The sequence below is a fragment of the Camelus dromedarius genome, chromosome 10, assembly GCF_036321535.1.
Source record: "Camelus dromedarius isolate mCamDro1 chromosome 10, mCamDro1.pat, whole genome shotgun sequence".
Taxonomy (NCBI): Eukaryota; Metazoa; Chordata; class Mammalia; order Artiodactyla; family Camelidae; genus Camelus; species Camelus dromedarius.
The window spans coordinates 42,784,203-43,072,560 of record NC_087445.1 but is presented as its reverse complement, the minus strand read 5'-3'; the positions used below and the strand labels follow the sequence as shown (position 1 = coordinate 43,072,560).

Sequence of the window (288,358 nt, the reverse complement as noted above, 5' to 3'; positions counted from 1 at the left end):
AAAAAAATACACTTGTGTTGAATGGAAAAATAGAAGCAACACATAAGGAGGAAATATAGAAAAAAAATGGACCAAAGGGAAACTTTAACCTAAAAATATAAAATCTTAAATTAAAAATTCACTTGGTAAGTATAATAGAAGAATAGAAGACGACAAAGAAAAAGTTGATGATCTTAAAAACAGATTGATACAAAGCATAACATTTGAAGAAGAGAGAGAGATAAAGGCTGAAATAGCCTCAGAAACTGATGTGACACTTTTGAAAGGTCTTATATACAGGTATTTATTCCAGAAGAAGAGAGAGAAAATGGGGCAGAACAAGTATTTGAACACATAAGGATAGAAAACTTGCCAATTTGGTGAAAGATAAACATTTATAGATTCAAAAAGCTTGCAAACTTCAAACTGACTTAATTCCAAGAATCCGTATCTGGACGACCATACCAAGTCAAATAAAGGAATGCTAAGGGAATTTGTCCTGACAAGTAATGCTGGGGGGAAAGAAGTTCTTTAGGCTGAGGAGAAATTATATCAGAGGGAATTTCAGAACTTCAGGAATGAATGAAAAGCATCCAAAGTGGCAATCAATGTTTACACAAAGGACTGCAAAAGCATGGGTAACAACAAAAGACTTCTATCTCACAATTTACTTAAAGCATATATGACTTAAAAGAAAAAAACTGAGGAGTTAATAATGTATTGAAGGAGCTAGGACTAAACAGTCAATAAAAAATTAAAACAGAATTTTATAATAGTCAGAGGAAGGGAGGAAATGAAAACAAGGGATGAGAAAACATAGATAACAAACTAAAAACAAAAAACATAAGGGTAGACCTAAATCCAAACATAAGAATAATTCCAGTAAATGTTAGTAGACTAAATTTTACAATTAAAAGAAAGAGATTACCAGAGCAGATACAAAAGCAAGATTAACTATACACAAAGAAAATTTTAGGTAAACACATAGAAAAATATGATGCAAACAGAAGTCTAAAAAGCTGACCTGTATTTAATGATATACTTAAAACAAACTTTAAGGCAAACAGTATTATCTGAGATAAAGAGGTACATCTCATAAGTATGAGTTAATATAGCTAGGAGATATATTAACTATAAATTTATATATGCCTAAAATTTTCATAATGCATGACGCAGCAATTCTGCAAATATACAGCAGTGAGTGGTTCTCCGTGGAGGTTTTGTGGGGACATCATTGTAACAATAATAATTACAACATACAATTAGAGTTTAGTGGAGAAAGGTTCAAGATGTTGGAGATTCTGAACATCACAGGATGCTTCACACATGAAGAAATGTCTCTTATACAACATGATTTCCCAATTTCCTACCAGACATGTAGCAAAAATCTTTTTTCAAGTTATCTAAGCCCAGAAATTCACCAATAAACACACAGAAATTTTCATACAGTTTTAATTCACAATGAATTTTCTAACAATGCAACTACCATGAAAGTCAAGGGATGATTATACTTTCATTTGGTTTTTATTTTTTCATTTTTTGGATCTTACCAAGAGTTCTGCACGGTTTCATGAATGTGAGGAAAAGTTATGTCTCCTTTGGGATTTGAATCACCAACAGAACACACTTGTACTGGTTTGCACTTGTAGCTGCCATATGATTCTATTGTAGGAGCTAGTGTCTGACTATCTTAGTTGTCTTGACATGTAATCATGCCCAAATATTAGCAAATGGAAGTAAATATCATTTTATTAAAAATTACTTCCATTTAATTTCTCCATATATTATACACAGGGCATTGTGTTAGATGTTTCAAATTATGAGTATAGGTGAGTTTCACTTCAGGATAGTGAAAGGAGCATGACAAGACAGGTTGTTCGATCTGACAGAGGAGAGATCCATTGATCTCGATGGAAGGCAAGTGCACAAATAATTACAGAAACATGAAACCCTTGCTAAAATGGAGGAATGCACAATACAGAGAAGGTGCACTGTAACAGACTAGCACAAACTTAGTGGCTTAACACATGAGAAAGGTATTCTCTTGTATTTCTGGAGATCTGAAGTCCGAAATGGGTTTCACTGCCCTGAAATCAAACTGTCAGCAAGGCTGTACTCCCTCAGGAATCTCTAGGAAATAATTCATTTCCTCATTTTTTTTCCAGCTTCCAGTGGCTGCCTGTATTCCCTGGCTTGTGACTTCGTCCTCCATCTTTTAAGCACATCACTCCAATCTCTGTCTGTCACTACAGAGCCTTCTCCCTCCAGTTCCCTCTTACAGGACACTCGTGATTACATTCAAGGCCATAATCCAGAATAGCTTAATCACATAAGCAAAGTCATATCTGTCATATAAAGTACAACTCATAGATTCCAGGGTTCACAGGACCTGGATGTCCTTGGAGGGCATTATTCAGCCACCCACGGAGGGGTATGTGAGAAGGTATGCCCATGTCAACCTGGGTAGTTAAGGCCTCACAGAAGAGCAAGTGTTAGTACAAGGACTAAAGACAGCATTTATTTGTTAAAAATTAATAATAACAACAAAGCACAAGAGGGATTAGATGGAGTTTGGAATAGAAGGGTTTTTCCAGAATGAAGAAAGCTAAGGGGATCATGTAGCGGGGTATGAGAAAGAATGTCATGTTTGAGGGAAGGGCAGTGAGCTCACTGGTACTGCAACTTCAGAGAAAACAGACAGTGGAATGGCTCAGATACAACTCTCTATGAGATACAAAATGAAATTTGGTAGTTTTTTTTTTCCTGTAGACAATGGTGAGTTATTGAGGAATTCTAAGCAGGGCAATAATACCATCATATTAGAAAAAGCCCTTGGATGGAGGTCACCAGGCAGGAGGCTGCTAACCATGCTGAACAAGCTAGAGATAATGAGGGTCCAAATAATATCCCCTAAAAATGTCTTTTTTCTATTTTCAAATAATCATCTTATTTACAACTCTGTGCCTTTTAATGACAGCTCATAAATTGTGGAGTTTTCTTTTTTAAACTCATTATCTCAGAATTTTAATATGCTGAGGGTCACACACTAGGTCACACTATCTCTAAAGACAGCCAAAGAGCAGTTAACAGGCCAATCCTCAGAAACCTCTGGGAAAATGAAAATTTCAGTCTTGGAAAGATCCACACTGGTGAACCTTTGCCCTACTTGATGAGAAATCACCTTTGAGAAACTTTAATTTCAGTCCTGAAAGCCCCAAAAGTGGGGGCAGGGGGCATTTTTTGTATTATTGCATTTTCAGTGTTACTCTATTTTGTTTCTCAAGATTTTTTTTTTAAGAGTGAAAGAAAGAAAAGAAAATGTATATTACAATGATTCCATTAACAGCATCCAAGAAGTAAAATATGACTGCATTTGAAAAATCCTCAGAGGCCTCTTTTCCTATTTCCTTTGTGAGAAAATTAAGGTTAAAAGTCAGAAAACTTGTTCTTGGCAGACAAATTTTTCATCCCTTCAACATGATATTTAAAAGCACACTTTTGAGTGTAAAGTACAATTAAGCTCCCTGAGCCCCTTTCTTCATCCATAAAGTTGAAATAGTAGAAATATTTTATATTCTCCTCAATTGGCCTAAAATTTTACCACTGGGCAGCAGTGGATCATAATTTAACATTCTCAACTCTTTCCAAGTATCACTGGAACATATTTTATTATAAACTAACAATACAGACCTTCTCATAAAACTCCTTCCTCCCTCCCTTCATCCTTCTTCCCTCCTTCCCTTCCTTCACTTTGTAGCTTTTCCCTGTAATTTGTTTTTAATCTCATAAGTAAAATTAAATTAAGTATCAGTTACACTTGAGGCAGTCTGGAATTAAATGTATTCACTATTTCTTTTGATAATGTAAAATCTATCATTGTGGGGAGAGATCAGGACAGCAGACTGGGAAGACACCAAGCTCACCTCTCCCTACGAACACATCAAAGGTGTATGTACAGGTGGAGCAATTCTCACTGAAAACTAACTGGAGACAGGCAGAAAGACTCTTGTACAACCACGGCTATAAGAAAGACACACACAGAATTCGGTAGGAAGGGGAAAGAAGTGATCAGGTCAGGACCTATACTCCTGGGAGGGGACACAAAAGAAGAGAAGGATTACATGAACAGAGATGCTCCCTTGGGATGAGCAGTTTGAGTCACATATTGGGTGCCCCAGCCCTGGGGTCAGATACTGGGAATATGAGTCCACTTAGCTGGTTAGAAAACCAGTGGGGCTAAAAGGAAGGCTGTAAGAAACTTAGACTCCTCTCTCTTGTACAGAGCATGCACACAATTTCTAGCTCCAAAAACAAGGTGAAGAAAGCAGAATTAAACTGCCCAGGACTCTGGCCAGTTTCCTGTGACTGTCCCAGTAGGCACCCCAGCCTGAACCTAGTGCCCACTCTGGCCCTGCTTGCTTTGTGCTACAGCTCTGCATTAGGGTAAGCTGCAGGGAGAGCTCCGTTGTGAGTGATGGAACCGGCTCAGACCTGGAATGGCATCTAAGCAGGGCAGGGGAAGTCATTACTGGCACTTACAGAGGCAACATATCAGAAGCAGTCCAGGAGTCTGACTGCGGCTTGGGCCATCACTGCCTATACCTAGATCTATGCCAAGCACCATCTCCCACCTCTCTTGTTGCAGCACTGCTCCCCTCTTGGGTGGGAGTGCCAGTGCTGGGAGGGAGGCGAGCACACACTGAGAGATAATGAAGCCAACTTGGATCTGATCCTCAGGGCTTCTGCTCCAGCATCTTGGGACCCAGCTGTGACTTCAATAAGATGATGCTAGTCATTGAGCAGAGGAGAAGCCCTAGCTCACTCCTGGCTTTCACCTCATCCCCTCCATCTCCAGCCCCATCTCCTACCAAGGAGAAAATGCCAGCACACCCTGGGGAAGGAAACTCATGTTCACATCAGATACAGCTCTCCCACTAAAGCCACTGGGCACACACAGACTACGTAGGGATGCTCCCACACAAGGACACTCCTTCAAGACTGGATTACATAATTGTTCCACCTAATTTTGCAGAGACAGAGAAAGTTAAATAAAATGAGAAGGCAGAGGAATTTGTTTCAACTGAAACAACAAGATAAAACCCCTCAAAAAGCCAACTATAAAATGTAAATAACTTACCAGATAGAGTTCAAAGCATTAGTAACAAGAATGCTAACTAAATTAGGGGGAAGACTAGATATACACAATAAGAACTTTAACAAGGAACTAAAAAAATATTTTTAAAGAAAATCAGAACAGAAAAATACACTAATTGAAATGAAAAGTACAGTAGAAGAAATTAATAGCAGACTATGTCATACAGAAGAACACATAAGTGGTCTGGAAGAAAGAATGGAAATCACTCAATCAGTAGAGCAAAAAGAAAAACAAATTTAAAAAATGAGAATAGTTTATGGGGCCTCTGAGACAACATCAAGCATACCAACACTGCATTAAAGAGGTCCCAGAAGGAGAAGAGAGACAGGGGTGGTCAAAGATGTATGTGATAAAATTATGGCTGAAAACTTTATGAACATGAAAAAGAAAAAATATATCTAGGCATGGGAAGCACAGAGTCTGAATCAAGATGAGCCCAAACACACCCACACCAAGACACATCATAATTAAAAAGGAAAAAGTTAAAGAGAATTCTAAAGTCACCGAGAGAATAACAAAGAGTCACATACAAGGGGACCCCCAGAGGCTATCAGTTGATTTTTCTTCAGAAACTATGCAGGCCACAAGGGAGTGGCATGATATATTTAAAGTGTTGAAAGGGAGAAATCTGCAACCTAGGTACCTAGCAGAGTATCATTTAGAATCAAAGGAGAGATAAAGAACTTCTCAGACAAGCAAAAACTAAGAGTTCATCAATACAAAACCCATCTTAAAGAGATTTAAAGGGTCTTCTCTAAGTGGAAAAGTCTATAACAAGAAGTATCTATAGAAAAGGAAAAAAATCCCACTAGTAATGGCAAATATACAGTAAAGGCTGTGGATCAACCACTCAAATAAGATAGTACAAAGATTAAAAGACAAACATTGTAAAACTGAGTATAACTAAAATAAACTGTTAAGGTATAAGATATAAAAATGTAGGTATAAAAATGTAAAATACAGCATCAAAAACAAAATATAGAAGAAAGGCACAAAAATTGTAGATCTTTTAAAATGTGTTTCAACTTAGATGACTATCAGTTTAAAACAAGTAGATACAGTTATAGGGCAAATATATGAACCTCATGGAAACCACAAATCAAAAGCCTACAATAGATACACAAAAACTAGAAAGAAAGGAACACAAGCATACCATTAAACAAAATCATCAAACCATAAGGGAAGAAACTTAAAGAAGAAAAGAACACAGAAGAACTACAAAAACAACCAGAAAATAAGTAACAAAAAGGAAATAAGTATATAACCATCAATAATCACTTTAAATGTCAATGGGCTAAATGCTCCAATCAAAAGACACAGGGTGGCTGAATGGGTGAAAAACGAGATCCATTTATATGTTACTTACAAGAGACTTGCTCCAGAGTTAAAGCCACAGACTGAAAGTGAGAGGATGGAAAAGGATATTTTATGCAAATGGAAATGACAAGAAAGCAGGGTTAGTAATACTTGTATCAGACAAAATGGACTTTAAAACAAAATCTTAACAAAAGACAAAGAAGGGTATAACATAATGATTAAGGGATCAGTACAAGAAGAGACTATTACACTCGTTAACATATGTGTACCTAATACAGAAGCAGCTAAACATATAAAGCACACATTAAAAATTTTTATTAAAAAATATTAGCCATCTGAATTCAACAAAAAGCATCATACATCATGTTCAAGTGGTATTTATTCTAGGGATGCAGGGATGGTTCAGTATCCACAAATCAATCAACATGATACATCACATTAAGAAAAGGAAGGATAAAAATTATGGGAACTTCTCAGCGGATGCAGGAAAAGCATTTGACAAAATTCAACAACCATTCACGATAAAACCTCTCATCAAAGTTGGTATACAGAAAAACTATCTCAATGTAATTAAGACCATTTATGTCGAACCCACAGCTAACATCACACTCAACAGTGAAAAGCTGAAATCTTTTCCTCTTAAAATCAGGAACCAGACAAGGATGCCCACACTTGCCACTTCATTTAACCTAGTATTGGAAGTCCTAGCCACAGCAACCAGAAAAGAAAAAGAAATAAAAGATATCCAAATTAAAAAGAAGTAAAGCTGTCATTATTTACAGGTGACATGTTACTCTATGTAGAAAACCCTAAAGTCTCCACTAAAAATAATTTAGATCTAATAAATGAATTCAGTAAAGTTGCAGGGTATAAGATTAATATACAGAAATCTGTTGCTTTTTGATACACTAATAATGAACTGACAGAAAGAGAAAGCAAAAAAACAATCCCATTTGAAATCACATCGAAAAGAATAAAACATCTAGGAATAAACTCAACCAAAGAAATGAAAGATCTATACTCTGAAAACTATAAAATACTGATGAAGGACAATAAAGAGGATACAAAGAAGTGGAAAGATATCTTATGTTCTTGGAATGGAAGAACTACATTTTTGAGAATGTACATACTACCCAAAGCAATTTACAGATTTAAGGCAACCCCTATCAAAACACCCATGACATTTTTCAATCAAAAGACTACAACAAATGATCATAAAATTTATATGAAGCCATAAAAGATCCTAATTGCCAAAACAATCTTAAGAAAAAGTAACAAAGCTAGAGTAATCACGCTCCCTGACATCAGACTATACTACAAGGTTACAAAACAACATGGTACTTGCACAAAAACAGACACATAGCTCAATGGAACAGAATGGAGAGTCCAGAGACAAACCTGCATACTAATGCTCAACTGATTTATAACAAAGGAGGCAAGAATGCACAATGGAAAAAAGACAGTCTCTTCAATAAATGGTGCTGAGAAAAATGGACAGCAACATATAGAAGAATGAAATTAGAACATTTTCTCACACCATATACAAAAATGAAGATTTGGATTAAAGATTTAAACAAAGGACCTTAAACCATAAAATGCCTAGAAGAGAACACAGGCACAACTCTCTTTGCCATAAATTGTAGCAATATTTTTTTGGATCTGTTTCCCAAGGTGAAAGAAATAAAAGCAAAAATAAACAAATGGGACCTAATTAAACTTAAAAGCTTTTGCACAGAAAAGGAAATCATTGACAAAATGAAAAGACAACCTATGGGATGGGAGAAAATATTTACAAATAATATGACCAAAAAAGGGTTAATAGCCAAAATATGTAAACAGAAATTACTACAACTCAGTATCAAAAAACTGAACAACCCCATCAAAAAATGGGCAGAAGACCTAACTAGACACTTCTCCAGAGAAGACATACAAATGGCTAAAAGGCATATGAAAGGATGCTTAACATTGCTAATTATTAGAGAAATGCAAATCAAAACAACAATGAGACATCACCTCACACCTGTTGGAATGGCTATCATCAAAAATCTGTAAGTAACAAATGTTGGAGAGGATGTGGAGAAAAGGGAGCCTTTGTACACTGTCGGTGGGACTGTAAAGTGGTGCAGCCACTGTGGAGAACAGTATGGAGGTTCCTCAAAAACTAAACAGAGAAATACCGTATGATTCAGCAATCCAACCCCTGGGTATATATCTGAAATGAAAACACTACTTTGAAAAGATACTGGTACCCCCATGTTCACAGCAGCATTTACAATAGCCAGATATGGAAGCAACCTAAGTGTCCATCAACAGATGAATGGATAAAGATGTGGTGCGTGTGTGTGTGCGTGTGTGTGTGTGTGTGTGTCTAAATGTGTATTATTCACCCATAAAAAGAAAGATATTCTGCTACTGGCAACAATGTGGATGGGCCTAGAGGGTATTATGCTTAGTGAAATAAGTCAGACAGAGAAAGACAAACATGTATGTAATCACTTAGATGTGGAGTCTGAAAAACAGAACAAATGAAAAAAAAAAAAAAGGAAAGAGACTCACAGACATAGAAAACAAAATAGTAGTCACTCGTGGAGAGAAGGGGAGGGAGGGGGGCACCATGAGTTAGGGGATTAAGAGGTACAAACTACTATGTATAAAATAAATTAGCAACAAGAATATATTACACAGCAGAGGGGAATATAGCCATTATTTTATAATAACTTTAAATGGAGTATAATTTATAAAAATATCAAGTCACTATCTTGTACACCTGAAATTGATACAATACTGTAAATCAACTGTACTTCAACCAAAAAATTATCACTGCCCAGGCACTCACTCCACCTCACTCGATGAAACTGAGACAGGAATGCAGCTGCAGTGTCACAGAGGATGGTTCTCAAAACGTAGTCCCTGGAATAACAGCACCATCATCATCTGGGAACTTGACAGAAATGCAAATTCTTAAGACTCACCTAGATTTATTAGATGAGAAATCAGCCATCTGTTTTTAATGACCCCACCAGGTAAAACTGATACACCCTAAAGTTTGATGAGCTCTGTCACAGAAACACAAAAAGTCTCAGATTGTCCTCTGCAAAATGAGGTTAATAACAATGATAACAACAGAGGACTACCGTCATGTTTAAATAGAATGATGTCCTGAAAAGTACCCAGCAAAAGATTGTAAAATATAACAGGCGTTAAATACCTATTTGTTTGGAAATGATAATTGTGTTCCTGCTGAGTGTAAGGCACAGATGTAGGCACTGAAAGAACATAAATCAGAAACAGACTTCAAGCAATCTTTGGTCTGGTCTGGGGTTAGGAGAGTGAGTAATACACAGAATAATGGAAATGAGGAGGAAGCGCCCTGATGAAGGTGGAGATAAAGGACTGGCACAGGAGGGATCAGGACAGGAGGCTGTGTCTGCACAGAAGGTGTTATTTGAGGGACACTTTAAAGGGTTGGTAGGATTTGGAAACATGAAGATGGAAGTTAGGGCACCTCAGACTTCTGAAACGGCTTGTGCAAACACATGCAGGTTGAGGAATGCAGCATATGTACAGAGAATAAACTAGCTAACTATAAAATTGAAGGGTTCCTTGGAGAAGTGGAAAATGAAGTTAGACAGTCATAGTAGTAACTAACAGACTGTGCAAGATACCAGGCTGACAATTCTGAACTTTAGTATTTAGATAACAGAGATCCAATGAAAAGCTTTTGGATAGGGGAGTGATGTATACAGGAGAGTTCCCAGTGTCAAGTGTAAGATCTGCTTTAAAAAGTAAGTTTAAGTAGAGATAATAGAAGGCAGGCTGATTTTCTAGTCAACAAATTTTCAGCAAACATCTGCTGTTTATTGTGGTGGACCCATGGACACAAAGATTCAAAGTCAAAATATTTGCTTTCAGTGAGTTCACAACCTAGTGATGAAGATGGACTATCAGATGCAAGCAAGAAGGAAGTACAGGTAGGCCACCAAAGGGGTATTTGACTGCTGAAAGAGTTAGCGAAAAGGAATTATTTTGGACTCTTCCAAATTAAGGCTGCCTCCTCTCCCTCCATTAGATATATTTTAAGTCTTTTGATTGCAAGAAATTGAAATAATAAAATAATGAAAATCAAAGTCTAATTATGTCCTAGTAGGTCTAACGTGCTGGATTTAAACCGTGTGTGTGTGTGTGTGTGTGTGTGTGTGTGTGTGTGTGTGTGTGTGTCTGCAGTATTTAGACTATGTGTGAACTTAGTATGTTTTAATAAAACTGAATGGTTTTTAATGTGTTATCACCGATGTGAGATGAATGAAGCCTCCAATATTAATCTATCTCATCTTATTCAAGGTTGTAAGTAACAGATGGTAGCTATTCACTATTGGGTAACACAGTGGAATACCATCTCTATTAAACACTTATCTTAGTGACTTTAAACGAAAATAAATTTGAGAATTTTGTTACTATAGCATAGAGAGAGAGCTAACATGGGAATAGACTTCAGAGTCTTCCCTATAATCAAGTCCCCAGTGGGACAATTAAGAAAATGTTGAACGGGGGATTGTCTTGCTCAATACAAAATGAAAATGCCCATTGTGAATTACAATCTTATCTTCTTTCTCCTTCTTGATGACTCAGGCAAGCAAATTTTCCCTTAATTCTTTCCAGAAAAAGAAAAAGAGAGAAACCATAAAGGTATTCCAAAAAAGCAAACAAGTAAGAGAAGAAAAGGGGGCTCACAGACATCACATGTTCTTCTCCCCAGCTGCAAACAGAGAGTCTCGAAAGAGTCACAGATTTCTGCATAGGCTGCTTATGCATGATAATTAAAATCTTTTCATTTGACCTGCCTCCCATGAGAAGGAAAAATGGAGGTCAGGAGGCTCTCAAGTTCCATGTAAGGGATTTTCGTAAGGGTCTACCTTAATAGGAATTTTACACCAAAGAAGACAGTTACAGGTTAGAGCGATAGTGCACAGCTCTTTCACCAGCTGACACCATGTGAGATGCAAGGATACAAAAATGCTTGTAAGATTTAAAGTCCATTTGCCGTAATTTCCATTATTAAAAATAGGGATGATTAGATGTTTACAAAATCTACTCACACTTCATTACAATTAAAAAATTTAGATGTTAAAACTATTATTTTCATTTCAGTTCATGGCTGAGAGGATGAGACAGTATAATTCTTCAGAAACCAAAAATGACAAGACATCATGAATTTACAGAGGTGAGGGAAATTTGGGGCCAGTGTTTGGCCCTGGGAAAGTGTATTCCAGGTAGAACAGAAGTTAAATCTTGATGTACCATTCATTGGAGGAAAGAAACACAGCCTGGGATAAAACGGGCAAGATCAGTTCTAAGGCCTCAAATACATCTAGGCCCTATTAAGTGGAACAACTCTAAAGGGTGAACTAAAGGAGGTGGGGAACCCACACAGGAAGAGAATTGGGACACATGCAATTCAATAAAGAATTAGTCTTGCCCTAAGAAGAGATTTTTTTCCCCTGTCTTCGGCTCCTGGGAGGTAACCTCTAAGCCTTTGGAATGTCCTGCTTGATAAAAATGTATTTGTTTACCTGATGTTCTTGGGCCATGCAAGACAGTCCATGTTAACAACATGATTTTCGGTGAGGGCCTTGGGCCATGCAAGATCAGCTTGACTCTTGGAGGGGCTAGAGACTAAGGTCAGCCCCACAGCCAGCCAGCCAGCCAGCCGTGTCTATATGACTGACCCTCAAAAAAACTCCAGACCTCAAGGCTCTGTTTCTCTGGTTGGCAGTAGCCCGCGCACATTTTCACACACCTTTGCTAAGAGCAGTACATGCTGTCTGCATGACTCCACTGAGAGGACTCAACTGGAAGCTCACGCCTAAAACTCTCCTGGACCCTGCCTTATGTGCCACATTCCTTTACTGATTTTAATTTGTATTCTTTTGCTGTAATAAACTATAACTGTGAGTTTAACAGCTTTTCTAAGTTTGCTCATTCCTTCTAGCAAATCATTGGAACTGAGGGTGGCAAAGGGGACTTCCTAAATTTCACATTCCTATGTTTATCTTTGCTCTGGTAAAACCAAAAGGAAATAAAGTCATGCGCTGAGAATTGCTAACCAAAGCCTGCATAAATGTGAATTTGAGAATAGAATTTGGTCCCCTAGTCTGAAAATTTTAGTTTAAACTTGGCATAGGCTGGTGATACCCTGAGGTATCTATCATGACTAAACAAAAACCTCTTTGGAGGTACATACTTAAGACCTGATCTCAAAGAATTTCCACAGATAAGCATAAAAGGTATATAAACTCACAACAAAATAAATCACTAAACTTAATATGAATAAGCCTCCGTGAGTTAAATACAGAAAATATAACTAACATAGACTCAGGCCCTAAAAGACTACAGATATTAGAATAACTAAGTATCTATTATAATCCAAATATACATATTGGGTTAAAGGCACCTTGATGTAATCTTGTAAGCCCTAAGCAGAGGACCCAGCCAAGCTGTACCTAGACATCTGACTCACAGAAACTGTAAGATAATAACGTGTGTTTTAAGTCACTAAATTTGTGTTAATAACATTAACTAAGCAACAGATAGTAAATTAACTGACTCTGGAATTCACTGTTAAAATGTATATGTAGCTTTTGTAAGTTATCCATTTAAAGTAACTGATACAAAGTGTATGATTGCTAAACCGCTAGAGATGGAGAACTAGAAATTAAGGGGAAAAACCAATTAACCAAAAGAAAGTATATATTAAAATCTATAAATAAACCCTGAAGCAGGAAATTAAACTAAATATATCAATAATCAAAATAAATTAAAGTTCTGAAAGCATTCTAGTTAAAATTCAATTGTTCCTGTTTACAGAATTCACACTTCAAACATAAAGTCCCAGGAACATTGAAAATTAAAATGATAAAAATAAGTTTATATGTATAAAAACCATCCAAAAGAAACATGTTATAGATATATTAATGTAAGAAAAAATTCATTAAGATGTAATTATTAGAAGATATAAAACAATTACAACATACTGATAAAAGTTTTAATTCACAAAGAAGATAAAAAATTATAAAATGTGTGCACTTAGTAACACAACTTCAAAATATACAAGGCAAACTGGCAAAATCACTAGGAAAAATTGACAAAAAGACTGCTATAAACTGAATGTTCGTGTTCCTCCAAAATACATATGTTGAAACCTAATCCTCAATGTGATGGTATTTTCAAGTGGGGTCTTTGGGAGGTGGCCAGCTCATGAAGACGGAGCCCTCGTGAATAGGGTTAATGTTCTTATAAAAGAGACCCCAGAGAGCTCCATCTCCCTCCTCTGACATTTTTGAGGACACAGTTAGAAGAAGACCACTATCTATGAACCAGGATGTGGGCTCTCCCCAAACACTGAATCTGCCAGCGCCTTGCTCTTGGACTCTCCAGTCTCCAGAACTGTGAAAAAATAAAATTTTGTTGTTTGTAAGCCACTTAGTCGATGGTAGTTTGTTATAGCAGCCTGAATAGACTAGGACAAACACCATCATAATATAAAATTTTAGTATACTTCCCTTTGCAAGTGATACACTAAACAAACCAAAATCAATATGGTAAAGATAATTTGTACAGCTTAAGTAGTTATAGATTGATTCCTAGCCCCCATAATATATTTCTTTCATAGACACAAAGAACTTGTACAAGAACTGACTTTCCATAAGGGGAATGCCAACAAATTTCAAAAATTAGAATCATGAAGTCTATATTCTCTGACCTCAACAGTATTGAGCTGTAAGTTAATGACAGAAAGATAACTTTAAAATGTCCATACAATGAAATAATACACAATATTGCTTCAAAATAATCCAGTGGTACATTGGTTAAGAGATGATAAGTTATAAGTATAGGTTATGGCGACAAGGTGTTTATTGTAACAGTCTACTACATAGATAGACAGATAGATGATAGATAGATACAGTGTTAGAAGCATTGTTCAAAATAATAAAAGTTTTGGAAGCACCCCAAATGACCATCAGTAGTAAAACAGATGAATAACTTTGGTGTAGTCATATAAGGGAATATTATAAAGAATGAAAATGAAGATTTTCATTTCAACATGGAAGAATTACATAAACAAAATGTTGAGCAAAGAGTAAATCGTAGGAAAAATCAAAGAATGACTGCATTTCTAAGAAGTTCAAAAAGAAAACTACACATATGGGGGTATAAATATACACATATATATAGTCAATATGGTGCATATTTTTGTGATATATCCATAAAGTAAAACACGTGGCTCCTTCGGTGGGTGGAAGAGGGGTGCATAGAGACTATACAAGGCGCTTTTAACTTTCCCTTAAACTACACAGAGGAGACATGAATATTAACTTTATCATTTTTCGTAACTATATATATTTGTAAATACCCTCCTTCATTTCTGATATCTTCCACAAAAGGACCTGAGACAGAATCAATGTCTAAATGATGTATTCATAAAATTTAAGTTGAACAAAGTCTTCATTCTAATTCAAAAGGACAAAAAGGATGATAGTTATCACAAGGTACCTAATACACGGTAAAAAATGAATGAATGGCAATGTAATATTTCACTAGAAATACCAGTTTTGTTTCAACAAAATATTGGTCATCATAAGAAATTCACCTTTGTTCACTGACTTTTAAATCTATAATGAGCTTTTTTTGGTAATAGTTGCATAGGATCTAAAATTCTAAGAAATTTTTTTGCTTTTTTGGTTTAAAAATTACATAACAGCTATAAAAAAGAATTTTATACTCATTCTTATTTTGTTATTGTTGCATACATTTAGGCATTATTAGAATAAAATTAATTATGGAAATAAAGAACTAAATGAAGGAAAAAAGAAAGGAAACAGTGGAAAATTAAGAGAAAGTGATGCTTTGTGAAGAGGTGTTAAGTTCTATTTTACAGGGGAAGAATTTGAGGTCCTATGGGCTGCCTGAGTGAAGATATTCAGTGCACAATAAAAATTGTATGCCTAGAGTTTGGGAGAGAATTTTGGCTAAAGATAATGACTTACATTTTATTCACCGAAGTGATGCAAATGAAGGAAATTGCCAAGGAGAGGGCATAAAGGGGCAAGAGTAGAGTCTAGGGAGAGATGGTGAGGACACAGTCTTAAAGGTGGGAAAGTTGAACATAAAGAGGACTGCAAAGAGAGTCCACAGAGTACACGTGTGTGTCATGGAAATCAAGGTCAGAGATAATGTTGAAGAAGGTAGGATTTATTATATTTGGTAATTGGAAAGTTGCCAATTAACCATATAATTGCTGAAGCATTTTATTATTTCTTTACACTTTTCTTTGTATAACTGGTCTAAGGGGCTTTTTGAAAAGGAAACCTTATTTCCTTATGGTGAGAAGAATTTCAAACAGATATTTGGGAATCATGTATCAGCTGCAGTTAGGTTTTGGCTTGTTATAGGAATGCAGCTTCCCCCACCATTACTGCACTCCACAAAGAGAAACTTCCTTTGCCATGATCACATACCCCAAATCTACCAGTGGCTTGGAAGATCAGAGTAAGATGACAGACACTCACAGTATAAAAAGCAAGAGTTGCCAAGCTTGGATATTTTGTTATGTTTATTGTCTTTGCTTTTTGATGATGATGATAACGATGACAATGTCACAAATTACTCTGAAGAAAGTAGGCAGAGAAAACTTACTTAGTTAAAATATTACAGTAAACTCTTCTGAGTGTCCCACCCTTGGATGGATACAGAGTAGGATAAATGGCAGAGAAATTTCTGAAGCTGTGAAAGTGAGCAGAAAGGTGGCAAGTGAATTTAATATAATCTTAGAGCAAGGCAAAACACCCAAGAAAAACAGAAGTTGAACTTTCTTTGAGTATCCTGGGCTCAAAGCAATCAAATATGATTCAGGAATGGGAACAAGGAGTTTTATAAATACTTCTTCAAGATGAAGCTTTATGAAAAAAAAACCAAAACCCATAAACCATCTAATGTTTAGTACCATGTTTAGAAGGAAAACAAAATGTTACTGTCTTCTATAACATGATGGCCATTTTAATACTGAATACTTTACAGCATTCTGATTGCTTTAACTTCAAGGAAGACATAGAAAAGCTGTGGAGAACAAGCAAAGATGTTCGTGGTGGGCGAAAACATTTTTGTTGTTTTATGTTATTTGGCATCTCTTTGGAGAGATTATCTCTTTTAAACTGGTAAAACGTATAGTTTTGTTAGAGTACACAAGAATGAATCTCAGAACGTCCCTAGCATGAGGATATGTCTATGACCTACTTGGATCCAATTAGTGTCAGTGTCATAGTGGCTGATCCAAGGAGAGACATGAGATATAATCCAGGCCAGTAAGTCATTTACATGATGTATGCTTATGCTGTGGGGAAGGAAATACAGTCTTTAACTGGGATCACTTACTGGAAATACCAGGGGAAACCAAAATCGCCAATGGCTATCTTTGCCAACATATGATTATTGCTTAATGGGGAATGAAAGCTACACACAGATTAGCAGAGCTCAGAGAAACAGGAAAAGCGTGAGATTTCTAATGATGTCATTTGAACTCCTGGATACAGCTCTGGCCAGGATTCCAAATTCCATCTCAGTCGGTTCCCATTATCCTGACCAATACATTATTTAAAAGTAATGATTTTTCAGTCTTCCACAGGGATAAAGTATAACCAGAAAATCAAAGAAACAAAATAGTGTAAAGCTGGACTGGACTTATGCAGCTGATTTTAGAAAATGGTATGATCCCCTGAAGCACCCCCCCCCCCCAAACTGAGATGAATTAAACACAAAGTGTGAAATAAACATAAATTTCATTACCCAAAGAGGTTGTGCTGGCTAAAAAATATCTATGTCATAAAAGCTTTAGTTACATTTACAGATGCTATTTTTACAATGCCTTAACAAGAGAAACAAAAGCTATTTGGGTATATCTTTTTATAAAGTGTTGAGTCTATCATCAGAGGCAGAATTTGGCGCTGCCTCCGTCATACATTAACTCATTTATTCAATAACTAATCACCAGGCACCTACTATCATGCCAGGGAACGTGCTTGACTCTGGAAATGAGTGATGACAAATGCCATTTACTGCTTTCAAGGGGCTCTCCTCCTGGGAGAGAAGACAGACATATTTGCAATAAACATTATAGAGTGCAAAGATTACTGAGTCAATACAAGAAACGGTGGTAGAACAAAGGAAGAAGAGAGATCATTCTCTGAGTCCAAAGAAGGGAAGTCAAAAAGTCTTCACAGAAGAAATAATGGTCTAAGGGCTTAAGAAATGGGGAAGCTGGTCAGTAGGCAGAGTGTAAGGAGGGAAGGAACCACCCAGATGCTCTACAGCTGGAGAGGCACACGGGGGGCAATGGAGTCTGGGGGAATCGGGTGGGTTGACAACAGAAGAAACTGGAGAACTGGCCAAGGGCCAGGTCATTAAAAGGCTGAACACGCCTGGCCCAGAGCATAATCCTTCACCCACACTGCATGGAGCTGCCAAAGCATCTTTATCAGTGCAGCACCCTGACTCACGGGTTTAACGTAACGTGATAGCTCTGTGCCTTGGCTCTTTGGGTCCTTGCTGCTTCTCCCTCTTCCCAGGAAGTAGAAGGATTGGGGTTTTCTGCAGTCAGCAGTCCAGCACCTTCTGCAAACCTTATTTTGGGGTATGTGGTTATCCAGAAATGAGGTCTTGATAGCATCCTTCTTTGACTAACTGGAGGGCCTACTTTGGTAAAACAATGAAAGGAGATTGGTAGGGTCTGATCCACATGATTATGCATATTCTTTTCATATTGTCAATTAGTAAAACTTGAGCATGAGTTCAGACTCATCCAAGGTCAGTGTTTTCCTCCCAAAGCTCACAGTGAGGTTTTAGTCACGGTTTTTTAGGAGTTCTAACACTAAGCAGTTAGTTCTGGGAACACAGAGAGGGTTAGGGGGAATGTGAACCCCAACAAGGGAGGAGAATTTCCCCTCCCTGAATTATTTTTTCCTTTAATGCTCCCTGTTTATAAGGAAGGAGACGGGAAATGCTCTCGTGCTAAACTGTTTCTTCCCATAGTTTTCAGTGAGAGAAAGCAACGCTGAAGCAATGAGGAAGTGAAAGAGGGTCAGTCAGGCATTTTAAGGTGTTCATTGAGGTGCAACTCCCCTACAAAAAGTAAGGATTCTGACTAGGTTAAATAAATTAAGAGGGTGTGGCACAAAAGGCCTGAGTTCTAGGCAAGTAGCTGCTTCACTTCACTCCGCCTCTGCTACTGACCGGGTGAAAAACCCTATTTGAGGCAGAGGAAGTATTTTGCTTTTGACATTTTGAAACAATTTCCTAGCAGTTTCTTTTCATCCCTTCCCCCACTTCCTTTTTTTTTTTTTTTTTTTTTTTTTTTTAACAAAGCACTTTCATGTCAGGTTTTCCTTCCTGGGCTTTTGTGGGCACAGAGAGACCAAGCTGCTACGCTGATTAGCTTGATTTCAACTGTAGCTTTTGTCAGGCTTCCCCGCTCTGCTCACAGCTTTTGAATCTTCAGACATTCATCCATATTACTCAGAATCAAATTTGAAAATTTTCCAACATTTAATCCAATATCTCAAACTAAATCATTTTGTGTATCTTTCAATCCAGGAAGAAGAAGAATACTTCAAATGGCATGAAGGAAAGGAATACAGAGACGTAAGACATACGGGTTCAGGCAGTTCATTCTAATAAAAACTGTTCCATCCTCTCCATTTCTACTTCATTCTTAATCTCAAGTTTGTGCAGAATATACTGAAGTACACAGTAGTAGGAAAATCATACTGCCTCTTGACGAAAATGAGCATGTTTTCAGGATAGGAGGTAGTATTTTGAAGTGCAAACAATAGAGACACCCCCCCCCCATTATAGACATTATGACAAGATTATACATGGTAGTATATACTAATCTAATTTACTTTTGCTCTCAGAGTAGAAGAGGAATTTTATGTGTCATGCTCCCCCCTTTTATCCTAGCTATTCATCAGTTAGTTTAGGTGCAGATTTGCAAATTAGCAATTGCACTAGATAGGGCTAAGAAATTTGCAATCTTGCCTCACTTCACTCTGCTGTATGTGACCATGGGCAAATCACACATCCTGTCTGAATACATTTTCTCTTCTACTTCAGTACTCACTTGCAATCTACCTAGAATGCACTACCCACTTAGAGGCTGGATACACAATCAGAAAACAGCCAGACTATATGTAAAAATGGAATTCTGATCTGCAATTTGCAGCAATCATCCCAGGAAGTCATCTTATTACCTACAGTAATAAATCCAAGAAGTCTATTATTTCTATAAAGCAGTCCACAAAGCCAAATAATAACCCCTGAACCATTGACTCAAAATGGCCAGGACTTGATTAACAATTAACAGCTTCTTTAATTTTTCTTCTATTTCCAATTTCGGACCAACCAGGGAAAGACAAATATGCACCCTCTAACCCATCATATAACATGTTAGCTGCCTATAGCTTCCTCATGCCAACTTCCTCCAATCAAGGGTACTCGAGACTTTCCATGTCTCCCCATGATAAAGCTTTCCCACTCTTCTGTCTGCCTTTAAGTGTCTGCCAAATGCAAGTGATGATCGCTGACTTCCTTGCTAGGGCAAGTTCTGAATAAAAAGCCTTTGAATTTTATCATTTCAGTAAGACTTTATTTCCACACCACTATTTAGCTTCCAACCCCTCCACCACAAACAACCTAGTATAACAATCTGATAAATTATCTCCCTCCCTTCTCTATATCTCCTCCAAGCTGTCTTCCATATCAGTGACCCAGTGATTGTCATAAATGGAAATTTAATTATGTCAATCCTGTTTTAACACTTCCTTGGTTTTCCATCAACCTCAGAGTAAGGTCTAAAGATTTTAGGTAGACTGATTTGGTTTCTTCATACATGTCCCCTCCTTTTTTGACACCCAACCCATGTTTGTGTGGCATCAAGATTCTTGGTATTCTCAAAATATGCCATATTCTCTCTCACTTCAAGGCTTCTGTCCATGCAAACTTCTCTTCCTGAAACATTGTTCTTAATTATCTTCATGTGGTAAATTCTTACACTTCCTGAAGATTTAGCTTAGGTATCACCTCCTTAGTGAAGCCTTTCCAAACCTTGGTAGTCTGTGCTGTCTTCAATCAAACATGTATTCTTTTGTTTTTACATGATTTGCTTAGACATCTTTTCAATTCAATGTTAGTTATTGCATTTTTGCACCTGCTCAATATCTGGTGTGTAAGTACTGAGTAAATACTGAAATTATGAATGAATAAATAAATGAATGATTAAAGAATGAATCTTCACATAAGTGAGTTCCCATATGTACCTATGTCAAACTCATGGGACCTAATCACTGTCAGCCCTCCATATCCATGGGTTCCGCAGCTGCAGATTCAACCAGCCACAGATCAAAAATATACAGAAAAAAAATTCCAGAAAATTCCAAAAAGCAAAACTTGAATTTGCTGTGTGCTGGTAACTATTTATATAGCATTTATATAGTATATACAACTATTTACACAGCATTTACATTTTATTAGGTATTATAAGTAGTCTAGAGATGAGTTAAAACATGAGAGGATGTATGTACGTTATAAGAAAATACTATGCCATTTTATATAAGGGACTTGAGCGCCTGCAGATTTTGGTATGTGTGTGTGGGGGGGTGTCTCAGGACCAACTTCCCATGGATACTGAAGGATGACTGTATTTTTCTTTGGTCACTATTGTAATAGATATTAGACCATATATTAACTATTACCATGGGCCAGGTAGGGTAGTAGTTGTCTTATATTCATCATCTCTTTACTTTCACAGAATTATGCAGGGTTTGGTAATATTTCCTCCCCGCTATAGATGATTCATTTAAAGTTCAAAGAGGTTAATCAACTTGTCAAGGGACACACAGTTAATGAGTGGTAAAACTGGTATTTGAAAGCAGATAAGCCTGAAAATCAACACTGAAATCTTACGAGAAAAGGGAAATTTCTTATATTAAAATCACAGGAATGGAGGAGGGTATAGGTCAGTGGTAGAGTACATGCTTAGCATGTACAAAGTCCTGGGTCAATCCTCAGTACCTCCATTAAAAATTTAAAAAAAATTAAAGGAATGGTAAATGTAATCTATCATAAGCCAAATATATAAGTTAAGAATCATGGTGGGACTAACTCAGAATGAGGCTGGATATACAGTTAATTCTTATATCTCATAGATTCCGTATGTGCAAATTTTCCCACTCCCTTAAGTTTATTTGTAACCCCAAAATCAATTCTCATAGGGCTTAAGTGGTCATTTGTAGGTATGTGCAGATTGGCAAAAGATTTGCACTGCCTGACATGCATATTCCCACCTGAGGTTGAACAAGGTGATGTTCTGCCTTCTTGTTTGAGTTCTTATACTGTAAATGCATCTTTTTTTTTTTTTTAAGTAATAGGCTGTATTTTTTAGAGTAGTTTCAGGTCCACAGCAAATTGGAGAGAAAGGTACAGAGATTTCCTAGGTACTCCCTGCCCTCTACATGTACAGCGTTCCCCGTGAGCAACATCTAAACAGTTGAAATCACACGGTATATAGCCTTTTCAGATTGGCTTCATTTGCTTACTAATATGCATTCAAGTGCCCTCCATACCTTTAAATTGCCTGATAGCTCATTTCTTTCTAGTGTTAAATAGTACGCTATTGTCTGCATGTACCACAGTTTATCCATTCATTTACTTACAGGACATCTTGATTGCCTTCAAGTTTTGGCAATTATCAATAAAGATGCCATAAGCATTTGTGTGCAGGGTTTTTTTGTGGACATAAGTTTTCAACTCCTTTGGGTAAATACCAAGGAATGTGATTCTAAATCATATGGTAAGACTATGCTTAGAAACTGCCAAATTGTCTTCCACAGTGACTGTTCTATTTTGTATTCCCACCAGCAATGAATGAGAGTTCCTGATGCTGCACATCCTTGCCAGCATTTGGTATTGTCAGTGCTCCAAGATTTTGTCCATTTTAATAGGTGTGTAGGTGTATTCTTATTGCAGACTATTTGCAGTACCAAATTTTTCTCATTTTTTTGCTTTTTGTTGGTGTTTTCACTGTTTAAAATGTCCCCCAAGCATAGTGCAGAAGTGCTAGATAGACAATAGGTGTGTTGCTAAGGGCAAGAAGGCTGGACTGTGCATTATGGAGGAAATACCTGCGTTAGATAAGATTTGTTTAGACATGGGTTACAGTGCTGTTGGCCATGAGTTCAATGTAAATGAGTCAACAATATATATTAAATAAGGTGTCTTTAAACAGAATCACACATAAAAGAAGATTATGTATTGATTAGTTGACAAAAATGTGACTAGAGGTCCACAGGAATCGAATCCTATATTTCCTCTAGAAGCCATGGTTCAGTATTCATGAATTCAGTGTTCTCAATAATTTTATATAATACAACTACTGTGAATAATGAGAACAAATTGTATTCTCTATGGCCTGTAACATAATTTGCAGTATTTGGATTTTATTTTCTCTGTGAGGGGAGGAAGAGTAAAAACTAAGAAGCAAGAACGTGTGATTTTCCTTCTGCTTAGAGGACTTGCCCAAGAGAAATTTCCCAAGTTTGTGCAACATAGTCATTAATATTCCCTCAAAAACTAATTATTTCTCTCTCTTTCCCTGCGGTAGGATAGAATTTTACTTCCTGGTAGTTAGTTGGCATAACTGGAGTTCTGGCAGGAATCACTTCCAGAAGGATTCTTCAGTTGCTCATGGAGATCCCCCAGAGCTGCCCTTCCCTCTTTCAAGGTACTTTACCATGTTTAAGATGGTAGCCTATGTCCTTGATTAAAGATGACACGGAGCACAGCCATCAGTTAACCTACAATGGCATGTAGCATGAGTGAGATATAAAAATTTCTTCTTTCTAAGCCATTGATATTTAGGCATTTTATTTTTTCATGTATTATAACAGCCTCTTCTAATTGGTAGTGTTTTATTTCAACAATTCAATGGAGATGGCTATGGTCTGAGGAGAACCCAAAGAAAAATAAAAGTAAGGAGTATAAAGATGAAATACAATACACCTTGTATTGGTAAGCCCAGAGAACTTTAGTTTACAATAATTCCCATTTTTTGCCAGTTTCTCTAGAAGTGTCATCTAAATCAGTTGTCCTCATATTCTATTGCCTATCAGAATCACCTAGAAATCTTTTAAAATATTCAGATTCCTGACTGTAATCCCAGATATTGTGATTCAGGAGGTCTGAAATGGACCGCAGAAATCTTCAGTTTAATAATAACTCTACTTCTAGAATCCTAATGCTGGTGATCCATGAATCATACTTAAGAAAAACAGCTTTAATTATTTTGGCAATTATAAATCATTGAAATAAAATAAATTATTGAGGTCAGTTTATAAGGGGTTACCTTTTACCACAGATCTGGATGTACAGTGGCTGACGGGACATACCTTTTATGCTCATTCTGATACATTTTCCAACTCTTTCATTGGAAGACAAAGACATTTTTAACACACTTGTGTGGTTTCTGTCATCCAATACTGGTAGTCTCTCTGTTAATATGTGGCCCTGAGATGGTTTCAGTCAAAACAGAAGATGCAGCAAATGTAGTAACAGTCTCTACAGCCACTTTGCAAGACTGCTGAAGGAGAGGTAAAGAAGGACCCCTTAAGTAAATGAAGTGATGGCAAGATCAGCTTCAGGTAATCAGGGTGTAACTGCATAAACTGGAATTGAGCTAGGGAGTCAAGGCCAACATGAAGGAAGAGGAAGGGTTTTTCTGGAAAACATAACCAATTCCTTTGTGTTTTACCTAGAAACATACCTCCAAAATAGACTGTCTATAACCCAGAAATCACTGGGAAGGACTTAACTGAGTGCCAACAGTCCCGTAAGACAGAGAATCCTGATTATGAAGCCACACACTCTATTTTACCTACACAAGGTAGGACTCCTAAATCACATTTCAGAAGAAAGGTGTTCTCAAAAATATTTTTTTCCTTATTGTAGTTTTGTTTTGTTTTGTTTTGCTTTGCCTGAACAGCCTAATTCTTCAGAAGTACTTTAGAAAAATAATGACACCATGTCCTTTCCTTAAGGCCCCTTGCACAGATGTGCTCGGTGTTAAAGGCTGTGAGACACATCTTTCCCTTATTTTATTAGGGAGAGTTTCTGCCTTGACTTAAAGGCACTGATGACACTGAATTATCTTCTTATCTGAGTCTGAAAGTGATCCAATTAACAAGAGTCCCCAGAATCCAGAATCTGAAAGAATAGGAAGAGAGTTGGGACCAAAAATTTTATACCTGAAAATGTAATCTTTATAATCAGAGTAAGCAGGAACTCTTCTGATAGTATAATTCATTAAGATAATTCTGATACTCTTAAAATTTCACCAGAGAACTTCCTCTTGCTCCATAAAGACCAGACAAAAAGTGGCCCTCCAATGTGTTCCCATTATGTTGCATACATCGTCTACGTGAAGCATTTTTTCACTGCAGAGTCATTGCCTATTGGTTTATTTCAGAATTGCCATTGCTAGACCATGAGTTCATCAAGGACAGGAGTAGTTTCATGCTCATTGTTGTGTGCTGTTCCAGCTGAGGCTGTTTTGATTGCAAGGAACGAGAGCACTTTTGAGACAATAAAAGTAATTCTTTTAAAAAAAACTAATCAATGGAGAAAATAAAATGGTGGCCCACAAGAATATATTTCAAGGCTTTATACAAGGACAGGAAATGAGATGCAGGTGGATCTCAAGGTGGACTAGAATCAAAAGTTAGGAACTGACATCACCCTTTTCAATCTCTCTGACCCCATCATGTCTCTTGTTTTTTCTACTCTCTGAGTAGCTCTCCATTTTCCCTTTCATGACCACATTCTATTGATTATTCATATTCCATGAACCCAGCTTGCCTTAATTCAACAAAATCCCCTGGACTCAACATTAAACACTGATAAATGACTTCAAATTGCTCATAGAGAAGGTCTGATTTATCCATTTATTCCTATCTCTGCAGGGCCTATCATTAGCTTCTAGGTACTTCCCTTCAGGTCAGTTTCAGTGGGGGATGAGAGGAAACAGTTACATGGTACATTGCTCACTGCCCACGCAGCAAAAGTTGTGGGCATGAGCAGATCTCTAATGAAGCAGCACAGACAAGGCAACTCCCTCAAAGGTGTCCCGTACTTATTCTCAATATCTGATACCTAAGGGGCATCAAAAATGTGTTAAATGAATGAACAAATCAATGTGGGAGACACTGTAGTTAACACGCCAGTTTCCCCTTATTTCTCTCTAAAATAATCCCACTTTAGCTGTAAATTGCGTGGCATTAGCTTCAGGGAACGTGGACCTAGCCTGGTTGGGTACTGGAGATAGCTCGCATTGGTTTGTGGGAGTCAGTTATGCACATCCCTTCCCAACTCTGCCTAGTGGAGTCATGTTGGTAACCTGAAATCATCAGCCATGATGAGAGTATTTGCACAGCAGAAATCAGCCGATGCTACAATCAGTGCTTGCTTTTTTCTTTTCTCCCCAGAGAGCAGGTTATTAAACATTTATCAGCACACTACTGGCCCAGCCAGAATCACAGTGGTCTAAGCCAATAATGAAAATCTCAAGCCTCACTTTCCAGGAACTGATTAAGGGGAGGGCCTGTGACCCAGTTCTATCAATGGGACTTGGGCTTTCTTGGATTTTCTTTTGAAATAAAAAGTTGCATGGATTTCCTGCCTTTTGACTATTGTCTTTTAAAAATGTGATACTTCTAGCCAATTTGCAATCAAGAGAGGCAAGCTTAGAAATGAAAAACAGGCTTACATTGAATGAAAAGAAATATGGAAAAAAAAACCCCACTTTTTTTTGATGACCTTTTAAGTCATTGCACCAAATATAGAACTGTCCTGCCTCAAGGTATCTTGTTAAGTGTCAACAAATGACCTTTATTTCTTAAGGCAATTTTACTTGAATATTCTATAACATGCAGCCAAAAGCTGCAATGAGTGAACAGATGGATGAATAAATGAATGAATGAATAAGATCATTTATGTAGGTGTATACTGGGCAAAAAACATCTGGGCCAATTACATGTATTGTACCATTGAACTTTTTACTTTATCCTTTAGCACTGTAATATACTGTAAACTTTTCTTATTTTTTATCCTGGATGAACAGAACTTCTTACAAAAGGAGTACACACATTATCCAGTCACACGGTTATATACATTTAGGAATATCTCAGTGAAGGACAACTTGTTCTTCTCTGCCATCCAATGATTACTAGAAAATATAGTAACTTTTCAATTACAAAAGTAGGGTGCATGCATCTTTTCAAATTAGTTTCCTCCAGATATAGGCCCAGGAGTGGGTTTGCTGAATCACATGGTAAGTCTATTTTTAGTGTTTTGAGCAATCTCCACACTATTTTTCATAATTGCTGCACCAAACTACATTCCCACCAACAGTGTAGGAAGGTTCCCTTTTCTCCCCACCCCTTTCAGCATTTATCATTTGTGGACTTTCTAATGATGGCCATTCTGACTGGTGTGAGGTGATACCTCATTGTAGTTGTGATTTGCATTTCTTTAAGTGGTGATACTGAGCATTTTTTCATGTGCTTATCGACCATTTGCATGTCTTCACTTATATGCAGAATCTAAAAAAAATGACACAAATGAACTTATTTATAAAACAGAAACAGACTTGCAGATATAGAAATCAAATTTATGGCTACCAGGGGTGAAAAGGAGTGGGAAGGGATAAATTCGGAGTTCGAGATTTGCAGATACTAAATACTATATATATATATATATAAAGTAGATAAACAGGTTTCTACTGCATAGCACAGGGAACTATATTCAGTATCTTGCAGTAATCTATAATGAAAAATTATATGAAAAGGAATATATGTATGTATATGTATGACTGAAACATTATGCTGTACACCAGAAACTGATACATTGTAAACTGACTGTACTTCAATTAAAAAATAAATAAAATTTTAAAAGGAAAGGATATACACATTGCATATCTGATTCAGAATTTTTAAAAAGTATTTGGTTTTAAGAAATTAAAATATTATAATACAATAAAAGAATAATTTGTAATAGAGCAATAAAACTGAATTAACAATATAATACTTTAACTATATTATAATGTCAAAAAGTATGGACAAAAATAAATTGTAAAGTTTAATATAAAAAAATGGGAAACTTATGGGATCCTTAATTTCCAATACTAGCAATTTAAATTCTAAGGTGTAATTTGTGTACTTGTGTGCCTGTATGAGCAAGCATGTGGGAATGATGGTGTTTTTATTTTATTTTATGCTTATTACATAATAAGCTATTGTTGTTATAATGAACAGGATTGAAATACAGTGAAATTTAAAGCCATTATATGCACTGAGGATGATTCATAGCACAATTTTTACTCTGACATTTTTCTTTCTCTCTTTTGAGTCTGAGTGATGAACTCAGACAAACACAAAGCTTTCCTGGCTGGTGAGGAAGGTCACCTGTCCCTGTCCTACCTGTTCAGCTGCAGTGAATCATTGTTTTTTCATCCCACACTTTTGTCAATGAATCCCAGTTCTCTCTAGAAACTCCAATGTGTTGTGATTTCAGAGAAGAGGAAAGATACAATGCATACTTGACTAAGGATGCTACCTAAGGGGTACCTAGTGAAAGAAAATATGCCAAAGCCTGGCCACTTTATTCTTCTAGGAAAAAAAAAGACAGGTAGCTAAAGCGAAAGACTTGAACAACAGCCATTTTTTTCAGTCCTCAATTACCCTTGTCAGGACTAGCCATATGCATAACAATAGCAAAAATGTTGTTCTGGATGTTACTTCTTTCAGTTTCTATTAAAATTGTAATACTGCCTGTTTCCATTATACATCTCCCTGTATATTTCAATCAAAATGTCACCTAGCCGCTGGTCCTAGAGTGCACTTAGTATTTTCATTAAAACCAACAAAACCAAGAAATGACAAGGGTGCAGGTGGGTTCAGGCAATTAAACTCCTCCTGTATGTATTGTTAAATAGCAGTTGAGGAAAGAAAGAACCCCTATTGAACACCTGTCCCTTCTTTTTTGAATGGCAGCTAAGAAATCCACTTAGCTAGCTCTTGTCTGCCTATTTTCCTGACAGATACTGTGACGAACAGGCAGTTACAGGGCCAGTAATTCAGAATTAATTTTTCCTTCACAAGAGTGCTGTGGACACTGAGCACAGTAATGGTGCTGGATCAGGATTCGGAGGTGGGGGGCAGACAAACAAGACAATTGGAGATGGGCAGGAGATAAAAGCCCTTTATAGGTCTGCTCCACTTGCCAGTCGGAGCTGTGGTTTTTGCTGGCACCTTTTATTATTATTATTTTTAAAATTTTTATTATTAGTTTTATCTGTCTCAGATGAAAGTCTGAAGAGTTAATCATTAAAACATTTGCCATATACATGTGTGTGTTGAAAGAAGAGACATATGAAAAGTCTACAGTGTTGTTTTCCGTCTTTTGCCACCCTATTAAAAATGTTAGTGGCTGCAAAGGACAGCTGTTAAGTCACACATTGAGATTGTTTACTGCTTCCTCCTGTGAGCTATCTCAATCTACAAAATTACCACAATTCCTTTAATAAACCAGGACCTTTTGTGAACCCACCTTTATTGCTTATTTTATCCTGATAGGAAACACCCACCCCTAACACGCACAACAAAAATTTGTTCCCAGCAGGCCATATTAAAATTCTCCCTTGCACTTATTCTTTCTACCTCTCTCCTGCTCACCCCCCTCCTTGATCTCTCAATCTTTCTAAGTCCCTGCTCCTGAAGGCTAGCCACCCACGCAATTTCATAGGCCAGCTGAATGAAGGCTCTCCAGGGATGACTCAAAGAGGAGGATTAGATACAACTGTTCTCTGGCCAGCCTTTGAGACCCCTTAGCAGACAAACAGCAGACAGATCTTGTGAATTATCTCCCAGTCACTGACGCAAACCACTCAGAATAAATCAGAATTGAGTAACTGCTTTATTACTCAGGTAAAATTTATCGATCTGTTACAGAAAGGAAAAAAAAAGTATATAAGCTAAAGAGGATAGGTCATGCTAAAATAGCAAGCATAAAACCTCTCATAAATCCTCTCATTTCAAATATTTGATATTTAGTGTAGAGTACCTTCTTGGAGAAGTTAATCTTTGTGTGGTTTATGTTGTCTGAGAGGAAACATGCATAACCCAAGACCTTAAAACCCATCAGTTAATTATTAAAATACACACTGATGAAGTATGGTGACCTCAATTTGTAAGCCCCAAATCAGGATGCATATTTTGACAATGCTCTTTTTCCGCCTTAAAAAAAAAAAAAAAAAACTGGTAATATTTCTGACCATGAAAACATTAAACCTGAAAAAGATCAGTTATAGCTACCCCAAAATATCTGAGTTATAGACTTTCTATCCATAGAAGCCACCTCTACCCAACTTATGAGCATCTTAACACGATTTCTTCATACTCACTTATTTCATAAGCATATCACTCATCAGCTAGTCAGCCTTTAATCAGTGAGTACCATTAGCATGGGACTGTGTTGCTGCTCTTCCACTTTTATGCTTTCCAAATCCCCCAATTAAAAAAATTTAAAATTAAATTCTGTTTTCTTACAGAGCAGAGGATAGTTGATGAATTCCAAACCTGTATATAGTAAGAATTTCTCTTGTTTGTTGTGATCCTTACAGAGCTATCCATGGGACTGGGTAATAGATGCTGAACAAATGCAGCTCTTCTTAATTGAACTTCCCTAAAATTCCTACTCTACAATTGGAATTTTATTCTCTAGTCCCCCAATTATGCAATAATCCCCTTCTCTCATATTAAAGAGGATTTACTCAGACTGATGTGTGAAATATATAACCTCATTACAGTGTTTAGGTGTGTTATTTTATTTGGCTATTTAAAGGTCCTTAAAAACCTATCCATGTCAATATTATCTCAGATTTATAAAAGCTCAAAATTGGCAAAAGTTTCGCACATCAACTAACATGGTACTATGAACAGCCATATACTTATTAATGAAGTTTACACTTATTACTATTAATTAATGATAAAATGATGGACATGTGGTAATTAATAGTCAAGGAAATATTAGAGGACTGTTTTCAATTACATGAAAACAGCTTTTAAAACTGAAAAAATGAGAAAATAGATCAACGAGAGTTACCCTCAAGCATGATACGTATTTAGGATACGATTATCAAAAACAATTGTGTAAGCCGCTAATTTTATGTGCCATCAAACTGTGAGGATGTACATGTATTAAAGCAATACTGCACAGTCGGTGGAGTATAACATATGACAGTCATCACACAGACAGAGGCTGCTACGCACCATGCCCAGTGGGCAAACACTACCCACCACTGATTTATAGATCAAAACTCTCATTCATCCCTAAAAGCTTACTGATGTATGAATGATGTGATAGAAATTAGGATGAATCAAAATGTCTGTAAATTAATTGTAGCTGCTCGCGATGTTACTTTCCTAGTCATTTCAGTGGTATTAAAATTGTATGTAAATGAAATGTACTTACGTTAGAAAGAATAGTATGGGGAATATCTTAAAAAACAGTGCCTACTCCGCCTTATATTTTTAAGTCAGCTAAAAAATATAGGTAGAAGAAAATTCCTAATAAATGCAGGAAAAGGAATTTAAGACTTTTACATGAAATTTATAGTAATATTAGATCATTTTTATGTAACATTGTCTGCTATTGGTCATGTTTATCAAATCACATTTCAACTGTAGAATATAAAATTATTAATTATTACAGGTCCTGAAAATTTCTACTTTCCAGATTTCTATTTAGAAACTGTGTATTAGAAAACTGTAGATTGTGAAATACTTGGTGATTAAGCATATTTTAAGGAAAACTGTTGAACTGTGACATATTTTGCATTAGGACTTAATAATAAAAAACTTTCACAGCTTCTCTTCCTAAAAATGATGATGATGAAAAACTGTTGACTTCTTAAATACATCCTTCCAAGCAGAAATATAATTTTTGGTAAAGAAGTAACAATGGTCTATAAACCTAGAAAAATAGTTCATCTTACTAAGGGAATTAATCTCATCAATTTCACCTTTGTTTATAACACTTGTCTGTGATTTATAATAAGAAATAAATATTTTGGTCTCTGTCCACTGGTTCCTGGATCACAGCTCCTAAAACCCTTGTAATTTCCTAAGTGACTTGAGTAATGTGGGCATATTTAGTATTTGTTTTTTGGCCTCCATTCCTGAAATAGCTTCAGGCCCATACAGGTGAAATGGATGTCTTTTGTTATTCACAGCAAGCCCCTTGTAATCACACCTGAGTTTAAGTCAGTAAGGTGACCTGGAAAGCCTGAGGACCAATGCTGGTTACCAGGGGAACCAACCATGTGATTAGAGGGTTGGAACTTTCAGCCCACCAAGACCTCAGGGGCAGAGAATGGGGCTGGACATTGACTCAATCACCAGTGGCCAATGACCTAATCAAGTGTGCCTATGTAATGAAGCCTCCATAAAAATCCATGAACTCGGGAGAGAGCTTCTGGCTTGCTGAACTTTGGGAAATTTGGGGAGTAGTGTCCTTGAAGATGGCATGGAAGCTCTGTACCCCTTGCCCTATGCATCTCTCCATCTGACTGATTCCAAACTGCCATAGTCCCCCTGTGTGTGGTTTCACTTTCTGCAGTTACAGTTATCTGCAGTCAACTGCAGTCTGAAAATATTAAATGGAAAATTCTAGAAATAAACAATACATAAGTTTAAAATTGATCATCATTCTGAGTAACACATCCTGTGCTGTCCCACCTGGGATGTGAATCATCCCTTTGTCCAGGTATCCCACCTCTTAGTCACTTAGTAGTGTCTTATTATCAGATCAACTGTCACATTATTACAGTGCACATGTTCACATAACCCTTATTTCATTTACTAATGGCCCCAAATCACAAAGGTGGTGATACTAGCAATTCAGATATGCCAAAGAGAAGCTGTCAAGTGCCTCTTGTAAGTGAAAAGGTAAAACTTCCCGACTTACAAAGAAAAAAAATCATAATGTGGAGAAAGCTAAGATCTACTATAAGAATGAATCTTCTATTCATGAAATTGTGAAAAAAGAAAAAGAAATTCATGCTAATTTTGCTATTGCACCCCAAAATGCAAAAGTTTCAGCCACAGTGTGTGATAAATGCTTAGATAAAATGGAAAAGGCATTAAATTTGTACAATAAGGTACTTTGAGAGAGAGAGACCACATTCACATAGCTTTTATTACAGCATATTGTTATGGTTATTCTATTTTATTATTAGTTATTATTGTTAATCTCTTACTGTGCCTAATTTATAAATTAATCTTTATCATAGGTATGCATGTATAGGAAAAAACATTTTATACAGAGACAGAGAGAGAGAGAGAGACAGAGAGAGAGAGAGAGAGAAAGAGAGAGTGTGTTTGGTACTATCCGTAATGTCAAACATACACTAGGGGTTTTGGAAGCTATATCCCGCAGGTGAGAGGGGCTACTATACATCCTTTTGTATAAATGGGTAATATACCAAGTAAATGGTTTTTCTGAGTTCTGTGAGCTGTCCTCGCACCTAAATTGAATCTGAGGAAGGAGTTGTGCACAAGTCTGATTCATAGCCAGTCAGAAGCACAAGTAACAACCTAGACTTGCAACTCGTGTCTCAGGTTGGGGGGAGGATGAAGATAGGCTCATGGGACTGAGTCCTTTACCTGTGGGATCTGATATTAACTTCAGGTAGACAGTGTCAGAATAGAGTTAACTGTAAAACACCCAGCTGGTCCTGCAGCATGGCTCTGTGTGTGGAAAATCTACATATCCGGTGTCAGAACTGAAGTCACTGACAATAGAGGAGAAACACAGGATTTGACTTTTCTTTAGCATATGCACGGAAGGTGAGTTTTCATGGGCAAAACAAAACCGTTACTCTATATTGAAATCTCTCTAGTTTTTCTTAATGATCAAATGCAGTGTCTACAGACATCTACATCTGTGTTGATCAGAAGAAAAACTTTGCTTCTAGTCCTGAGGCCCTCTTTCTGTTTCAAGAGAGAGATATCCTTAAAAACTTACGTGATAATTTGACCTGATGAAGATGTGAAAGGCAGTAAGAGAAGAGCAGAATCTTGGCCAGAACTCATGACTCTGAGTACAGTTATGTAAAGAATATTCATTTGTTTGCTTTCTAAGTGTGTGTGTGTGTGCGTGTGTGTGTGCGTGTGTGTGTGTGGAATTTATCTCAGGGTGCCCAAGACTCATACAGTGAGTACAAATTTACTATTTTGTATGTTATATTTTGTTGGTAGAAGTAGAACTGTATTAAATTAGCAGATTTAGACAAATATGCCATCATCACGAAGAAAAATTTTTGATCAGAAAGACATGTGATCCAGAAATAATAAAGGGGAAGAGGCAATTCTTGGGGTCATCAGAAAGGGAAATAGAAAAGTGGTTCAGAAGTATTTGAGGAGAAAGCAGTAGCCAAAATGCCATCATCATGATTAAGATTCCCAACTCAGCATAAAAGGGAAGACAATGTTCACAGTAGCATTATTTACAGTTGCCATCATATGGAAGCAACCTAAGTGTCCATCAACAGATGAATGGATAAAGATGTGGTATACAAACACACACACACACACACACACACACACACACACACACACACACAATGGAATACTACTCAGCTATATATATTTTTTTGTCATTTGCAGCAATATGGATGGACCTGGAGGACATGCTAAATGAAGTCGGTCAGACAGAGAAAGATAAATATTTTATGATATCACCTATATATGGAATCTAAAAAATACAACAAACTAGTGAATATAACAAAAGAGGAGCAGACTCGCAGATCTAGAGAACAAACTAGTGGTTACTGGTGGGGAGAGGGAAGCAGGGGAGGGGCAATATAGAGGCAGAAGAGTGAGAGTTACAAACTATTAGATATAAAAGAAGACACAAGGATATAATGTACAACATGCGGAATAGAGACAATATTTTATAATAACTATAAGTGGTGTATAACCTCTAAAAACTGTGATTCACTATAAGTTACACCTGTAACTTACATATTATTATACAACTATACTTTGATTTAAAAAAAGAAGTTTTGAATTTAAGTTCTGACTTCATTATTTCTCGCTTTGGTTTCTTCTGTGTAAAGCAGGTGTAATACCAACACCACTCAGATTTACTGAGGGATTAACAGAGGTTATAAATAGAGTATTTTTCTATTGTAAGTAATGAAATGATGTTTAATACAGCAGCTTGCACGTCATTTGTTTCCCATGTAACCTGCTTCGTGGCAATCACTGCAGCGATCTGGTGCCACTTCTGACCTCCTTCCATTTCCAACACCAGCCTAACAAGGGGCTTCCTCAGCTCAACCATAGCAGCATTATTCTTTTTGTTTCCGGCAAAATATAAGGGAACTGACTGCTTTTCTTTTCTTAGTCAGCCCACTTCACCCATGTGTAGATAGAAAATTTGCTCTTTATCTTGTTATGTTTTCAATCTAAATGATTTACATTACCTAGATGAAACACTGCTATGAGGGCATGAAAGGTTAATTCCCTCCTCTTTATACAGAGACTTGGACACTGTTTTGAATTATTGACCAGGGAAGGCTTTCAAGGGTCATCTAAACAGTAAGTTGTGAATTGTAGCCTCTTTGTCTGAGCCTAAAGGCTGGCTGTCTTCTTAAAAGTGGTTAAGTGGAAGTTATTGATGAGCGCTGGAGAGAGATTTGACATCAGGCTTTAATTATACCTTGAAAGGCAAGCAAAATGGAAAATTAAGGCTAATTCAACTGAACAGTTGATCACTAAGCAATAATCACAACAAAGAAATGTATTTCTGTTTCACCCAAGTGCTGCCCACATGGAAGATTGGTACCAGTAATCAGATTTATGCTCCTCTTCTCAAGATACTTTATTTGGATCAAGAGAGGCATGCTTTATTCAAGCTATCTGAAAATGTGTTTGCATGGCCATACAGGCCTGGGATTCCTTTAAATGAAAAAGAGTGGAAATAGAACTCTTACAGTATTCCAACCTTCCTGAGGACATCAATCTACAATTCCTGGTCAGCACTATCTATTTCAGAAATAGAGGGCAAAAGAGAAAGACGTCACCAGTCAAAAACTCATACGGAGAAATACATTACTGAAGCCCACAATTACCAAACACATGAAAGCTATATTAAGATACACTTATTAAAATACACTAACACCTCAACATTTATGCAGATTTTTGGTTGTGTATCTTTGCATTTTAATCATTGAAAAACCTAAGAATGGACAGCTTTTTTCTAGTCTTTGACATTCTCCTGCCAAATGGAGCCACTGACATCAACTACAGAAGAACTGTCTTGACACCCACAAAATTCAATAAACTCTTCTCAAGACTGCCACAAATTGACTATGTTGAACCATATGATGCTGACAATGTTCAACCACTTTTTACCTACAAATATGGTAGCACTGTATGGTTCTATCTAATGGATACAGACACCTTGTGGATCACATTTCTCTAATTCTTGCACAGTAAGTTATCAGTGATGTCCTCCATGAGCACTGTTCAGGGAAGCACTTCCTGGCTGAAGAAACTCAGGGGCCTTTATCTTTGGCTACTAAAGATGAGTATTATAAAGCTCTGTTAGTTCATGTGACTGTTGCCTTCTGCTCAAGTAATTTTAAATGAAAAAAAATATTAACAGTAGTTATATCTGTGGATATAGGTTAATTTTTCTTCTTTATACTTTACCGTATTTTCCCAATTTCTACAATGAACAAGTATTTTAAAATCAGAAACCTGTTGTTTTGAAAAATTAAAGGGAGTTGAATTTTAAATGTCATTTTAAAATCTGAAGAGAGCAAGCTGTATAATAAATGGGCCTATTCCTTCAGACAAAACACCTATGAATAATTCTGAAAAATGACTTGTTTATTAACACCACCGCCCCAATTTCTCCTCCTGTTGACAAGTAGTCAGGGTAGTTGACACTCCCAGTTTCACTTGAGCTGATTTGTGACACTTATTAGTCAACCAATTTAGGAGCACAACGTGCTTTGGTGGTCTAATGCCACCTCTGGTCACATATTAACCTCATTTTGGCTTAAATGCTCCATTTAAATGGGAAACCGTATCCAGCCGGCAGGGGAATAGCACTTGCTTTAAATTGGATATTATTCTGAATTACAGTCAACTCTGTAATTCAGTGTGATGTGGCTGCTAAAAAGCCAAGGATCTTAGACTGCATTAATAAAAGTGTAATTTCTGGTTTATGGGAAGTAATCGTCTTTCTATATTCTGATCAGGCCACATCTGGAGTATTATGTCCAATTACAGGTCAACATTTTAAGAACCATGGCAAATTAGAATATGACCAGAAGAGAAAATCAGAATGGGGAGGGGTCTGAAAGCCGCTGTCGTCTGTGAGGAACAGGCAATGGAAAGCAGACTGGGCGGTGTAGATGACAGAATAGCTGTCTGCAAATATTTGAACTGGTTCAATGGAAATGAGAGAGAGAATTCTGCATTGTCCAGAAGCAGAATGAATTGGGTTTTCTATCACCATGAGAGGATGCTAAAATGGAGCATTTTTTTTTAATCTCCCCTTTGAGATCTCCTGAGGCTGGCAACAAACCACCAGGTGACAATGGTCTCCACATTCCAAAGGGAGGTAGGTGCCTGACCATCTGAGCTGGATTTGCAAAGGAAGTGGCCCAACATGGCTTGAGTCTAACACTACCTCGAGGATATAAAAGGGTTAAAACTAGGGTCTGACACAAAGGAACTTATTTACAAAACAGAAACAGACTCACAGAGATAGAAAGCAATGGTAACCATCGGGGGAAAGGAGGGAGTGGAGGGATAAATTGGGAGTTCAGGATTTGCAGATACTGACTACTATACATAAAATAGATAAACAACAAGGTCCCACTGTATAGCACAGGGAACTAGATTCAATATCTTGTAATAGCCTATAATGAAAAAGAATATGAAAAGGGATATATATAACTGAATCACTATACTGTACACCAGAAATTAACACAACATTGTAAACCGACTACACTTTAATAAGAATAAAATAAAATAAAATAAAATAAAATAAAATAAAATAAAATAAAATAAAATAAAATATTGTAGGGTGCAAGAGTAGAATATTTTTGAGAGTGAGTTGTTGGAGAACAGTGGTATTTTCCCTACTCTGCAGGAAGGAGTGGGGTGCCAAGGTTCATGAGAAGCAGAGTGAGACAGGTAGAAGCACTCAGAGAACTCAAGTTGTGTCTCTGGGGTTCAAGGAGCACACAAACTGGTGCCAGCACCACACCAGCAATAGCCCAAAAGTGGATGACTGCAGCTTGTGACGCTCTCTGATCTGACTACAGAACAACTTAAGAAGCTGGACGGGCCTATAGCCTTCCATGCAGAAGGTGGCAAGGTTTGTGTGCTGCATAAAGGTACTGGACAGAGATGGCCAGTGAAAGCTGAAATACATCCTCTCTCTCTGACCCACCAGGGTGAGGTTGCATCTGCCTACTTGAAGGGGTGTGTTTTTCTTGGGACAGAGGCACTGGCAACTTGCCAAGTCATGTACTCCGCAAGGCTGCATCTTTCCAGAGGGGTCACCTTTTTCTAATTCAAAGAAAGGCACCGCACAAGCTAAAGGCAGAAAAGGAAGATTTTCTCATGGACCAGATGGGGGACCACAGGAGAAAAAGTCAGCTTGGAATCATCTGAAAAGGAATTTGCCCAAGAGAGCCACCTCGAGAGGAGGTGAGACTCCAAGAGAGGACGTGAGATGGTTGAATCATCAGATACCTGCAGGGCTGTGAATGGCCAACCAGAAGAAGCATCTCCTGTGCTAAGGGAAGTACAGGCAGGAAATTCTCAGTGATGAATGGTACACTCTCCAGATCATCAGTGAAAGCCCAACTTAAGAGAAAGAATCAGCTTAAATACTCTCCAAACTCAAACCATCAGTACTAAACCATGGCAAGTGTTAGGTAGGAACTTTCCTATGCCTGCATGCTTCTCATTCTACCTGATCCAGTTCCAAAGGTGCCAGCTGGAATAGGGGAAAGGAGAAAGTTCAAGTTGGAGAAAGAAAAGTAAGGCAGACCAGTTCATTCTTCCCCACTGTAGGATTTCAGAGCCTGGGGCAGCCAGATGGGGTACTAGAGCAGCATTAACTTCAGAGTTTTGACAATTGCTTGAAAATAGACATTTAACTACTGAAAAGAGATTTTTAGTGACTAGCAATAACCAGAAGAGGTTTGTATTTCTACAAGTCACCAAAGAAGTACAGGAGCCATCTGAAATGTCATCCAAATTGCAAAAGAAAAGCCGACTCCAAAGCACAGGTTGAAAGGCCAGAGGCAAGAGGAAGAATAAAATTGTTTCACTTACAATCTGTGAAATTTCACACCATTGGTTCTCTCTCTGTCTCTCAATCTCTCTTTCATATACACACACAGACACACACACACACACACACACACACACACACACACTCCCACACACACACACACACTCCATGTAAAAGGCATAAAGGCACAGATTTCATCTCAACAAAAGAAACTTCTATTGTTAGACTGCTTATGAATAAAATGGGCTGCCTCCAAATACGGTCCCCTCCCCATCAGTGAAGCCTGGAAGGACAAATGCTATCAATAGTCCATCTCTGAGGATGCCACCATCTCTGTCTCTGTGACACTGTGAGACTCCGTGCTGACAAAAGAGAGACAGGGAAGAGATAATGTAGAAAAATCATGACTCTCCAGATCCGTAACAGTGCTTTTTAATTTTGAAAACAGGGCAATTCTCAAGGTGCTGGAGTGTTCAGCTCCCTCTGCCTGTCCCGAGCAGCCTCTCAGTACAGATCCGTTCTGAGATTAGGGTGTGGTCATTTAGCACAGAGACGAGACTCCAACTCACAATGCACAAACGTGTGCATAACTGAAGTGTGACCCTAACTTGTGCCAATTTAATGAATTCAACTACATGCATGTTTTAATCTTACTATATGCCATGCTGGCCAAAATAATTTCAGAATTTGCTTGAATCTGCATGGTATAGGTTCCTAAGAATTAGTCAGAGCCATCCAGGGACTGGATCCATTTACTGCTAACCTCTTCATTCAGCTTTTAGATTTGCTTGATCAGATTCATTTTCTAGGACTAAACTGTGGTAGGTAATAACCATCTAACTCAGAGTCCCTCAATTTGAGGAAAGGGGAAAAGAATTTTACAAATGTTTTGTGTGGGTTGCATGGGAAGCGGGTCGAACAGAGAGGAATTGACACAGACAAGAGTGATTATAGATTCTGATGAATGTCCCTCCTACTCAAACTGAGCACATGCATCCAAACATCTTTACATGGGATCTGTCATCTTGCCAGGAGATGTAGAGCTGTCAACTTAATTAGGATGTCAAGGACTTTGGCCTGAGTGCCAATGTAAATTAGGCCATGATGAAATGGGAATTCATTTATTCCATTTCATTCATTCAATAAATATTCATAGGGCACTTATTCTTTGGCAAGTACTGTGGTAGTCACGGGGCTAAATTCATGAGTGAAACAGATACAAACTGTATCATAGGACTTTACACTACAACTGAGAACATGGGCACTGAATAAGGAATTATAAGGGGAATGAGGACAACACGAGTAATAAGGGATTACAGTAACATTAGACATCACCAAAAAGCTGGTATATTTCAAACCTGTAACAATATTGGATACAGATATAGCCATGAGAGGGAGAGAGAGAGCATGCGCTGTGGTCTTCCTCTCTTTATAAGGGCACCAGCCCTAACAGATTAGGGTCCCACCCCATGACCTCCTTTAACCTTTATCACCTCCTCCCAGGCCCTATCTCCAAATACAGTCACCTTGCGGGTTAGGGCTTCAACAGATAAATGTAGGGGGAGGAGAGACATTTTATGTATTAAAACAATATAAAATTACTCAGCTTAGAATTTTCTAAAAATGAACCCAGAAAAGCGAACACTAATCAAAGCCCAAGAAATGTATAATTGCCTTGCCTTGAGGTTGGGTCTGGGAAGCCGCTCTGTGAATCCATTTGTGGCAACAAAAAGACTTGAAGATCAAATGCAACGTATGTCCAAATGCTCCAGCTTTTATTAATCATGAGGTCTTTTCGACTGGAGCATAAGTTGGATGGAGGAAGCTGGGCACAGCATCTATCTGGAAAGTTTTCTGCTGGTCTCTCCCTGAGGAGACCTCCCAGATCTCGTTGCAAAGGCCTGGTATGCACTGTCTGCCCCTGCCTCCTGCACTGTTCCTAGTGAACTGTGAGCGACAACAGACTTTCTGTTTGTTTGATAATAAAAGTAGAGGATGAAGACATCTTCCTTTAAGCCCAGTTCAGTGTGTGACAAAGCACTTCATCTTCCCAGGAGGTTGGAGTCACTCATGAGAGTAATGAACTGGGCAGCAGGCACAATTTAGAGGAAGACAGTTGTCCGTCTCTCCACCGGTGCTATAAAGGCACTCTGACTGTTTTCGACTGGTCAAAGCTGGTGGGCACTAGACCGACAATTTTAAGGAGTATGATACTGATTAATCTGCATGGAGACAATGCAGCGCTTGGAGGTCAAGTCAAGAATGTGCCAAGTATACTTTTTAGAAGGTTTCTTTTTAAGAAAATGAATGACAAACAATAATCCTACAAAGATTGAAAGGAAAAAAGAAATTACTTTCAATTTTGTAATTATAACAAACCAATTCAGTATCCCCTTTTCTCCTTGTCCATTTGAACAAGGAAATGTCAGATGTCCTAGAGCAGAAAATGAAACAAGTCTTGGGACTGGCAAAGTAAAGGACTTCTGTGCACTGGGAAATGATGTAGCAAAGAGTTATGACATTGTACGTGCAGAGCTGCAGGCATAGCGGGACTACTGTAGCTTAGTGGAATCATGTGGAAGACTGACTTCCACTTATTTTAAACCTTGATAAATTACTGTCAGGCAAGTAACTCTGACCTCAGTCACCACACTGCTTGTGACAGTGCTTAACTACCTACTGGAGTGCCAGCTGTTTAGCCATATGTCCCTGGGTCACCATCATGCTTCTACAATTCTAAAGGACTTCACCATGCGTCACTCAATCCGTGCTCCACAGCGACACCAAATGGTGAGAAAAGAAACAGCAGAAACATAAAACGTGATGTCTAGCAGAGTACCTGAAGCTTCACCTCCCCCACCCCTCTCCAAGCTTGCAGATGGTAAGAAGGCACTTGAGTCCTAGGCCTGAGCCAGCTGGGGAAAGCATCCAACTACTAGATGAAGACCAAAATTAGGAATGTATACTGGTCAATCCAAACCAGAATCTTTGAGTTGGAGTCAAAGTTAGGAGCTTCGAAGAGTAAAAATAAAACTTTTAAAAAATCACAGGGAAAGTTACATGTTTACAGGAAACTGGAATAAAAAATAGGAAACTTAGGATAGGATAGGAAACTTAATTTAATTACAATAAACAAGCAAGTTCTGAGTAGTCCAAAATTATTACCTCAAGAGTAATTAGAGTGACTTCATCTTAACTTCACTAGTCAGTAGGTATCTGATAAGTAGTATTTTCAAGGACAGAGTTAGGGAGAAATGCCTGGCCTATGGTGGTATTCCAGTATCTTAGTTTAAATTTTCAAAAAGCAGACCGTGAGATGATGGTACCTGTACAAGTGATTTATTAAGCAAGTGGTCCTTAGAGATACCTGTGAGGAAGTGGGACAACAGGCCACGGAGAGAATTAAGAAATGATATAATCTGGGGTAAGTTCCAGACCCACCCTAATTCTCCAGGGAGATCTGAACATAAATGATATCACAGAGTTTGACCTGCCTCAAGGCAAGAAGATGGACTTTCAAACCTGCCATCAGTCAGTCATTTGGCTAAGGCTGCCCTTGAAGGGCTGTAGACTCCCAGAAGCTTTCAGCTGTGTCTGGGGGAAGCTGTTCCACTGACCCAAGGATAATGTTGGTAGAAGGTTGCAGGTACAAGTAATTATAAGGAAAGTAGAAAGGATTGGAGGGTGGGTGTAGGGAACAAGTAAAGGAAATCTGTAGGCATCTGGGGGTGCGGCACCAGCATCCAAATTATGCTTCACAAAGGTTGTTAATTGTTGAATGAATGACTAGTGGGAAAAGCTTCAGGACTCCAGGAAACATGCAGTGTGGTTAAAAGGGAACAGTCAATGTTTGGGAGATTTTTTTTTTTTAAAAGTGAAAAAGAAAAAAAAGATAATGAATAAAAGAGAGAAGAGGTACAGAGATAAACCTTACCATCCTTAAACTTATGCCAGATCACTGACAAACTAACTTAAACTTTCAACAGAAACACTTAAATGTTCTGTTTCATTTCTTGAATTTATTTAAAACAATATTAAACTCCCTGTAAAGGGCCTTCTCAGACCAAATCTACTCTGCAGTTTTTTCTCTTCCTTTTTTATGTCTTTTCTTGTAGGCTACCCAATCAAAGCCCATCCTACATTGATAGATACAGTTTTCTATCTTCTTGGGGCTTTGCATCACTGAATCATTGTAGGTTGGAGCAGAGCATTATTTTCATTCATTCATTTACTTCTTTATTCATCAATAACAAATATTTATTGAGTCCCTCCTTTGAGATAAAGACCAGGAATATAACAGTGAATGAGGCTTGCTCTTTCTCTTAAATTGCTGACAGGGACACCCTTGTTTGTCATAATGTTCTCAGTGACAGGGAAATTTTTCCAACCTCTTCAACAAGTTTATTTTATGAGTGTATTCAAAAAAGCTTGTTGAGCACATACCAGGAGAAGACTGGGAAATACAAAATTAGTTCATCATGGACATGACTCTTCATGTTGTTATAGTTTACTTGAAGTCTGAGAGTGGTAGTCAGGAAGCATCAGGCACTCTCAGTTCAATCTCTGACTAATAGGTAAGTTGATAATAAAAGGAAATGGGATGGTAAAGTTGGCATTTTTGACCATATACTATATGCCAGGTTGTGTTAAAAAAAGAGAACCCTTTACATAAGTTAGATTATTTTTACCCCTATCCAGGAAACCAGGAGACAAAAGCTGGAAAGATAAGTCATTCACTAACTTCATACTGTAAGTGGTTAAAACTGTCTCCACACTGTAGTATTTGACAACAGCCTATGTTCTTTCTAATACACTGTGTTGTACACTGGAGAAATCATATTTGAAAAAATAACCTCCCACAGTAATTTTTTAAAAAATGAATCTGCTTAAGAGTTCTCTAGAACTAATTGGGCTTAAACTTCAGAATGGAACCAAAAAAAGCATAAAAAAGGAATTTATTTTATTTTTTTAACATTTTTTATTGATTTATAATCATTTTACAATGTTGTGTCAAATTTCAGTGTTCAGCAGAATTTTTCAGTCATACATGGAAATATACACACTCATTGTCACATTTTTTTTCTGTGAGCTACCATAACGTTTTGTGTATAAAAAAGGAATTTATAAATGAGATAACTACGGAATTATTCTTGAATAGAAAGGCTGAGATAAGGGAAAACAAATACCAAAGAAAACAGTTTAGGAATTAGGAGAAAATCAGTGCTTTCCCTCCACTCCTGATGAGCATCCAGGGTTGAGTACTTGAAACTCCACCAAAGCCCTGAACTTTCTGAAGTTCGACCACTACTAATGATTAGTCGGGCTAATAAGTATAAGGTCTGGGTTATCACAACCCCACTATGTGTGGGAGAAAAATCGATAAGATCAGCTTCATATTAAATGAAAGCCCTTTTTTTCTCAAACACAGCCTAAGGGCGAATGTGTTTATGAGCTGGAAGTGTGATGAACTCAGTGTTGGTCAAGGGGTCATCAGACTCAAGATATTCCAGAACCACCACATTGTTTATCACTTTCTACTAAATATATTCTACTGAGGTCATAAAGAAAAGTATACCAGCAACAAACAATGCAGCCACCCTTCATGTAGGAGTAGGTCAGAACATGTGCCTTTTAAATTTGGACTGCTCAGTTGTTGAATTTCACACAGACACACTTGAGCTCATCAAACGTTATTGAGCACCTAATCCTATATGCTCAGCTCTGTGCAACATACTGTGAGACGCACCATGATACACCCTTTACAGACTTTTAATACAGTTGGGAAGATCAAAATCCCAGATTTCTCCAAGATAGGTATAATTTCAAGCTTTTTGCCCCATTGATGAATAAGGGGGTCCTCCCTTTTGATTCACAATATACAAGAGGCATAGAAATTATATACATAATAATGAAACCATTGTATATTATATATGTAAGATTTTATATATATACATATAAAACAAAACCAATTAAGCATTCAAACTGCACAACATACATTAAGTGACAAATGGCCCTACCTCTTAACTACCTCTTGAATCCATCCATTTCTCTTCATCTCAGTTACTAGAATTCAGCCCGCACCAGAGCCAATTATTTTACTTGGATTGCAGTGGTAGACATTGTTCTTATCTCTTTAAAACCTTAAAACCATTTTTTTTTAACCCTGCAGAAAGATCATCTAAAAATGACAATCTTCGCTGGAAAGACACCCCTTTGCCATTAGGATATATTTGAACTTCACAACATATTTTACAAACCCATCCAAGAGTCACACCACCGCCTACATAGTGGGGATCTACCTTTTGCAGTGGACACTCCCATCTTTTTAGACCCTTTCAGCTCTTTCATCACTATTCTTTCTGCGACATCTCAGTACATGCTCTTCCCTCTTACTGAATCGGCCATCCTTCCCTCCCTTCCCCCTAACATGTATGTTTTCAGCTCAGACATTTTCTACATAACTTCCACTCATCCATCTGATCTCATCTTGAATGTCATTTACTCAAGGAGGCCTTCTCTGTTTTCTGTGTTACATTAAACTGCCTGCAATGTGCTTCATACTTTATTTTTCTTATTTGTTAATAGTGTTTTCTCTCTGTGGGCTCAGAATCATGCCCGTCTTACCCAACAATATATTAATAGCACAGTGCCTGGCACACTTTAGGAACTTGTTAATTAAATGTGTTGACAAGGGCAGGAGATGTTCCAAATACTAAATGACTGGTTTGGTAAGGGCCCCACCTCTTTGGTGCACAGGAGCATCACAGTTGAAATTAGCCCTGAACACATGACCATAAGGAGTTATGAGTACATCACGGCAGTTTAGAGTGGTCAGGCATGATTTTATGTGTAACAAAAAGTAAAAATATCTCTTTTATGAGAAATACGCATGTGAACATGAAGTATGCAGGCCCTTTTTTCCAGGTCATTGGTATGAAATTGGGGTGGGGGAGTTGGGAGAGGAGCACCTGAATGAGTGAATGACTAAATACATGCCGCTCTGTATGCAGAAGTATTACTTGGAGAGTGGCAAGGAGACCATGCCACGGTGAACTGTTCTGAAGAGTAACAGACACGATTCCAGGAAAGAAGCCCAAGAATCCTTTCCCTCTGTCCTCTGGGTCAGCATCCTACCAACTGGAACACACCTGCATCCCCCATCCAGTCATCTCCTCAGTGCTCATCAATATACACAGACCAGCAAAGCCCTTGACTATCAGCCCTGAAGAGTTTGAAAACATGGTTTGTACCTAATTTGTCCTAGGATTGAAGCAGCTGGTACACTTTGCTAAAGCCTTGAGGAAATGTGTTTTTCCTCTGTAAGTTTCATTGACTGAACTGGCTGTAATATCACCATTGCTCGAGGTAGAAGAGAAATGGAACATGAGTCTTCAGGGAATGGAGAATGATGAGACACCAACATTCGAAATGAAACTTTCCTCCCAACTTCTTAGTTATGTCTTGATGGAATGAACCATGTGTGAATTTGTTATTTTAAATGAGACAGAAATTGACCCAAGACATCAAGTGTTTAAGGGTTAAGTAAAGGGCTCGCTATTGAATTATGAAGTTTGCTTGATTATAAAAATCTATACAACTTTAGGACGTTAAGTGCAAACAGAGAAAACAGTGCTTCTCTCAGTATTCATACATTATGTCTGTTTGCAGATGCTAAAGTGAATTTGACATAACGGTAAGTAGTTCAAACGATCTATATTGCTGGGAGCTTTTTCTCACAAGAGATTGATTTTCTAGCACCATCAGCAGCAGGCCTAGAAACATGCTCCTCTTTTGTTTACCATCTTGCAGGCCTGGGATATTGTGTTTCACACTGTCTCATGACGTTAAGCAGACATTTGGATGTTTAACTGGAAAAGTTAAATGAATTATTTTGTTCTTCATTGTAAAATAAGATTCTTCTTGCTAAATAACTAGTCACTAAAAAAGTTTGGTTTGAGTAATGGGCAGAAAGAGGAAAATAATGAAGGGAACTGTGTTGTATCAATAAAAATCAACTGAGGAAGACAGCACCTCCCAACAAAAGCTTGAATAGAGGGACTACTGGTAACGGGGACATGTTCTCAGTGTGCTAGGAGGCTGAAAAGCCTCATGGTGAAGCAAGTGACAGAAGAGCAACAGCAGAAACCCCTTACACCTCCAGGGCCAGAGGGACAAAATGAGGAGGTGGGGTTACCGGAGCCAAGTGAGTTGAGGCCACCCTGTGGATGCTGGAACCATGGCAAGAGCTACCCAATGGGAGCTGCAATCATGGAGGGGATGACAGCCCCCTGGAGCAGAGAATGATAGGTACACCAGACCCTGCTACTTCCTTCCTTCCTCTGACATCCCACCTCTGTGCCGCATTAGCTAAATCTCAGATGAAAGCCAACAGACCATGAAGCCTGGGAAATCTAGTTAGCATAGTCCAGTCTCTTCTAATACAGAGTGGGGAAGTCATGGGAAATGGCTCTGAGAGCAAATAAGCAGATAATGTGAACACCAAAGAAGAAGAATACATGAGAAGAGAGCATTGTGCTCGGAATTCAAAGGTGGGCCCAAGACTCGCTATGAGTAAGGGAAGCCAACCATGAGACCAAATGAAAACTTGAAGCAGGCCACTGATAGCACCGTCATTTGTGGTGGTTCACGGAGATTAGAGGAGGATTCTGGGCAACAGCTGAGGATAAAGCCGTTAATGAGAAAAAGAGAGAAAGAACTGGGAATAGGAGGAAAGACTCCTGCAGTATGGGCCATGGGCTCCAAAAGTAATTGCAGTATATTCAGAAAATCAGGTATGTTAAGAAGAAGAACTTGATCCATCAAGTCTTTTAACTAAAGAAATGGCAGGAACAGAGCTGTGTTTGGGAAGGATCAATCTCATGGTATCGCATCTCCAGGAACTGAGGGGCCAGGGCTTGTTCCAGTGATAACGGGTCCAGGATTTGTTCTTTTGAGGACATATCCCACGCCAGCTACTAGGAGAAGAGAACCCAGATCTCTTGGTTGTAGTGGTGCGAAGTCTGTTTTTGTATAATTATTCTTTCCAGATATCTGGCCCCCAATTAATTCCAATTCTAAAACCATCAGATTGGATCTGATGCGCTCCTGGCAGCCAGTTCCAGAACCATCGCACACTGAGGGTTCCACATAGCAGGAGGCAGTTCTCCACATGCCAGACTGTGGCTTCTCTGTCCCATTAAAGAACCTGTAGATTCAGGTCTCATTTCCATAGCATCTTAGCAAAAGGGAATATGAAAGAGCACCACAAACTTCTACCATCAGACGCTGGAATATAACTTGAATTTATGCTCAGAGGTATGCCATCTCAGAGTTCAACTCCTAACTGCGGTCCTAGAGCTGGCAGATACTTATCTTGTTTATATTAGCATAAATTTAGGAAAACACATTTTTCTCCCTAGGGTGTTTGTATAATAATCTTTATATTCAATTATGGCATGATGAGCTTTTTCCTCTGAGGAATTTTAGGGGAAGGAAAAAGAAATCTTTTTGGAGTCTAAGGCTTTTAATGCATAGGACTAGCTCCTTCTACAATTTCTGGGATGAAACTGCAGCCCATTTACTGACTTGAATTTTATATTCTCAACTCATACTATAACAATAGTATTGTATTCCTCCACTAAATTTTCATTCTCCACTTAAAATTTACAATATGAAGAAAAATGCAAAAGAAGATTCAAAAGAAAACAATTTTTTTTCTTTAGACCAACTTTTTTATAACCTTGGAAACTTCAAACAATTTGCTATCAGGGTATGAAGAACTTTGGTGGAAGTGGCTGATCTGCTGAAAGCTGCTGCCAGCTTTTATAATGGTTTTGAATTCATTTCAAATACAATAAAAGGAAGGAAAATCCAAATAAGAGGCAGAATTTAAATAACAAGTTCAATGACCTTGTATGGTATCCCCAGGTTTGGAGTGATCATAGTATAAGTTAGAACAGATTTTGTTTTTTAATGAACACCATACTGCACAAAGAAATGCATGTATCAGACAGACTTATCTTCATGATAGAAGTGCTCTCTTGAGTTACTAGAATCCATACAACTTTGGGTTTCACAACATGTTTCACATACAACCTATCACTCAATTGAATGACTTCTTCTCATGATAATACAGAATGTTCTGCAAACAATTCTGAGAGTAAAAACAGGTGAAGGAGCTCACGTATGTATAGATGCAGGCATTACGCATTATTACTAGCATCCTACTCTATAAGGAATATACTCCATTTGGTTTGCCCATAAGAAATCTCGCCATAGGGTAGTCTACATGTGGACTAACTTAAGGTGCTTAAAAACTTTTCCATCTTTCCTTTTTCTTTCCTTTCCTTCTTTCTTTCTCTCCCTTTCCTTCCTCCATCTTTTTTTTTAATTTATACTAATCCTTGTTCTAAAAAAAAAAAATATATATATATATATACACAATACACACATAGTGGTTTCATAAATACATATCACGTTCAATAATATATTCTGTTTCAATAATAATATATTGAAACAAATGGATGAGGTATTAAAACAAAAGGGAAATGAGAGTAAGAAAGAAGTAATAAAAATAGCTATGTGAACTGCACATTGCAAAACGTCATTTATTTACCTAAAGGTGGTCACAGATTTGACTCTGGATTTTCTAAACATTTAAACAAGGATGGAATCAAAGCCAGTTCTGAATAAACCAAAAAACACAAAAAGAAAATTCTCTTATTGATTCTTATGAGAAGGAAGTTGAGTTGTGTAATGAGTAAATCATTCTAACAACAAACTGAGTGACAAGTCTCACTGGATTATTTGTGATGACATTACTCAATCTAGGCCAGTGAAATAACACCAAAGACTTATTCTAAAAATAAGAATTCTACAGGGACATTTAAATTCATTAGGAGTATTGGCTTTAACTTAAGGAGAACCAAAATTTTCCCAGAACTAGTAGGTCAGGTACATGGTACAGAAGTTGTTCTATAAATGGATGTTACATGGTTACAAAGATGAATGGTTAGAGACAAGGTCAGTTCTTTCTTTGCTGGTCAAATGTATTTGAGTAAGTCCTCAAAATCTGAATGTCTCATAATTGCATACCAAGTATTTCAATGCTTTTGGAGACTGTTTACTTTCAAAGAGAAGCAATCTGACAATTTGCAACTAAAGTCCAGTCTCTTTCATTGGTTGTAAGTGGATTTATATAGCTCTCCTTATTCATGATTACATTTTGAAGGTAAATATATACATAGTGCAGGAGGAACTGCCAGTTACATTCTAAATGTGTTATCTGTTTCTCATCAAAAACATGAATACCATGAATACACATGAGAGTAAAATAATTAGACAAATATCAATATCTAAATGAAGATCCACAAGCTCATTTTAACTCTGTTGCATTAAAACTGCTCACCTTCCAAGTATCAATGACTTCTTTAAATTATGCTGAGCTTCTACATAAAACCTAGGCCTAGATGGTAACTACAGGCCTAGATGGTAACTACATATAGTGTAGATATAAAAGCAAAATTAGCATGGAAACATTGTGGGAGGGTAGGCACTTAAAGTGAAGAACAAGTCAGGAAACACTTTCCAAAGATACTACCAGAGCTGAGTTTTGAGTGATGTATAGGATTTGGTCAAGCCAAGGCAAAGAAATTAGTTCACTTATCAGGATACCACAAGTGCAAAAGGCATGGGGGCAAAAGACACTTGATGTTGTTAGGGAACCCTGAAGAATTAGGGCACAGGACAGAGTGCTGAGATGATGACAGAGAAGCAGAGACTAGACAGTTCAGAGAGGATCTCAGGTGATAAGTTACAGCTTCTGAACCTTGGAGGGAGTGAGGCACTGCCTTAAAGCTGTAGGCAGAGGAATGACTAAAGAGGCTTGCATGCTGGAGCAGTAATTCTCGCAGTAGGATGAAAAAAGACAAAAAAGATGGGAAAAGAGGTCTGGAAAATGGGAAATTTGTTTGGAAGCTAGGAAGACAATCTGGCAAGAAATGAGGGTAATTGTGAAGGCATTTTAAAATGAACTACCAAGAACACGTTGAGAAATGGCAGTCCTATCAAGGAATGTGTAGAGCTCCTCTGAAGAGTACTGTCAAGAAACTAGAACTCATTTAGAAGTGTGTGCAAGCATTTTTGCATGTGTGGCAAGGGTGGTTTTCCAAACAATAGTCCTTGAATAGAAAATTTACTCCTTGGAATGTGCTTGATACTTATCACCACGGAGATCACTTTCTCAAAACCCTTCAAAAAAGAAGCTACTTTGTCCTGAAAATCCCTTTATAAGCTCTCCTGTTTCTTAAGCAGATACATAGAGCCTCAGAGGTCGACAGAGTGGAATGTTCTCTTTTATCTCTATCTGGAATCCTATTGAGCAGCACCTGAAATCTACCCTCCAGCAAGGGCAAGAATCCAATTAAACTGATATCACCCCCACCTCACAGGACCATTCCAGCCAATCTGCAGTGCACACCTACACTGCAAGTGTACTCCGTACTGAGATCTCCTGCTTCCCAGTGCCAGTGCTCCTCCAGCAGCCTGGGAGGCTCATTAACATTCACATCTTTCCCAGCCTCATTATCTCGCCCAGATGTTTCGTGACTGCCCCTTTAAAGCATCTCTGTCTATATTTTATTTACATTTGTTCAGCAATATTGATGCTTAATGAATAAATGCAGTAAACTGTCAGTACTGGAGACTAATTAAATCTATGTATGAGCCTGAGAAGCTTGATTGAAAAATTTGCAGTAACTAAACTGGGTTTAAATAAACACTTTAGTGTAGTGCTTTAATTACACTTTGGTTTGTAATGTAATTTTTGGCTGTTTAAACTATGATTTAGGCTGAGCTAATTACAAATGATTTTCTACTCTGTAATTAATAATAACAAAATTGTAATTAGACAGCTGCTCTGGATCAGGGCGACAGTCTGCATGTGCTGGCTCACAATGTTGGGTCTGGCAGAGACACAAGACGTACTTGGGGATGGGACAGCCTAGACCTCTCCCAGGTTCTCTGTTAAAGAACAAAACCCGAATGTCTCAGTGAGTTCCACAGTTCCAGCTGATGCCAGGGAAAGGGGTCTCTAACTTGTTGGACTAAGTGTCCACAGACACTCTCTGTCCTGAAAATTCACTTTTGAAAAAAAGCACCGATGATATCAAATCTCCTTACTTCCTACCATAGCTTCCAACTCATTCACCTTTGGTCTTTGTCAGAGATGAAATCGGGTGATACTAGTGTGTTTTCCTAAGCCAATTCATTTTAATAATAGTAGCTGTTGTATCTTAGATTTTGTTCTGATTATGTCTGCTGTATAACAAACCATCCCAAACTTTAGATCATAAAACAATAGACATTTCATCATGGTAAAAAATTATACGGGCGAGAATTTGGCCAAGGGCGAGGGCAAGTGAACAGGGCTTATCTCTGCTCCATGATGTCCGGGGACCTCCACTGAGAAGACTAGAATGGTTGATAGCGGGTAGGGTAGGAATCACATGGAGGCATCTTCACTCTGCACCTTCCTAGGGCCTCTCTATGTGATCAGTGCTGCCTCGGAACATGGCAGCCTGAGGGTAGCTGGATATTCCTACATGGAAGCTCGGGCTTCATGAGTGTGTTCCAGAAAACAAAGCAGAATCTGCATTGCCTCTCATGCCTTAGCCTTGGAAGTCACACAGCATCACATCTGCCATATTCTATTGGGTGAAGGTCACAAGCCCACCCAGATTCGAGGGAAAGGGATATAGATCCCCATCTTCTGATGGGAGAGGAGTAATATCACACTGTCAAAGGTCATGTGGGATTGGAGATGCCTCACAGCTATCTTTAGAAAAAGCAATTACCACAGATTTGCAGAGTTTAAAGCTTTTGAAGTATATTTGTTACATAATTGGATACTTAAGCTGCACTGAAGTAGGCAGGACAGTAAATACTATCTCCACTTCACAAACTGAGGTCTGTGAAAGATAAATAATTAGTATTTGGCCTTCTGGTATGTGGTCTGGGTGGGAAAGGAACCAAAATCTGACTGCTAACCTGAGTCATATAAAAAGAAAGTTCTGGTTCTTAGTCTCAAACCATAGACTTAATTATGAATAACTGAGCTAAACCCACTTGTCTCACTGATACATTTCCGCTTCCAGATCTCCCCAGCTCTTCTCCTTGCTGCTTCCTGCTCCATTTTTGTCTTTATGTTCCCTTCTTACATGTGTTACCCCACAACTCCATTAGAGTCATAAACATGATATCATTGTTCAAATGTCAATTGAACTGACAAAATTAATTTGACAAGTGATTCTTGGCAAATTTATTCTGGGAATTGAGTGCAGTGATAGCGTTATATACAAAATAAATCAGAATAAAACTAAACCTCTCTGCCCAGTCCTTTCCCCTCCAATCTCTCTCTCTCTCTCTCTCTCTCTCTCTCTCTCTCTCTCTCTCTCTCTCTCACACACACACACACACCTCCTATAAGTGAGACCTGAGGTTCTTCAAATGGGGATACAGCTTTTCACCAAGCAATGGTGCTGAGTCAATTGGAAGTTACAGAAGAAGCCTATCTGTTGTCTAATAGGTCTCACTATTAACACACATACAGTTGTGAATAACTGAAGACTAGATATAATTAAATACCAAAATGCATGGGGGAAATGTATTCATAAATTCAGACAGACCAATACCAATGAGGTGAGGAACATGGGCAGATTTCATGGAGAATTTAGATCAGATTTGTATCTTAATCTGCCTGAACTATATATAAGAGACTAAAGAGGAAAATACTTTTCATGGGGAAGAGACCAACATCACTGAGAACAAAAAAAGAGAAAGCACATGTGTCATGTAGAGATGAATGTTTTAACATTGTTTATAACGGCAAAAACTCAAACAGTCCAAATGTTCAACCACAAGGAATTGCTTAAATAAATTAATGTGTATCTATTTAATATAATATTCTCTTGGTATTAGCGTGATACCTACACTGGCAAGGAAAGATGTCCAAGACTGTATTTATCTTAAAAGCAGAATACGATATATATGGACATGATTTCATTATGTAAAAGAAATATAAGAATAGATATAACTGTAAATATTAGGATGCATAACAAATATTACATATAATATAATGTATATTATAAAATTATATATTATGTATAAAATAGTTGCCATGAGTCCTAATATTTATAATATACACGAAAATTTATATATTACTATGTGTAATATATATAAAATATTAGAAATACTAGGACATATCAGACTATATAAGTATTAATAAATATAGATTGTATATTATATAAAATTATTAAAATATATCATTATATACAAGTATTATACTATAAATATTATACACACTATTTGTGTAACTTCTAATATTTATAATGGGATAATTATTCTATAATACTCACATTTATTATACATACATATATCCCAGATGGTAGATTGGGGATTAGTTCTCTTTTATACATGCTGCTGTTTTGGAATTGGGATTTATTGGTGTAATTATCAGGCGTGAAAAATGAAAGACGATCTTTTAAAAAGGCAGTTTAAATAACATCATTAGAATGAGAGACTTTTTTTTAGAGCACTAGTTGAAGAGTGAATGAAAAGGAAACTGCAACAGTGTACACAGCCTCCTCATTTGAGTAGTTTGGCATAAAAAGAAATGAAGATATGGAACCACAGGATACTCAACTGGAGATTTCATTTCCCAGTTTAAGGAGAGCTATGCTTGTTTGAAGAAAAGAAACCAGAAAAGGGCACTTCATTATGGCTAGGCTATGTCATTTAATGACTTAAGAAAGGGTATGATTGGGGGTATATGTGGAAGAGTGGGCTTTGGGGAGAAGAAAATGTTTGGTTTTCCTGAACTGAGAGGGATGAATGAACAGGTATAGAGTTTAGGGACAAAGGCAAATAAGGAAGGGTGCTCTAAAATCTCTAATATTAATCCTAATAGTTAACTTCCCACTGAAACAGATGAGAGGGCCTCTGCTTAGGGAGGAGATGTCTAGAGGAACAATAGGTTTTTGAGAACCTCTTTCTCAAAGTTACTTGTATTCATTAGAATACAGATTTGGCTGCTGTAACAAAGCCCCAAATACACAAGATTGAAATGTATTTCTCTGCCGTGAAAGAGTCTCAGTGCGTCGGCACCTGGCAACTCAAGGATCCAGGGACACCAGGCTTATAGCATCTTAACGCCCTACCCTTCCCTTGTGTCACATTCATGTTCTACATAGCCCAAGGTAGCTTACCACCATGTCCACGCTTCAGTGAGCAGGTACGGAAAAAACTACAGTAGGAGGGCACCACCTTATTCCTCTTTAAAGAAGTTTCATAAATCACTTTTATTCCTATTGCACTGGCCAAAACCTAGCTGTATGACTCTATCTAGCCATGAAGGAAGCCGGGACAAGTAGTCCTTAACTAGACATTTATATAAATAAAAGTGTAATCTTACGGAAAAGGGGGAAAAATACTACTGAGAGACAACAAGGAGTTCTAGCCACAGCAGCACTACCAGATGTTTCAGTACAAGAACAAAATAACATCCTAAGGGCTCAAGCTTCTGTCTATCATCAAAACACTCACTAGAATCACCTCACAATCAAAATCTTCTCAAAGTTAAATGCGGGTAAGCCATGTTTAGCTTAAAAAGAAATACACACACACACACACACACACACTAATGAACCACCAAAAGTGCTGGTCCTAAGTTGCATAATAAACTGAGTCACATAAATAGCAAATGCAGCAGAAATACTGAAGTCTAATTATGTAAGGAGCTTGAATGACACCCTCTAGCTGATGTTTTATGAATAAGACTTCAGCTGAAGCTTGTTTGCTCTCTCCCCTGCAATGTTTGTAAGTTGCTTTAGAAGTTCCATATCAATTTCTGAATATAAGCTCTCATTTCCATTCATTTCCTTTATTCCTTCACTCTGCAGCTCATAATCAGACTCTTTCAAAAATTTAACATTTAATTTTTCCCAAACTTCTCATCTTCTTTTGTATGCACATATTTATTGTCTCTCAGCCAAAGGCTGGATTTTACTTACTTTTTTTTGCCAATATTATTAATGATATTAGCATTTCTTTAGATACAAAGGGGCAGTGTTCTCAAGTATCATTTTCACCATCCACCAACTCTCTTCACTTACCAATTTTTGTAACGGAGATATTTTCCTCTTGGTCCTGTCTCACAACTTTGGGACTTTTATTGACTATCTTCTTTGACTCAAACATATTTAATGTATCTCCAAATCGTATCAAGTCTTTTAAACATCTCAGAAAACTATCTCATCCTGTCTGATCCCTCTGTTGCCTGTATTATGACTAGTCCTAAAATGATGATTCATTTCATGGCAGTTCATCTAAGTCCAACCATAGGTGCCTCATTGTTTACATTTGGAAATCAACCCTTCAACCCAGTCTTTGGACCCTCCACCATTTGTTCTCAACCTGTCTTTCTCATTTTACTCTAATTCACCATGTCAAGCATTTAGCCCCTCACGACTCAAAGTTTATGCCCTGACCAGCAGCATCCATCTCATCTTGGAGACTTACTGAATCAGAATTTTGCATTTGAACAAGAATTTACTCAATGTTATTACCACTGCTACTCTTCTGTTCATTCTCCTGTTCCTTTGTTTAGTGTTGTTACTCTGAGTAGATGGTTCTCCACTCATCTCAGCCCCCAAGTTTTTTTCCTAAAAGTCAATTCAACGTTTACCATTAAGGAGTTTTAATGTGGTAGATAGTTGATTGCTAATATGATTCTTTCCCAGTAGAATATTAGGAAAGGGAGCGAGCCTGGAGCTCTGGGCTCTCATGATCTGAGAGATTCCTCACTCTGTGCTGGCTACTGAGATCATGGAAATTAGGCTTGCCTCTGAGAAGAACAAGGCAGGTATCCTGGAGCAACATCCATTTACTTATATCCTTGACTTCTCTCTCCTTTGCTTTGCTCATTTGCAGATCTGGTTGCAATCGAAAGTAAAAATGACATCACTTTTGTCCAATTTAAGAAAATTTTAACCTCTGTTTGAATTTGGACCAATCTAGAGTCAGAGCCAGCTCAAGATCTATCTTATTTTTTTTAACACCTAAACCTAGCATTAGGAAATGTGCATGTTCAGTAATTAATAAATACTGAAATTGCTGACATTGAAATCCAGTGTGAAAAAGGAAAGAAAAAAAATACTCATTTGTGATCTTGTATTTGTAACATTTATACAGTAAGATATTAAGATGACATAACTATCATCATCATTGTCATTATTATTTAACTATAATTTAAAATCAAGATGTCATCATCCTGAACAAATGGGTGAAAGTTGACTTTCCATTCCATATTGATATGTAGGGCCAAGACAATAATGATACGGATCCTATAGAGATTTAAGTTTTTTTAGGGCAAGTCCCTGACCCATTTTACCTGGATTATTTTTACAAGAGGTGTGGCTATGTCATCTCATCATCGCTGTACAATAGTGGCCACAGTCTACTGTAAGAACAACAGAGCCACAGAAGAAATGTCCTAGCTTTTTCAAGTAGCATTTGTCATCTAAGTAAAAGGCAACACCAATTGCACAGTATTTTAGGCAACAATCTTATAATAATCCATTGGTTCTCTCTTTTTTCTCATGCCCTACATCCCATGCATATATAAATTCTATTGGTGGTATATTCAAAATATAGTCCAGTCCAACTCCTTCTCACCAAATCCACCAGTACCACCCTAAAATGACTCTCTCCTGAACTTCCACAAAGACCCTTAAATGGTCATCCTGTTTCCATTCCTGCTTTCCTACAATCTGTCCTCCACTTACAGCCAGAGGGATTTTATTTAAAAAAGAAAGTCAGTTCATGTCACACAGATTAACACTCTCCAATGGCTTCCCTTCACACCTACAATATGATTTAACATCTTTTCTTTACTACCCTGGTACTTTTTCCAACATATTTACCTAGCGTATTCCCTCGCTTCCATTGCAATGATGCACTTAGGTGAGGTGGTAAAAATAATGCATTGTGCTCTCTGGAATTTAGGATCAGGGTGCTCTTTCCAGGGCAGCCATCTTAAGACATGTATTATCGTAACCAACACTTCCCAGTTTGCTGGGGATGATCCCGGTTTTAGCACTGAAACTTCATGTTCTGGGAAACCTCTCAGTCCTGGACAAATTGGGACAGTTGATCACCCTACAATGTGTTTACAATCTAACTCCTAAGTCCACTTTCTTATAGTGGCTCAGCTGAGTCACGTTCTCATCTAAATCATGGATTTAAATAGGTTTTTATGGGCTCAAGTCACAATTTTACTGTAGATTGCAAACAACCGACTACAGTAGACGGTAAATAACATATTTTTCAAACTGAGAAACTACAATTATGTTGCCTGAATATGAATGCACAAAATCTAAAGGTATATTCTTACCATATCTTGCAGGAATAACATTTATCCATTAGGACTCATGAATAAGGTATGTTTTGTAAGCGTACCTTTGAATACTGAGATGAGAAATATTGTTCGTGTTGGTGTAATATTTAATATAGTTCTGTTAATAGGAAGTTAGACACATACCATGTATGATAATATACTTTTTAGACTGAAGTATAGGTAATTTACATTATATTAGTTTCAGGTGTACAACATAGTGATTCAATATTATTACAGATTATACTTCATTTAAAATTATATAAAAATATTTGGCTACATTTCCTGTGCTATATCGTATACTTTTAATAAAACTGTCCCAGTAAAAATAAATTAAATATGAAAATAGAGCTATTTTTTCTATTGTTTTCTATCCATAAGAAATGCTTTCACATTGAAGAATACCAAGAAAGAAAAGCAGCCAGTCTTTTAGAGGGTTGCAGTTAAAGTTTTGTCATTTTATTTTGGGTGGTTTACCAATTGAATTTTAAAAACACAGCCTCCCTATTTTCAAGTATATAATATAAAATAAAAACAATGCAAATGAAATAATAATAGATATGTTTCCAGATGATGAAAACATTTCTGTACCATTTGCATAAAATGCCTGCTATTTGGAAACCATTCATTATAACTATATGTGTAAAAGTCATTGTTCATAATAATGCCTTTTGTGACAATTCAAATTATTAATTTTAAAAATAGTAAATGCTTTTATTTTTTAAATTTATTAAAAGTAGTTTAATTACTTTATAGCCATGGTTAGAAAGTATTTTTATTCTGTTTTCTCTCTAAATGTACATATTCCTTTTTCCTTAATTCTTTGCTGGTTTATAATCATTGAAATTTTCTTATTTTCTCATTTTTTTTGCAGGGAGGGGAAACAAACACTTTTGTTTAAAAATGCCACCTTAAAACACTTATTAAGCAAATTGTATATTGTCAAGTCCCTCTTTCTATTTAAACAAGCAGGAAAAAGGCCTAATTCTGATCATACAATCCATGGTCTTTGCTGATTTTTGCCTTAGTGGCTTATCATCTTTAGCCAGTGAATAATTCTTTCATTTTGAGCTCATCTTGTCCCTGATGGCCCAATTATTGCTTCTGGGTAATGACCCAGTCAGATCTTATTTAGAAAGAAACTTACTCCTAAATAGCACATACTGATGCCTTTTTGACCTCAAAGAAGCCACAAAGGACATCTGCATTATCATACAGAGTAAAATGGGTCCAGTAAAATTAGGTTCCAGCTGAGAAGAAAGCTTCCTGAAGGCATTTGGTGCCACAGAATCATCGACTAGATCAAACGTTCCATTAGAAATTGTAATTGGTTTCATTCTTCATTCTCCCAGATGTCATTCATAAAAAATCATTAGGTGGTCATGTCTGAACCACAAGATAGACTTTTACGCAACCCTGAATCTGCTGTTACTTGGCTAAACAATCCAGTTCTTCAAATAGCCCCCTTAGATCCCTTTTTTTTTTTTAACCCTTTTATCATTACTCTGTGCTTTTCTTTTTAAATTCTCTTTCCGTTTTTCAAATTTTAAAAAGCAAAGGCCCAAACTGGTGATTGCAAAAAATTATTTTCTCAGGGCACTGGAGAGAAATGCTCTCCAGCGTAGAATGCACAGGGAAAGGAAGTACTTGACTATCGTCACAAGGACATCTTAACTGAAAAAGGCAGGTCACACAGGAAACTGTTCAATTTATTGTGTGTATGTGTTTTTTTAATTCAAACAATTCAAGCAAAAAAAACCTGGATCAAGTTAAAAACAAGGAGCATCATCTGGTTATTGGGACGCTGATGTATTTAGGTTATGAGGAACCTAGAAGGTAAAAGCAGGGAGGAAAACTAACATTGGTAGGGAAGAATGGAGAACACTGGTGGGGTGGGGACGAAGAGGTGCCAAACACAGGCCAGCCAACATCTATACGCAGTAGTAAGACCATGGGCTTCCAAAGGGGGACTCCCTGCCAGTCCGCTGATTCTTAACGCCACCTGTGTAGTTTTGTGTCTTCCTCACTGCCTTGGCAGGAACTACATCTATATCCCCTCCCCCCCCCTTCAGCATCACCATTTCCATTCAAATGACAGCGGAACCTACTAAGGGAGTAATCAATTAATGGTCAGATGCCATGGCTAAATTATGAATCTTTCTCTGGGAAAAGGCGATAATAACTAAGTTAACCCCCAGTAATTTTCTTTTCACCTTTTTTGTTTGGTAAGAGGTTGTCTTTTTATCCCTAGATCATGAATGAATAAGTGCAAAGTCTCTAGTTCTCTTTGCTGACATATGGCTAATTACTCTGAAAGGACAAAACAAATCATAATTATGGGCAAGGTGAAGACATTTCCCTCCAACTCTGATCAAATTCATTTCTCTTCGTCTTATAACCTCGTAATTCCAACTCAAGGTGTATGTTTCCAAAGAAGGTCATACTCTAAAATATGACTTTGCGCCCATAGATTTTACACAATTGTCTCATCATGAGCAAGAACACTACATAAATCTAGGCATTACTGCTGTTGTCATTAAATCATGTTGGTGGCCTAAGGCAACATTTCTCAAAATGCTGTCACCTGATCAGCAACATTAGCATCCTCTGAAAACTTGTTAGAGGGCAAATCCTTGATCTCACCCAAGACCCACTGAGTTAAAAACTCTGGGGGTAAGGCCCAGCAATCTGTATTTTAACAAGACTTCCAAGTGATTCTGCTGCACACTAATGTTTTGGCAACCACTGTATTAAGCAGCAACATTTAGAATATCTGACTCAGGTAATAGGGATTATGGCTAAGAGCTGGAGAATTAATAAAGACCACCTAAATGAGAACAAACATGGTATTTATTCAAAGCTCTCTATAGCAAAGGAGTCAGCTACTATCACACCATTCGGCAGACAAGGAAGTGGGAAAGCACTATAGTTAAAAGGGGGTGTGGGAGGCTTAAGGTATGCTCTGGTTGGAGGTGTACTAACTAGAAGAGAAATCCAACATGACTGAGTTTAGGAACATATTTGGCTTTCCCTGCTTGGTTCTAAGCTGGAAGCAGGGTCAAAAAATGAAGAAGATGGCAGTCAATAATAAAGTCCTGACCATTCTGGGCGAATTGCTGCAGAGATGTGGTTTGGCTTACTGGACTGGATGCTGCAACAGTTTGTGGGTCAGAGTCCTATTATCACATTTGGTCTGGCTATTGTCTGTTGGTACATTCAGTCTCACAGCCCCCTTTCCCTCTTTAGTCATTTTCTCACTTGAGAGAGGCTGAACAAGTCAGGAAAGGCTAAAGATTTAGATATTCACTGCCCAGGCACTGTTCAGTCATCTCCATAGTACAGTGCATCACGAGACCTTCGTGACCTTTTTTGTTTTTGTATCATCATAGCAAGTATCTGACAAGGAAGTGACTGCACAGAATCACTTAAGACTCTAGGAAAAATGCAATGAACCAGCATCATGACCATCATGACAAAAACAAGAATAACTAATACTCTCAATAAAATCCTTGGAACAAAGAACTCCAATTGCCCAACTCAGGCCAAGAGAACTAACGTCCTAAGCCATGAGAGTCATCCTTACAGAGTCAAGTAGCTTTAACCTTAAGACAATTACAGCCTGTTCTATCTGGCCTGTTTCACTGATACAAATACAGCAAGAAATATTGGTAATGGCACAGACATCAAAATGACTAGCCAACAACAAATCTAGAGTAATGTACCTGTCCATCTCTACTCCTGTCCACAAGTTAAAACTGATTTGTATTCCATATAGGGATGTCAGTTAGTGCTAAGTTTTTTACTGCTCCTTCTATTTGTATGGTTGCCACCACTGGGAACACTGCTGTGATAGTTTAGATAACCAATGAGCCAGTAATCCTCCCAGTGGGAGTGCTTCAATAATCAAAGGTGATCTCCTTTTGGAGCTGGTACATGATTCAGAATTCCCATCCTTAGTGATTCACAGAATTAGGTTCTCTATGCACATACAAACCTTGGAGTTCCAAAGAGGCATGAGGTGTTAACGTGGGATAAAAAACACCACGCATCCTCAGCCGACAAAGGAAGTAGTATCCAATAGGAGCACATGGAGATCTGGGAAGAAAAGGATTTGTTCATGATACAAGGTCAGACCAAGGCCTCACAGTAGCTGGGTTTTGTGTTTGGATCTCCATCATTCTTTTTCATATGCCAAGTTTTTATTTCACTCCTTGTAAAGGTTATTGGACTTAAATTTAGATTTACCTAGGGTCTGATAAATAGACTAATATAATTTGTTCTTTTTCTGAGAGGAACAGTAGCAAAATTACATTTTGATTTGCTGAAGGTCATTTTGTAGGTAGATTCAAGCCAAAATGCCATCAGCTGTAATTCCCTACAGTCTCATCTGATGAGATCAGAATTTCCCAGAGGTTTTTACTGCGGGGATCCCAAGATGGGTCGCATATGTAGCAATTGGTAAGACTGAGGGAAGTGGCTACTATTTGGAAAATCTAAGAATGACATGAGAATGAGTATGTTCTGATCTAATGATTTTAATAAAAAGGAAAGAAAAGAGAAGAAGACCATTAGAGTTGTCAACAGCTAAGGAAAATGAAAAGAGAAACGATCATAAGCAAACAATGAAAAAGAAAACAGGATTTATACAGGGATCTTGGTCTGCTATCTTGAGCAGAATCTGTCTGCATCCAAGGTCATCAACTTGTTCCAAAGGTCATGACTTAGCTATCTAGTTCTGAAGATAAGTAACTTCTAGATTTCTGAGAATTCTCAGTTTGAACTCCTCTATAGAGTAGCCTTCTAATTGTGTAAATTCTCAATTGCTTCTTCAGTTGTAAAACACGAACCCAAGGATTGACCTTCTGGAGTTTCACTGCTGTATTTGTTATTAACAGTACCTAATGAGATTATTTCCTTTGAGTTGCAACAGAAGTTTTTCCCTGATGTCTCCTCCAATAGACAAAATCTGATTGAAAATCATGACGAGACTAAATATCATATTGATGTTGTAGAAAGGAAACCTTAATCTGTTGATAATAAGATTTGAAATAGTACCAAAGACCCTTGAAATACTTTACCATGCCTGTGTAAAGCAAATCAGAAGCTAGTATCAGAAGTAAAATCCCGACATGTATGGGCCTTCCAGTTTTCAGTTCATAGAAGGGTAACTGATAAGTCCCCAAGGGAATAAGCCATAAGGTGTAAGGGGTAATGGAAGTAGCTTTGGCCAAGGGAACTCAAAAATTTTGAAACTGGCTCTCTCAATCTTTCCAGAAGGTTGTGAGTAGTAAGGGCAGTGTAGTTGTTCAGTAAGAGGTAACATTTTACAGAGTTCTTTTAAGTTTCCCATGAATTTGTACCTCAGTCCATTGATATACAAGTTAGTAAATCTAAGTTGGAAACACAAAAGCAAACAGCATTTTAGAGATTGTATATTTTGAATAAAGAAATGGTTTAGCCTATCTTGAAAACAGATATGCAATAATGAAAACATTCAAATCCCATGTAGGGTGGGAGCTAGATAAAATTCATCCAAGATGGCCAAATATCCCTTAAGACTTTGTTTCATGCCTACATTCTATCTTTAAAATTGTTCTAACATTACATTGTTAACAACATAGCACATAACCTGATTAGAAACTCTTCTGGTTTTTTGGGGGGAGATTCCCAACCAATGTTGATTGAAGATATTAAGCAATGTGACTGTAACATGATGGGTGGGCTTCATGGAGAAATTTAGTTAATATGTATTTCAAATAATCTGGTGCCACCAACCAGACCATCTTGTGATCATCAGGATTATCTACATGAAGAGTGCAATGAGATTTTTTCCATTCTTCCTTTTCAAAATAAGGAGCTACACATTGATATTGCCTAATAGCCTCCTTGAAACTCTCTAGGAGCTTATCCTATAAGGGTTTAGATAGGATTATAACCTTAGTTAAGGCTAATCATTTGACAGAGAGTTTCCTTTAGCTTCCATATTTTCTTCTTTTCCATGGGTCTCAAACTTTACAATAGCCAGCTCTCTAGAAGGTAGAAATGCATTTAAAAGTTCCCCCATTTGTCCATTTTGGTAGATGCTGCAGCAGAGAAGAGAAAGACTTCTTTGTTTTTAAAGCATCCCGAAGTCATACCCTACTCCAAACACATCCTTGCTATCTGTATACATGTTAACTCTATGTTCTTTGCTAGTTTGCATGCCCTAGTAAGTACAAAAAGCTCTGCATTCTTGGCTAATGTTATGTCAGATAGAGAACTATATCCTAAAGGAGAGATTAATTTAGTGAGAGCATATCCTGCTTCATAGCCTTCAGTTTCATGGTCCAGCAACAGGTATGGTCCAGCAACAAATAATAATAGGTCACAGTTTTCAGTGAAAGTGTCTACAAATCTGAGCAAGGTACAGAAAGTTCCCTATCTATGACAACTATGAGGTTCCTTTTTTGTTGTAGGGGCAGGAGAGTGGAGAGAGGCAGGATTAAGGATACTGCAACAGTGAATAATAATGTGAGAAGGAGAAGGTAACAGGATCTCAAGAGGCTAATTGAGTTGCTGAAAATTATGGTGTGTTCTCAATCAATAATGAAACTACTATGTGTAAGGAACCATGAGGTCAAGTGGGTTACCTAGAACTAGTTCAGCAAAAGCATCAACAGATACTCTAAGACAAGGTTGATGTCTCGCAACCAAGTCAAGCATAAAGCTATTTTAAGTGATGGATTTTTAATGGTTCCCATGATGTTCAGCTAAAATCCCAAGGACTGCCCAAAATGCACATGCACCAATAGACAAAAGGTAGGAAAGACCTGTTCACGTTTGGGCTCCCTGAGAAGAAGACCTCTTACTGATGAATTAGTTAATTCATAAAGAGGTTTCAAATCTCAGAAAAACTTGACACCCATTGCCTGCAATGTCCAGCCTAGAAATTCTCTTGGTTATCAGTTTATGAGGGGTCTACACTATGTTTGGATAATCTTTAGTCCATTCTCAGGATGTTTTTCCTTCCTTAGTTAAATCATACTATAAACAATGGAATGTGCTTTGGGATATTTGTTAGTTATCTTTTGAAACTTTATGTCCATTTTATTGTCTCTAAGGCTGAGAGCAAGTAAATGGAATCTTTTTCACAAGCTGCTTTGTTCTCTAAACTAAGTATTTGTTCTTTGAACAAACCATCTACATATTGTATCAGAACTGAGTCACCCAAGAAATTTAGACCTTCTAAGTCTTGAACAGAGGACTTAGGAAAAATAGAAGAGGCTGTGGTGACCCTTGGAGCGTAACTTCCCACATTTATCAATGTTTGCTACACATACTGACTGTCTTGGGCTAGGGTCACACTGAAAAGAACAGAGGAAAATTCTACTTTGGTGAAATACGTGGCTTTGAGCAGAATTGATGCCCAGATGGTATTTAGGTTAGGTACTACTGGGAAGAGAGATGTAACTGGTTAATACTCTGAGATCTTTAACATGTCATCCTCATCCATTTGGTTTCTTTACTGGCAAGATAGTAGTGTTACAAGGGCTAGAGCAGAGTCTAAGAAGATCTTGGGATATAAAGCCTGCAACTATAGGTTTAAGTCCTTTTTTTTTGTTTCTGGTTTCAAGGAATATTGGGAAAGTTTGTATAACAGTTTGGTAGGACCTATCTGAAATTTAATATGTCCTGATCCAATTATTTTTCCTATGTCAGTGGAATTTTTAGCCCATTGAGTGTACATTGAGTGTCTGGTATGAAGTCAAGACCCTTAGCTGGCATTTGCATCAAGCACAATGAAAAACAGAATGATACCTGCAGATTAGACACAACCTGATTCTGAATATTGGAGTCCTCTGGAATCTCAAGAAGTAGTCCCTCTTGTGTGAATTTGATATTACGATTCCATTTGCAAAGTAAATCTCTCCCTATTAAATTTTCAGGGGTGGTATCATGGAGCAGGAAGTAATGCTATTTAGTCAAAGGCCAAAGAGTTACATTTAAGGGCTAAAACAGTGAAAAATCTGTAAATTATTGTAAATACCTGGCACCTGGGTCCTATGTTCGCTTGAAGGAAGAAGCTGATTAAAAATAACAGTTTAATGTAAAAACAGCAATGCCCATATCTACCAGGAATTGATGACGTTGGCCATATATATTTATAGTTAAGCCTTCAATGTTCAAAGGTAAGGCAGGATACTGAATGCTTTTTCTTTTCTTGGAGCATTCTCTTTGAGCGGAGTTGAGAGATTCTTCTTTGTCTTGGCTTACCTTTTGTAAAACAGAACATTTTGTTCAAAATATCCCTTCTGTCTAAAATATCTACAAGTGTTCTTGTCAATAGGTGGTCTGTTGGGAAATATGCCAATAGCTCTTGATCCACAGAATTATAAGTTTATTTTGAGTCCTATTTTGTTATTCTTCAAAAACAATTTCCAAATGTTCTGCCAGGTTTTACAATACCTTGTAATTCAAATAAAGGGGATTTTCCCATTCTAATTTCATTTTTTCCTCTATTTGTATAATTGAATTAGAGTCCCATTGATTTTTATTGGGAATGTTTCAATATGGCTTTTAGGATGTTTCCCTACTTTGAGGGCCTTTTTTTACCCTCAGGTTTATTGCAGAAAGAAGAGTCTTTCCCTTGTGAGAAAGAAGGTCCCTTTTTGGATCTGTTCAATCATCTATTACCAGTCAAGATTTAGCATTTGAGGTTCTAACCAATATGTATACAAGTTAATATAGGTCAGGCAACCCTGGATCCTATGCATTCAAAATAATTCTACATTCTCCTATAAATAGTTTCTGGTCTTCTCTGGGCTTAATGATAGCCTTAAACTTAACATAGGTTTAATATTTGACTTCTACAGTTGCCTGTAGACCTAGCTTATGGGAGGGATATATCATTAGAGGCAACTGGTATTCTTGGGTTTTAGGAGAGTCACTGGGAAAAGGTAGACAGAAGGTCTGGACAAGAGGAAGAGAAGGAAGTTGTCAATGGGCATGTGGAAGAATATTCAGAGGACAAAGGGGAACAGGAGAGCCAGATACAGGGAGTCAAATGGTGGACAAGGAGAGTAAAGATTTATGAGGGAAATAAGTCTAATTTGTTATTGTCAAAGTTTGTCAAATTGCTCATTAGATTTGGCCAAAGAACCTTTCAGTGAAACAATTTTTGAATCAGAATTTTGTCAGCCCTTACATACCAAAAAAAACAAAAACAAAAACCAAACAAAAAAAAAACCGCACTGTCCTTATTTCTTTTATTATCTAAGATGATTCTCAAGTGAGCAATTTTGTTCCAGTCAGTCTTTCCCCAGAACAGACCCTGAAGGCTCAAATCATCCTTGGTGAAGTTATGCCACTTTAAGAGAAAGGCACAAGAATTAAGATGTAATGAGAATACATCCAAGAAGCAGGAGTTTTTCCTAGAGGACAAGAGGATTTAGATGTAGATGACCCCATGAGAGCTAGCAAGAGCTAGTCATGAGTGATGCTTGTGCTCTTTGTGTTGGAATGGAGGAGCTGTAGGTGGGCTGAGTGGATGTAAGATGTCTTACATAATCAGTTTCAGAAGGATTTTTGTCTGTCTCTCATTGGTTTCTAATTTGGAACTGAGGGCAAAAAATAGAGAAGTTGGTAGTCATTAACTAAGTTTGGACCATTCTGGGCTGATTGCTACAGAGATCATAATTTGGCTTCTTGAGCTGATTACTACTGAGGTTGTGGGTAAGAGTTCTACTGTCATGTATGACCTGGCTTAAAATCTAATTTGTATCTTTATTTTACTTATCTTTTCTTGAGGATAACAGAGAAAATGAGAACAGGAAGTAGAGATAACAAAAGTAATTATTAAATGGCAATAGACTATTAGGAGATCACCCAATGACATGTCTTCTTTCCAGTGGAATGGCTAGCCATTGACTGAAGAGTGAAGAAACATAATGAGATTGATAATTCTACAGCTAAATCACAGGAACTCCAGATTAACTGATATTTTATTCCTTATTTTGTTATGGGCCCTCATTCTGTCATATACCAGAGAGTCCTTGGAACACATGCATAGTATAGAGTTGAGAATATGCAACACAGGGCCCTACTCTCTACCCTTGCACTCTACCCTCGTTCAGGGGAACCTGCCCCCAACTCCTTCATTCCACTCACACATACGTGCACAAGTATCTATGAGGACTTGAGTCCTTTCACATTCTGAACCCAATTCTATGCCTGTAGACTCTATTTTACCTGGATCTATGATCTCTCACACTTTCCTGCATTGGAGGCAACTTATATCTTGAAGAACCTAGAATTCTTTTCCCAAGTGGCTTCAAGCATGCCTCCAGGGCCTGAGTGGGCACTCTCCCCAGACTGGCTCTCTCAAGGGTGGGCAGATCTATAGGTGTGAAGGGTAATCAAAAGGCTATTTGCATATGGTAATAACCTCCAGGGCTTGGAGGTACAGGTCAGAGTACCCTCACCTGTGCATACAAGGCTTTTTAGCATTTCAGTGTATATATGCCTTGCTTTTGTCTGTTCAAATCACTGAAAGGTTCAGAAAATCAAAGACTTTCCCTTGTTTTACACTGTCTCCTTCCTATGGTGTTATCTAAGAATCAGGAGCATCAACTGGGAACTTGTTAAAAACGCAGAAGCTCTGACCCCAAACTGGACCTATTTAATTCAATGTCATTCAATTCAATAATCATTTTAACAAGACTGTCTCCTTCCTCCCTCCAGGTGACTCATATGCTCATTAAAATTTAAGAAACATCCCTCTTGCACCTCAGCTTTCTTCTTTCTTATATTCACTTCAGACTGTTGGCCCCATTACATGTTCAGGAAGGACAGGTTTTATGACATCTTACTTATCTTTAATGCTTAGGATTATTTGACTCTCATAATGTTAAATCTATAATGTTAAACCAATTAATTAACAAATTAATAACGGAGATACATAGTGAGTTTATATAAAGTCAATATACTTAACACTGACCTTCAATGTTGGCCTCTTAAGGAATTTAAAAATTACCCATCTAAAAGTCACAATGCCAAACTCCACATTGTAAGTAGGCTAAGAAGCTGAGCTTGACTAATCCAAGACCTTCTGTGTTTTCTGCACACAGGGTTTGCTGAGATGAGGCAGTCTTAAGTTTTCTAGGTACTACTTATACTAAAATATTTCAATGAACACCTGCCAGTAATCATACTGTGTTTTCTACCCTAAAAACTTTAGTAGGATACTAACACATAAAAGCAAAATTCATCTGAAAATAATTCTGTCTAAGCATTTTTCCCTGTAACATAACCAATTTTATGTACTTCTTTTATACTAAATGGGCAATGTAACTTTTTAATATAATAAATACTGTTTTTCTCTTTGAGTCTCATGCAATATTCCAGATGATAAGATGATTTGTTGCTCCACACTGGTGGTGCCTATAATCAGCTTACTATAAAGCTAATTATATATTTCTTAACTCTCTAGTTGGTACCTAGGAGGGGATACTAATGTCTTTAAGGCCCACAGTTGCTTTAAAAAACAGGCATATTTAGTCACATGTGCTTTGTTTTTTTAAAGTAGTACTCACGGTAAAACATTGGTTTAGGAGAAACAAGGTAACAAACATTAAAGTATGCCTTAGTTTTAGCAAATTTCATTAATCTATCATTTTATGCATGAATTCATTCAGTGAGTATTCACCACAATGCTTTCATTTACCAAACACTGCATCAGTCAATGTGGAAGGTACAAAGCAAAACAAAGTGAACCCTGCCCTCAGTGGGTCTCCAACATTTTTCTATACAATTCTTTCAGGAAGATTATAATTTAATTCTTTCATATGTTGAAGAACTCCTAAAAATAATTAAATGTATGATGTATGTCATCATTTTAGTGTTTTTACATCACCACTTCCCAATCATTTTTCAACAAATCGTAATTGCTGGAGACATAACAAGCACTAATATGCTGATTGCACAAGTGAATGAGACCAGTAATATTGCTAACCTCGTGGAACTTATAGACTTGTGGAAAGAGACAGAAATTAAACAAACAAAACTGTTTATAAGATAATTGCAGAAAGTGATAAATTCCATGGAGAAAAAATTAAGATAGAATAGAGATGAATAGAAATGAAAATGACTAGGGGATAAGGATTCTTTTGAGCAGAGCAGTCAAGCTTTAGAAGATGAAGCAAAATTAAGTAGAGATATAAATAATAACAGGAAGCCACCCATGTGTATATGCAGAAGAAAGATGAGCCATGCCGCAGAAACAGCAAGTATAAATACATTAACATGAACACAAGCCTAGTGCAAAAATGTTCAAAACTGCATACCTAGTTAAACTAGTTTCACAATGAAATATCCTAAGGTATTTAAAGAAGAGACTCTTTAAGGAAGTATTTACATTTTCCTAAAACTTAAATAGTCCTCCTATGTATGTCATGAAGCTCTGGGGATTTTTATTACCACATCAGAAAAATGGACAACAATAAAAAGGCAAAATTATAATTAGAACAGAAGATGAAGAACATGTCTACACATTCTAACCATCACATTTGCTAGCCTACTTGACTCTGCATCTCTATACACTATCGTTGTTAGGAATGGACTGTCTCTGCTCCCAGTGCCAGTTACTCCACTCATATGCCAGCTGGATCCATAACCTCTTGTTCATTCAAAGATACAGTTTCCAAAACTCTACCTTTCTCTCATATACCATCAATTTTCCATAGACTCCTGGATTATTTCCTTTTATATACCAAAATGTTGTTATATTTTCTACCTTTAAAAAAAATAAAATGCTCTTGACTGCATTCTTGTCTAATGTCCCATTTTTGTTTCCCTTTATAAACTCCCCAAGATTTTCTTTTTGTGCTCAGCATGTCTAAATCCCTCTTTCCTTCTATTCTTTCCTGAACCCAGTCTAATCAGACTTTACATCCATACCATTTCACAAAATGCCTTGTCAAGATTATGAGTAATTCTCAAATTGCCAAGTCCAATGGCCAATTCTTAGTCCTCTTCTTACTTTACCACTGGGCAGAATTTGTTACAGAAGATTACTTCCTTGTTGTTAGAACGCATATTCTACTTGACCTCCAGAACAGCACTCACTCATAGTTCACTTTTAAACTTACTAGCCTCCCAGCCTGCTTTGCTGGTTTATACATATTTAACAACTTCCAAATTTTGGAGCATTCCAAGGCTTACTCCTTGCATCAATTTTTTCTCACTACATTCACTCCTGAAGTGAATTCAAGTCTTAAGGCTTTAAATATTGTCTATATTCCAACAACTCCCAACTTGTATCTCTAGCCCAATGAACCCTATATTAATATATGATAAATTCAACTGCACTTGAGTCTCACAGGTGTCTCTAGCTTGACATATTCAGACAGACATTTTCCTTCTCACCAGTCCAAACTTCTTCCTCTGAAGTCTTCCTCATCTTAGTATAAATGGAAACTTTATCCTTATAACTGAAAACATGACTCTCAAAGGATATTCACTGATTAGTGATAATATATAGGCTGAAAATGTCATGGGATTTTGTGTTTGTTTTGTTCTGATTTTTGTAATTTACTGAATTACGCTATTAGTTCTTACAATTTTCCAGCTGTTTTTGTTTTTCTTTTTCAGGTTGATAATTATTGTCTTCATGTAATTCACATGCTGATTTTTCACTTCTTTCACAAGATTAAAACTCATTTGTTTTCCAAGTTATTATAATAAAACTTCTAAAACAATGTTAAATGACAACATCCTTGTCAACTTTCTAGCTTTTAAAGGGAAAAAACCTCTGATGTTTCACTGTTAAATACAATGTTGAGTGTTCATTTAAGATAAATAATCTTTATGAGAGTAAGGAAATATTCTATGTTTTCTAAGAATTTTTTTAGGAACAGATGCTGAATTTTTTTAAAGGCATTGTTTTGATGGAGAACATATGTCCTTTTTATTTCGTATTACTGAGTTGAATTTTAATAATTGGATTAAGTCCTTCTTGGTCACTGTGTATTTTTCTTCTATCAACATACCTAAATAGATATTATTTAGGAATTTTGCATGTGATTTGATTGCTCTATAAGCCTTCTGAACTGTTTTGTGTTTTGGGTGTGGTTATGTTAGCTTTATGGGTTAAATTCAGAATCATGACATTATTTTCCACATAGAAGAATTAAGCTTTTTTTTTTTGAATCACTATGAAGGAGTGGGGAACTTACCTGTAAAATCATATGGGCTAGGACATTTTTGGGGAGTAATTATTGCCAACTTTTCTAAACATCTTCATATTAGTCTGTTCCTCTTATTTACTTGCTGTTGAGACCGTTTGGTTCACTTTGTGCTTTCCTTAAAATTCCTCATTTTATCAAGACTGATAATTTTATTAATATAAGCTTTAAAAAATACTGTCTCAGAAATATTTCAGTCTTTCTTACGTGTGGCCCTATCTTCTCTCCTCTTTAATCTATTTTTCTTTTCTCAATTTTTTTCCCTTCCATGAGGTTGTTATTTTATTAACTTCTCAATTACTTAACTTTTCAATTACTCTTGTTCTTTTGTTTCCTAAATCATTAACTTCTGTTTCAGTTTTACTAATTCATTCTTTATGCTTTTCAGTGTTTTATTTTTATTTTTTGCAGCTTCTTACATTCGGATGTTCTGTTTTATTTTCCCTTGTTTTAAAATAAAAGGATCTTAGACTATGGCTTTCCCTCTGAGTGCAACAAAGACTTAAGTGTTATTTTTTTTTATAGTATGCAATTATCATTTTGATGTCATTTTGTTGTAAGAATTATTCTGGAGAGCAATTTTTTTATTTATAAATGATTGATTTTTGTTGGTGTATTTGTTCTTTTCATTTGTGATTTTCAAAAGTAGACCATGTAATTATATGCTATTATAGTTATGAATTCATAAAAGTATACTTGATTATTTACTTGGGAGTAACTGAGAAACCACTGAAGGGTTTAAGCTCTGGACAGAATCAGTATCATTTTCAGCACAGAAAAATCTTTCTGATTTCTTTGTGAAGAAGGCAGTTCAGAGGGGCAGGATTAGATACTTAAGATATTAATAACATGTTGAGTAATGCAGGCAAGAGATCATGGTAGCTTGAAATAAAGGACAGTGGACATGGGGGAAACATGAATGCATTTATGAGACAGTTTAGAAGTAGGGTGAGCAGATTGGTGGTTGATTAAATGTGGATATGAAGGAGAGGGAACAATAAAAGATATTTACCCTTCTAAATTAAGTGGTCTGGCTCTAGTTCATTCTTTTTAATGTCTGTATTATATTCTACAGGGCAGAGAATAATGAATTATTGAACCAATATTTTAGTTGAGCCTTTCTTTTGTATTCTATTTTGTGCCAAGTTAAGCAATACTTCAATAAAAGTCTTTGAAAATAAATCCTTACATACTAACAGTTGAGTACAGTACACTAGCAATATGACATGGAGGAAACTTCACTTGAACCTTTTTCTGTCAGCTCTACACTATGCTTGAGAAAGCACCAACTCCTTCCCTGGTGTGGTCAGAGTGCTAGGAGTCAAGCTTTCTAATTGTGTCTCTAGGAAGTCAGTGACATGACTTTCCACTCTGTATTCACAATGAGAAAGAGGGCAATGAATTAGCCCATCCTCTGGCTTTACATACAATCAGTTTGGGAAACAGCTTAGCAATTTCTTTAAAAGTTAAACATACACTTAGCATACAACCTGGTATCTACCCAAGAAAAATGAAGACATATAATAACAAAAAGATGTTTATGTGGATGTTCATAGCAGTATTATTCACAGTAGCTCAAAACTGGAGACAATCCAAATGCCTATCAAATAGTGAACAGATAAACAAAATGTCATGTATCATCTATACAATCAACGGAAACTACTTGACAATAGAAAGGAATGAACTGCTGACACATACAACACAGGTAAACCTCAAAAATACTATACTCCCTGAAAAAGTCAGACACAGAATGCTACATACTACAGTATATGATGCTATTGCATGAAATTATTTTAAAAAATCATAGGGACTGAAAACAGATAAGTGGCTGTCTGACAGCTATAGTGTCACCCAGTCACCCCCAAACTGACTGCAAAGTCCACAAAGGAAGATTTGGGGATGGTGTTAGTTTTCTGTGGCTGCTGTAACTAATTACCACAAATTCAACCACTTAAGGAAAAAAAAAAAAAAGAAAAAAAGAAATGTATTCTCTTACAGTTCTAAGGGGCCAGAAGTCAGAAATGAATCTTACAGGGCTAAAATCAAGCAGGGGCATCTTCTCTCAGAGGCTCTAGGGTGGATCTCCCTTCTTGCCTTTTCCAGTGTCCAGAGCATCCCTATGCTCACAGCCCCTTCCCTCCATCTTCAAAGCCAGTGGCACAGAATTTCCCACTCTAACTCTGCTTTCTTCTCTTTCTGTCACCTGGTTTCTCTTCCGTCAAATCTCCCTATGCCTCCCTCTTATTAAGATATTAGGGCCCATTCTGATCGTCTAAAACAATCTTTCCTTTTCAAGATCCTTAATATAACCACATCTACAAAGTCCTTTTCAAAAAAGAATTTTTTTTTTGTCATATAAGGTAATATTCATAGGTTCTAAGGATTAGGACATGAGAATTATTTTGGGGGTCTTTTTTTTTTTGTCTACCACAGGATGATGAAAATCTGTCTCAACTGTGGAGTAATATCGAAGTTCACAGAATTATTTAAGCTTCTATGCTAAAAATGCTTATACTTTCCTAAAAGCTGGCGAAAAACAGGTTTAAAAAAAGAAGGAAAGAAGAGAAGGAGAGAGAAAAGAAGATAATTACCTCAAAAATGGTAAAGGCGTGAGCAATTTGTAAAAGAATGGCCAGAAACTTCCACACTAGTAAGCAAAGAAACGTAAAGAAAAATAAAAGATATATTTCAGATTTTTTAAATGATAATATTGAAAGTTGAAGAGTTGAGGGAAACAAGTTAGTACATTATTTTTGGAAGACATTTGGTCAGAATATAAAAAAGAAATACAATGAGCATCACTTTTCAACCACGAAGTCACTTTAAGGAATAAACGTTAAAGAAGAAATCCTGTATACACAGAAAGGTTTACTAACTTAAATATTCATAACAGCAGTTTTATATTGGAAATTTCTAATCAATCTAATTATTGAACACAACCAGAGCTGAAGAATATTCAAAAGCAAGTAAAAGTGTATATAATATGTATTTGAGATAAGTAAAATTTATAACCATATATCTATGGCAGAATCTAATTTTTTCCAAAAGAAAGCTATATATGTTCATGGAAAAATATTACTCATATAACTTATTTTCTCTTTTGCTTACCTTTATTTTCCAAATTTTCAACATGAAGTTTATACATATATTTATATTAAGAAGAGGACATTTTAAACACTTTGCTCCTCTTCCCCCAAAAATAATTGATTTAATTTTTCTTCTACTTTGGTTCTCTAGTGAGAACCATAAGAAAACAATGGTCAGAGAGCCAAGTCTAAAATTTACTAGATTCACTTTTAAAAACCAGAATCAGGGAGACTCTTGGGAAGAAGTATATAATTTTTGCAGCAACAGACCAACCCACTATTTCTTTAGTTCTTGTTCAGAAAACAGATTGAGCACTTGGCCCAAACTAAAGCCTTCAAAGCGAGGCTCTGTTTTCTTTAGAGACAGGACATGTGTTCCATTTATCACTATTGACTTTCTTTTTCCACTGGTCCTCTGAAGAGGGATGTCACTTCATAGACATTTTGTCTCTTGGGGAAGACGTCTTAGTGTGTCTTTGACCCCAGCAGTTGCTATAGATATCCATCAATACATTTAATGTTTGGTATAAAAGTATATTTAATAAAATCATATTTACAATAAAAGTATATATTTTATTAAAAAGTATATTTAATATACAATAAAAGTATATTTAAATAAAGCTTTAAAAACAGGTAACATGATACTGAAACTTTTAGAGAGTGCCTTTCCTGAGAACCAGTGTAAACAAACATTTTCTTCCAAGGAGGATTAGTTTGAAGACCAGAAATCTATTGGCACCTTTAAGCACATTTAAAATTTTAAATGATTATGTTATTTGTCTAAAATTCAAACAAGGACACTCTTCTATTATAATGGAGACTCATGTTTGGGTTTGATTGCCAAATAAGTCAATGCAACAGGTGTCTGAATCAAAATTAATTAGAAGATTTTCAGTAGAGTAAATATTAACACTATGAAGGAATTCTTTTTCACATTTGGTTGGGAGACACTGGAGGGTGGTGTCAATTCTCTATAGACATCTCTAGCTGTTCATGATTCTATCACTTTTACTTCTTTCATTGTTAAATTTCCAAATTCAGTGCTCTCACATTCTCTACTCTGACTCACTGTACCTTGGCACTCTAACTCCTAATTCCACTACTCAAAATATTAACTCAAATATTTATTATGTATATTTATTATGTATTTATTTGTTAAGGTAACATTAGCTGCTGTAACAGATCCACAGATTTAGTGGCTAACACAACACAGGTTTTGTTTTGCGTTTTCTCCTCTAACAGACTATGTATGTGATTCTACTTGCTGGTGTTCAGTCTAACTCAAGAATTCAGTTTCCTCCTGTCTTGAAACAAGAGCCCTCATAACTGTCCATATCTAATCAGCAGAAAGGAGACAAGTACTATGATTTTGGGCCAAGACACTTGGCCCAAAAGTAACAGAACCCAATTCTGTTCTCATTACACTGAGAAAAGCTACTCATGTGTCCACCCCTAAATGCAAGGAGTACTGGGAATTGTAGTCTCTGGATAGAAAGCTGCTCTCTAGGACATCTCTACACGATTGAGTAGAACAGTACCGGAGCCAACTCTCAAACAAATGAGAACCAATAAGGAAGAAGCCAAAGGCAGGGAGGACCTTAAGAGGAAATAAATAATTTTTGAACAACACATCAGTTAGTCCATGAAAACTCTTGTATCTGTGGTCACATTCCACATGACCCCATGGCATCCACTGTCCCTGAATACTGTAAATATATGAGCCCAAGGCAGACAGAGGGATGAACTTTACAAAGACCTGGCATTCTAATCTTTTCTAATTTCTTCCAGTTCTCACTGCTTCTCAACATATCCATTAAAAAGTGATCGATTTTTCCCAGCTTACGGACAAGGGAGATCAGAAAATATGTTTTCAAGTCTATCTTTTCTCTAATTTCTTCTTCAAATTCTAAGTTTCTTTACAGAACTCATGATTTTCTGATGCCAAATTGGTCAGGAAGTCATAACAGCATCTAGGTTATCTAAATTTTACTATCAGGGGTCTGATTTCCCTATCCAAGGGGGATGCAAAAGTTCAGCCATTCACCCTACAGAAAGAAAGCAAGATTTCTAACATACAATGAAAGGTGAGACAGGTTCAAAGCCTTTGCTCATCTGACTTTACTCTAATTCTGCAAGAGAAAACACCAGCCTTCTACAAACTGAACTTGTTAGTACAAAAAACATCAGGTGAACAAAGAATAAAGGTTTCTGTAACTATCATTTCATACCTGAATGCAAGTTACAAAAATAGAATCTCGTTGCATACAATTACTCTGGTGTTGACGTACAGTAGGCTTTGCCCAGTCAGGAGCAAAGCTTTAGCCTTTCATATGCTCATACTTTTTCAAGAATTCAGCCATCACACACACAGTATCAGAGCAGAACATGAATCAAACACTTTAATGAGAGTACATAGATTTCCTCAGTCCGAGAGGAAGTCAAATTTCAAGAAAACATGTAAGTGGGATAAGCCATTTTCCCCTCCATTTCAAGATTCATAGGCAGCCTCAGAATTCAAACCAATATGTAGCAGGGAAAATTTTGACTAAACATTATATCATGTGAAATAAGGTAAATATACTCTTTGCCCCTGAATATATAACTTCGTTTTAAGAGATAGATAATCCAGATATACACCCATATATATGTACACACACACATCTTCTAACTATAAAAGTACACATATCCATTCATAACACATCTTTACAAATAATGGAGATGCGAATTTTGAGTATTTATGATTGGAAGGTTACCAAGAGACATCTTACTTTTTATCCAATACTCCATGGAGTTAAAATATATACCAATAACTAGTCTAGAGTTGATTTATTCACTCTCCATTGCTCCATTTGTTCTGTGTGTGGACAGGTCAGGGTGCACCTCGGCACAGGAGCATCATTCTCATTGCGTTCCTTGTGAATACGCCCCCTAGAGTTATTTAACACATCAAAGTTGAGTACAGGAGCAGCACTGAGCACAGTGGTGAGACGGATTTCTCTTTATTGCTCTCATAATAGTTCATTTATTCATGTGGCACCTATGATGTGGCCATTGAACATTAGTGTTCAAAACATGGCTTGGCCATATCCTTGATATTACAAAACCCATTTAAACTGTCTGATCTTTCTACCTAGTTTTTTTTCCCCCCAAGAAGAATAACACCTTTCATATCCAGTGTTGTGAGGCTTGGATTGGACTAAAATTGTGAAGCTAAGTAACCATGTCAAAATGCTTGGTACCCATAGAATCTACTGTAGAGTTGAGGGCATATACCCATTAGAAGGATAGGCACATAGGTCAAGCAAAAAGAGATACCTAAACATTGTTTTTCTTTATAGATTTGCTCTGGGGGAATACAATCCTTCATGAACATATGAAGTACGTAAATAGGCAAGTGAGATGGAAAACTATCGATTCTGATTAGTGTCTCTACTCTACAACTGGAGATTTAGAGTATCTCAAATGCCAGCATACCAGTACTGAGCTAGCTACTTTCAACTTTTTGCATTCTGTCTGCATTACTATCAAAGTACATAACAAACATCTGTGTTGTGTTAACCATGCACACAGCCTTTGCCTTCTCAGACTGAAATTTGCTTCTAATCCTTGACTCCATTTTTCTTATCTTCACATGCCTCCAATACCCAGCACATATCCCTTGTGTACAGCAAGCACTCAATAAGTGCTGACTGCACTAAGGAGTGACCAAAAAGCAAAGTGATAAAGTGATGATAAAATATGTATGTATGAAACATTCTGTCCTTTGAAGGACTTGGGAGAAAAATAATCTAGGGACTTTTAGTAACACAATTGGGGTTGTAGCTATGAGAGAGTTATACACACAGAATCAAATCACATAGGCAAGTGGCGGCAGCAGCCTAGCGGGAAAGAACAGTCTATGCTCTCCAGATGCAGAGCAAGTAAGTTTGAAGAAATATGGTAAATGTTAATATTATGAAATTGACAAGAGAACGGGGAACCACCTTGACATTTGATTACTACTTAGTCAATTTTCAAGTTCATAACAAAGTGAGCAGATGTTATCCAAAGCAGATGTGAAAATGCATATAATATAATAGACCAAAGGGATTTGATTGTTTGCTTGCAACATATATTTGACGAAAAAAAAAAACCTTCAAACTTATTTCAACAAAAATGAGGCATATTTGGCTCATTTCCTACAGTTTTGCTCTGTTGTCCAACAAAATTTATCAAATATTTGAGATGAGACAATTGACAAAAACTTTCAACACTTCTGCAGGTCAGTTGTCCAAAATCACCCATCCCCTTCTTGTCAGGACCCAAGAAGGGACCTATATGGGAATCTGTCATTTACAACAAGGAGGAATATCAAAACAAGTAGGATCAGAGAGCTAAAACTATCAAGAACCTGAATTCCAGAAGCCAGAGGGTCACAATAACATGTGAGGCTCAAGCATCAGCATTTTATTTTCAATGGTCCAGGTAATCCTAATATATAGCTAATGTTTGAGAAACATGGGTTAGAGATAAGACTGATCTTCTCATAAGCTGATAATGGTGACTTGAGACCTAAATCCTCAGCCATTCCCTGGCACCTACCCCAAGGGCAAAGAACTGGCAACAAATACTTCAAAATCTCAGCTCCAGTCAAGCAAATCAGATTTCATAACCAGGCTCTGGTCCTACTGAGGACAAATAAGCAAAGGAAGGAGAAGAGGGAGGAGGAGGAGGTGGTGGAGGAGGAGGACATGGGAAAAGAAACTTGTGAAGTTTGTGAATCTTTAAAATAACCTTGTGAAGTTTGTGACTCCACTTTCTGGAAGGAGCTACATTTTTCAGGTTTCAACTTGGCCACATCTGAAATAGACACTGGTAACCTTAGTGACAAAGGAGGTTTTATATTATTTCCTACCTGTACGATGTTAGGGGCTCATAGGTCATGGTCTCCAATAGTCTGAGACATTACCTAGTGCATGATTTCTTTGACAGTACAACAGTCTTAAAAGCTTAGTAGACTTCTTACCTGTTTGATGGTAGTCAGTTCATGACTCAGACGCCTCACCCACATTCCTTTTTCTTGATAGCCTCTTTAATTTGCTGTATTTCTTTGCTTTTTTCAACCACTTACCTTCAGTCTGCATGGTGATCATGCTGGGTTCATTAGCTTCTATGGAAGAGCTGTAAGTTCAGTCTTTTTTTTTTCCTACGTTGTTTGTCCAATTGAAATCATTCACTAGTCATCACTTAATTCACTTAGATGTTTACCAGTGAATGGGACAGCTATTGTCTTGATTTGATTACTGCTACATATCTTAACTTTAATTGAATTTTATCTCTCAAAACATTTCTAAATTTTATCTTTTACTATATGCTGTCGAGAGTAAGTGCCTTTCAACTCCACATACTGCCAAGTTTATGAACACTCTCTAATCCCTTTCATTCACAATTACAAATCAGGATATTCTTTTCAAAGGTCAACTCTTTGTGTAATATTTTATGAAAAGTAGCCAACATCAGTCAACACAGACTACTAATACTTAGTTTTCCAATGTTTTTCCCTAGGGCCACACACTCATTAGTCAGCTGATCTGCCTTCCTTGTTATCAAAGATTTTACCAAATAACTGGCCATTGCAAACCACAGAATACCATACTTCCAGATTCTGATAATAGCCTTGCTGTTTACACCCATCCCTAAGACAACATTTTATCTTTTTTGTTATAGCAGCATCCTACTTTGAGTTACCAATTAAGCACCTTAAATTTAAATGCTCAGTGGTTTCAAACAGTATGGTTCGTTTCTTACTCACAGTTTATGTCCATTGCAGGTCTACCAGGGGCTCCTCTCCATGTTGACTCTTGATGATACAGCAGTCACTCTCTACATTCTTGTCAGTTGCTGTGGAAAAGCAAAATTACAGCGTTTCACACAAAGAAATCAGATCGTCCAATCTAAAAGTGAATCATGTTCATATTATTCTCAATACATTGGTCAATATTAGCCAAATGGCTCCATCTGCAGCAGGGCCAGGAAGTGCAGTCCTACTGTTAGTTGAATGGTGCTATGGCACTACTGAGTACCATGCTCCCTACAATCTAATCTCTACATTACAGCCAAGTGAGCTACTTAAATTATATCAGATATGTCACTGCACTGTTCAAAACTCACCAATGACTTCCCACCACAGTCAGTAAACGAGCCAAAGTTCATACAATGGCCTCCACACCCCCCATCATTTGGCCATCTACTGTCTCTCTGCTGTGTCTCCCACTCTTTCCCCTTCTCTCACTTTACTCCAGCCACGCCACACTCTTTGTTAGTGCTTGCACATGTCAAGCTTCTAACTAACTCAGGCTTTATACTTGCTACTCCCTTTACCTGGAATATTCTTTCCACAGGAATCTTCATGGCTCACTTCTTTTTTTTTTATTATTTTTTATTTTTTATTTTTTTTAAATTTTTTTTAATGGCTCACTTCTTGACTTTTTTCACACATCCTCTCTAATACCACCTTATCAGAGGACCCTTCCCTGACAACCCTGTATAAAATGACACTTCAATCCACTGATGCTTTTCTTGAAACTCCTTGCCCTGCTTCATTTTTTTTTCACTGCTGAGTAATACCTGACATAATATATATGCATTTATTATCTGTATTCTCCCAGAAAATGTAAGGTTCTTGGAAGACTGTTTTATTTGCTGTAAGATCTTAGGATCCTAATATAAGCTTAGCACCAAGTAGATGCTCAATAAATACTTCATGAATGGACAAATGAATGGATCAATGAACATATTGCTGATCCTAGGTCAGCAAAGCACCATCCCAATATACCAGATTTTTGGAGGAAAAGAAGAAAAGGAAAAACAAAAGATGAAAAGGCAGTTACCAAAGATAAGTTTTTCTTCTTCTAATCTCTCCTGAAACTTGTACGGGTTTATAAGAGGATCAGTACTTAAAAGAATATAACATACTAAGGAAAACACTTGGACTTAAATTTCTTCTTCTCTCTCTATTTTCTTGCTATGACTCTTGAACTTCCACTGGTTTTAAAGGATACCAGACTTAGATGATTAATACTGAAAAGGTGTGGTTACAGAAAATAGAGATGTCCCTATGTTAAAAAATGAAAATTAAGGGGAAAATCTGTAAACACACATTAAAGAAGGTGAAATATGGAATCAGGAAATGATTTTGCCTTGAAAATCCATCATGAAACTTCCTACATGTAATATAAAGAAATCTAGGTGAAAAAGTCATCTATCTCCCGGACATACCAGGTGGTATTTTCCCAACACAGCAAAACAGGAAACTAAGTCATAGAGCAGCTTACTTAATTGCAAACTAGAGTCACAGAATGATGAGCAGCAGAAGTAAATGTACTACCAGGGTTTCTGATCCCTGGCTTGTTTGTTCCTTTTCTGTCCTATACTACCCACATGTTAGGTCTAATTCTAAATTTAGCTGGAGTCAGAATTAGGCAATTTGTTCTTGACAGCAGAACTTGCATTTGAGAAGACCAACATCACATTCTAAATAATAGATAAAAATATTTCATATAACCATAAATGTCAAATGCAAAAATCCACACAGAATAGGAATTGGAAGAATTTCTGTGAATGAATCATTTTATATCTTACTTTTTCTAAGAGAGCAAAAATGACTACAATTTTGTTTATTGCTCATCTTCCTTTCTCCTTCTTGATAACAGGCTGATTTTCTGCTGGACCAAAAACTGGCCCTACATATATACCCACATGAAGACTCAGAAACTGTCTGGTCCAGTGCTTTCTGAGAAGTTTAACGCATAACCCTCCTTCACATGATCTTTCAAAACATGAATTTTCATAGTCATTTATAATTTCTTCTTGTTATCCAAAAAAGATTTAAAACTAAGGTTGAAAAATTCATTTTTGTACACCATGACCAAGTGGAATTTATCCTAGGTATGCAAGGCTGATTTAGTATTCAAAAATAAATTAATATAATTCATCACATCAAAAGACTAAAAAAGAAAACTCACATGATCATATCAATAGATGCATAAAAAGCATTTGATAAAACCCAATAGTCATTCATGATAAAATCTCTCAGTAAACTAGGAATACAGAGGAACTTTCTCAACTTGGTAAAAATGGTCTACAAAACACTAAACAGCTAACATCATACTTTGTGAAGAGAAACTCAAAGCTTTTTCACTAAAATGTGGTACAATGCGACAATGTTCCCTCCCACAGCAGCTTTTCAACATCAGCTGGAAGATCTTGCTAACACAGTAAGGCAAGAAAAGTAAATAAAAGGTATACAGATTGGGAAGAAAGACATAAAACTGTCTCTGTTCACCAATGACATGATTATCTATGTAGAAAATCTGAATGAATAAACAAATAAACTCTTGGTACTCCTAAGTGATTGCAGCAAGGTTGCAGGATACAAGGTTAAAATACACAAGTCAATTGCTTTCTTATATATCAACAATGAACCCATAGAACTTGAAGTTACAAACAATACCATTTACATTATCACACACCAAAAGAAATATTTAGTTATATATCTAACAAAATATATACAAGACCCATATGAGGAAAGCCACAAAATTCTAAAGAACAAAGTCGAAGAACTAAATAAATGGAAAAATATTCCATGTTCATGAATAAGAAGATTCAATATCATCAAGATGTCAGTTCTTCCCAACTTGATCCATAGATTCAGTGCAATTCCAATCAAAATCCTAGAAAGTTAATTTATAGGTATCAACAAACTGATTCTAAAGTTTATATGGAGAGTCAAAGGACCCAGAATAGTCAAAACAATATTGAAAGAGAAGAACAGAGTTGGAAGACTGATGCTACATAACGTCAAGACTCACTATTAAGCTACAGTAACTAAGAAAGTGTGGTATTGGAAAGAGAATAGACAAATAGATCAGTGGAACAGAGAGCTCAGAAATAGACTCCTTCAAATATAGTCAGCTGACCTTTGATAAAGAAGCAAAAGCAATACAATGGAATAAAGACAATAAATGTGCGAGAACAACTGGATATCTACAGGCAAAAAAATGAATCTAGAAACGGATCTCACATGCTTCACAAAAATTAACTGAAAATGAATCATAGACTTAAGCACAAAAAACAAAACTGTAAAACTAGGAGATAACAAAGGAGAAAACCTAGAAAACCTATATGACCTCGGGTATGGTGATGACTTTTTTGATACAACATCAAGACACAATCCATGAAAGAAAAACTGATAAGCTGGGCTTCATTAAAACTAAGCTTCTGCTGTGTGAAAGACAATATCAAGAGAATTAGAAAACTGTCACAGACAGGGAGAAAATATTTGCAAAACACACACCTGATAAAGGAATCATCCAAAATATACAAAAAACTCTTAAAATTCAACCATAAGAAAACAACCAGATTTTTAAAATGAGGAAAAGACCTCAACAGATACCTCAACAAAGAAGATATACAGGTGGCAAGTAAGCATATTTAAAAGATGCTCCACACATCACATGTCAATAGGGAAATGCAAATTAAAACAATGAGATGCCACTGCACACCCATTAGAATGGGCAACATTTGGACACTGACAACCCCAAATGCTGTCGGGAGTGTGGAGCAACAACTCCTCTTACTATACGATCCAGCAATCATGCTCCATGGTATTTATTCAAAAGAGCTGAAAATTAATGTCCACACAAAAACCTGTACACAGATGTTTATAGCAGCTTTATCCCTAATTGCTAAAACTTGCAAGCAACAAGATAACCTTCAATAGGTGAAAACACAAATACACTGTGGTATATCCAGGAAATGGAATATTATTTGATGCTAAAAGGAAATGAGCTATGAAGCCATGAAAAGTTATGAAGGAATCAAATTCGTGTTACTAAGTAAAAGAAGCCAATCTGAAAAGGCCACATAATTTTAACCACATGATACTCTGGAAAAGGCAAAATTTTAGAGAGTAAAAAGATCAGTGGTTCTCAGGCTGGGGTGGGGTGAACAGGCAGAGTACAGAGGAATTTTAGTGTAGTAAAAATACTTTGTATGATACCATAATGATGGATATATGTTATTATACAGTTGTCTAAACTCACAGAATGTACTACACCAAGAGTAAACCATAAGGTAAATGACGGACTTTGAGTGATTATGATGTGTCAATATAAGTTCATCCCTGATAAAAAATGTACCATTCTGGTGAATGGTGTTGATAATGGGGAGGCTATGCCTGTGTGGATACAAGGGTATTTGGGAAATCTCTAACCTTCCTCTCAATGTTGTTGTAAAACACCATCTGCATAAAAAAAAATCATCTTAAAAAAAGTGATTCTATAAAAAATTCAACTTGTAGATTAGTAAAAATTTTATTACATACTATATTACTCAAAAATTATAAATAATATACAATAGAGGCCCACCAACAACAGGATACATAATCTTCTCAAGTACATGCAGAACATTCTCAAAGACTGGCCATATGTTAGTTTGCATAACAAAAAAACCTTTAATATATATAAAAGGATTGAAATTATATAAAGTAGGACCACAATGAAAACTAAGTAAGAAATCAATAACAGAAAGATTAGGCAATTCACAAATACATGGAAATTAAACAATGGACTCCTAACTAACCAATAGGTCAAGAAGAAATCGCAAGGATAATTAGAAAATATTCTGAGATAAAAGAAAACAAAAGCACAATAAACCAAAATTAAGGGATGTAGATAAAGCAGTCCTCAGAGGTTACATATTAGTAACCACAGGCTTTGAGCCTAGTGATGAACCAACTTGTGAGAACACCTCACTGCAACTGACTGCTGCATGGACATGGACAATTTCAAGCTGCCCTATTTAAAGGAGCCCACTACCAACTTCAATGACTTGAGCCACTGCCTACTTCCATCCTCTGAGCATTTGCAAACTGTTGATCTAGTCAACTAAGTCATTTTGCAGATAAAGAATCTGAGGTGCAGAGAGTGACATATGTCAGTTGTCACCCAGATGAGTAGTGACAGAACCAGTGTGCAAAGCCAGGCTCTGGGTGCCCTTTGCATCAAACCATGTTCAAACTAGTCATATTTCATACATACATTGCCACCAACTCATGACTTTGGTAGTGTTACTAATGAACCAGGATGTATTTACGAACTATGTTTATTTCCACATAATATTTACAAACAAAACTATGAAGGAACTCAAATTAGATATAAATCATTTTCACCCTTGTAAGGTTAATAAGTCATAATAAGTTTTCTTCTGTAGGATGTCATATTTTTCCTGGTTTCAGAAATTACTTTCCATCAGTTCAGACCCTTGGGATGAATCTTCGCTAAAGTCATGATTGCATCCATTGGGACAGATAAAATGTGTCCTGAAATTTGTCCAACTGCACAGTGTGAAGTTATCTCTGGGGCTTATTATCCAGTATCATGCCTGCACAAAGACTGCAGAATAAAAATCTGTCTCCTTTCACTGATAACTAGGATAATTATGTCTTGGGTAGGCACAGGGAATGCAATCCTAAAAATCCATCCAGTTCCTTGTTCTCTTCTGTGGAGTACAGATGCCACGGCCTGTATTCTGAGATTTACCTCTCTTCTTTGAGGAAGGTTCAAAGGACTTGTATTAAACTTAGACTCTATTTAAGTCAGGAAAAAGTTATTCTGTCACATACATATAAGGAAGAGAGTCAACTGAAACTCTGTGGAGGTTGGTGTCAGTCCTTCCAAAGTAAGTCACCACGAGGCTCCTATTGCCGCTTTCTGCATAAAAGCCATTGCTGTCTTCAGGATATTTGAAAGGTCAAAAAAGTATTGATTTCTGCTTTTGCCCATGAAAGATAAACAGCTGCAACAATGTCCCTTCCACAGTAAACAATTAGAAAACTGAACAAATCTCATCAAATAACTGTTTTCAGATATTAGACACAGGCAGCTCAAGACAGCAATCCCTGAGAAAAGGAAGACCAGTAAGATGAGTCCAAAGACTGTCCCACGTTACTGCCTGAAAAATGTTTCAGGCCACAGCACAAAGAGGGGGAGCCCTAAGGAGCACAGTGTTCTTGTTGAGTTGAGGAAACAGAGGTAGCTAGAAGTTGTGAGGCAGTGCCTCAGAAAGGAAAAAATTGTACAGAGAGCAAGCTCCCCTTGAAGTTTTAGATGACTACTACTGATCCGCGGATAAGGGAGAGAAAAACCACCTGATGCCAGGGTAAGGACAGTTTCCAGAGCTTATACAGAACTCTAGGAATAGTTCACTTTTGAACCAGCTGGAGTTAAAAGACTTTGTGATGCATGAAGCATTGATAGAATACTCGGAAGAGCATCACCTTAGTTGTGGAGTTGAAAGCCCTAGACTCCAGGTCACTTTGGGAATACCCTAACAAAGCTTGAAACAGGTTTCTAAAATATCTAACTGGTTCAAATTAATTTAGCTATGTACTAAAACAAAACCCAACACTCTTTGAAGGAATACAGCAGAATCTGTCAAACAACAGTGTAAAATTTCTAATATACAAAAATTAATCTTATGTCTCCTACTAGCAAAAATAAACACAAAAAACCTGGAAATTTAAATTAGCAAACACATTCATAAATTAAACATTTCCATAACAACAAAAGTATAAAATATTTGAGGATATAGTTAGAAAAACACATGCAAGATCTATTCACTAAAAACTATAAAACATTGCTGGAGAAATTAAAGCAAACCAAAATAAATGGAGAGATATACCATGTTCCTGGACCAGAAGTCTTAATATTGTTAAGGTGTCAGTTCTCTCCAAATTGATATATAGAGGCAATGTAACACCAAACAAAATCTCAGCTGGCCTTGTTGCAGAAATGGACATTGTGATTTTAAAATTTATACGTAAATGCCAAGAACCTAGAATAACCAAAATAGTTTTTTAAAAAAGAGCAAAATTGAAGCACTCATAGTATCTGATTTAAAGGTTTACTAGAAAGCCATAGTAGATAATAGAATGTGGTTTTGCTACAAAGAAAGACATATATAAGTAGCAATGGAACAGAATAGAGTCCAGGAATAGATCCACACACATATATATGGTCAGTTAATATTCAACAAAGTACCAAAGTAATCTAGTAGTAAAAAGATACTTTTTTCAACAAAAGATGCTGGAATAGCCATCTATGTGAAAATAAACAAACAGCAAAAACTAACAAAGACAATTTTGCATAGTATACAAAAAAAACTTAAACCTAAATATAAAAGCCCAAATTATAAAATCTTTAGAACAAAAAAATAAGCAAGAAACTCTGAAATTTTGGGTAAGGCAAATATTTCTTACATAAGATGCAAAAAGCAGAAACCATGAAAAAAAAACTGATAAATTGGCATTCATCACACTATAGCCTTATTTTCTTTGAATGATTCAGTTAAGAAATAAAAATCAAGCCAATGACTGGCAGTTAATATTTCCAATTATTTATATATATATATGATAAAGGGCTTGTATGCAGAATATATGTATTTTTAAAAACCTCTTAAACATAATAATAAGAAGACAAGCTACACAACAACAAAAAAAGCAGAGATTTGAACAGACACTTCAACAAAGATACCTTGCACATAGATGAAAAGCTGTTTAAGATCTTCAGGTAAACGCATATTAAAACCACCAAAGGATGAATATCATGACTTCGCTTACATGTGGACTTTAAAAAACTGAAACAAATGAACTTATTTACAAAACAGAAATAGACTCACAGACATAGAAAATAAACTTATGGTTACCAAAGGGGAAAGGGGGAGGAGGGATAAATCAGGAGTTTGAGATTAACAGATACACACTACTATATGTAAAATAGATAAACAACAAGTGAGAGGAAGAGATTCATTGCAAAGCAGAACAAAGGAGTCTTGCCAGGGGTGGTGGAAAGTGAAGCCATCTGTATCTTGATAGTGGTGGTGGTAACATGAAACGTGTACATTTGTCACAACTAAACAAATTGTACATTTAAAATTAACGAATTGTACTAGATGTAAATTATGCTCAAAACAAGAATAATATCGACTGGAGTTTTGTGAAAGGTGGGTAAAAGTAAAGTCCAGAACATACAATAAGGGTTAAAAAATGGACTTGACTGGGGAAACTTCTGTCAAGGGTTTTCAAGATAAGGCAGAGTCATTCCATAGGTCAGACTCCGCTGGACACTGAGTGGCTCTGTGCCCTAATGGGACTCTGCCTCGTGTTACTCTCCCTCTGGTAAGAACACACACAGGTCAACAGGAGGGTGACAGAGTATTTGGGGGTGAGGTAGTCTCAGTTCAGGTGTTAGCTTTTCAGAGGACCTACTGCTAAGACCAACAACCCAGAACACAGAAAACCTGGGATCCAAAGAAAGTTGCACCCACCTTGCTAGAGATAAAAAGCTTTCTGTCTTGTGAGCTGCTGAACTCAGGTGCAAGCTCTTCTCCCTGAGAAAAGAAGTGGCTGTTTCTACCATGTAACCCAGAGTCACTATAATCCTGTCTGTTCAAACACGGGGCCTTTTAACACCTCACTGGCATTATCTCTCACCCTTGTACTAGGCTCTGAGTAAACTGATGAACAGGACAAAAAGCTAAGGCTAATGAAAGGTCAAATTATGGCTATCATTTGTGTTAATGGCTTTGGGAAGATATAGCTTAGGATCAGGCCACATGGGTTTCCCAATCTTGAACTTCAGGAATGACCAGACTTTCCCACCCTATCTGGTAGCAACTCTGGACCTGGGAGACTATCAGTGAAAGGGACCGAGAAGGGCTCCAGACCTTTAAGGCCAGATGTGATCACAAGAGACAAAAGGGGGAGCTAGATCAAGCATGTTTGGCTTTTTCTTCTCAATTGTACCAATTTGGGAACTATTATACCTTCCCTGGGGCAGAGGGAGTAAAAGGTAGAGGAAGGTCAGGGGTATTACACAGATAGAGCTCACCTCTCGTGGAAGGTGGCCTCAGGAATGGGGAACAAACATCCCACATCAAGAGGAGCCACCTCAGTATTGATCCTTATTAAGTTATCCTATTTGATAGAAGCTCGTCTGCCAGACCAATTTCATATGTATAAATCATATGTATATAAATACATGTATACATTTCATATATACAACTTATATGTGTTTAATGTCTACATCCAGACAACTCTGCGTTCTACACAGATAATATATTTCTTTTTTTAAAACATTTTTTATTGATTTATCATTTTACAATGTTGTGTCAAATTCCAGTGTAGAACACAATTTTTCAGTTATACATGAACATATATATATTCATTGTCACATTTTTTTCTCTACACAGATAATATATTTCTTGATAAACATTCACTTGGCCTCATGACACACCTGCACGCAGGCTCTGATCATCTTACTGTAGGAAGTCATAGCCTGGGACTTGTGCCCCCAGTGATAGCATCTCGGCTCTTCATTATCATGACTTTGGTATTTGAGGCCATCTCCTTCTAAAGACCTGATCCAAAGAGGAAGGTAGCTATACTGTGGAGTCTTCAGGGGGTCAGAACAAGGATAGAGGCTGATGGCAGAGCTAGAACCGAGGCAACTGAGAAATGTTTAGATAATGCTATTATCTTTGTCCCTGCAAGAACATGCACATTGTGAAGACAAATAAAGGTGTAATGGAAAGGCATTTAGAAACAGGTGATTTAGTTTTGAGTTAGCAATTATAATGCTAGATTTTTATCTTGTGGTTCTTTCAGAACTATCTTTCCTCCAAAATTAATACTCTCAAATCTGCTCTTTCTTTTGTAACTTCAACTCCTGTTTCCTCATCATTCGGGAATTGTCTCTCAGACTACCTACAAGCTTTTAGGTGCTTCCCAAGGATGTCAGATCACATGTCTAATTTTCCTGAAACACAAAGGATTCTGTCCCACCTCCCTATGCCTTGTAGGTTAGTAAAATAGCTCTACAATTCCTTAAAAAATGACATTTGAATTATACTTTGGGCATTTTCTTACAGCAGTTAAAATCTCAACTCTGAATTGGTAATGGAAAAACTTTTTAAATTAAATATTTAAGGTTAGAAGAGGATGTCATTTGCTTTTTCTAGTGTGGGTGGTCAGAGAGAGCAGGATTTCTACTGATATTAGCAGTACAGTTTTTCTGTAATTATCTGAGCTATTTGGGCAATTCCTGTAAAGATGATTCACCAGTAACCACAGGAGGAAAAGTTGTATACCAAGGTCTCTCAATACATAAGATTGTTTGGACTTTAATTTTTAATAATTAAAAATTTATATCTCAACTAATACAATGTTACAAATCAATTATACTTCAATAAAAATTTTATCTCTCAATATAAAAACGTCAGTACCACCAAGAAAGCCACATCATGTTCAGTAACTTCTAAAACGGGTGCAGCTTAACTTGTATAGCGTCAAAGACTATTAAAGATGGAAGATTTTATTGGGCCAGTCTGTTCACCCTCCGTCTCTGGTCACCTTCCACAACATCCCTGGAAGGTGTCAAGCAATAGAGATATTATAATCCACAATGCCCAATTTATTGCATTAGAAAAGGTAGATAGAAATTTTCATCTTACTCTTATTTAATCCTTTCTGTTATTTTTCTAATTGCCCTAATTGTGTCTTACTAAACAAGAAAAAAGTATCTTGATCATTAATGTAACTGGTGTCCCAGCTCTCTTAAGTCCTGTATTCTCCACGCTAAATATTCTGTTTCTTTAAGTGCTCAAGAGTTTCAATGGAAGAGTCATCATTGGCCTGATTTTAACCAATAAATGTTTTCAATTTTTATAAATCCCTTGGGAAAGGCTTTTTCGAAACATTTAATTTCTCTGAATAACTCCACTTTATCTTATCACTTTCATTTTATTTCTCCAAGGTTCCAGGGTTTGAGGGAAGCAGACATCTGTTTTCTGGCATTCTTTGCAAACTTTTCTCATTTGGGGAATAATCATCCCAACGTTTCTGATTTTCCCTTAGGGATATAACACTACCACAGTCTAACTCAATACTGTTATATACGTGGAGAGAGAGATTGGTAATAGATAGACAGACAGATGGACATATCTTTTTATATATGTATAGATATAGATAAACATATCCTTTATATATAGATATAAATGTAACTTTTGACTTCTGAGCATAGAACTAGATTTATCTTACCTCCTCATTGCAACATTATGTCATTAATATATTATCATTGGTTCAAATTTGTCCTCTTTTTATGTTTTATTTCATTTCATATTACCCCCCCTCAAAGTCAGCTTTTCTGCATGCTTGTGCTTGGGATCCACCTCCCACAAGTTATTTTTTATGTATATGCATATCTATGTATAATATCTAGCAATGCTTTGTATAATTTTATTTGCACAGACAGCATTGAGCTACACAGCCATCCGGTTTATTGTTAATAACATTTTGATCTATTACTTTAATATATGTACAGCTAGTTCAGTTTTTTTGGAATCTTATGAAGTAGGTCCTCATAAGAATACTTTACATTACATATATTTTTTTTCTACTTATTTCTAGTTTGTTTTCATCTCTTTGCTATTCCAAACAATGCTATCAGTAACTTTCTCGTACCTGGGCACTGTGTACCTCATAACACTGTGTACCTGGGCAAGACATTTTCTCAAGTACACACTTGACTGCAGTTGCTGGACCTTACAATGTGCACATATTCAATTTCTCTCAATACTACCAAATTATTCCTCAAAATAGCTGCACCATTTTCTCTTCCACAGAAGTGCATGAAGGTTTCCCATTTCTCTACATCCTCCCTACTCCTTGGTTTATCTTATCCTGGCATTCTTTATTTCCCACTGGTCACATATGAGTCATTGAAATCATTCTCATAATTGGGATTTTGTTTTCTGATTTGCTGGTCATGATTACGATCATACTTTGTCCCCTCAGAAAGCAATTTTCCCAACCAGCCTCAGGTGGTGACTGACAGCCTGCATTATTTCTTATTTAATTCCATTTGAAATGTATCACTATCTTTCAAGGAAGAGAAGAACAACTATATAAATGGTGCAATTTCCTGTGATAGCATTTCCTAAAACCCTATGAAAAAAGACCTTCATACTTCTCAAACTCCTACTAACAGCATTTTTCTCGAAATGATCTTTTACGATTTATCATTTTTTATTGAATGATTCCCTCACACCTCATTTCCCTCATTGGACATAATGCTATTTGACCAAGTGTAACATAAATTCACCTAGCAAAGGAAAAATAAAAGCAGCAGGAAAAATTAATTTTATTTTCCCGGCAATCACTTTGCCACATCTTACAGAGCAGACATGTGTAAGGCTCCCTATATCTGCAGCCAGGTTGGAGGTCTGGGGCATGTTCCCTTTTCATCTGACAAGTGAAACAAAGGAAACAACCCATCTTGTTAAACACTCATTGAGATTCCACTTTCTATGTGATGAGCTTCCAACCACAGCTACATAAAGTGCCAACTGAAACCAGCCCTGTCATCCAGACTTGTACAAAATATGAACACTGCTAAAAACCTTAAAGTGAATCGATTTCCACCCAAAGTGTTTTAACCTCCTTTTAGGTCAAGAAATAGCAATTTTCTGAGCTTCACTGTAACCTGAGAATTAATCCTAAGAGGCAGGTGTGCACTGCATACCTCATTGGTTCCATGAAATTCATTGAATAAGCCTTTATATACGACTGTTTTTGTAACTCCTTTGACGGCCTTCAGCCTGAGGTGTGGTTTGGGGCAATCAAGTGACTTTTTGAGGGTATTCTTTTTTGAGTTTGGTAATCTTTTACTTTCTTTAAAAACAAAATTATAACCTTTAATGAAAAAAAATGAAAGTGAATCTATATATGTATATGCATGACTGGGACATTGTGCTGTACACTACAAACTGACACATTGTACCTAATACTTCAATTTAAAAAAATTAGGTTAGACTCAAGGGCAAAAGATACAAGCCTGTTCTGAATTTGTTAAGACAGAATGGGCATTGTGTAAATTTTACAGGTGAGTAAACTGAGGGTCTGAGAGGTTTAAGACTTAGCAAGTCTTCACAGCCAGGGTTACCATGGTGTTGGACCTGGGCATGGGGCATAGTCATGAAATGGAGGAGGAAGCACGTGGAAAAGAATAAAGGGACCAAAAAAAAAAAAAACAACCTGATGGGCAATGGTGGTTACTTCCAAATGCCTATGTTCTATATGGATGACATCTCTGAGTGGGGGTGGGGAGGTCTCTTACATAAGACAGTCACAAGATAATGATAGTAATTTTTGTTATTAACGATAAGTGAGTGCTCATCTACAAAACAGAAACAGACTCGCAAACATAGTAAAAAATCTTATGGTTACTGGGGAAAAGGGGTGAGAAGGGATAAATTTGGGAGTTTGAGATTTACAAATGTTAGCCACTATATATAAAAATAGATTTTAAAAAGTTTCTGTTGTATAGCATAGGGAACTACATTCAATACCTTGTAATAACCTTTAACGAAAAAGAATATGAAAACGAATGTACGTTCCTATATGCATGACTGGGACATTATGCTGTACACCAGAAACTGACACATTATAACTGACTGCACTTCAATTAAAAAAAAAAAACAACTATAAGTGAGTGCTCATTGTGCCAGAAACTATTACTATTCAAGAGACTATTACTTTATTTAATCCTTCCAACAACCCAATGAATTAATGTCAATATACTCATTTTAATGACAAAGAAACTCAGAGAACTTAAGCAAGTAATGCAGAATCACACAGTAAGCAGCAGAGCTCAGCGTACCATCACAGGCAAGCACCAGTACCTGGATGCTTCAAAACTGTCCTCTCTTGTCTCCACAACCTAAATAATACCACACACAAGCCCCTCTTCACATTTCCTTGGAGAGAGAGGTAAGTTACATAATCCAACTATAGACTGTGTAAATCACTGTTCTTTACAACCTAGCCACCTGGAAATTTTGCTTTATTATCCAGAATCAACCAGGTCTAGGGCCATTAAGGGTACATGGTTCAGCTTTTCCTTTCTTTGCCTGTGAGAAACATGGAAGAGTAACTAGTATTTTTCTCTGATCTCACTCTTTTCAGAATCTAGACAGGGCTCACACTGTAGAACAATACCTTGGCTTCTTTTTACACTGGACTCTGAAGTACTTTTACTAATAAAAGCCTGTCTTTCCGGCACTGACATCAGTACAGAGTGTGAACCATCCATGGAATGAGATGCTGCCCATATAAAATCAGTCAGTCCCTGGACCACCGCCCCCCACCCCCGACCAGATTCTCAGATGACTTGTTCTCTCTGGCACGTTATGTCATTTTTTTCCCTTCTGAGTGTGATGCATTTACTGATCACTAATATAATTCTTCGTTCCTGGGTCAAGGGAGACTTTATGCTGACATATTGGTTGGGAGAAGGAATGGGAACAATTATTTATTTAGAAGAACGACTCAAACTCTCACTCATGTTTTCATTTATTTTTTCCATGGCTCTAGCCAAAGTTCTGAAATGATGTCCTAAGAAAGCTATTGGGGCAAACAGACACAAGTTATCTCTGCTCACTGCTGTCAGTTCTATCTTTCTTCCTTCATTTACTCATCAAAGAATAGCTCATTCCTGGTCCATATGGAGGAATCCAGCAGAATGAGGAATATGTATTGCACCTGGAAAAACAAAGTGTGAAAAGCAATGAACTGAGGACAGCGAGATACTTATTCTCCAAAGCAAGTGGAGAGATAAAGCATTGCAAGTCCAAATAAATACTGGCTGTTTTCATTAGGTAGGTGACAGTAGAGTATTACAGTTTTTTAAAGAACAGAAGACCCAGCCCTGCTATCCATGTAGGCCAACTAAGACCCAGGAGTAAGGCTCACTCTATTATGACACAAGATACTGAAAGTCTCTGGAATGATGTCACCACCACATGTGTAAATCTAGCCCTCATGCAACTTCTAAGCACTTAAAGTGAAAAATCGGTACTATACAGGCCAAATTTGGATAAAGGCAGGCACTGACACAAAGATGGGTGCTTGGCAAATGCAATATTTGATGGAACACAGCTGGTTCCTTCATCCTTCTGAATTCTAGAAGGAAAACAACACAGTGCTTAAGGTGGCAGGCACAGATTCCAGAATGCCTAGGACCCAAACTTGATCCCACCTGGCACTGTCTGTCTGGGAAATTTCGGAAAGTTATTTAGTCATATTGTTCCTAAGTGTCTTATCTGAAAAATGATACGATAAAAGTAGCTGCCCTACACAGTTGCTGGGAATACTAAAGCTACCAACACGTGAAAAGCTCATAGAATACCCAGAGTTTATTGAATAATGGTAGCAATTCATATAATCATTAGGTAATAAGGAGGGTTGGTGATTTGGGAGGGAAATTTCTGGAATTATATGGACCAGATATTTTCACATAAAAATAATTGGGTATATACAGATCACAGACTCTTCCTTCCTAAACATCTAACTGCATCCACCATAGCCACAACAAAACTTCATTAGCAGCAACTACAAGAGGCACACTGTTCCATAAATGTTAAGAAAGAAACAAGATTCTGGAATATCATGGCACAATATTCTTACATCCCCTTCCCATCACCAAGAAGCCATTCTGGCAGGAAAAAAAAAATGAGCCAAGAAATCTCACTAATACACCCAAATGGGTGAGAAATGAACATAGGGGTACCTGTATCTTTTCATCATCTAACTCTGTGGACAGTGAAATGAATTGCTGGGTAAAAAAAACACAAAAAATAGAAGAACTGAACAAAAAGGCTGATCTTTGCTGTTAGGAATGAGCATTCTAGGTCACTTCACTAAATTCAGGGAAAAGTAATAAATACAAGGTTTTCCCTCTATGGAGAAATAGGTTGCAGGTCCTCAACTAGATATTGTAACACTGTAACCTGGAATGGAACTTCAACAAAATTTCAGAAGAGAAAGCAGAGCCAAGATATTGGATGACTCCTCTCAAATGAGCCTTTCTGTTCCTGCTATGTTGCAGATTAAGTAACGAGTAACTTGCCTTCAAGAGCTACTGAAGATCATCCTTTTAAATAGGCTTTAAGTCCAGATCTAATTCTTACTTTGTAATATCTATCATATTTAATTAGCAACAATGTTTTGTGCTGTAGATTTATTTCTCCAACAAATATAAGATGAACAGCATTAGAGATTGAGTATCCTTTAAAATTGTCCTTATGATATTCTAGAAAAAGAGCCTCCAGAGAAAAGAAAGTTGCTTTAACTCTAAGGGAACTTATTTAATCCAGCTGGACATTTTTTCTTTCCCTATTCTTTTTACTTTGTTAACATAATTGCTTAGGATGGTTTGGGCTTTTATTTTAGCTGCTATACCCAGTTACTGTTCCAAAGCTAGAGACTGGAGAGGAGCTAGCATGAGGATTTCCTAATTTGTGCACATTTGTGACGGTGAGGGTAGAAGAGAAAGTTTGATGGAATCAATGAGGCACTATTTTTAAGGTCAAAGTACTTGGGGATGATACGAGAACATCAGGGAGGAGGGGAGTGAGTTGAGGAGTCAAGCGCAGCACGAGGCTCTGTGTTCCAGCAAGTCAGCAGGGGAAGACTACCGAGCCTGGGCTTCTTGGTGTTGTCAGCCATGAACCTCCTGCCTCCTGGGCCCAATTCAGAGCTGCAAGAGGCTGCAAGAAGTCTTGTTGCTCACAGAGGATTGGAGGCAAGAATGGGCTAGAAGTTTCCATGTGGGGGTTATTTTAGGTCATGGACTACAATGATTTAGCAAGAAATTCAGAAGAGACCCTGACAGGTCCAATCTGTTTCTTCATCAACTTTGATATTGGCTGTGTCCCTCAGGCACTCAAGGAAGCGGTCTTTGTTCTCTGCCAGCATTTGCTTTGCCGAAAGCCAAGAGAGGAGATGAAAGTCAGACTTTAGCAGAAACAGAGACTCCTAAAACAACATCTGAGCTTTCAATCACTCTTCCCCTAATTTCTAGCACCCAACTTGTCTTTCCAGGCCCATTACCACACACTTCTTCATCAGGGCCGACTCGTGGATGCGAGGTAGGAACTCAGAGATTGCTGTCAGCTCTGAGAATGAGATTCTGCTGATTGGAGTTCATTTCCCCCGGCTCTTCAGAGAAGATTGCAGCTAATCTCCTTACCTCTCCACTCCCAGGGCAGACATCCTTATCCTTACAGAGCCTCCAGGCTTTCCTCCTTCTGTCATTCTACACTTATATGTCCTATAAGACCCTACTCAATTCAGGGCCTCTTCTCTGCCTCTGAGGCAGACAGCCATGTGTTCAGACTTCAGTTCCATCACTTTATAGCTGTGAAACTTTGGGCAAGTTACTCAACCTCTCTGAGTCCATTTTAAGACATCATAAGGATGCTACAAAATTTAAATGAGAAAATGTGTTTGGTGCCCAGCATATTGGAAGTTCCCTCTAAATGCATACTTTACCTGATATGTGGGACTCTGCAATTATTCCAGGCAAGTTCACATTTCATCTGTTGTTAAAGACAAAACCTGAAGTTCAGCAAGGATTTTAGCCCTCTGAATTATTTAAAAGAGGTCAGTTTTTGTTTATATATATTTAGGCAAGGCTAGAATATGTTCCTTTTTATTAGTATCATCTTATCATTAATAAAATAGCATTAAAAACACTATTTAATGAACACTTTTATTATTCTACATAATCTTTTCAACAGCTTTGTGGTGGGTGTTTTGATTATTGGCTCAAAATCTCCCCAAACTTAGCAGCTTAATGCAGCAATTAATTTATCTCATGAATTCGTGGCCAAGGAAAGCGAACGAGGCTTAGCAGGCAATTCTCCTGTCCACAGCTATCAGCTGAGGTCACATGCAATGTTCAGTTGGTGGTCAGACTTATTTGGAGAATCCAAGATGGCTTCATTCACATGCCTGATGTGCTGGGGTGGCTGGAAGAATGAACTCTGCTGGGACAGTTGATTAAAACACTGATAGATGATGGCTTCTCCAGCTTGGTAGTTTCAGCATAGTCAGACTTCTTAAATGGAAGCTTGGGACTCCCAGCAAGCCAGGAAGTAGAAGCTGCCAATCTTTAAAGGCCTCTGCCCAGAAATTGGCAGTGTCACTTCCGCCATATTCTGTCAGCCAAAGTAGACACAGAGCCCACTTAGATTAGAGGGAGGGGACAGACTTCATCTCTTGATGGGAGGAGTGTTTAAGAACCTGTGGTCCTGTTTAATCAACTAATAAGTACTATTTTATTCTCATATTACAAATACAGCCCAAGTTTCATAGTAGCTGACTGACTTGCCCAAGATCACACAACTAGTGGCAAAAGAACAATTCAGAAATGTCTAGCTTTCATGCCTACTCTCAGGTCTTAACCAGTCATTTGCTCGCGCACGCACGCGCGCACACACACACACACACACACACACACAGACACTACAGCAGAGCTGGAAATGAACGCTCATTCAAGCAGTTCTGTTACCTTCATGGAGAAGTGTCGTGGGAATTGTAATGGCAATCAGTTTCCCCGCTACAATTGGAAGGTTGGTTAATGTATTGGCACTAATACAGCGCCTCTTCCCATCACAGCAGAATTGGCTGTTACTGTTAGAGTTGGATTATGGCCACTTCTCCCTCCTTTGCAAAATTTAAGTCTATGATGTTCTCGTCAAGGGAAATGATGATGGAGTTACAGCAGGCCAGTGATTAAATTTGCTCGGCAACAATCTGTAAATAACCCGCACATTCCATTTGCAGGCTTTGATTTGGTCCCTCACTTCTACAAAGGGCTGAATTCCAGGTATAGCAATGGAAAATGAGCCGGGTGTGGGCAGAGGGCCATGGTAGCAGGGGGAGGAGAGGGAGTGCCAATGTGGGAGCCAGACTGGTCTCAGAACTTCAATGAGTGATAAGCAGACAAGCATCTTAAGAAATCTCACCAAGAAAATTTTAATCGGTTGTCCTCTCTTTTGCCCTTTACAACTGTCTACCTCTTCCCTCCTCTGCCCACGCTCTGCCTGGAGCAGGTGGGCTGGGACAGCTGACTTCTGTTCTGCTGGAGTCTGATCGTGGACTCCAGCCTCTGCTCTCCCTCACTGCAGGTGATTTCAGTGGAGGGAGGAGAGGATAAGGGATGTCATTATTCCTGGATAGTAAGATTCCAGGAATCTTATTGTAAGAATTCTCCTCAGTTTTTATTCTCTCACTGTGTGGGGACCCCAAACTCTGATCAAACTAACATCAAGAAAATGCATTTGTACTCTTGCTCTAAATGTCACCAAATGGTTACTGGGGGATGAGACAGTGTGAGAGCGCTAGAGAGCTAGACTGAGAGAAAGGAATCATGCCATCCAAAATGCACTGACAGAGAATGTCTGCCAATTAGCACAGGTTCAATTCTTTTCATAAAGTAACAACCACAAAAAACAACAAGGATTTCACAAAATCCCTCCACTCACAATCTCAAATTTTCTTGGTCTTTTAAGCTATGCTGTCCTTTCACTCTGTATTGCTTCAAGCTGTGTTCTTTTTAAACACAGCTCTACTGAGATATCCTGTTTTGTTTCATACTGTAAAATTCACCTGTTGTTTTAAGTATACAATTTAACAAGTTTTAATAAATGTACAGAATTCTGCAACCATCACCACAATTTAATAGTAGAAACTTCCATCACTCCACTTGTAGTCACTCTCCATTCACATGTCCAGCCTCAGGCAATAACTAATCTACTTTTTGTCTGTCTAGATTTGCCTTTTCTGGACATTTCATATAAGCGAGATTATACAATATGTGATCTCTTGTGTCTGGCTTCTTTCACTTAGCACAATGCTTTTCAGGTTCAACTGACAGGTTCAACATTATGTATCAGGATTTCATTCTTTTTTATTGCAAGTAGTATTCCATTCTACAGGTATACCAGTTTGTATATCCATCACCAGTCAATGGACATCTGGGTTGTTTCTAACTTTCAGCTATTACTAACAACACTGCCATGAACATTCATGTGCAAGTCTTTGTGTAGATAAGAATTTACATTTCCCCTGGATAGAGATCCAGGAGCAGAACTGCTGGGTGATATAAAATATCTATGTTTAACACTTCAAAAAAAATGCCAAACTATTTTCCAAAATGGCTGCACCATTTTACATTCCTAGCAGCAATCTATGGAGGGTTCAAATTTCTCTAAATTCCCACCAATGACTGGTATTTTCTGACTTATTTATTAAAGCCACTCTCTGGTATTTGAAGCAGTATATCATTGTGGAGGTAAAAATTCTTAGGATCCTCAGGTAAGTACCTTTAATATTAAGGCCATAAGTCAAGAACATGGAAAATTCTCACATTTTAATGAAAACATCTGTCTATTTTTCTAAGCACTAAGAGACTCAAAGTGGAATTTCACAAACTTTAGGGGTTAAATCTAGTTCTCTTAGCAAATCTGTCAAAGGCTTATGCTCAAGACTAGGATCTTATTTCTGGTGTTATTGGGACATGATAAACAAATAATCTTTGTCTATCAATTAAAATACATCTTATATATATGGGAGATGTTGCAGTATCTCCTATCTCTTCCTAATCAACATGCCCATGACCCCTTGTGTATTTTCTCATATCTTGTAAAACCCTTGACTGTAGGGAGACTTCCACTCTGGGTAACCGGTGGTCATTCAGAAAATATTTAAGCAGGCTGAAGAAAAGCTAAAAGGTAATAGCAGCATTGTTTATAGTAGCCAAGACACGGAAGCAACCTAAGGGTCTATCAACAGATGAATGGATAAGTAAGATTTTATATATACACAATATTACACACACACACACACACACACACTGAAATATTACTCAGCCATAAAAAAAGAATGAAATGTTGCCATTTACAACAACATGGATGGATCTGGGGGAGTGTCATGCTTAATGAAATAAGTCAGACAGAGAAATAGAAATAGTGTATTTTTCACCTATATGTGGAATCTAAAAAATAAAACAAATGAACAAATATAACAAAATGGAAACAGACTCACAGATACAGAGAATAAACCAGAGGTCACCAGAGGGTAGAGGGATGGGGGAGGGGCAGGATAGGTGAAGGGGATAAGAGGCACAAACAACTAGGTATAAAATAAATATAAGTTACAAGAATGTAATGTACAGGACAGGGAATATAGCCAATATTTTATAAAAACTATATATGAAGTATAATCTATAAAATATAGAATCACTGTGTTGTACATATGAAACTAATATAATACTGTAAATCAACTATACTTCAATTTAAAAAAAAAGCAATACCCAAAGGAAAGACCACGATGAGTAAAAAGCAGCATCCTTACAATAGGAAATTACTAACTAGGAAAATGAGAAATACAGGTAAAGCTAATCAGCAATAATGGAGATAGGAAGGATTAATTTTAAGCAGACCTTTTAGACAGAGACTAAAATTTTATCAAAATGTGACCTCACCCTGATAAGATGGAAGCCAAAGCTCACTTTAGTGAACCTGCAACAAGAAAACTAGCAAATGACACAACAGTCTTATTATCAGCAATACTTATACACATAACAAACATTTCTATGTCTCTTGTTAACTTAGGGTGACCAATTGTCTCAGTTTGCTAGGGCTGAGGGGTTTCCTACAATGCAAGACTGACAAGAGCTGGAACTGACAGAGTCCCCAACAAACTGATGAGTCACTCTGCTTGTCATCAAACATGAGGTCTGTGAGGAAGGCAGATGAGAAATTTGGTGGAAAAGTCTACCTATTTAGGAGTAAGGATAGGTGATGTTTTGTGTTTTTTTAAAACTCTCCTAGTAATTGGCTCAGACTTAAGAAGTGCTTCGGATCCTCTGACTCCGAGGACTAAGAAGCCGGGTATCTCAAAGATCTTTTCTAAATTGGTATTTTATAATTCTTTAGGTGTACATGATTACAAATACAACTGTTCTCTTTGCTGAGCCATAATCCACAGGCAGTACAGTCAGGAAAAGAGATACTTAGGTACAGGAATATGATATTCAAATTCAGAATTTTGGCACTACTAGCACTTTAAGGATATAAATTAGTAAACTGTCTCTTGCACCCCATGGTTATTTCCACCTCTTAACAACTCTGTAAGAGTGAATAACATTATGCTATTAAAATATGAAATACAAATCTTTTTCCGGTTCTGGAATTTCTCAAAGAACCCATATTCTAATCCTAAAAGGCTAACACTTTTCTCATGGGATTCAAAACTGACTCTGGCTTTAATTTCAGAACTTAGCAAGTCCTTTACCATAGTTCCTGGCACATTGAGGGAGCCTAATGAATATTTGTTGAATTCAAATGAACTAATGAATCTTTGATTTTATTTTAAAGTTAATATCCCCAGAAGAGCTGGAGAAGTTTTTCCTGTCTGCCCATCTTTTCATTTTTACAAAGATTATGATAATAATAAGTAAATGACACTGAGTTTAAAAGTATTAAATGGGAAAATGTATTTGAAAATATCTTATAAGTAATAATCAATACACAAATGTACTCCATTGATGTGTCCTACTGGAAAAAAAAAAAGAGAAAGACATTGAGTTTACAGACACTGGACTATATAGTCATTCAAAATTCAAATGATTTATATGGGTATTCAGTGGAGCTCTGAATATTTTTTTCTAAGAACCAAAGCAGTTTTCAGAGTTTATAAAAATCTCTGATTATTTGAATGTGTAGATGTGCAAAAATAAGATTAAAGATATAAAGTGCTGATACAGCTTAATTCTATCTAAATCCAGAAGTTTAAGATACGAAATGCAATTAATTCAAAACAACAATAACCCCAGGTGAAAACAAGCAAACAAATACACACACACACAAACATACACACATCACCACCACGACCACCCCACCAAGTAATCAGTTGCTTAGGGAGACATTTGATTCAAACTTGCAAGTCAACTCAGAAGATTGTTTCTCTGCTTTTTAAGGCAAATAGCACTTCCTTTGTTGTGAACCCTGGATTTCTCAACCTTTGTACTACTGACATTTTAGCTGGATAACTCTTTGTTGTAGGGGGTTGCCTGTGCATTGTAGGATATTTAGAAGCATCCATGGCCTCCACCCCCACTAGCCAGTAACCAAAACCCTCAAAGATCCCCTCTCCCTCCCTTGTTGTGACAAAGAAAATACAAAACATTTCCAGACACTGCCAAATTTCCTATGATGAACAAAATCACCCAGGTTGGGAACTCCTGGTCTAACCTGAAAATATGTGAGCTAGCTGGGAGAAACATAACAAATAAGACAGAGATACTTATATAAAAATTCCATGGCAACTATTCTGTAAAAGCTTATACACTTATCTATAATTATTACTCATCATAAAATAATGTCATTTTTGCCCTTAAACAAAATTGAGACTTTCTGCCCACCCCACTCCTATCCCTTGTAAATAATGTTTCATCAACCTTGTTCTCTTTTGTAGTTCAAATGCAGCTTTGTTTACCAAAGGCACATTTGGAAAGGCATCCACCTGTAACAAGCAGTCAAGCCTTTTGGTAATGTTTGCTATTTCAAAAGGTTTAGCTTGTCAAGTTTTAAAAAATTCTCTGATATTGAAACTCCCCGTCATTGTGTGTTAGTTTCATTCATTCCCATAAGTTTCTACTAACAAAATAACATTTATTCCTTGCAATAAGTGAAAGATATATATTTTTATTTTCAGTGTGTTTTATAAAATATCATGAGAAATTGAGGCAAGGTAGTTTCAAGAGCTTCTCCAAAGCAATGAGAATTAGTGGAAGCAAACATTTCCTGAAATAGTGTAACGATGATCTGTGGCTTTTTCTCCGCCAATAAAGCCTCTCCTTCCTATGCATAATTGGTTGATGTCCATTTACCAGAAGGAGTTCAATGAAATTATTAAGAAAATATTATTAAATAAAGTAATATCTAAAGTATTACACAGCTTCACCCTCACCTACTCAACTACATACTAGACAATTTCTCTCAAAAATGTTAGTGTCTAAAATTCAACCTAGCCAAAGATGAAGAAATTATCTGTCCCCTCCAATACTTGCTTCTTTTCTGAATTACTTATCTCAGTGAACACATCCCCTATTCCTTCTCAGCCACGGCAGAAACCTCAGAATTGTATACCCAATATATTTCTTACATGCAACTCTCTTTCCATCCCATTGCCATGAATTTAGTCCAGGCCTCAGATTTAGTCTCTGTAATGTTAAAAACGTCCACAGTGTCCAGTTATGGGCTGAGTTATGTCCCCACCCCCCAAAATTCCTATGTTGAAGCCATTAGCCACCGCCCACTCAGTAATGCAGAATGTGACTGTATTTGGAGATAGGGGCTTTAAAGAAGTAATTAAGTTAAAATGAGGCCCTAATTCAACAAGACTGGAGTCCTTATAAAAAGAGGCATTAGAACACAAAAGAATGCCAGGGATGTGTGCACAGAAGGAAAGGCCATGTGAAGACACAGAAAGAAGGTGGCCATCTGCAAGCCAAGGAGAGATGCCTCCGAAGAAACCAAACCTGCCAACACTTTGATCTTATACTTCTAGCCTCCAAACCTATGAGAAATAAATTTCTGCTGCTTAAGCTTTTCAGTTTGGAGATTGCAACTGAAGCATGTATATAACCACATCCTCCATCCACATCCATGACCAGCTTAGTGGCTGAAATACCTCCTTAGCTTGACACACCAACAACTCCACCATTTGGACCTACAAACTTCTACCACTCTCCTCAAGGTATCAGCTCTTGTTCACCACACTCTAACCTTACTCACGGGCCTCTGGAGATGTGATGTGGTTTCACGACTTCAGTGTTCAGCTTCTGTTTCACTTCCTGCTGGGAATATCCTCTCCATGTTATTCACCTTTTGTTTACTTATTTCTATTTCCAAGTCTAACTCATGCCCTTTTTAAAAGAAACATTTAGACTTTCCCCAATATGGTAAACTACTCTCACAAGTTGCCTCACTACACTTCATCTATACCAGCACAAGGACAGTTCCTTGCAGTCTGTTTTGACGCAACTGCCTATTCCATTGGACAGTGAGATCTTTAATATCAGTAGTCATGTTTCATTCACCTCTACATTCTCACTTAATGTGTTGAAAATAAAAAGAATGAGTGAAAGAACACATGAGTCAATGAACATAGTAGAGCTCTGGGGATAAAAGTAAAGTACACATCTACAGAAAATCACTGTGACATCAAATCAGAAGGGTCTTCATGCTTGTGAAGTACAACAAAGTCCATGTTAATAAACATGCCTAATCCATCACTAGGATAAAGGAAATATCAAAATTAGGAACGTCATGCCTTGGGCCAGATAGTCTCAGACACACTTTCTTCCTTTGATCAGTGAAATGGAAATTTCAAAACATCAAGTGAAAGTGACCAACCAACGTGGTTTTCATTAGCCCTTCACTGTGGCTCTCTGCCGAAGGAGGATTTCTTCTAACATCCAAGCAAACCTGGAAACCCAGGCTGACTTAACTCGACCATGGGTGTGCAAAAAGAACGGGTTATTTTTAAAACAAGCTTGCTGGGTGTAACAAGAAGGCTGCTTCAAAGTGGAGAGGGTATTCTAGTTATTCCTCCCCAGTAATGTGAACTATAACATTCTGCTACAATATTACCTCATTTGGAGCGCTGGAAAAAAATTTTTCTTTGTAAAATGGGAATTTTCATGGAAATTTTATAAATGTGGTATGTTCTTTTCTCGTTTCATTATTTACAATTTATCTTCTTAAAAAAGGGCCAGCACAATCTTAGTGAATTTGCTTAATACTCCGCTTGTTATTTTTATATGCTTAAGAAAAGTAAAAAGTATTATTATACGGTAGTTAAAAGGCCTTCTAGGCAAACAAATCCTCTCATTTCTTCAAGTTTCACCTCCTATAAACACTGAAGGCAGCTCCCCAAGGTAGTGAGTCATGAATGTATGCAAAACTATGTGCTCCTATTTCCCCCACTCTTTTTTTTTCTCTCCAGCATTCAAACAGCAATAGTAGCTTTGTAGAGGGAGTGTACTCTGAGGCGGGGCAAATACCACCCAGGATGAAGAGTCAGTTAAATGACCCAATAGAGTTCTCAAAACCATAGTAAGTAAAGTCTGAAGGCTGCATTTTTAGATGGGCAAGAAGTGGGCTTTATTGAGAGAAAAGGAGGAGTTGTAGCTTCTCAGAATTTCCAAAGATGGTTTTAAATACCAATACCCAAGCTTAGAAGACTGAACAGAGAGTTCACATTAAAACCCATAGAGCAGAGAAGAATGTATCATGAATGGAACAATTTCCCTTCTCCCACCCCAAAAAGAAGTAAGTGTTCGACCAGCAGGCAGGAAAGAAGACTCAGATGGAGAGACTGGAATAGAGAGGCTGGTGATTGCCTTAGGAGCTCCCCACCAACTCTGCACCCAAACTCCACTTAGACACATAAACAAAAGATGGCAGAGTGAGAGAGACACCACAGACACCCTGTGAAGGGTTGAGGGGACACAGAGCAGTAGAGTCAGTGCTGTGCTTCCGAGAGCTTACCCCAGGAATACGTCATGTCTCCACAGAAATCTTTGAGATGGGGATGGGTCTGGGGGCAACCTAATGCCCAGGGAGAAATTTGATGATGACAGAAAAGTGCTCCAGCAGACTAGCTTGAGGAGAAGCTCCACAAAGTCCCTCACAGCCCAGAGAGCCACAGGATAGCAGCTGAGAAACCCCAAACTGCCAAAAGGCTGATAAGGGGCTCTGAGGACCATAAACGAGAAACATCCTGGGTTTGAACTCAAGATGCAGAGCTCATGGGCCTCATAACTGGAGGCTACAGCAGGAACCACAGTCAGAGTCCAAGCAGATCAAGCCATCTGTCTTGGAAGCTACTAGAGTTCAGACACTACTTCTTAAGTGCCCCCTGAGAAAACAGATCATGTCTTGGAAGAAGACAAGCTGAAGTAAAGGGGCAAATTTTAAATTTAACAGAATATTTATATAAAAGAGACAGTGTTTTAAACCAAAACTATGTCAGTTTCCTTGAAAAGGACAAATAGTTTTTCAACAATAAAGTCCATGCTGATCTGAGAGCAAATATAGAGTAGTGAAGAAAACTGCCTTCTTGTACATCTGGGTTGGTACTGTAAACTTAAATTAACTGTAATATAAAAATCAGTACACATAGGGGCAGCAAGAGGAAGCTTTTATGGTCTGAAGCAAATTTCACCAGACATTTCCTAATAGACGGTCCTCTAGTGCTGACGTATCCTCAATAAAGGCCAATGCCAGGAGGTCTAACAGCCAGAGTGCTCCTCTCCCCCAGGATCGGATGTCCTCACTCATCATAGACCTCATTCCTGCTTCTACTAACCCTCTGATCACAAATCCGTCTATTATTAGGGCTAAAAGTAATATGGTAACCTAACCAAGTACCACTGCCGTGTTCAGGGCTCTGAACACTGAGATGAACAAGAAAACAATATCATCTTCAAGAACCTCAAAAATCCCTAGAGCTACACACCCACACCAAGTGTGGTAAGGATGTGAACCAACCAGAACCCTCATTCACTGCTGGCAGGAGTACAAGTAGCAATGACTCTAGTTATCTGTTTGGCAATATTTACTCAGGATGAACTTATCCATACACTGTGACCCAGCAGGTCTACTCCTAGATATATACATAATAGAAACATGTACATGTGTCCTTCAAAAGATCCATGCAAGGGTGTTCAGAGCAGCACTGTTTGTAGGAGCCAAAAACAGCCTAAATGTCCATCAAAAATGGATGAACTGCATAACCACATGGTGGAAAAATATACAACAATGCAGATGAATAAATTAAAATGAAATATGATAATTATGGGTGAATCTTGCACACATACTTTTTCTTTATAATACTTTATACTCTATTGTATATTTTACTGTTATAGTAATACCTATTATATTCCAGCCAAAAGTTCATAAAAATTAAAATTCCCAAATCCCAACATAAATTAGCACAGGATCCCAGATCTATTTCCATGATTTATTAATACAGAAACTGAGCTTCCTTGTTCCGGAGATTTCCACAGCTTCCAACTAAAACTGTCAAAGTTCTCTACAGCCAGCTGCATGAATATACAAAGGTTCTTGGGAGCAAAAATAAGTAGGAAATGTCAGAATACTCACATTGTACTTCCTTCCATCCCCTTTTACTGACTTAAAAAAAAAAACTTTGAGAACCCCAAACTGAAATGTCCCCTTTCCATCTTAACTACTCTAAAATCACAATCTTAAAAAGCATCATTTCAGAGAGAGACAGGCGCACCAGCAAGTGCCATTTCTAATTCCTCAGGCTACTGTCTGCATAGAGTACAGAGGGATAAAAGCCGTGATGAGAGCATTCTTTCCCCAATTTCATATTCATGGAATTTGTTGTTACTTAACTTTTCACAAATCATTAGGCTGAAGTACCTCTCCATTTTTCCCCCAAATAGTGTCATTTGACCTGGTATCCAGCTTAATATAGCCTCTGCTTTTGAATAGATTTCCTCACAAGTGGCAATCTCTAATAGGGTCATGTCGAGAGGCAACCCTCCTACATGCTATCTATTGCACGGTAACGTGATGAGAGTAATTTCAAATGGCATTCAATCAAAGAATCTGAAAGTTTTATTAGTGAGGCTGGGGGCTTTCTCATGTTCAGATGAGGCTCACTGCAGCTCGACTTTGACATTTCCAACTAAGATTTCAACGGATGGAATTTTTTAAACTGTGCACGTACTCAGTGGTCCACATAGCCTTCCAGAACAAATAGCTGGTTCTGTCCTTAGAATATTGAAAGCAAATTCTTTTCCTTCTTCCAAATAAACACAACAGAGCCCTTACCACTTAACCATCAATATGGAGGCTCTCTAAATCTGTGAGATAAGTCATATATTAAACCATGAAGATCAAAATTTGGGTGTTGCTGGGAAAAAATACTACCTCTGGGTTGCTGTTCAAAATATGCACACATATTTAGTTACTACATACCCCCCTTTTTCAGGATAGAACTGCTTGTGTAAGAGATGAGCTCCAGAAGGAATTTGGGGGTTTGCCTTTTCCAATCTTTTGGCAGTTAAAAGGACAGAGTCCTGGTTTAAGAGGAATATATGCTGAAATAAATAAGCCATGATGCCTTGGTTGAGGTGGGGGAGATGATGGCTCATAGTTGCCTTTTCTGAGCATCAAAAAGTTCAGTCAAAACCGATGATCACATTTCAGGAAATTCATGGTCCTGAATAGTCTAGACAAAAACAAAAATGGTATAAAATTTGGATCAAGCTGCTATTCTGGAATGTGACATTTAAAGATAGGGATCCTCTGAGAAGTGTGAGTCTTCCTGACCTATGTGGAGCCAGAACATTATTTAGTCTCTTTGTATCTTTTGCACTCAGGTGACCCAACACCAAACCAGGCTGACAAATCCTACTACAACTCAAGACAATAATCCACATTTCAAATTGCCTTGCTTTTATCAACAATTCCTTCAGAGAAAGGAATAATAAAGGATGAGGGCATTATACAACCCCTAGCACCATTTTAACCTCCACTGGCTCATCTCAACACTCGACTGATTCTTCAGACATCCATACTTACTAATTTTTCTGGTTCCTTTTATTATAAAAGGAATTATTATCATAAAATTGTTAACAGTTGAATAACTAGAAGAAGGAAAGGAGAGATTTTTCTCTATTTTCCAACAAAGAAACAAGCCACATATTATCAATTTAGTACCTGCCTTTCTATTCTTCTTTCATATGCATATATAATCTAACAGTGATAATATAAAATTTTATTTAAAAAATCAGAAATATATTTGAGGGTATTTCAAGACTATACAAAATCTAGAAGCTCAATACTGAAATCTCAGCAATGATCTCTAAATATTACACGTTTGGTATTATAGGTTTCCTCCACTATCCGAAAACAGAATGTCCCTATGAACACTTCTATTAGCCAAAATAACAAAGCAAAGAGGCAATTACTTCAAAATACATCTTGCTAATGGATGCGCGAAATAAACTGCGATAAAGCAGGGATGCACACAGACACAGTTCAAAGCTGTGGCAGCTTGTTGCTGAGTTGCTGAGTATGGTTCTCAGGGAAGGGCTTGGTGGTGCCATTCTCACTGCTCTGGGTTCATGTTGCCTCTACAATGACTTGCCGCAAAACATGCTGAAGGCTATTGTCACTTTTCACCCTTTTTTCATAAAAGCAAAACTTCTCTTCGAATAGTTCTGTTAGCAAACCAGGTACTGACATAGGTCTTTCCTAAAAGCCAAGTGCCACATAGCAAACTTTTGAGAAGTGGGGGATAGCTGTATAATATACTGGAATCCTTATGCTTCAGGGAGCCTACAGTCATTCGCTATCAAGTCTGAGTACAAACCATCTCCACAGTCCTTTCCCACAACTGAAATTTAGGAAACAGGTAGACACCAGGGCAAAGAAACTCTAAAGTCAAGGTGAAGTGGCTTCAGAGCACCTCTGTTTGTCCTGCCCATATTCGTCCTTTCCACACCGGAGAATGACACTGGACCACAAACACTTCATTTTTCTTTCTGAGGTTATTATTTATCCCTCAACTCTGAGAATATACTATTCTGGAATGCTTGCTTTGCTGATCCTGGTCCCCCCCACTTCCTAACTTTGCTTTTCCCACAAAGTCCAAAATCACACAAAAAATAAAAGATGGTGAAAGCAGAAGAGGAAAGGGATAAAGGAACAAGGAGGTAGGGAGAAATGATCAACACTGAGAGATTCCAGCCTGGAATCTTTTGAGTCTTTGGAAAAACATCCTGTATGTTCAAGAATAAAATTACACTCATTTGTTTATCTAGGTCTTGTGTTAATGAAAAGGGAGTATACATCCTCAAGCAACTGGACTGAGCCAGCAGTGTATTTTCTCGCTTGCGTTTTTTTAATTGAAAATTATTAGTAGTATCACTTGATTGACTTTTACTGTTCATAACCAACATCATGAAAAAGCTCAGATTTGAACAGTTAATGGAAATAATTAGAGAACAACTTCAGATTTTTTTTAATTGCATGCACCCTATTAAGCAAGCAGCAATATTGTGAAATATTGGCATCTACCACTGCTGTTTGTTTAACAGACCATGCCTCCATTTTGTTTTATTGTTTATGCAGAACATTTTGACTTTCAGAGAAAAGAGATTTTCACAAGTGCTATTAAAAATGCTTTGTGAGGCGAGATTATTTGGAGCTGCCAAACCAAAAATTTGGCTTAGAGAGTCAGTTAAGTATGCCTTAAAGAACTTAAAATAAGTATTCCATCACCCCAAGCATGGCAATAGTCTCTGGATGATATCCCTCAAAAGGTAGATTTTAAAATAATTTAACCTCCTTGTGTAATGGAAGCCAAGTTCTGAGACATGTGGGAGCCAGTGCTTTGCTGAAACATTGAAAACAACGCTCTTGTAATGAACGGATGTCATGTGGTTTTCACAGTATCGTGTAGAAGGAAAGATTATAACGTCACATGAGAGAAGTCCATCAGCCATTAATCCCTGAGCACACGTGTCCCTCTCCCTTCCAAGCACCCATTATTATATTCAAACACATCGCACAGCAAATTTCACAATACAGATTACTTCTTTTCAAAGCACAAATCCATGCTTACAAATACCCATTCATTATTGTCACACATTTCTACATAACATCTTCTTCAGTGTACAGACTAGGTGAAAGCTCAAAGCACCTAGAAATTTCCTCACATATTCTTTTGTAAAGCCAGGAAGTAAATATCATGACTGACATGATGAAATCTTGAAGTTAACTGAAGTTAATCTAGATCTCACAGCAAAACCATGACAGAGGTACGTTTCCCTCAAATCTCAGTTTTCTTCTGCCAATCCTAGTGCTACCCATGGGGGCCCAGAATAAAAGCTTAGGTTATTTAACTAATGGGTTGGGCTTTTCTTCTTGGCCAGTGATTCCCTCAACATCCTTAGCCCATTCTTATACCTACAATACAAGAGAACTTACAGTATTATCTTCCCATTGTGCAACAAGTATTTTTTCCTATTTTATCCCATTGAATCTTCAAAACAAATCTATGAGATAGAAACTTTGATCCCATCTTATAAGTGAAGTAACAGAAGCTAGAACGTAAAATGATTTAACATGATAAAAATTATTGGGCAAGAATTCAAATATTGATCGGCCTAAACCCAAAACTTGTGCTCCTTCATCAGGATATGGGAAGAGGTTTAATATCTTCCCTTTTCCAAATAAGTGTTTATAACACTTTCAGAATTACTCATGGTGTATATTAAACTACCTGGAAATTTCCTAGCAAGGTGGTTCCATAGTTGCTTTCAGGTCCTCAAGCTTTAGGACACATTCATTATCGTTGGGAAGAAAAGGTCTGTGTAGGACGGTTTTAGGGTTTGAAAATGCTAATTATAGAACTCATAGTCTTCCTCTTTTAAATAGTCTAACCAATTAATAAGAGGATTAAAATATAGTATATATTTCAATGTGACAGCATCATCTTTGTTATTTTGTTGTATACTTTGCTGGTTGTCTATCCATCATCTATTTTCCTCTTCCTTCTTCCCAACAGAAAGCCAGTTTTGTTCAGTTATCTGTATCTCCTTTACACTGTCTCAGAAGGATAAGGGGACTGAACCCACTCAAGGAGTGGTTATAAATGGTCTAAGAGTTATCTCATCCTTTCCTAAGGACTGGTTAAGGAATATTCTTGGAACACAATTTAAGACATTGAGACTTCCCTGTGAAATATTTTCCACTTTATAATAAAAGACAGGAAAGTAGGGAAAACATAAATGGTACCCCTGCTGTATATTTCATGAGGACACTGACAGACAACATTGGATGCACTCAGTATTTTTATCTAACTATAAATACATGCTGAGAGAGACAGGGGTGGGGAACACTTAGATTATTTATCAGAAAGAGAGAGTCTTAGCGTCTTATTTATCACTTAGAACCAATCACTGTCTAAGTACTTTTCTTTCAAAGACAGTTCCTTTGAATTAAGGGCTATTTGAGTATTGCCTGTATGATGTTCTCTGGAGGAAAATTAGATTCCCCTGAAAAGTCAAATCTCTTTCCTCCACAAATGATGGAACTTCTACTGAAATCCAGAGTCTCCACATGAACTGGCTTTATGGTCCTTCACTAAGGTTTCAGTACTGTGCAGGAGGTCAGTTTTCCACACTCTCTTCCACTGATTATGATATTATGGTGAACTTGTTGCCTTTTTAAGCTTCAGATAAGGTTCCAAATGCCTCTTAGGGGTAAATGCTGATTGTGCACCAACCTGAAATCAGAGGTTGTTTCTGCTCCATTCAAAACTTGTGATTATTAGTTTAAATGGATGTCATGCATTCAGGAGAAAGAGCCAAGACATAAGATGCTCAGGATGGGAACTTCTTAGGATAGGAGAGTGGACACTGTCCATGGGGACAAGACAGCAGGAGGAGGTACCTTTGGAAAAATTACTTGGTTTTGCCAATATTGAAGGCAGCAAAGAAATTTGGCATAACTGAAAATATTTTGAAATGAGGTTTCGAATGCCATTTACTCACTGTGGAATTTGGGTAAATTAATATTTCTGACCCTCAAGTTTCACACATGTTAATTAAGTTTATCAATATTCAGCACAAATCTTGAAAGAGTCTAGGTGGTCAACCATCCTCCTTTCAAGTTGAGTTTCATCCTTGATCCTTTTATTTCCCTATTTGTACATCATTATTCTTGTACTTATGACAGCTTTAATCAAACTTGTCATCTGGGCCAGAACTTCCAGTTTTATAAACCACCACCCACTAGCTGCCCCCCAGGCTGGGAGTTCAGACACAGCCATAACACCACCACAAACAACACTGATGTTCTGCTTTAGTTTACAAAATGCATTCACAGACATTCTCAATTTAGTCATCATAACAATCCCATGGGACTAGGGGTATTAAGCCTCCCACTTTGGAGATGATGAAAATGAGACTCAGGATGATAAGCAATTTTCCCAAAGGCACTCTGCTTGGAAAAGGCAGATCAGGATAAAAATCTACTCTGCTTGACAAAAATCCTGTGTTCCTCATGGGAGCTTAGAAGTAAGAGAACCACTGTAGAAGCAAGTTTCACAGTAGACGCTTACGGGTGTCAGGCCCTGAGTTGCTATAACTGGCTGGTGTACCCATCCTCCCTGCTTTTGTGAGAGCTAATTGCAACATCTAACAAACAAACCTGGCCCCCAGATACTGGCCTCTGCTAAAATGAGCTGCCTCCCACCAGAACATACCTGTGAGGTCATGCCTTCTTCAGTGGTAGTCAATAGCCCAGCAGAGACAAACTGTTGGATACAAAGTGCTGCCTCCATGCCTGAAGATGGGACAATTTTGTGTTACTTAACTCCACAGCTCCCTGGGCAATCAGACTGAGGCTAGACTTGAAATGAACTCACATCTTTGCCTAGCTTCTTCCCCTCCCCTACCCTGTTTGGCTCATTCCCTTACAGTCTCCCCTGAGAGTGAGCTTTCATAAAACAGTTGCACAAGTAACTCCATCTCACTATCTGCTTCAAGAGAACCCAATCTCAGGCAAGAATGGGTTGTACCTTTCCAATATCTGTGATTGTATCCTGGTTCCACTACTTATTAGCTGGGTGACCTTGGGAAAATTATGCAACTGCTCTCAGCCTCAGTTTTCCCATTTGAAATACAAGGATAATAGTAGAATTTACCTCTTAGGGTTATTGACGATCTAAACTGAGGTAATCAATGAAAAGAGCTTCTCTTCATGCCTGGGAAACAGCAGGCACTTAATAAATGTATGCTGGTATTTATGATGTTATTGTCATTATTGTCATTACCACCACAGCCCCAGTCCATGCTAGTCCTATGGAGATACAACTTCCTTAGCCCTACTGAACTGGGATGCTGAGTGGAGGGAAAAATACACACAAGAACAGCATAAGCAGTGGTAGCAGCCAGGGGATTGCAATAAAATGGGGGAAAACAGAATTATATACTTGAAGAAATATCTAGACTCCCTGATTCTGCTCAAATTAATTTAGTAGATATTTATGGAATGCCATGTGCCAGGAACTGTGGTTGTTTCTAAACATCCAAGAAGGGTCTCTATTTCTCTCTTGACAAGCTGACACTACAGGAAGGGGGAAGGGTTTTCATTTTGTGATGTACTAGTACTCCCCTCAAGGACTGGGTGCATAAATGTGTAAATGTTGGCTCTTAAGTCATAATACATTTGAAAGTCTCAGATAATTGTCTAAGAGGCGAAATAAACAGGCTGGGGGATAAATCTAGCTGTAATATAATTGTTAGTTATATAAGCTTTTAATGGATTATATTTTTAAGTACTATTACTTGTAAATTTTTGCTTTTAGCAAATTAGGTATCATTTGAACACTCTGGCTGATGCCTAATAGGAATTAGAATTATATTTTGCTTGTTATGTAAGTAAATATCTTGTTACATGACTGTTCAATGCTTGCAAAAACCATTCCAAACAATCTCTTTAGAATAAGAGTCTAATTACACATTTATCATTAAAATTACAGTGAGCTAATTGCCTTGGAGATATCTTTATCTCTCTTGCAGCTTGCTTAATCCTAATGCATGTTTTCAATAATCATTTGTTACTTAATTAACTAATTAACAAACAATACCTGTCGTATGGAAAATCCTAAATTAAACACTTGAGGCTCTTTAACTGAATGCTCAATAACGCAGTATGGTCTTTAATATTAGAACTTTTAAATATTGCAAAGATTCTATTGACTCACGTATTAGTTTGCTTCTGTTATCTTTGGGGCTTAATTGGTAGAAAAAGGGCAGTTGGCAATACACAAGGGGTAGCCAGCACAGTAAGGCTCTGATGAAACAGGAAATATCCATTAACAGCTGCTGATCAACAGCCAAAGTTAGCCAGCCACACTGACCCACAGCAAAGGCAGACCATCCATTTAGAATGCAAACGTCTGGGCTCCGTGAAATGAAGCAGCACAGTTTGGAAGATAAGTACCCACAAGCTCAGAAGTCGGTAGTTCCTGATGCAAAGCAGACACACCTAGTGTCCTGTCAACCCCCGCTCCCCTCCGCCCCTGCCACTCTGAACTCACCTGGAGGGCAGTCTTTTCTTCTATGGCTGCAGTATTTGTAGGTGGCCTCAAGAGTATTTCTTTGTACTATAACCCCTTATACTGCCTCCCACGTCTCCAGTCTAGCCCTCCCTCAATTAACTTTGATAATGCTGCTAGAAAGAACTTTTCTAAACATAAAACTCATTATTAACCTCCCATTAACAGTTTCCTACCACTTTCTAAACAACCACTTTCTAGCATCTTTGGTTCTGAAGCTGTCCAAATTCCAATCCCTGGTTTCCTCCTGATTTCCTGACCTTTCCAGCCACCTCTCCCTGTACATTATGCTCTGTTACTATTTACTCTGAGTCACTGCCTTAAGTTTTCATGCTCATCTACTTTGTGCATTATCTGCTCATCTCCCTGGCTGTCCTATTCATTTGAAAGGATGCATCCTTCAAATAATTACCTGCTCTTGAGACGTGCAGTCAGGCTTAAAACCATCTCTTTCCATGTTTCTTGTATTATCTCCATTACATAGTATATACCAAATTGTATTATAATTGTTGGCTTGTGTAGTGCCCAACTATGAAGTAAGATTTGTATAGTTATAAGTACACATTATGTGGTCCAGGAAATAGTGGTTCAAATTTCTGTTCCACCACTATGTAAGTTTAGAGGAAAAATACTTAATTCTTTCTATCCTCAGTTTTCACATCTGTAAAATGGAGAGAAAATCTGTACCTCTCTCATAAGGTTATTGTGAGAAATATACAGCGTAATGCATATAAAGTGTCAATAACAATAGTCAAAGATAGATTACTGTGAGCTCATTTTAACGTTATTATGTACACTTAATATTGTATTTCTTGTGCCTAATACAGCTTATGGAATGTTATATGTGTATGCACCCAGAAAATATTGCTAAAAGACTAGATGCAAGAGTTGCTCCATGAATAAATAACTGTAGGAATGCATGAAACAGAAACATTTTGGAGTAACATAGAAGTTTGCATTTCTTGTTTTTATATAATGGTCTAAAGTTTTCTTCTCTCTTCCTTCTTCATGGCTTTAATTGACTGTATGCAAACTATGGTTCTTCTTGTTACTGTGTACGAGATCTTTTCCCTCAAAGAAAGGGAGTAAATTATAAAACATTGTTAAGTCTGGCACAACTTTATTTCCATTACATTTTCAAACCAATTTCCAGACTAAATGGTAATAACATATTCCCACTGATGCAAATCTTCCTCAACTACATCTATAAGTTGAATGCTTTTCCAATCAAAATCTCAACAGGGATTGAGATGCTGATTTTTGAGGGGTATGATCAACATATGACATTATACTAGTTTCAGGTATATAGCATAATGATTCAGTATTTGTATATATTGCAAAATGATCACAATAAGACTAGCCAACATTCATAACAACATGTAATTACAAATTTTTTTCCTGTGATGAGAAATTTTAAGATCTCTCTTAGCAACTTGCAAATATGTAATACAGTATTATTAACTATACTCACCATGCTGTATACTATAGCCTCATGACTTGTTTATTTTGTAACTGGAAGTTTGTACCTTCTGACCCCCTTCACCCATTTATCCCATGTCCTACCACTCCCACCTCTGGCAACCAAATATAGAAGTTTATATATACATCTGAAATTATGTCCTACAGCAAAGCAATCAGAATATTTCCATATGGCTACAGGGGGAGATCCATGACCATAAAGCAAATCAACAGAGAAGGAGAGGTAGGTTGAATGTGAAAATTTTCTAAGAAAACAAAATGTATTTCAGATCTAATGAGGCTTCTCATTTTCCCTTTATTTCATGTGTTCAAGAAGAGATCAAACAATAAAACTGTTGTAAAGCTACAGAAGTTTAGGGCTGGATTATATGACACCAAATGCCTGTACGTCTTTATGATTCTGTGACTCTGTCTGAAGTTCCTAGTAGCCTACATGTTTTACAAAAGTGCATGTGTTCACTGTTTTATTGCATGTAGCATTCATTCATTCATCCCTATACTGTTCAATGTTCGAAGTTATTAAATCATTGCTAAGATTCCAATGAACCACTTTCTAAGTTTTTTTAGTGACTCATTTCAGTGAGCAATAGCTGTAGTGACACCACAGTTACAGTCTGCTTGTGTTGTCTCTAGATTAAAAAACCCTTGGGAGGAGCCTTGAGTTTCTTGACTTTGTAAAGCAAGCATCAGAAATGGTGCGTATTAAGACAATACCTTGGGCCCATCTTTCTCCTAACAAAATATATCCAATGTCTATTTTCAAGTTTTGATAGTGTTGTTTACATTTTTGGGTTTTTTTTATAGTGTTGTTTACATTTTGGGGCTTTTGTTGTTGTTGTTGTTGTTGTTGTTGTTGTTGTTGTTGTTGTTGTCCCAGGAGATGTAATTCAAAATCTCCCAAGTCTGGGACAGCTATCATTTGATGTAACTTTCTCACAATAATTTGATGTAACTTTTTTTTTACAGTTATGCTGGAACATTAGAAAATGAGTAGCTTAGAAAATATTATTAGTTGGGAATGTCATACTTGGAAAGTGAGGTACACAAAGTGAAAAATCATGCACCCACCTTGAAAGTTTTAGGGGAGACAGAGCTCTGAATAATGGCTGTCCAGAAGGGGCTCCTCGTAGGAAGCACCATGTCCTAATCTGATCCTCACCACTTGTATTTATTATCACTATCTTTAGGACAAATGAGAAAGTCATCGCCTTTCAAAGGAAGAAGCAGTATATTCCCTTCCTCCCAATAATTCAACACTCATTTATAAAAATAAAAGCCCCATAGATAGTCTGAACTTACTTCAAATTAACATTATGTTCCCAAGTTTGGCTGCAAATGTTCATAATCTACCTGTCAGAGATTGTGGAAAGATGTGATTATAATTCCAATCAAAGAATTTTCTTTTGCTTCTGTTTAGAATGAGTTCTCCTAGTTTCAACAATGTTTTTGTTAAATCACATAGGGTGAGAAATAATAATAGGATATCACTTAATTGAATATGTCATCGTGACAGGAGGTACAATACTCCATTTAAAACACAACAGCGCTTGCCGGCTACCAAGATGGATTGATTGCCCTCATTATGTACATACTCTGCATTTCCCTTCTGTTCCACCCTCACCAGCACCCCAGCTCCACTGAGCTGTTGAAATCCTGTACTTCAAATTAGCTTTGAACATTTCATTCTTGAGCCCTTCTGCACTCAAACTGTTGGTGCTATTTCAAATGCCAAGAGACTCAACAGAATTCTGAAAACTTACTTTATGAAAGCTATTTTTTAAATAATTTAGCATAAGGATCACAGCCTTCTCACCAAGGTAGCAATTAAGTCATCACTGCTACTGGCCCTATAAAAATTGATTGGGCCTGTTTTTATCATCCATATCTTCTAAACTGCTTTCCTGTACAATCTGACACCAAACTCAGAAATCACGCAGTGCAAACTAGTACCAGGAAAAGCGAGAAAAGGTCATTAAATAAAACTCATATTTTTTAATAAGTTCCACTGATATTAACCCTGCAGAAAATGACCAGGGAGGTAATGTTTCAGGTACCCATGTAATCATCATTGCTAAAGACATCTGTCCAATCATATTTTTCCTATTCAACCAGGAAAAATACACTGACTTGTACTTCAGGGACATCTTATTTTTTTCAGGACAGTTCAGCTGGGAAGACCTTGTCTTGCCTATTTTTAAAAATCCTTAATTTGCTTATAAGCAATATTTATACACACCAGCCTCTCTGACATGTCATCGCTCTCATTTTCCACCCTTCTGCCCCTCCTCCTCACCCACAAATGTCTCTGTCCTATTGTATAACAAACTTCCCCTGGAAAACATGCTTATTATCCTGGCAGGTGTCTGGCTCTTTTTATTCTATGGCTGTAGCTCACGATTTTTTAAGTTAAGTTCTGTGGCTTCCAGAGAATAGTCACCAAGGAACATCAGCTGAGATCTGGAGCCTCATGCTTGGGTAACTTCCAGGGACAGCTCTAACTCTGCCCTGACACTTAAAAACACTTAATTCTCTTGCAGGGCTGGCTCAGGTAAGAGGAAGGCTGGGCACTGGGTACAGAGTATTTATGACAGTTAAAAGCTTGCATTTTACCACTGAGCAAGTTAGACAGGCCCACTTCACTTGAAAACATCTCCGAGAAGAGCAGCTATCACTCAGCTGAACACTGACATTTATCTGGAACTGTGGTTGCTGTTTTTCTTTTATTTTACCTTTTAGTCCTTATTACAATCCCACAAAGTCCATACAGTTAGCCCTGTTTATCAGATTGGGAAACTGACTCAGAGGTGAAAAAATCACGTTCCCCCAAACCCCAAAGCAGGAGGAAGTGATTTCTAATACCCAACTGTACAAATCAGAGCTTCTCAAAATTTGATGAGCATGGGAATCACGGGGGAGTCTTGTTGAAATGCATCATTAGAAGGTCTGGGAAGAGGCCCAAGACTCTGCGTTTCTAACAAATTCCTGTTGATGCCTAGCTGCTGGTCCCTGGGCCACACTTTGCCTAGCAAGGGTGTGGGTTCTCTCTTTTTTAAATGAAGGGAAATCTTTAGTAGCAAATATGACAAGATCTGCGCAAGGATGCCATGCACTGGCCCTGTGAGCACATAAAACCTTAAATCTGTGATGCCAAACAAGGTATAGGCAGGTTGTGCCGGGAATCAGGCCAGCATCCATGTCCGACAGGCATTTTGCTCTCTGCCAGCAAGTTCTTTGGCAGAAGTGTGAAATGCACTTTTTTTTTTGGCCAGAATTTAAGATTTTCCCTCCTCTCTCTTTCATCCCAGGGAATGTTTACAAGTGGCTTTTCTGCTTACAGATAACTCAGGGTCTTTAAAGGAGCTGCTATATAAAGAAGCTATAGCAAGGAGAGAGTTGTCCTTGAATTGAAAAGATCCGGGTGTCACTCTCATTTATGGTATTTTCTAGCTGTGTGATATGTAAATGAACTAAATCCCTCTCCAGTTTCCTCATTTGTAAAGTAGGGGAGATAACACTTATTTCACTTCATGCTGGGTTTGTGGGTATTTTTAAAGTTATTCAAAGTAATTAATTGAATAAATAAAAGTGGACCATGCTGGCACAACCACTTTGGAAAATAGTTTGACATATCTACTAAAGCTGAACCCACGCCCGGTGCCAGAGGGATGCCCCCAGAACGTCACCTCTGTGTAGAATCTCAAAGAAAATAAGAGCTTCATCCACAAGAACCTTCAGTGACGCTTTACTCACAGTAGCCAAAACAATGGAAACAACCCAACGTCCACCAGTATCTGAATGGATAAACAAACTGCCACAGAGTCATATAAATGATGCTGCACAGCAGTAAAACAGAACACACTACCGCTACATCCAACAGCGTGGATGTATTTCATGCACAAAATGAAATAAAAGAAGCCTTGCTCCAAAGAGTACATACTATGTGATTCCATTTATAAAACATTTAAGAACACACTATCTTGATGAAAAGGCAGAACAGTGATGACCCTAAGTTGGGAGTGCAGGGAATACTGATGGAGAAGGATGTGAAGGAAACTTCTGAGGTGTCAGAAACGTTCTGCATCTTGGCTTACACTGTGGCTATCAGGGTGTGTTCCTATAAAAAGTTAATCAATGAATACTTATGATTTGCACATGACAGTGGTGTGCCAAGGCAGGGCCCAGGCTCGGCAAATGTGGGTTGCATTATCCATAGAGAATTTACAACAAGAGTAATATCAACCAAAAGTCAGGTCTTCTTTTTATTAATTACTATGTCCTTGCAATGCTAATACCAGTGATAAAATACTTTTTCTTATTGGGGACAAACAGTTCCAACTGCCCTGCTTTAGGCCTGTCACCAGGGCATTTTACTGCTGACATGCAACTTTAACAACAAAGAATGATAAAAAGAAGCCAGCCATTTATGGACTAACGATGAAAGCATGTCATCACCCACACTAATTTTTGCATGTGAAGTGCAATAAGAAATAGAATAAATAAAATAACACTAATGTATCCACTTATGATCATCAGAAGAGATTATGTGTTTTTTGTTTTTTTAAATTGAAATATAATTGACCTACAATACTGTGTAAAATTTAAGGTTTACATCATGTTGATTTGATACACTGACATATCGCAAGATGACTGAAACTATAGCATTAGCTAATCTATCATCACACAATCATTTCTTTTTTTTATGTTGGGGATAATTAAGATCTTTCTCTTTGCAAGTTTGATGCCTATAACACAGTATTGTTAATCACTATGCTGTGGCATTAGATCCCCAGGGTTTATTTATCTACAGTTGCAAACTGTACCCTTAGACATCATCTCCTCAATTCCCCAACTCCCCAGCCTCTGGCAACCACCATATTACTGGTTTTGCAAGTTCATATTTTTAAGATTCCACATGTAAGTGATATCCTACAACCACTGCCTTTCTCTGACTTATCTCACTGAGCATCATGTCCTCAAGGTCCATTATGTGTGTGTTTTTTTAAACAATAAAGGGTTTACAGATGCTCTAAAATCCAGAGGATTAAAGCTGCACTAATACTTTATGAATGCCTCATATACCAGCCACTTTTGTTTTGTGTTTTGTTTTAATTATGGACACAAGGAGCACAGGTGGGAAGGAGTGTGTCAGGAGAGAGCCCCCATCTGGATGCCCAGCAACCTTCACACCTGCAGTCTCATTTGAGGATTAAGTCATGGACTCACATTCCTAAATACCTTATTGCTAGATTAACAAGTCAGACACTATGGGGACACACACACATACACACACAGAGAAGGTAAATCTATGGGGGAGGGGGTAGGTGGGTGGATTTCTAGAGTGCTATTGGCACACTCATAATAAAAGCAGACTCGTATTGAGTGCTTATTCTAAGCAGACATTAACGCAAACCTCACGATAACCCCTGGAGGTAGGAACCATCGTGACCCTCATTTCACAGTTGAGGAAACTGAGACAGAGAGAGGTAAAGTAATGAGTATCTTTCCCAAAGTCTCATGACTACTGAGTAGTGAAGGCAGAGTCTGAAGTCAGTTGGTCTGACTTGAATCTCTTCTGCTTCACTACTAGGTAGCTTCAACGTCTTCAGACAGATGCCACCAACACTTGTACAAACCAGAAGAGTTCTTGAACTGCTTTTGGAGTTCTGCCTCAGTCTTACAGGTCCACCCTACACCATGCCCCCCCCCGGATCAAAATCCTGCATCCCAGGGAGCTAGAAAGGGGTTGATCTCTGGACAAAATCAAGGGAAAGTTTTAACTAAGGGTTCTCCACTATTTTCTGTTTGCCAAACATTAAACATTTCATAAGCAGAAGTGAATGGCTTCGAAGACCAAAAACAACACTCAACATGTCCTCAATAGTTACAACCAATGAGTCCTTCCTAATGTTTAACTTCATCCCCATGCACATAAAAGAATTTACAATTGTGACATCATTTGGTAGGTGCTCACTCTCCAGGCCTGGCCACTCACCACTTCCTGCACTGACTGCTACCACACAGGGCGCAGTTTAACAAGAGAAGCCAGCCTGCAGGAGGGAGTAGGTACAGGGACTTTGGAGAGAATGCTAGGTTCAAATTTGGCCTCTTCTACTTGCTAGCCCAACAGGCTGGGGTCAGGGAACAGGGGAGATTCTGTTTAAGGGTACAATTTTCCTCTAGTAGATAAATAAATCCTGGAGACCTAAAGCACAATATACTGGTTATACACAACAATACCGTATTACAGACGTTGAACTTGCTAAGAGAACGGGTCTTCATTATTCTCACCACAAAAGAGAAATGATAATGATGTGACATGATCGAGATGATAGCTGACATTTGGCTGGCAATCACATATACTTTAACCACTCTCTTCCTCAGTTTCTTCATCTGCACAACACACACCATTGTGACACCTTCCTCATGGGGGTATTAGAATTATTTAATTAGCAGATGTTTACAAAACATTCAGACAAATACCTGGTACATGTTAAGCGATATATTTTTTCATAAGTACATGTTCTATGTACCATTTTCTTTGGTATCAGCTTTGATATGACGCTATTCATCTTTCCAGTACTTCCAAAAATTACACCCCACTCCACATAATCTATATCATCCAATGACAATCCACTCAATGCCACATTTTCATGTGACAGAATAAAAATCATAGCAATAGTATTAAAATTCAGGGAAAATAATGTTATATACTTTTCAAAATTTCACAGTGTACCACTGAATGCTGAGATGCCCAGCTGAGATGAACACAGACCCACAGGCCTATAGTGGAGCATTTAGGGGAGATTCTGGTAATAAGCCTCACTGGCACCCTCCCCACCTCCCTCCCCACTGCCTGGTTGCCTGGCTGGACTGTATAACTGCTCATTCCCATTTATTTTAGCTCTTTCTTACAACTGCCCACTAGCTATGCCATATACTTTACACTTCATCCAAACCATGCATCCTGGAGACATTCCCAGGAGTCTGTCACTCTCAACTTATGCCCCATATCCAACTGAGCACCATGGGTTCATCCTAGAAATGTCTGTCTCTTCAGTCTTTGCCCGCGACTGCATTCCTGGTATGTTTCTGCTTCAGTCCTTCCCGTCTCCCTTTTTCCTGGTCTGTTTCACCTGGCCCACTCGCCATCAGTACCTACCCTAAGGTGGACCATCCTCCACGTTATCCACCAGTTACATCCCTTGTTTTAAAAAAATCTCATCACAAGACTCCTTTTTAACAACCAGCTTCCTCATTCATTTGTTCTTCCACTCATCCACTAAGGAAACATTTACAGAGCACCTACTGTGTACCATGTATTACAGGAGGTTTGGTGGTAAAATGGATACAGACATGACCTTGAGCTCATCCAAGACCTCTCGTAACTTGGCTGTCATCTGCCCCACTGGAGATGCTCCTCAGGGTGCCCGGACCACAGCCCACTGCTCACTGAACACGCGGTGCCCTCTCAGGACTTCGCACGTATTGCTTCTGCTGAGAATTCACTTCCATCCCATCTTTGACCCGTCCTTTGGGGACACCACGTTCTGTGAAGGAATCCTTAGCTACTGAGGCAGAATTCAGACTCCTCCTTCTGTCCGCCCACAGCATTTCTGGGTGTCCTTGCTACCTTACTTATTACAGTGCATTGTACTTAACATGTCTGGGAGTTGGGAGAGCCTACAGTCCAGAAACTATCATCTTTTGGTCCTTCCCTGTCATTCTGCATGGCCCTTCCCCACTAAGATACGAAAAAGGAAGAGTAAATGACCATGTTGCTGCTGTAAGCAATGGGAGAACTATGTTGAAAATTACAGGTACCATCTCCTAGGGACTGGGACATCTGAAGTCAGGTGTCATTTGGGGTGGAGGAACATGTGGCCTCTAACTTTCCAGTTTCCTGAGGAACCCTTAGGTCAGGTACCAGGAGAGCACTGCCCCCCAGTCTTCACTTAGAGCTGCCAGTCTCTAAGGAGAAGGAGACTGGGAGGGAGGATCCCATAAGTTAGAGCAGAACAGCCTCTTCCATCTAACATTCCGTGGTATAAATAGCTCAGGGAAATGGGCAACAATTTGAGGCCACATCCAAGTCCACCAAATAGGCAGTCACATGTGGTACAAGCCATAGAAGCTCCCACTGGCCAAGCCACATGGCAAATGTAGAAGGACCAGTACATTCAAAGAATGTCAGAGGTCCTCTGAGTAATCAACCAGGCCTCATTTTTATTGGGGGAGGGGGGAATGCCACATTTAAAAAAAGGAAAAAGACAACTTTAACTGTAGGTGTCCCTGAAACCAAAAGCTGTCGCTACAAACAAATCACATTAACTATCCTTATTTGGGGGTCTTTTTGCAGGTCCAGGTGACTGATGCATTGAAAAAGAGAAACGAGTAAGCTCTGGGCCAAGACGAAGAAGGCGAGGGAAAGAGAAGAAAGAAGGAGAAAGAGGAGGGAGAAGCACTAATTCACCAATTTTAAAGAACAGAGCCTGTACACCAATCCCCTGGCTGCCTCACATCCATCTCTCTGCAATCCCATCCAGCCTCCCTACCCCTAAAAACAGCATAATAAAGGGAAAAAAATAAGGGTTTGGGGTGGGGAGGTTATCCTTCTCAAGTTTAAATCAGTAAATTCCCTGCTAGCAGTGAACAAAATCAAACGAGTCACTTGAACAAAATGCAGCGAATGCCTGTCTCTTTTAGTGGCACCTCCTTGCCCATCATAAAAGGAGGCCAAGGGGCTTAACTGGGATGCCTCTGAGATCCCCACACACCCCCCAAGGCAGAAGATGGAGACCCCACACTAGCTTTGCCCAGCTTGCTTTGGGGCATGAAAAAGCCGGCAACCAGCAAAAGCCATTCTTCAGGGACAAATCCTCTGGTGGTTTCCCCTCAGCCTGCGCCGGCAGTCCCTTTCCCGCTAATTCCCAGGCATCACCTCTTGCCCCACATAGCATCCCCCACCCCCCAAACGAATGGCCAAACTGCCCTGACACTGTGTCTTGGCAGAAGCTGTCCCAGGGGCACACCTAAGTGTGACTGGGCCACAGGGAGGGCAGGGGGTGAGCAAGGTCGGCGGGGTTCAAAAAGGAAAGCCATCCCCAATAATGAGGCTGTTCCGCCCAGCTCCCAGCCAGCCAGCCAGGGAGCCGAGTGCCCTTTCAAATCGGGTGTCCCAGCTCGGTGGCTGAAATAACTGGGCCCGGAGAGCTGCAAGCAAATTGCTTTGACAAGGCTGTTACCGCTGTAAGGGTTCAAGGGTGCTGGCCACTAGGTCAGCGGCTGCCAATCAAGCGGACAGAAAAAGCCGCTCATTGAGCCTGTGATTTCTACCTAGGCCGCAATTATCCCTGACTATTCCTGTACCTCAGCAGCTCCGCTGATTAAACCTGCCTCCCTTTTACATCTCTTTCAGAGTGCGCTTCACACACTAATTAGTTGCCTGCTCTCTACTGAGATGTCAGACCCTCCGTCAATTTATCTCTATTTCAGCCGGCTCGGAGTGACTTCCCCAGTTATCAAAATTTAATCATGCCTTCAAAAATGTTGAAAAGTGGTCATTAGAGGCAAAAGGCCACAGGATACAATATTCATTTTTCTCTATCTTCCAGCCATCCAGCTGGCATCTATAATGGATATCCTGGGGGCTGTGAGAACACGTTGATTTATGCAACCTCGGTCCTGCTCTCACTGTGCTCCACCAGGCTGCTGGAGAGAACAGGCTTTAACAAGGTCTGAGGTGGGAGGACATTAATCACGACGGCATTGTATGTGGAAGAGGGTGCCGTGTAGTCAAAGAACCCCCTACAGTAGGGCAGTTAGGTATTTTTTTCTTTTTACCACCTTCTCAGTGATAAAAGAGAGTTTGACAATTGATTAGACCTTTCTGTAACCTTGCAGCCCTGTGAAATGATGAGAGAGAGAAAAGAGGGAGAGAATGATTCTCATACCGACGGTTTTAAATGTGCAATAACTTTATGATTCTTGACTGAAACTGGCTATCAAAATCAGCCCCAGCTCAATACCACCTAAAAAAGAAGATCATTCTTGGGATAAGAGCCTTTCCGGCCGGATGTGTCAGAGCCAATCACAGACCCTGGGGTCCCACGGTGACTGCTGGCCACCTCATAGAGTGGGTTCTGATAAAAATCACATCTGATAAATTCACCTCTGCCTGCCTGCTTGGCTGGAAAGAAGGTTTTAGTCCCAAATCAACAATGATGAACTGAAACCTATCGACAACTGGCAACTGCTTCCCACCCTCCCTCCATGTTGCTTCAGAGCTGCCTACTTCACGACCCGGCTTCTCCTTTCTTCTTTCCACATTGTCCCCAAGGCTAAGGGAGGACAAAGGAGGATACTGGGCCCACTCCCTCTAGCTGCCCTGCATCCCCCCCTCCCCCTTGACATGTCCTGACCACGTAATGCCCATAGCCCCTCTCCAGGCTTGTCCCACCCTTGCAGCTGGAAGCAAAGTCTGCTGTCACTGTGGAACATGCCAGGTACTTTTTCTGCCTTTTTATTTATGGCAGAAAAACCTTACATTCACACTTTTTTGATCCTCATCCCTGTCTTTCTTTGATTCATGTGATGGAGAGAGAAACAATGAAATATAAAGCCTGTAGAGAAACTTCAAAAAGACCTGGTTAGCATGACAGAGATGGGACAGAAACACGATTTGCTCGTGAGCCTTTCACCCACCCTCATGCTCTTACCCATGCTCATAGGCTCTGACTTCCACATTCTGATGCCCAAAACGCCTCTTTTCTTTCTCCTCTGGGAATTCAGCTTAGGTCGGGAACAGGGAGGAGACTGCCACAAACAGAATATTCAGAGGTCTGTCCCGACCTTAAGCAAAAGAAACAACGGGATGGGGTTTCTTTGGTTTATGTTGGAGCGTTAGGGAAGGTGGTTCATCTGAATGATACATGATTGTAGAGCTCGTGCCTCAACCAGATTTCTCCCTGTGCCAGTCTCTGTTGAGAAGAAGACTGGGCTTATGATCAAACTCAGAAACAGGGCAGACTAGGAAAGAGGGACGCAAATAGGAAGAAAGTCAGATGCTGTTTTGCTGATACCCTCACCCAACATCAGCTGTCCTGTTATGGAATACATTCCAGATACAAGGGCAAGAATACAAACCTGATAACAACGGCCTGGAATACAGAAAAGTGGTAAGAAGGGATTGCACACATCTATCTTGAAATGGTACTGTTATTGACAGTGGATCCTGGCACCATGGTCTTCAGGACTCGATCATGATGAGCCCTAGACACCTCCAGCTGCATCTGTTATTAAGCTAGGAGCCTGATACCAGGCTCCAGCCTTAGACTTCACTTTCCACCCTACAACTGCATCCCTCCAGACTCCTCGACTTACATTTTTAATTCTCCATTTAACATGAACCATGGGTTTTTTTTTTTCTTTAGTAACAAAAGGTATCCATCCTTGCTACTCTGGTTCTCCTAGACCTTGAAAATATACTCTGGCGCTGGCTGGGCAGTGTGGCTAGTACTTACTCTGGGCATAACCTTAACCCTGAGAAAGGAAAAAAATGCCTGTAAGATTAAAAACACCTATGATCCACTGATCCAATAAACAACCAGAAGGAATGGCTGAATGCTATAATCTGTTACTGTCTAATCAAACTTGTGAATCCAGTGAGATTTCAATGGAGAGAACAGCATCATGGAGTAAAACGGAAAGATGTCGCCATTGTGGTCATACAGAAAAAGGGAAGGCATTTCACATCATCTGCAGTGTATGCAATAGAAAAGCACAAAGTTCTAAATTTGAATGCACATCAATAGAAGTCTTTTTAGTAACAGTATCTGATTTTACTCTAGCAGACGCATAGTTTCTACTTTGTTTGGACTCTTACTGCCTCATAAGAGGTATGAAAAATAATCTGACTTCCTCCATTTTAGTGAATAGTACTGTAGAGGGGGATTTAACCTAGGCTCCACAGACACCCCCTCCCCCAGCCAAGAGGTCTTTTGATATGATTAAAGAGGTGTGAGAATTCGGGTGAAAAAGTATTACTTCTTCATTTTCACTATCCACCAGCTGTAATTTAAAACTTCATTCAATTATGAATATAGACCATATAGCATTGGCAGGATCTATGACCATGTCACCAATAGAAATCACAGGTATAATCGCATCACATTACAGTCGTAACAGGTATCTCAAATCATCATTTATGTTTACTGCTTTTTTGAAATTATAGCTGTTATTAATCCTGCTCCTAGATCTTAACATTTAATGCATTCATAAAAAAAGACATATTACTAGGTCACACATTTTTAATATTCATAATGACATTTCAATATAGTAATTGATTTCTTTGAAATTCTATGTATTCTATTGTAGGTATTTACAATACTATTCTGAAAAGCACTCCATGGACTCACTAGACTGTTAAAGTATCCATTACACCAAAAAAAAAAAAAGTTAAGTTTATAAAGAAGTTATAAATTCCAGTACTATCCAGTCTCCCTTTTTATTTAGGCAGTGGGAGAGAGAGTGTCTAAGGATTTCTCTGACATAAATGTGTTTTGCAAAACTCTACTTTGTTATTTTACATACCAGCCAAGCAATCAAAGTGGATTTTTTTTTTTTTGCATCTCAAGGTGTACATTAAGTGCTAGAATGATCAGAAAAGCTCATAGTAAGTCTCATTATCTAAATGTTAGATGTTTTCAATGAAATCTATGGCTGGCAAAAAAAAAAAAAAACACCAAATACACACAAAGCATAATAACAAGATGACCGTATAATTTACTGTCTAAACCAGGACACTTTGGGAGTGATAGGGACACCGTTAATAATTACACCAGGACAACAGCTGTAAAGTGGAACTGTCTGCCAGTGAATCATGCAGCATGGCCACATTAACAATAATTTAATTTCATGTAATATTAGTAACATTTGTGCCTATTTCCACCTTCCAGCCTTTCAGATAAGCCTACCCATCCTAAAATACATTATGAGAAGAAGTGAGAAAAGCCCACTGATTAGCCCCACGGAGCTCTCATACGAATAAGCCTTAACTGCAGAATTCCACAGCTGAGGTATGTGAAGTCAAGAAGACAGAGCAGTATCTATGCCTTAGGTTTCAGTAGCTCAGTTTTTATTGAGGCTAGCTGAACAAATCCAGTGGTACCCCTCAATTCAGAGGAAGGTAAACAGGAGACTTTTAAATACTGGCATCAAAGATTCTTTAATAGTGGCTTACATATAATAATTCTAGTATGTCAATTTTATCACCATAATGATGTAAACAAGTAAGACTCCTTAATATGCCACTGCTATTACATTAAAATCCTTAGCTCTTCCATCAGCTCACTGTTGGCAAGAATTATCCCCCAATAAGTCATTTAATTAATCAGATAGTATGAAGCTGTTTGAATGTAATAAAATTGATGTTCTGTTACTCTCAACTATGGGCATAAAAAATGTGAAGGTGGGCAACACTGAGGAATAGAGTTACAATATCCTCAGCCCTTCAGCCAAAAAGTCATCTTATAAGATACAAATAATTTAACAGTAAAACCATAGAGATTATCAGTGCATATTCTTTATCCCTATCCAGTTTGTATCCATTCCCACCTTACCATTCTGGCCCATATAATTCCCTATATACATCCTTGATTATTCCATATGACTGGCTAAGGAGTCACTGAAAGTGCTTGGGAAATACGTAAATCTTCACCTGCCAAGGATATGAAATAAATGGCAAATCCAGCTAAATGACTCCTAAGGTTTTTTGAAACTTAAGATGCCAACTTTGAGCTCAATACAACAAATATGCTGACGAAAGCATCTTAGAATACATTTCAAGATCTAATCCCAGACTGTTAGATTAGCCATGACATTGGTTTCACTACATCAAAACCTCCATCTATCAATGGTTTTAATCAAGAGGTATCTCTCTTAAGGAATCTGCAAGTTGAAGGGGGTACTTCAGAAGATTCCTGATACTATTACAATCAAGCCTCATTCTGCCATCTGAAAACACTGTGCCCTCGAAGCCAAAGAGGAACTGTCACTGAAAAAACTGTGTCCGAAAATTAAGTTCAAAATTCTATATAAACAGGAAAGTGAAAAAAAATTTTTTTTGTCAGAATTTGGGGACTATCTACATCTAGGATGATACAATAGGTGCACTTTTCCCTATGTCTCCCACTAAGTACAATGAAAAATACTGGATATTATACATTAAAAAAAAAAAAAAAAAGATGACGACTGAAAGTTGGAGAGAAGAAGACAAACTGGCTAGGAACCTCAGTGCCCAAGTAACAACAATGGTAAATTCTTTGGATTTTCTTTTTCCCTCATATATCCTAGAATTTGAGCAGAAGAAACAAAAAACCCTGAAATGCCAAAGAGAAAAGACAAAAAAGCCTCAATAAAAATCTACTGTCTCTAGCCAAAAGACCAGAAAAGGAGCATTCTAACAAGACAGAAGATATTTAGACAATAATCATTCTACACGAGCCACAGCACAGAAAAAATTATAGTGCCATCCTTACCAAATGAGAAGCTAGAATTCCATCCTCATGAGGCTGTAACAAGGTGTCCCAACACCACAACCAGGGTACTTTCAAAGAAGTAAGTAGGGAGTCTGGACTTTCATGCCTACCAGCTAGAACAAACTCCTTCCCCCACCACCACAGTATCAGTGGATACCACATGGAGACACTGGACTTCCATCTGCATCTCTCAGTAACAAGACACCTGTCTACTTCCCTACTTGGGTGGTATCAGAGAAGATCTACGAGAGAGCTAGAACTTTCCTCATCTCCCAACAGTAATGAAACCAGCTCCCATCAGAGATAAACAGAAACCACATGGGAGACAGAACTCCCACTTCTGCTTAGCTGAAACAAGGAAGCTCCTCCTCTAATTTAAGGGATGACTGAGTCTAAAATCTGAACTTCTACCTCCACCTAGAAGTAACAAACTATTGCCCTTACTTCCCCCGCCAAATCAATGTCAAGTCAAACTAGCTAAAACAGAAGGCTTAAATAAGATCCAAAATTTCATAATGTAATATGAAAATGTCTATATTTCAATCAAAAATCACTGGTTATAGCAAGTAACAAGAAGATCTCAAACTGAATGGAAAAACAGTCTGAGAAGAGATGGCAGAATTATCAAAGATTTTAAAGTAGCCATGATAAAAATTATTTAAAAAGCAATTACAAGGGGGAAAAAAAGGTAAAAATAGAAAGCCTCAACAAAGAAATCAGAAGTTATTAGCAAAGAAATAAAAGACATAAACTAACCAAATAGAAATTTTGGAACTACAAAAATACAATAACCAAGATAAAAATCTCAGCAGATGGTCTGAAGGGCAGATTGGAGTGGAGAGAAAAAAAGAATTACTGCACTGGAAGATATAAAAAAAGAAATTACCCAACCTGAACAACAGAGAAAATATACTGTAAAAAAAAGTAAACAGAGCCTCAGGGACCTGTAGGACTGCCCAAAATATCTAACATTCATATCATCAAGTCACAGGAGAGGAAAAACCAGGCAAGGCTGAAAAAGTACTCATAGAAATGATGGCTGAAATCCTCCCTTATTTGAAAAGGGACATAAACCTACAGATTCAAGAAGCTGACCAAACCCAAACATGATAAATCCAAAGGAAACCATGACAAGACATAATAATTAAACATCTGAAAGTTAAAGACAAAGAAAAAAGTTTTGAAAGCAGCCAGAGAAAACTGACACCTTATATGCGGGGGAAACAAATTTTGAATAATATTCAAAACCACAGAGGTGAGAAGGAAGTGGGAAACACTAAAAGAAAAGAACTGTCGTCCCAGAACCTCATACCTCACTAAAGTATTCCTCAGAAATAAAAAGACAATCAAGACATTCTCAGATGAAGGAAAATTAAGAGACTTCGTCATCAACAGACCTATCCTAAAAGAATGGCTAAAGGAAGTTCTCCACACAAAAAGGAAACTATAAACAGATGAACCCTGAAATATCAGGAAGAAATAAAAAGCACAATAAGCAAAAATATGAGTAAATAAAATAGGTTATTCCTCTCCTCTTGAATTTTGTAAAGCAGTTTTGATAGTTGAAGCAAAAATGTGCATAGAGGACATATTTAAGAAAAGAATATGATCAGCTGGATAAAAAGGGTAAAGAGTAAAAGGATATAAAGAGAGGTAAGATTTCTGTATTTCACTCTAACTGGTAAAATGATGACACTAAAAGACTAGGATAAGTTATCAACATATAATATACAGATTAGAGCAGCCACTGAAAAACTATACAAAAAGGTACACTCAAATACACTACAGATAAATCAAAATAAAATTCTAAAGGAAAAAATAAAGAGAAAAAAAGAGAACAAAAGAAAAACAAAAAAAATAAAAGGCACCCTTAACACATAATTACATTAAATGTAAAAGGTTTATATACAGAAATTAAAGGATAGAGATTGGCAGAGTGGATTAAAAAACATCATCCATTTTATGTTATCTATAAGAAATTCATTTTAAATATAATGATATATTTAGGATGAAAGTAGAAGGTCAGAAAAAGATATCATGCACACATTACTCAAAGGAAAACACGAGTGGCTATATTAACATCAAGTAAAGTAGACTTCTTAGTAACAAAAATTACTAGATTTAGAGAGGAACATTATATAATGATAAACGCATCAATCTACCAAGAAAACATAACAATGCTAAATGTACATATACCAAATAAGGTATAAATATGAGAAGTAGTATCTGATTAACTGAAAAGAGAAGCAGAAAAATACAGTAACTTTAGTTGAAGATTTGAACATGTCTCTCTCAAAAATTGATACAGCAGCTAGACAGAAAATTAGCAAAAATAAAAAGGAACTCAACCACATCATCAAACAGAATCCAACTGATATTTATAGAAACTTGCTCTCCAAAACAACAGAATACACTTTCTTTTCAAGTGCCCATGGAACATATACCAAAATAGAACATATCCTGTACCGTAAAACAAACATCAACAAATGTTTAAAAACTAAATCATATATGTGTTCTTTGATCACAATGGAAAGTTGAAATCAAGAAGAAAAACGTAAGAGCAGAATCTCTCAACACTCAGAAAGTAAACAACATACTTCTAAATAATCCAAAGGTCAAAGGAGAAATCTCAAGAGAAATTAAAAAATACATTGAACTAAATTAAAATAAAAACACAACATATCAAAATTTGTGGGACACAGTTAAAACAGTGCTGAGAGGGAAATGTATAACAATAAATACATGCATTAGAAAAAAGAGAAAGTCTCAAATCAATAATCTAAACCCTCTCCTTAATAACCTAGACAAAGAATAAGATAAGCCCAAAACAAACTAGAAAGGAAATAACTATTAGAGTAGAAATCAAAGAAATTTAGGACAGGAAAACAACAGATAAAATTAATGAAAACAAATTACTGGTTCTTGGAAAATATCAGTAAAATTGAAAAGCCGCTAGCAAGACTGACAGAGAAAAAAAAAAAGACATAAATTAACACTACCAAGAATGAGGAAGGATTACCACTATAGACCATGCAGGCATCAAGAAAAAAATTTAAAAAGCTGCAAACAACTCCATATACATAAATTTGATAACTTAGATGAAATGGACTGATCCTTCACAAAATATAATCTGCTACAACTCACCTAATATGAAATAAATAACTTGAATGGCCCTATAACTATTAAGAATTTAATAATTCAGAAATTTTTAACTCCCCAAGAAGGAAATCTCCAAGGCCAGATGATTCCACTGGAGAATTCTACCAAACATTTTAAGATGAATTAACACCAGTGACACAACATATCTTCCTCAAATTATAAGAGGAAGGAACACCTCCTAATTCATTTTATGAAGCAAAAATTATCCTGATTTCAAAATCAAAAAAGTACAAAAAAATGAAGTATAGGCCAATATCACCCATTAATACAGATGCAAGAATTCTTAAAGTATTACCAAATAGAATTCAACAAAACATAAAACAAATTATATACCATGACCAAGTGAGATTCATTCCAAGAATGCAAAGTTGGTTCAATATTCTAAAACCAATCAATGTAATCCACTACATTAACAGGTTAAAGGAAAAAAAATCACATGATCATCAATCATCATATAAATGTATCATATATCATGTGATCATATATCAAATATCATCATACAAATATATCATATATCAATCATCAATATAAAAAAAGCATCTGACAAAAATTCAAAGTCATGATACAAACTCTCAGAAAAATAGGAATACAAGAGGATTTTCTCACCTTGACGAAAGACCATCTACAAAAACCTACAGCTAACATCATACTTCACAGTGAAAGGCAGAAGGTTTATTTACCGTATCACTGAAAGTTTTAGCTAGTGAAGTAAGGCAAAAAAGAAAATGAATGACATGAAGATCGTAAAGGAAGAAGTAAAACTGTCCTTATTTGCAGGTTGTCCAAGTAGAAAATCCCAAGGAACCTTAAAATAAAAACAAAATAAATAATAAAACCCCTATAACTAACAAGTAGGTTCAGCAGGTCACAGGATAGAAGATAAACATAAAAATATCAGTATTTTCATATATATACTAAAAATGAAATTGTGAAACCACATTAAAAATGCAGTATCATTTATAATCACTCACAAAAATAAAATATTTAGCTGTAAATCTAACAAAACATGTACAGAACTTACATGCAGAAAACCATACTATGCAGATGAAATAAATCAAAAATTTAAATAAATGGAGAGACAGAGCATGCTCATGGGTTGGAATAATCAACAGAGTAAGGATGGTTGATTCTCTTCAAAATGACATTTACGGCTATTTACAAAGCATTTATATTGTATTAGGAATAATAAGTAATCTAGATATTACCTAAAGTATATGGAAGGATGTACATAAGTTATATGTAAATAATACATCACTTTACATATGGGATTGAGCATCCTTGGATTTTGGTATCTGTTGGGGTCCTGGAACCATTATTCCATGACTATCAAGGGATGACTGTGCTGGTTTAAACAACACCTATTAAAACCTCAGCAAGGCTCATGCGTGTGTGTGCATTTGATAATTCAGAACAAAATTATTCTAAAATTTATTTGGAAAGGCAAAGAAACTGAAATAGCTGAAACAATTCTGAAAAAGAAATATAAAGTGGCAGGAAGCAGTCTACCTGATTTCAAGAATTATTGCATTACCTCAGTAATTAAGATTGTGTGGTACTGGCAGAGGTACAGACACATGGATCAATGGAAAAGAACAGAAAACTCAGGAAATAGACCCACAGAAATATGCTCAACTGATTTTGGCAAAGGTGCAAAAACAATGCAATGGAGGAAAAGATCACCCTTTCAACAAATGGTGCTGGAGCAACTGGATATCCATAGCCAAAAAAAAAAAAAGAGAGAGAGAACCTAAACAGAATTCTCACACCTTATAAAAAGTTAACTCAAAAAGAATCATGGGCTTAAACGTAAAAACTTAAAAAAAAAAAAAGGAGAAAAATTTCAGGATATAGAGTTAGGCAAGAGTTTGTTTTGATGCTTCACACCAAAAGTATAAAAGGAGAATTTACTAAACATACTTTATCAAAATTAAAAACTTTTGCTCTTTGAAGGATCCTGGGAAGAGAATACAAAGACAAATTACAGAATGGGAGAAAATACTTTTGCCAACCACATTCCTCACAAAGGACTAGTATCTAGAATAAATACTCTCAAAACTCAATAGCAAAAAAAAAAAAAAAAAAAAAAAAAGCAGTTAAAAAATAGGCTAAGACACGAGCAAAGGGGATACAAAGACAGAAAATAAGCACGCGAAAAGATGTTCATGTGATTACCCATTAGGAAAGCACAAACTAAAACTAAAATGAGATACCACTGCACATCCATCAGAATGGCTAACCTAAAATATTGTGGCAACAGCAGACGCTAGCAATGGAAGAGGAGAAACTGGATCACACATAAATTGCTAGTAGAAATGTAAAACGGTACAGCCATCCTGTAAAACAGTTTACAGATTCTTATAAAACTATGCAGCTACCATACAAACCACCAATTGCACTCTTGGGCATTTCTCCCAGAGAAATGAAAACTAAGATCGACACAAAAACTTTATACAAATGCTCATAGCAGCTTTATTCATAATAGCTAAAAATTATGTCTTTCCGTAGGTGAACGATTAAACAAATGTGGTAGAGCCATACTATGCAGTCTTACTCAGCAATCAAAGAACAGACTACTGGCTGTTCAGACTGAACAGACTACTGAGCAACGCCTTTAATCAACCTCTAGGGAATTATGCTAAGTGAGAAAAAAATTCCAAGTGGTTACACGTTTTCTTCAAATAACAAAACAATAGAAGTGGAGAAAGATTAGTAGTTGGCAGAATTTAAGGAGAGAGGTGAAGGCAGGAGGGAAATGGGTGCAACTATAAGATGGTAACACAAGGGATTCTTGTGGTGATGGAAATGTTCTGTATCTTAACTGTATCATCTCAGTATTTTTATTGTGATACTGTACTATGATTTTGCAAGATGTTACCACTGGGGAAAACTGTGTAAAGTGTACATGGGACTCAGTATTATTTCCTTCATCTGCATGTCAATCTACAATTACTTAAAGACTTTAAAATATTAAATTAAAAATTGTTATTAGCCAGGCCAATAAACAACAGTATCATTTAATCTACAATCAGATTTTTAAAATAGTTTAAAATCACTTAGAAGAAGTGGCTACAACATTAAATTTACTTTAAAAGGCGCTTCTGTATCATTTCTCTTATGCTGAAGAAGCTAGATCTCTAATTCTAGCTACAATGAAATAGCTTGCAGCAGACCAATGATCCTATTGAAATGCGGAAAATTCAGATTTTTTTAAACATCTATTTGAAGGCATCATAGAGTTGCACTGTGCAAGAAATTACGGAATCAGATCCTGGGAAAGAAGAAATTCACTGAGGGAAATCAAACTTTCTGCATGTCACTTTTCTCTTGGGGGTATCTGTTCATTCTTGGGACAGTCAAGATGCTGAAAAGCCAGCTGAGCCTTATGCCATCTTTTGCAAGAAAGAGGCAAAAAGTGGAGTTCAGAAGGACCAACATAGGAAGGACTTGAGTGGCCAAGATCTTGAAATGAAGTCAGATACAGAAATGTGAGCTGGACACTCAGTTTTTCCCTTGAGACATTTTCCTAATAAACTGCACAAAGCAAAAGACTAAGACCCCAGGCAGAAATCAGCTGAAAAACACTGGGGAGTCTGGGGCAGTCTTAAGGTATTAGGGATATAAAAATAGAAGTCCAAGACTTACTAAAGAGATCACCACTGCTTAAAAGCAGATAGAACAAATTCTGCTTGGAGGAAGTAACATTACCCAGACCACCTATATTTTTCATAATCAATGCTAGGCAATCATTTTAAAAAAACTTACTGGCATAGACAGAAATCGAATAAGCAGAGGGAAACACAGAAATGGGTATACACACAACCCAATTATTGTAATTATCAGACACAGATGTTAAAATAACTGTAATTGTCAAATAAAAAAAAATGGCAAAATGGGAAATATCACCAGAAAACCAGAATCCGTAAGAAAGAATTACATGGAATTCCACAATTTAGAGATACAATAATTGAAATTAAGGAGAACACAACAGATAGCTTGAAAAGCAGAATGGATCCAGCAGAAGAGAGAATTAGTTTTATGAAACTTTCAAGTAGGAAATATCCAGACTGAAGCATTGGGAGTCAAAAGAATGGACAGTACATAAAAGAGTATATTTGCAACACTGTGTTAAAAGTCTAATATATGTACAATTAGAGTCCCAAAAGCAGAGGAGAGAGAGGGTAGTATAGAAAAAAAATCTGAAGAGATAAAAACTGAGTATTTTCTAAAACTGATGAAAGACAACAAATGACATGTTTAAGAAATGATAGCCGGATAAATACAAAGAGCACCATGTCCAGGCTCATCACAAACAGCTAGAAACTAAAGACAAATAATAATAATAAAATAAAAGCAACCAGAGAAAGAATAAATTATCACTAAAAGAGTAAGAAGCCTGATGGTTGATTTATTTTTTAATGGATGCCAAAAAACAATAAAATATCTTTAAAATGCCAACCTAGAATTCTAAACTCAGTAAAAAGTACTCTCAAGGGTAAAAAAGAAATAAAGTCACTTTCAGACAAATGGAAACCAGACGAGTCCCACTAAAGGAACATAAAGGGAGTTGTTCTAGTGGAAGGGAAATTATCTTGGACAGAAATAGAGATGCAGGAAGAAATAAAGTGCAACAGGATATATAGGTGGGTGAATCCAAATATTTATTTTTATGAATATTAATAGAATAATCTCTTGCAAATTTTAACTGTAAATAAAATGTAAAAGTATAAAGACAATAAAAAAAGTCAAGAAAGGAAGCAACTGGGATGTATTGTTTTTAAAACACGGCCACAAACCCCTTTGATGCTTTCCATCAAGAGCTAAGGACTATTATTTCCTTCCGTTGAGCCTAGGTAGACTTGTGACTACTTAAATCAATAAGGTGTGGTAGATATAATATGTGACTTTCAAGGCTAAGTCATGAAAAGCCATGCAAATTCCACCTTCCTCTCTTGTTCTCTGAGCCCTGAGGCACCGTAAAAAGAGTCTAATTACTACTAACTGCTAGAGAGATCACATACATAGGGCCTCTGATCAATAATCATATCTGATCCCAACCTTCAACTATCTCAACCCAGACACCATACATGTGAGTGAAGAAGCCATCTATTCAAGTCAGCCAGCCATTCAAGTCATCCCAGCTGAAGCTCTAGACAAGCCATCCCCCACTATACCCTTTCACAGTTTCTGACTCAGGGAATCCAGAAGCATAACAAATTGGTTATTGCTTAGTGCTACTAAATTTTAGGATAGTTTTTTACACTGCAAAGATAACAAAAACACAATTCAAATCATCTAATGTCCTAGAACTGTCTGAGAAATACTGAAAGAGGTAGTTTATACTGGAGTCTGAAAAGTCAAGGACGCATTCATTATATGTTCTTTAGGTAATCTCTAAAAATATGGGGAAGCATGTACAATTAAGTTGTATATGCAAATATTTCTTATCAATTCTTCATAAATTGCACTTGCTACTTAAGTTTTTGTTTTGGTTTTGAAGGAACCCTCGAAAAGAGTCATGAGAGAGATCGTTGCAGTATTTTCGGGAAATTGCCACTGTAATTACCTGTACTACCTCCATTATCTGTCATCATAACCCAGATTCTCTCACCATGGAAAGCTGGAAGCATGGATGACATAAGTAGTATGGAAATCCCCAATGGCCAGTGCATTTTTGTTTAGATCCTATGGCAACATAAGATCCTGAAATACATTTTGGAAAATCTCCTTCCAGTTTTAGCTCCAACAAAGGAGAAAACCTGGCATATTTAAACTGAGTTCTAGCCTCATCTCTGCCACTATTCAGCTATGTGACCTGTGGAGGGAATCACGTGAAATGTAAACTCAGCTTCATAGAACTGAGAATTTTACAATTAAAAGAGATGAACTTTTCCAACCCATTATACAATGTAAACCATAAAATCAAGGGGTGACACCAGATCATCTCTAAACCTCTCCAGATCATCGCTAAACCTCTCCAGTAGGAAAACACTTGCCTTTGCAAAGAATGTATATAGGCGCTAGTCCATAGACATAAAGCACTGAGAATTATAGTTAGGTACTTAAACAAAAAGGACTTGTTTTCCCTTCTACCAATTACTCTCTTACTCCTCTACCTTCTCTTTCCCTTACCCAACACCTACAGAGATGTATGAAAGCTGTAATTTTCATTAAAAGACTCATGCAGATTCATTGCTTAAGTTACGCAGATTCCAAAATGACAATGCAAACAGACAATTAACTCACAAAATAGAGCTCATACAGTATTTGTTTCTAGTTTCTGGTTATATATTAGCAACATTTAAATGTGGCAATGCTGGATACTATCTGCTTAAAAGGAATTTGGTACAAACAAGTAAAAGCACTCATTCCTACCTCTCATTCTTTGCACCCAAAGCACAGCAGATATGCAGATTCAAGATTAACTATGAGATCTCCAATGTAGACTAAGGTCAGGGGGGAACTAAGAATACTGAAGATATAGCACAATCATTTTAATAAATTTCATTCTTTGAAAATGTGCAACTCAGTATAACAGAGTGTTGACGATTCTTCCTGCCTCATTTTTATCCAAGGTGTACAAATAACAGCAGATGCCAACAGGGACAGTGAAGCTCTGGGGGGCTTGCAGAGAAGACAGACTGAGGACCTATTGGACAATCCTTTAACCCCTTGCCTATAGAAAGGGTATAAAAATTGTCAGGATCGTGTAGAGAGCTTGACGGGTACTGTGACAGGCAAACTCTGAATACTGAATTAGGGAACAGCCTGACTTTTCAAGAGTATTGGCAGGAGCGGGAACAAAACCATAAGACTTTCTCATGGACCACATGGGATCCATGAATGGAATGAGGTTATATTGAGTTGTTTGAGATTAAGTACAGAAAACGCTGCATATGAGGACACTCAAAAGATGGGGAAGCCAAAGGACTTCTAAGGGCTGTGGAAGAAGCAAGCAACCAGACACGAGAGAGAGAACGACAAAATTGTGACAACGTACCCCAGCAACTGGAAGGAGCCTATTCCCCGATGGACCCATGAGAAAACATTTTTCATGGCTGTCTGAGAACACGAAGCATACTGGACTGTCTGAGAGTATCAGTCAAGTTATGAGCTTTCTGGCATCCCTTCAGTCTCCTCCTTTCTGCCACTTGAGCCCAAAGCGATCAGGAACAACAAGCTGGGGGAAGAAGAGTTGGGAAATGACCAAGCCCTAGCTAGTGTTGCGGCAAAAGTAATTTTAAAGCAAGTTTGGAATTTTAATTATTATATGGACTACATTTTCCACAACTTAAGAGTAATGAGAAAACTCACGAGACTCCTGAGTTTTCACCCAGGGCAGGAAAGGAATTTTCCATACTGAATATATTTTTAAAGAGCAGTGAAAGTAAAAACTTAGGTTGTCTCATGATTATACCCCCAAAATTCAGCTTGTTCAACGTAACAGTGAGATTATTTATATGCATATTCTAAGCCTTTTTGCCAGAATTATTCAAATAACTGTCAACTCTGCCTCTCTTTACAGAGACACATGTAAACTAAAGACTTTGCTATTTCAATTTTTAGCTGTAGGGAATTTTTTAGTGTAAATACTATAAATAAGTTGGTAGATAAGAATAATGGGGAACAGCAGAAGAAACTGGTCTTTAACAGCATGTCATCTTTAAGGATTGGCGACTTCCTATTTAATAATTGTTATCAACATATGTCAGTAAGTCAGTTGACAGTGAGGTGTACATCTACTACAAGCTGAGTGTTACCTGAGGTTCTGAAGATATTATTAGAAAAACACAGTATATTTGTTATGCTCGAAAAGTAAAATCATTGTTTAGCAATGTGCTGCTCTCGCCATATAAAGATAAGGTACTGATCACTTGATGTTGTTTCTCCACTTGCTGCAATGGCTTTGTGCTCAGACATCCCCTGTGGACCACCTTGTCTACCCTAGGAAACAGCAGGATGCATTGCACAAAGATGACCTGGAATTTCAGCGAATCCCTGTAGCCAGGGATTTGAATAGGAAACCACAAACCCTTCACCCACACAGGATCCACGAAAGTCTACTCTGATTTCTACATGAACTTTGCTCAGATTCGCTAGTGTATTTTCCCTCAAGCCAATGTAACTCTAATTGAGAGGAAGGATCATGTGTATTTATATATCCTGTAAGCAAACAGAATCTGTTTTGACTACGTACACGTTGTACTGAAGAACTAAAGTTATGTTAGCTACAGAAAAATAAGTTGACTTGAGTGCTATCTACCTGTAACTCCTTAAAGCTAGTATGTAATACTGCCCAGTTTATGGTTCTACCTTTATTGTCTCCAAATAATAGAACCTGTATCAGAATTCCTTCATTTTCATTAGGTGAATGGGCGAGAATTCCCCAGTAAATGCACTGACACCTAGTTATGATAACTGCATTTTACATCCATCATGGAAAATGTTCTCATTTATTTTATATTTGTTCCACTGGTTATATTTTTCCATCCAGTGGCCTCAACCAACTACTTTCCCTCTTCTCTCCACCACAAGAAACGTGTTTCAAAAAAGCAGATCAGAAATTCCACTAGAGTGGAGTGCACACAGCACGTATTCAATTAATGCTTCCTGAACTGGGAAGAGCACTGTAATTGTTTACAAACTCAATCAATAGAGTAAAAGTTATTTGCAAATAGGAGTGAACAAATTCATTTTTGATTCTTCCTTTGCTTGTGATGAGCAAGTGATTCTACACGCATTTTTATGAAGCTCATCACTTCCCACTGTATTTGTTTCCTGATGGAGGTTATAAAGGAACATCCTGCGTGGAATTAGCCCACAGTTTACTGAGGTCATATTTACGCTGTGGAAGAACAAAAACACAGTTGTCTCTATTTGGAAACCCCGCCCACCCACGAAGTAAGGCCAATTTATATATGTTGAAGGTTTCTTTGGAAGTATCTCACTAAACCATATCATCAGCAATGATGTGAGTCAAATAGTGTTCTTCACATACACAGTAATGTCACCACAGAAAATGTCAGGACCTGAGCTTAAATGGTATAAAAAAATAGTTTTATCTGGGTTTGGGTTATGATTTTGATTTAAACAGCAGCTCAGCAAACTGAAACAGCCAGGTGTACGTTTTTAGACACATCTTACTTCCATTCTCCTTCACCAGGATGAAAACTGGTTGAGTTCCTCCTGGGTAAACAGAGATAGAAGGATGCAACTTTAATACCTACCCAACGCCCAACTGAGATAAAAAGGACACTCGAGTCCTGTCAAGAGAGACAGGATAACAACATCACCTGCAACAAAGGAAACGCTCAAGAGAGAGATAAAATGAGCCGCATGTTCTAAAGTAACCCATGTACAGCAAAATTATGGCCCTGCAATATTTATACACATGGGTACAGTTTTCACACACTATTATGGTCCCCTATTATACATCTCTAAATCATCCAGCAAAAGTTTCTGCCTTCGCCTAACGCCAGCTCTAATTTAGGATGAACAACTGCTCTCATAAAGAAAAACTGCAGCTGCTGCTGTTTACGTGGCTGCAGAAAGGTCTCACTGACTAATGTCCCAGGATTAAATGAATGTGGAATAATAAGAGCTGATTTATTTGTGCTCTGCTAGGATAAAGCTGCCACTGATTTTACAAGAAACTATTCATCTGAGGCCCACTATAGCTAGTAAATTGTGGCTGTTGCTGAAATTAGTCTCCAGGCCTTCGTGTAATCTACAGTGTGAAGTAGCAGAGTGGTAATAAAGCCATTGTGGGCACTTGGTTTATTTAAAAGGGCCCCCTTTTATCCCCATCTTCAGGGATTCAGAAAGTCAACCTTCTGAGATCGCTTTTGGAAATTCACCTGTCCCTTGCCCACAAACTGCATTTCGAACTGTGGAATTTAAAGCCAGAATTAAAATTATATAGCTCCCAATAAATAAACACCAGAACAGTCATCTCTCTCACCTCAGGTTTTTTTTTCCCCCAGCCTAGCATCCAAGGACAGCATTTCTTAGGCCCTGGCCGTGTCTATGGTGGCCATCAGCATGCCGCAGTCCCAGGACACAAAGAGTAGCAAGAGAGAAGGGTTGTTGCATCTCTAAAGTGCGTTTGGAACTTCTGCACTCCAGAACGCTCCCCCAAGTTTACTGATAGCCATTCTATGCAGGACCTGGGTCTAGGCATCTCTTTTAAAAGAAATGTAAAAACAAACCAATGGAAAATTTCAGCTAAAAGAAATATAAGAAATCAGCAAAAAGAGGGGCAGTTGCTGAAGCCATGACACTAGGAATGCTACAGAGAACTCTGGAAAGAGGAGGAACTGCCCTCTACCCTCTCCAGGATACAAGCATTTCAGAAACAAAAAGCATATTTCAGGCACTGCTGTCTAAATAATTCTGGCTCACTGAAGTTATTCAATTGTTGGACTGAAAAAACAAACAGTATATTAACTGAAGAACCAATCCAAATAAGCATTTGCTCCTCTGGAGAAGAGTTTCCTCTATGTTATAATTAACGGTACTATCAGAAATCATTTTCGAGTTACTCTTCTTTTTTCTGGCCTTGCTTTGTCAGAGTGTTTCTGGAAGAATGATGATCTGCATGCTTTATCATCAAGATGATGAAAATAATAAAAACAGCAACAATAATAATAGCTAACCCAAACATGCCTACCCACGCCTGGCATTGTTCTAAGCACTTTTGTAATCCCCTCTCATTGGTCCTTCATAACAATCTCATTGGGGAAAAGCTATTATTTCCATCTTACAAATGAGGAGATTAGAGCACAAAAACTTAAGAAATCTGTCCAAGGTTTCCCAGTTTTTAAGTGGCAGTGACAGGATTTGAACCTAGAAGGCCTGGCTCTCTGCCCCTAATCTCTAGGTAACCAAAAAAAAAAAAAAAAAAGTAGAAAACATAAGTATGTGTAGCTTGTCGGATTTCAGAGGACTGATTTATTCTAGCAGGGGACAGGAAATTTGATCAACTTTATTAAATGTCACTAGAATATGGAATAGCGTTTATTTAACACCCTACCAAAGCAGTCACCATCACACCCAATTTTGATTCCTCTAATTCCACGTTCTCTGGTTGCAAACTTGTCATCTGAGTTTCTCTCTATACTTTCTTTCTCTGAAGTAATCTTCGATGAGAAACAGGACTCTTGACCGTCTTGGTTTCCCAATCATCTTTCCTAACTGACCCTCTTCCCAAAATCACTTACTTGGCACCATGATCTAGGGCCTAGTAGTGTGAAAGATTTTTGTACTACTAAACAGGCATTGGCCCAGTCATACGCTGAACGACTTGCCTAAGGAAAAAGAGAAATTTGGGAAAAGCTCACATTCCAATCCTTGTTTGTGGCTACATCACCTATTCTGACTCAAGTCACCATGTTCCGGGAAAGACACATCAGCCAGCACAGTATGCTGGCTACAGAGTTTCCCCTTCTCAGCTAGACTAGAAGGGACATAGGCCTCAATGTGCTCTTAGGCACAGAATAAATTTATCTTTACCCTTCATGGGTGAGATAATCTATTCATTTGATGGTGGTTCACTCCAGTTTTTGTTAAATGCTATGATTTCATTATCAACTCTGCAAGATGGGATCAGGGGAGCAAGTGGAATCCACTTAGCAGTTGCTAAGAAGTTTGGCCCAGGGTTTCCTTGCAACTGTCACAGATGCAAAGCATTTGCTGTGCTCTGTGACAGCCTCCCTCTAACACCAGCTCCGACTTCTGCAGACAACACTTCTCACCTTCCACAGACTCTCTCTCTTGGCTTCGGCTACAGTGACCAAGCTAGAAGTTCGTCATTTTTGTCTATTGTTGTTTTCCGTTTTCTTAACAATTCTGTCTTATTCATAAGAAAGGCTGTACTTCTAAAACCTAGTTTTCCTACCACTTCGCCTTAATTTCACAATCACAAAACGGACACTGTATTCTTAGATAAGAGCCACTGCCTAGGTCCTTGCTACTCAGAATGCCCTCAGAGCATCAGCATTGGCATCAATTGGGAGTTTGTTAGAAACCTCTAAGGCCCCATCTTACACCTATTAAGTCGGAAGATGCATTTTAACAAGATCTCCCAGAGATTCACATGCACACTAGAGTTTGAGAGGCACACGCAGAAGAAACAGGAGGTTTTAAGTCCCTAATAAGAGACTAAGCAAGCCTGTGCTTTAGACAAGCAACGTCGGTCTTGTTGTAAAGCTGCCTGTTGACTTGGAAAGATTCAGGTTTCCAGATGTTACAGGCAGCCCAGGAGGGGCAGAGCACTTTCAGAAGTGTTACTGCTGACAGTGCAGGGGGTCTTCCACAAAAGAAGTGAAAGGAAAGGGAGCATTACATCCCTTATAATCTCATTTACGGATACCAACTCATACTTCACAAAGTTATTTTAAAAACTCAGTGGTGATAATAATTTAAAGGAACAAGACAACCCCTTAATTTGCTCCCTTGCATCACTGCAGACATGTAGCACCTAAGCATCTCCAAAACCTCCCTCCATTCTAGTGAGAAGGACCTCGCACTCCAACCATACAACCGTTTTTGAGGTTTTTACTTCACCAAGACAAAATCCTATGAACACGCTCCTCCCTCTCTCTTTTGAAAGGGCCATATGCCCAACTGCTTAGATTTCTCTTGGTGGTATTTTATATTTCTGCTGGGTCTTCATTTTTATTATCATTTGACCATCTTTCTCAAAGGTGAGTTAGTATACCTCTCCTAGGTTTCTCACTTAGCCATTGCCATCCTTTATGACAGATACTGTACAGAAAAAATACTCTATTTTTAAAGTCGTAAGACTTTCATATAGTCAAAACTGAGGAAAGGATGATGAGCACTGTCTTTGAGGTTGGTTTTAGGGTTAATCTACTGAGTCATAGAATGCTACAGTGTAAAAATTTGTCCTGAAGCCTCCAAGCCAGAAAATGTATTAGATAAACAAACTTATAATTCAGAATTTCCATAACCCTTCTTGAAAACTAATCCATGGTTAAGAAGTAGTTGTAATGTATTCAATATTCAATTTATTCAAAAAAAGTTTTACTGAGTGTTACACACATGAATGGCATAATACTTACTTCATTCTTAATAATAAAGCATCATGGTCAAGGGTACAATCTTTGTAGTAAAATAGACCTACCCTTTCATCCTAACCCTTCTAACCTGCCAAATCCCTGACTCAGGGCCAGTTACAAGAGAAGTTTGCATTGCCAATAAGATTGGGACTGGGAGGTGGTCAGTGAAGTAAAAGAAAACTTTGATCAAAGCAGGGAATATATTTTGAAATCACATCTTAAGTGTTTTCTTCCATCTTATTTTAAATTAAAAAATGTAAATTCGGTTTTCATTTTTTATCATAGAACATGGGCCATTTCTTGGACTAAGAGTTGTTCCTGCATAAATCTTATCTCTAATGCATCATATACAATTTTCACTTTCTAAATTTGGTAAAGAACTTAATGTCTAGTAATCAAGCTGAATGCAAGAAATTTCTACATTTTTATTTCTGTTCTAAATTTTTAATAAATTTTGCCTATATCTAATATAATAATGATGTTTTGGCTACTCCTATGGAAACTCTCCAAAGTTTCCAGCATGGTTTTCAAAGAAATAATAATCATGGATTTGCATGCTAACAATTCATCATTCTACATAACATTTAATTGAATGACAATGACTATCAAAACCTCCTCCAGACACAGGAAGAGTGACCCCTATTCTGGGCCCATGCTTTACAAGTCCACATTTTGATCCTTTTCTCACCGTGCTTCTCTCAATGGGCCCAAGAGACCACATTCCCCTTCCTAAATCATGTTCCAGGTACAAAGCCTGGAAATACCCTGGCCAAACAGCATGAAAAAAATTTGCATGTCAATAAAGTTTGCAAGCATGGTTTAAGTTGTTTGTATACTATGTGAGACCCTTTATGATGTGAGACAGATATGAGGTTGGAAGATATGGCAGAAGGCTGCAGGGCAAGCTGGAGAGAATGGGATCTCTTCATACCATCATGTTTGGGAACACCAACGATTTCCAGAACTGGAAATTTGAATTTAGACTTCTAGAACATTATGAAGACTTACTTATCAAGTAAGGAGGAGAGAACATACTTTAAGGGTTTGTTAGCTTAAATTTTACCTTTAAATATTTAGACCCAAGGGATGTGGGCCTCCTTTTGTACTCCCGTGCATGACCCTATCGATGTTAGGATCAGGCCTGATTACAAGAAGACATATGAATAGCTTGGGACACAGATGACTCTTAGAAGGTCCACAACCCATCTGATAGGAGTAGTGACCAGAGCATCCTTTTAATTACAGGCATTCAGAAGCCATGGGCATCCACATGTAATCTACAAATAGAATTGTGAGTTCAGATTAATCTAGAAAGGCAGTTAAGTTGAAGTTGTTTAAAAGAGTTTCTACCATACTTAACCTCATTAAGCCTCAGTTTTGGATCTGTGAAATAAAGATAATCATGTCTAACACACAGGCTTGTGGTGAGGAGTAAGTAGATCCAATTTAGTGTGCTTAAAATGAGTGCCAAGAACATAATACATTTCAACAACCACACTTTTTTATTTCTTTTTTTCCCCACTAAATTTTTCTAGTTATAATATTAATAGTAATATCAAGTAATTATAGGCAATCAGTTTGGGCTTTTGAGGATCTTCTCATTATCCCACTGTAACAGATTAGGAAATTGAGACACAGAGAGGGTAACTTGCCCAGAGTTCACAGAGCTGGTTAAATGGGAGAGCCAGAATCCAAATCCAGGCATTTTGGCTCCAGAACCCCTGTTCTTTGCTGAGTCCTTCCTCGTGTCTTTTATCTCTCTCTTACTTGGATAAGACCCTCTTTTTATTTTTTATACCTCCTTGAAGTGGTATTGTACCTTAGATGAGCCTATTAGAAAAACATGCTGGCTACATCAAACGGATTCGTTATATGGTCCAAGTGCTCCATAAACTTTCAAATATTACAGCATATACGGTGAAGATAAAGACACTTTCTGACCTCTTCCTATATCTTAACCTTCCCTGGGTCATACAATTTATAAAAGATGACATTTAACTTCCAAATCATTATGACTTCAAGGATATTTCTGGCCTTTGTTTTTACATCCATCAGTTGTTTTATGTTTACGTTATAGGTGTGTGTTTCTTTTTTGATTTCTAAGTGAGCAGTTATCCATCACTGGAACTTTCACTTGCTCATTTCAGCTAGCTTTTTACATTTATTATGGCAAATTCTGAGTTGCTTACTACATTCACCTAAGTCAAGGTTATCAAGGAATTTACACATCACCCTCCTGTTCTCAAATATAAGACCAATGAGAATTAGAAATAAATGGATCAAATTCACTGATTCTGAGGTATTATCTCATGTCTATATCCCCAAACAAGGCTTTCACTGACACAGGTATGAAGATATTTTCACCCTAATGAAAGACAAATGAAAAAGAAAATCAGTATGATTAAATTAATTTTCACTCTTAATATCTAGTTCAGAGATTTCCAATTTGTGGTCCTTGAGTCAAAATAAGTATAGACAGCTAGCTAGCTACCCCTCAGCATTTGAAACTTATTGCCAACATTTAAAATCAGCAGATTTTACATAAAAACCCAGATTTCCAATTTCTCTTGAAAACTGGAAAATCTGTTCATCCAACCCAGATTTGTTCATCAGCTGGAGTGGAGCAGCCACATGAATTCTCCAGTTCCTCCACAGTCACCACCATTCCCTAGAGTCTTACATCTTCTGGTTAAGTTATCTAATTATCTAACTGAACCTAGCATGCATCTGAGTATAAAACTCCTAATCCTGAAGGTTTGGTGAAGTATAGATGAAGTTTGATGTTTCAATAAACTCTTCATCACCTTTAGATGTAGATGCTAGCCAAGAATTTTTGATGATCAAATTATACGAGTTGAAGTTAGCTTCAGTTTTACCAACCACACTGCCCTTTATCCTTTTAAAGTCACATGGTTTTCTGTTAGATCATAGCAAGACATTATATTAATCTGAGAAGACATATTATTTATATTGTTTCACAACTCATTCTTGTGGAGTTCCCAGCCCATTACTCAATTTTTCCAAGTCTGTAAATTAAGATGATGTGTGATGATTTTCAGAGTTGCCCAGATCTGCCAGAATGAAAACATTCTTTCTTTACATGATCCTAGTAATTCAAATGAGTTACTTCCATCATTATTTCAGCATTTGAAATAGATTTAACTCAGGTGAACAAACCTCGAGCAAATTTGTCAAGAAGGTAGCGTGTCATGACTAAAGTTTATTTGCGCTGTAAATTATTTAGGTGACTACAAAATCAGAACAAACAGCAGTTGCGACTTTCTGACAGTAATACAGAGCAAAAGACAAAAACAGAGCATTCTATTCTATGATCATTAATCATATTCGTAAATCAATTAAAATGTATATTCTTAGAATCCCTGAGTTCTAGCCCCAACTCTGAAATTATTTAAGTCACTTAACAAAACAATATTCTTGGAATTCTCTGACAGGAATTTTAGTCTGTGGAATGGATCCCTTTCATAAATACATGCTCTAATACATGATATTATATTTTGAGATATAATGTACAACAACTTGCTCAGATATAAAACTAAAAAGAATAGAAAAGAGTGAGACACAATTCTACAAGAAAGCATTTTAATATTTGTATCCTCTTAAAAGCCTTCTATTTTTATCAAGAAAGGACAAAAAACCCAGCATTCTGGTTTTCACTAAATTATTTAGACAGATCTCTTATTAATATCCCTAATTCTGCTTGAAGTCTGCTAAAATGCTCAGCAAAACATGCTACCAATAATATGTTGTTAGTCTCCAAGATGCCAAAACAAAGAATACATTCAGTTCTCTGATTCCGTTGGTCTCATCTAAACAGCTGTCAACAGAACCCAGCCTGACCTCTGGAAAGAGCAAGGTGACTGGCTGAATTTTCCATCATCTTACCAAGAAAACAAACAAATGCTGTGTGTGGTATGAGGAAGGGGGTTTGAGGGAGTGAAGTATGGATTATGTCTATTTTATCCATTAGGAAGTGAGTCTGGCAAGGGAAGGTAGAAGAACAGTCCACTAATTTTTACTTCATCCAATGACCAAGTAAAAAGGTAAAAACCCCGGGGTCCCCCAAAGAATGCCTGCTGTCTCTCCACCTTGTCCTAGCTGCAGCTGATTTATCGCTTTACTACGCAAACCTACCCACCCCACAGGGCATCAGCTCCTCAGAAAAAGTCCATCTGCCTTAAGAATGTGCCAGAGTCACATTTTCTAAAATCTCAGACCTTCACTCTGGGCTTGTATTCAACTATGAAGTGGAACCAAATGAAGAAAATAGGACTGTGCAAAGGCTGACTGGGCTTATTTTCATACCTAAATATGCCTCCAGAACTCTTCTCATAACACATAAGGCCATTAAGCCTTGGGAGTCTTTTTACTGCATTTCTGAATGTTGATCACACAGGGCTTGGTTTTGTATTGGTTAAAATAACTTGCCTGGATGGATAAAATGGACCTGATTATACAAGGTAGAATATTGGTTTGGAAGAACAAGTCCTAGGTGCAACCTGGAACTCAAAATGCCTTGTATTCATTGTTGCCTGATTAATTTGGGTAGATAAAAATACACACACACTCACAAAATGTAAATAAGAACAGCCCTAAATCTCACAATCACCAAAGGACTAGTCTCCCTCAGGCCTTCCAATATAAGAGAAGATGAAATGGTAAAGAAGAGATGAAATCAATGCAAACACGATGCTGAAAATAAAACTAAGCTTGGAAAGGGGAAAGTCCTTAGGTATGGTGCAGGCTACACTGCTCTAATAAAGAGCACGGCCCCAAATACAACATCTTAGTCAGTACAGAAGACTCACTTCTTTCTCATACAGTAGTTCAGAGATAAGCAATCAGTCCTAGGGAGTAAGAGTCATCCTCAGTGTGTGGCTTCTATCCTTGGGTCCCAAGTGACTGCTCCAGAACATTGCCGCCTTTTCCAAACCAGCAAGATAGAAAAGAAAGTAGAAGTTAAACAGCTTCCTTGTTAACAACATGACTGAGAAGTGGAGCCCATCACTTTAGTCCACATCCCATCAGCTAAAGCTTAATATGTGGCCATCATATGTAGTTGCAAGAGACACTTGCTGTAGCTGGTAGTCATTAAGTGTTAATTAATTATCCAATAAGTAACTTCGTGGCTCTGCATCCATCAGGCTAGAGGAGGCTGTATGCTCTAGCTATGCCAGGGTAGGGTGGGAATTCAATTGTTAAAAGTTAAAAGGGAAAATGGATATTGTGAGACAATTAACAGTATCTGCCATACCAAGAAAGACTCAGATTCCTTCCAACCCTTCTTTAAATTGCTAAAGGCACACAGATATGTTAGCATACATTCAACAACCACAGGAAATAGATTCCCAAAAGGGAAAAAACATCAATACAAAAATTCATAAAACTTCCTGGTTTTTCTCAAGTATACAATAGGTATTTTAAAGCCAGCTTTTCCCTTTTTTGGCATAGCTTCACAACCACCCTAAGCTCTCTAATCATTTCAGAATAATTACCTCCAATTGGATTTAACCTTGCCAGATAACATAAATGTCCCCCCATGAAATTCTCAGATGGTTTCCCCCCTCATCTTCTTATACTCTGTCCTCCTCTACAACTTCCCAAGACCAGAAAGAAAGGTGAAATTAGGCAGCACTGCCTTCTTATCATTGTCCAAAGTAACGCAAAATAAAGCCTTTTGGTCCATCCTAAGAAATATAAAGTTTTCTTCTTGTGTTTCACTGGAAAAAAAATTAAAGAGAAAAACAAGTCAGCAACATGAAAAATTCAACAAAAGACAAAAAACTGATTATATATGACAATGAAGAGGCAGGAAAACGTACAGCAGCACTCTGGCATGTAAAATGGACACCTGCTATCAGAACCTGCTGCGTGGACACGCAGGAGCCATTAGTGCTACCTGCGAAATACTCTGAGTTCCCCTGTATGGAGCAAAAGCTGGATTTACCCCCTGGATTATTAGTGACTGGCAGGAGCCACATGACTAGTTTTGGCCAGTGAGTTCTAAGCAGAAAGGACATGTGTCTTTTCCAAGCTGGATCACTTAACCGCAACTACAAATCCCTCCAGAGCTTTCCTTTCCACTGCCGTGATTATCAGATGGTGGTTGCCCAGTGGACCTAGACTCTGGACTGAAGATCACGTAGACGGTGACCATGTCAGCAGGACAGCTGACCTCAGAGGACATGAAGTATGACAGATATATATCTTTACTGCTTGAGCCATTGAGATTTGGAGTTTTCATGTTACCAAGAGAAACCTCACCTTGCGTGACTAACACAAGCCATCCCACACAGTTACTTTTTGGAGTTAATGAATACTTAATAACTCCCCATTATATGCCAGGCACATTGCTCATTTTCTCTTCACACTAACTCTCTCCTGCACAGATGAGGAAACTGAAGCTAAGCTCCACAGCAAGTGGATGGTGGATTTAAGATCTGAGCTCTGACTCCGTGTCTCATGCTCACTCCATTACACCCACAACTCGGTTCATTCAACCACCAAATCCTTTTCAATTGATTTCATACCACGCCATTTAGTCCCCAGAAAAATCTACAGGTCCCAGTCTTCCTGTGCATGAGAGACATTTCCTTCTCCAAATCAGCACACACTAGCAAAATCTAACCTTTTAAAAATCACTCTCCTCAGAAGAGTTCAAAGTAGGAATTAAAAGAACAATTTGCCTTTTAGCAAAGTCTTCCCTCCCAGACAAGAACAACAAAGGCAGCAATCTGAATGATGGGCTCTCCCCGACTCCTTATTAGCTGTCCTTGGTGACCCCAGGCGCAGGTTTGGCGCATGCAGCCACCATGCCAATAGAAGCGCTCATTTCCCCATTATGTGGCTGAGCAGGTGCAGGACGCAAAGCTGGACGGTGACCCAATTTACTGTGCTGCAACAACAGAACAGCATCCCAGCTGGAGAGGAGACGTTTCAGCTTTGCTCTTTTCAAAGATATTTGTATAGATAAATGGAAGTTTACGTGGGCACAGAGAGAATATATTGTCCTTCCGATGCACATGTGTAATTTCGACTCTGCCAGCAGTCATCAGCACAATCAGGGAGGTTTATAGAAGGTTTTTTATCCAGAAGGATCCCAAAGAGCTTCACAAAAACTTCACAAATTACAGGCAAAAAGCCTTCTTTCAGATCCTCATGGAGAATCTTGTCGCTAATACTCTGCTTTCCCGGCACAATGCATCCAGATGTCAATGGGAGATTACCCACACGTCAAGAGAATGGAATACTGGAGTCAAGACTTGACCCGCCATGGGGCCAGGGAGAGGGGAATTTTGCCCCAAATACATAAAATATCTGGGTCTCTGTCCACCCTGAGAATTGGAAATGACAGCTGCTTAACAGCCACCCACAAGCACAGCACACATGGCTCAACATTGAGAGTCAAAAACAACATTGCTGCCCCCACTGGAAAACTTCACGGGGAGGTTAGGCATAAAGAATTGGAATTTGGCCCCCTTCCTCGCCAGATGCACCATGGGCTCACTCATTCCGTTTTTAATAATGTGTACAAACTGAGTTGGAATAAAAACCAACTCAACTGTGAAGCAACTGCTAAATAAAACAGTTCTAGTAATGACTGAATTGGGGGGTTCCAGTTGTTGGGTTATGATTTGGGTTTTGGTTTCCTACTACCCAAACAACTTTACTTGAGTTGGAGGGAATTTAAATCTTGAAGTTCTGTCTAAAGAATGAAGTCATCTCCTTCTGATGCATTTCAGGGATATTCAGATTGAATAGCATCATGCCTTAACTTCATGAGGAAGGTACTGTATCATCCCCATTTTCCAGATGCAGAAACTGAGGCTCACATTCACACAGCAGGTAAACGGCAGATTCAGGATACAAACCGAGTTCCTCTAACTCGAGCCCAAGATCTTACTGACTTCGAGTGTTATGGCAAAAAGTGTTTCTCATGACATATACAAAAAGTGTATCTTTTGTAAAAGAGATATACAATTAAACCAAACAATCCCTTGTGGTCCAACTATATTTCATTAGGTACATGTTAGTAGTCACTGTGTATGTTTTTCTTTTAATACTTTTATTTATTCATTTATGTTAATGGAGGTACTGAGGATTGAATCCAGGACCTTGTGCATACTAAGCAAACACTCTGCCACTGAGCTATGCCCCCATTCTCCATTCACAGTGTTTTATTTCATATTGTGTGAGTCTCCATATTCAATCAACAATTAGTAAGTATTTCTAAAGACTAAGTTATATTTAAATTTAAAATCTCCTAAGGAAAGCTAAATTCATATTTTAAACTTTATATTAGATAGTATAAAAACTAGAGAGTAAAAACTGTATATTAGAGACTATATGAAAAGAATTAAATTGGATAGATAGTAATGCATGTACCAGTAGCCCCAACTATTTGCAGAATCCAGCAATCAGCATGGGATGGAAAAGCTGGGATATAAAACTAAAGCTAGACCTTGAAGAATGAATAAAAGAGTCAAAGTGACAGTTATTTAGAGCCATCATTACCAGGCTGTGCTGGCTCCTAGGCCAGTGTACCCACTTATCCCTCTGGCTCCCATCTGCTTCCATCTTCTGCCCCCTCATCAGCTCCTGCCTGCACCAAAGGCCAACAAACACTGATGTGTGCAGAGGACAAGCCTGGGCAGTATGAAGGTAACCTAAATTCCTTTTCCTATCATGTCTAGTTAAGTTTAATTAACTTTTCTGATCTAAAAGAGAAAGATCCAAGTGCTCCATTGAAACCCTCAACTGACTTCTATTTCAAGACAGACAACTTGATATCGTTGCTGAAATGCTTTCTTATCCTCTTAAAAATTACCACTCAGGTGACCATAGAAATACAAATAATAAATGATAATCTGCTTCTGTTTTGAAACCCACACATCAAATCAGAACTGGAAGAAGGCTTCCTAAGCAAAGCATAAATGGCCAGTATATTTATTAATAAGTGTGGCTTCTGTGCATTTAATCCAAAATCTTTAGATGTAAAACAAAAACCGACTAAATTATGAACAAGATTGAAGACAAAGAACTAACAGCAGTATTTACAGCAGAGGTGACAAAATAATGGAAATCCATATGGGGCTTTTACAAATCAATAAGAAATTAGGAGTGCCCCATTATAACAAATGGACAAAGAAATAAATGTATTTAAAATATTAAACCTCATTAATAATCAGAGAAATGATTATTGAACAGTGATACACTATTTTTCACTTGTCATACTGGTATTGAAAATATTATGTTCAAGAGCACTATATTGTAATTGGAAGTATCAACTGCCAGAATCTTTGGGCATGGATATTTGGAAATAATGAATAAACATTTCTTCATGCCACTTGGCCTAAAAATTTTTATTTCTATGAGTTTATCATAAAGAAATAAGCAAGAATGCATGCAAAGAGATACTCCAAGTATGTTCAGCAAAGCACTTTTCAGAACAATGTAAATTGGAAACAAATGTCCAGAAACAGGGAACTGATTAAGTAAATCATAGTAAATCTGTTTAAAACAATATTGGCCAGCCTTTTAACATTATGCTAACATTCTAAAAAAAATTTAGAATATTCATTTTGTACATATAGCATGAGCCCATCTTGTTCTTCAAAAATCATACACACAGAAGAAAAGAGATCAAGAAAAATGTTAGTATCTCTGGATAGTGAGATTACAGGTAATTTTCAACAATAAACATATACATTACTTTTGTTATAAGGAGAAAAAAAATGTCATTTAGAGGGGGAGAAAAGGAGGAGCCTGACCTATACACCTCTCTTAGAAGTAAATGTTCAGCTATAACCTTGTTCCAACAGAAGCACTGAAAATTTGTGAAGTGATTAATCTCACAAAACAGCAGGCCTGACTCTGCAAAGGAAACGGTTACTGATAGAAAATCCCAATCATTATAGGAAATCAGCTTCCAAGAACAATTCTATTTCCGTATCCAAACCTTTTGGTGTGAACCAAGCCCAAACTAGAGGGGTTATTTATTCAGCATTATCTGTGAGTGTTATTCCTTCAGACACTCAGCCTCATCCATCCTTCAGGGTCAATCCCTAAGGAGATTAGTCTTGCTCTTTTAAGCAAGTAGTGTCCTCTTTGTCTGAAGGGTATCCTGAAACTCCTAGGTGACCACAGAGCTTCAACCTATTCCTAATGTCTATCTAGTTTTCAGTGTGAACAACTGTTTTTACTGTGGTGTCTGATGTCATATCTCCATAGGAATGTTAGTTCTTCTGTTTTGTACTGATTGCTTATGTCCCCTCCAAATTCATGGGTTGGAACCCTACCTCCCCACCCCTCCACCCACCCCCAGCATGACTGTATTTGGAGAAGGGGCCTCTGAGGAAGTAAATGAAGTTCAATGATGTCCTATGGATGGGGCCCTGATCTGACAGGGTTAGTGTCCTTATCAGAAAAGACACCAGATTGCTCACTCTCTCCCCCTATCATATTAGGTCACAGTAAGAAGGAAGCTATCTGTAAGCCAGGAAGAGAGCTCTCACCATGAAATGAATCAGCTGGAACCTTGATACTGAACGTTCCAGCCTTCAGAACTGCAAGAAAATTATTTTCTATTCTTTATCCACTCAGTCTATGGTGGCCTGAACAGACTATGACATCTTCCTTGAGACTCCTGAATGAACTCCATCTGCCTGCCTAACTCTTAGTAGGTTTCCCCAAAGCCTGAACATTATGCCCTCTGTCCCCACCTGTGCACAGTAATTTCTCTTACTGTAAACTTGCTGGATATGCTAAAACCATACCATTTCCTTATGCCTTTCTTGTTGTACTGTCACTATCTGAAACATATGTAGACAAGACCTCCCCTCCAAATTATTCCACTGACACCATTCTCACCTCTATTACCTACACAACCATCTGTTTTGGTTCCAAATCAAGTCTGGATTTTCTGGTCCCTCTTACACTCTGCTACTTGTTTACCTTTCAACCCTAAATACTAATCCTACAATTTTGTCAGTTCTTTTAAACCTAAACTATGAAAACCAATGTCCCTTTATTTTCTCCCACCTATAGCCTAGGGCATGGAGGTTCAAGCATGGTTTGCAATCAAAACATTCAAGCTCACAAAATAGTCCTTTTTCTTAAAGCCTTGACCAAAGAGCTAATCTGATTATCAAACTTTATTCCACCTTTCCATGGATGAGGCTGAGGATTTTACTTTCTTTGGTGGGAGATAACAAAGGAAAGGGTGTTTAGTAGATACTTTGATACACACTCAGTTCACCCCTTTTCTGTTCCCAGAGTTCTTGGCTCCTGATGGCTCCCAACTGGGTCGCCTTCTGAGAATTATCTTCAACTGAGGAAAGCCACCACTACATTCAAGGTCACTCCCTTCCCTGAAGCAGCCTATATTCAATCACAGGTGAATTCAGGGACACAAAGGCCGCTCCCTGCCTCAAGGTGGCACCAGTTTGAAGAGCCATCCCACCTCCAGAACCGACAACACAATGCCATTTGCAGCAACATGGATGCTCCTGGAGCATGTCATTCTAAGTGAAGTAAACCAGAAAGAGAAAGAAAAATACCATATGAGATCGCTCATATATGGACTCTAAAAAACAAAAACAAACAAACAAAAACAAAGCGTAAATACAGGACAGAAATAGACTCATAGACAGAGAATACAGACTTGTGGTTGCCAGAGGGGTGGAGGGTGGGAAGGGATAGACTGGGATTTCAAAATTGTAGAATAGATAAACAAGATTACACTGTATAGCACAGGGAAATATACACAAAATGTTATGATAACTCACAGAGAAAAAAATGTGACAATGAGTGTGTGTATGTCCATGAATGACTGAAAAATTATGCTGAACACTGGAATTTGACACAACATTGTAAAGTGATTATAAATCAATAAAAAATGTTAAAAAAAAAAAAAAAGAACTCCTTTTGTAGGAATTGGCCTTTGTTATGTCCGCCTCTCAGTTCAACTCCTTGCTATGCCCAGTCCTGTTTCTTTCACTCACCCACAAGTGCTGATCCTGAAGGTGTCCTCAGTAAGCCTCTGCCAACAAATATCTACCTTACAATCTGTGTCCTATGGAAACCAACCTAAGATGGTAAAAGAACTGATGAGTTTCTGGTGGTGTAAGTTTTCACTTAGATATTCCAAAACAGAGCTTTCAAAATTCTTTCTTTCTTTGTTCAACAGCTCACCGACCAAGAATCCCATTCCATGCCCCTCTTTACCTCAATCCCTGGAAAGTGTTAGATCTGCATAGTTCACAATCAAACTCCAATTCTTCCACGGTGGTTTGAGGTCAGCTCAACTTACGGTGGACCTTAAGTCTGTGTACTGTGTACATTGTGAAATGTACTTCCTAGTTTGCATGAACTCAATAAATACTCATTCTTAAATATACCACAAACACAGGTACAAATTAGAATGTGTTTCTTGTTCTATCAGCCTTGTGCTTCATTTATTCATTCAACAATAACATGACACCTACTGCATGTCAGGCACTGTGCTTGTCAGGGACTATGGAAGCACCACAAGTCTATCACAAGCTAGAGCACTCTTCTCCAGAAGACTCACTGCTACATTGAAACAACTGAGAAATATTCTGTATTGATTTAGAATGAGGCTGACTCCAGGTTAAATACTGTGTGAGAGATCGGGGGGTACAAAGACACAATATGCCCTCAGATAGAGCACCCCCTGGTTGGGGAGAGAAAGTATTCACAAGGCAATGTATGCCCAGCCTAGATGAATGTTTGGACATTATGTGTGACAGTATTAAAAGGGTAGTTGAAATTACAAGACAATAGTCCTGGAAAGCCTTGGGGATAAAATGTCACCTCTTACAAGTGGAGGGGTACAAACTGAATATTTCAGGACTAACTTTTCACTCAGTTGCTTTATTTCTTTTCTCAAAGAAATCTCCTTTTTAAAAAAATTTACCACACAGCAGGAACTTTCATATTTTTTCCTATTAGAAAAACCCTGCAGATTTCAGATATTAAACATTAGCATCATACATAATGAAACTTCCAGATTGAATCTCTAGGAAATCTCTCATATTTGCCAGTCTTGTGAAGGAAATGTTCATTTTCACGGCCAGATAGTCAACTTCTACCTAAAGAAATTTTTGTTTTTCATCATAATTCTGGTAGACTTCAAGAGAAATCAGTTTGATTGCTGAATTTAATATTGTAATTATTTATTACATACCCACACACACAACATCACTATTAGAACTTGTTACTTGAAAATTCTGGTTAAATTAAGGTCAGCTGATCTTTTCTAGAAATTTATTAAATGGGCTTTGATTGTCTGTACTTCAGTGGGCAAATTTCTCATGAGGTCCATTACTAAACTGAAATGAAGTAGAAATAAATGGAGCCCCTTCCATACCCAAAACTCCTAATAAGAGGCAGCTACTGGTAGCTTCTAGAAATTACAACAGGATCAGCACAAAAATCTTGTCTGTGGATGACTCTGGTTTGCCCTAGGTCAGAAGGCAATAATAGCGAGTTTTTCATGGAGACAGAGTTTGGGTTGATTCCTAGGTTAAGTACATTTCTCCAAAAATGGAAGTGCACTGTAACAATTTCAATCTCTCAAATAAAAGGAAAAAAAGAATAAATAAAAGGAAAAAGAAAGTAGACATTTAAAAATATATTTCATTGCTCAGGACTAGCAACAAGTTGTTCAACAGTGACACCACTCTGTCTGAAGATCAGCACTCGGGTTAGATTCACCATAATGTGAATTCCAGGCTTAGAACCAGCTCTCCGAATACCCTCACTAGAGCAATTATAAACTTCCATATTCCACCTGTGATGCATGAACTGTATCCATTCTCTTTGCACTCAATTTCAAATTAGGTTGCACCTCTTCACGGCTCTAATGTCCCTGGCAACTGGTCATATATGGTACTTTTCTCCAATGGTAATCTCATTTTTTGCTCATTTCTAAGTGTTTTCCATTTCAGCCTCCTAAAACTCTCATTTTATTGAGTTTATTGGAATATCTTAAACTCCATTCCCCATGCACATTTCCTCTAAAGAAAACTGACTAACCAAGTGAAAGTGTGGTACATCCAGACAGGAATATTCTTGAACCAGAATCTTGACTTCAATTTTCAAGTGAGCCCATCTGAACTGAGCTCACAATAGGGAATGAACAGGATGCATGAGCTAAAGCAGTTAGCTTAAGCACGGATACATACTGAAGTCTGTGCTTGTAAATTTGTGTGCACATGCGCATGTGTGTACGACGTAATAAAAAATGTTTACGTCTGGTATTAACGTCAACCCCTTTTCACCAGGAGATTAGAAAACCTCCTTAGGCAGTTCTAATGAGGTCTAGATCATATAGAAACATCATCCAGGTTCAGTATCATCCACTGATTCCCTCTGTGCCCTGTACTCTGCACTGGAATAATGGCTTCCTCGTATTAGAGGTTACACTTGTTGCTGGGGAAATTACCAGTATTGGTCTTCAATTATCGTAAGTTCAGGAGGTGAGTGTAGACCTATCTGCTCTGGTACTATGGTTGAGCCACTAATGTTTCTAAATTGCTAAAACACAGTTGTGCATAATATGGAAATTAAGTGGACTGCATTTTCTTCAAAACAGATTCTATAAAATACTTGCTATACCTGTCTCACTACTCTGGGCAGCTTTTTCCATCACCAAGCACAGCATGTGTAGAGGCATCTTCTAAGTGACTCCTCTATACCTCTCAAAGTCTCCCTCATTGTGCAGAGACCTTATTCTTGCTATAACTTCTCTTATCATATGAGATGGGCATCCCCGTGGCATTTGGAAATGATTAGAAGCATGGCAGCTTAGCCACTTTAAACCTAATTACAGCTACACATGTGTTATGGAATCACAGAAGGATTTACAGCTATAAGATTCTGAGTCCCCAATTCTTCTAGGCACAAAGACCCAGAGAAGATACTACTTTCTGTTACTTTCTTCAACAGATATTTAATTGCTCACCCTGTACAGTGGGACAGAAACATAGTAAGACAAAAAAATCTCCGAGAAAATCATATTCAGAGGAAGGAGATAGTAAGTAATGTGACAATTATGATGTGACTCAGTAATCTTTTCCTTGAGATAGAGAGATTTGCAAAGTGCGATCGCTATGTAAAAGATACAAAGCTGGTTAACAGAAAGGTGGGTCCCTGCATTTGCAGTCTATGGTGCCTTCCATAACCTCGCAAAGGCAACCCCAGAAGAAGCTTCATGTTTTGTGATAGACGAGCATGCACAAAACTCGGGGCCCTGAGGCATCTATAAATTCTGAAAGGCGCTGACAGGAGAACAGCATGCCTGCCATCAACTGCATCAGACTCTCTGAAGACAAGATGAAACCACAGCCTGAAGACAGCATCTCCTTCTCACCTATCTTGCCTCAGGGTTATCATGGCCGTGGCCTTAGCAGTGTGCTCTGACACAAGGCATGGCAACAACAGCAATTGGGGGGAAAAATGGGACAATATTACTTTTTTCCCCTATCATTCCTTTCCTTGGCTACACCCATTCAGTAGTTTCTACTAAAATGAGGGGAAAAGATAGATCATGTGGTAGCTATCTTGCATTTGGGTGACCAAATTGCACAGACAGTGCATGCTTTCTGGGCAGGAAGGTCTATGTACATGCTCTGCATAACACACTTATTTGCATTAACCTACAATGTAGCTTATACGTAACACCAAGACCTCAGATGAAAGGTGAAATTAACCTCATGGATCAAGGGAGAGCGATATATCATATTCTTTGTTTACAAGTTTTCCATTCTTTTCTCTCATCCCCGTAAAAATATTATTTTCCCCTAGATTTTTCATACACTACCTTCAAGTTTCTTATTGCAACCAACTAATAAATTGTATAATCAGTAATAATGGTAAAATTAAGACCAATGGCCTGGTAAATCCTATACAACACACATACCCAAAGGACATTTCAGAACAAGAGAACTTTTAACTTCATGTCACCTCAGGGATCACCATTATGATAAAACCTTTTCACTGGGTGAACTCACCTGCCTGGGGGACACTATTCTCTGGAAATACAATGGAGAGTTTGGAAAGCTTCAGTTCCTTTTTTTCAGTTATTTGTCTAGCATTTCATAAATCTCTATAACAGCCCTAAGTATCAGTCTCAAGAAAATATATGAATTTAACAATCTGTTCCATTAGTAAGTGGAAATTTGAAATTGAAATTGAAAATGTAGCTCTAAAAATATCAAGAATACTATACCATTCCTCTATTTAAGAAATTATATCAGTATATGGAATAGATATACAAAAATTCATGGTGTATCGCGCAGGGAACTATATTCGTTATCTTGTAACTTAAGGTGAAAAAGAACATGAAAACAAATATATGTATGTTCATGTACGATTGAAGCATTGTATTATACACCAAAAACTGACACAACATTGTAAACTGACTATACTTCAATAAAAATATATATCCAAACAAAAAAAGAAATTATATCAGGAATATATATTGTGGAAGGATTTCTTAAAAAAAACACAAAACCCACAACTCCTAAAGAAAATTTTATGAAATTGTATATATATGTGAAATATGCATTATATACTTGTATAAATGATTAAATCAAACTATGTAATTTCTTATAATGACATCTAAACCAAGAAAAAGGACAAGGCAAGTATCTGGAGATATTTCACGGCATATAACAGGAAAATGTTAATGCTGAAATACATCAGTATACTTTTTGGTTCTTTGACTAGTTGTCCTTTCTTTGTGTAATATATTAACCAGAATTTAAAGCAAGACTAAGCCACATCTGCCTTCTATACAAATCCTAGAGTGTTAAGCAAAATTCTATTCAAGCAGCCAACCCAGATGAATAACTATTTTGAAGGGAATAAAATTATCATTTAGTAACTACAGATTATGATTTTCTATTTAGTCACTTGTGTTAAAGTGGCTATCCAAAAACTCTTGAAAATATTTTCATGCTCAAAATACTTAAAGAGTTCCTAAAAAGAAATGAGACCAAAACCTAATGAAATAGTAGGCCAAGAAAATAATCAATAAGACAAAAACCTAATAAGATAATAGATAAAGAAAATAATCAATACAGAGAAAAAGAAACCAAAATAGTCAAGAACATGTTTTCAAAAGACATTCAACCTCACAAACTACAAGGGAAATATAAATTAAAGTAGCTTATACTAATACTATCATTTTGGCGACAATTTAAATATCTAAAACCCTCAAGTGCTGGTGAGAATGCAGAGATGTGGGGGTCTTTGCAAAATGACAGTGGGATTAGTAAAAAGAGGGTGAGGGAGGACTTGATGAATAATTCAGCCACATTGATAAAATTTTAAAATATGCATATTGTTTAAAAAAAGAGAGAGAGAGTATATGTATCCTATGACCCAGTGAATACAGTATAGAAAAAGTCTGAGCTTGCCCATAAGAAAAAATATAAACACATTTTAACCGTGGCATTATTTATAATTACAACAAAACTAAAAACAACCAAAAAGTTAAGGAAATTTATACACAAAATAGAGTACTGATACCTGCTAGACTAATATGAATAGAAATATGAAATTCATAGAAATATGAATAATTTCTATCTACAGATAGCAACATGGATATATTTCAAAAGCACATTGAGTCAAAAAGGAAATAACAGGATATTAAGTATAATACCATTTATATAAATATTTAAAATACAAAAACAGTACAGTGTCTTGAGCATATAAGTGTTCCTGTTATGTACTGCTACAGAAAAAAAACCATCCCAAAACTTAGATTGCTTAAAATAATAACATTTATTTTGCTCATGCTATGAACTGAATTGTGTCCCCCTAAAAGTCTTATGTCAAAGCACTAATTCTTAATGTGGCTGTATTTGGAGTAAGGAAGTAATTAAGGCCAAATTAAGGGCAGCTGCCTAATCTGATAGGAGGACTGCAGAGAGCTTACTGGCTCTCTCCACCGTGTGAGCATTCAACAAGGAGGAGGCCATCTGCAAGCCAGAAAGACAGCTCTCACCAGCACCTGACCATGCTGGCATGCTGATCCTGGGCTTCAAGCCTCCAGAACTGTGAGAAAATGAATTTCTGTTGTTAAGCCATTCAGTCTGTGGTATTCTGTTCTGGCAGCCCAAGCTGGTTGATACAGTTCACAAAGTACCAGCTGGACAGGGCGTGATGGGGACATCTCATTTCTGCTCTACTCAGCATCAGCTGGGGTGGCTCAAAGGCTGGAGGTGCTAATCATCTCAAGACTCAATCACTTACGTGTCTACCACCTGGGGCTGGAAGAGCTGGGGCTCCTTGGGGACATCTCGCTATCCCTAAGTGGTCTCTCCATGTGGGCGCTCCAGCTCAGTCTGGTAGCTTCAACTGAAATTTTTTTTTTTTTTTTTGGCTTAAACAACACCAATTTCTTATAGTTCCACAGTTCAGAAGTCTAGCGTAGGTTACAAGTCACAATATCTTCACTTAAGGTGACGACAGGGAGGATTCCTTCTGGAAGTTATCAGGGAGAATCCATTTCCTTGCCTTTTCCAGCTTCTGAAGGCCACCTACACTTCTTGGCTCATGACAACTTTCTCACATTACCACCATGTCTTGTTTTCATCATTACATCTCCTTCCTCCTCTGACTTCTGCTGTATCTCCCTCATAAGGACCATTGTGATGACACTGGGCTCACCCAGATTACCCATAATAATCTCCCAGCTCATGATCCTTAACGTAATCACATCTGCCAAATCTCTTTCACCATGTATGGTAACATTCACAAGTTCTGGGGATTAAGTTATGGACATATATTCGGGGAGCCATTATTCTTTGGCTGAACTTCCTACACATCAGCTCAGACCTTTCAAGGTGTATGCCCCAGTAAGAAGAAAGTCAGGTAGAAACTGCATCCCCATTGATGACCTTGACTTGGAAGTCAGGCAGTGTGTCCCTTCCACTCTATTCTAATTGTTCGCAGTGAGTTTCTAAAGTCAGCCTTTATTCAAATGTAAGGGCTATTAAATATTACAACCCTATAGGAAGAATGTCAAAATGTTTGCATACATGTTAAAACCACCAGTATATGGGTGTGAGGTGTGTGTGTTTTTTGTGTACATGCACACAAAAAAGTATTTTTAAAGATGAACTAGGCACACAACAAATTCATGATAGTGACTGCCCCAGTAGGGGAAATGAATGGGACCTGCAAAATGACCCCAAATTCCTTTACATCTATCTTTAATATTTTATTAACATTTTAATGGAGAATTGAGAATTTTAATATGACAAATGTTAATGAGTATCAATCTTAGGAGGTCTGGAATAATGCATATGGTAGGTTAACTGCATTAATAGCCCCAATTAAAGGCCCCCCTATATCCACACTCCTTAAAATACCACTTCACAGCCCCTCCCACCAAGAGGCAGAGTCTCTGTTTCTCCACTCCTTGAACTGGGCAGGCTCTGTGACTTGGTTTGGCCAATGGAAAGCAGTGGGTCTAACAGTGCGTCAGTTCTGAGACTAGGTTTTAGGAAATCTTGCACACTTCTGCTTTCTCTCTTGCACAGCCCTGCCTTCACCACGAGAACAACTCTGAATTAGCTTACTGGAAGATGACAGGTCACGTGGAGCATAGCTGAGTCAGCTCAACTGCGGCTATCACAGACCAGTCAGCCCCTACCCCTCTACCAAGCTGATAAACCAGCTGACAACTGTTAAAAACAGGAAAACAGACCCAGAACAGAGTTGTACATGCTGAGCCCCATGCCATCAAACCAAGACTTATTCACAGTTTCAGCTCTCCCAGAAATGGAATGGTAAACCAGTCAATTAGGAACTGCCTGAGCAGTACTAGTTAGGTAAAGTGGCCTGATCGATCCCTGCTGTTACCTAAAGGAAACTAAATGTATAATAACCAACCTGCTTTTTTGTCTAGTAGAATGTTCTTGTTCCTGCTCCCTTCTGCTATCAAGGTCTTTCATTTTGTACAGCTCCTCGGAGCTATCTTCTATCTGCTAGACTGGATGCTACCAATGCAAATCAATTTTTGCTAAAATAAACTCTTAAAAGTTAAACTGAGGCACATTAAAATTTTTAACACCACCCATGCATGAACTTCCCTTGTAGTCTCTGAGCTCCTGAGAAATAATGATTAATGTTGTAAGCAACTAGAAAGAGCAATATGAACTGATACACACTGCTTGTTATGTTGGTCTCTAAGCTTTTCCGTATTTTCACAATTATTCAAGATGAGAAAGAATGAAACAGTCAGGGAAAGTGGAACAAAGAATAATGAAAGTCACATTGCTGGAAGGTTCAAAACCTAAAATGGGAACTGATCCTTTTTCTGACTGCCATGAATAATAAAATTCCACAGGTACTAATTATACTTACTGTACTTTGAAGGAGAGCTTTTGGTATGATTCAAATACTACTATTAAATATAACAAAACAACCAAAACATATTAATTGTAATACAGAAATCGCACACTAGAAAATACGTACTTGTTGACATGTTGCTTTGATCCAAGGAACACAAAATACTGGCAGTAATTTATCTTCATTTATTCCCTGGAATGAAATGGGCATTTGATCCAATAATAGACAATTACTATTTCTATTTTGCCTATTAATAATGGCAGTTAAAAACAACAAATAACAATGAAGATCAGTAAAGCAAGGGCTTACTAAATTAAGTTTTCTTAACCCAAATCTTCTATATCCTTCCAAGGAAGTTCAATAAATGGGTATCTTTTTACTAATTACTACTGACCGAATATTTGTGCCTCCCATTCCTGCCCCACAAATTCATGCTGAAGCCCCAACCCCATATAATTTCCATGTGATAGTATTTGGAGGTGAATCTTTGGGAGATAATTAGGTCATGAGGGTGGAGCCCTCATGAATGGGAATAATTCCCTTATAAGAAAAGGAAGAAGCCAGAGGCATCTCTGCTGTGTGAGGCTACAGACAGAAAACTACCACCCGCATACCAGGAAGAGGTTCCCTCATTAGAACCTGACCACACTGGAACGCCTGATCTCAAACTTTCCCCAGCTTCCACAACTATGAGAAATAAATTCCTATTTAAGCTCCTCACCCAGTCTATGGTATTCTGTCATAGCACCCTGAACTCACTAAAATACCCACCCAGCAACATCTTTATGAACTAATCTTAAAATACGTATATGTAATTACATACGGAAATTTGTATAGTATTTACAATTTGGTAATTTATTTTAAAAAAACAATATAAAAGTTTTCAATATTGAGAAAGAGAGAAGATTTTCACTGATCATTTCACTACCAATGAGACAACAGGCATTTCAAACTTTGCACAACCACTGCAATTTCATTTAATTTTCTCCTTTTCAATAAAGATCTCTTTTTACGTTAATAATTAAAAATAATTGTATTGTTTGGTGCAACTCTTTTCCTATTAGGAGATTCACCAATGAGAAGGAAAAATTTTTATCAGACCAGGTGACCTAGCTTTTGGTTTGAAAAAACATGACACAAGTCTATGCACACCCACACGCACGCGCTGACCTGGAAGTCATTCTTTCAAGGGCAGCTGTAAGGCTCATCACATCGAGCAGATCAAAATTAATTGTCGAGGGAGGCAGCTATTATGGTTCTGTCCTCTTGGACCAATACATATAAAGACAACGGTAGAAAATCAATGAAGTCACTAGGTCAAGGGCACTTCACAGTACAGAACCAATAAATGCTCTTAGTCCATATTTACACAGGGCTGATCTTTTTTTTTTTTAAATGATTTCCAAAGCCATAATCTCTATTCAAGTGAAAATCTCAAGGCTTCTGTGGAAGTTACTATCCAGTACATATTTCTGCTGTCAGACTACTTCTGTCACTGCATTTAAACCATGAAGTGCATTTGCTGCTGATTCGACTATTATGGCAGGAAAATGACCTGTAAAGTTCTTTTGAGGAGTCTGGCATTTTGCATATATTATAGAAATACAAAGAGGAAAATGTGTTAGAAATGAAGTTTATGAAAAGTCATCCAACTAAACTTTACATTTCATAGAATACAGAGACTGCCTGATTTGTGAGACTAAAGAGGGTGAAAAAAAGGAAACCTGTCAAGGCAAAAAAAATCTCCATATTCTCATGTTTTCAAGGGCAGTTGTCAACTTTTTTTCTGTCTACAGAATCTCCATGGTTAGTGACAAAATAGAAAATGTGCCAAAGTATATTCTTTGACCTCTTTTTGGTGTTTCTGATGTGCAAAGAACTTAATAGATTGGAACATATGCTTTATTGAGGGAAGGGGTGAAGAATGATGAATGTGTGTGGCCTCAGATTTGAGAGCAATCTGCCACTGAACGCAACGACACAGACTCAAACTGGTGTGAGTTCTCCAAAGCAAGAGACCTTGGTTTCATGTGAGGGAGGTTAGAATTATGTCCCTCAGAGGGTAACGATGAATACCTCTGCTTAATTCACAGCCATCAGATAGTTGACTAAGAGACAAAATTTCTGAGTCTGTACCACAACCTGGTGCCAGAACATTTATCAACACTGAGCGTCTCTCATCGCTGAGACTGTGAAACGAAAGAAAATCATTTGGGAGCTGGAGAGCGCTGCTATTTTCCACATCAAGACATTTTGCCAAGAGGATCACAGGCTTAGAGGGCAGGGAGAGCCTTGTTCCAGCTCTCAGTTATCCCTAGTAGGGGGATAGGGAGGAAGAGGAGGCACTTAACCATTTCACTTCTGATCAGAGATAAGTGTGTCATTAGAAGGGTTTTACGTGTGTGTGTGCCAGCTGGGTGATCAGAAATCAAACCCATAGTCGTGTTTCCCGACACAGAATGGGAATTTTTATTCCTTAATCACATCCCCCTGGCTGCTTCACTGACCAGCTTCACTGCAAGGTTTGATGCAAGCATGTTATTTACAAGAATAAAAGGGCTGGGGGAGTCGGATGGCAGGAGGAGGACGGCTTTTTCATTGCAGCACTCACAAGCATCAGTACAGCTCAAGTCAGTCCACATTTCCATCAAAACCTCCTGATTTGCAGCCATTTATAACTCGACTATAAAAATCACTCCTGGGCTGCATTTCGGCAAACAGTGCCTCAGCTGAGGGGAAAATTGTCCCCTCTTGATACCTGTTGGCCTGTTTTGGTTTACCTTTTGTTTTAGCGATTTGAAGGGAATACACAGTTATTTGAAACTTGCTCCTTAAATGTAACCCTCAGGAGGAGAAAATGTTAACACTTTAAGATATTCATTTGTATTTCCACCTCCAGGGAAAGAAGTGATTTTGACTCCACAGTTAATCCTGTCATGGTTCCAATTATTTTTGGCATTTTCAAAAGGCAAACACAATGGGCAAAGCCTTCCAGTCAAAGGCAGTTAGTCAGCAGAAAGGCTCTGAATGTTTGTGAGGTCTGTATTCCCTGAGACACCTCGAAGGACGGGCTGTTGACTATTGTCTCAAAACTAATTTCCTCCCATTAAGACCGAATCAGTGTAATAGCACTGGAGAACCCAGCATTTTTAATTGTCTCAAGGTGCTTATTTGCAGGGAAGGGATAAACTCAGGAGGATCACATAAGGAAGGGAGGGAAAACTTGGCTCAGCTTCTCAAATGAACCTGATCATTTTCTCCTCTCATCACTTTCACATCTGTGATTTTCCTCCTTCCTCCCAAGAAGGAGACACGCTCTTCTCTGCCATTAAGAAGAGATGATTACTAGGGCCAGAGTGAGATGTTCCCAGCCTGTTTCTGGAGCCCCATTTGCCCTCACCTCTGCACTTAAGGGAAGCCAGGCAGCTGGCAGCGCCCTCTGCATCCCCATTGCAAAGCCACCTGGCCGGCTGGGGCGCACCTGAACAGAAAAACGAAGAAACTGAAAGTACACTGGGGAAAAATAACCCCTCAGTATTTAAGTCATGAGAGGAAGAACCTGACAGTTGGCTCTAGCATCTTGACTCTAAACAGTAACCTGTGGAATTCCTAGACCCAAAGGAAGGCAGTCCTGGAACTCAACTTTCCGGGAGTGAAGGGAAGATGTTACTGTTACTCCCTCCATTCATCAACTCGGGTACACTTCAGATTCTTGAAACTCAACATTTATCTTTTTAAAATGTCGCTGGGAGAGGGAACTACTCCCTTTTCACCAATGAGGAAAGCACAAATAGAAAAGCCAGCTGATGTGTTATCTGAGCCAACAATGGAATTTCATCTCCTATGGCCCCCTTGGGACTTCAGCCATCCTGGCCAGGGGGATGGGGAGAGGTCAAAAAAGTCTTTAAATCTTTTGTGAGTTCTAATAAAAAGAAAAAAAAAGACATTTTAAGTCCTTTCCTTTCACTTGGAGTATAGCGCTTAGGGCACAGCAAAGGCCCCTGTCCTGGGACTCACACATTCGAGAACCCACTCTTAAATGCCTCCTGGGGTTGGGTGCCTACCACAAAAAGAAGTCTGCTAAGCCACAGGCTCGTACCCATTCAGAGTCTCTTCCTGCCCCCTTCAAGACCACAAACCCAGGATCTCCTGCTCCATCAACCTCCAACAACTGTCTTGCTGAGCACAGATGATGCCAACAGGCACATCCTTAAGCCCAAGCTTTGAAAAGGGGTGGCTGTTTGCTGGGAATGTGGATGTAGCTTGGCCATGAAGGATGGGGTGTCCACACCTGCATGTGCAAAGTCCCGTGCAGAGCAGGGCAAGGGAGGGAGGACCGGTGGGTACAGGGCTGCATCTCCCCACAGTCTTTACGTTCTGGCACACGAGTCCAAGAAGTCTCAATTTGAAGCTGGTTTTCCATGGTGTTATGAAAGTACATGTGCCGAGGCAGAATAAATATAGGATTCAAAAATATTTTATTTACTGCTTTGTGAGTTTGATGGAAAACTTTAGAATTACTTATATTGACCTATGGTCTGTGGGCCTCCATTTGGATTCTTCTTCTAGATTCTTCAAAGCTTTGGGTGGACCTATTGCAAAACCACACAGAGGAAGAGCTGGTCTGTGCCCAGACTTGTCACGAACATACCTCTACATAAGTCTAATCTTATTTCACTCTTTTTTTCCCTTCAGTTGAAATCCTATGTGTAAGTTCTACTTGACTAACTGCCCAGAAGCCTACCTGCCATTTTATTTTGCCTTTACTGTTTATTTGGTTCCGAGTTCCTCTTTTTCTTTTTCTTTTCCTGGCCTACTTAAATTTCTATTTACTCCGACCACACTCCCTCTGATTCATTCTGCAATTCTAATATTCTTCTTTATTTTCCTAACAATATTTTTCTATCCCTGAAAATCATGATGAAATTTACGCGGCTCTCTTATAATAGCAAAATAAAAATTAACCATAAGCACACACTAACATGAAGACTTTAAGAGGCTTTGGCTTTTTCACTCTCTTTCCTCGCTGGCCCACTTCCAAAGTCAGGGTTTTGCCAAGCTAGTTTAGTTTCAGGCTACCATTGAGCTTCTAATTATTGTCATGTCCCGTCCAATCCAAGAATGCTTACTTAGAACTTACAGAATCCCATCTGGAAGACAAAAATCTACTTTTCTAACCTCTACACAGACAAAATCGGATTCCGCTTGGATCAGAGCTTAAGTGTATCATGAACCCCATTTATAACTACCTGACACAGTTCTTGAAACACTTTGTCAGGTGAACTATAGACCCCTGAGAGAAGGGGGGCAGAGTCAGGGCAATGAGCTGGAATGAGGGAACCCAGGACAGAGGCCAAGAACACACTAGAGATCAAAGCAGGCAGAGAATTGGGACTCAGGGCATACACAGGAGCCAGCAGCAGTAAGGAGGTGTCCATCCAGAGCCAGGACTCATGCTAAAACTGGAAGTCAGGGAAATGCAGCAGAGCAAAGCTGGACAAGTAGGCAGGTGAGCAGAAGCAGCCAGGCAAACCCACACACTTGAACATGGAGACCAAGAAAGAAGCAGTACCTGAATTTTCAGTACAGAGCAGAAGATGCTAACTCCTCATATTTATACAGCACTTGGAAGGTTACAAAGCACTTTCTTTTTTTAAATTAAAAAAAAATACTTGGGAGGGAGGTAATCAGGTTTATTTATTTATTTACTTATTTATTTTAATGGAGGCACTGGGGATTGAACCCAGGACCTTATGCATGCTAAGCATGTGCTCTACCACTGAGCTATACCCACCCCCTACAAAGCACTTTCATGTATAATATGGGCTTTAATCCTCATAAACAGTGAGTTACAGATTATTAACCCCATTTACAGATGAAGAAACTGAAGCTCCAAGAGTTTTCTCGCCTGACTCAGTGTAAACCTGAAGGAGCAAGAGGTGGTTTTTGAGCCCAGGTCTTCAGATGCTCAACCCAAAAGCATCCTCTTCTGTGACATCATGTGGCTTTAAACTCAGTGCGTGCACATAGGGAATGATGACTGCTCTCAGCTGACACAGTGATGATCAGACTTGCTGGATTCCCTTTTGTTATTTGCTGTGATTCTGCTGGGAGGGGTGAGAAGAACCTTCAGACTATTTCTGGTTGTCATTTCTCGGACAGCCATTTATGGCAGTTCCAGGAGTCTGACCTCTGGCAGCGCCCTAGACACATCATGCCAGCATCAAATTTACGACAGCCCTAACTACTGCCATCCAATCTGCTAACCTGTGCAGAGCACAGACATCAGGAAATATGTCTTTCTGTAAATACAATACAGGGGAACTTATTTGTTGTGTCAGCAAGGAGCAGAAAAGGACATTGCTCTCAGGGCCCCAAGGGGAAAAAAAAAAGATGATGTATGATGTAAGGTAGGGTATTAATCATACCTGACACCTCTGGATAATCAACTGGAATTATCCTTGGAAACAACTGCTTTTCAAGGATGGAATGAGAGAATAATAAATGGGGAGGGACTCATCAAATGAGACGGGCTAACCTAATCAGATACTGAACTCTGTAGCTCAGTATCCTTACTGGAAAGCTGGATGGCAATTAAATTTAAGAGTCTGAAGGGTGTCAAAGTGGCTGCTAATGTTTTGTTTTCCATTCACCTCATTTGCACCAGCGTCATCCTACTAGAAGTCTGAGTTTAGGAGGCCTACTACCAGTCAGAGCTATTATCTTCAGGATCTGTAGTATCATGAAGCATTTGCTACGTGTCCTAGAGAAGGCTGGCATCATGGGCACATCTCCAGGCCAACTCAGGCAGAGGTGGATCTTATTTCTGCCTGGGTCGAGGTAACTGCACTGAAGGACGCCTGATGAAACGTGAAACACAAGCCCCCAGATGGGAACCTGGTGCCACAGAAAATATGCAATGAAACTCTCTCTTCAATGCAGAGTTGTGATGCAAATTAACTGCCAGCCAGGGGAACATACTAGTCCCCCTCTCCATTAGAGCATGAAGGAGTGAAAAAAAAGAAGCTCATGGAAGTCTCTGAGGAACGATCAGACAGTAAATCTAGTCCTTTCATTGCAAAATTCTACTACCAGGTGAGTGGCCAGTTGAATAACCTGTGATATTCGTGAACAGCTGAATATGATACCTAAAGAGCCCAACCAAGCTGCAGCTACTTCTATTGTTTAGAATTAATGCCAGCCTCTGCCTGGATTCACACAACAGAACACACTTTCTTATCTCAACCCTTTTGAACTTGAAAGGATTACAATATAAAGTGGAGCCAAAACTTTCATGGAATTCATCATTTCCTTGGTTACAAATCAGTTACTAGATTTTTAATAAAAATGGTCTACAACTCTATAGTCCTCTGCATTTCACAAAGAGCTTCTGTCATCTCGATTTTCACAACTCTGCATGTTATTTCAACAAACAATGACTGATCACCTGTTTTTGTGCCAGTCTGTCTTCCAGGCACTAGGAAATGCAAAGTAAAGAAAGCTGTCTTGAAATATCCAGAGCTTAAGAAGGAAGACAGATGCATGAATGGCTTATTATGTAAAAAGGGCTGTGATGGAGATATCTGCAAAATAGCATACGAATACAGATGGAATCAAGTGACTTTCCCAAGGTCATAATTTTGAAATAGGGGAAGGATGAAAATGAATCCATGGCCTCTAACTCAAATCTGGAATGGTTTCTACTGTACCAAAGCCAACTTCTTATATCAGCCACTCCCAGCCCTTCATTAAATTTCCTTTCAATGATTTAAAAATCATGCTTTAAAAAAATTGTTAATTTGCTCTCTTTTGCACTTGTCCCTCAGATTCCTTTCTCCACTGAAGCCCATACACTGATTTTGTTTCTCAGTCTTAGCCATTAAGTCCCAGTGGTCACGCTTGACCGTTTCACCAACCTCATCCAACTAAGAAATCCTTTCCTTCTTGCTCACTCTCCATCTTATATACACTGTATTCTGTTCTGACTCTAGCAGGCGTGACCCTTCAACAAGCGTATCACAGCTTAGCCACAGGAACATCGAATTCTTTAAGGCAATCACCATAAAGGAGGTTCCATATTCATTCTAATGATGCTGTGACTGTTCACAGTCATATCACATTAGGAACTTTTCTTTTGGAACTACTTTTGGCACCTGCAATTCCTTTTGCTTTGAATAGCTCTAATGGTGGCAAAACGTCATCCTTTTGATGCTGGCTTTGATTTTGGAAATAGTCAAAAGATCCATCCAGTGAATATAACTCCATTTGCATTCAAAACAAGTTATTAATTGATTTTTTCTACAGTGGTTCATAAATGGACTCAATGAGTAATTCATATATATTTTGAGCAATGTTACTGTGATTGGAATAAAAATATAATTTTCTATGGTGACTTCTTTTTGGAGGTACAGAAGTCAAGTATTAACATTTACTACTGGTTAATGGAAATAGAAATACTAAGTTATTTCCTTTCCTTGCTTTTTTGTTTGTATTGTTTTCAACTATAAAAAAAATTACCGAAAGCAATGTATAGGTTTCCAAGATAATTTTTTAAAGTAATGCATATTTGGGCATGTGAAATCTATAATATTTGCCAAGATAATAATAATAATTATATATATATATATGTGTATATATATATATATATATATGTATGTATGTGTGTATGTGTGTGTGTATATATGTATGTGTGTGTGTATATATATATATATACATATATATATATATATATATGTATATATATATATATAGTAGGTAAGTCCTTTATAGACAATGTTTTATGACAGCCCTGTAAGTCTGAGGGACCTCTCAGAGCCAAGAAGGCTTAAAACTGGGGGCTGCCTATTAGGAAAGAACTCAAGTCCCCATTCCACCCTGCCCACCCTAAAGCTACCAACATAAGACGCTCTGTTTTACCTATTTTTCACATTGGCATTCTGGTTACATTTTGTTTAAAGATAAAACAGTCTACTGCTAAATCAATTTTGAAAGGCACTACTTTGGGTATAAATACTGCTCTTTCCACCACCCACATATCTTATGTATTCACACATTTTACTTATTTATTTCATTTTATTTTACTTTGCTAAGTTACTTCCCTGGGGCTAAAGCTGATTTAAAAGTGATGAGAATGTTCTGAGTTTCAACTGATTAAATATGTAAAGATTCAAATGCAAAAATGTCTGTTCTGACAATGAAGAGTGACAGAAATCATTTTAGCATCTCAGTGAAGATTAGGAAGTTCAGTAAAAAGCACTGAGGCTACATGGTAAGGGTACAGGAAAATGCTTTAGTGATTAAATGGCATGATTCAAGCCCAAACACCAAGATTAACAAATGAGGTTCTTAAAACCTTCCAAATACCGCTACACACCTACTGGCATGGCCAAAATCCCCAGTACTGACAACAGCAAATATTGGCAAGGATGTGGAGCAACGGGAACTCTCATTCACTGCTGGTAGAAATGCAAAGTGGTACAGTCACTTTGGAAGACAATTTAGTGGCTTCTTAGAAAACTCAACGTGCTTTTACACTACAATACAGCAATCACGATTCTTGGTATTTACCCAAAGAAGTTGAAAACTTACTTCCACATGAAATCTGCACACCGTTGTTTACAGAAGCTTTATTCAGAATTGGCAAAACTTGAAAGCAACCAAGATGTCCTTCAGTAGGTGAATGGATAAATCAACTATGGTCCATCAGACAGTAGAATATTATTCAGTGCTAAATGAGCTATCAAGCCAGGAAAATACATGGAGGAAACGTAAATACATATTACTAAGTGAAAGAAGCCAATTTAAAAAGGCTACATACATACTGTATGATTCCTACTATATGATGTTCTGGAAAAGGCAAAAATACAGAGACAGTAAAAAAAAAAAAAAAAGTCAGTGGTTGCCAAGGGTTGGAGAAAGGCAGGGATGAATAGGTGGAACACAGAGAACCTTCAAGGCAGTGAAAAACACTCTGTATAATGCCATAATGATAGATATGTCATTATATATTTGTCCAACATAGAATCTACAACACCAAGAGTTAACCGTCATGCAAACTATGGACTTTGAGTGATTACAGCGTGTCAACAAAGGTTCATCAATTGTAAAAAATGTACCACTCTGGTAGGGGATATTGATAATGGGGAGGCTATGCATGTGTGAGGGCAGGGAGTATGTGGAAATCTCTATCCTCCCCTCAAATGTTCTGTGAAATTGCTCTAAAAAAGATAAAGTCTTAACAAAAACATCATATTAACATCTCCATCTCTGGAGGAATACAAAATGTGTGATAAAATTTAACACCTACTTCTGGGGGGTGAGGAATAGGGAAGAGGGATCACCTAGAGCATTAGGAATAGGAGGAGACATCCTTAATCTGGTAAAAAATGAGTATCCCTAAATCCTACAGCAAATTTAAGGGTAAAACATTAGAACTATTCCTTTTTAAAAGCAGGTTTCTACTCAACATCATATGGAAGACACTAACCAGCTCAATGAGATAACAAAAAGGAATAGTAATTGAAAAGAAACAAAGCTGTCCTCATTCACTGATTAAGCTCATTAATTATATTGTTCAGATCATAGACATCCTTTCTGAAGCAAATATTAAAAATTGTCCTCTTCTGATTAATCTCACTGGTGGGTACACAAGACTCCATTATCTGAATTTCTGTACTTTATGTTTGGAATCACTTCTAATTTTAAATTTAATATGTTTTAACTTGAAGTTTAAGAAAAATACTTGCATCTTGCTGAAGTAAAAATAACCTCCAGAGTCATATCTTTAACCTATCCAAAGGTAGCTAAGGGAGAGAAATAATTTTCAATCATTAATTCTTTAAATGAATATTTAGTAACAGCAATAAAGATCAGTTAAAATAATGTGTACCATAGATTTAAACAATGCCGAAGGGAGCATTCTCCTGGAAAAAAATCAATTTCGTATTTTGTGAATTGTCCCCCTGGCCTATGGCTTGTGACACAAAAGTCTAGGACAGAGCTGTCCACATTTGAACATACAGGCTCAGCTGGCTTCAGATATGGAAAGCAAGACTTGTGAGATAGAAAACAAATTTTCATTTATTTGCAGGCCCTAAAAAATGCAGGTAAAGCTCAATCTCTTACAAAGCATTTGGATAATCAGAATTAAAATATGAAGACAAGGATAATTTAGGACTTGGCGAATTGTTTTTCTCTCCTTAGCAACCACAGGTAAATTCATCTATACACATATGCAATATGGAAATCTTTAACTAACATAGAAAATACCTTACAAATATATCACAACCTCACTAATTTCTGGAGCTGTGGATCTCAGCCTGACCTTGAGTGGCTCTTCCAAGATGCGTGGCAGGTCCTTGAAAGGAGCCTTGGCATGTCCCATTCCCCCACAGCTAATCACGTCTCTGTCGTCTCTGAAGGGAGCATTACCTAAGTGATGGAATCCTGAACAAAGGGGAACATTAACCTCCAGTTTGAGTAAAGGTCAAACCTTCATGTTTGAAACATTATCTAAGTTATCAAATTATTATTGGGAGAAATGTGGCCTTCTGTTGCTTTAAACCAGAAATGATTAGAATGGGGTAGACATCCGAGTGAGTGATGCTGTAACCTCGTTTTACATGACTTGGTTTGCTGCCAGTGTTTGTAGTAGTCAGATTTAATTTTAGTGACACTATGAAATGTAGTGTACTGCATGTAAAATATTAATGTAGCACATAATTGGGCCATCTGAAATAGCCAAGTTTATGTAAACTGATAAACACTGACTTGGTAAAATGCTCTGTCATTTACAGACCAGCCCCCAAAGAAGTAAATTCTAATATCTATTCTACTACCAACTTGCTCAGACTTCCTGATGTTTCTCTCCTGTTGACGTACATCAGAAGGACCCAACCAGTTTACAAGAACAAGCCCTCTTCTTTGAGCTAACAAGAGAGTGAATCTAATAATATAGGCCTACACAAATTAATACACCTTATCAGGAAATAGCAATAAACCTTTCCCTGTGGTTTTCTTTTTTTTCATCCATAGGTCAGCTAGCTAAGGGAGTCTACTCTCATCACCCGATCCGTATGGATTTATCACTGACCTATGAGTTTACACTTGACTTTTTCAAATTTGCTAATAAATAACTACTTTATGGAGCCAGAAGAGAGAGACTGACCATAAATAAAAAGGCAGTAACAAGAAACTTCCATCGAGTAAGTAAATTTTTCAGCCCCTTCTCACTCTCTGGTCTGAGGATTGCAGAGCATGGAAGAGTCGCTTTCACAACCCTAAAACCTAGAAAGTACAATAATTGTGGGAAGGCCTTGACAGTTTCTGAGGTTTTCACCTGGATGTTGCTCTTCTTGTACAGATAAATTTTTCTCATTTATCTCTAGTTTGCTTATCATTTATCTTTCTGTTTTCTGCTATCCTCTTCACATACACTTAGAACCATGCCTTAGTGGGCTGTTTACTTGGTGTGGAGAAAGTACATCTTAAAATGTTTCCCCACCCAGTCTGCTGTCTTCATAACACATGGGGACGTATGGAAGTCCTTGTGCACACAGTCTATTTTAGACAAGTCTCCATTAGCACTTCACAAAACACCATGTAGGAAAAATCAGAGCAAAGGATCAGGTCCTTGCAAATAGGTCCCTTGTAACTGGTGTAGTTCCATGTAAACAGAAAACTGCGTAAGTTCTCACTGGCAACATGGTATAGTAAACAAAACAGTGGTTCTAGACTTATAGAAATATAAACTCTAATACAAGTTTGCTGTGTGTGTGAACTGACAACCTGCCAAAAACATTTTCCTCCTCAGTTCTCCAGAGATATTTTCCACCTTCTCCACATCCTTCAAGTCCCCAACAGCAAAACCCTCTTCCCTTTCAGCAGAGATCCTGCCTCAAATTTCTTAGAGAAAACAGACCTCCCTCAGCTTCCTGCCTCACTTCTCTACTAACTCACTAAAATATGTACCTTTTCTGCCTCCCTCTTTCTTGTCTCAATGGAAGAGGCTGTCACCTTTAGGTAAGATCATAACTTTGACCCTGGAACCCATTTCCATCCACTTCTTCCGAGACCTTCCTCCATCAACTACCCTCCTTTTATGCATCTTCAGTACTTACTCTCAACAAGTTTTTCACAACAGAAAGGTAAGTATCATCCAGACTCTTCCTTTATTAAAACACATCACATGCCTCTCTGTCTATTTATTTTCTCCAGTTCACAATCGTATTTCTCAATAAAGGTGTCAACACTCATCCTCTACCGCCTTCCTCAATTCATTAGACACAGGTTTTACTTTCCATCACTCCGGTGATAGTGTTTCATCGAAAGTCATTGACCAAAAATCAAAGGACACAGTATTAGATACTGTGGATTCTGTCTTTTCTGTTTTCTATTCCTTTGTCTTCCATGACATCACTTCTGGTCTCTAACATACCTTCCTGGTACTTCACCTCAGCTCTCTTTATGCAGACCACTTCCTCTGCCTGTATCTTAGGTATCATTCTCAGTCCTCTGCTCTTCTCCTTCCTCTCACTCTTTCTGGGAGGTATCTCCCACACCCCTATATTCAACTGTACTTCAAATATGTCAAGAACTAGCAAATCTTTGTGGCTAGCCTGGACTGTTCTCTGGAGTACCTAAACATAATATGGCAACCTGTCCACTGAACATCTCCACCAGGATACTGACATTTTATTCTCAATTTATCTAAAATGAAACTACCCCCCCACCTCATTCTCACAAGCTACTCTTCCAATTAGTCTTGTCTTCAGCTGGAGCACAGACATCTATACCAAGATCCACGCGAGTCCCCTAAGAGCCGTTCTTACTCCTCCTTCTGCTATGTACAGATCAAATCAATCCCTAAATCCTAGTGATGACATTTCCTTACATCTCTTAAATATGCCTACTTCTTTCCACTTGCATTATATTTTTATTCTTTCAGACTACTACCAATGCTTGATTCGCTAACCATAACAACCTCTTCTCTCCTGATTTTCACTTCCTTCTAAATCATGGCTCAGCAAACTACAACCTACTGACTAAACCTGACCCCTGCCTATTTTTGTAAATAAAGTTTTATTGAAATACAGCCATATCCACTTGTTTACGTATGAATATATTGTCTATTGCTGCTTATTTGCTACAGCAAGATGGAGACCATGTGACCCACAAAGCTGAAAATACTTAGTATCTGGTCCTTTACAGAAGAACATTGTCATAACCTGCTCTAAGCCATTCTTTACCCTTTCCAAAATAGAAATAAGATAAATCGCTCCTCTGCCCCAAATGGATCCCCAACTTTTAGAGGGCAAAATTCAACTTTCTTAGCACATCAACTGAAATGATTCAAAGATGTGGGTTATCTTTTCAGACTCATCTCTCACCATCTTCCATCAGACCCCATTGTCTAACCTCATTGAATATGTCATGCTGGCAATATGCCACAGAGACTTGCACATGGGGTTCTTCTCCCTTGAAGTCTAGCCTCACCCCCACCCCCTTTACTTGGCCACCTCTTATGTTCTTTCTAAGATTCAAATCAGATGGCATTTCCTCAAGGAAATCTTTCCTAATTGCTATGTTTTAGTCAGGGGTCCCTCATCCTTGATCCCACAATTCCCTCTCATTCTCACTCTATAATAATTGCCTCTTCCCTTCTTTTTATCAATTAACTGTAAAGTTTTTGCAGACAAACTATACAATTTGTTCACCATGGTATCTGTATCAGCTATCACAGTATCTGGCAGAAAGGCTGTGCTTAAGAATTATTTGCTGGCTAACTGAATAAATGAATGAATGGTATTTATCACCTCTGAACTTTTTCTCAACTGTGAAATGAAGATAATAAAATCTAATCTATAAGGTTATTTGATGATTAACTCTCACATATAACCCCTAGAGCATGCCTTTTATGTATCAATACTTAGCACTCAATAAATGCAAGTCTGCTATATATATATACCTCTCATAAATGGGCCAGAGTTTCTATGAAGCCAGGTGAAAAAGAATAAAAATACAAGAAACACAGCTTCTGTGTTCATGAAACTTACAAACTCACAGGTGATGAGAAGAGAAGTCACCACAGTACAATTTAGGATGATGCCCTGAGACATCTAAATAAAATACTGTGTGGGCAGTTGACTCATTTTAAACAATAAATTATATCTAGCCCATCATTTTTTAAAATGTGTTGGATTAATACTGAAACATTTCTTTTTAGAGTTAAAACAAAAATAATAGACAATGGTGAGGTTAAGTTATGAACAGAAGTAGTAGCTTTAAGAATAATTTCAAGAACTATGCAAGACTTTTCACAAGTATTTTATCTGAAATTATAGAAAATAAAATATACATTGGGCTTAAGCTGTGCCTTCCCAAGTTATCAGTGACTTATAAGTAAAAAGAAAATTCAAGCTTATGAGTGGAGACTCTGAACTCAGATGGAACCAAGATGGAGTCTTTCTTACTGACTCAGGCAACTGCTGAACATCTGAGATTTAATTTCATCATTTGTAGAAATGAAATAATAATATTTTATGAGTTGGGATGCTTGTAACCTCAAGAAACAGAAACAGTAACCTAAACTAGATTATATTAGATTTAAAAATTACATCATATTCAGTTATGTCTACAAAAAAGGAAGAAAGAGCTTCTTCTTGGGCTTCTTTTTTTTAAGATCACAGACTCATTTCCAGAAACTCCCAGTCATTCTCCTTCATGTCTCATTGTCCAGAACTGAGTAAACCTTACATGGATAAACTCATTACTACCTGCAGGAATGGAATTATTCTTACATCAGCCAAGCCCATCCCTAAAGCTAGAGATAGGACAGCATTCCCTGAGACTTCGGTTGCAAAGGAGAAAGGTGGGGTCTTGAAAAAATTGCAGTTCTGCTAGGAAGTAGGGGAGGGAGGTAAAGACTTGGTAGGTGACCAGAAGTACTCACTACAAATATGAAATTCCTGGATTTGATACAAAGATTAAATGAGAAGATGCACCTTAAGGATTTTGCAGAAGGCCTGGTATATGGATATGATAAATTTTCAATAAATATGAGCTACTTAAAAATTCTCATTATTGAGAGACTTGGCCTCTGTATCATTCATAAATTAGATTTGCCTCAGGCCTCTTAGATCTTAGCAAACAAAGAATTTTAATAATAATGACAGTAATAGTACTTATGCATACACAGAGTGTGAAAGTATATACACCAAAATATTAAAAATAGTTTTCTCAAGGGTAGGTATAACTCAGTGGTAGAGAGTGTGGTTAGCATGCACAAGGTCTTGGGTTCAATCCCCAGTACCTCCATTAAAAAAATAAGTCATCTTGAAAAAAAAAAATACTTTTCTCTAAGAGGGTGGGTCATAGATGGCTTAGATATACAATTTCATTTTTCCTACCTTGATTTTAAGCATTCTATACTGAAAGTGTGTTATGTTTAGAACAAAAAAAAAAGTTTAAAACTTTACTCTTATCCATATCCTAAAGTTGTGTATATTAGCAATTAGTCACTATAATTTATCAAAATGTTAATATGTATTTGTCTCCTGATGTTTTTCCTTTCCTGTTTCAAGCAAATAGCCATGCATTCAGTATTTTCTTGCTTTCTGGATATTTTTTCCATAAAGCAGAAGCTTCTTGAAGACAAAACTCTTCCTATCTTGTGTAAAATATAAAATTCTTTTGAGAGCCTATTTATCTTCTGAAATAAACCTCTGGAGAGGGTGGGGAAAAGTAGAATGTCTTTGAGGATTACTAGAAAAAAGAAAATAATTTGATTCTCTTGGATATTGAAAAAGACAAAAGTTTAGACGTCGCATGACAGCAGATATCCACTATGGTACCTTCTTGAAAGTTGGTCAAGAAGGAAATGGGTTCGTGATTCACCAGGGAAGGAGGACTCTAGATACAGGCTCCTAGCCTCAGCATAAGGACCTGTGCCTTAAGCATGACACGGGAGCAGCACACTCAAACCAGAGGGATCGAACTTCATTTTGGACAAATGAAAGTTCAGAGTCACATTTAAATTGATTTAAATAAAGTAATAAAATTACATCTTACTTAACTGGCTTTGTGAACTAAAAGGAATTCCTCTCATTGAAAATTTTGTAACATGGTTATAGAACTGTAGAGGTAGGATAAAACTGCTAATTCGGTTTAACCCAATTGCTTTGAGGATAAAGATCCTGATTCAGGAGAGGGTGATGTCTTGTCCGTAATTACACAGTTTATTAGTGGCACAGCCAGGGCTAGAGCTCAGGTATCCTGATCCCCAATTTCAGAGTACTCTGCATTACATTCATAATGTCTCATCTTTACAAGGAAAGAGTATAAGACTAAATGTGTTTTTCATAAAAGGATTACTCACTACTCAAAATGCTTAAATTAGATCTATAATTGTCTGTCCTATGCTTTTGATGACAGAAGCAATTTCTCATTGTATTACATAACTAATGTGGATTTGGAGACATCACAAGATCTCATCACAAAGATGCCATAAGAGGGAAAGGGTATCACTGAACCCTTTTCATTCTGTCGCCAGTTCATTTTCCCCTCCCAGCATCAAATGACCTCTTAGGAGATGTGGCTGCTCACAGGCCGAGACCACAGGAGCCAGACGCCTTTGCCTTCTGTTCTGGGACCTGACACGTAGACTCCCTCAGTGGCCTTGGTCAATCCCTTCACTTTCCTACCTGGTTCATCCTGGACTTCACGGTAGTATCAGCTGCAGAGAGGTGGTCAAGTGAAAAGAGGCATCAAGAGCACTCAAGAAGGATTACATACAATCTCCCTTTTGTCCTTTAGATAAATACATCCTTCAGTGTTTAACTTAAGAGTTATCAGAAAGGGGTATCTGTCCCATTTTCTGGTTTTTGAGTAATCAAATTTTATACACAACGGAGGTCAGAGACTCTGGTATTGAAAGGCTTTGTATATTACAACTACCATTCAGACGTATTCTATGTCACACCACTTCTTTGATTCATGCCTCGATTCTATGGGGTCTGTTATGTGGAAAGCAGTGCACATTTATCTCTGTTGTTTCAGAGAGCAGAGATAAGAGGAGAGTTTTAAGTTATTAAGCAGAAGTTGTCTCAATGTGGATGTCTAATATTTACAACAATATTTACCATAATGTTTCTCAAAACTCTGTCCCCAAAGTCTTATTTGGAAAACACTGCATACATAGCCCTCTTTTAGAAAATCACAACGTTCATGAAAGTAAGAGTTCTAAGAAGTTGCAAATAAGAAAGAAACCTATATTAATCTGTCAAACTCAAAATTTTGCCAACTTCTTTGACCACAGAACACATTTTTCCTTGAGCGTGAGTTAACCATGTCAATACACTGGTCCTCTGAAAATACAATTCTGGGTTGAAACGGACTTTCTCAAAAAGGGAGGAATTTTTTTCACTAGAGTTTCAAGCGTGATTATACAACCAATTGCCAGGAAGTTTCTGGGGGTTTCTGCATTGGATGGGATAATGGACTAAGCGGTTTCTGAGACCTCTTTCAATTCTCAAGATTCAATGCATCTATTGCACTCTAAATCAGTAACATTACTTAGAATCTTTTGTGCCTATTGTTAAACACAAAGAGTAGTATCTTTTGTGTCTACTATTAGACACTGATGCCACAAATTATACTAGAAAGGCTCCTTAGATTCCTTGTCTCATTTTTTCTGTGTAATAACCCTGAAAGGAAGGTACCATAACCCCCGATTTACAGGTGAAAAAGAAACTAAGTGTCAAAGAGCTTAAATAAATTGCCTAAATTGCTTATCAAGGCTTGGAACAAAGGTCCAAGTATTTTCTACTATGTAGTACCACTTCCCTAAATCATACCCTCCTCAGAGGAGGCCACAGGAGATATGGTTGGACCTGGAGCCCTGATGACTCCAAGGTATGAAATGGTATTGCTGGCATTAGCCTTCGTAGTCATTAGTAATAATACAGAAGTAAGACACCACTGCTTCAGGCTCATGGCATTAACCACCTTCTGCTTCCACTTATTTGCCATCTCTGGATGTTAGCAAAGAGCAGTTAGCTATTTTTGATTCATGGCCTTTGTACTTGCTGTTACCTATTTCTGGCATGTTCTTCACAGAGCTGGCTTTTGCTCATCCATTGAGTTTCAACTCTCATGAGGTGGCTTCAGTCCAGCCTTCACTGAGTAACTGCTGTACCTCCTTCTGGGCACGCAAAAGGGTTGTTCCCTCTGGGTCCCTTGAGGTTGGATGCAGCCATGCGCCAGGGGCTTGCCAGTTGATTGTGAACAGGAGTGATGTCTCATTTCCTGACTGAAGTGTCTAGCTGCAAGACCCTCCAGAGCTTTATCCTGCTCCTCATAACAACCAGCAATGTTGAAGATACTAGTAGCTGGTGCGACCTCGGCCACAGGAAGACTAGGAGCAGCAGGGCCCCCTGCTGACCCTTGGTGGTAATGCAACGTGAAACTTTTAGGCTCTGGGTTTTGGACGTCACTGTATAATCCAGCATGGTGCTTCTCAAAATTGAGGTGCGGTAAGAATCATCCGGAGAGTTCCTTCCACAGTGATACTGATTCAAAAGATATTGCATATTTATATTAAATTTCTAGTACATCTTTGGAAATTTGGATTTTTATAAAGTTTCTAAGTGACGCTGATACTCCCAGACTGGACTTCAAGTGGCGCTGTGCCTACCACTCCTGACTAACACATCCCCCAATCTAAAGTAGCTACCTCTCTGCTCTCCAATCAGGTGCTATCTCATCACCATTATCATTTGCTCCATAAAGCGTAACATAACTATTCTTATCTATTTGTTTGGTTACATATTATCTGTCTTCTCCATTATGACATAAATTCCATGCAGATTGAAACTTTGTCCTTTTTATGGTCATATCCCCAAAATGCTGAACAGGGCCTAGAATCATGAAATGACTGAATGAATGAATCCATCAAGAAGTGTGTTTCGAATGTCTACTATGCATTTTAACTTTTATTTAGGCTCTAATTTCCCAACCACTTTCTTTTGATAGTTGAGACACTGAGTGGAATAAACACATGAACAGATCTGGTTAAATGAAACCTTAATTCCATCCGTCAATCTACAGGTGCAGAGCCACTTGAAGGGGTCACTAATTCAGGATGCTGACACTCTGAGTATAAAATACCTCTCACCTCTGCCCTGATTCTAAGGCCATAAGAACAAATGGATCTACAGAATTCAGGACGGTAGGACAAAGTGGATTTTCTTTTCATATTTCCTTCCTCATATCTCCATTGGGGAGGCAGGCTTTGAGGACACAATGCCTAGTCTCAGCAGGAGAGTGCTCGTCAGAACCATGTCCCCTGGTAGCCCAATCCGTATTTAAACTACATGAAAAACTCAGGAGTTTCGTAGAAACAACTTCAACACATTACCATCACATACGCCCTTGTCTGGGAAATAGATGCCAACTGGGAATTGGGGACGATGGCAAATGAGAAACCAGTGTTAAGAAGAACAGCCAGCACATGGCCAGTCATTACCACTTCCGGGTCCACCTACTTCACAGATGGGACTTCTTCCAACATCCAGCAGAGGGGAAACAGCACAAAAGAAGCCCATAGCATGCTCATTCCATCTCCCTGCAGGCCTCTGAATCATTTCTTAGAATTAATGAGGAAAAAACAATTTGAGTGTCTGCTATATACAGGAACTATCTGGAAAAATTAGAATTGATTTAGAGATAACTTAACATGAAACTCAGATTTGCATACAATGATATGTTTGGGGTTTGCTTTAAAAGACTATTCTCAGTTTGAGATAGGCAGATGTTAACTACTACATATAAAATAGATACACAAGAAGTTTCTTTTGTATAGCAAAGGAAACTATATTCAAGATCTCGTAGTAACAGATGATGAAAAAGAATACGAAAATGAATATACTTATGTACATGTATCACTGAAATATTATGGTGTACACCAGAAATTGTCACAACATTGTAAACTGACTATACTCCAATTAAAAAAAAAAAAAGTCATAGGCCAAAGGAAAAAAACCCCACTATTTTCCTTAAACTCCTACCCATCAAAAAAAAATGAGGAGTAACAGAGATTAAAGAAACAGGATTGGCCATGAGTTGAAAACTGTTGAAGCAAAGTGGATACCTGGGGTCAACCATAAAATTCTCTCTATACTTGTGTATGTTTGAACATTTCCATAACAAAGTTTTTTAATACTGAGATTCTCATCTAGTGTATCATAAGAAAAAAAAATCCCACTGTAACCTGCTAGGTAGGAAAACAAGCAGATAGTATATGGCAAAGAAAGCCTCATGTGGTTCCTGGGATGAAGGCACACAAGACAGATTTTAGTATCATTTACACTCTCAATGATAAGACAGTGTAATGGAGCAAAGTAGATTCCCAACAATTGTCAGTGTGGGGCAAAACACACTTGGAAAGATTTACTGTCATTGTTTTTTAATGCTTGATACTTGGAATTATCCTTAGAGTCAAATAAAAGGTGTTTCCTGTGCTGAAGGTATTTTCTATGCAACTCTTGTTAAGCAAGATTTCCTTTTCTCCCCTTCTGCAATAAGCTTCGTAGGGAGAGTTTGCACTTGAACTTTGGAAAGATGCATGGCAAGTGTGTGGCCCCTGAATTTCCACTTAAAATAATGAATAATGAAAGCATTATTATAAAAAGTTAGTATCAACTGCAACTTTTACTGGAAATTACTTAAACCTAGATGGTGATTTTGTATTTTTAATTTTAAAAAATGTTTAAACTGAAAAAAAAAAAATCTCAGGGAAATGTGATAAATAGATGCTGCAAATTAACTAATCAATACCAGATGCTTGCCCACCCCACGCCCCCAAATTGTCCAGCTGAAGCCCCCAGGGTGGAAGCAGAGAGTTACCATAAATTTGTAGGCTGCCCCTCATAACTCCTCTGTACCCATTAAGGACAGCCAGAATGGGGAAGAAAGAGGCTGGTTTTCTTAGGAGGCAGAGAGAATTCCGATTGGAATTCTAACTCTCTCTCTTCCTAGCTGTGTGACCTTAGACAGCATATTTTACCTCCCTAAATCTCATCTGTAAAACGGGGAATGGTATTACCTCTTCATATCATTGAATCACGGTAAAGTATTGATCAGAGGAGAATCTATGGCTTGGGAGGAGAGGAGATTATTCAGGAGAAACTCTGCAGGGCAGCCTGTCCTTGAGGAGTGGGGGGAGGGAGAGAAAATAGGGAAAGAAAACAGGAAAACAGAGGTATCACTCTCACTTTTTACCTCCAGAGGAAGGGGAGCCAAGAGCAAAGACAGACAAGACCCAGTCAAGTTAAAGTTTTTGGTTTAGTCTGTACTGAGCACACTTCAGTACCCAGGTGTCCTGGCAAGATGCCTCCGATGTATGATAATTGCATTATAATCAGGCACCATGCGAAAATAAGTCACAATGATGGCTGGCACCAGAGTCCACTTAGCTCCACCTTGAAAAGAATCTGGGGAGAAGTTGGTGAATGTTACAAAGGTGAAGAAAATGAGTTACCTGTTAAAGCGTTAAGAGGAAGATGCACATCTAGGAGAGAGCTTTACGTGCCACTTACCTGTAACTACTTCTTCTGGCAGTGTTTAGTCAGTGTTGGGTAAAAAATTGATGTTCCAGTGTCACGTCTTTGCCACTGACATTACTTACAAGGAAATGACCCAAAAAAAAAAAAAAAAAAAAGCAACCTGGAGCTCAGGAAAGAGTTTCTCTCTCTGCCCTGCGAAGGATTCAGAACAATCCAGAGGACTAGGATAGAACAAGACACAAATGGTTCCCATTTCACAGGGTTGTCATGAAAATTAAGTAAGAAAACATATGTGAGGTACCTGGAACACAGTAGGTCTCCATCACATGACAGTGCACAGGATTTTCCCCACCATCAGCAATGTCATCATCATTGGTACTACTGCTATCTCCTTAATCCAGGTAGGTTTCCTCCTGCTTAGAGACTTTTTTTTTTTTTTTTTTTTTTTTTGCCTTCAACATTAATGCCAACCTCAGCACCTCCTCACAGGCTCCAACAGTAGCCCACAGGCTCCCAAAGCATTCAGGAACAATGGAGAACTACCAAAGACATGGCAAATAAAAGGCTTTATTTATATCACATTACTGAGAGTGAAATCTACAAAATTCACTCAGACACATCTCTTTTCCCCTGTCTGGTTTCTTCTGGCCATTCAGCTGTCTCCACCTTTGCCTTCCCTGAGGAAGGTCCAGCCTCACCAATATTCTTCCCATTCCCCAGACCCCTTGGTATTTCCTTGTCTTTCTCTTCTCTTAGGAAACTCCACTGCTTCCTCCCTTGATTATGCAGAGCAAGTCCTCACCTGCCCCAACTTCTGTCTAATTTACATAACCTATCCAGCAGCAAAGAAGGGGTCTTCAGCTACAAGAGACTCCCTTCAAAGACAGTACTTGAAAGTAGTATGTTTATCACAGCAGCACTATTTACAATAGCCAAGACATGGAAGCAACCTACATGTCTATCAAAAGATGAATGGATAAAGAAGTTGTGGTACATATATACAATGGAACACTACTCAGTCATAAAAATAAAATAATGCCATTTGCAGCAACATGAATAGACCTAGAGATTATCATACTAAGTGAAGTAAATCAAACAGAGAAGGACAAATATCATATGATTTCACTTATATGTGGAATCTAAAAAATGATACAAATGAACTTATTTATGAAACAGAAACAGACTCATAGTAAACAAACCTGTAGTTACCACAGGGGAGAGTAAGAGGGAAGGATAAATTGGGAGTTTGGGATTAAAAGATGCACACTACTACATAAAAAATGGATAAACAAGGACCTACTGTATAGCAAAGGGAACTATATTAAATACCTTGTAATAACCTACAGTGGAAAAACAATCTGAAAAAGAATATATATATACATATATTATATACATATCTGAATCACTTTGTTGTACACATGAAAGTAATACAACATGTAAATTAATTATACTTCATTAAAAATAATAAATTAAAGTAGTATGTTTAGTTACATCGTGCCATCATATTTAGTTCTAATCTTACTCCACTAATCATTCAACCTCACAGTGGTTATTTCATTCTTCTGTCCCCTCCTTAGAACTACTTACTAGCAAAATTTTTCTCTCCAATCCTATTTCAGGCACCGTCCTAGACCTATTATGGCATTCTCATGCTGTCTGCATTTGTCTTCAACCATCAGTCCTGTGGACCAACTTCCCCTCTGTCCAGGATGTCAATTATTTAATCTGGAAAGTCAACCTGTTTAGTTGTTGTGAGAAGAGAAAAGACAAGGCAAGAAAATTTGTTGACGGAATTAGGATTCTGCCAAACGTGAAAGTAGGCACCAAGTAGGTGCTCATCATTTCCTGTTTCTCAGTGATGACAAGGAGCTTGGTGGCCTGCAACTAAATTCGCCTATGCTGATGCTCAGGTACACCAGTGGACACGTGCACTTCAGTGGGCCAGACAGAAAAAGCAATCCTGAGGGCCAAAGTTGCCCTCAAGGTTTTAAAAGGTTTAGAAGGGCTGGCTCCTCTGAATAAATACATAAATAAGTACTAACCTGTAATCTCTGCTAATACATCTAATATTGCTAATCTGTGTTCACTCAGCATTTGTTCATTGAAATTCATCAAAACACAATATTCTTTCTCATGGAGTTCCTGCATCTTCTTCCCTTTCCCACTGAAAAAGGTTCAATTCTAAACACAAGAGGAAGAAAAGGGAAAATGAGAGCAGACATAACCCAGTCAAAAAACTTGGATTTATAGAGTTCAGCCTTGAAAACATATTTTTTTAAAACATCAAGCATGTGAATTAAAGCTCCCACCAGGCAGCTATAATTTATACAGCAAGCACTTGGCAGGTAATCCGAGTACACTATGATATGGGTAGCAAGGGGATCGTCTTCACAGAAAACCAGAGCCTCTTTGTGACAGGCCAGGGGTGAGGAAGAAGCACACTCACTTTGCAGCTATAATAGGGTGTTTCCTACCTAATGGACCTTTGAGAATAAAAGGAACAAGAAAGACCTAAGAATAAAAGGTGGCTCCCAACCAGAGTGTAAGTGTGAGCCCAGGAAAAGCGAAAGGCAATAAGGCACAGGCAGTTGGTCCAAAATAGTGACTTCCACTGTGGTCAGAAAATTTCAAGCAAATCAAGTATAAAAGTGTGAAAGTACAATTCCAGAGAAGGCTTTTGATATTTTTTCAAGCTAATTATTTCATTCGTTTGGATTGTTTTTCGAACAATTCATGTTGTTAAGAAATGGAATAAATATATTATCTCCAGAATAATATTTATTTGTGATTTCTTATCTGATTCCAGGCAATAAAGATTCATACTTCTGTCTCTGAAGGCTTATACTATATTTCACAGCTAGCCTGAGTCAAACCACACTGCCCTAAAAAAAAATCTACTTCACACCGGAGCTTAGGAGAGAAGGTGACAGCTTGACATATTTGCTTATAAAGGAGCTATAGAACACAGGTCTCTCCCTCACTCTGCTCCCCACCCTTAAAGACAGACAGTATAGGAATGGGGGGAACTCCTGCAATTGAGGATGGGACCCAAATGATGCCAGCTGATTTCCTTGCTGACAGTAACAATTACAAGCAGCATCCTTGAAACTGAAGGGCACTGTTTTCTGATTCTATGATCACTTGGCTTGATAATGAATTATTCCTGAGTGGCATTCACCCTATTTGTAAGCATGGCCTCTAATATCACGATATTACTCTCCCTTGTTCTATTCTGATCAGTTGTTCTCTCACACACGAGCTCTTTTGAACACAGTTGCCACATGATTTCCTACTTTGGGTTTGTATTTTCCTACCCCCTTCTGCTTGATGCTTTTCTTGGAGGAAGCCAGCTCAAAGTTCTAAAGCATTAACAGGCAAGAATCAACCAGGACAGCGAGGAAAGAGCACCAAATTCGGAGTCAAAGCCCCGGATTCTTGGCTGTTGACTCAGTTGCATTCTATGCAGTGTGCATTCTGCACTGCTCAAGGGGTAAGGACTCTTTGCCTTTAAAAAAAAAAAAAAACAGCAAAGTTACTATCACAAATCAGATGTCATAAACCAGCAGCCCTTGTACTCTTCCTGCTCTAATGCATTTGGCCAACAAATATGCTAATTTTTTAATCAGGAGATTTCAAGTAACACCACAGATTTACAGACTCTCTTGAAAATTTGCCAGATCAGTAAAAATGCAGATTTACGGATTCTCTTGAAAATTTGTCAGATCTGATGAAATAAACCTACATTTCTGCTTGTCAAGAATTGTTGCTTGTCAAGAGAGCATGGGTTCTCCAATTTGCTGCAACATTATCACTCAAAATGATTCATACACACATAACCTAACTCACTTCCCTCCTTTAGGTTACCTGCTTAGAAGGTGAATTAAGGCATTTGCTTTGGCTGCCTCTAGTCTATAAGAGTCAAAGATAGGTAAGAGGGGATGGGATGATAACAAAGAGCATGGGGAAGCCATAGACACACATCATGAGCTGAAGGTTTGAACGTATAGGCACATTTACAAACGGATCACAGCTCCCATTAGTTAGGCAGTCTCCTCCTCACTGCTGGATATACAATAGATAAATAAATAGCAAGAATACATGTGATATATATTTAGATTGCACATTAGACTTTAAAATCTGTGCCTAACTGAATGCATTAGGCCGTGTTTTTTGTTTATGTCTCCACAATGCCATGGAAACACAGCGCAGCATCCTAATGGGTCTCTCCTGGCAATAAATAAAGTCTTTGTCTATTCATGTTTCAATTTCTTTTTTTTTTTTTTTACATAATTTACAACTTCAAAAAAGAAAACAGATCAGTGGGTTTTTTTTCCCCCCTCGCTGCCCCTTCCAGTTTCTTCCCTTGCAAAGTACATCTGCAAGAAATGCAAAATGCACCTTCTAGCGGTTGCTGCAATACAAACCAGCCATCCGCAGCACTCAGCGAGCAGGATTCTCCCGGCCAGACTCATCTTTCCCCTTTATAAAATGCCATGATAATTAACTCCGTAATGAGATTCTTCAAGCATTTCAGTCTTAACCAAAGAGCACTTAATATAGTTGTTTAAGGTTGAAAGCTGATATAAAAAAAGACATAAAATCTGGTGGGGTTCGCTCCCCTCCTTCAGTCTAAAAGGCCATATCCAGTCCACTTTTACAGAGATAGCAACAACAGTCACGGCCCTTAAGTGGCTCCACAATGGCAGCCACATGCTCTTGCCTTCCTGGCTCCACAGCATGTGGGAGCAGACAAGTCACTCACCACGTCGCCGTTGCCGTAATGTGCAGGGGCAAGGTGAAACCCAAGCTCCAAGTGCATGGAGTACCATGTCTCACAGGGCAGCTCTCTCCTGTCTGGCACCTGCTGTCCCCTGCCTGGCCGTAACCCAAGACTTCGAAAGGCTGATTACCATCTGCATGGGGAAGCGGGCAGACTTCATGAGGCTGCTTAAATCTGAAGACTCTCCTGAACCCAAGTGCAGTGACCTCGGTCACAGGGGGAAGAAGAGATGGGCAGGCGAGGTGATTCTTCATCGGCGAGCCAGCAGGTGAGTTCCTGCAGGGACCTTTGCTCACTGACTTGAGAGCCTCCCATCACAGGACCTGACAATCCAGCTAGCAAGGTTCACTGCCCTGGGACATTCTGGCTGCATCCCAACCACAGACCATGTGAGGTAAACCTCAGGGCCAGGCTCTGGCAAGCAATGTCTATTTTCATTAGTCATGAAAAGCAGTCTGTGGACCAGATATCAAAGCATTCAGAAAATAGATCTGTCATAGCATCTGTCCAAGGAGAGACCTTTTTTCATCTAGAATGGTCAAGTGCTCAAGCTTTACTTATAAAGCAAAGTATCTATAGAAACGCCTTCCTCACATAATAATTAAATGCTAAGCCTTTATTTTTCTAAAGTGTCATATAATAACCTATCCATCTGAGGTGTATTTCCAAGTCTTTTACAAAATAACAATAACAATATTAAAATATAACATTACTAGCTACTCACCATGTGCTCCTGGGTAGTTTCTATTTTTATCCCCTTGGCACCAATGAAGAGGTACAAGAGTTTTCAAGAGGTAAATAAAACATCCAAGGTCAGAAAACTAAGGAGCCAAGCTGGGATGAAAATCAGGTCATCTGAATGCAAAGCCTGTATTTCTTCCACCTTCATTTTCTGAGCACCTACTATGATTCCCCAACAATGCTGGGCTATTTTCTCTGTACAATCTCACCTTGTGAATTTCTGAGATTCATTTCATCCCCAGAGGAACACTCCATCAGGACTCATTTTTCCTATCTTAGGTTCCAAGAGAAGGAGTCAAAACACCGACCAGTTTTATTTACAGTGGCTGCTGGCTTACGACAATTTTGTGTCACTGTTTTGTACATGTAGTTTATTTCTATGCTCTGCTCCTCTCAGATGGTCACTCTTCTTTTAAGCTTCATGTTTTTCCTTTGCATCATGATTCTCTTAGAAGGAACTTCCAATCTTTTATAAATAGGCAAGATGTAATAAATACTGGTGTTTTTGCTTTATTGTCATAAATGTGTTCTGGAAATAGCTCACGTTCAACATTTTTATGCACTAAAAATAATACAAGTTTATGGGGAAATAGGACTGGGGCAGATGATTCAAAAGCTATGAAGTATTGTACCAAGTGCCCTATTCCAAACAATAAGTGATATTAATACAATTTCAGCCCCGGTAACTTTCCTCGGGCACCCTCAGGCATATGCCCTTAGAGGCTCACCCTTTCTTTGCATATTTATATTCTGGGCTTCAGTTTTCTCCTTCGAGATGCCAGCCCTTGGTAACACTATGTTACTAGGGACCGATTTCACCAAAATGCAAACTATAATTCAACCATCTTCACCAATTTTTTAGAGGGGGATGTGAGAGGGTATTAATACAGGTGGAATTATTTTCACAGCTTTTTGTATTTGCAATCTCTCCTGACAGCTTAACTTGGAGAAAGTATAGTGGTTCTGTACTATAAAACCAGGCACTTTTTCACTAAAGGAAGGAGCATCTGTGTTTTTAGGTTTTTTTTTCTTAATTTCTTAATACATTCCTAAGATTGCTCTTTTATTGTGAAAAAGCTTGCTCTTGGCTTCAAAATATTAATATGCTAGGAAACATCCCATATAAACCAACCAGACTCTCAAGTAATCCTGATTTCAGGAACATATCCATGTTTTGGGACTATATTATGGGACTTGAAGCTTCTACCTTTTTAAGATCTTTAAGAAAAACAATGCAAAATTATAAACAAAATTTGGTTGAAAAGGGATTATTCCTTATAGTATCAGGCAAATGAACGACAACAACTTACAATTTTTTTAATATTGATAATTGCCAAGAACTTTACAGATCCAGAAAATGTATGTTTTTACCTGCTAATTGCCTAGACCACTTCTACAATATTTTGTTAAATTTATTTTTGTGTGTGTCCACTTTGCCTCCTTGTATTACAACAAAATTTAGTATTTTCTATAGAGAAAATAAAATTCAGTCTCTCCTCAAGCAAGTTTGACCAAAATCTGTTTTTCTTTATTGAGAGTTTAGAAACATTTCTTTCAGCTCCATCACTTGCTATTGTAATGTCTTATACATGTTTAGAATTCTTGCCAATTTGGGGAAAATACCAACTCTCTTTTATATATGATCTGTAGGATTGTAGGGCTCTTCAAGTTTCCCTGTGCAATGATGAATTTTAAGTATTCTTGGAATTTCAAACACCCATTAACAAATTAGTTGTCATCTCTCTAGTGGCATATTATGAGTTTTATGTTATCTTTGTCAATGATCATCTTTTGTGTCAAGTCAACAGGAGATTTAAATACTTCTCCAATGTGTTCATATTATTCCCTCCTTTCATTAGCTGGCTTATCATACAACTCAAGAGCATAGTCATTAATTCTTTCAAAAATGTATCTCTAGCTCTCAATGAACTGCTGCTGTTGGTATCTTCTGGATCTGATCCACTAGTTCCCAAACCTCAGTGGCTTCTCATTACAAAGGCACCAACTCCCAAACTTCAGCTATTGCATATTTCACAGAAAAGTCTAACAGGAAAGAGGAGGGTGGAGGGGAGACAGTGAGAAAACTTAATTTGTGGAGGTTAAAGTGCCTTATTTTAGTAAATTTTACAAAAATACATCATATGAACACAATGCTTCTCAGCTTTAGGGTAAATCTGCATCTGCTAACATCATCTCTCTATTTACCAACTGCACAAGAACTACTTAGCACTAAAGAAACCCAAGTCACAGCAGAACAAACTATATCAAAAAAGTGAATTAACAATAAATCAGTACCTGGCATATTGCCACAGTTTGTCCTTTACTAATACAAACACTACAGATTTAGAAGTAAATCTTATTACCACCACATGCTTTACTAGTTAGCACATTAACAAGAACAATAAATATAAAATGGAAATTTTGGTTAGTTAATCAGGCTGAGAGGGTTCATTTGGCAATTTGGGTTCTTTTTAAAAATTGGATTAGCCCTTTAATTGCAAAACTATTAAATCAGTTTGTGTCCACTTAATAACCTAGGTTAGAACAAGGGATAGATTTGACTGAAACCTGAGTAGATAGCTGTGTCGGTAGTAAGTCTGACATATTTTGGAGAAAGCTCTCTCTCTTGACCCTGCCTGGACTGAATTTGCTGCCTTATTCTTTTTTTTTTTAAATTAATTACATATAGATATGCTAGAAATCAATTATAAGAAGAAAATTGGAAAATTCACAAGTATGTGGAGAGTAAACAATGTGCTACTGAACAATCAATGGACTAAAGAACAAATCAAAGGAGAAACAAAAAAACACCTTGAGACAAACAAAAATGGAAATATAACATACCAAAATTTATGGGATACAGCAAAAGTAGTTTTCAGAGGGAAGTTCACAAAGATAAATGCCTGCTTCAAGAAACAAGAAAACTCTCAAATAAGTAACCTAAATTTACATCCCAAGGAACTAGAAAAAGGTGAACAAATAAAGCTCAGAAGTAGGAGAGGAAAGGAAATAGTAAAGATTAGAGCAGCAATTAATAAAATAGAGACTAGAAAGACAATAGAAAAGATCAATGAAACTAAAAACTTTTTAAAAAGATAAACAAAATTGGTAAATCTTTAGCTAGACTCACCAAGAAAAAAAAAAGAACCCCAAATCAGAAATGAGAGAAGAGACATCACAACTGATACCACAGAAAAACAAAGGATCATAAGAGACAACTGTGAATAATAATACATCAACAAATTTGACAACCTAGAAGAAACAGATAAGTCCCTAAAAGCATGCAACCTTCCACAATAGAATCATCAAGAAATAAATCTGAACAGACCAGCTACTAGAAACCTCCCAACAAATAAAAGTGCAGGACCAGATGGCTGCACTGTGAATTCTACCAAACATTCAAAGAGAATTAATTCCAATCCTTTTCAAACTCTTCTTTAAAAAAAGCAAAAAAGAAAAAAGAAGAAAAAAAAACCCACAGAAGAAAACAAAAAAACAAGACAAAACAAAAGAACCAGGAGGGAATGTGTCCAAATACGTTTTACAAGGTCAGCATTAATCTTATATCAAAACCAGACAAGGTATCACTAGAGTAGAAAATTACAGGCCAACAGATATCCTTGCTAAACACAAATTCAAAAATTCTCAACTAAAACATTGGCAAATTGAATTCAATAATACATTAAAAGGATCATATACCATGATCAAGTGGTATTTATTCCAGGGATATAAGGATGGTTTGATATCTGCAAATCAAACAATGTGATATACCACATTAACAAAATGAAGGATAAAGATAATACAATCATATCAAAAGATAAAGAAAAAGCATTGGACAAAATTCAGTATCTATTTATGATAAAAACTCTCAACAAAGTGAGTATAGAGGGAATGCACCTCAACATAGAAAAGCCATATATGACAAGCCCAAACCTAGCATCATTATCAATGGTGAAAAGCTGAAAACTTTTCCTCTAAGATCAGGAACAAAGTTAAGAATGCCCACTCTCACCACCTTTATTCAATATAATATTAGAAGTTCTTACCAGGACAATTAGGCAAGAAAAAGGAATAAAAAGATTCCAAATGGCAAAGAAAAAGTAAAACTGCCACTATTGGAAGAAGACATGATATTATATACAGAAAATCACGAAGATTTCACCAAAAAAAAAAAAAAACAAAACCTGTTATAACTGATAGAAGAATTCAGTAAAGTTTCAGGATACAAAATCAATATACAATAATCTGTTACACTTCCATACATTAATTTAGAAAATTATCAGAATGAGAAATTAAGGAAATAATCCCATTTACAAGTGCACCAAAAAGAATAAAACACCTAGGAATAAATTTAGCCAAGGACTTGAAAGACCTATACACTGAAAGCTGTAAGACAATAAGGAAAGAAACTGAAGAGGATACAAATAAATGTAAGGAAAGATAGTCCATACTCACGGACTGGAAGCATTAATATTGTTAAAATGACAATACTGCCCAAAGCAATCTATAGGTCAATGCAATCCCTATCAAAATTCCAATGCAATTTTTCACAGAAGTAGAACTAGAATCCTAAAATTTATATGGAATCACAAAAGGCCACAAATGGTCAAAGCAATCTTGAGAAAGAAGAACAAAGCGAGAGGCATCATGCTTCCTGACTTCAAATTATATTACAAAATTACAGTAATCAAAACAGTATCATGTTGACACAAAACCAGACACACAGATCAATGGAACTGAATAGAGAGCCCAGAAATAAACACACACATCTGTGGCTAAATACTTAACAACAAAGGAGCCAAGAATATACCATGGGGAAAGGTCTCCTTAGTAAATGGTGTTGCGAAAATTGAAAAGCCATATGCAAAGGATGAAACTCAACCACTATCTTATACAATACACAGAAATTAACTCAAACTGGATTAAAGACTTGAACATAACACCTGAAACCATAAAACTCCTAGAAGAAAATACAGGCAGTAATCTTCTTGATAGGGGTCTTGGTGATGATTTTCTGAATCTGACACTAAAGCAAAAGCAACAAAAGAAAAAAATTAACAAATGGGAGTGCATCAAACTAAAAAACTTGCACATCATAGGAAACTATCAACAAAAAAGGAAAGTCAACCTACAAAATGAAAGAAAATATTTGAAAATCATATATCTGATGAGGTTAATCCCCAAATATATAAAGAACTCTAACAACTCAGTAACAAGAAAACAAAACTACCTGATCAAAAAATGAGCAGAGGATCTGAATATACACTTTTCCAAAGAAGACATACAGATGACCAACAGATACATGAAAAGATGCTCAACATCATTAATCGTCAGGGAATTGAAAATCAAAACTATAAGATATCACCTCACTCCTGTTAGAATCACTTATCAAAAAGATGAAAAATAACAAGTATTGACTGGTGAGGATGTGGAGAAAAGGGAACCCTTGTGCACTGTTGGTGGGAATGTAAATTGGTGTGGCCACTATGAAAACATTATGAAGGTTCCTCAAAAAATTAAAAAATGGAACTACCATAAGATCCAGCAACTCCACTTCTGGGCATTTATCTGAAGAAAATGAAGACACTAAGTCAAAGAGATATATGCACCTCCATGTTCACTGCAGCACTATTTACAAAAGGCAAGATATGGAAACAACCTAAGAGTCCACTGACGGATGAATGGATAAAGAAAATGTGGTATATACATATATATTATGGAATATTATTCCACTATTAAGAAAGAATGAAATACTGGCATTTGCGACAACATGGATAGAACCTGATGGCATTATGCAAAGTAAAGTAAGTCAAAGACAAATATGTGCTCTCACTTATATGTGTAATCTAAAAAAAAAAAACAAAAAACAAAGTAAAAACGAAAATGAAAACAAAAACAAACAAGCTCAGATACAGAGAACACACTGGTGGCCACCACTGGTAGTGGGTGGAGGGTAGGGTGGGAGAAATGGGTAAAGGGGTTAAAACTGATCAATTTCCCATTATCAAATAAATAAGATATGGGGATGTAATATACAGCATGGTGACTATAGTTGGTAATACTGTATTGCAGACAAGAAAGTTGCCAAAGAGAGTAGATCTTAAAAGTTCTCATCACAAGAAAAAAAAAAATGTGTAAGGTAATGAATGTTAACTAGACTCTGTGGTGATTATTCTGCAATTTACACAAATACTGAATCATTATATTATACACCTGAAACTGACATAAAGTTACATGTCAATTATACCTCAATTTTAAAAATGAAAAAATTGTTAAAGCAATTTGAAAAAGGCTAAAAAGTCAAGAAAGTATATTTAAGCATTGATTATTTTATCAGAGAAAATTCACCAATACAATGTTCTAAGGAAAAGAAACTTAGGAGTGGCAAGATTCAAATGGGGTTGGTAACCCAACAGGCTCTATAGAATGAGACTATTTTGAGCAGAAGGCCCTGCTGTGAGCTTAAGAGGCCCAGGATAGCCATATGAATTCAAGAGGACTCTGGGTACCTCTGGACCAAATGAAGACAAAATCCATTTACTCTAGTAGTTAAGAGAACCATTAAGTAACAGTTGTTCCAGCTTTGTTTTCCAGAAGTGTTTTATTATTCCATGCATGTTTCTGCTTGTAGTAAACTAGACACAAGAAAAGCAGTAAAATCTTGGAACACAGGTTTTTTTTATAGTTTACTAAGACTCTACTACTCAAAATGTGGTCCAGGGGTGGGTACAGCTTAGTGGTAGAGAGCATGTTTAGCATATACAAGGTTCTGGGTTCAATCCCCAGTCCTCCCATTAAAATAAACAATAATAAGCCTAATTACCTCACCACCATGCCACCCTCCCCCCCAAAAAAACTAATGAAATAATGTTTAAAATGTGGTCCACAACCAGGCAATGCCTGCATGCAGAGTCCCAGGCCCCACTTTCGAACTCCTGAATCATACACACATGTGCACAGGTAATTCATATGCCCACTAAAGATGGAAGAGCACTGGTCTTTTCCTATAGTAATGGCCAAGGGTACTTACAAGTCAATGACATGATATTTTAATTAGAAGTGTTTTCATCAGATTATGAAAACCATATATACTTATTGTAAAAACAACAAAATCACAAAGACTTGACAAAATGTTATGAAATTACAAAGTGAATATCACCTACAGAACTGTCAGAGATAAACACAGTTAACATATGATATTGATCTTTCCAGCCACTTTCTATATGTATTGCAAATTAAAAATAAGGTCATGTTATTCACAATCTGCTCTGTCTACTTTAGCAATAACATGAGGACATCTCTCCATGTCAACAAATCTATTTCTGACTCATTTTCATTTTCAGGGAATATTCTACTGAACAGTGAAAGGTAATTCATTTCATTAGTCATAATTATTGCTGGGCAAAGAATGCATATCTACTATTTCTTTAAACTAAATTCCTGACAGTAGAATTTCAGAGTCAAAGGGTGGGCACATTTAAATCTTTATATATTCTGCAAGATGGCCTTCCAAGAAAATGTCAGTGGTATCAATCTCTGTAGTCTTTGCCAGTTGGATAGGGAGATAATTATATCTTATTATTGTTAAATCACATCCTAAATTTAAGTGCTTGTAGAGGTGTCTTTTTTGTATGTCATCATTATTAAATAAGAATATAATAGTGTTCATTAATTCATGTCCTTTTGTATTTTCACATTAAATAATATTTAATTGTGTACCTGTACAGAAAACTGGTAATCTAGAAGATAAAACCATAGGATGTGATTCAGTCCAGCTTCTATGAAATGAAGTTTGATTATTAAGCTATCATATCACTCTCAGTTCTCTTTCTACCTCTGTGTACAGTCTTTTGAGCTTTCTTTGAGAATCTCTCTTTCTATGCCCACTAGTGACATGCAGTTCTATCCCCTAGAGATATCCATTCTGCATTCAAGTTCTCACTCGAGACTGTACCCCTTCCAGGCCACTGCACTACCTACATGTCGATGGCACCCACATCTCTCTTTAGCCCAGATCTGGGCAGTCCTTCCTGCTTGTGCACGGTTATACTTCTTAGCTAGCAATGGTCTTCTCTATACGTTAACACTGTGCAAACATTTTTCAAGACTCAGCACAACTATCACTTCTCGAAACCTTGCCTAAGTGCCTGGAAGATTCTTTGACCCCACTGTGCACTGCCCATCGCAGTGTTTGACAGTGTGCAAGTGGGTAATTGTTGGGTCGCAAGCCCTCAACTTATGGGCAGTGTTTATTTTCCCATCTCTGTTTTCTTGAGTACCAACACTGAACCCAGCATAAAAGAAGTATCAGAACCACTGATGAACAAATCCATACATGAAACTAGAAAGTACTTACTAGCCCCCTTCACCCCAAGTTTAAAAAAAATTAAAGACAAACCAACAAAAGAGAGAACAAAACTCCGGGTGAAACTATTTTAGAGAACTGTATTATTTACTAACTTAATACATTTTCTTAATGAAAGTGCTTAATTTCCAATAAAGAAAATAAATGAAGAACATATTTTCAGAGAGTAGAGGAAAAACAAAATTTTCTGCTTATTGTTCCCCGTAGCTAATGTACAAGTGAAAACCAAGTATTTTTCTTTTCATGCTTTTCCTCCATTTTTCAAAACTCCAACCATTATTTAAAATTCTCTGCCCATCACTCAAAGAAACAGACAGTTGTTCATTCTGAGTTAGGTTTTTGCTTATCTGACCAGCAGGGTCAGGATAATAAATCACTCAATCCCTAGGGAATAATGAAATGCTTAATGGATTTGTGCAGTTACCAGGGGGAAAAAGTAAAGGGGAAAACTTCCAGGATTCAATTCATTTTCAAATACTGCACAGTACTTAAGAAAAGACTGCATGAAGATCATATATTGCTGAAGTACATGGAAGGGGAAAAAAAACAGAAGAGGCATTTCCAGTGGAGAAAAAGATACGGTCCATTTTTCAAACAACCCACAAGAAGAACCTTTTCTCTTACCTCTCCTGTAAACAAACACTGTACATTCCCCCCAACCCCCCAGGCACCCCTCGCAGTTGGCTGGCAGCAACTTTTGCACTTGTGAGGATGGTTGCTGTTGCTGATCAGGCTGGAGGCAGCCAACAGCCATCTCGGGCATCACTTATAGGCTCTTCTTGATGTAGAAGCCTTAAGCCACCAGGCCAAAGATCCACTGCTCTGCTATTGGGCAGGGGGAACATGGGGGAGTTCAGCACAAGGGCAACACACTTCCAGCAACATTTATGTCCACAATCACCATTCTAATTTCACAAAAGCCAGAAAATGCACGAGGCTTTGCTTCAAAGGGTCCTTCTGAATGCCGGAAGAAAAAGCCAAAAGAAAAGAACTAAGGTGAAGCTACTGAATAATTTACAGTTTCTCATCTGAGGGGGAAGGACTGTTTTACTGAATATTCATCACACAGAACAATCTATGTTGTAATACTGCTTAAATGTCAGAGTATAAATTGTCCATGAAACTTACAAAAACAGCTGACACTTCCATGGACGTGCTTATTCTGAATGAGAGTAAAGGCATTTTCCTTGCCCTCCTCCAGACTTGCTGTGTGGTCCTTAAGCAAAACACTTAACATTTCTGTGTCTCAGGAAGCCTTTCTGGGAAAACTTGCTTTTGTTTCAGCTTCATCCTAAGAAATAGTGATACTATCTCATTCCAGAATAAAAGAGGTTATACACAAGATACAAATTTATGTATGATCCCAAGGAAACATATGTGAAGCTCCTAGCATTGTGCCTGGCACAGTTATTTAACAAGTGTTATTTACATCCCCTTTCTTCACCAGAGATAATTAAACATCTTTTGTGTTCACTGAAGACAAAATAAGTTAGAATCAAATTAAGAAATTTTTTTCCCCAAAGACATATCATCCTTCCCTTCATTTTTGCCTTGTTGTAATATATATCTGTGCACACAATCCTACGCAATACAGTACAGAAATAATTACAGGACTGATGTGTAGACATACATGTGGAGATTAGCAGCCTAATATAGAGAAGTTGATTTTGAAATGACGTTAGAGATTCTGTCACCTCTGAGCAGGAACTTCTGATAGAAGACCCAGAATTACCATACTTGGTAAGATTGGGGTCTAAGTAGACTGCAGTTTTGCCTCAACTGGCCTGACATCCAAGCATATGACATCTTTGCTTCTTTTACAAGATTTCCTCGAGTTTGCACTCTCTTCATGATCTTGGCAGAGATTTTGCTGCTGAAATAACATATAGAATCCTCACCAAAACCATGTGCTGCTGAAATGCCAGAAAACTCCCAGCACGGGTAAGATCTGTGAGTGACAGTCACCACCTCCTGCCTGGCCAACTTCATCTCCCCATAGCTCTCTGAAGTGTTCTTAGAGGGAGTGTTATTTTCCCCACAGAGAAAAAAGGGTTCTAGAATTCCCTGATTCTTTCTTATTTTCTATCTCCGAGCAGGCTCTATAAATGAACTCGTTCAAAAATGGATGGAAAAACCTTATAGAATGTCCCATACAAATCAAAAACCCTGAGTGTAACTTACTTTCGTATCTTCAATGTTAAAATTAAAATGTCCCCATACTAATGTTAACCAAGTGCTTTTAGTCTTTAAAATAAAAGATTGTCCTGTCCATTTGGCCAACATCAATTTCTTGTTAAGAACAGGAAGTTGAGTCTTATTTTTACTTTTTCCTATCATCAGTCAGCACATGAATACTTGACTCACACTTAATCAACTCAAAGCTTCACAGAATCATATTCTTTCTAAAGATACTGAATTAATGCTTTCACCAACACATATTTAATAAGCACTTTCTATATGCCAAGTGCGGTTCTTCATGCCAGGGGTCTAGCCATGTAAACGACAGTCCCTGCTTTTCAGAGAACTTCCATTCTAGTTATCAAAGACAGACCATAGTCATAAACATGTAACATGCTGGATGGTGAGTACTAAGATCAAGAGTAAGTTTCAAGGAAGATGACAGAGAGCAGCGGAGCGGCAGTTACTATTCCAGATGGGATCAGGGAAGGACTGATGTGTGAGTGGACTCCTAAAGGGAACAAGGAAGCAAAAGCTGTGGACATCTGGGAAGAGAGCAATCCAAGGAGATTCCGCAGCAGAAATCCACTTAGCACACATACAGGAAGCAAGGAGGCCCAGTGGTCAAAGGAGAGCGACAGGGATGCCAGTGAGAAGAGGGGAGATTTGAGAAACACCAGGGCCAGAACACAGAGGGCCAGTAAGGCCATGGCAATGCCTTTGAAAGCAATTCAGAGTGAGTTGGGAAGGCAACAGAGGATCTGGGTAAGAAGAATGAGTTACATTTTAAAGGATATGACTTACATTTTAAAGGATAACCTACCGGGAGGATAGATCTCAGAACTGAGAATGAAATGTGAAAAAAAGAGCAGCTAAGGAGAGCTTCTTAGAAACGTTTGGATGGAGAGAATGAGAAATGGTCAGATTCAAGATGTATTTCAATGTATTTCACATCCTAGATGTGGGATGTGGTGGGGGGGAGTGAAAAATCAAGAATGATTTCAAGGACCTTGGTCTGAATAACTGACAGAACAGAGCTGTTCACCAAAAAGTGGAACAGGTGAGAGTCGGGTGAAGACAATCAAGAGGTCAGGTGTAAATGTTACATTTGAGCTGCCTATTAGAGATCTAAGTTGAAATGTCAAATAGGGAGTTGACTATATGAGCATGACATGCAAAAGAGGTTTCCAGGTTGTGCTTTTCAAAGTGTGGTTCATGGGCTGATGCTCTTCTAGAAACTGTTATCTTCAAGATAAGTGCAGAAATTAAAAGTATTTATTTAGAAACTTTAAGCAACGTGACCAAGGACCTTCCTAAAACATGGACTTGAAATTTGTATATCTGGTTTTTTTTTTAAGTCAGTCTTTGAAATTAATTTACTGTATTTAAAAAATGTTTAGGTTTGTGGCTTGTTGAAATAAAGAAATTGCCCTCCTCTATAAGTAGTTTGAGAAGCACTGATCAAGACTTTTTTTTAAGGAAGGATACTTACAGCATGATATGTATGATGTTATTAGAAAATGCCAACCTGTTTTTCCTGTTAGTGGGGGAAAAAAAAAAGCACAGTCACCTCAAATACATTTGTAAAATGGCTTTTAAAATAGACATTTGAAGAAATTCATTGGGTTGAAAGATTACAGGATCTGAAAAAAGTCTTTTTCCTGCACTATAGCTGTACATAAAGCTACAGTGTGAGTTGAGAGGTGGGTTGGACTGGATCATTGTTCCGATTCTTCAGTTCTTCCCTGAATTGGAAATACACATGTCCTTTGCCATGTGGTTTTGCATTTCCTGTGACTATATGTTAAGTATGTTACTCTGTCCCGTTGACATCAGGCTTCACCAGGGGACTTGCATTGGACAGTAGAATATGGGCACAAGTGACAGTGTACCAGGTTCTGTGCCAAAGCCTTAAAAGGCATTGTATATTTCCCCTGGCTCTCTCTGGTATGTGTGATCATGCCCCAGCTATCCTCTGTCCCTCCAGTACAAGCCCAGGAATGAGGCACTCACAGCAAAGCTAAATCTAACCCAGTCCAGCCATGCTAAAGCCTTAGTCATCCCTGCCAATCCACAGACCTATAAGCCAAAAAATAGATGATTCTACCACAACGAGATCCCTTTACCCCCAAATCTCATTATCACTAATAATAGCAGTCTGAACACAAAAGTAAGTTGCTAAGAATCTGAAATTGAAATAGACTTATACACAAGCTTACTCAACTATTAATTCAATTTGCCAGGCATTTTTGGTCCCCAGGATTCCATGCTTCAGTTATTAAAAAAGGAAAAAAAAAAAAGAGGGCTTTGTCAAATAGCCACATCCTGCTTTATGATTTTTACTATGTTTTTCTTGATTCTTATGGCAATGCATTTTAGAATTTCCATTCACGCTGTACACACACAAATTACTAAAATCTCCTGGCCACATCCTGAGGCTACCTTAATTGACTGTTATCAAGCTGTGCTTTTTAAATGTTCCAGTATTTGATCTTTTTAAAATGCTTCTGAGACTTAACTGGTGTCACACTGGCTGGTCTAATTTCCTGCTATGTCTTTAGATCCTTTTTTTAAAAATAATTGGGTGTTGAATTAGAGTTTTTTTTTTTCCTTTCCTCCTCAAGGAATCAGTACTAAATTTAGTTAAGTTCTGACCAACAACAAAATTCTGTTCTATCCTATTAATTTCCTATATTTGGCCTTGCTGTCTTTCCAGTCATACACTACACTAGAGTCCAGAAAAAATGAAGCCATGCTTACTCAGCCCTACTGAAGGGGGTTTGATGAACCTGGAGGCATCTAGATGACCTGAATATCAGATTTGAAAATGGATTTGCTAAATCTTGTCTGTACAAAGAACATCATCCTGAAGTCCTTCATGTGGTGAAAGAGGAAGATCAAAGAGTGGTGAGATTAGTACCAGTGGTGAAACAATAACCTCTCTCCAGAAATGTTCTCAGAAAAACATGGACCATGCATGCCCAAGACTCAGTCAGCCTTCTGGACATTCCACAGTGCTAAGGCAGCACTAAGAAGTATTCAAGAGTTGAGGCAAATCTCTCAATTGCTCCTAAGCTTCTAATATCATCATCATCATCATCATCATCACTAATTTAAAGCAAAGTAAAACTCATATTGAATTATTCCTGTTCTCTCTTGGAAACTCTTTCTTCCTAAATGGTAATGAACAGCCTAAGCTCAACTTCACAGCAAGAAATTGTTTATTTTGGGCTGCATCTATGTAATGCCAACACATCAATTGATACTCAGTTAAAGCTACTGAAAAAAATGTAAAATCAGTCTGCAGTGGAGCTGAATTGTCCAGTCAATTCAGACAAATGAGTTGATCCTGTAGACAACTGAGACACAACCTTCATAACATGATGTTCTTGTTCATTACACTATTCTTGTAACCTCAATGAGACATCTAATCTACCTTTTATCCCCCAGAGAATCTGTATTAATAGGAACCCAGGTAAATACTAAACACATTATTAAAAGTCATTTGCATTCTTTAAAAAGGTGTTTAAAATACTTAACCCCAATAGTGCACTCAGAGGTAGAAATCACAGTAAGAAAATATTTAGATGTTTTGGAGAATCAAAATGCTAAGTAGTTATATTTGGTTCTGGGGTTTACTTAGAATGATAACAATTGCAAATGTCAAGTCCTCCATGTTAGCTTAGTCAGATTTGCCTCAGAGTGACTCTAGGAAGTCTCACCTGCCCTCCTTATCAGCCCTTGCTCACATTTTCCAGCTCCTAATTCAAAGAAGACCTTCTGAGCCATGTGGACCCCTTACATTTTAGATGAACCAGGAAATGCTGGTTTATAAACTCTACTCCATGATGCTTTGTTAGATACCACACAGAAACTCAGAAAAACTGATATACCATATTTTAAAGTATAATTTTATATCCTGCATAAAATACTATGTAAAAAAAAAAAGGCAGACTACACTCAAATAGAATACACAACAGAACAATAACCAAAATTTGTTATGCTGGCACTAAATGTTTACACATATATTTATATAAATTGAGATCTCTACTAACAGAATATATAAATGGAAGCAACTAGAGATCTCTTCTCAAGAAAAGATTCCAATAAATCTAACAATATTATTGTATTAGTCTACTCAAGCTGCCATAACAGAACAAACAAATTTATTTTCTCACAGTCTTGGAGGCTAGAAATCCAAGATCAAGGTGCTATCAGGGTTGGCTTCAGTGAGATACCTTCTCTGTGACCTCACATGGCCTCTTCTCTGCGAGCACAGAGAAAGAGAGATCTAGCTTGTTTCTTCCTTATAAGGACACCAGTCATACCAGATTCAGGCTCCATCCTGATAACTGCATTTAACTTTATCTCCCTAAAGGCCTTTTCTTGAAATACAGTCACAGTGGGGTTAGGGCTTCAATATATGAATTTGGTATGGGAGCACAATTCAGTCCATAACATTATAAATCATAAAATGAACATATAAAAACAAGGGTACTATTCTTTAATAAATGATATTAAGAAAACTATGTTTTATTCCATAACAAATTCTAAACAGATTAATATTAAATCACAAGAAAGAAGGGAAATTATCACAACTAAGAGGATTAAAATAAAAGGATAAAATATAAAAGAAAAGATCAAAGTGGGTAAGATTAAGAAAATTAAAACACCTATGTAAGAAAAGAAAATGTAACAGCATTTAAATAAAAAGGAAACTAACAGGTTGATGGAAATGTCACAGATAGGTAAAGAGATAGCAAAAGAATAGAGACAAATTTTTAAACATTATATACTGATATGTAAGGAACCTATAAAATGTGTAAGATGCTAAGATTTCATTAGAGAGATGCATAATAAAGAAAATAAAACTATGATATAAACAATATGTATCCCATTTGTCAAAAAATGAAAATTAAAGCCATAATAAATAACATTTTGCACCTAATAACCAGTTTCTTAAAAAGCCAATTGCTGAGGCTAATATAGGAATCATATGTTCCAAAATATTACTACAAACTTTGCAAATCATAAGAGTCTTTTAAGAAAACATTACAAAAGTGTTAGAAATATTTCCCATCAGCCGAACTCAATAATCCATTCTTGGGAACATGCTGCTATTAAAAACACTAAAAAAGCTACACAATGATGTTCCTTACCTCTGAAGCGGACACTATGGGTTGCCTGTCTAGCCACCTTTGATGGTTAATGTTATGTACCAACTTGACTGGACCACAGGTATATAGATATATGTCAAACATTATTCTGAGGATTTCTGTAAGGATGTTTTTGGATGAGATTAACCTTTAAATCAACAGATTAAGTAATTAGATTGCCCTCCATAATGTGTGTGGGCCTCATCCAGTCAGTTGAAGGCCCAGATAAAATAAAAGTATTGATCCTCTCCAGAGTAAGAAAGAATTCTTCTGTTTGTTGGGCTTCAAACACGATTACTGGCCTTTTCCTGCCTTTGAATTGGTTTGTGGACCTGGAGATTGCCAGCCTTCAGACTGGGTACGTCACCATTGGTTCTCCTGGTTCTCAGGCCTCAGGACTCAGAACTAAACCACCAGCTCTCTCAGGTCTCCACTTTGCTGACTCATCCTGCAGATCTTAGGATTTGTTCACCTCCATAACCGTATGTGCCAATTCCTTACAGTAAATCATAGGGGATGGATGGATGGATGGATAGATGATCTTCTATTCATTCTGTTTCTTGAAGAACCCTGAATAATACATCATCATCTCTACTCCCTCTTTGCCAGAAGAAATCCCTAATGGTTTTGGGGGCTGGCGAGGGTGATGTGTCCAGCCCCAGGAAAAAATAATGTTTGTCAAATTCAATCATGACAATCCTGTTGTTCTTTGCAGAGCTGAGTCTTGTTCAGACATACCACCTGATTCAGGACATTAAAACCTAAAATAAACTCTGTTAAAATCTCCTGAGAAGAAATTTTTTCTCAAAAGAAAAAAAAGAGCCACGAGGAAAGGCCCTATTTTCTCCCACCCCATTCCATCTGGTTTGGAGGTTGCCCTGTGATGATGTGATATTTGAAGCAGCTGCAGTCATCTTGTGACCATGAAGAAAAGCCCATAAGAGCCACAGAAAAACTGACTCAGATCTCAGGCAGCCTGTTGGCCTATTATGCAAACAGCAAGTATCAATATGGCTTAAGCCATGATTAACGATGTTTTCTCTTAATTTCAGATACAAATGTCCTAAATTGTACCATATACTAATTTCTTTACTTGCTTATTTATAATGGCTAAAAAATAAGATAATTTCCTAAACCATATGAGAAGAGTAAAACAAATGAGCTCAGTAGGAGATTATCCAGGCATTATAAAGGACAAATATTAAAACCGTGCAATACCACAGCAAAATGTTTCTCAAGTGAAGGATAATGTCTATAAAGTAATGCTAAATATTGCTCAATAAAACTGAAATAGGAAAAACATTGTATATACATATGCAAGCATAATGTCAAGAATACAAAGACAACAGCATAGTGTTATAAATTTTATATCATTTAAATACATTTTGTTAAAACATATTTTGTATAGAGATTCCTATACCACAAAAACATGTAACAATATGGTTTGGATATACACCAAACCCATATTAAGAGTGGCCTTTGTGAAGAGTTTAAAGAGACTGGATCAGAGGTAGGGGACACAGAAAATTTATCTATTTGTTTATTTCTTTAAAAATGAACGAATTTTAAGCAAATATTTATGAGCATTACCCATTTACTCATTTTAAGTAGTAGATACGTAAGTCTGTGTTTTTTTTATTTTTTAATTTTCTATAAAATATTAAACTAAATAAATGTATATAGATAAGCAAGCGTGGATAACTTTTGTTTTATTGCAATAGGAAAATTAGTGATTTCATTTCCTAACATTAAAAACAAAATTTAACTACAAGCTAATATATTTAAAGAATTATCCAAGACTTGTATGACGTTTGTCATAGAAAAGGCACTGAGCTGATTGTGTGGTGACTTGTTTTCTATGTTTATTCTGCCATTAACTTATATGACTGTGGTCATTATATCCCTTTTGGAGGGAACAGGAAATAAAGATGTATGTACTGAAAAAAGTGCAAAGAGGGACTCAAAGCACTTTCAGAGAATTCCCTCTCTCTCCTGCACACTCCTCCCTTTGCATTTGTTTGTTCATTTTTGTGTCCAGACTTCCTTTGTTTCTTTAATCTACATGGACTAAAAAACATGGTCACTTATAGCTTACATATTATAGGTCTAACTTCAGAGAGGGAAAGAGAAGGAGAGAGAGTGAATTTCTTAATCTCAGTGTCAAATTCCCAAGGAAAGAAATTCAATTAGACCAACTGGATCAGGAATCCACAGATGACCCCATACACTGTGGCAAGAAGTTTGGGATCACACGGTTCACATGGCTGGGCCACCAATGCTACCATGTGAAATGAGAAGGAGGTTATGGAGGAACAATTTACAAAATGGAGGGGGGCAGGGAATCAGTGTTTGCCTTAAGAGAAAATGTTAATCAGACTCTATCACTAATAATCTCATAAAAATAATTCCAAGATGTAATATTGTTGCAAATGTGGCTGCTTCTAACCCTTTCTTATGAGTTGCAGGACTTTATAAAGGTTCTGATGAGAAATTCAAGAAAGAAACAGTAATTCTGTCTAGAGAGAATATTCCAAACTTATCTGACCAGGGAGTAATTTTTGGAGGAACAACTATTACCTGAAGACACTATAGGAATCACTGGACTTTACTATTTGTACAAGCCAACATTTTAGACCACAAGCACTATGCTTCTGTGGGAAATACAATTTTTAAGAAAACAGTAACTGTACCACAAATCATTTATGTTAATAATTTCTCTCTGTAATATGCTGAAGTCTCAAAAAGTTGCCTTTCTTAATACTTACGAACTTAGAATAAGCTTCTATTGGTATAAATCTCCCTGTATCTTGCTACCTTTTTCTAATAACATTGGTCTGTCATTGTTGGCAAAATTATAAAGAACCCAGAGGTAAATTTCCATCCTTAGTACCAATAAACAGGTTTCAGAAGGGGGCTAAATGCAGGAACTAGACTCAGACAGCAGTTTCTCAGTGGCGTTGATGCAGAATTTAGACTTTAGAGCACATACTGGTATTAACTGCAGATTCCATGGTTAAATAGCAATGTCCTTTTAGTTCTTTCATTTGCTGTCAAGTTTGTATTTAAAACTTATACAAAGCATCCACATCTTCCATGTGATGAATCAATGGCGACTTTAGCTTTGCTCTGCACGATTGGCCAACCAATACATTTAGCTCTTCATTCCTAGGGGGGAGTCTCCAGTCGCTAACTTTATTACAACACTTTATTGAAAATGTGTAATTTCAGTTCCAAGTTTCAAATTGTGTTTTATTAGTAAGAATTATTTGCCATTCCCTAGGAAGTGATTTGAAGCCTGAGATAATTTTAGAATCATAGAACTATAAAACACATCCAGAGGTCACCTAGCTCACGTTCTAATCTCAAAGCAGACCAATGCTTTAGCTAAGCAAGGCATTTTTCTAGCCACTCTGCCCTAGAGGAAATGATAATATACTTTCCAAATCTAGTTTAAACCCATGTTTGAAAATTCTGACCAATAACTCTAGCCCATCCTCATATTGGGAAGAATAAATAGAAACCCTGCAATCTGAAAGGAAACCCTTGACCATACCCTAATCCTTCTTTCTATCCATCTCTCTAAAGACTTGAGAGTTCATACTACTCATTCAGCTCTTGGAATATCCACGCTTTTCTTTCCTGAATCCAACTCACTTATCTAACATTTATTTTCATCTACATGTCACTCAAACTATCTTTTACAGCTATCTTTGGTCTACCAATAATGTTACTATTCTTCTGATCACCCAAAATTAAACTTTAAAGTCATATTGGACTCCTTCCTCTCCTTCCAGTCACACATCCCATCAGTAATGGTCTCATGATGCCTATCCCTAATGTGTTGCCTGGTTACCATTATTTTCCATTTCTACTGGTGCTGCCCCTACCACAGTCCAGCTCCCTATTGCTTCTCATTTCCTTCTCAGCCTCATGAAACTTCCTAATCAGTGCTTAACATCAGTTGCAGATTGAATTCAGCTGCACATAACACAAAATAGTCATCTAGGCAGCATCTTGAAAAAAAAAAATTGGGAGTTATTTTTCTCTCACATAACAGTAAGGCTGTCAGGAGGCAGTGTAGGATAGTAAAACAGTTCCACAGTGTCATGAGGAACCCAAGACACTGCTGGCTTTCCGTACTTGTATACTTAGGGTACTCTCAGGGCAGTTTTATTGCATTAGGCTGTCTCTTACTTTTAAAGCACAATCTCAGAAGACTATGACTTCAGCTCATATTACATTGGCTAAAACTAGACAACGCTGCCCCTTCAAAGAAGGATGACAAGTATGATTGCATTTTTTAATTGTCTGTTTCCTTTCCAAGTTGCTGTGTGACCACCCTCAACAAAACCAGAGTCCTGGAAGGAAGAAGGATGACCCTCAGGTAAGGGTTCAGGAGACTCCCCAACAGTATCCTTGCCTTCAGACTTCCCAAGGCCAACATGAACCAGACTGCCAGACTGATCATCTCAAAGAACAACTCTGACCAGGTCCAGGCTTGTCCAAGCCATGCAATGCTTCTTTATACGGAATCCAAAATAAAGGCCAAGTTTCTTGGACTACCCATGAAAAGCTATAATAATCAGGCTCCAACCTATTTTTCCATCACTCCACTCCAGGAAGCCTATATTGAAATTATACTGAACCACTTGCTGTCTCCAGCCCCATCCTTTCTATGTACCTGGAATAGTCCCTCTATTATCACCTTCATGTCTTGAAATCCTCTCCATTCTGCAAAATTCAACACAAATTCTACTTCTTCTGAGTTCCTGATCACTCCTCTTCTACCTGCCTTTAATGAAACTCTAATAATAGTCTCACAGACAGGAGTTTTATCTCACACATCTCTGTGCTAAACTCTTTATGCCTATCACCTCATTTAATACTGACAACATTCCCTGGAAGATGCATTTTATTATTCCCACTCTACTGAGGACACATCTGGGACTCAGTCTAAGAAGCTTGCTCAAGTTCACACTGCTAGTAAATAACAGTTGGTAGTCAAATTCAGTGCCATATGGAGGCAAAACCTGTGTTCTTCTCATTGTGTCAGGTCGATTCCATCTACTAAAGCACCAAGCTCCTGACAAAATTCTCTACAGTTCTTTTTTTCCCAAGGAGTATGTCATATTGATCTTCCTAGTCCCCATATCTAAAAGCATCCCCAGTCTAAACTGAATGTCCCCTAAAAAAAAAAAGCAAATACCTCCATACCTCTAATATTTAACAGTGTATCTCAAGATTCTGTTTTGAGGATATTTTTCATTCTATTAGCCTTTGTTTAGTCTACTTCGATGACTCTTCATTTTATGTATTATAAATTATCTTTTCAGAAAATATCATTTTAAATAGCACTGTTTAAGAGCAGTAGCATGAAGTTTTTTTCTTTTTATTAAGTTTTTAAACTTACTGAAAAGTAAAGCATAGTATAATGAATTGTACAAGCTCAATATCCATATTTAACCATCTTTAACATTGTGCAACATTTGCTTTATGTATTGTTTTACTTAAATAATCAAAAGTAAATAATAGATATGATATTTCTTCCCTATGTACTTCAGTATGCAATCCTTAAAAAAAAAAAGTAAGGGCATTCTCCTATATAATTACAATACCATTATCATCTGCAAAATTCACAAGAATTCCTTAATGAAAACTGATACGCAGTTCTTACTGAATTTCCACAGTTTCTCAGAAATGCTGATTTGATCAAACAGGGTCCAAACAAGTACCAGGTGGATTTTGATTTTCATTTGGTTGTTATGTCCTTTAAGCTTCTTTTAATCTAGAAAATACCTCTCCTTCTCCCTGCCCATTTTCCTCACAACAATGACTTATTGAAGAGATCAGGCCAATTGTCCTTTAGAATGTCTCATTTTCTACATATTTAGGATTGCTTCCTTTTTTAAACTGTGTGTCCCATACACCAGAATTTAGGTCTAAAGTCTTCATTCAATTCAGGTTACACATCTGTGGCAAGAATGCATGAAGACAGTCTTGATTATAAAATAGGCTGACAAAAACTCTTCTGCTGTAATATAATGAAAAAAAATCTGGTACATTACTTCTTCAAGAGTCTAGAAGATAAATTAGGAATTTGGGATTAACAGATACACACTATTATATATAAAAGAGATAAACAGTAAGGATCTACTAAATAGTATAGGAACCACAGTCAACATCCTGTAGTAACCTATAATATGTAATAACCTATAATGAAAAAGTACATATATATATATATATATATATATATAATTGAATCACTATGCTGTGCACCAGAAACTAACACAACATTGTAAATCAACTATACTTCAATAAAAAAAAAAAATGGAAAAGGATCTGAAGAAAGAAGGTATATACACACATATACATATATATGTATATATAACTGAATCACTTTGTTGTACACCTGAAAATAACAATATTCTGAATCAACTATAGTTCAACTTTTTTAAAAAGAATCTATGGAGATAATAGTAAGGAACAATAGTAGGGAATGATTGCAAATGCTTTAATTCAATTAGGGCATTGCCTCCATCTTTTTGCTGTGTCAATAGAATTTCTGAGAATGTATGTTTATTTTCCAAGCATTGCAGTATACTATAGATCACAATCTTATCTTCTCTCCTCTCTAACAAGTTGCCTCAAAGAAAAAGAAAAAAAAGGGAAAGAAAACAAAATTCCCATCAAGCATTATCTTCCCATGTGATCATTTATGACAGCTTGAGAATGAAATTGAGTCTAAATGCCAACAGCTATATTTTCATAAGTGAAGGCCCCACACTGATTGCCAGTGGTAAAACAGTACAATTTTTTTAAAAAAGGAAAACAACGTGAACTGCTCATACAACACCAAGCAGCTTTTCCAGTTGGTTTTGTTTAGTCTCTCTTTCAGTGTTGTGGAAACAACACTTCAGTTCTTTTATTACAACACAATGCAATTTTTTTTTCATAATGACGTGTGTATAAATAGTAGGCTACAATCTTTTAAAGAGGTACTACCCACACTCCAGATACAGCATTAATAACAACCAAGTGAGAAAGACTCAATGGCGTACCACACGTGAAAGTCTGACTTGTGATAATGGGCTGGCAGAAGACAGTGGGGGCACAATGGAGTTCCAAGTGCATGAGGTCTTCTATTTCATGTTCACTGTAGATTCAGAATATTGGTGTTCGTACTGTGACCTCATATTTCAAAACGTTGTGCTACTAATTACTTGGGATATCAATACTATTAACAAATTATAATAACTAACATCAATCTAGAGTTTACTGTATGTTGGGTTATCTACTTAGCACTTTGCAAGCATTACCTCACACTTCACTTGAATGCTCAAAAACAAACCCAGCAAATTATGCTATACATATTATCATGCTCTTTTTGCTGATAAAGAAATTAGGACTTGTGAACTCATAGAAACAAGAGTAGAATGGTGGTTACCAGGGGTTGGGAAGTCGGGGAAATGGAAAGATATTAGTAAGAGTACTAATTTTCAGTTATAACATGAGTAAGCTCCAAGGATCTAATGTAAAGCATGGTGACTATAGTTAAAAATATCATATTGTATACCTGGAAGTTGTTAAGAAAGTAGATCTTAACTGTTCTCACCAAAAAAAAAAAAAAAAAAGGAAATATGTGGGCTGATGAATATGTTAGTTAATTTGGTTATGTAAATATTTCATAATGTGTATGTATCTCAAATCATCACATTGTATACTCTAAATATATGTAATTCTATTTGTCAATTACACCTCAGTAAAGCTAGGCAAGGGAGAGTAGGACTTACAAAGTTTGAGTAAATAGTCAAGCCAGCCTGACTCCCAAAACTGTGCTATTAAAACTCCTCACAATTTCTCTCCTAAATGGTATCATGGGAGAGAGAGATGATGAGAACAGCTTCTGGTCTAAGAAGGTGTCAGCTATGAATTCTCCCGAGACGAAACAGAAAATGAACCTGCCTCCTTCCCATACTTACTTATTTGACCTTGTCATCAAGAGGTCAGCATCCCCATGTCCAGAAACTGCAGATGGACAAAGGTGCTAAGGCGGTGTAACTGGGATACTTCTATCAGCTTCCAGACCTGGAGAGCCTAAAATGAGCACATATTCTCTTGGCAGAATCCCCATGGATACTTCCAGACCAGGTAAAATTCTCCTTCCTCTGGCCCCGATGCCATTCAGAGTCAACATCTAAATTTAAATACCACAAAGGAAGAAGGGAAAGTTGGGGGATATGAACAGATGTTGTAGTACCAAAGCAAAGGATAACTTCAAAAATTTCACAACTGTGGAAAAACCTGCAAGCTGTGGACAGATAAAATATAACAAATATCTTCTTAAACATATACCTGAATTCACACACACAAAATTACGTAACAAAAATCTCCAGATGAACACAGAGAAAATACTGATCACCAGGGCCTAAATCTCTTGATGTCTTAGGATGGGACATAAAACCAGATGGCAGTTTCCTTAACCAGAGACTTGGATTTTAGAAGCCACATAAATAGGATATAAGATCTTAGGTCATCAAAAAGTTAGTGGTTGGAGTTGAGAATTCCATCTAAAGCCAGAAGCTAAATCTACCAAAAAACGCAAAGAGATGACAATAAAATTTGTCTCAAGCTAAACTCTAAGTGGAAAACAAGTTTTCCTTGAGAATTCATAATAATCTATATGAGTCTTAAGTATGAATTTACACTGCTTGTGAATTAATACTTCTTGTTAAAAGTTGTTCTTAGTCCAATTAAGAGTTAGGACACTAAAGAAAACCCAGACAAAATAAAAATTGTATCTTTCTATGGGAAAAATAAAGAAAAGTGGATACACAGGAGCCATCATGAACTAAATTCAAGAGAAAAATGAGTTCTTTATAGGTTAGCAGAAACTGTGGCAATTTTTATCCCTGGGAGGTACCTAAGTATAATCAGATAAAAGGGCATGCCTACCAAAGACAGACAGACATTGAAAGGTTGAGGGGAAATAAGCAAAATCTCAAGTAATAGTGTGTTCTGGCAGGTGGATGAGAATCCGCAAGAGTCCCAAATGTAAATCAAAGTCTGAAAATCCATTCATACACACTGCAAGGTTCCACCCTGCACTCTGCTGAGGAAGAAGCAATGAAAAAGGAGCTGAAAATCTAAGATATTTAAGATGCTCACTCATTCCAGAGAACTTGCATTACAGGGCCCTGCTAGAGTTTAAGTCAAAGTTAAAACAAAAATATCTGAGACCGCAGCTCAAATCTTCCAAGCTAAATATTTGCAAAATTAAAAAAGTGTCAAGAATGGAAGTTGGGCTAATCATAGGCAAACCAGATAAAATCACAACTACAGATCAGCCATAGCTAAACTCAAATCTAGGAGGACTCTGTAAGGTCAGCCCTCAGTCTACCTTCAACTTAGAATAAAGGACTTGCATTCTATGGAAAATAAACAAAAATAACAAAAGAGCATACTCCTTTATCTATTGTTATTTTACATACAAAGTTTAGAATACAACATGAAATTAATTTTAAAAATAGAGAAAATGTGTCCCAAGGGGGACATTCAGCTTTGCCACCATTGCAGGATTCTTCCTCAGAAGATTACTCAGTTCTCACCTCAAAGAGATCACTGGGGAAATCTGGAAAGCTCAACTACTGGGGATCATATAGACAAGCAGGATGGGGCTTACAGCAACTGGCAAACCGCATTCCTGCATGCACCCAAGCAGAAATCCCAGCTCTGCCCATCAGCAAAGCTGAGTTGGTGGCCTTGTCTGGCCCGGAGCTCAACTGGCAGTTGTACCTGATTTGGGGGTAACCAACAGGTCATACTGGCTGTAGAGTGTGTTCTATGAATGTGAGTGGGCAAGGAAACAAATCCACAGCCTCACCCAACTGCTGAGCATAACCTTAGTCCCACCCAACCAGGAAGCCTGGCCAAAGAACCTCAAGCATCCTACAGCCCCATGCAGGCAGGAAACCAAGCCAATAGCCCTGCCCAACTGTTGAGTATAGCCCCTGGCCCCACACAATCAGGGAGCCCGAACAGTGACCCTGGGTAGTCTCAAACCCTGGGTTGTGGTACCAACAGCTTCTGAGCCCAGTGTACAGTCCTGCCTGATGGCTAAAGCCTGTAGCCTTTCCCAAGCAGGGGGCCCAAACAGTGACCTCTTCCCCATCCCGTGGCAAAACCTACAGCCCCAACCAAGAACCCCAGACAAGGACCCTGCGTGACAGCAGAGCACCAAATCTGTGAAATATATAGTTGGGAGCCCCACCTGCACAGACAGCCAGGCCAGCAACCTCACCCAACAGCACAGTACAGCAGAGCCAGCAGCCTACCAAATCACAGAGCCCAGTCTGAGGCCCCATATAAGTTCAGGGCAAAACCTGCAGGCTCACATGATTACACAGAACAACCAGAGGCCCCCAACAACCATGAAGCCCTGCCTGCTGCCCTGCCTGAACACAAGAGTCCATCAAGCTGCACCATTTGATCAGGAAGCAAAGTTTGAGGCACCACCCAACCAGGAGAGACTGCAGAGCTCCAACAGCTCAATCTGATCATAGAATCCACCCAGGGGACTGCCCGGACAGGAACACGGCCTGCAAACTCACTCAACCAGAGGCAATATCAGAGTCCCCCTAAGGTTCCCACCTAACCCCAGAGCACAACCAGCAGCCCTGACCAAACAAGCTGCCCACCCTGTGGTCTTGCTTAAATGCAGAGCTCTGCTGAGGGAATCTCCCCGACCTCAGAGCACAGGCAGTGGCCCAGCCCAACTGGAGACCCTACTAGCAAGCCTGCTGGGCCACAGACACTACCAACTGACCCTTCCATTATTTCAAGTTAAGCTGATTGATGAAGGTCTTTCACAGCCAAAGCAGACATGTAAAGTCTAGAAAAGGAGACCACTTAATCAAATGTGTAAATAACAACACAAGGATACATGGATCACAAAAAATAAGGTAAGCATGATACCATCAAAGGAAACAATATTAAAGTTCTAATAACTGACCCTAAAGAAATGGATTCTCTGTGACCTGTCTGACAAAGACTTCAGAATAATCCTCTTAAAGAAGTTTGGTGAGCTACAAGAACACCCAGGGAGACAGCTAAATGGAATTAGGAAAACACTGCATGAACAAAGAGACTTTCAACAAAGAAAAAGACACTATTAAAAAAAAAAAAAAAAAGGAACTCTAGAGCTGAAAAATACATTGACTGATCTAAAGAATTCAGAGTGCTTCAACAGCCGACTTAACTATGTGGGAGAAAGAATCAGTGAACTTGAAAATAGGTTATTTAAAAACTATTCAGTCAGAGGAGCAAAAAGAAAAAAAGGATGAAAAAGAGTGTATAAAGCCTATGGGACTAATGGAACATCATCGAAAGATGATATATGCATTATAGGAATCCCTGAAAGAGAAGACAAAGAAAAAGAATGAGAAATAGCTAAAATTAACAACCTAACATTACACCTCAAGGAACTACGGAGAAAAAAAAGGAACAAACTAAGTCCAAAGTTAAGAAAAGGAAGGAAATAATAAACATGAGTGCAGAAATAAATACAACAAAAAAATAGGAAAATACTAGAAAAGATTAACAAATCTAAGAGTTGGTTCTGTAAAAAGATAAACAAAATTGACAAATCTTTAGCTAGATTAACTAAGCAAATAATAAAGAGGAATCAAATAAATTAATCAGACATGAAAAAGGAGACATTACAACAGACACTACAAATTTACAAAGAATCATAAGAGATTACTATGAACAATTATATGCCAACAATCCCAATATACCTTCCTTACAATCAGAAAGAAGCAACATTTGAAAATGAATTATAAATCTCCTCAACTGATTTTCTTCATACAACTTAAATCTTCTCAGGCCAAATTTTTGTTTAATTATTATTTTGATAGACTTTATTTATTCACTTATAATAATTTTAATATACTATTTCAGAGGATAATACAACAGATACACACATATCCATACAGGATTAATAAATGCTAACATTGCTACATTTGTCCATCTATTTATAATTTATGAAAAATCACAGATTTAGTTCAAGCTGATTTTTATATATCTCCCCTATTCCACTGCCTCTATCTGCTAGCCTACAGTATATCACTATTCTAATTTTGCATACATCTTTGTCAATCCTTTACACTTTACTCCATAAATTGTGTCCATAAACAATATATAGTACTTATGTGTATCTTTAAATTTTACACAAATGCTATTTTACTCTAATTTTTCTCAATCTTATTTCTTAGAGTTCTGTTAAGTTGATGTGTAGATTTAATCCATTTCTTTACCAGCAATACAATATTTAACCACATAGTTATACCACAAATCCATTCTCATATTAATGGAGATTCAGATGATGTCTAATATTTATTTCCCCCATTACAAAAGAATGGTAATCAAGATCCTCATCATGACTAGTTTTAGAGCTATATGAAAGTTTTGCTGGGGGTGAATAATTATAAGCTGAAATCTACTTACTGAATATTTTCTAATTTACTAATAATGAAGAGATGCTTCTTAAAATGGTAGTAAGAAGTTATACTTCTCCCAGTGAATTTTGAAATTTCCCATTCTCATATATTTAGTCATACTTAGTGTTGTCAGATTCTTCATTTATTACCAATTGATAAATTGTGAAATGATTCTCTAATAATTTTTTTCAATTTCCCCAAACATGACAAATCTTTTATGTTTGTTACTCATTTGGGTTTCCTAGTCAGTGAACTGCCTATTAATATCTTCTTTTTTAATATATCGTTTTTTTCTTCTTGTTCTATGGTAGTTCTATTCATGCTCTTGATATCAATACCTTTTCTGTTATATGCACTGCAGGCATCCTTTCCCAACCTGTGGCTTGTCTTTTAACTTTTCATTTTAGGGCTTAAAAATTAAATTTTTTAAATATTGTACTTTTCCTATATTTACTCATCTTTTGCATTATGGTTTGTACTTTTTATATCTTGTCAAATAAATCCTTCATTGCTGAGAGGCCATTAAAAAACAAATAGAATGAAAAAATAAATTAGTATCTTCACTCACACATCCACACAAAGATATTGTGAAGTAAGACAAGGCAGAGTCGAAAAAAAAAAAACTGAATAAATATTCTAGATAAAAGAACATTTCCTGAAATTAAAACATTAATACATTGAATAACAGCTTAGACACAGTTGAATACAGAATTAGTGAACTAGAGGAAGTATTATGATTAATTAATAATTCAATTCAGAGACATTAAAAAGCTAAAAAGAAAGGTTAAGAGACAAGGAAAATAGAATGAGAAGGTTCAGCAAACATCTAATGAAGATTTAAAACTAAAAGAGGGAGCACTCTATCTAAACAGAGTTCTGTATACATTATGCCATTTGGCTGATGTAATACCCTGAGGTAGGTATTATTTTTCCCAATTTATGCAGAAAAGGACACTAAGGCTTAGTGAATATTATGTCTCATTTACACAGAAGTTGCTTGACAAAGTCTGGATTCAAATTAAGATCTGATGACTTCAAATTCCATTCTATTTCTTTTTTTCAAAGTAATCAACATTTTCCCCCTACAAAATAAAAGACAGTCAATGTTGGAACTCCTGTTTGTTTCTGACTCACTCCATGTGGAGACATTAGCAAATTAACCTAACAAGGGCCATGGTTTAGAATTATGTTAGCAGGAGAAAAATTAAAAAAAAACCTCTATGAAAGAAGAGGTTCAGTCATGATTAATGTCACATGTGACATAGCCATATACATTTATAAATAACAAAAATGTAATCCTGGTCTCTTGCTATATACAATGGAGATTAAAGACAATCCATTGAGTATTGTGCTGGTTAACTTCATGTGTCAATTTTACTGGGCCATGGAAGTGCCCAGACATTTGGTCAAACATTATACTGGCTGTTTTTGTGAGGGTGTTTCGGGGTGAGAGTAACATTTAAATCAATAGATTAAGTAAAGCACAGTGTCCTCCATAGTGTGGGTGGGCCTCATCCAATCAGTTGAGGACCTGAATGAAACAAAAAAGCTGACCCACCCTCATGTAAGGGGGACTTCCTCCTGCTTCACTGTCTTGAGTTGAGACACCATTCTGGGTTTGGTTTTTTTTTTTTTTCTTCCTGTCTTTGGATTGGAATTATGTAACAGCTCTCCTGAGTTTCCAACTTGCCAAGAGCAAATGTTGGGACTTGTCAGCCTTCAAAATCACATGAGCCAACTTCCTATAATAAATCTCTTGATATATATCACATATACATGAGATATATATATATACCATATATATAGGTGTGTGTATATATATATATCTCAGATATATAATTTCTTTGGAGAACCCTAACTCAAGCACCACTGCTTTTAGGGTTAAAGCTGATGTGTGAGTAGAGCTAAATGTCTGAAATCAAAAAGGAGTTGAAGGCAAAGTAGATGAAAGGATTCCACTTATATTCAAAGAACTTCTCTCCTCAAAGTGTGAAAACTAACATCACTAAATTCCTGGAAAATCTTACTTTAAAATCACAATATAGAGGACAAGGACAAGGAGATGGAAATTTATGGCTCAGCAGCATGTTCAGTTCTGTAGAACTCTATTAAATATTGTTCCACTCAGGTTTCCATGAGAAAGGAACAGTTGCATTTCAAAGCTGGATAAACATCAGAGGTTAGATCAGGAGAGCCTTTCCCATCCATATTTAACATAAAGTGATAAGAAAACAGGCTTTCCAAAAACAGAGTTGGTGAGCATCCAATTCATCAGCCTCCCAATAGCACTGGCTGCTGCCCAGTTTTGGACGGAAAGCATGCAAATGAGGTAGGACAGTAGGCTTTACCCCGACCCTTGGGAAGAGATAACACAGACTGACCACCACTATAAAAGCTACAAGATAAAGTGATAAGCAATGAAAGTGCAAAAGATCTTATAGGAATTACAATCTGGAGCAAATTCTGTAGCATTTGGGATGCTTAGCAGAACAAATGGGTGACATTTAATCTGTGTCTATATTAGACAGTCTTAACTTCAAAAGAAATTAACTTTTAACTTAATGCCTCATTTAAGTAGTACACACACACAAAAAGTTTGGGACTGCTGTCATTTTTGTTTGAAACATTATTTTTGCTCCTGTTATGATTTGATGAAAACAAATGGCAACCTGACCATTAACATCTATTTTTTAATATGACTTTACTGAAAGAAAAATGTTTCCCAGGCTTGAAAATAATACACTTATAGCATGGAGAACTATATAAAACAACAGGCTCAAAAGAACTGGATTTGTATCTTTATTCCAGCACTTTCTATTTATATAATCATAGCCAATAATGATGCTAAAAGAAGGTACCATTTACTGGGAACTTACTATGGGCAGCAGTTGGCTCTGTAGCCTACATTTATCATCACAATAACTCTTATGACAACCCTATGAGTTAGATACTATAATTTCCTTTTTTTAAAATGAGGAAACTGAAATTCAAAAAGGTTAAACACATTTCCCAAGATCATTTAGCTTTTCAGACCTTAGATTTCTTACCTATGAAGTTTGGGGACTGGACTAAACCGCCCCCTAAAATTCAGCTCTAATACCTGATTTTCTCTGAGAGGCTCTTAGAAACGAAGGACTCTATCATTATTAACATTCCCTGCCATGTTCAGCACAATTTATATATTGCAATCGCCAATAGTTATTTGTTGAAAATGGCCTAGTTTCATTTTAAAAATAAACCCTGAAGTTCCACAATTTTTATTAAATCACCAAATAAAGTGAGTGATCACAGTCAAGGGCTTTAAATAAGCATGCACTTCAAAGTGGAATCTCTGAAATAAACAAAGTAAGATCCAAGATATAATCTTGACTTATTCAGGGTTACAGTGCTCATACACTTAAAGTGGGACTGACTTAGAAAAGAGTATTGGAGTGTTGTCTGTATCTAATTTTTTAGTATTGCTGTGGGTGTTCAGCAAACAGAATGAGTGGCTTTGTTAATATTTTTTTCTGAGTAGGTTTAGGGACTTTCATTAGGAAAGCTTTGGCCACGATTCATTTGTTGTCATTGTCATTCTCCATTCCACTTAAGTCCACTAGGACCCAACTAACTCAATATACTGGATTTTGTTTGGAAACACGGGGCACTGAACAATGACCTAAATGTAATACAAAATCCTTGAGGAATGAAAGATAGAGAGCCATTGAAAACCAAAAGCAGTGTCAACATTCTGTGAAAGGAGTGATAGAAGTATAAACCTGAAGGTATCTGGAAAACCAAAAGGTAGAGTTATAAAACCAAGAGGGAAAACAAAGTGTTTCCCAGAACTCGATGCCCGTATGATGGAAAGACTAAAAAAACTGAAAACTTCAAAAAGTGGTAAAAAAAAATGATAGATATATTGAAAAATAAGCTACAACAAAAACATGAATAATAGAGAACCTGTAATTTTGGGTGGTGCTATACTTTTAGTACCTCCCCCCAATCAGTGGGACCATGATACATTACTTATTATGTATTAAAAAAAAAAAGAAAAATTGAAACTGGCATCTGAATTAGATTCAGGACCTACTATACATTTTAAGAAAAAGTAAAGAAAACTATTTAATTACTACTCTTAAAAGTATTCTTTATGACATACTGCTTTTCCAGCTTTTAAAATTCTTCTACAAGAATGTAATTCCTAACATTTTATTCACCAGTACAATTTCTATAATCACTCTAATCCACATCTACCTTGGCTGAATAATAAAGAAAATAGTGTCACTCAATTTAAAAATACAGTAGTTCCCCTTTACCTGTGGGGGATACATTCCAAGACCCCTCACCCAGTGAACGCCTAAAACTGTGAATAGTGCAGAATCCTATCTATATTATGTTTTTTCCTATACATAAATACCTATGACACAGTTTAATTCATAAATTAGGTAAAGAAAGAGATAACAAAATTGATTAATAATAAAATCGAACAATAATAATTTACTGTAATAAAAGTTACGTGGATGTGGTTCTCTCTCGCAAAGTATCTTATTGTACTTACTTACCTTTCTTTTTGTGATGCAAGATTCATGTCTTGCCTGGGATGCAGTGGGATGTCTCAAGATTTCATCATTACTCAGAATGGTGTAGAGTTTAAAATTTATCAATTGTTCTTCTCTGAAATTTTCCATTTAATTTTTTTAGTCTGGGGTTGACCATGTGTAATTGAAACCACAGAAAACAAAGTGTGGCTAAAGGGGACTATTGTTTATTGAAAGCATATTGCTAGGTATCTTGTAAGCACTGAGAATAAAAAGTTTTACATTCCTGCTCTCAAGTAATTCAGTCTAATAGAAGATATAGATAATTATAAACAGTTAATTTCAACACAATTTAAAAAGTTGCTTTGATAGGTGAGACAGGGCGCTGTAATCAAGTTTGGTCCTAAGAGCGCTGAAACCCGCATTGCTCAAGGTAGAGACAATCTGCTCCTTTAAAGCTACCGGCAATTTTCTTAATCATCTTTGGAGAAGGTAAGCTGCCTTTTTGGAGGATACATGTGTGGATTTTTTGGGGGTGGGAGGATCTGGTGGGGAAGGAGAGCGGCTTACGTCATATCACTGGGACACTTAGTAAAACAAAGGACAGCCACGACCTTCTTCGGGGATGAAGGTATTAAGACCGTGAGTAATGAAACGACTCTGCTGCTGTCTAACAGCAGCTAACAGCTCATCTTTCCAGCTCTCCATCATGTGCTGGGCATGGTCCTACTTGTTTTACATGTATTAACTTCCATCACTCTATGAGGTAGGGACAAATCATAGTTCTATTTTTTTAAATGAGGAAACTGAGGCACAGAGAGCATGCAGCAAGTCGACAGTGGAGTCAGGATCCTAACTCATCGAATTAGCGGGGTCTAGGTGCCTGACCACTGCTCCCTGTTGCCCAACTCCCACCCTACTGCCTTCACAGTGAACAGAACACAGTGAACAGTGGCTTTTCTGCAGGTCAGTACAGTGGATCAATCATGTTCACTAACTACTTAACACCACCCCCATTAGGAGGTGGGGGCCTGTGAACCTTCCCTTTGAACCCGGGCAGGTTCTATGACCACTCTGACCAACAGAATATGGCACAAGTGGCATGTGCCAGTTTCCAGGTCTCAAGAGACCGGAAGCTTCCACCCCCCACACTCCTGGAACAGTCATTACTTCTTTTTTAAGTCAAAAGGCAAACATGTATCATAAAGAATACATTTAAGAGTAGTGAGCCCTAAGATATCATTAAGAGACCTGACCACCCTGATGAAGAGATCACATGGAGACAAGCTGCATTCTTATGAGACTCCAGGGAGAAAGGGAGGAACAGGTGAGTCCAAGGTAAGGAGGGAAGGCTTCTCAACCCCTCCAGACCATCCCTACCTTCTGCTGGATATCACTGAGTGATCCCAGTCAATGCAAAGTGGAGCAGGAGCTGATCATTGCCCAAAATGCTAAACTTCAAAATCACACATGTAAAAACAAAAAGTTATTTTAAATGATTGAGGTTTGGAGTTGCTACTCAGCAATAAACAGCCAGAACAGACACATTGACTTCGAAGTGGATGTAAGGTAGGACATGAGGGAAATATGGAACCCAAAGATAAACAGGACACTGAGATCCTTTTTTCTTTCCAGTCATATTGTATTTCACACACACACACACACACACACACAGATTTGAAGCAAGTTATGCCACACATTAGGATCTGCACAGGTGAGTGTTACAATAGCCTCTGCGATTTTGCCCATATGGCAATTTGCAATAAATGGGAGAAAGAAACATTCTTCCCACTGATAGGAGGTAAGACTCCCTGCAGTCAGTCAGCGATTTAAGAGAGAAAGACTGGGGGCTAGGAAGGCCACCAAAGAACACATGTCCTTGCATCCAAGTGCTTATTTTCATCTAAACTTTTATTTTCTGCAAGGGAGTCTTTCTTGTTATCCTTAAGTCTTCAGTAAAGTTTTACAAAATCTTAGAGCCAGGTTAGAGCAAAGGAAAAAGTGCAGCAGGACAGGGGAGAAATAAGTAAACTGTCACTCCCCACACTCTGTACAGCACGAAGGAAAGCCCTGGATCTCAGGTCAGACTGCCTGGGGTCAAATTCCAGGCCTACAGATTACTTGTTTTATCCCCTTGGACAAATTTACTTAACACTTCAGGACTCAGCTGCCCCATCTATACAATTTGACTTAGTACTGACTCCTTTGTGCCTTCTATTTCCAACATCAAGGGAGAATGGGGAGTCTCACAAACCATTCTCGCCCTTCTCCTCAACCCCAACAGCCTTACTACGGATAACTGCTTTGAGCACCAACTGGGTTTGAGGAGGATGGAGAGAAGAGTCTAAAAACCTGGAGAGAGACTCAAAAGGCCACCAGACAACCAGTATTTTAGGCATAGAGGGCGTCATGAGGTAGCACCCAGGGTAAGAGGACTGCAGTGTGTCTTTGGAGAACCAGGAGCAGATCAAAATGACACTACGTCTGATGTGTCAAGTAGGTGTGGGGAGTAGAGGTGGAGAGAAGGAGACGAGGTGGAGAGAAACAAGAGCCAGGCCACAAAAAGCCTAATTTCTCACACCCAATAATTTGGACTTCACTGTGATCACAAGAGGGGAGTAATTATAAAGTCTGAAATTATAGACATTTCATACTTATCACATATTAACTAACACTTAATCTCCATAAAACGAGGCAAGTAGGGATTGTACTGTTATCCCATCATGAATAAAAAACTGAGGTCTAGACGTGCAGCCACTAGGATTCAACAGGTTTTTAGTTTTCTCCAGCCCAAGTGCACTGAGGCAGAAAATAATGGGCTGATGGTAGAAGCCACTCAACACATACATATAGGTCAAGAGAGTAGTTACTTCTCAAGTCCTTTTTCTCACCACCCTGGAATTTCACAGCAGAGGAATAAACAAATATATTCAAGCTCATATACCTAGGTTTACCTCCCACACTACAGCAATGAAACCAAACAGAAGTGGGTGGTCAACCACACATGCAAGCTTTTCCAGATGATTCTTCTCAGCAAAATACTTCTCTCTTATGACCTTTGTTCAACCAGACAGTATTCCAATTGTCCATATAAAAAATAGCAAATGACTTTGATGGCTAAATCACACATCAGGGCTAAGGGTGGAAAAACCCACATTACATCTTGACAATAGGGTATCACAAACTGGCTTCATGATCAGCTTATCTTGCCTTTTGTTGGCAATGTGAATGAAACTCACATCCTCTCCTGAGCAGAGAGACTTCTAAATCCAAGTCTGCTTGATTTGCTCTCAATCTTTATGTTTCAATTTTGTCTACAATGCTTCATTCAAAACTACTAAGGAATAAAATACAGCCAGTCTCTCTACAATCATTAACCTTTAAAGTTTCTAATCTAGAGAGAGTTCATTCTCAAGACTCAGAATGCTTTACTAATTAGGAATATAGCAATTTTTCAATAATATAAGACCTGGGTTTTCAACAGCAGCCCTTTACTTTTCAGATATTAAGCCCACAAAAAACTAGAACCTTTGCTAACAGGAACAGCACAGGAGTGAACAGCCATATTCAGAAGCTCCCTCTTCTAAGGAAGAGAGAACAAACAAAAGACATCTACCTCTATTATTTGTTGGTGTTCAGAAATCCAGCAGATGAAAGGGAACAGAGGCTCAGACCATTCCAAACTGTCTTTATTCTACGACCTTTCACTCCTTACTCTCACCATAACAAAACAAAAAGGCAAAAAAGCAACATTACTCTTCTAGTCTGTGTCTGAAAATGAGTATTCTGTAACAATTACTTTCTTTTCACAAAAAGAAAAAAAAGATGTCATTATTTTCATAGCCCTGCCTCCCAGACTTCCCATTCTCTCCCACCAAACCTTCTCGCCACTGTCACTACTGATTTCTTTATTAAACCTTTAGGAAGTATCTAAGGACTTATTATATAGGACCCTCAGCTCCATCCTCACTGTTCCTGCCTGAAAACAGTCCAAACCTCTCTTTGATTTCTGTCTGTTCAATTCATTCTCCACTTGACTCATGAACACTGTCTTTCCAAAATGTAAGCCACATTATAAACCTTCCGACCTCAAAATTCTTCTTAGACAATTCTAAAATCCTTCAAGATACATGTTAAATTCGTTAATATGGTCCCCTCTCACCACCTATGGCTTAGCTATAATTCCAGCCCCGGGGTAAAGGGTGGGGTGATGCAATTCACAACCGGAGAGAACTCATTCTCCCACACAGAGCCAGCAGAGGTGGTCTAGAAGCAAGTCCCAGCAGTTCTTTGGTGTAGGTTTCAGCCTTTTATGTTCCAGGCCTTAAGAGAGAAAAAAGTCAGGCCCTTTAGCAGAACTGAGCAGCTCAGTCTAGAATTCTGGGGCGCACACATGGCCACATGAAGTGGGTAGTGTGGTTGCCTCTCTAGCATCAATACTTTCCTGCTGGGGAATATTTCTTCAATTCTCCAATTTCTCCTTTCTCCTTTTGGGAAACAACTTGGAAGTCTAAGCTGAATTGACTCAGGAGGCTCTGACTGGTCGAAACAGGAGAGGCCATGGCATCCCTCTTGCCACAGAGAATGGGTCAGTGACGGGTAGATAACCTAGTGTTAATCCAAATAGCCCAGAGCACTCCTCTGGCCCCTAGGACTGTTTCAGAGGCAGACACACAATCCAAGATGCTCCAATCACCATAAAGCTCTGGACTGTGAGGAATGTGGGAAGGCATTCTGTCTCTTCCCTTAGCTATGAAGAAAGAGGTAGGTAGCCTGGAACTGCTAGCAGCTACTTTGCCAGACAAAGGATAAATCCATATGTGGGTGGGGAGCAAGGCAGAATACTCAGAGAACCACAGAAAAAGGGAGCTTCATTCCTGAGGACATTGAGGACATCTGGGTTGTTTATTAGCCAATAAATTCCCTTATTGTTTAAACCCAGACCTACCACCTAAACCATCCTATGCCTTCTCTCTTTCCCCTATCCAACACAGTCCCTTATTCCTTGCAAATTCTTTCCTCTCTCCACCCCCCAACTCCACCTATTTGATCTAAGAGTCTCAGGAGAGACTGTTAGCATTTAATTCCTTCTTCAGAGCCAATGGGACCTAGACATGACTATATAGTTCTGACCCTGTAGACAGGGGGCAGGAAGCTCTTCTGGTGCAGTGATCTCAAGGTTAAATACCTTGGAGACAATTAAAACTTTTCTTCTCCATATCTCCAGCACAGCTATTATGTCAAAAATGTTTAGTCTTTTGTCAACTTGAATTGCACTCCCAAAGGTCCCCTCTGTTAACCTGACTTCAGTTCACAGCAAGACCTGGGAAAGCCAGAAAGAAAATGAGGGGCGGGGGAAGGAGAAAAATGCATCATGCAACAGTGCACAGCGAATTGCTCGTGGTACTCTGAAAAGAACAGCAGCTGATGAACAGTTCTCTGCCTTTCCCTATACCCCTTTCCTCCCTTCAGAATCCCCACACTGGGACCCAGGGCCTTATGGATGTTGGCCCATCTTTTAGGATTTAGCCAAAGGATGAGGTTATGAAGCTAAGAGTACAACTGAGCATTCTCTCCATCATGCTTCCCCTTATGATACAGACTTCTATCACAGCTCTTGTCATTCTTTTTTATACTTCCCTGTATTCAATTCTGACTCCTGTACCAGATCCAGATGATAATGCCACTTGAAAGAAAAGCTCTTGTCATATAGTAAAGGCTCCAACATTTTTTTGTAAGTTGAATCTCATCTATGAGCTAAAATATGGAAAGGATTAGCTTCAGACTTCTATAATGGAAGTCTCCAGTGAGTATTACAGACAGTGGGAGAAAGAAAGAGAGCTTTGAAGAAGGTAAGTTCTGAACCCTTATGAGAACATAAAAAAGAACTTTCTACACATGCCTGGGACACCTGAGTCTTGTGTTGAATCAACCAGATTCACCAAACCACCCAGCAGACCTCCTGCCAAACTCAAGCTAATTATTAGCCTTAATTAACTAATTCAATTAATTACTTCACCAATCTCAATGCTGCCTCATTTACATGTAACCTAACAAATCCCATCCACATCCCAAACTCCTCATACACCCTGACTTTTGTTTTTTCAAGAGGGTGCACTGCCAGCTGAAGCTCTCCATAAGCCAGCAAGAAACACATTCAGGTTTGATCTTTCTTAATTGATTCTGGGGTCTTATGAATTGTGACCCTTTTTTACAAATTATAGTCTTACTTATTGTGAAACCTAAAACCACACCCAGTCTATAATGAACATGGTAACTTTCAGGTAGGTGAAATAAACTCTCTCCCACCTACTTTTTTTACACCATTCCCGCATTTCCAAACCCCCACTAATCCCTGTGCAAGTATTTTGTTTTCTATTTTACCCATTCAGTAAGACAAAAAATAAATAAAATCCATTCCTTTCTTTTTCATTCAATAAAGCTCAAAGTCAATTGTTTAAAATGACAAGAATACTTGAAGACATCTTTAGATCAACAAGAAGTACATGGATCAAAGACACAAATCACCCAATAATTAACCACTTACTTGCCCAGGTGCCCAACAACATGAAGGAGAGACATTCTCAAAGTGTCTGAGATTTAAATGAGATTTACATTAGATTTAAATTTCAATGCAGAACTTCAAATACAACTTCAGTATAGATTTCTAGCAACGAATTAATATTTGCTAAAGGGAATTTTTTAATTTTGGTCTGTTATTTTAATTCTTGATTTTACTGCTGATTTTTAAAATTTATTCCTCTTTGTAATTTCACTGAAGCTATTTGTCTAGTACAGTATCATCTTTTAGTTTATTTTTTTAAAAAAATCAACACAGACCTTCAACTAGTCCAAAAAAGTGATTATGAAACTCAGCCTATGTGCTCTGGCACTGCCGTTTCACTTCAGCTAGGTGTGGCAGAGGGCTGAGGTCTGTTTTAGCTAACTGGTAGTACAGTGGTTTGATCCTAGAAATCTTCCTTTTTATCCTCTTTGCTGATGGTTAAGACAGCCTGAGAAGGCACAAGCATGGTGACCATCATGCAGGAACTACTCAGTAAACATTTTGTTCCAAGATAAAATTCATTGTAAGAAAAATAAACCTTGTAGTAGCTATTTGCCCCCAAATATCTAATTCTCTCCCCAGCTCTGGTGGCATTATTCTTGCTTGCTCTCTTATGATTGGTGGGGTGAACAGAAGAAGAGATGCCTCTTCTAGAGCATTTAATTACCCCTGTAAGATCCTCCAGAGCTTTCTTTTTCCCCACACTTGGAGACCAGCTAAGGTATCAGACTGGACTCCTGAATAATTATGCTGAACAGAACTTTCTAATAATCTATGATGAATATGAACATGAGCAAGAAGCAAACCTTTGCTATTTTAAACCACAAGGAGTACCAGGTTATTTCTTACTCCAGTAAAACATAGTCTGACTAATTCAAATGTAATATAATCCCTCCAAGAAACTGAAGTTGGGGTACTAAAAATACATCCTGATAAAGTGATTTCACCTAAAATAACCCTTTTGGATACTGACTATATCACACTAAGCACAGATGATATGTCACAAAATTCTTGGAATGAAGAAATTTCCAGATATGAGGAGATATGATACTGCTCAAAGGGTACAAACTTCCAGTTCTAAGATTAACAAATTTGGGGATCTAATACACAGCATGGTGATTACAGCTAATAATACCGTATCATGTACTTGAACTTTGCTAAGGGAGTAGATCACAAATATTCTCACCACAAAAAGGAAACGGTAACTATGTGCCCGGCTGGAGGCAGTAGCTAACACTGGGATGGTAATCACTTTGGAATTTATAAATGTATCAAATCAGCATGTTGTAGAACTTAAATTTACACAATGTTATGTGTCAATTATATTTCAATAAAGCTGGGGGGTAGAAATTTTAAGTTCAAATAGCACGAAAATGGCCTCTCATTTCACCTAATGTTAAAACCTCAACTGACAAACTGAACTCTAAAATTAGAGGCCAAAGTGAAGCGAAAATAGCTCCAACTCTTTACCATACACTTCCTGCTCCAGCCCCAGTAGGGCTGAGGGCTGCCGGCATAATTGAGGTTTGTCTGCTGACTGCTGTTTCCCCAGATACTGTCGCTAAATAATTACAACCAGGCCTCTTCCCCTCTCTCCTCAGTTTCCTTCTTAGCATGAGTCAACAAACTTTGTTTTAAGCTCTGTAAGGGGCATTAGTCTTTCTTTTGTTCTTGGCAGAGAGAGGACTATTTTCAGAAAATAACCTTACTATTTTCAGAGGGGGGTCATTAGCAGCCACAAAATGAGAAGAATGTGTGTCCCCCAGGGCTCGGATGCCCCGTTACTGAATCTGAGCTTTCTGACTCCAAACCACAGAAGCCGCACCATTCTGTATTAGGTCGGCTGCAGAAGCAATTCAAGATGATACATCCCCTCTCAAGCTACCTGGGCCTCAGTTCCTGGGGAACAGACAGGGCTTGGAGTTTGAGAGTTAAAAATAAAATCACATCAAAGTGGGGCATCATAAATCTTCCCCTCAGTAAATGGGTACACCACCACAAATTTCCCAGAGATCAGCTAAGCTCCTGTGACAGAAATGCCACACAGTGTCTCTCTGCGGGGGATAGTGTGGGCATTAAGTCGGCTCCTTCAGCTTGAAAAACTCAGTCTGTGCCACTGATACTGCATGCCTGGACATCACCAGGGTCTCAAAGAAGAAAGAGAAATATTCTGCAGATTTGTAAATGAGACTCTGGAAACCCTGCCTCCTCCCCTCCCCATCTCTCCTCCCCATCTTACAATTTAAACGCACTCCGGAACCAAACTCTCCCTTTCCAGAGTTTGCTAACAGTTTATCAAAGAACCATCCTGATCATTCCTAAATTTAGCTTGCCTTCTCCTACCATCCTGGCAAAGTGCAATTACAGTTTAAAGGGAATATTTATGTACATTAGTTAACGACATCATTGCAACTTACGGCTCACACATCAACACTTAATTAGTGTAAGCATAAGTGACATAATTGCTACAAGGCATGCATTTACTAGTAATGTGAGGTAATTTCATGCACTATGCACACTTTAAATATCTACTTTATACTTTGTCAGCTGAATTTTTTTAAATCAATAAGGGATATTTACATGGATCAGAAAGCAGTCTTCTTCCCCACTGCAGACAAATATACTGTTACGGTCTTTTGAAGCATATACTATCCTGCACGATTTTTAAAGCTAGAAAGGTTAAAAATGGGCTGTAGACCCTGCCCTCAGGAATAAAGAGAACCCCCTAATGTATGAAGTATCATCCACCTTAATTATATGTGTTGTCCTCTTTCATGTATAGCTATTTAAGAATCTGCATTTAAAGGTCTCTCCCAGCATTACAAATTCTAGTTTAGAAATATTTCTGTGAAATATAGTGGTTCTGGAAAATGGGGAGTTCCAAAGCCCCCTTCCAAAATTGCAAATACTTCTAAGAAATGACGAAGAGATGCCTTTCTAAAACGTACATTTATTCAAAGCAACTCCCTACAGAATTCTCCAGCGAGTTTTCCTATGCTTGACTGCCAAGTACAAACCCCAGCCTGAGACAGCATCAGCCCTTCCTGATGTGGCTCTTATCCACCTTCCAGCCTCGCAGGAATGTGCACAACAGTCACTGCAAGACTGGGCTTGTCCCTCTCCTATTGCTCCCACTATGCTCTCTTCCTGCCTGGGGTCGCCGTCTCCTCCTGGTGTCAGTCCGTCAACACATCCCTACTGCACGCTCCTCTCTCACCTCTCACAACATCAATCACACGACGTGGTGTTACTCACACATCTGTCTCCCACACTAGAGGTCAGACAAGACTCAAATGATGAATTGGATTTCGCTTAGCTGATCTCCAGGTGACTACGGTGAATACAGTTTCCTACAGAGGCAGAATAGTGCCGTGAATGAGAACCTGGGCTTTAGAGGAAACCAGTCCTCAATTCAAGGTGACTTCAGTGAAAATGCTTCTCTGTGCCTCCAGTTCCTCAGATGTAAAATGGTGAGTAGTGGCCTCAACACCAGCCTCACAAATTGGCTAACCCCAGTTGGATTCCTTGAGCTAGGTACATGGATTTTATCTCCCTGGCTGTTTCTCTGTTACCCAAGCCCACCTTTTCCCCTGAATCTCATCTACAGGCCTGCCCTACCTCACTCACACACCCAGCAGGTTCCCAGCATCCAGGCATCCCAGCACTGGTGAGCAATGAGGCCCTCTACCGCTCTGGAGCAAAGTTTTAACAGTGACATCCACAGCAATGCTGGAATTCTAAATTATCTTTTTCCTCCCCAAGAAGGCAATCAATATAGAAGATAGAAGTGACCTAGATTTAAACTCTAGCTCAGCTACTATGTAAGTTACTTAGCAACTATTTCAGTACCAACTGTAGGTCTACCTCAGAGATACTGTAGGTTGGGTTCCAAACCATCACAATAAAGTCAGATGAATTTTTTTGCTTTCCCAGTACAAGTAAAAACTATGTTTACACTATACTGTAGTCTATTTAGTCTATTAAGTATATAATAGCATTATGTGTTAAATGTACATATGCTAATTTAAAAAGACATTATCACTAACAAATGCTAACCATCATCTGAGCCTTCAGTAAGCCATAATATTTTTGCTGATGAAGGTCTTGCCTCTATGTTTATAGCTGCAGACTGATTAGGGTGGTGGCTGCTGAAGGTTGGGGTGGCTGTGGCAATTTCTTACAATAAAATAACGAAGTGTGATGCATCAATTGACTCTTCCTCTCAAGTGCAATTTCTCTGTAGCATGCCATGCTATTTGATAGCCTTTACCCATAGTAGAACTTCTTTCAAAACTGGAGTCAATCCTCTCAACCCTGTCACTGCTTTATCAACTAAGTTTATGGAAAATTCTAAATCCGTTGTTGTCATTTCAACAATCTTCACAGCATCTTCACCAGGAGTAGATCCCATCTCAAGAAACCACTTTCTTTGCTCATCTGCTAGAAGCAACTCCTCATCCACTAGTTTAACCATGAGATTGCAGCAATTCAGTCACATCTTCAGGCTCCACTTCTGATTCTAGTTCTCTTGAATTTCCCCTACATCTGCCATTCCTTCCTCCACTGAAGTCGTGAACCTTTTGTCAAAGTCATCCATGAGGGTTGGAATCAATTTTTCCCAAAATTCTACTAATGTTAATATTGGGACCTCTTCCCATGAATCACAAATATTCTTAATGGCATCTTGAATGGTGAATTCTTTCCAGAAGGTTTTCAACTGATTTTGCCCAGATTCAGAAGAATCACTCTCTATGGCAGCTACAGCCTTACAAAGTAAATTTCTTAAATAGTAAGACCTGAAAGTCGAAATGACTCTTTGACCCATGGGCTGCAGAATGGGTGTTGTGTTAGCAGGCATTGTACATCTCCATCAGAAAGCAATCTTTTTTTCTGAGCAGTAGGTTCTTAACAGTTGGGTTTAAAATATTCAGCTGTCAACAGTTGTGCTGTCATCCAGGCTTTGTTCTGTTTATAGAGCACAGCCAGGGTAAACAGAGCAAAATTCTTAGGGGCCCTAGGATTTGGAGAATGGTAGATTAACATTGGCTTCAACGTCAGGTCACCAGCACCTAACAAAAGAGTCACTCTGTCCTTTGAAGCTGGGCACTGACTTCTCCTCTCTAGCTATGAAAGTCCTAGATGGCATCTTCTTCCAGTAGAAGGCTCTTTTGTTTACATTGAAAATCTGTTGTTTCATGTAGCCACCTTCATAAATTATCTCAGCCAGGTCTCTGGATAACTTGCTGCAGCTTCTACATCAGCACTTGCTGCTTCACCTTGCCCTTTGATGTTATGGAGATGATTTCCTTCCTTAAACATCATGAAGCAACCTCTGCTGGCTTTAAATTTTTCTTCTGCAGCTTCCTTACCTCTCTCAGCCTTCATAGAACTGAAGAGAGTTAGGGTTTTGCTCTGGATTAGGCTTTGACTTAAGGGAATGTTGTGGCTGGTTTGATCTTCTCTCAAGACCACTCAGACTTTCTCTCATATCAGTAATAAGACTGTTTCGCTTTCTTATAATTCAAATATTCACTGTAGTAGCACATTAATTTCCTTCAGAAACTTTTCCTTTGTCTTTACAACTTGCTTAATTGTTTGTGCAAGAGGTCTAGCTTTCAGCCTATCTCAGCTTTAGACATGCCTTCCTCACTGAACATAATCACTTCCAGCTTTTGATTTAAAATGAGAGATGTGTGACTCCTTCTTTAACGTGAACACTCAGAGGCCATTATAGGGTTATTTATTGGCCTAATTTCAGTATCGTTGTGTCTCAGGGAATGGGGAGGCCCAAGGAAAGGGAGAGAGATGGGGGAACAGCCAGTCATTGGAACAGTCAGAACACACAACATTTATGGGTTAAGTTTGCTGTCATATGTGGATGCGGTTCATGGAGACCCCAAAGCAATTAAAACAGTGACATCAAAGACCACTGAACACAGATCACCATAACCAATATAATAATAATGAAAAGTGTGAAGTATTTCAAGAATTACCAAAATGTGACACACAGACACAAAGTGAGCATATGCTGTTGAGAAAATGGTGCCTACAGACTTGTTGGACACAGGATTGCCAACAAACCTTCAATTTGTTCAAAAAAAAAAAAAAAAAAAACAAAAAAACCACACCATCTGTGAAGCACAATGAAGTCAAACACAATGAAACCGTGTATGCCTGTTTATTCAGGATGCAATGATGAATGAAAACCCACCTTACGGCGTGTAAATGACTCCAGCTGAGTCTGGGGCAGGTCTTTAACCTCCCTGAAGCTGTTCCTTTAACATGGAGACAATAACCCCCTACTTACTGGGCTATGATGAGGATAAAAAGAGAAAGCATATATGGGAATATGTTATAAACTGTAAAGTGCTATGCAAATCAGGATTCTAAAATTCCTATCCCTTCTCAATTCTCTTCCAATTCTAAGTCCATCTTAACCTAGCAGGGAGCGTCACGTCGCTAAAGGCACCTTCCCCTACAGTCTCTGCCTCCGGAGCACATGGTACACCCTGTAAGTTCAGAATCTTCCAGCTTGACAGGCTAATGTGCTGTCGCCAACCCCTTGATATCAGTCTAATTCTGATGTGAGGCTACAGAAGTGACAAGGGAAGCTATTTGAGAGGTGCCTCAGGTCGTAAAACATTTTGAAAATTATTTTGCTGTCGAAGTCACAGAATAGATCTACATGAAGATTCTGTGGTTCTGAACCGAACAGGAGGCACCTTTCTACTCATGCTCAGGAGAGAGCCAGCACGATGGACGAGGCTGTCATCAGTCACGTTGCTCGATGTCAGAGAAGCCTGCCCTGAGCCCACTCAGCCAGGGTCCTGGGGGCTTGCTCAGCAACTCGGAGGAAGCTTTGCAACCCAGAGTGCCTAGAAGCATCCAGGAACAGGACGTAAAAAGCCTCTTGCCACCAAAAGACACTCCTTTTTAAGTGTCAGAAATGAATGTCTTTTTCCAACAGGAGAGATCCAGAAAGCATTGAGGGACGTTATCCATCTTGTACTTTCTCAGCGAAGGATTGAGAAAAGTTGGAAAGATGGGAACTGGAATTCTCTAGTCATGTATTCTTTTCTTGCTCTTTGTGCAGTGAGCCTAGATGCCCTCTTTAAATGATGACAGAAATAAATCCAATGACTATGAGAGGACACTGACCAAAAATAGAGAGCTTTTTCACCATAGCTTTGAATCTGGAGTTTTCAAATAGAGGAAGCCTGAATGTGCCACAGAGGGGTCTTACTTACCACTACTAGGTGGAAGGAATGTCAGGCGAAACCAAGGGTGGTGGGACCAGTCTGTGCTACAAACATCAGGCCTGTGAAGTTAACTACTTCACATTTATCTGTGTATTTTTACAGGGTAGGGGAATCCACACATAAAAAGGTAAAGCTCTACCCCCAAAGTACCAAAATGACTGAAAAGAAAAGGTAACTTCTAAACATTTTCTTCTTAACCTCACAAGCTAGGCTGTACCGTCCTTTAGGATTAGAGCCCTATGTCACCCATTTCCGTAGCCACTGTATCACCTAGTGCTCTCTGCAGGGAATATTGTCCATAGGTGCCTGTTCAGTGAATAAACGAGCAAATAAATATGAAAGATCTAAGAGAAAGAGGACGCAGATGAAGAGAAAGAGAAAGAAAGGAAAGGAAAAAAGACAAACTGCAAACAGAATTATTAGCACATAGCATTAACAAATAAAAATCAGAAAATATGGTAGTTTGTCCAGCTTAAGCTGCCTGGCTGAAACAGAGCAGCCAGGTGAGTCAAGGGGAGCAGAAAGTCACTGCGACATGTCCTTCTTCCTGTACTTTACCTCCCTTCCTCCCCCACTGTAGACCCTATCTGGACAAGAAGAAACGAGAAGAAAGGTACCTTTCGGGTAAAAATCCCTCTTGCATTTGTTTATTTCAATGCCCTGGTTCCCACGGCCCTCCATAGATCTATCATTCTAGAACATGGTGGCTGAGATTATTCGCCATCACTCAATCTATGCACAAAGGTCATTCAAACACGGAGCCACCATCATGTCAGTCGGCCCCACTAATGTTCTAGAAGGAGCCAAAGTGGTATATCAGCTTCAGCAGCTTCCAGACAAAGAATATTATTTTTAATGCACTGTGGCGAAGTGTCAATGGTGCTTTTGACCTTTATTATTTGTGATAATAACTAGCCAAAGACAACCACATGGTTCAGAGCTGCAAGAGCGTATTTCCACAAACCTCCATCAAGTAACCATTACTTATGATTCTCATCTTTTCCAATGAATATTTCAGAACATGGCAGAATCCTGGTGTCAGTAGGAGACACGCTCAGAGTGTCCTCCTGGATGGGGACTGTTATTTTTCTAGTTACACAAAAGAAAGAGCTTTTAACCCCCTTCTCAGGAGGCTGGACTATTTATGTCACAAACCTTCACTCAAAGGTTTTAATAGCGAAGAAATTGTTCCTCTATGTCTTCTCTCAAACACTTGACCCATTCGTGCCCTCTATTTGCCTCATGTATGGCAAATTATTTCTGTCCACCACCTTCAAAAGCTCTATCTCTAGGCCCTGGGGGAAAGCTGCACTTGAACAAGGATGGGTCTAGACCTGGTATAGACTAGAGACTCTTAAGGTTAGTTTGGATAAGCATAGATGAATTTCAAAATAGGGCCAGTACTACTTATATTAGTCATCTTTCCAGTTTGCTTACCATTGAGTTTCCAAAACTCCGATTTACAGTTCACAATAAAACATCTGTCATGTTATTTATAGACAAAATCAGACATCTATTTTATAATAATAACAGTATAGTAACAATAACAATAACAATACTTACTTTACCAGCAACTTGTGGCTGTCTTCTCGCTCTCCGATGATGAAAACAAATACAACAGAATTCAAACCACAAACTATTGTTAGAAGACAAAGGCTTGGGTCAATTGTATTTTATCTCCGAAGGATCTAGAGTTCTTAAAAACATGGGCTGGATGCTCTATGCCTTCAGTTCAGCTGTGCCATGCTTCAGTAAATGGTGAGCCCTCAGCAATCCTCGCTGACTACAAGTGCATGAAAAATATAAAGTTCCAGCTAGGCTTTGCAGAAAAACTGAGAAATAAAGCCAACTTACAAAAACGAGACCCATCGAATCACAGAGATCCTACCTCCAGATTGTGTCTCTCCTGCAGGCCTGGTTCAGACAGCATTATCTCTGGCCAGGGCAACCGCTCTAGCCTTCAAACAGCTTTCAGAAGGCTGGACCAAATAGTTTATCTACAAAACAAATAAGCAGACACAGGATTAGACTGACATCAAACTTCTTACCATCAACTCTGAATTTTAGAAGATAAAGGTGCATTCAAAGTTACACGAGATTCTGGACCTAAAACTACAGTCATACAAAATAGCAATCAAGTATGGAAAAAAACAAGGGTGTGTTTGGATGTGCATGGCACAGAATGTTGATAAACCAAGTACCATTTATGAATCTGACAAAAAATGAGTATGTACTACAGACAACATATGAAGTTGAAACCAAAAAAGGGAAGACACAGGATTCCAAGAGAAAAATGCTACCCCAAGAGTATAAGACTGGAGCCAACAACTACTGGAGCTATAAGCAGATCAAAAGAGCAACCAGCCCAAATAGAGCAGGAAGTCAATGTGCTCCAGAGAGTCTTCTCTGCGAAGAAGGTATCATTTATGCAAAAAATGAGGCTGGATAATTTTGAGACTACGGTAAAAAAAAAAAATCATTATTTTGACAATCATTGGACAAAAAAATGCCATAAATAAAAGATAATAAATTCATTTCTAAAAGTCAATAAAAAAGCCAAAACAGGAAAAAGAAGAATTAACCCCAAAAGCCATTGTTTAAACATGAGTCATGTTAAAATATAACAGCATTATAATAAAAGCGAATCCATTTGACTTTGACACTAGGAACATTCTTCCTCAAATGGCAATGTTATAACATTGGATGTAAAAAGAAGGAAGTGCAATCCAACGCCTTTATTTGAATTTGTGGTGAATAATACGTACATAGCCATAAAAACAAATAATATTTATTGCTTTTCAGTCTTCGGTAAAAGCTAACGACAAAGCTCATAATGATTATGGTTTCAGAAAGGATGGTAAATGTTTCACCATGACTGCATAAAATTAAAAGAAGAGCTGCCACAAATTGGGAAGTGGGAGGGCAAGAGAGGTAACAGAAGGGAGAGCAGGGATATAAGTGTAATATTCAGATTTATGAAATTAATCATAGGAGGAAGTAAAAATAGCAATGTATAAAAGTAGTTGGTTTGGGGGAGTGAAACTGAGGCTGAGGAAGAATAAGCAGACAAACATTCTGATTTTCATTTCAAACCTGTCTGGGCTTACAAAAAAGTAAACAATACATGCATCAAATAATTGTATTGGACACCTTAAATATGTACAATTTTTATTTGTCAATTACACCTCAATCAAGCTGGAAAAAAATAAATGAACAGACACATGTGTTGTTTTCTTTAAAACAATGATATAAATAAAATCTATTAACATGGACAAAAGGAGATCTTAAACGAAAAAGCACAGCATGACCTCAAATATGTTTATATTGGTCCATGTGCTTAGGAAAAAGCGTCAAAAAATCTATGCCAACTCATTCATGTTTGTACATCTAGAAAATGAATTCCTGGTGATTTTTCATTCCCTTCTTTACAACTTTAAAGATTACTTGATCCTTTTTTTTTTTTTTTTTTTACAATGAGTACATGTTTTAAAAATAGGAAAAAGTTTTACTCTTCTAAAATTTTAAAATGTGTTCTTAATCCTACAATAAAATATCAATATACTACTTCTAGATTTTCAATAGTTTAAAATATGTTGATATTTTAAGTGAAATCATGACTATCCATATTAAATTTTGCATAGATCGGATTATACAGAACCAAAATTTCTTCAAGCTGCTCTCCATGTGTTTATTTACAACACACCCTTGCCTCCATGTATCACCTTTTGTACAAACTAGCCTACATGTCCATTTTCCAACATGTCTACCTCCCCCAGAGAAGATCCTGAAGCTAAGAACCACGTCTTCATTAATTTTGTATCCCCACATCCTTGCACATCAAAGGCATGCAATGTGAGTCCTGATCAGTCTGAGAGAAAGCTCAATGTACTTCCCTCCTGTGTGCACAGTTACCAAACATTCCCTTTCACAAATACTGTGTTCACTCACACAACAAAAGAAGAGGGGCAGCTATGTAACAACCAAGTCCCTGATTTTGCTCCACCTTCCCTTCCCAATCCTCTAGACAGCTAGGAAGGATTTTCTTCCCTGCTTGATCACTCCACCTGAGCCCAAGTAACCTTTCCTAAAACAGAACTTTCCAGCAGGAGGGCTTTTGTGGGAGTTCTGACTAGCCTCCAGCAGAGGGTGCAGCCATTTTCGAAAAAGATCTCTAAGATTGCAAGAGAATCTCTTTCCAAGAGAAGATCCTCTTCCCTTCTGTAGTCAAATCTCCTCTATCTGAGATTCATTCTGTAACGTTTCTCATTTCCACAATGAGATAACAGTAACCACCAATTTTAGTAAGTCCTCAGTCCTTAAATGCCTGCCCTCTGACAGCACTGGGGCAGACAGGCACAGTACTAGGCTCCCACAGGTGGCAACTACATCAAGAGAAGTAAAGAGTTCAAAGGAGACAGGAAGAGGAAGGCAGTGGGGGAAAAACAATTTGAGACTCAGTTTTTTCTAAAGTAACCTGTCAAACAATTCCAAAGTGAATTGCACCAACTTTCTTACTAAAATCACTTAAACTTATTTTTTTCCCAAAAACATTTCATGGGTCTTTGGTTGTAAGTTAAATTAGCACTAGATTTCCTATCCAGTACTCTGCATTACACAGCGAAGACTATGGCACATTTTTAATATATTAAAATACAAACACAGCTTATTTTTACTATGGTTCCAAAAACTGCACTTGAAGCAATGATAATCTTGAAAGCAGTCAAAACACTCATAAGAAAATATTTTATTGAAATATGACAAATTTGGAGAAAAAGGCACAAACCACCAAAGTATATAGCTCAGCGAATTGTCACTAACTGAAAACCACTGTTCCCACCACCCTGATAAGGAAAGAAAACATTCCCAGCATTCCAGAAACTGCCTCTTCATGATCCCGCCTAGCCAAAGGTAAACACCATGCTGAAATGTTATCACTATAGACCAGTTTTGCTTGGTTTTGAAATGTACATACATAAAATCATTTAGAAAAATACTCTGTAAAGAGTAGCTATCATTTCATTATAAATATGAAAATATTGTTAAATCAGGAAGTATAAGGAATTGAAACCCCACTCCGAAGTAAACTCTAAACAATGGAATAATGATCTCACTTGGATTCATCTACCTTAAAGATGGAGAAACTGGAATCAAATAGAAGTTATGTAACACAGATCACACTCTTGAGACAGGATGGAAGGGGGCAGGGAACAGCCACTCAAGGAATGACAGCAATTTAACACCAAAATGGTAGAAAATTCACTAAAATGGTGGAAGATTGAACTCCTAGTTGGCCTTGAGGATTAAGAGGTTTGACTTCTAGCAGACCTTGAGCTTCATTATATGCTCACTGTAACAGCATGATAAATAACATGTCTGCAGGCGCCATGACAGCCCCAAAGTTAACTGCAAAAGGCCAAAGAAAGGGCAGTGGCCCAATCCCTGGAAATCCCAGCCCCTTCCCCAGGGCAGTTGGAATGATCCCACCTGTCGGTGTGTGAAGCTCCTGAGCCCATAAAAACTGGCAACACCACGTGTAGTGGCCCTTTTTGCTCCCTCCTCTTTGGAGATGGCCTGCACTCTGTCTGTGGAGTGTGTACCTACTTTTACTCTAACCTGAGCACCCAATTCCCACACCTCTTTCCTTGCCTTTCCCTTGCCTTACACTCTATGCAGTATGTATCTCTCTAAATAAACCTACCTTTACTCAACAGTGGCTCGCACTTGAATTCTTTCCTGCGCGAAGCCAAGGACCCACACTTGGCAGGGCACATCCCAGGGGCTCAACCGAGACCTGGGACACGGCCCTCCTCACACCCCACATCCATTTTCCTGCATCACTCTCAGCTCAGTAAGTAGCTCAACTGTGGTTTGAACCTAGATGTTCTTACTCCAAAATAAATACTCTTCCCTCCATACCACATGGCCAGATGAATAAGCACAGTATTATATTTCTACTCAAAATCATCACCCCACTTAGATTCATAAAGCTTAGAATATGGAATATTGAGTTGAGCAAAATATTTGGCTGTCCCTCTATGGAATGCACCATCTGTTGGTGACATCACAAGGCAGGCTCTTGACTGGCATGAGTGCAAGCCAGAAGACAGGCATAGGCCATGTTTATACCACTCATTTACTCCTATTAAAGGAGTTTCAAGTCACTGGAATACAACCAAGGAATGGCTTTATTCCTTTTCATCACTATTCCCAAGTTCAACATTGTGCATTTCCTTAAGGACATTTTAGGCAGATCCCATGGTTTTCTAGGCACTTTTTAAAAACCCAGTCTAGCTAAGATTTCAACCACATATTTAATCCAAAGCTAACCACTTCTTCACTTCTTCTATCACAGACTGGATCAGCGGTTCAAGGAGCCTAGTATGGAGAGGAGGGAATAATCTGTCTCTATTCTTCCTCCTATTATGCCCCTGAGTTGCAGAATGGGAAAACAGAGTGGACTTCCAGTCATCTCTTTCCCTTCTTCCCCTTGATCTTGATCTTTATGGCTGAATCCAAAAAGGAGAAATGAGGGAGGCAAAGATACACTTATGTAACTTGCCTCCTGTCAGTAATGAGCAGGCATCGCTGATTGCCCAGCCTGGCTCTATGCATTGGTGATGGCCCACACCAATGTGGAGCCCCTGTCAATGTACTGCCCACCATGTAAACCAGGATTCTCAACAGCAGCACTACTGACATTTAATCTGGCTAATTCGTTATTATATGGCTTGCCCTGTGCATTGTTGGATGTTTAACAGCATCCTTGGCCTCTACCCACTGGATGCAGTAGCATCTTCCTCCCAGTTGTTACAACTAAAATGTCTAATTGAGCCCTGGAGGACCTATTTACTCTGGTTAAAAACAACAAAGACAGTATGTGTTTAATTCCCAAGCAGCCTCACCAGTGACATTTACCTTCAAATCCTTCCCTTGAGTGGGGTATCTACTTGCTTAAGCTAGATGTCACCTGGGCAGTCCAAGGATATCTGAACCACCCTTTAACCTCCGTAGTCCTCTATGTGTAGCCATGCCAACAGATGTGGCTCTCTTCTGAGTTCTCCAAAACAGCTGGAAGTTAGAACAGGAGCTATCCCTATCTTTCCCATTTGTGACGTGACATTAGTATCCCTTCTGTATTGCTGCTGTAAGATATTTCAGTAAAAATTCAGCCTTTAGAAATTTCAGATAGAAATTCCAGACAAGGCAGCACCATCCTCTCTATTCACACCCAAAATTTGACTCTACATTTCAAGCTCTCACATGAACTCCCTTCCATGCATTGTGCAGCTCTCCAAGCCTTCAGGGAGAAAAATAAGATGCCATATCCTCCCCTTTTTAAAAATTACACCCTACTTTTCATGAATGATCTCTTTCTTGGTTGTAGAGGAGTAATTCACTCCTTTGCTCTCTATGATGGGGCAAGAAAACAATCACCTTGAAAATAACACTTCTTACAAGACTACAGACCTTGATGATTCTCTCCCTTTTCCAGTTGTTGTGGACTGAACGGTACTCCCCCAAAATCTGTACACCAAAGCCCCAACCCCCAATACCTCAGAATATGACTGTATTTGGATATAGGATATTTAAGAAGATAATTAAGTTAAAATGAGGTTATTAGGGTGGGCCTTAATCCAGTAAGACTGGTGTCCTTTTAAGAAGAGAAAATTTGTAAAGAGGTAATGGCAATGTGAAGACACAAGGAGAAGACAGTCATCTACAAGGCAAGGAGAGGCCCCAGAAGAAACAAAACCTGCCAACACTTGACCTCAGACCTCTAGCCTCTAGAACCATGAGAAAATAAGTCTCTGTTGTGTAAGCCACCAAAGTGTCTGTGGTACTTTGTTATGACAGCCCTAGGGAACTAACACACACCAGTCTTATTCTTACAAGCTTGGTGTGAGGAGACTGTCAAATGAGAAGGGGAGGTTGTGCCTCTTCTTATTAAGTCTTGGAGAGGTGTCTAGCCCTAGTGTTTGGTGTCCCCATTTAAAGGAGGGGTAGTTGGAACCTCGTCAACACTGAGCCCTTATCACTGTCTTTGGAGCAATAGAAAAAAATCCCACTCACTGGCATTTTATATACACATCTATTTGGATTTTAATAGCAACTCAAAAGAAAGCAGGATTTTCAACACTGAAAAGAGAAAAATGGCTCCTCTGTTGTCCACTGCTGTCATACATCTCATAAATGCCTCTTACGGCAATAGCACCTAGCCTATACGAACCTGGGTGAAGGTTCTATGATGCAGTGACGTGTCTGTCTGGTGATTTCGTGGACGATATACCAGAAACATGGCTGACCTGCAGAATTATCTCTTTGCATTGCTGGCTGGGAAACTGTTTTCAAACACCAGTCAAGGTCTGGATGGCATCCTTCTAAGCGAACATAAACCATTACCTTGAGTGCTCTGAACAATTCTAGGCCAGGAAATGATCTTGGCAGTCACCTAACCTAATCCCTCATCTGATGTTTCCAAGACTTCCTTCTAACTATGACCACGTTAGCTTATGCATGTAGCAGAATGCTTGAGAAATGTAACATGCTAGGATTTCATATGTACAAGTCCTGTCTGGAGGGTGAATGAAGCCTTATGCATATTCATGCCTAAAACCTTCTTTTTAAGGAAGTTGGTCTTCAAGATTCCTGGTTGAACAGAAAACACTGTCTACATTCCTGGTCCCCTCCCTCAGCATTTTGCCATTCTGTGCTTCACCATGTGACTGGGGTCAACTAGGCATGAATAGCATGTAGAGTGAAAAGAGGACATCACAAAAGTTCGGTTGACACATCTCAGCCTAGAACAAACAGCTAGCTGGATAGTTAACCTTGTGTAAGTCCACTGGCGACTTCTGATTTTGATTTTTAGGTTCTTCATCTTAAAAAAGAAGGCTAAAAGTAGATAGTCATAAATGTTGTTTTAAGTTTTTAAATTCCTCAAATCTCACTATATATACATATATATGTAAACTTATCTATTTAATAAACTAAATACATATATAAACTATGTGTGTGTGTGTGCACGCACATGTGTATGTAAACTCTCTATCCCATCCTTTTCTGCTCATCTAATTTGCCAATATCCTTCTAATAAACTTCTTCTATCTATATTACCTAAATCCTCACATAGACCTTTCCACTCCGGTTGATGTTACCCTTGTGAAACAGCTGAGAAGTTGTAGCTAACTTTCAGAGTCTACAACGGGATGCTAAGGGGGTCAGGTATTCTGTTAGTTTTCTATCTTTTTTTTTTTTTAATCTTTAATGGCTCCAAAAAAGAAGGCTTGTCTACTTATTATAAAATGTTGTTATCATTGCTCCATTATATCCAGAGTGAAGGCATTGAAATAAGGATTAAAATATTATACTTCAGATTAGCTATGTAAGCAGGAACTAACAGATTTACCCAAAGTATACTTACCTGACATTCTGTTTATACATATCCATACATAAATGCGTATATGTTCAGATTTTATAATGGAATCTGGTTAGCGGTCCTTAAAGTTTTCTCTCTCAATTTACCACTAAAATAGCTTTTTAAAGTAGAAAAATATAAAGATCTCACCAAAGTTAAAATGGAGCCTCGGACTATTGCCAGCATCTTAGAAGAAATGCCAGTTATTAATAGCAATGAAATGAAAATATCCTCTGGGGGCTGACCTGGACTAGTAGAAGTAAAGCAGATTTGCCAGTCCAAAAGATAACAGGCAGGAAGTGGAGGAGGTTTAACTTCTTCCCCACAGTCTATGTGGTGTAGAACCTCAAAACTCAGATACACCAGGAAATGAATGGATGGTTGTCACTCTACTCAAATAATGGGCTTTGAGGTGGCTAGGATACTGTTATTCCCTCGCCATCATCAGCAAGAGCCTCTTCTGTAGCCATACAGCATCTGTAATTTCCCTGGAACAAGAAGACACAAGTTGGGGGAGATCACAGGGCCGGGCCCAAAAAGGGAAAAGAAAGAGGTGTATCCCAGAGTGTCCCCAAGTCCCAGCATTAAGGGCTGGGTCAGACAGGGAGCGAGTGAGGACAACAAAACCTAAGGCTTGCTGGAGAAAGGGGAGGAGATAAGATGTAAGATCTGAGAACAGACAAGATGGTTTTCAACCATAAGTCACCAGAACGCTATGGAAGCCCTCCGAGACTCCAACCAGTGGTGGGAGAAGGACCTCTGATAAAGCATTAATAAGCAAAACATGAATCCATTATATGTACCTACCCCCTGAACTGAGACTTTCCAATTGGTTATCCTTGCAAGAATTTATAAAGCTTACCTCCCATTCACCTTTTTGGAAGAGGGGGAGATATAGCGGGGTGAAGTTGTGGTCTAATGAAAAAGGAGTACAAGAGAAAGCTAACCCAGGAAAACAATTAAAACAAAGTCCACGGTAACTGCTTTGAAGCAGGACTAGAAAGCAGTCCGTTTAAAATTCAGCATTCAATAAGTAATATGATTAAGAAATTGGATAAACTTGGTAATACAGTAAAGAAAACATGAGCATATTAAAGCAATTAGAAATTCTACATAGAACAGAATGTTCTCAAAAAATTAAGGTCTACATAAGCCGCAATCAAAAATACACGGCAAGATACTGAGCAACTGATAGTAGGTAAAGATGAGAACTTACCTGACCTTGTGAGGAATTTTCTCCTTCAAGCAACACTTAGTGACAGAGGGCGAAATCTCTTTCTATGTGAATGTAATTATGCTACTGGTTCTGAACTACAAAATATTTACATAATATTGGAAACCCTATTTAGTAGTTTTAAATGTTCAGAATTAACCAAATTATAGAAGACTTAATTGTAAACCTTGACAATGGAAAAGTAACGGCTTATCTGACAAAATTACAGTGTGGAGTGGAGAATAGAGGGGCTGAAACATTTTCATCTTAAAAAGTGGGGGATTCAAAGGAATCCTAAATCTCGTGGATTAAAAAATAAATTATTTACAATTACAATAGTACCCAATGAAAGAATTTAAATTAATAAAACAAAGTATAAATTTAAAAACATAAAAAATAGTATCAAAAATGGGAAGAGGGAAAGTATCAGAGGAAATGGCTTAAGTACGAAAAATCCCTCATCTGCAGCATACAGTCAACGGTCAGTGCATTAAAATGTTATTTTAATGTAGGGACTTTATCCCACCTTATAAATATGCAATAAGCATTCCTAAGTTAGAAATTTAAGTTGCTGTCAGGATGCCACAGCTCTAAACAACGCTGTAATGAAAATCCTTGGACATGAGTATGTACAACATTTTTTATTATTTCCTCAGGGGATTTTTCTAGAAATTATCAGACCAAAGGAATATGACCCCCTAAGGGATTATGGCGTATTACCAACTGAGTAATCATTATCTTTATATCTGAATAAGGCTACAATGGTAAAAAACAAGACCAATGACCAAATTTTAACGTTTTCTAAACATTTTATTCTGAGATAGCTGTAGCCTCACATCCAGTTGTCTGAATTAATAGAGAGATCTCCCATATCCTTTACTCAGTTTCCCCCCAAGGGTAACATACTGCAAAACTAAGGTACAATATCACAACCAGTCTACTGATCGTATGCAGTTTTAGCTGCACTCCTGCATGCTCACATGTGCACACATGTGTGTGTGTAGCCCTATGCAATTTTATCACAAATGTAGGTTGAAGGATCCATCACCACTGTCAGGATACAGAACATTCCACCACCACAAGGATCCTAACTACACTCACCTCCCTGTCTCTCCCTTCCCCCATACCTAACTCCTGGTAGCCACTAATTTGTTCTCTATTTCTATCACATTGTTATGTTAAAAATGTTATATAAATGGAATCACGGAGTATGTAACGTCTTGAAAGTGGCTTTTTCACTTAGCATAATTACCATGGAGATCCATCCAAGTTGCTGTATGAACTGTTTGCTCCTTCTTATTCCTGAATAATATTCCATGATAATGGCTATAAATCAGTTTATTTAACCATTAACCCACTGATCTGATAATCTGCCAATCTGAAACATTTATCAGAGTGTTTGAATCTGCTCACTTCATGGAAAAAGATTTGCCAACCTATTTAAGGACATGTACTTTGGCCAGGTAAAAGAAAAGGTAAATTCACCTAAAGTCCAAAACAATGGAAGGAGTTAGCAATTGCTAAGCACTTACTGAACGGTTGTCATTTACTTTTCAAAGAAACCTTAGACTTGATAGCATACCTATTATACTATTAATAAAAGCTGGGCTCAAAGAGTTTAAATAAATTCCCACAGCTACTAAATAGCTGATCTATGATTAAAAGCTAAAATCCCGCCTCAAATTCATTCCCTCTGACCTCCATTACACCACACTGACTACGATGTGAAAGAGAAATTAATAGGACACCGTGGATTTAGAAACAGAACCCACCCTGGAGGAGCAGTGAAATCAACACACATGACCCGGGAGGACATAATTTCAATTGTCTCCCTGCCAGGTTATCTTGACCACTGTGGCTTTTTCCTACCTAGATTCTTTCATTCAACCTCCCTGTGACCCAGACTATACACCAGAAGTCCTTCTACTTGTACAATAACAAAACAAAACAAAACTTAACCAGAAAACGAAAATGAATACAAATGTTTGAATCAGTTGATGGTTATTGTGGCAAACATGGCACAGCAAAGAGATCTGGGCTAATGTGCTCCCGGAAAGAATAAAGCACTAGAGGATAAAACAGTCTCCCTACTTGGATTCTTCCCACACACTGACATGGTACTGCTCCATAGTTTTTTGGTCACAAACTTTCATATAAATCACTGGAACCACTACATCTCTTGTCAAGTTGGTTTCAAATGACACCAGAGCACTAAGCAGCGGTCACAGGACTGTCCCCCTGCCAGCTTCTTGCACGTGGCCACCCCTCTGCCCACCCTCGGAGTAGACCGCATCTTGCTTACTAGACAGAGATAAATTCCTCACTGGCATGCTCATCAGACACTAAGCCAGACCCCTCTCTCTCCTTCCTCTCCTTTCCTCCCTCACTGCGGTTATTTATAGAGATCACAGGTGAATCGGGGGAAATTATTACAGTGCAATGACTGCTGAAAGGCTGGAAGCTAAAGAAGATGGATTATCATAGCTCTGACATGATTTGTATGGATTTCCAAAATTAAGCTGTTCGCTTTAGAATGACCACCTTCCTCCCGCCCTGGGCTTCGCAGCTGTCCCGGTGATAACCTTCATCTGCACTTGTGAGCCCAGAAAGCTGAGCACGTTTCCCATTACCTTTTGAGCGAGTGTGTAAGGTTCTTCTGGCCCCTCAGTAATAGCAGGGCTGCTGGTGAACTGAGTGATAAACACCCACTGAGAGGGATGTAGCGTGGAAAGATCTCATCACCTGCCATTAGCTCGCAATGAATAATGCAGCATGCTCCATGGCAGGTGTCAGGGTGGGAGGGAGAACCGCTCTCCGGAATGCTCTGGTGAGCACTTCAGCACAGAGTAGTTGGTGAGAGCAAGAGATACATGTGACAAAATTACACAAGCTATTGTGTTCCAAAAGAAAAGGGAACTTTTACTTCACAAATCCCTGGCAGGTTTTCTTTCTTTCTCCACCTTACAGTTAGGACAGGGTAATGTTGCCTTTTCTTCAACTTTTACCATTCTAATTCGGACCCCTTGCAAAGGGAGAGTTTCTCTTTAATTGCCATTAGCCAGCTAAGAGTACATTTCTCCATTGGTTCCAGTTCTTTCTCTGCTTTGTATACCTCGGTCTTGATTTGTATGTGTGGACCTTTGTTGTTTGTTTTTTTTTTTTAAGTTAATAGGCTTCGGTTAAATAGACATATCAAACAAGAGCAAAGGTAATCTTTTCTGTGTGTGTTTATACCCACATATGCATACACACACACACCCCCCCACATTAAAGTGGTAATTTTTTGCCCAAAGAATGGGTAGCTAACAGGCTTACTGCCTTTGAGAATCTGCCTGAAGGGAATAATATCAGACAAGCAGAGTTGAAGACAAAAATGGGATCCATTACTGGTTCATCACAGCACACAAATCCATCTATCTGAGAGCCACAAACTGAGGTGATTTGGAGCCTCAGATCTCAACATGTGGAAAACTTGCGATTAAATCAGGTCAACTCTCCTCAAGACTGGCACAATTTCTGAGCACTCAGGAGTAGTTTTTCATTTTTCAGCCCGTTGTCATCTAACTTCCAGTCTGGAGAGATATGAGAATTAAATTCCAGGACCCCCTAAATCCCACATTTTCTGAGGCCTAAATGCCAAATTCTCTTATTGTGTTGAGCTTCACCATGTAAGGTGAGAAGGAAAAATTTTAAAGTCCTCTGGTTAAAATTATGCTGAAGAATTTTTCAGTGTGATGCACACAACTACCAATAAAGGAGTCACTGAAGACACAGCTACAACCTGTCCCTACATCTAATTCTGTATCTGCCCTTGTCAATGGAGCAAATCAAGCTTTGTTCCCAGACTTTTCCCGCATCGTGAGGGAGGGAAAAGGGCCCTGACAGGCTGTAGCACCATAGTAAATAAAACAAAGCCTACCTTTGACTGTATGATGTCTTTTTTCTTTTTCAGAGAGAATAGAATAGTGCAGCTTTTAGATTTTCATCTAAAGTTATGAATTTAAGTTTTCCATATTATCTCTTCTCCTTTTTGGGTATTGAATCATGATCAAATAAATTGAATTTATTGAATTTATTTTGAATTTATTTGGGTATTGACTTTATTTTGAATTTATTTTGGGTATTGAATTTATTTTGGGTATTGAATCATGGTCAAATAAATATTCCTTGGGGATGAAACAGTTACTACTGAAAACAAACATTTGGTAAAAAGAAATAATGAATTTCTGTAATCACTTTCTAAGACTAGGGTTTCAAATACAGAAATTCCAAACCCAATATAGATCCCAGTGGATGCAAGCAACAACAAAAATTAATTTTTTGACATATAAGTAGTATATTCACATTAGACTTTAAAAACTTCAGAAAAATACAACAAAATAAAGATTATCCTCTGTTCATTTACCTCTTGATATTTAAGTGTATATTTTAATGTATATATATGATATACATATATATAGTCTTTTAAAATAATTATACTATGATATGTTCATCATAGTTCTCTTAATTCACTGGGGAATACCTTTCCCTGTCAATAATTCTGGATCTACGTAATTTTTAAATTCAATTTATTTAAACTAAAAAACAAAATAAAAAAGAAACAGTTCACCCATTTTCCTGTCCTCCTACTCCTTACTTCTGGCAACCACCAATCTGTTCCCTGTATCTATGAGTCTGATTTTTTAAATTTGTTTCTAGATTCCACATATAAGAGCGATCATACAGTATTTGTCTTCCTCTCTGATGCCTCTTTAATGTCACTTTGACTGTCATTTTTCAGAACATCTTGAAAAGGGTGATTACTCTTAGTCGACAGAAATGGAGTTGTTCCAGAGAATTAGGGACATACAGTCAACAATTAGGGGCATCTCTCTTTTACCTTGTTATCCCAAGAGACTGGGATCCACAAAGTGCCTTTAACTGCCCCCAAATGCCCAGTTTAGTCTTGCCCTCCTCCACAACTCCCAGCTCCCTGTTAGAAAATCTATCAGGATCCACTCATTCACTTGACAGTACCAGTTAAGCACATGTGATATGCCAGGAATGCAGCTCCGTGCTGGGGCTGCTATGTCCCCGCCCAAAGGAGGATCACATTCCACTAGACAAATAAATAATTAACCAAATAAGTGAACAAGTACATAAGCACTGTGATCACTGCTACGAAATTTTAAAATGGATATGCTAACTAATAAGCAGGAGAGAGGGCTTCAGTAGTGAAGTTGGTTAGAGAAGGCCATGTAGGAGTGGACATTTGACCAGACAGTAAGGAAGATCAAGCCAGCTGTATTAGTCCAGGTCCTCTGAGAAGCAGAAGCCAAGACGGGATTAATGTCCATCAACAGGTGACTGGATAAAGAAGATGTGGTATATTTATACAATGGAATACTACTCAGCCATAAAAACCGACAACATAATGCCATTTGCAGCAACATGGATGCTCCTGGAGAATGTCATTCTAAGTGAAGTAAGCCAGAAAGAGAAAGAAAAATACCATATGAGATCGCTCATATGTGGAATCTAAAAAACAAAAACAAACAAACAAAAACAAAGCGTAAATAAAGGACAGAAATAGACTCACAGACAGAGAATACAGACTTGTGGTTACCAGGGGGGTGGAGGGTGGGAAGGGACAGACTGGGATTTCAAAATTGTAGAATAGACTACACTGTATAGCACAGGGAAATATACACAAAATGTTATGATAACTCACAGAGAAAAAAATGTGACAATGAGTGTGTATATGTCCATGAATAACTGAAAAATTGTGCTGAACACTGGAATTTGACACAACATTGCAAAATGATTATAAATCAATAAAAAGTGTTAAAAAAAAAAAAAGTACAAGGACTTTTTTTTTTTTTTTTTTTGAGAAACTGCCTGTGTTGAAAGGATGGAGTAGAGGAAGGCCCAGGTAAAGGAAAGGAGGAGAGAACAGTGATTAGAAGAATCTGAGGCTGCTGTGCAATCCAAGAAAAGTCCAGCAAAACTTCCATGGGTCCCAGAGCTGAAGTCAACAAAGAAGCCCCATGTTTCCTAGGAACGGGGCTGCCCAAGTCTCCCCACAACCCTCAGTCACCGGTGGGGAGCAGTCCTGAGAGGATGGCCTCAATGCAAAACGAGCGAGACTTCAAATCACAGCAGCAGGAGCCCTCGGTCAGGCACACCACCTGCAGAGAAGGGCTGTGAGACTCAGGCTCACGGCTACCACAACCATCCTGTGAAGAGCAGGAGGAGAATTCCAGGGAGAGGGAACAGCCAGGACAACTACCTGGAGCTCATAAGCCACTTGGAATAAATTAAGGGAGCTTGGGTTGGTTTGACAGTGACAGAAAAATACACGAGGGCCTATTCATGGGGTCTTAAAACATCACAGAAGTAATAATGCCTCAGTTCCTGACCACAGTAACTGTATGCCAGGTACTGCTCTAACCGCTTTATATACATAAACTCTGTTCATCCTCATGACATCTCTAAAAGGTGTTACTGGTATTATGCGAACTGCAGCAGTGAGCAAAGGGAGGCCAGAGAGGTAAAGTAACTTGTCTAAGGTCACATTAGTTTGTAAGTGGCAGAGTTGAGATTCAAGCACAGACCCTCTGCCTGCACTTAACCACCATACTATATGTTGTCCCTGGTAAGGGTTTTGAATTTTGTGCTAAGAAACTCAAGAAGACACAGAAGTGGCATAACCAGAATTAATAAATATACATTAATATGTGGTTTCAGGGCATCTACTTATCCTCTTAGCCCCTTGAGAATCTTTTTTTTTTTAAATAAACCTAAAGTAATCACCTAGAGTTTGAACTCACAAAGGAGGCAACTGTAGGAGCTACTCTCACTCACTCACAGAATGGCTGAACAGCTGCCGGTTTTGCATGGATCTGGAACAGAAGCCTCTGCAGGAGGCCCAGGTTCCCATGGGCTCACCTCATCACATTATGTCTTAAAAGCAAAGACCTTTCCAGGCTGAGGTCACAGAACACATAAGCATGGAAGGATGGTCAGAGAGATGCAACATCACTGGCTTTGAAGATGGATAAAGAGGCCACAAGCCAAGGAGTATGAGCAGTCCCTAGAAGCTGGAAAAGGCAAAGAAATGGATTATCCCTTAGACCCCCCCCCCAAAAAGGAGTTCACTCAGCCCTGCTGCCACCCTGAGACCCATTTCAGACTTCTGACCTTCAAAACTGTCAGGTAATAAATTTGTATCAGTTAAGCTATTAAGTCTGTGGTCATTTGTTACAGTTGCTATAGAAAACTATAGCATATACAAGGTATATGGATAGACCTCCTCAGAGGGACACAAAGTGAGAAGATATTTGTGTCCCATGTGAACGCTTACCAAAGGATGACCTCAGTGGAAAAGGATTTTAATAATCAGGTTGATAGAATGACCGGTTCTGTTAATTACCATCGGCTTTTCACCAGCTCCTCCTGCCACTCCCGATGGGCTTATGAAAAAAGTGGCCATGGTTGCAGGAATGGAGGTTATGCAAGGGTTCAGCAGTGTGGATTCCTACACCTCAAAGTCAATGGTTAGGCTTACACATATGAAGAAAGTCTGTAATACAATGTTCAAAATTTGGAAAGATAACCATTTGGTAAGTCTATCATTATCAAATAATCCCTTTGACTGATTTCTCTACTGAAAGTAGAGTATTTGGAAGTTACTTTAAAAAAAAAAGCATTAGTAATCAAAAGAAGTTTAATACACTACTGAAAATGTATTTTAGGCTTGTTCTTTATGCACAGTAATTACCCTGATGAAGCCTAATGCAAACAATAAGCACTACCCAATTTGGAAAACAATCCAGTGAAGTTACTCGTAAGTCTGTACTGCGTGAACTTTAGGTGGAACAACCCATTCACTCAAAATCTCTTAGAAATAGGAATAAGATGGCTGGCAGTGGTTGGGATTCCGGTAAAAATATGCCTAGTGGTCCCTGGTAGCATCTTAATACTCCTCTTTCTGACTCCTGTGGTTCCAGTTGATGTCCAAATTGGTTTCCAGCCTTCTAATCAATTCTGTAAGCCATATGTGGTAGAAAGCTTCTAAAATGAGAGGCCAGTGACCTCTGCCTTCTCTTACTAATGCCCCTGTGTAATCCCTTCCCCTCGTGTATGGGCTAACCTAGGGACTTGCTTCTAATGAGCAGAAATCGCAAAAACAATGGGATATCACTTTCTAGATTAAGTTATGCAAGATCATGACTTCCATTTTTCTCACACACTCTCTCTGCCTCGTCTCACTTCCTCACCCTGAAGAAGCAAGCTGCCATGTTGAAATCTGCCAACAGAGAGGCCAGTGTAGCAGGTAACTGAGGGAGGCTGCCACCCAACAGCCAGCTGATGAAATGAGGCCTTCAATCTACCAGTCCCAAGGAACCGAATCTTGCCTAACAACCATGAGACTGAGTATGGAAGTAGATTTTTCTTCCCATCTGGGCCTTGAGCTACCTGCAGGCCTGGCCAACACCTTGAATACAACCCTGCAAGAGATCTTGAACCAGAGAACCCTGCTAACTGATGCCCAGATTCCTGGTACACAGGAATCTGTGTGATAATAAATGATTTAGTGGCTCCCTGGAGCACATAGTCCACTTTGTGTGTCTTATTTGAGGATACAGGCTGAAGAAACAGCATTCAACTGGGGTATAATCTCAGATCACCAAAAAGTAAGAGTCCAAGGCCAGACACACAAGCACATTTCAAGATTCTGCCAATACCATGTCTGCTAACATTCCAATGGTTGAAGCAAATCATGTGGCCACCCTAAAGCCAGGGGTAGGAACTCACACTCAGCCTACCACAGGCATGGCAAGGGTGTGAACACATCTTACTACTCCAGGGCCATGCAGCATTAGGGTCAATTCCTCAACCTACCACACACCCAATAACTTTTCTTAAGTTATCTATGATGGTTTTCTGTTTGTTTGCAACCAAGGATCCTTACTTACAGAATGTCTGAGAGGAAAAAGAAGCAGTCAAAGGGGGAAAAACATAAAATTATGGGCTTAACAATAGGATAATGATCACTTAAACCATGGCATATTCATGAATGAAATGCTATGTGGTCATTATTGTAAATTTTTAAAAATATAGTTGATGTGTAATATTATGTTTGCTTTAGGTGTAGTGACTTGACATTTGCATATATTATGAAATGATCACCACAATAAGTAACCATCTGCCATCATATAAAGTTATTATATTATTGACCACATTCTTTATACTGTATATTACATCTCCATAGCTTATTTTCTAACTGGAGGTATGTACCTCTTATTCCCTTCACCTATTTTGTGCCCTCCTCCACTCTGACAACCACCCATTTTGTTCTCTGTATCTATAATCTGCTTTCACTTTATCGTATTTGTTTGTTTTTTAGATTACAGTAATGTGGATTTTAAAGTAAAGAATTTCGGTTCTTTACTTTACACACACACACACACTACCCATATTAACAGTTCCAGATTGGTCAGGTTTAAGAACAAAAGCCACATTGCTAGTAAAAAGCATACCTAAATGTGCTCAGCAAAGCAGCTAAAAATCAAGTACATAGGTAAGGGTGTGAAAGGGATCTCTCTTTCTCTCTCTTCTTTTTTTAACTGGACTGGCATTTTTCTATGGGAAAACAAGACTTACTGGGCTAAGAATCTGGTATCCCAATTAAAGAGAAAGGAATTATGAAAGTAACTAAGGGAAGGTCACACTGAAAGATAAAAGGAAGATCAAGCTGGCTGCAAAAGACAGAGGGCTAGTGAAAAATCTCATCCACGCTAGATGTTTACAAACTAAGCTTAGAACAGAGATGTCTCAGAAGCTTAACTATTTGAACAGAGTGGTCACCAAGTGAATTTCCTCTTAATGGAACTGGCTTGGGAAATAACAGGGTTAATCTGGGTCATAATTTTGTACATCAATTTTAAAATAATTCAAAAAGGGCTACCTATGGATCCGTAACAACAATAGGTTGAAATCAAGGTGTATATTTTATCTGATTAATTATCTTCATATTTTAGCACTGTTGTTTGCCCTCAGTAGGGATCAAAGACCTGTTTCTTGAACCGAATTTCAATATAACAAATGACCAAGAGCAACTGTCAAATGGAAATAGCAAATGTTATCCATTAAATATTATCTTAGATGGTTTTTCCCTAATATCTTAATCTAGCTACCTTGTGCAAGTGTTAGAACCAATTGATGTCATCTGTTTTTAATAACCAAGATAGTCTTGTTGATTGGTGATAACATCTTTTAAAGTTCCATTCAATAATCAATTCTACTGAAGAAATCTCCTAGGAAAGTAATTTGGATTTTACTTATAAAATAGGGAAAGAAAGAAGTCATGTAAGTTAAAACAGGACTATAGAGCAGAAACCAACTGTCATGGATTGAATACTGTCCCCCTTCCAAAAAAGGTATGTTCAAGGCCTGACCCCCAGCATGTGTGAATATGACCTTATTTGGAAATAGGGTCTTTGCAGATACAATTAAGATGTTGAGATGAGGTCACACTGGATTAAGGTGGGCACTAAATCTAATAACTGATGTCCTTGTAAGAGGCCAGACACAGAGGAACAGACACAGAGAAGGTGGTCATCGGATGATGAGAGGCAGAAGCTGAAGTGATGCAACTACAAGCCAAAGGATGCCAAGGACTGCCAGCAACTACTAAAGAAGCTATGAGCAAGACATGCAAAAGATTCTCCCTCAGGGCCTCCAGAAGGAACCAACATTGTCGACACCTTGATTTTGGACTTCTAACCTCCAGAACAATGAAAGAAGAGACTCTTGTTGTTTTAAGCCACCAAGTTAGTGGTAATTTGTTATGTCAGACCTAGAAAACTAATAAACCAACCGCGTTCCTTCTGATCTTTGATCGATATTACAGATTGCTTAACAGATAACAAAAAGAAAAAACTAATCTTTATATAATGTTACATTGAAACTGAAGAATGTCACAGCAACACCAGTAGCTTTTATTTGAAATGAGGCCCCACCCACCACAGGTGCCCTATGCTGCAGTGGGCTTGAAGCCTATCAGCACAGGAGCACACAGAGTAGGGACTGGATCCAGGCATCTTGTATTCTAACCTGATCAGATGAGCAATGCACCATTTATAATGCCTGCTGAATACAGTCTTGATGAGTGGTGTCCAGGGAGCCTGGAAAACAAAACCAGGGCAGCCCCTCAGCAATTCTGAGCAGCTGTTAGGAAACCAACAAGATTGGGCCATCTGAACATGCCTCACCAAGTTCATTAGGATACGCCAGCACACATTATTATAACTGAAAATCATAAGCCAGGAAAGACTCTTTAGGGAATAGGTTATTCTCACCATGCTGTTCAGTAGCACAGCTTCTCACAGATGTTGTTAACTATATCACTATCCTTGGACAAAGGTGAAGTATGATGACCCCCTTTTCCAATTACAACAATCACATCTTTGTATGCAATTTTTCTTGAAATGCAGTGAATTCACAAGTTTATCAAAAGTCTTATCTCAAAAATGTAAGCATTTCTCTTAACAGAAACTGACTATGGCTTTATAAGAAATGTCCCAGTGTTAGGAATAAAGAATACAAAATCTTTTGAAGGAATTATTTGATGTTGCTCATTGCTATTGTTGGCTTCTTAAATTATCTGGGAACAAATGTGCATATTTCCTTAAATTTGAGGGAAGGAAAATTTCTTATCACGTCAGACTTTTCAAAAAGATATACATAAAGGATTTAGGAGTACGTAGGAAAAGAAAAGTAAACAGAAGGAAAAAAAGATTAAATACATTATTAAAATTAGGTGTATTCTGATATTTCTGCATCCTGAGGTAAATCAAAACTTTCAGCTTCAAGAACATCTAAGAAACTGTTGCATTTTCAGCATACAATTTATTTTATATAAATGAAGACAAATAAATTGCTCTGAGATAGCAAATCTATGTAGAATCATTGTTTTCTTAATGAAGAGGATTCATTTCTATGATATGCTTTTTTGTCAGTAACTCTGCTAACCAAAAGCAAAACAACAAAAGAACCACAGGGTTGCCTTCTGCAATATTAGATAATAGGAAAGGGGTATAAAAGGATTATTCACTATTACATAAAATACTATCAAATGTGACAGCACTCATCAAATACACACTCAGGAATCTTGAGGCTGGGGAATAGCATGGCATAGTTTAAAAAACAAAATGCAGAAAAGGAAAGATGTAGTCTAGGGCAAATGTTTGGGTATGTGGAAGTGTAGATTAAGGTTGGCTTTCCAAAAAAGTATTTTTCTGGATTCTACAATTCTGCAGTACAGTAAAGAGTATCTAAAGTTGTACAATTTCATAGTATTTAAGACAACTTCTAGCTGGCCTATATATAGGAGATTTTTATATTCTGGAAAGCTCATTTTCTAAAAGTAAAGTAATATAAGGACTAGCTTCTGTAGAAAATGGGAAGATGTAGCCAACACTTACAGACTTCTTTGTCCAAATTCTCCCCCTCAATACATATGCTTATTACACTGGCCCCTCAGAAGGCATGTTCTTAAAATGTAACATTTTCTGGCTGGCCTGGGTTGGGACAATATGGTTGGACCTGAGTTGGGCCTTTCATCCCACTAGGACAATGAGTTTCTCCCCAGAGAAATTGGAATTAAGCATACAATATAATAAACACAGTTTGGCTGGTTTCTTAAACAGAGAAGATATAAATTTAGAGCCATAAGAAATTATTTTCTGCTATGTACATTGGGTAGTTTCAAGTTTTTATAAAAAGGAGAAAAGAAAATTTGAAAATAAGGAATAAAAGCAGTTGACACATGGCAAAAGGGAAGATCAGAGAAAGTCTTAATTAGCATTCGTATTTCTGGTTCCAGTTTGTTCCTGAGGACCAGCTGCAATCTGTATTACAAGATAATCTTTAAAATAATTTCCACCTTATTTTTAAGATATTCTTGATGGACTTTTATTATTTTCAATTAAAGAATGTCAATACAGAAATTGGTAGCAAGATGAGGTAAAAAAGAATGATATGATGGGTGGGATTTCAACAATTCCAAGTTGAGATATTCACAATTCTCATCATGCCTTATAATACAAGAAAAACTAGATTTAAGAGTATCAGTAAAACAATTTAAAAATAAAGAACAGCAACTCAAATCTCACAAGCAGTCAAAGATAAAAGATGCTTTACCTTTAAAGAAGCAACAGTAAGATTAACAGCTGACTTCTCAACAAAATCAATACAAGCCAGAAGCTAATGGAATGGTGGCATTTTTAAAGTTCTGAAAGAAAAGAACTGCCAACCTAGAATTTAAAACACCTTAGTAACATCCTTCAAAAGTGAGGTAAAAATAAAGACCTTCTAAGGAAAACAAAAGCTAAGCAAATCTGTCAAAATCATATTTGCTCTAAAGTGGGGTGAAAGGGAAAAGAAAGGAAGAGAGGGAGGTAGGAAAGAAAAATCTTTACAGACGAAGGCCAACAAACATGCAAGAACTTTAGAATTTTCATGGTGCTAAAGCATCGCCTCACTACCACAAAGATTACTTACTAAGGACAAAGGGAAAATTGTACCTTGTATAATAAGGCCTGGCAATCACCATCTCAAGCAAACAGTCAAGCTTAGCTTAATATTAAGCAACTTGACCTTATGTGCCTTCAATCTACTGCAGTATCACCTCTAGTGTCATGTCTCTAAGAAGTATCCTTGGAGAAAACACTAACCTGAATATCATCAAGCCTCTAGACATAATTTCAAACTTACTAGTATTTCACAAGTTAAAGGAACATGTTAAGTAAGATCACGTGAAAAAAATCAGACAAACTCAAAATAAAGAGCAACCTTACTAGTACTAGCCTGGACTCCTCAAAAGTCAATGTCACATTTTTCAAAATGGGAAATGGCTCTAGACTAAAGAGATTTAATAGCGAAAGTCAATGTGTGAAACTTGATTGGAACCTCATTCTATTTAAAAAAAATCTATAAAAGGCATACTTGAGAAAACTAGAGAAGTTTAAACATGGACTGAATAGTATAATGTATTGAATTGTTAATTTTCTTATGTGTGATGATGGTATTGTGTTTATGGAGCAGTATTCTTTATTTTTAAAAGATGTATGTTGAAATATTTAGGATAATGTGTCATGATGTCTAAAATATGCTTTCAAGTGGTACAGAAAAGATAGTGTTAATTGCTGAAGTCTAGGTGGAGAATATACTGAAATCTGTTTTGCTATTCTTTCTCTTCTGGGTATGTTTGAAACTTTCCCTACTTAAAAAGAGTAGGGAATAATTTTTTAACCCCTGTTGGAGCAACTTAACCACAGTATAAGTATCTATTGGTTAGGTCTTTATTTGATGTAAATGACAAAATCCAATACAAAATGGTTTAGGGTCAGGGAGGCACTTATTCTTTCTCATAAATAGAATCAATACTATTTCAGACATGTTTGGATACAGGTGCTCAAATGCTGTCACCGTAAATCTTTCTGGCCCATCACTTGGCTCTTCTTTCTGCTGAGGTAAGCTTATAAGGAGCATGGAAACCACCAGTAACCTCTCATTGACAGCCTATCTGCTTTGCAATCCTGGCAAAAAGAAAATCCATCTTCCAAACAGTTCCAGCAAAATCCCTCAGACCAGCTCATGTCACACCTCTGAACCTAGTATTGTGTTAAAATACTGAATATGCCATCCAGCCGGTTTTGAGACATATGCCTACTCTTAGAATCATGGGTGGAGTCAACTCTACTGACTGAAAGTGATTAAGGGTAGTTGCTTACAAGTTAACAGAAGGAAAATCTGGTAAATCTTGTTATCATCACCAGAAAGATTGGTATGCGGGAAGAGGGTGGGAATGGACAGGGGGGAGGATAACATATGGGCAAAATAATGACCAATTCTTCCCTCTTTAATGGAGGTTTGAGGAGTGCAGAAACCTGGACTATATTGGACATCCAAGTAGGAATTAACATCTCCAGCAAGGAAGGCCCAGGGAGAAGACTGGTAACAGGAAATGATTTTAGCAAATGTATCAAATAGGGAGCTTTCAACCATAAGACACAGAAGAGCTGAATAAAATGTGTGCACAGAAAGCTCCTAATGCTGACATCTTTGAGGCATCCGCAAATGCAGCGTTTCCTCCATCTGACCATCATCACCTGGTTTCCAGGGTCTTCTCTATAGAGACTCTCTCTTAGGGCTCCAATGCCTTTCCAGGTGGCCCTCTTGGGCAAAGCCCCTATATGTTCAGTCCAGAGCAGTTCAGCTCTTTCAACTGAATGATCCCATCTGGCCCAGACCAAACACCTCTGCATCAATGGCACCAAAAAGTCTGTCAGTGCTGCACACTGCCACCATGTCATCTTTCCTTACTTGGCTGTCAGAGTAGCTGGCTAGTCAAAATCTTTGGCCTTTAAATTTATCAGGCAAGGGTCAAGTACCAGTCCCTTCTGTTCTTTCAACCTCAAGGGTACAGTAACAAGATCTCCATGCTTTTTTCAAAACCCTCTCTCTTCGTGTAAAATGAGGGGCAAGTCCCACCCACCAAGAGAAAGCAAAGTGCCACAGATCCTCCAACAGCTTTTCCAAAAAAAAATACTCACTCTCTCTTTTCACTTTAATCTCAACCTTTTTTCATGCAAAAAGGGATGTTGGGTGAGAGTTTACAAAACTGAATTTTCTGACACCTCCTTTGCAAATTGGACAGTAGTGACCTAGCACCACCACCCCCTACCTCGCTGGCATGACAGATTATTAGCCACCTATTACTTTCGTTTGTGGGTCTTTACTCAGCACTGAGATGCCAATAATCCCATATTAACACCCTATTACACTTGACTGTTACCAGCCCAGTAATGATTTATCCCCTGGGAATGATACCTTACCAATAACGGAATTGCAGCTTTAAGGGAGAAAGGCCATCTGGTAGGCAACCATCTGTGTACCTCATAGCAGAATTCACACTTTTACCTGGGACAGCACCTATTTACCTTCCAATAATCGGGAACAAATGGAAGCCATACAAGAAGGTTTTACTGTCCTGGAGGTAGAAAACATTAACATTTGACTTTTTTGTATACAGGTCACTAGATTCTAAGCTGCTAAGCTTCCCTGTTTTCTAACTGCCATACTTTCAGTGCCTGGCATGAAGCCCAAGGTCTATAAATACTTATTGATTGGCTGACTACAGACCAGTTACTTCATTATAAAAGAGTTTGTTCTCAAAGAATTCATTAATGTCAATATCCTTGCATATGTGATCGCATAGTATAAACATGAACAATGCATTCTATATATTTTAACTCCTGTTCCTAGAATGTTCCTGCCACATCGTGTATTTGTCAAGAGTTAAAATTTAAGAGTTTCTGCATAAATACAATTTAAATCTGCAATCCAATTAATGCATTAAAAGCTGACCGATTTTTTTGCTAAAAATCACCATTTGTCATGTATTCTGTGCCCCGGTATTATTCCCACAGATATAGAAGGCTTAAAAAGGCCACCTATTACTGGAGAGATGTATCTAAAAAATCTCTCAGGCTGCCTATAATAATCTCCATTATGTATAATGACCATTTTGATAATAGTCTTTAGAAGAGGTAATGGCCCTGCTGAACAGTTATTACCTGTCTATTCATGCTGGAAGCAAGATGCAGAAGCCAGAGGGGACAGTCAAATGGTCCTTGTGGTATATTCTGAGGAAATAAGAAATATTTAACAGAATGCAAGAAACAGACAAGCGAGTGCCTTTTGCGGCAGAACTGGCCACCTCTCTGCCACAAGCCTTCCTGAATTTCATAATTTAAAGCAAATGCTCCCAATAATGGACCTGCTCTCAGCTTTCAGACCAATTTCATCTGAAGCATCACTAGCTGGTCTATTAAGAGGAAGGGGAAAAGACAACTGAACATTACCATATTCCTTCCCGTATTATTGTTAGGGAGCAGACTCATAACAACAGAGACTCCAGTGGGGGATAAGGGATTGTTTCTCATCAGCCCTGAAAAGGGAGGCCTACCTGTGGCTTAGGTCAAACTTAGGACATGTCATGGTTCCAGGGACCAAATTTGATCCAGGCTCAACCACAGCTGTAACTAGAAAACATACCATCCCTCTGTGATAGGTAATTTCAGAGTCTCAATAGCTTCATGCCTGTGGGGCAAACGTCATGTCCCATTCTCCTGGGAACAGATTTTATAAAGCTTAGAGAAGACTCCCCTTTATCCCTACTTAAGTCATCCTTATGCTTCCACTAAAATAGAGGGAATAGTCTGGCTAAAGGTGCAACACAGGGTTTCGATGGGAAAGATGGTCTGAAGGATACTTTTTCCAAGAGGGTTCTGCAGAATGAGGTCATAAATTATTCACAGACATTATTGGTTGGGGGGAGGGGCTGCAAATTCCATGGTCAAATGAAACCGGAAAATTCTGGGTTAAAGTGACATAAACGGATTACTTGTTTTTGCAGTGAGACTTCTTAGAGACTTTACCATGTTCCTGTGCATTGTGAATCTCAAAAAGGGGGAAACATAATACAGGGAGTGTTTCCCAAAGTAATTTATTCAAGGGCATTTTATTTATTTATAGAAATATGTGAGATGTTATTTGCCATTGGTCTATATCTACCATGTCCAGCACAGCTGCCATTAACCACATATGACAATTTAACTTTGAATTAATTAAATTAAAACTCAGTTTCAGTCACACAAGCCACAAAGCAAGTTCTCAATTAGCCACAAGTGGCTAGGGGCAGCTATAATGAAGAGTGCAGACACAGAACATTTTCATCATTGCAGACATTTTTATTAGGCAGCTCTGCTCTAAATAATCAGTGACATTTTGGATTGAATTTGAAATGCAGCTTTTTTACCTCTCAACCAATAAATTGTTGTAAAACACATACACATTCTCAAAATGAATTTTCCTTCCACAGAAAACAAAATGGGGAAAAAGAAGAATATCTGATATCTATACCCATCCTAAATTCACACAAATGGTAGCACTTATGGAGATAAAATCTCAGTAGCTTCGAAAATTGAAGGAAGTTGGCAAGGTCTGAAATCAAAGAAACCTCCAAGGACGGTAGCAGAGAAAGGTTCAAAGGTGAGAAGCAGAGAAAACTAACTTGGCACAGTTAGTTCCTGGCACAGAGGTTAAAAGAACCACAGAAATCTGTTCAAACCAATCACTGACCCATAAGTCAAGCATTCTTTGTGAAATTCCAAGTTGCACACATTGCTCTTATTTAAGGACTATAATTTAGAAAACCTTATTTTATTGATCTTTGCTGGGCCCAAAGAGGGAGAATTGATGTGAATTACATAATGCTTAGCACAGTTCTTGGCACACAGCAAATATTCAAGATACATAAGTTGAAGGACAGAAAACCTTCAATACAACAAGTATTTTTAAGCATATCATATGCTAACCACACATTCTAAGGAGTAATAATACAAAGATGCGTTTCACCCTTGCTCTCAAAGAGCTCACAGCTGTTCAAGTATGAAAATAAGTTTGCCAAAAACACAGGACCGTATGTAAACAGACATAAAAGTAAAGTATGTGGAAAATCAAAAGAGGTTGAGGTCAATTCCAGAAAAGATAATGAGGAAGGATTTCATGGGGAAGGTGACATCTGAAATGTATCCTTAACCATTAGAATTCAGATTACTTGAGATGAAGAAACAAAAATGCATATATTGTTTAGAAAACCCAGAAACCTAGGTTTATATAAAATCTACCAATCTTTATAGTGAAATTCAAGCTTCAACTTCTCCATGAAGCTTGTGCTAACCACCCCAGTCTTCAACAGATCTAACACAGTGGAAAAACAACCTTGGGCACCTATCAAGTCTGGAACTGGAAGTGACTATGACTTCCAATGTGGAGGCCTGAAGTTGGACACCCAAAATCTACATTTTTCTATCGAGAACTAGGTAAAGGAATTTCTATAAATCTGACAGTAGGAGAGAGAATTCTAGTCTATAAAAATCCTCTCATTCCTCATGTTGACATTTTCTTCCATGAAAATAAGTTTGTATGATTCCAAATTCCCCTATTTTCTAGAACAATGATGACATCATTGACAAACCATAAGTATCACTAAAGTTTGCATATTGATTTATATGCTATTCTCAAACCCAGATGGCTATTCTAGAAATGCCCAGAAATAAGTAAATCATATAGAAGTAAAAATGAATCATAAATTTCCTATTTGCAGCCAGTTTTTGAGTTAACAGCCTTCATGGCAACATTCTATCAGTCTGGATTTAGACCAAATCAAGAGTTCTAGAAACCAAACATCAGGCAAAGGGATGAACTGCTTTTCAGGATCAAATGATAGGTGAACATGAGAGATCAGTACTAAAAGAGACTGTCTCAGGAAGGAAAAACAATGGATTGAAGTAACTAAGACATCAAAGGCCAAATTTATCCTAGAACTGGGCCAGGTCAAATAAAACATGTTAAAAAGGGAAAAATAAAAATTAATATATAATGAGCAACTTCTACATGCTAAGCAATATCCTACTCTGGGTTCCCTAGACAAAAGAGTCTGAAGAACTGACTATTGATGCTTTTGAGAGGTATAATTCCTGGGTAGGGAAAATGAGGAAAAAGTTTAAAAACAGAGAAGAATAGCAGGAGAGGCAAGGTGATGCATTATCACTCCGGTCATGGTATCATAATAAGCCATGAACAACACAGCCTGCTCTAAACTCAGACAAGGAGCAGTCTGTGGGCAGAGAAGGCTGGAGGAGAGAAATTTATCTTCCACACTCTCCCCATCTCATGATGCCTACTAGTCAAAACGTGTGCTCTAGGAGTAAACTGCCCCATACGTCTGGAGGGCATCAGCTCACTTCCCAAGTGAGGGAAGTGACTCATCCAAGTCCAGAAGTGACAAAAGGAGTCAAACACAGGGCATGCAGCTGTTCCATCTGGCTGCTCAGTGCCAACTGCTCAGCCCTACTCAGCAAAAATAGTGTGGACGCAAACAGAGTACCTGGCCATAGTACCGAAGATCTGAGAGACAACAGCACCGATGGAATTGGGGAAGGCCCATAAGGTATGTCTGAAATTAGCCATTACGTTAGGTGTTTTATGTAGTTCTATATGGTAGGTATTATCACTGCTCCTTTACTCTGGGTACATTTGGGTTTTAATTCAAAGGATAAACCTTGAACTATTGTCATAGTACTAAAGCAACAAAGCTTATCCTTGATTCAAGCCTAATAATCTGAATTCTGATGTTTCACCTGTTTCCTTTTTCATTTCTGTATCATCATAGATACTAAACTTGATGTTTTGCTTACATATGATCATGATTCCCAACTTACACATTATTTCACCTATTTATATAATACATGTGCCAAAAATACTGCTCTTAAGAAAGAATAAACTTCTTGCCCAAATTCTCATGGCTATTAAGTGAGAGAACCATACTTTAAACATATACCAGAGTCCAAAGTCTCTCTCTGCTTTCCAACCAGTGCTTTGCCTCTACTTGGCTCCAGTTCATAGAAGAACCCTTATAACTACAATCTGCTTCACCCCCTTCATGGTTCCCTGATGGAGTATCTTCTATTTGGGATATCATCACAAAATACACTGTCTTGTAAAGGATGCAACTGAGCCACAACAAGGTTAAGAATTTCCAAGAACACAGGCATCAAGTCACTGATAGCCTTAGACCTAGGTTTAAGGTTACCCAATGACCTTCTAGTCCTGCGACTAGAATTACAAACACAATTCAGATAACACAACATGTAAAGGCAAATCCGCATGCATTTACAGGGTCAGGATCTATAGAAAATACAAATACAAGAGATTTCAACTAAACTGAAAAAAAAAAAAAGCAAATTTATAACACAAAAACTACATCTTTAAACTTCTGAAGCTCACATAGACATCATTTCTCGAAGTGGAAATATTGTTAAAATGTTTCAAATTAAAATAAAATATAAATTTTACATATGTCAAATGCTCATGAATTGTTTTATTTGTCTTGTTTTTATTTTTAACGTAGCGTAATTTTAAGGGAACAAGAAAGTTCTCTTGGTTCCTCAAAAATAATTCCACATTGGCTCATTAATTGCTAAAACTTGCATCTCTGGTATTTCATTCCCTTTGTTCGAGATTTCAATTTCTGATAAAATGCAAGTATCGTAAGAAGGCTAAGAGTTTTAGCTGTTGTCATATTTTTACAACTTAAGCTGCCACAAAGGTGCAATCCCTTTGTTGAGAAGAGGTTTGGGGTGCAAACTTGAAGCAGAAGGAAAAGAGGCTTTTTAATAAATGGCTGGGTGTTCAATAACAAGTATCATCTGCTTCACACATCTTCCTAGAGCCAGTGCAACACACGTCACCACCAGAAAGAAATACATCTTGGCAAGACCTTACGATAATGAGGGGTTATTTACAAGACAAGCTCCTTCTAAGCATCAAAATCATAACTACAATTAGCAGGTGAGCTACACCTGTCTACCTGTCCTCCTCTAAGCAATATGAACTATAATGTCATTTTCCTAAATCAAAGCTTTGGATGATACTGGCAAAAAATCTCAGTTCTGCATTCTGCAATTTCCCGAAGACTTTAAAGACAGAGACTTCAACAACTACATTCATACCACTGCAGGCATCCAAGCTTCTTTAACACACTGCACAGAACTGTGCACATACTAGAAATTTAGATGTACACTTACAAGACACTGCTATGGAGATGCCTCTCCTGATCTGGGGGTGGGGGCATGTCTGCTGCCCATTCTCACTATTATGAGTCTCTTTATTATAAGAATGCTCTTAGCTTCTTAATTTGAGGACAGTAGTGAAGGCTGAGAAGAATGAAAAAAACTTTTCCATGAAAACTTAGAAGTCATAATATCTGTCATACTATTGAAACCAACTTTTCCTTCCATTATCTCCTCTGTATTTTGTATTTAAACAAATTTTTAGCCATGCCTTCTTTATGAAAGCCACACTACTAGAAATGAACAAAAAAGAACAGGAGATATATGGAAATCTTGGTTGGCACAACAAAAGACTAATGCATTCACAAAGGAATTCACAGCTTAAATTCCAAAATTCAGTTGACACATCCTCAGCTCTACCTCCACGGGGTAAGGTCCCTTCAGGCAACTTCTTATTCATTTTTAATGTCCATTTTGTGTGAATGCTCATTTCCTGGGGATTTGGGGTTGCATACATAGGCTTGCAAACTCAACCAGTTTGTTTTAATTCTGTCTGCTACTTTTGAGGCAGGTGATGTTGAAAATGTCACTCTCTAAGGATGAGAGCATGTGACAGAACCATTTGTATAAAGAGGGGAGCTCTCTTCAGTCTCAATTTTCCTATTTATGAAATCAATTTCAAAGCACTTCCATCTTTAACATATAATCCCTCTGAAGAGAGAGTAAGGAGGTATTGGATGTACATGCTAGTCACTACCACAAACACTTTAATAAGGTATGATGTAAAACAGGGCAATACAAGAGTTAAAAGCAAGACTTGATGTTGAAGTAGCATTTACAGAATATATTAAAAATGATACTAAAATTTTAATTTCTGGAGCTATTACTTGAAAGCCATAAATCAGTTTTAAAGATGAGTAGGAATAAAGAATTCACCTTTTTATAGGGCTTTTTATAACAAATTACAAAATCCATAAATATCATCCAATCACAACACAATGAATAAATTAAAATACATTACACATGATGTAAAAGGTGTGTATTACACATAGTGAAATAGATGTAATTAACATATAAACAAATGGCTAATTTTTTGTCTAATGTATTTGTGATATTAATTTTAAATGAACCTAGATTGTTATTATGAAATTATACAGAATCAGTCATCTTTATCCTAACATTCATGATAAAATAATTTGAAAAGATGACTTACTATCTTTCCTGGGTAATGAACGAAAGGCGTTTTTTAAAAGTGTTTCTAAGTCTAGGCAACATAGTCTATGTAATTCTGCCTTGAGTGCAAACCTTAGCTGGAATTTTGTCTGCAGAGCCATGAGAAAAGGTCCCACAATAGTAATAAAATTAAGGCAACTGAGAGCAGTGTTATCATCTTCCCTTGGGACCAGCCAGATAGCCATGACCAGACTCTTGTTCCTTCCAAATCTTATGAAGCTCTTCAATTACTTGGATTTCAAAATCATCCATGAAAGGGAATAAAGATTTAAAAATAAAAGGAGAAAGAGAACCAAAGAGTATGTGATTAGTCAGTCTTTAGAGAGTGCCAACAGTAAGAAAAATCAGTACAAGTTGGCACCCAGAATCTTTCTAGGAACTAACAGATGGCTTGAATCAGTGTTTTAAAAGAAAAAAAAAAAGGAAATATTAATCTCTCAAGTCTATTTAAACTATTTGCAATTTTATTTCTAAGACTGAAAACTACAGTTTGGATTACTGAGCAAATATTAAATGGTAGTTTAAACTATAGATACTACTTAATTAAGACAAAATCAAAATTTCTAAGACAAATAGAAGGAAAAGAACACCAACATTTGGATGTGAGTCCAAAGTCACCAGCAGTTCTGTGATATTATCTACATTGTGACATAAATTTACGTAGGAATACTGCAAATATTTTGTTACAAAGAAGAACAACTTTCACATGGATTAAAATTTCAGAATGTGAAATACCTTTAAAATCATGTAGTCGGACTACAGATCCAATGCTTAAATTCTCTTTAGAAGCCAATTAGTTCTAAAAACAGAAGCGAGAGGGACAAGATGGGGGGAAAACTCTCCTAAACCTCTCTCCAGGTGCCTAAGAGGGCATGCTCACCAAACACAAAGTGGAGGCAATTCTTCTTTACCTCTTACCCATATGCCCTCCCAGAATTTTAACCTGGAGACAAAGATACTTCATTGGTAGGAAGCATCCAAAAAACTTGGAATTTATACACTTATCTTTAGTACTCTAGAACACTCTAGTATAGTTCAGAGCAACAAGCAATTACTGAGTATCTACCAAATATCAGGTGTCATGCTGGTGAAATGAGTTAGTAGAGACCATCACTTGACCAAGTGAACATCTTGTGAGCAGCTACTCAGACCATTATGAATTTAATACCAATAACTCTTGAGTTCCTATCTCCAGCTTTGACCTCACGCCTAAGTTTCAGATTCATGGACCCAACCATCTTCTTGACATCTTCATTTAGAAGCTTAACAAGCATCTCAAAGCAAACATGGATAAAACAGAACTATAATTTTCCCACCCAGTTATCTTTCTATCTCAGCCTCTTGTATCCCCCCAAAATGGCACATTTGACTAAGCACAAAAGGAAGTCCTCATTCTTGGTTTCTCTTTTCCCTTGTCTCCTCCCCCTTATCCAATCCATCAGCAAGTTCTCTTGGTTTGACCTCCAAAATCATCAACTTTTCTCCATCATCACTGCCACCACATAGTAGCAGTAGCGGTCACATTTGTTTTCATCTGGATATCTTCAATAACCTTCATTTGATTTCCCTGCTCCTTTTTTGTCTCACTCCAATCCACCTCCCACTAGAAGCAGCCATAGTGATTTCTTTACAATACAAATGAGGCGAAACCCCAACCTCATACCAAGGCCTGTAAGACTGTCCTATGCTTGTGATTTTCCTTCCTTTCTGATCCTGTCCAGTACTATCCTCCCCCTTACTGACTGTATTCATGCCATACTGACATGAAAGGTTTTTCCTTGAAAGTGACAAACTATTCCTGATGTACTATGAGCCTGTGGTTCACTCTGCTTTGGTGATCCTGCCTCTGATCTAAAGATGACTGTCTGTGTCTCATCATTCAGGTCTCAAATCAAGTATCTACTCCTGAGAGGCTTCTCTAACCATCCCATGGACAAACCTAACTGCACCCAAGTTACTGCCAATCATGTTACTCTGTTTTAGTAACAAGCATCTGAAATTACCTTTCATGTGTTTTCCTGTTTATTGTCTATCTCTACTCTTCTCCTCCCATCCTCAAGAATTTACCTGTGCATCAGCTGTATTTCCATGACCAAGAGCATAGCTGTCACCTGCCAGGTATTTAATACATGTTAGATAAATGAATGAATCAATGAATGAATGCATACATACATGAATGAAAAGGCTAAGATGCACCATACACATCAAGAGAAAACTATATACTATGCACTCTGCATACAAAAGTGGCCTGAATGAAGAGCTACCTTTTACTGACCCTTAACCCAGCCTAGTACGAAAGAACCACAGTTACATAAACAATGTATTTCAAACTAAGAGAAACTCAACCTCAAAAACAGTCTCAGTGCCAGGGCATGTCAGAAACTCCTCCTTCTCTTCCCATCAGGAATCTTGCCCTCCTTCGAATCCTTCCTCCACACTGCCACCAGCGTGATCTTTCTAAAACATAAATCTGAGCAAGTCACTCCCCTGCCTATAATACTTTGATGCCCACCCACTCCCCCAGTGCCCTCAAAGAGAATGTAAACTCCCTGGTATAAAAGACTCTTATGATCTGATTCCAGCCTTTCTCACCAGATTAATCTATAGCTATTCCCCCTTCACCTTTTCCCTCCAAACTCTCATTCTCTAGACTACAAACACTGAAAAATTCATGCTGTTACCAAAGACCCTTCTATTGTGTGGCTCTGAGAATTTGTACACACTGTTCCCTCCACTTGGTAAAATGCCCTTTATTTTTTTTTCTTCCTGATGAATTCTTATTTATCCTTCAAAACTCAGATTAAGAGTCACATCCCTGGTTAAACCTAGGAAGAGGAAATTTCCTTTTTCTCTCCCAACTCAACTAGATTTGACTATTTGCTTCTTGTTCACTTCTCATATATACCGTATGAGAAGAGCTCTATGATAACTGTTTGGATATTTGCAGAAAGCTGTGACATTCTCTTACACTCTTCTCTCCTCCAGTCACTTCAACCCTTCTTTACATGACTGAGTTTACTCCAGACCAATCTTATTACTGGTCTGCAGGCAGATTTCACGGTCTTGTTCATTCCCTTAAAGTCATATCCAAAACCAACCACTGCACTTTATACATGGTCTGAACAATAACTGAACATAAGCTCCACGTGAGCATTGCAGTATATATCTTATGACTGCATCCATCATTTACCTGACTCTGTAGATCCTCACTCAGTATTAATTGAGTCAATGAAGGGGAATGAGTAAATAGGTGCATATGATGAATAAGAAATAGATGAAAAGTGCAGTTAAATAATTATTTCCTTTCTTCTAGGTAGTACAATAAGCTCCAATTAATATACCCTTAGGTTATATTTGATTTGAAGTATTCACGTAATACAGAAGACTGAGGATTTATATTGTTTACCATTACCTGAAACTGCTCATATTTGGACAAAGGACTGGCCCAAATTTCATGTCTTAATGTTTTTCTAATTAAGTTGGGTCTTGTTAGACTCATCTCATCATTCCAGATCTAAATCTTTTCGTACCTCTTTCATTGTTGATTAATATTTTGTGCCAGCCACATAATGGATGCACGTATTTATTTTGGCCTTGATATATATGTGGGCAAAGGACAGGCTGCACCCAACTTAGACACAAGTGCCCCTACACAAACAACTGTTTAGCACTTTTAGGTACAAAGATCATTCTATTTGATAGAAATGGAGAGAAAACAGGCACTGGGTTGCTGTGCACCTTTTTTTCCCACTTTTTAACATAATAGTATCTACAGCAAGCTGTGGCTCCACTGAAGACTTGATGTTTTCTTAGTGCTTTATTTTCTTCCATGAAAGTACAACCTTTCATTAAATCAAAATTATAAATATCATGTGCTCCATGAAAAAATGCTCAATATCACTAATTATCAGAGAAATGCAAATCAAAACTACAATGAGGTATCACCTCACACCAGTCAGAATGGCCATCATTCAAAAATCCACAAATGACAAATGCTGGAGAGGCTGTGGAGAAAAGAGAACCTCCTACACTGCTGGTGGGAATCCAGTTTGGCACAGCCACTGTGGAAAACAGTATGGACATTCCTCAAAAGACTAGGAATAGACTTACCATATGACCCAGGAATCCTACTCCTGGGCATATATCCAGAAGGAACCCTACTTCAAAATGACACCTGCACCCCAATGTTCATAGCAGCACTATTTACAATAGCCAAGACATGGAGACAGCCTAAATGTCCATCAACGGATGACTGGACAAAGAAGAAGTGATGTATTTATACAATGGAATACTACTCAGCCATAAAAACCGACAACATAACGCCATTTGCAGCAACATGGATGCTCCTAGAGAATGTCATTCTAAGTGATGTAAGCCAGAAAGAGAAAGAAAAATACCGTATGAGATCACTCATGTGTGGGATCTAAAAATAAACAAAACAAAACAAAAAACCAAAAAAAGCATAAACACAAAACAGAAATAGACTCAAAGACATAGAACACAAACTTGTGGTTGCCAAGGGGGCAGAGGGTGGGAAGGGATAGACTGGGATTTCAAAAATGTAGAATAGATAAACAAGATTATACTGTATAGCACAGGGAAATATATACAAGATCTTATGGTAGCCCATGGAGAAAAAAATGTGACAATGAATATATATATGTTCATGTATAACTGAAAAATTGTGCTCTACAGTGGAATTTGATACAACATTGTAAAATGATTATAAATCAATAAAAAATGTTAAAAAAATAAATAATAAATAAATAAATAAATATCATGTGCTCAAGAATCTTTAACATCTATAAAATTAATTATCATCTAAAACACTAAAGACTTTTTAAAGAAATTCAACCACTGGAGCCTAAACTGTTCTCACAGGTTTTGACAATTATCACTAACGACATCATTTTTCTAAATGCCTTTGTGATTTGGAATAAATCATGTTTCTTCCAGAAAAAAACATCACAGGCCCTTCATCTATACAAAGCATCTTGCCAGCCATTGTCAGCTTTGCCCCAAGGGCATGTCCACTGGACTTCTCACTTTACTAGCTGGTGCAAAGGAGTGTGCTAGAATCGGCATGTACCAGTTACAGGAAGTTCAACTTAGCATCTCTTCCCAGCTCTGACATCATATTGGTAGTCTGAAAATGGCTCCCTCTGGAGAGTTACACCATAAAAAATTGGCAGAGGTTATAATGATAAGTGTCTACCAACACACCACTGTGCTTTGCTGTCCCTGACCACTGATTCCCCAAAGAAACTATTCCTTGCCACTGTTTTTCCCCCTTTATCTTCTATTTATTCTTTCTTCCTTATCTGTTAAGATGAAAATAGGAGTGCAAACTGTCTTAGCTTTCAGTACAAACATCAAAAGCAATCATCTTTTTTCCCAACTTTATCCAAGTATAACTGACAAATGGTAAGTTGCTTAAAGTGTATACCATGGTGATTCAATATAGGAATACACTGTGAAAGGGTTACCATCATCTGGTTAATTAATAATCAATTCACATGGTTAGCTTTTTTTTTTTTTGGTGAAAACATTTAACGTCTACTCTGTTAGCAAATTTCAATTATATAATGCAGTGTTATCAACAATAGTCACCATGTTTTACATGAGATCTCAGACCTTATCCTTCTTATAGCTAAAAGTCTGTACCCTTTTACCAATCTCTCCCTATTTTCCACCCCTGACCCCAGCCCCTGGCAACTACTTTTCCACAGTGTTTCTAAATTTGACTTTTTTTTTAATAGTATATTCCACATACAAATGATACCATGCAGTATTTATCTTTCTCTGTCTGGCTTACTTCACTTAGCATATGCCCTCAAGGTCCATCCATGTTGTTGCAAATGGCAAAATTTCCTTCTTTCTCATAACAACTACTACTCCATTGAATATATATATCACATCTTCTTTATCTATTTACCCATTGTTGGAAACGTAGGTTGTTTCTGTACCTGGGTTATTGTGAATAATCAAGAGCAGTCATCTTATTAGTTTAAATATGACTTTGACGCTCATGACAGACACCTGACAGTAGACTAAACAACACAGTGTTTCTTGCTGTCACATAGTCCTCATTGGTATGATAGTGCTGCTCCACAAAGTCAAGAGCAGCCCAGCATCCTTCTGTCTTATTGCTCCACCATCCCTCAAGTGATGACACGAGACGGTCCATGGCAACTCATGTTGCAGCCAATAGGAAGGAGCAGGGGTAGAGGGGGAGGGCTCTGCCCCTTGCATGATGGGACCTGGAAGTGTAACTTCATTCTGGTCACATATCATTAGATATGATCCCTGGATAAGAAGTGAGGAGTGCACAAGAAGAGACAATAAGCAGTGTCCACCGCATGCCTACATCTTTTCAAATTCTGTTCTAATTATTTGAAAAGCTAGCAGCAATATATAAAAATCCTGAAAAGTACACGAGTCCACAGTAGCAAGGAAGTCTCCCTCTCACCACTGTCCTTCAATTCCTCAGCTCCCTGACCCAGAGAATACCAGTTTCTCATTTTTACGGAAATCATCTATGCATCACATAAATTTTTAAAATACTTCTTTGTTATGGACCTTCCAATTTTTTCTGCTTGTCTAAACAAATTCTGAGCTTTTCTCTCTTGAAATTGTTCTCATAGATTCCTGCTACTGTTTTTCTTCTTGGCCAGCATGGGCTAAATGGCATTCCTTCCATCTCCTATGACACCTTTTCCCTCCGTCACACAATTTTATGGCTTTATGTATCATTTATGAAGAATTTCAAGCAGTCCATTTAACCAATATGAATCAACCAATCTGAGCCCACTTAATACCAGGTGCTTATAAAAAAGGATGAGAGACCAATCTATTGATTGTAGTGGGCAATGAAGAATGCAGGCACTGATCCTTGCCCTCCTATTTCTCCACCTCCAGTTCCAAATCAAAAAACTCCCACAGAATGAGCATTTTCTCCCTCCAAAGAGTTGCTAGTTCCAGTTGGTCTTGTTTTGGCTAGCTAAAAGACGTGGGATTTTTAACTTCTAAAGAGTTAAACATGCCACCTTTCAGCACAACTGCTTATGTTGTATCCCAGAATTATAATCCCAGAAGCTGTAGAAATCTACAAAAATGGCAAAATCTTACTGTGTCCTGAGAGCTTAGCCTGGAAACCATCAGACTGGGAGCCACAAAATATGGTTAGACAGAAATGTGAGTTGTGTCCCAAGTGTACCCAGATATGGCTAGACTGAAATATGGATCACAGCCCATTTATGCCTAGGGTGCTACGATACTGCTGCTGGCCCTCAGAGAAAGTACAATAGTTATTATCAGGAATATTCCAACTAGACAGGATCACTTAAGAAGTGCACCTAAAAACAAGGGATACCTATTTTAATTGGTATGCAAAAGCCTCCAGAAGGCTTCAAAATTCCAAAATAGCTTCATTGAAAATTTCACTGCAAAAAGCTAATGAAAAATTAAAGGTATAAGACAAAAGACTATATGAGATGAACAAAATCTCTACTGCTCCACTCTCTCTTCCTTTGAGTACTCATTCTAGTAATCCTGTCTGAACTGTCTTTTGACAATGAAGAGGCAAGACCATAAACAAAAATCCTCCAAATTAACTGTCTCACAGACAACCCCCCCATACCTACCTTTGAGGGAGGTCCCTCCATATGGGCCCTTTTCAGAGTTCACAGAACTCTGAGGAATTTTCTGGTAAACTGCTACATTATTCCCTTAAACAGCCAAGGTAAAATTAAAATTAAGAACTGGAACCTGCAAAAGTGAACACTGGCAGAAGCCAGCAAACCATGTGAGTTCTTACCAGGGCCAGCTCTCCCATTTCTCTGTAGTGCCCAGTTGAGAGAGGAAAATACAATTTCACTTTGTCCCTTCCTTTCCAAATCCAGACCCACTGATACTTTCTCACTGATACTTTCTCTCCCAGGGATACCTACTGCTTCTTGCTTGTCTCATCACCTGGCTTGGCTTCCTACCTGCCTGGGACAAGTAAGTTGTCAGTTCTTTCTTTTGGCTACCTTTGGGAATGACTCTAGATCTTACGAAGATAATACCTTTTGCAACGTTTTTGAAGACACCTCGAAGTCCAAGTGGTTGTTCAGCATTGCCAGAAATATACATTGCTTCTCCTGGCTGAAACCTGACAAGATACTTTAAAGGATTTAGTAACTTTATAATCAGAAGTGTGGCCAAATTGGAAGCTCATATTCAGAGTTTGATAGAAAAAAAAATTTACGCCATCTCCTCTAAGCTAAATGTAACTGGAGGGAAACATCCCAACGTAGGAGAAGGGTGTTCAGTCCTTTAGCATCTGGGCTACAAACCAATTCCTTGAGGAACGGAGAACAACTGTTATTATCTTACAAATATTTGCAAAACTATAAACACAGCTCTAGAGGACTACAGAAAAAAAGAGGGGGCACTTTTTAAAAATACAAACTGCTATATAAGCAACTTTGCTCAAAAATCTAGTTCAACAAAAAATTTTAAATGAAAACTAGGTCTCTGTTTAAATCTGCATGTTTATGCTGCAGATGTGTGGTATTTTTCTACCTTCAGATGGTATCGCTAAAATTAATTTGTAAAACAGCTCTACTTTATTGGCTTAAACAAGTGCTTTTATAAACTTGGTATTCAAACTAACCCAACTACTTTTCAATTTCATGTGATCTGGGATAATCTCTGGTAAATAAAAGCTAGTTTAAGTTTGTTGGTTTAATTAAAATAGGTTTATCCTTAGAGTTATCAACACTGAATATAATGCAAACATACAACTTTTTATTCTACCTGGGTTTATCAGTGAAATAGGTTTATGTTACCTCTTGGAAAATTTGTGGACCAAAAAAAAAATCTAGAATGATGACTGACTTTTTCTAATGCCTCATGAAGTTTATGTGGGTGGTCTAACCATAATTGTTGAAAACAAGTAGATTAAATGGATAAAGTAAGATTAAAATTTCTAGGTAAACTTTTAAAAGAGTTTCCCCAAATCTTTTTTGTAACCTGAAATCTTAAAGTTTTGATAAGTTAAATTAAATGGTGGATAGTCATTGAATATCCAGGTGATTTCCAAGTAAGATACAATACTGAAACATTACTGAACATAGGTTTATCTACTTTTTGCTTCCTTTTATGGAGGAATTAAAGATATTTGTGTCTATTAGCAAACATGTTTTGGGCCATGCTGAGAAGCACATTTCTAGAAATTATAAAAAGCATCTATGTCTTAAATTAGCATTCTGTGGACCGGCAAAGTCCATGACTGCTTACTTCCTACTTTTCAGTAGAAATTAAAGTTTGTAAGGGTTAAAATTTTTAATATATGTAATTAAAACTACTAGCAATAAGAAAACAGAATTTTGTGTGGTCAGGACTAGATTACAATCAAATGAATTTAATCAAGTAAATGAGTTTTAATATTAAAAGTTAGCTGGTGCAAAAGTGAAATTTGCATTCTCTGTTAAAAGTAGTTTTTTTCTACTGGTCTGCTTTTGCTACTGAGAGATTATGAAAGGTTTTTATCTTTAAGTAATCTTCTCAAAAAAAAAAAAACAAAGATATTTTATCTTGTCAAAATAAATGATCTATCTTTTACGTTGTCTTTATCAAATCTGTGACCATGTAAGTAAAACTAGTCCACTCAAAATTAAGAGCTAAGTTTTGCTCAGAACTATGTAACCTCCTATATTTTCCAATGAAGCCTTTGTTATTTAAATAGATAAAGAGGTACTGTTTCAT

The 288,358-nt window shown here is 37.9% G+C and overlaps 1 long non-coding RNA gene across 1 annotated transcript; it reads right to left on the bottom strand.

The window, feature by feature from the left end:
* Window positions 1-81,247: 81,247 nt before the first annotated feature.
* Window positions 81,248-246,972, bottom strand: LOC135322345 (uncharacterized). The gene is made up of 3 exons (XR_010382874.1): window positions 246,953-246,972; window positions 90,046-90,108; window positions 81,248-81,561 (listed from the first exon to the last, which is right to left on the bottom strand). It is a non-coding gene; the product is annotated as an uncharacterized LOC135322345 (long non-coding RNA).
* Window positions 246,973-288,358: the final 41,386 nt, after the last annotated feature.